Source organism: Oncorhynchus nerka, linkage group LG12, assembly GCF_034236695.1.
Source record: "Oncorhynchus nerka isolate Pitt River linkage group LG12, Oner_Uvic_2.0, whole genome shotgun sequence".
Lineage (NCBI taxonomy): Eukaryota > Metazoa > Chordata > Actinopteri > Salmoniformes > Salmonidae > Oncorhynchus > Oncorhynchus nerka.
The window spans coordinates 20,112,813-20,401,170 of record NC_088407.1 but is presented as its reverse complement, the minus strand read 5'-3'; the positions used below and the strand labels follow the sequence as shown (position 1 = coordinate 20,401,170).

At 43.3% G+C, this 288,358-nt stretch overlaps 14 protein-coding genes across 21 annotated transcripts in view; 10 read left to right on the top strand and 4 right to left on the bottom strand.

The window, feature by feature from the left end:
• The window catches only part of LOC115137928 (leukotriene B4 receptor 1-like), a 5,235-nt gene extending 2,807 nt beyond the window's left edge, over positions 1 to 2,428 (top strand). The window contains exons 3-4 of the mRNA XM_029674235.1: positions 1 to 62; positions 1,508 to 2,428. The exon at positions 1 to 62 is cut by the window's left edge and continues 215 nt beyond it. Of these exons, the coding sequence (XP_029530095.1) occupies positions 1 to 62; positions 1,508 to 1,921 (476 nt within the window). The 3' untranslated portion in view covers positions 1,922 to 2,428. The remainder of the gene's footprint in view (positions 63 to 1,507) is intronic.
• Positions 2,429 to 27,443: 25,015 nt separating this feature from the next.
• LOC115137925 (uncharacterized) lies at positions 27,444 to 36,221 on the top strand. The gene is made up of 7 exons (XM_029674232.2): positions 27,444 to 28,119; positions 28,759 to 28,883; positions 29,223 to 30,701; positions 30,819 to 31,055; positions 31,133 to 31,357; positions 31,534 to 31,600; positions 31,696 to 36,221. Exons 1-7 carry the CDS (start codon positions 27,948 to 27,950, stop codon positions 32,859 to 32,861), a joined length of 3,471 nt encoding a protein of 1,156 aa, XP_029530092.1. The 5' UTR covers positions 27,444 to 27,947; the 3' UTR covers positions 32,862 to 36,221.
• A 20,113-nt stretch (positions 36,222 to 56,334) lies between these two features.
• LOC115137927 (protein mono-ADP-ribosyltransferase PARP14-like) lies at positions 56,335 to 72,261 on the bottom strand. Its single transcript, XM_029674234.2, has 7 exons — positions 71,960 to 72,261; positions 60,925 to 61,046; positions 58,542 to 60,392; positions 58,108 to 58,344; positions 57,811 to 58,035; positions 57,576 to 57,641; positions 56,335 to 57,480 (listed from the first exon to the last, which is right to left on the bottom strand). The coding sequence occupies exons 1-7, from the start codon at positions 72,129 to 72,131 to the stop codon at positions 57,454 to 57,456; spliced, it is 2,700 nt and encodes an 899-aa protein (XP_029530094.1). The 5' UTR covers positions 72,132 to 72,261; the 3' UTR covers positions 56,335 to 57,453.
• A 10,537-nt stretch (positions 72,262 to 82,798) lies between these two features.
• Positions 82,799 to 91,098, top strand: LOC115137926 (uncharacterized). The gene is made up of 7 exons (XM_029674233.2): positions 82,799 to 83,577; positions 84,109 to 84,230; positions 85,126 to 86,604; positions 86,723 to 86,959; positions 87,032 to 87,256; positions 87,433 to 87,499; positions 87,595 to 91,098. Exons 1-7 carry the CDS (start codon positions 83,406 to 83,408, stop codon positions 88,734 to 88,736), a joined length of 3,444 nt encoding a protein of 1,147 aa, XP_029530093.1. The 5' UTR covers positions 82,799 to 83,405; the 3' UTR covers positions 88,737 to 91,098.
• Positions 91,099 to 99,756: 8,658 nt separating this feature from the next.
• On the bottom strand, positions 99,757 to 107,938 carry LOC115139051 (GTPase IMAP family member 4-like). Its single transcript, XM_029676226.2, has 3 exons — positions 107,862 to 107,938; positions 102,410 to 102,501; positions 99,757 to 102,314 (listed from the first exon to the last, which is right to left on the bottom strand). The coding sequence occupies exons 1-3, from the start codon at positions 107,936 to 107,938 to the stop codon at positions 101,605 to 101,607; spliced, it is 879 nt and encodes a 292-aa protein (XP_029532086.2). The 3' UTR covers positions 99,757 to 101,604.
• Positions 107,939 to 135,745: 27,807 nt separating this feature from the next.
• LOC115138869 (protein mono-ADP-ribosyltransferase PARP14-like) lies at positions 135,746 to 174,252 on the top strand. The gene is made up of 28 exons (XM_065024986.1): positions 135,746 to 135,855; positions 136,867 to 139,005; positions 145,889 to 146,125; positions 146,238 to 146,462; positions 146,602 to 146,668; positions 150,993 to 151,139; positions 151,258 to 151,317; positions 151,892 to 152,068; positions 152,331 to 152,469; positions 153,954 to 154,006; positions 154,187 to 154,667; positions 154,710 to 154,900; positions 156,365 to 156,422; positions 156,506 to 156,684; positions 160,692 to 160,813; positions 161,357 to 163,495; positions 163,678 to 163,914; positions 164,019 to 164,243; positions 164,383 to 164,449; positions 168,434 to 168,580; positions 168,703 to 168,762; positions 169,141 to 169,317; positions 169,580 to 169,718; positions 170,815 to 170,867; positions 171,042 to 171,755; positions 172,036 to 172,172; positions 172,585 to 172,756; positions 172,926 to 174,252. Exons 1-28 carry the CDS (start codon positions 135,784 to 135,786, stop codon positions 173,210 to 173,212), a joined length of 8,901 nt encoding a protein of 2,966 aa, XP_064881058.1. The 5' UTR covers positions 135,746 to 135,783; the 3' UTR covers positions 173,213 to 174,252.
• Positions 174,253 to 182,806: 8,554 nt separating this feature from the next.
• si:ch211-63p21.8 (kelch-like protein 33) lies at positions 182,807 to 188,848 on the top strand. The gene is made up of 5 exons (XM_029674230.2): positions 182,807 to 185,168; positions 185,408 to 186,018; positions 186,229 to 186,566; positions 186,713 to 186,883; positions 187,389 to 188,848. Exons 1-5 carry the CDS (start codon positions 184,313 to 184,315, stop codon positions 187,915 to 187,917), a joined length of 2,505 nt encoding a protein of 834 aa, XP_029530090.1. The 5' UTR covers positions 182,807 to 184,312; the 3' UTR covers positions 187,918 to 188,848.
• Positions 188,849 to 197,954: 9,106 nt separating this feature from the next.
• On the bottom strand, positions 197,955 to 207,866 carry LOC115137922 (kelch-like protein 33). The gene is made up of 4 exons (XM_029674229.1): positions 206,772 to 207,866; positions 200,157 to 201,096; positions 199,861 to 200,031; positions 197,955 to 199,723 (listed from the first exon to the last, which is right to left on the bottom strand). Exons 1-4 carry the CDS (start codon positions 207,637 to 207,639, stop codon positions 199,201 to 199,203), a joined length of 2,502 nt encoding a protein of 833 aa, XP_029530089.1. The 5' UTR covers positions 207,640 to 207,866; the 3' UTR covers positions 197,955 to 199,200.
• A 5,806-nt stretch (positions 207,867 to 213,672) lies between these two features.
• Positions 213,673 to 217,792, top strand: LOC115137921 (fucolectin-like). Its single transcript, XM_029674227.2, has 4 exons — positions 213,673 to 215,086; positions 216,848 to 217,105; positions 217,296 to 217,525; positions 217,703 to 217,792. Coding segments are annotated over exons 2-4 (429 nt in total). The 5' UTR covers positions 213,673 to 215,086; positions 216,848 to 216,908; the 3' UTR covers positions 217,705 to 217,792.
• On the top strand, positions 217,705 to 221,827 carry LOC115139049 (fucolectin-like; the record flags this gene model as incomplete). Its single annotated transcript, XM_065024985.1, has 3 exons — positions 217,705 to 217,982; positions 219,788 to 219,945; positions 220,609 to 221,827. Coding segments are annotated over 3 exons (729 nt in total), but the record flags the coding sequence as incomplete, so codon positions are not given.
• Positions 221,828 to 226,206: 4,379 nt separating this feature from the next.
• si:ch211-63p21.1 (uncharacterized) lies at positions 226,207 to 231,435 on the bottom strand. Of its 2 annotated transcripts, none has more exons than XR_003865003.2 (7): positions 231,249 to 231,435; positions 229,698 to 229,804; positions 228,788 to 228,877; positions 228,176 to 228,225; positions 227,701 to 227,771; positions 227,421 to 227,592; positions 226,207 to 227,279 (listed from the first exon to the last, which is right to left on the bottom strand). XR_003865003.2 is itself a non-coding variant. In XM_029676060.2 (7 exons), exons 2-7 carry the CDS (start codon positions 229,770 to 229,772, stop codon positions 227,058 to 227,060), a joined length of 705 nt encoding a protein of 234 aa, XP_029531920.1. In that variant the 5' UTR covers positions 229,773 to 229,804; positions 231,249 to 231,435; the 3' UTR covers positions 226,207 to 227,057. The 2 variants fall into 2 exon arrangements, 1 of the variants encoding a protein (XP_029531920.1); XM_029676060.2 differs by having other exon boundaries at positions 228,151 to 228,225.
• A 5,683-nt stretch (positions 231,436 to 237,118) lies between these two features.
• Positions 237,119 to 242,895, top strand: LOC115138865 (FH1/FH2 domain-containing protein 1-like). Of its 2 annotated transcripts, XM_029676058.2 has the most exons (9): positions 237,119 to 238,327; positions 238,602 to 238,742; positions 239,050 to 239,232; positions 239,519 to 239,638; positions 240,145 to 240,306; positions 240,434 to 240,660; positions 241,087 to 241,327; positions 241,975 to 242,083; positions 242,276 to 242,895. In XM_029676058.2, exons 1-9 carry the CDS (start codon positions 237,851 to 237,853, stop codon positions 242,302 to 242,304), a joined length of 1,689 nt encoding a protein of 562 aa, XP_029531918.1. In that variant the 5' UTR covers positions 237,119 to 237,850; the 3' UTR covers positions 242,305 to 242,895. The 2 variants fall into 2 exon arrangements, with proteins under 2 accessions (XP_029531918.1, XP_029531919.1); XM_029676059.2 differs by lacking the exons at positions 241,975 to 242,083; positions 242,276 to 242,895 and having other exon boundaries at positions 240,434 to 240,625; positions 241,087 to 241,251.
• Positions 242,896 to 243,857: 962 nt separating this feature from the next.
• Positions 243,858 to 254,846, top strand: LOC115137920 (heterogeneous nuclear ribonucleoprotein C-like). Of its 6 annotated transcripts, none has more exons than XM_029674219.2 (11): positions 243,858 to 243,990; positions 245,621 to 245,654; positions 249,558 to 249,611; positions 250,066 to 250,185; positions 251,272 to 251,399; positions 251,582 to 251,654; positions 251,829 to 251,876; positions 251,966 to 252,168; positions 253,036 to 253,149; positions 253,278 to 253,429; positions 253,704 to 254,846. In XM_029674219.2, the coding sequence occupies exons 3-11, from the start codon at positions 249,607 to 249,609 to the stop codon at positions 253,785 to 253,787; spliced, it is 927 nt and encodes a 308-aa protein (XP_029530079.1). In that variant the 5' UTR covers positions 243,858 to 243,990; positions 245,621 to 245,654; positions 249,558 to 249,606; the 3' UTR covers positions 253,788 to 254,846. The 6 variants fall into 6 exon arrangements, with proteins under 6 accessions (XP_029530079.1, XP_029530080.1, XP_029530086.1 ...); XM_065025345.1 differs by lacking the exon at positions 243,858 to 243,990 and adding an exon at positions 244,154 to 244,215; XM_029674220.2 differs by lacking the exon at positions 245,621 to 245,654.
• Positions 254,847 to 280,597: 25,751 nt separating this feature from the next.
• ndrg2 (NDRG family member 2) overlaps positions 280,598 to 288,358 on the top strand; it is a 45,968-nt gene continuing 38,207 nt past the window's right edge. Inside the window, exon 1 of the mRNA XM_029674216.2 lies at positions 280,598 to 281,059. The gene's annotated coding sequence lies outside the window, so the exon portion shown is untranslated. The remainder of the gene's footprint in view (positions 281,060 to 288,358) is intronic.

Sequence of the window (288,358 nt, the reverse complement as noted above, 5' to 3'; positions counted from 1 at the left end):
TCCTCATCATCGGCGCCTTCGCTCTCTTCTGGCTGCCCTACCACCTGGTCAACATCTTACAGGTACGTCAGTTCCTCTCTGTATTTGAAAGGTGCTATGTGTTATGTAGCAGTTCATTGTGTCATACAGGTAGACTAATACTAATACAATAATACGTAGAATAATAGGATTAATAATAATGGGTAGAATAATAGAATTAATAATAATGGGTAGAATAATAGAATTAATAATAATGGGTAGAATAATAGATGTAATAACAATAACAGGTAGAATACTAGATATAATAATAATAATAGGTAGAATAATAATAATCCGTAGAATTAGAATAATGGGTAGAATAATATAATTAATAATAATGGGTAGAATAATAGAATTAATAATAATGGGTAGAATAATATAATTAATAATAATGGGTAGAATAATATAATTAATAATAATGGGTAGAATAATAGAATTAATAATAATGGGTAGAATAATAGAATTAATAATAATGGGTAGAATAATAGAATTAATAATAATGGGTAGAATAATAGATGTAATAACAATAACAGGTAGAATACTAGATATAATAATAATAATAGGTAGAATAATAATAATGCGTAGAATTAGAATAATGGGTAGAATAATATAATTAATAATAATGGGTAGAATAATATAATTAATAATAATGGGTAGAATAATAGAATTAATAATAATGGGTAGAATAATAGAATTAATAATAATGGGTAGAATAATAGAATTAATAATAATGGGTAGAATAATAGATGTAATAACAATAACAGGTAGAATACTAGATATAATAATAATAATAGGTAGAATAATAATAATGCGTAGAATTAGAATAATGGGTAGAATAATAGAATTAATAATAATGGGTAGAATAATAGAATTAATAATAATGGGTAGAATAATAGAATTAATAATAATGGGTAGAATAATAATAATGCGTAGAATTAGAATAATGGGTAGAATAATAATAATGCGTAGAATTAGAATAATGGGTAGAATAATAATAATGCGTAGAATTAGAATAATGGGTAGAATAATAATAATGCGTAGAATTAGAATAATGGGTAGAATAATAGAATTAATAATAATAGGTAGAATAATAATAATGCGTAGAATTAGAATAATGGGTAGAATAATATAATTAATAATAATGGGTAGAATAATAGAATTAATAATAATGGGTAGAATAATAGAATTAATAATAATGGGTAGAATAATATAATTAATAATAATGGGTAGAATAATAGAATTAATAATAATGGGTAGAATAATAGATGTAATAACAATAACAGGTAGAATACTAGATATAATAATAATAATAGGTAGAATAATAATAGTAATAGGTAGAATGATAGGTAGAATCCCTATCAGTCATTTTTTCCTCCTCCTCTCTCTCTCTCTCTCTCTCTCCCTCTCTCTCTCTCTCTCTCTCTCTCTCTCTCTCTCTCTCTCTCTCTCTCTCTCTCTCCCCCCCTCTCCTCCCTTCTCTCTCTCACAGGTGATTGGTCTGCTGGGTAGCAACGCCACTCTCTCCAAGGCTGCTGCAGTGGCCCGTCCCAACGTCACAGCGTTCGCCTTCCTGAGCAGCAGTGTGAACCCTGTGCTGTACGTGTTCGCCGGCAGCTCCCACATCCGCCAGGCCGGCCTCAGCTTCATGGCCAAGCTGTTCGAGGGCACCAACTCCGAGGGAGGTACCTCCGCCTCCTTCTCCCGCAGCACGAGGTCCAGCCGGAGTGGTTCCACAGCCCCGGACGAGAGCTCCGCTCTGCGCTCGCTGACACTCAAGCTGGGGTGGTTGGGGAAGGAAAAGGATGGGGGTGGGGATAGTGGAGTGGAGCTGCGTGGAGTTGAGGTCAAGGTTAACTCCAAGCAGGAGCTCAAGACTTTGACATCCAGTGATCAGTCAGAGTAGTGTTTTTTTTAAACTTTTTGCGGCCTACTGTATTACTCCTAGATTATTATTCGTATTGAATGTATTTCATGAACAGATTTGTGATATATGTACTTCATAGCAAGTGTGTCTGTGAGGCTGCCTTCATGCAATTTCTGAATTAAAATATTATACCATTAGTTAATAAAGTTTTCACATGTTGACAAATCGAGTCAGATTAGCGATTAGAGGGGAAGGAACGGTTCTAGACTCTGACATGCGAGGTCTAGCCAAATGACGTCAGTCACTAGAGCGGTGTTTGGAGACTCACATTTCCATGATGACCTCACTAATGCAATTGTGGTTAACTATTAGAAAATGTTCCGGGTAGGTGATGCAATGGAGACCAGTAGCCGATTTTAGTTGCACCATTATTCAGATTTGTGATATATGTGCTTCATAGGAAGTGTGTCTGTGAGGCTGCCTTCATGCAATTTCTGAATTAAAATATTACACCATTAGTTAATAAAGTTTTCACATGTTGACAAATCGAGTCAGATTAGCGATTTCTTCAAGGAAGAGGGGAAGGAACGGTTCTAGACTCTGACATGCGAGGTCTAGCCAAATGACGTCAGTGACTGGAACGGTGTTTGGAAACTCACATTTCCATGATGACCTCACTAATGCAATTGTGGTTAACTATTAGAAAATGTTCCGGGTAGCCGGTTTAAGTTGCACCATTTTTCCAACACTTTAAACACACACAAAGCATTACATTCAGTGACTTCTAGTTAACCTAACAGAGCCAAAGACAAACAACAATTTGGTGGAATTGGATAACTTTTTGTTATCAACAGTGTCATACAACGAGCAGTAAAAAAAACCACATACTGTAGTAAGATAATGAAACAGATTTGATCTTATGCCTCTGTCGACACGCTAACGATATCTGTGTGCTAGAGTTCGTGGCCCTAACTGCAAGGCAAGACCACCCGTACCACAGGAGAATGAGAATTATTCTTGACAAGGCAAAACATTACCATGTAGTTTACCAATAAAATGGTGTGGTGATGGATATACTCGGTACACATTTCCCGAAAGAAAGAAATGATCTCACTCCAATACATTTTTATAGAAAGTTAGCAAATATAGATAGGATTTTACTACCATGGAAAGGACAATGTCTATTTGAGGAAAAATCACCTTGATTAACTCTTGGTCACATTCCAGTTGACCTATTTACTTATGGTCTTGCCTACATCTAGTGACGTTTTTTAAATGATATTGTCACGTCGTGTATGTAGGTGGCAGGGAAGTCAAGCACAGGAGAATTCAACTTGGTATAGTTGGAGTATTTGAACTTCTTATGGCTGCAATCCCGCGATTTGACAACCGCCAGTCAAAGTGTAGGGCACCATTTTCAAAACATAAAAAATCTCATAATTAACATTCCTCAAACATACATGTATCTCATACCATTTTATGTGAAATATGTTTTGTTTTCTGAATTTTTATAATGATTATTTCTGTATTTGAATTTGGCGCTCTGCAATCTCACTGGATGTTGGCCAGGTGCGACGCTAGCGTCCCACATACCCTAGAGAGGTTAAAACTGTTAACAATGGGATCAATGTAGCCAGTATGCTCTAGAATGTATTGTAGTTACCCCAGAAAATCTTAGGTTTTATTACATACAGTCGGGAGGAACTATTGGATATAAGAGCAACGTCAACTCACAAACATTATGACCAGGAATATGACTTTCCCGAAGCGGATCCTCTGTTTGTTCCACCACCCAGGACAATGGATCGGATCCCAGCCGGCGACCCAAAACAATGGCGCCGCAGAAGGGGCATACGGAGTGGTCTTCTGGTCAGGCTCCGTAGACGGGCACATCGCGCACCGCTCCCGAGCATACTATTCGCCAATGTCCAGTCTCTTGACAACAAGGTAGACAAAATCTGAGCAAGGATAGCATTCCAGAGAGACATCAGAGACTGTAACATTCTTTGTTTCACGGAAACATGGCTCACCCGAGACACTCTATCTGAGTCGGTACAGCCACCTGGTTTCTTCACGCATCGCGCCGACAGAAACAAGCATCTCTCTGGTAAGAAGAAGGGCGGGGGGGTATGCCTTATGATTAACGAGACGCGGTGGGATGACATCAACATACGGGAACTCAAGTCCTTTTGTTCACCTGACTTAGAATTCCTCACAATCAAATGCCGACCGCATTATCTACCAAGAGAATTCTCTTCGATCATAATCACAGTCGTGTATATTCCCCCACAAGTAGACACATCGACGGCCCTGAATGAACTTCATTGGACTCTATGTAAACTGGAAACATATCCTGAGGCTGCATTTATTGTAGCTGGAGATTTAAAAAAGGCTAATCTGAAAACCAGGCTCCCCAAATTCTATCAGCATATCCATTGTGCTACCAGGGCTGGCAAAACCCTAGATCACTGTTATTCTAACTTCCGCGATGAATATAAGGCCCTCCCCTGCCCTCCCTTCGGAAAAGCTGACCACGACTCAATTTTGTTGCTCCTAGCCTATAGACAGAAACTAAAACAGGAAGCACCCGTGCTCAGGTCTGTTCAACGCTGGTCCTACCAATCGGATTCCACGCATCAAGATTGCTTCGATCACGTGGACTGGGATATGTTCCGCATAACGTTGAACAACAACATTGATGAATACGCTGATTCGGTGAGCAAGTTTATTAACAAGTGCATCGGTGATGTTGAACCCACAGCGTCTATTAAAACATTCCCCAACCAGAAACCGTGTATTGGTGGCAGCATTCGTGCAAAACAGAAAGCGCGAACCACTGCTTTTAACTTCTTGACGCACCCATCTCGTTAGTGGCTTCATTTTCATCAACCAGTGAATAGCAGCGCGCCAAATTCAAATTAAATTACTAAACATATTTAATTTTCATGAAATCACATGTGCAATATAGCAAAACACAGCTTAGTTTGTTGTTAATCCACCTGGCGCATCAGGTTTCAATATAGCTTTTCAGCGAAAGCATAACACGGGTTTATGTAAGAACATTTCTCTCAGTAGACAAAATATTACAAACACCTAGCAGCCAAGTAGATTGGTCACGAAAGTCAGAAAAGCAATAGATTAAATCGCTTACCTTTGATGATCTTCGGATGTTTTCACTCACGAGACTCCCAGTTACACAATAAATGTTCCTTTTGTTCCATAAAGATTATTTTTATATCCAAAATACCTCCATTTGTTTGGCGCGTTACAGTATGTTCAGAAATCCACAGGCTCGAGCGGTCACGACATCGCAGATACATCCAAATAGTATCTGTAATGTCCACAGAAACATGTCAAACGTTTTTTATAATCAATCCCCAGGTTGTTTTAAAAATATATAATCGATAATATATCAACCGGGACTGTCACTTTTTCAATAGGAGAGGGAGAGACAATGGCTGCCCCACTGTTGCACAAGCAAAACTCATGCAAACACCCAGCTATCCACTACGCAATGTTATCTTTCTCGCTCATTTTTCAAAATAAAAGCTGGAAACAATGTCTAAAGACTGTTGACACCTTGAGGAAGCGATAGGAAAAGGAATCTGGTTGATATGCCTTTAAAAGGAGCGAAGGCAGGCTATGGAACATGGAGCTTTCAAAATAGAAGCCACTTCCTGATTTGATTTTCCTCTGGTTTTCGCCTGCAATATCAGTTCGGTTATACTCACAGACAATAGTTTGACCGTTTTGGAAACTTTAGAGTGTTTTCTATCCTAATCTGATAATTATATGCATATTCTCGTTTCTGGGCCTGAGAAATAGGCAGTTTCAAATGGGTACGTTTTTTAGCCAAAAACAACAATCCTGGCCCCTACACTCAAGAAGTTAAACAGGGCAAGGTGACCGGAAACATGACCGAATACAAACAGTGTAGCTATTCCCTCCGCAAGGCAATCAAACAAGCTAAGCGTCAGTATAGAGACAAAGTGGAGTCGCAATTCAACGGCTCAGACACGAGAGGTATGTGGCAGGGTCTACAGTCAATCACGGACTACAAAAGAAAAACCAGCTCGTCGCGGACCAGGATGCCTTGCTCCCAGACAGACTAAACAACTTTTTTGCTTGCTTTGAGGACAATACAGTGCCACTGACACGGCCCGCAACCAAATCCTGCGGGCTCTCCTTCACTGTAGCCAACGTGAGTAAAACATTTAAACGTGTTAACCCTCACAAGGCTGTAGGCCCAGCGTCCTCGGAGCATGCGCAGACCAGCTGGCTGGTGTGTTTACAGACATATTCGATCAATCCTTATCCCAGTCTGCTGTTCCCACATGCATCAAGAGGGCCACCATTGTTCCTGTTCCCAAGAAAGCTAAGGTAACTGAGCTAAATGACTATCGCCCTGTAGCACTCACTTCCGTCATCATGAAGTGCTTTGAGAGACTAGTCAAGGACCATATCACCTCCACCCTACCTGACACCCTAGACCCACTCCAATTTGCTTACCGCCCCAATAAGTCCACAGATGACGCATCGCCATCACACTGCACAATTACAATCAATTACAGCTCCGCATTTAACACCATAGTACCCTCCAAACTCGTCATCAAGCTCGGACCCTGGGTCTCGACCCCGCCCTGTGCAACTGGGTACTGGACTTCCTGACGGGCCGCCCCCAGGTGGTGAGGGTAGGTAACAACATCTCCACCCCGCTGATCCTCCCCACAAGGGTGCGTTCTGAGCTCTCTCCTGTACTCCCTGTTCACCCACGACTGCGTGGCCATGCATGCCTCTAACTCAATCATCAAGTTTGCAGACGACACTACAGTGGTAGGCTTGATTACCAACAACGACGAGACAGCCTACGGGGAGGAGGTGAGGGCCCTTGGAGTGTGGTGTCAGGAAAATAACATCACACTCAACGTCTACAAAACAAAGGAGATGATTGTGGACTTCAGGAAACAGCAGAGGGAGCACCCCCCTATCCACATCGATGGGACAGTAGTGGAGAGGGTAGTAAGTTTCAAGTTCCTCGGCATACACATCACAGACAAACTGAATTGGTCCACCAACATAGACAGTGTGGTGAAGAAGGCGCAGCAGCGCCTCTTCAACATCAGGAGGCTGAAGAAATTCAGCCTGTCACCAAAAGCACTCACAAACTTCTACAGATTAACATTCGAGAGCATCCTGTCGGGCTGTATCACCGCCTGGTACGGCAACTGCTCCACCCACAACCGTAAGGCTCTCCAGAGGGTAGTGAGGTCTGCACAAGGCATCACGGGGGCAAACTACCTGCCCTCCAGGACACCTACACCACCCGATGTCACAGGAAGGCCATAAAGATCATCAAGGACAACAACCACCCGAGCCACTGCCTGTTCACCCCGCTATCATCCAGAAGGCGAGGTCAGTACAGGTGCATCAAAGCAGGGACCGAGAGACTGAAAAACAGCTTCTATCTCAAGGCCATCAGGCTGTTAAACAGCCACCCCTAACATTGAGTCGCTGCTGCCAACATACTGACTCAACTCCAGCCACTTTAATAATGGAAATTGATGGAAAAAAATGTATCACTATCTCCTTTAAACAATGCCACTTAATATAATTTTCACATACCCTACATTACTCATCTCATATGTATATGTATATACTGTACTCTATATAATCTACTGCATCTTGCCATCTTTATGTAATACATGTATCACTAGCCACTTTAAACTGTGCCACTTTATGTTTATATACCCTACATTACTCATCTCATATGTATATACTGTACTCTATACCATCTACTGCATCTTGCCTATGCCGTTCTGTACCATCACTCATTCATATATCTTTATGTACATATTCTTTATCCCTTTACACTTGTGTGTATAAGGTAGTAGTTGTGGAATTATTAGGTTAGATTACTCGTTGGTTATTACTGCATTGTCGGAACTAGAAGCACAGGTTTATGCAGAGTGTAAGCATCCTGCTCTGCTAGCCATTCATTCACTTGAGCAGCGCCTAACCTGCTACCTGGTTCTACAGCTATAGCTCTCTGGAATCGCTCCTTACCCCCATAAGACCCTGGGTTATAGGGGGTATAATAAATGTTTTTCAACATCTGCTCTGCCATCCTTCTTGCCTGTCTGATGTACAATTACATTAATGAGCCCCGTTCAAATAACGAGAATATTTCATTTTAATTTTGCATTTTTATTTTTGCAAACATGAAGTATTATGTATACAGACACTTCAGGATATTAGTACCCATTTTTTCAATGATCCATGCATGCAACACCTTGTATACTTGGTTTACATTTACAGGCTTGTATCGCTGAATTTTTAAAACGCATACATCCGTTATATAAGTATATAAACAACAAATATGATACATGTTACAATTAAACGGTGTTTCAAACAAATAAACTAAAATCTTAGACAAGGATGTTTCTAGTTCTTCAGAATCATCCACAAGACGGGATACCAGTTGTGTCCATTGATTGTAGAGTCTTACATGTCTTACATGACTCATGATTTGCTCCATTTTTAGCACACTCTCTGCATTAGCCCATGTATTGTGTGGTGTGTAGAACGATACATTGTTCACTTTATTTTCAATAGTTTTCTGCATAACATTTGTAAATTCTCTCACAAGAAAACATGTATTTATTCTCTCTAACACCGTATGCAAATAGTTACCCATTGCTTTATATCGAAATAAAAATATATATTGTTTCTCGTTCTCTTGGGGTTTATTGAGCCAGAACGTCACCACATCAGCCACCAAAAGCTTCCTTGTATTTGTTGTCGTCCACCAGTGTGTGCCGGATTTCTTTGAGTTTCTCGTGGATGTAGATCATCTCCTTCAGTTCCTGTAGGAAAGCCTTGGTTACACCATAAACACCGGGAATAGACAGCACAAGACCCATAGACTCCAGGGTTCTGACCATCGATGGTATAAAGCGGCAGGACCACAGTCTTTTCACCAGTTCCTCAACGTGTTTGAAGAAGTTGTACCGCGGTGGGTCATATAAACACGCATGTCGTCGTTGACTGGGGTGATTGATCTCACAACCGGGGCATTGTTCTCTTATATACTCTCCAATCACCACGTCTAAAAGTGTGGCTACAGAGGCCTTGATGGTGTCCACAAAAATAGTACTGACCACCCCATCAAACACATCCTCATGCTGAGTACATGTATGGGGAGTTCGGGGGCTTGCCTGGGGGGAGTAGAATGCAGGGCTGTGAGGCATAGAGTCCTTAGGCTCTGGTACACATGACGAATCGGAGTTCTGATATGGTACAGTGAGTGAAAAAAGTATTTGATCCCCTGCTGATTTTGTACGTTTGCCCACTGACAAAGAAATGATCAGTCTATAATTTTTATGGTAGGTTTATTTGAACAGTGAGAGACAGAACAACAAAAAAATACAGAAAAACACATGTCAAAAATGTTAGAAATTGATTAGCTTTTTAATGAGGGAAATAAGTAGTTGACCCCCTCTGCAAAACATGACTTAATACTTGGTGGCAAAACCCTTGTTGGCAATTAGAGGTCAGACGTTTCTTGTAGTTGGCCAGCAGGTTTGCACACATCCCAGGAGGGATTTTGTCCCACTCCTCTTTGCAAATCTTCTCCAAGTCATTAAGTTTCCAAGGCTGACGTTTGGCAACTCGAAGCTTCAGCTCCCTCAACAGATTTTCTATGGGATTAAGGTCTGGAGACTGGCTAGGCCACTCCAGGACCTTAATGTGCTTCTTCTTGAGCCACTCCTTTGTTGCCTTAGCCGTGTGTTTTGGGTCAATGTCATGATGGAATACCCATCCACGACCCATTTTCAATGCCCTGGCATTCTGATTGAGAGGGGGTCAAATACTTATTTCCCTCATTAAAATGCAAATCAATTTATAACATTTTTGACATTTTTCTGGATTTCTTTGTTGTTATTCTGTCTCTCACTGTTCAAATAAACCTACCATTAAAATTATAGACTGATCATTTCTTTGTTAGTGGGCAAACGTACAAAATCAGCAGGGGATCAAATGCTTTATCCCTCACTGTATATGAATATCCATGGAAATTAAAAACCGGAGGCTTTATGGTCACCCGTTTTATTGTTGAACCAGTCATTTGGTATTGGGGCGTGGTTAACGTAGCAGCTGCATACTTAGTTTTCTTCAGGGGCTGACCCTTCTGAGGATGAACCTTCTTGGGTTTCCTTTGAATCATAATCCTTAGGATTCGTATATATCATGCACTTCCTTAGCTGAAAAATACTCTGCCATTGTTGGCTCTGTACGAAAAGAGCATCCACTAACTCTAACATTATCAATTCCATTATATCCCAACTTTTAAAAGGAATAAGCATACGCAACCTAAAATCCCCAGTCAGGCCACCATCACTGTTGTTTTCGTTGCGGGTTTCCTCGTTGCTGATATAGAACTCCACGCATCCACATGGAAGTCCATTCTTTCTTTGTATTTTCACCCTGTGAAATATTCTCCCTGAGGAGTCAGGGGCACCATCCCAATGGGCCTCGTAGAGGTGAACAAGCTAAACCCCTTTGTGATAACTCTCAGTTCGGGACACACCACCTTGTTAAACACCTGCCAGTCTTCAAGCCTGCAGTCCACTCCTAAAGTCTGGTCTGTATATTCTTCTTCTTCGGCTACGGTACGGTTCCACTCTGCAGGCCGGGTAATCAAACAAATAACCCCATAGCTGTCAATTAGACATCAACACTTGATCTTTCAGCACAGTTGCAGGTGGTATTTGGGTTCTATACATATTTAGAAACCGTTTTTTTGGCGCATCGTATATTGATGCTCTATACTCTCCCCGTTCTCTATGTTTTAACCGAGGTCCTGCTTCAGTTGTTACGGTCATCACGTGTGTCACTGATCACAAAATCCATGTTTCATTTCTTTAGTGGTTTATCGAGGTCGTTTGTAGTGTTCAGCTCTTATTTATAATGCGGCTTCCCCCAACATTCCTGTTTCATAGACAACAGCCCTAAGGTCACTACAACAGGGGGAGGGGCAACAGGGGGTGGGGGCAACAGGGGGTGGGGGCATACTCTTTCAAATGTTCAAACACATCCCCCAGTTCAACGAGGTCCCTACACATCAATCATCATTACAGTTTCAAAGGAACAGATGCACTATCTGGTTAAATAACCACTTCCTGTACATGTACAGATATGGGCACTCCCTAGAGAGTGTGAGAACTTCCTGACAGGATTTCCTGCAGGATGATATGGGCATACACACCGGACCATAAAAATAGGGTCATAAATCACAAGCTTGACGTGTGCTGTCTACAGTATTCTCTCTTATACAATATAAACTTAGTCTATAAATGTCTGCTAACCAACATAATAAAGTAGTTTTAAACTTAATAAATACCCCATGTCTTTTAATTGAAAATATTGAAAAGTCATACAGAAACAGTTATATTATGTATTTATTTGTATTTATTTAACCTTTATTTAACTAGGCAAGTCAGTTAAGAACAAATTCTTATTTAAAATGACGGCCTACACCGGCCAAACCCTAACCCGGACGACGCTGGGCCAATTGTGTGCCGCCCTATGGGACTCCCAATCACGGCTGGTTGTGATACAGCCTGGAATCGAACTAGGGTCTGTAGTTACACCTCTAGCACTGCTCCACGTCACCTCTACTGGTGGTAGAAAGAACAACATCAACCTCATTTACTATCATCATTCAATTTCAAAGATCAAAAATAAACATCAAAAGTGTTACGTAAGGATGTGAATATGAGACTAATACAGATTAAGAAAACAAGGTCAAATCGACGAAAAAACGAAATTCAAAGATCAAAAAAAGTATATATATATTTTACATTAAACATAATCTATAACAACAAATACAATTATTATTAAATAGCACACAATATAGTGAAATGTAAAACAGAAAGTAAAAATTCTTTCACAGGAACAAACCACTAGAAAGGCATTTCAACATGTTCTTTTAAACCCTGTGACAAGTTAGTGATAAATAAGTCTAACCTGTCGATGTTGATGACGTATTCGTTTGTGGCTCAAACATTTTTGTGTGAAGACATCTTCGAAATGACTACGTGGGCATCAGAAAGTTTCCAACGACTGCCGTAAAAACTGTGGATGTCGTGAGAGTCTCCGCTATCGATGATGCAGTCGTATGAGTTGCTAGCTCAAACGGTTTGGGTTTTAAATAGGATTGTGTGCTGACTTTCTTGTCCGGATCTTCTCTTGTGTAGAAAAACACTGCTTTCAAAGGCCCCGTGTTATGGAATAGGCGCAAGCTTTATGTTGGCGTTATAGAGGGGATTGATCTGCGGTTAAGTCTCTAGCATAAACACACAGGGAGCTATTCAATATTCAAAATGACGTCACGTGTGACGTGTGGGGCATTCAATCGACTCTTTAAAAACACACTTTGACAGCATCGTGATTGCATAAAGAAACAATACTCTCATAATCCATAACATTATTATTTAAATCACACACAATGTTATAAAATGTTAAACTAAATGTGATAATTTTACAACAGGAAAATACTATTAGAATGTTCTAACAGAATCAATGAATGGCAGAATCCAAATCCTGTATGGCCACATTGTTAAAAGCGCCATCAAATACTCTCTCCTACCAGCTACAATAGCTACTCTCAGTAAAAGTTACCTGGTCAGACAACCTCTAAGTATCTTTAAATCTGAATCTAAATATGAATTTTACAACAGGAAAATATAATGGGGATTGGATGTCAGCCTCTGGAGCTCGACAGCGCCTCACTATGGCCGTCTGCTGCTGTAGAAATACACTCTGTTGACTCCTGCTTCAGGACCTGAGGACAGAGAGACAAGAGACCGTCAACATGGTCTCTAACCAATAAGAGTGTAAACCCTGCCTAAGCACCACGGGGGATATTTTTAGGAAGTTCATACCAAGGATGATTTTACTATATTATCGGGCCAAATAGTTCAATCTTGGTTTCATCAGACCAGAGAATCTTGTTTTTCTTGGTCTGAGAAGTGGCTTCTGTCTAACCGCTCTACCATTAAGGCAAGATTGGTGGAGTGCTGCAGAGATGGTTGTCCTTCTGGAAGGTTTTCCCATCTCCACAGAGGAACTCTGGGGCTCTGTCAGAGTGACCATCGGGTTCTTGGTCACCTCCCTGACCAAGGCCCTTCTCCCCGGATTGCTCAGTTTGGCCAGCTGTAGGAAGAGTCTTGGTGGTTCCAAGCTTCTTCCATTTAAGAATGATGGAGGCCACTGTATTCTTGGGGACCTTCAATGCCACAGACATTTTTTGGCATCCTTCCCCAGATCTGTGCCTCAAAAAAATCCTGTCTTGGAACTCTACAGACAATTCCTTCAACCTCATGGCTTGGTTTTTGCTCTGTGGGACCTTATATAGACAGGTTTGTGCCTTTCCAAATAATGTCCAGTAAATGGAATTTGCCACAGGTGGACTCCAATCAAGTTATAGAAACATTTCAAGGATGATCAATGGAAACAGGATGCACCTGAGCTCAATTTCGAGTCTCATAGCAAAGGGTCTGAATACTTATGTAAATGAGGTATTTCTGTTTTTTTCGCATTTATTGTGTGTAGATCGATGAGGAAACCCTTTAGAATAAGGCTATAACATAACAAAATGTTGAAAAAGTGAAGGGGTCTGAATACTTTCCGAATGCACTGTATTATGAGAAAAGCAGGTACCTGAGTAACAGAGGAAGTTGTAATGGTCATCACAGAGCTGCTCCACCCAGAGGAAGTTCCCTCCGTTGGCCCCGTTGGTCATCGCTCCACAGGGGTTGGAAAAGTCCTTCCTAGGGGGGACACCGTTCACCCAGTGGGTGTAGTTCATACGGTCTCCGGTCATCCAGTACCACGTGTCTCCCAGGATGTACCTGCAGGGAGAGAAAAAACTGCTGAAAAGTTGCCTCACTTTTAAACCAAGATGCATGAACAGTGGAGCAAAGTGAAGATGAAAAGATTTTCAGCAAATGTTGGTACAGGACAATGGACGTTTGCTTGGGAAATCTATATTTTTAAAACCATCAGGTAGTGTACCTGGACAGGCTCAGCCACAGATGGGAGGTGAGGGGGTGATGAAGATACTGCCATTCACCAGTTTCTCCAGCTCCCTCTGCTCTGTCTTGTTGCGAACACTGACCAGGTCCCAGTCGTGGTCTCTGCAGTAGAACAGAGCATCGGACCAGCACAGCTTCTCCCTCACCACCATCACCTTCCTCCTCAAGAAGGTGACACTGGTGGAAGGAGGAGGTGAAGTGGAAGTGGAGGGGAGAAGGGTAGAAGCACTGGTGGAGGTGGGAGATTGAGAGGAGGAGGTGTATGTTGGGGAAAAGGGGAGAAAAGTAATGGTGGGAGATTGAGTAGAGGCGGGAGGGGGAGGAGGGATGTTGGAGAAAAGGGGGAGAAGAAGGGGGATAGTGGTGGTGGGAGGTGGAGTGGAGGGGAGAGGGGTGGTAGCGGGAGATTTAGTGGAGGGGGGAGGGGTTGATGTGAGGGATGTTGAGGAAGAGGTGAGAGAAGATTGGGGGATAGTGGTGGTGGGAGGAGGAGTGGAGGGGAGAGGCGTGATTGGGTCTGAAACAGATGTTAAGAGTTCACAGCTATCATTTAAGGGGACACTGACATCATATTTCAACTTTAAATGCAGGAATTCTCACCACTATATATATATATATTTTTTTTTTTTACCTTTATTTAACTAGGCAAGTCAGTTAAGAAGAAATTCTTATTTTCAATGACGGCCTAGGAACATTGGGTTAACTGTTTAACAATATTGACTTTACTTTGTTAGATTTGGCAGAAACTTCAACCATTCATTACACCATTCTGTGTTCTTGTTTGATTTATAAATAGAAAACATTCATTACCTTTCACCATCTTCTTTGTTGGCACTCCTAGATGTCCCATAAACACTATTTGGGTCTTTATTTCGATTAAATCGGTCCATATAAAGCCTAGATATCGTTATATGTAGACTGTGTGATAAACGAAAAAAACATTGTTTCAAAACGTAACGTCATTTTTTAAAATTCAAAAAGTCGACGATAAACTTTCACAAAACACTTCGAAATACGTTTGTAATACAACTTTAGGTATTAGTAAACGTTAATAAGCGATAAAATTCATTAGGAGGCGATGTAAAGAACATTAGCTGTCCGTCTGGAAAAATGTCCGGCTAGAAACTCAACGAAAATATCCGGTCCTAGACCTGAGGAGATACGGTGCCCTGCATGTGTTTGACCAAGAAAAAACTCGAAGGGAAATGACAAGACTCTAGACACCGTGTGGAAGCTGTAGGTACTGCAACCTCAGTCAATTAATTGTGGTTCACCTTTATCAATGGGTTCAAGTAGCGCATGGATATATTTTCCAAAATCCTCACCGTCTAAACCATGGGTCAAATTACCACTCTCCGCATCTCTAGTAGGACGTGCTGTATCAGAAATACGTCACCCACGATAAGACAGCTCAGACGAACAGCTTCCATGTGAAACCCCACCCTTTCCCCGAGAACACATCACTTAGCAAGAGCCAGACACATCTTCACTTCTATGAACAAAAACAGAGGTGACAGGACAGGGAGGGTTACTTCATTCGAGAGATGGCCCCCGGAATTATGTTAATTCCAGTTCTCCTCCCGAACACTGTTTATTGTTCGACAGTGAAATATGTATCTTACCCCACCCCCCCCCCCCCCCCCCCCCGCAGTGCGATATGAATCCGGGTGGCCCACGGGACTGGATTGAGTGTCTTCACCTGTAGTTCACCTGTAGTGCATAACTCTTGGACATACAGGTTTGGTTAATAAAACAATTTCTTATTCGTCAAACCAATTAGCTAAAAAAAAATGTTTTATTAGTTAATTATCCCGTAGGTCACATCCTATTCTAGAACACTATTTACCCATCCCCCTTTTGTTACCTGGCTCTGCCCAGGTAACAACCTTGCCTTATTCTTATACAATGACTTAGATAGGATTTAGTGAATTATCCTTATGTCTGAAATTCCATTTAGGAGTGTCCCTTTCATTTTCCACATGTCCAATTCTCACTTTTGTCTCCACTCAGTAACTTATCTACACACTAAATATCTTTGCTCGTCCTGGCCCCCCTTCTAAAACTTCTCTGCTCTCCAACCTTCAAGGTCTCTGCAGTGCGGGGGAGGGCTCTTCTGCTTGCCCGTGGCTGTTTTTCACATTCCCAAATTTGAACTACATGCCTCACTGTTTGTCTTTCTAAACTCATGGATTTTCTTTTAGAAAGAACATGTCTATGAGCGGCTTTTCTCTAAAGTCCTTAATCAATCTATCTTAATCCTAACAATAATCCTAAATCATCATAGATGTCCTATATTCCTGTTAAATATAATACTATTTAAAAACTTATAATCTAATAAATGCTAACCATATTAAAAATCCTTCCTACACTAACAAGCCCTCTCCTTTGGGACCCTCAGTATTCTATCTGACAATAACATGGATTTAATATGTGTTTGCAAAGTGTGGAATAAAACTTTGGTCATGGATAACAGAGTAAAGCAGAACAAAGCATTCTTATAACCCATCTGGTCCTCTCAGCTATTCTTATCCAGCACCAGGTGGGCACCATGCCACCCTTCACGACAGGGAGAACAAACATACATGGGTCATCCTCAGTCAGTCTTATCCTCCCCTGAAAGCATGCTTCACCTCAGCCTCTCCAACTGGAACATCAAGCAAAGGCATCATGCCTGAAGCCTTCACCACATCTGTAACAGACTTCTTAAAACACGGTATGATGCAAGCAGCACATCACATCAATAACAAATAATACAAGAATTAGGGTCAGAAATCCAGTAACCACCATACCAGTATACTTACCAAACCAGGCTCCCAACCAGGTGGACAGTCAGACTCCTCTACCCCCGCCATGGTCCTCATCTCAGCAGATAGTGCATCAAGCCCATTAAGGCCCTTAGATATACTACCATCTGGACTGGTGTTATTAGGGATATACGTACAACATTGTTCACCGAACATCTTGCAGACTCCCCCCTGACTAGCAAGAAGCATATTCTAAGCAAGTCTATTCTGTATAAGACAGCCACAAATTGTCCCTACCATCAAAACCAGTCTCCGTGCCTAATTGATCAATAGCTGAATAGTCTAACATTAATTACCTGAATGAGATTTTTAACACAGTGGTGGCAGGTTCAGTCCAGGGGTGGTAGAGGAGTGTGTCCGGCCCTGGTTCGTGTGGGAACTCTGGTTTTGGCAGTACCTTTAATAGAAAACACACCCACCGTGTCTGTCCCGGTCCTTTGTAGTACGGGGGTGTAAGTGCCTGCATCAGAGAGCTTAATAGTTTTGATGGTTGGTAGGATTTCATCACCTTTACAAAGTTCAACAGTACACCCAGGTTTCCCCCATATCATGGAAAACCTATCCACCTTTGTGGGATTCCCTATGCCATAAGGATATCCTCTTCTCCAGTCCCAGAACTGTCCCAAGTTGGTTCATGTAATCATGTAATCCCCATACGGACACCCTCCCCCATTACACAGGTAATGTCCCCCGTCTTTTGACACTCCTGTACACGGGTGTTAAAAATCAAATAAAAATACCTCAATTTCTTCCCTGCCCTGTTGGCTCAAAATATGTTATCTTCCCCTATTTATTCTCAATGATGAATATGACTTTCTCTCTGTTACAATACCAACTCCCTAATAGCCCATTCAAAAAAACTTCACAGCTAATGTTATAAGACAGAATCCTGAACCACTTTCTCATTTGCGGTTCAAACAGTAATTCTAAACCCTCAACCAAAACTGCTTCATTTCTAATGAATTTACCTTAAAACTAGTAACTGAATATGACGCCATTCATTATACAAATGACTCTCCCCTGAGGCTGATCAGACCTCAGAAGCCAGTCATGATAAGGTCAAAAGGCCATACCATATTAGACATAAAGATCCCTTTTATCCTTACAATAGAAATAGTCACCTGTATAATTCAAACCCATAAAAAAAACATCTCATAAGGTTCCATATGTGAGCGTGCCTCTTTAAAATCTCCTTGCACTAAAACAAATCGTTCTAACAGTTGTTTTATATATATATAATTTGCAGACCTTTTTCAATTTGGTCGTTTAAAGCTGCTCTCTCCCCCAAAATTATAATCCCAGGAGGCCTCTAAAAGTGAGACACCACACCCCTAACTATCATTCACTAATGCTACCTCGAATCAGAAACTCAATAAGTGAACTATAACTAAAACCTAATGATAATTCCCCTTTGACTCAAATCATTAATCATAAGTTTTAAACATCGTCTACGGATATGTTTACTTAAATGACCATGCTACCTTTAGATACAATTAACCCGATAACATTATTATCCAATGCATTACTTTTTCTCTCTGCCGCAAATGTCGTACATTTCACAGTGTAAGGAATCCGTAATTTAATCCCTGATATTTAATAAATATGCATTCGCATTCTCTCATGGCTCCTTTAATTTACTTATCTTGGTTAACTCTCATCCATTCCGGAACAAAGAGTTCTATCTAAAACCCACCAGAACACACTGTTCAACTAAGTTAAATCAAACCCTAAAATTGACTATAACCAATAAACAAATAAACAAAACACTTTTATCTCAACTTCTGAAAGGTTACTCGAAGCCTCGATACACACACTAACAGCCATACAGTTTGCTCCGTTATTCCCAGTCCCTGGTGACAAAAGTGTCTCGCTAGTGACGTCATCATTAAGCGCTCAACCTGCCAATTCGTAGCGACTTCAAATGGATTGTAAATAATTCTTGTTCGATTAACCAAACCTAATTTATCACATCTGTTCTAATCCTGAATTATAATTTACCACCCCAACCAACATCTCTAAATTCGCCAATTTTATAAAAGCTTTTTGATGGGCATAAATCATAATTGTCTCTTTGTTATCATTTAGAATCCATTTTGCTCTAAATACCTGTCTCGTCTTTGACTTAGTATTTTAATTACAACTCTATTCCCAATACGTTATTCACTTGTCTAATTACAAACTCAGACCAGCATTAGTGAGTGCTCGCCTTAAAAATGCCTTGTCTCTGGGAACAGGGAAATCACCTTAACCCAAACATTTACTCCTACAACGACACCCAATAATTCTTATGATCCCTTCACGTCGTTCGTTTTAAATCTCTTGATGTTTCATGTAACTTATTTTTCTCTCTTCGAATTGTCGTCCCACAATATTTTTTCCCGTCATACACTCAAACCACTGTGATTACCGTGCACTGTCCCTTTAAGATAAGACTTTTCATTTGTTCCCCGCAACGAGAACGGAAATCAGATCATTTTTAGAATACGTTACTTTTTGTTCAAATTCACTGGTGTTACCTTAACCAAAAATCAATAATCAGAAAAACAATCACAACTTTTTACGATTAAACTGTTCTTACCTAATTTATAGTCCAAAGCGTTACACTATATAGCCCCATTTGAGTGTCTAGCAATTCCTTTGCTTGGCTATAGACACAAATCTGCCCGCCTTTGTAAAATATATATTCCCTATTCAGATTGAGTTCAGTTTTAAATTCTAATCATCAGAGTAAACCCAACCGAACTTCTCAACTTACTATACCCTAACATTTAAACGCCCCATGTTTTTTGTGTTCAACTTCTCATATTCCAAACAGCCCGAAATTATCGTATCTCTCCGTTATCCCCTATTTAACTTTAGGTAACTCTCTCTTCTATGATACATTTATCTGAATACGACTCCCATCTCAATACATTATTCCACCAGATCATTTTGGGCGAAATAGCGTTTTACATCGAAATTGTCTCGCCGTTATTTTTAATGACTTCTTTTATCAATTCTATCTAGAACACATAATATCCGTTCAGTTATATCTTTTGCAAACACTGGCGACCGTATTTTTCAGGCAAAACATGCAAATAGGTCAATTACGATCTAAAAATCAATTTTAGTTAAAACGCCTCGGCCGGGAACCGAACCGTGGATTACCGTTGGTGAGACTGTTGCTCTCGCCACTATACTACCAGCGCTCTGAATTTGACCGAGACTCTCCGCAAATATACCCATTTTTACAGTTATCTGTAATTGTTACTCCGACATCTAGACAACAGAAAATAGCCCAAATTTAAACGCCCAAAGTTTTCCCTCGGTTCCCTTTCTTTACTCGATTGTCGCCTCTGACTTCCCCACAGTTAAATTACAACCTGTTGACGATTTTTTCGTGGGATGCTACACTCCCGGGCGAAATGTCCAATTTTGTTACAATTAAAACATCTTGTATTTTTCTTTTGACTCACCTTATTCGTTTTACTCGACTTTATTTCCTTCTCTAACTTCATTTTACCTCTCTTAGTTACCGCGGGATCCACATACTTGGGTGGTAATTTCACCGGTTGCTCCAGCAGCCGTATTCTTGTAATCACAAATTCGTCGACTGGATTATCTCTGCATTGTTGTTATAATCGAGGAAGATATAGTTTTTTACCCTCACGCCCACCCAAATGGTTAACTTCTCTATTTGCGGGAACGGTGGGTAGTGTCTCTCGAACCTTGTTAAATTTAATCTCTTTTTCGGCGCGTCCCATTCTCTTTTTTGCTTCCGAAAGCCAAACTCCGGCTGTGTATAACCCCTGTTTATTCTGCTTTTTCACATTATTACCACATTCGTTATGTATCTGTTTTATAAGAGATTCCAGCTTTTCTACATTTAGACGGCCATCAAAATCGTATTTTTTTTCCCATCTTAGACAGAAATCGATGTTTCTCTTGTCTTTCTGTGCCATGTAACGCTCGTCTCCCGTCAGTTCTGGGGCTTCTTTCGAGGCATTTCTCCCCATTCTTAATCCTTACCGTTACTAGTAGCTATGGTCTTTAAACACTTATCTATGCCCTTCTATATAATTTTAAATTCTATGTGCGTGCAGTTCTATAAATTTGTAATTTACCGTTACTTAGTTACTTCTAGTTACTATTCTGTCTGCCTAATGTGTGTGTTTCTTTAAAAATAATCAGTATGTATTTTCCATCCCGTGAACCGCGTCCATAGAAGACTTTTGATCGGACATCACATTTCACCCGTAGGATATTCCTTTTGGGACTTTCAATTGTTAATGTCTCGAATCTCACTACTCTAGACTAAGTTGACCTCTCCTGTGAACCACGTCTATAGAAGACTTTTGATCGGACATTCAATTTCACCCATATGATATTTATTTTGGGACTTTCAACGTAAAATGTCTCAAATCTCACTACTCTAGACTAATCACTTATCATTTGATATTAATTTCTTTCAGCATTGTACAGGTTCATTTATTCTGTTCGCCTAGAATTACCCTGCCTTCTCACCAAGCCTAATTTATCCTCACCTGTTTTAACATATCTATCTGCTACTTTCCACAGTCAGCTTCCCATATACAGATAGACTATTAGGTAAAAAACTTTATTTAGGTATGTTTATTGAATTATTGGCCATCCTATTTGTACGGAACAAGCGTCCTAATTCTCCAATGCGTACTATATCACTCCTTAATAATCCTTGGCTTGCAAAACCAGGCCGTATTAAGCTCTAGTTTATTTGGTGGTAGCGCACCTTACCTCAGGTCAATTTCGGACCTGCTTCCTTTTTATCGATATCCTGGTTAATACCCCCGGTAGAAACCCATTTTATTTGTTCGGAATATTCAAGCACCTATTATTGATCAAATTCAACTCCTTCATAACATTTTAATCAATAAATATCCTAAATAATCCCTCCCAAATTCGAGAATAAAGGCTACTTTACCTGCTGCCGACTGGGATAAGCATTGTTCGTTTGAATCTAGTCACCCTCTCTGTCCTCTGTGATAATACGCAGGCCTGTTTCAATTTGAACCTCAATTCAGAGGTCAGGTCTTTAGTAAAACAAGTCAAAACGAGTCCGTGCACAATTTTCCAGCGTACTACCTCCAGGCACAGAGAGGGATATTTAGATCCGGCTCTTCGAAGGACCAAATTGATAGAGCTTTATGCTTTAATTGCCAAAACCAATTTCGCACTCGTTTCTAATTCATTAATGATGTGTAAGTTCATTAATTATGCATGAAGTAGATCGAGACCAGTCTTAAAAGCCAGGTAAGAGCGTTTAATTCCAGAGAGTACTGAAGCATACACATTTTTCCACAGGTTATAAACTGAACATGACAACATCAGTTTATCCCCCCTCTCTCCGATTCTCACAAGAGCCCATTGTTCATCAGGCCTGGAACGTCTCCCAGACATTTCTTATCTGTCGGACAAGCTATAGCCTGCTCCCCCGTTAACTTCCCAAGAGGCCCAGACAATTAATTCATTCTGCTTACATTTTCAGTAACAGCTTAACCAATAACTTTTACTTTTCATACCATAACATAATAGTATTAGAATAAATGGTTCTAATCAATAATGTATACATAATTAATCATCTAAACTATAATTTCCTCTAACAAAAGTGGCGCAAGTTTAAGTTTATTCCACCTGAGCGAGTCTGACACAAATCAGAGAATACAACAGGTGTAGACCTACCCGTGAAATGCTTACTTACAAGCCCTTAACCCAACAATGCAGATCAAGAAGTAAATGTTGATCAAATATTTCCTAAATAAAGTAAAGTTTTTAAAAAATCGATTCAATCAAGAAGTAACACAATAAATGTACATAACAATGACGAGGCAGTATACAGGGATACCAGTATGGAGTCAATATGCGGGGGTACTGGATAGTCAAGGTAATTCAGCTGTTAAGGAGCCTTTTGGTCCCAGACTTGAGAGAACAGTCTATTACTTGGGTGACTGGAGCCCAATTTTTTGGGCCTTCCTCTGACACCGCCTAGTATATATGTCCTGGATGTCAGGAAGCTAGGCCCCAGTGATGTACTGGGCTGTACTCACTACCCTCTGTAGCGCGTTACGGTCAGATGCCGAGCAGTTGCCATATCAGGCTGTGATCAGGATGCAGCTGTAGAACCTTTTAAGATCTGGGGACCAGATATTTCCAATCTCCTGAGGTGGAAAAGGTGTTGTAGTGCCATCTTCACAACTGTCTTGGTGTGTTTGGACCATGATAGTTTGATGGTGATGTAGACTCCAAGGAACTTGAAACTCTCGACCTGCTCCACTTCAGTCCCGCTGATGTTAAAACTTCTTATGGATCGGTGTCCCGCCTACGGGACAGTTGTTGCCCAATATGCATAATGTGACTAGAACATTGTTGTAAAGAACAACCAATTTCCTGGTACATATAAGTGTCTTATATTGGTAGAATGCTTAATCTAACTGCATTGTCCAGTAGCTATTACAGTGAAAAAATACCATGCTATAGCTTGAGGAGAGTGCACAACAACAAAACACTTTTATCACACGACAGGTTTGATAGATACACATCCAAAGGTAAATCATTTACTTACATTCTGAAATCCTGCTCTGATTTGTCATCCTAAGGGTCCCAGAGATAACATACAGTGTCGTTTTCTTTTATAAAAATCATTTTTCATATCCTAAAAATATTGATATAGTATGCACGATCGATTTTGTATTTCCGCTAGGTCAACTTGTAAAGAAAGAAATCTGTGAAAATTGAAAGCTCAACCTTGATTCAACCAGTCAAATAAGGTTCGTATTTATTCCTCAGACACTTTAAAAAGTAACCAGCCTTTGCTATATCATTCTGCATTCAGTATATCCTTTGGAAAGCCAATTTTAGCCAGGGAGACATGACATCATTGCACGTCGATGAGACGGGCGGGGGTTCACTTGATTGACAGTATCTTTGTCAAAACGCCACCTATCGTTTTGAAACCTAGCTAGCTAGATATCCAATGGGCTGTGCTTTACGTGAGTATGTGGAAACCCTTTGTGTCAAGAAAAACCTTTGTGCTAATCTCGCGCTTATGAGAGTCGAGTGGCCATTGGATATCCATGCAAGAGAGTCGAGTGGCCATTGGATATCCATGCAAGAACATGTCGCAGGGCGTTAAAAGCTAAATCAATGTCCAGGTATACAGATTTTGGATGATATTCTAGCAGAAATCTTCCGGGAAAGTGTCACGGAATCAGTTAGTGAATATAGTTTAGACAACAGTTAAAGGAAAGGATGTGACCTTAGACTGGTATGTGAAATACGTTTTTTTTTATATATATATACAGTGGGAGAACAAGTATTTGACACACTGCCGATTTTGCATGTTTTCCTACTTACAAAGCATGTAGAAGTCTGTAATTTTTATCATAGGTACACTTCAACTGTGAGAGACGGAATCTAAAAATCCGGAAAATCACATTGTATGATTTTTATGTAATTAATTTGCATTTTATTGCATGACATAAGTATTTGATTACCTACCAACCAGTAAGAATTCCGGCTCTCACAGACCTGTTAGTTTTTCTTTAAGAAGCCCTCCTGTTCTCCACTCATTACCTGTATTAACTGCAGCTGTTTGAACTCGTTACCTGTATAAAAGACACCTGTCCACACACTCAATCAAACAGACTCCAAACTCTCCACAATGGCCAAGACCAGAGAGCTGTGTAAGGACATCATAAAATTGTAGACCTGCACAAGGCTGGGATGGGCTACAGGACAATAGGTAAGCAGCTTGGTGAGAAGGCAAGGAACTGTTGGCGCAATTATTAGAAAATGGAAGAAGTTCAAGATGACGGTCAATCACCCTCGATCTGGGGCTCCATGCAAGATCTCACCTCGTGGGGCATCAATGATCATGAGGAAGGTGAGGGATCAGCCCAGAACTACACAGCAGGACCTGGTCAATGACCTGAAGAGAGCTGGGACCACAGTCTCAAAGAAAACCATTAGTAACACACTACGCTGTCATGGATTAAAATCCTGCAACGCACGCAATGTCCCCCTGCTCAAGCCAGCGCATGTCCAGGCCCGTCTGAAGTTTGCCAATGACCATCTGGATGATCCAGAGGAGGAATGGGAGGTCATGTGGTCTGATGAGACGAAAATAGAGCTTCTTGGTCTAAACTCCACTCGCCATGTTTGGAGGAAGAAGAAGGATGAGTACAACCCCAAGAACACCATCCCAACCATGAAGCATGGAGGTGGAAACATCATTCTTTGGGGATGCTTTTCTGCAAATGGGACAGGACAACTGCACCGTATTGAGGGGAGGATGGATGGGGCCATGTATCGCGAGATCTTGGCCAACAACCTCCTTCCCTCAGTAAGAGCATTGAAGATGGGTCGTGGCTGGGTCTTCCAGCATGAAAACGACCCGAAACACACAGCCAGAGCAACTAAGGAGTGGCTCCGTAAGAAGCATCTCAAGGTCCTGGAGTGGCCTAGCCAGTCTCCAGACCTGAACCCAATAGCTGAAAGTCTGTATTGTCCAGCGACAGCCCCGAAACCTGAAGGATCTGGAGAAGGTCTGTATGGAGGAGTGGGCCAAAATCCCTGCTGCAGTGTGTGTAAACCTGGTCAAGAACTACAGGAAACATATAATCTCTGTAATTGCAAACAACGTTTTCTGTACCAAATATTAAATTCTGATTTTCTTATGTATCAAATACTTATGTCATGCAATAAAATGCAAATTAATTACTTAAAAATCATACAATGTGATTTTCTGGATTTTTGTTTTAGATTCCGTCTCTCACAGTTGAAGTGTACCTATGATAAAAATTACAGACCTCTACATGCTTTGTAAGTAGGAAACACTGCTGATTTTGCAGGTTATCAAATACTTGTTCTCCCCACTGTATATTCTCATGCTAATGCAGTTGTTTGAATGGTTGCATAGTATTCATTTGATTTTTTGAAATATTTTATTTGATTGCTATATATATATATATATGACGAGTGGGATAGTTTTAAACCAATGCTTAAAGACTTAACCCCCCCCCCCCCCTCGTATGATGAGTGGTATAGTCTCAAACCAATGCTTAAAGACTTAAACCACCCCTCTCATATGAAGAGTGGTATAGTCTTAAACCAATGCTTAAAGACGTAGCCCCCCTCCCCCCTCGTATGATGAGTGGTATAGTCTTAAACCAATGCTTAAAGACTTAAACCACCCCTCCAATATATTTCAGGATGATGTAGGAGACGTCCCCGTCCCCCAAGAAGTCACAGCATGTCACATCAGCATCCAGCTCTGCAGGATCAGGTACTGTATAGGTTATTAGCTAAAGTAAGGTGCATTATTGTATACACATCCCTAGAGGTTCCCTGACATTACTTAATGACCACAATCTGTTTTCTGTCTAGACGATACTGAAAACAAAATGACCAGCGAACTGGGAGCTGTGAACTGGGTATGTAGTCTACTGTGTGTAATGCTGAAGGCTTGACGCATGGCAATATATAATAGTTGTGATTACTTGATGAGTAGTTATAGATATCACTGAAAACCCCTTTAGTAATAGTGGCTTTTACTTTGCATGGTGGTATTGTGAAAGTGGGGTGTAATTTGACTTGATCACCCAATGAGGCACTACTCTTAATATTTATTCTTCAAGGAAGCAGATGTTCTTCTAAGGGACACCTTAGAGGCAGCTAGGTGGTGCAAACTCCCAACATTTAAAGGCACCGTTTCTTCCCCAGTGTAATTGGGATGGACGGGGAAGACCGCATTACAAGCCTTAAAGAACAACGGTTGTATGATGGCCAGGATGAAGAGGAACATATTATCCTCTAGGAACCCTTCATGTTCTCGTTCCACTTACAGAGAGATGATGAGATGTTCTATGTGGAGGCAGTTGACAACAAGAAAAGGAGTGTATTCTGGAGGAGCAGAAGTGAAGCCATTTTTGAGGAGTGTCAAGCCTTGTTTTTCTCTACTGGGTTAATTGTGTTCTGCTGTTTAGTAAACATGACATAGAAGTCCCCCGCGTCTCTGATCTCTTTACTGGAGGCGGTCTAACGTAATGTAGGAAGCATATTCAGCGTGTCAGTACGTCTATATGGTGTAGTCTGTCTTCATTCTCATGAGGAAAGTAAACATCATTAGAAATCAGGATAGGTAGTAACTGTGTATATATGCTCAATTAAATAATATCATTAAAAAGTTATAACATTTATCAACACAATTTTAACAGTACATGACACACATAACAAGTCTGTGGTTCACTGCAACAATAACAGTAGCTTGTCTCAAATATAGCATGGATCAAAAAGTGTGACAACACATGTGCTGGTACCACTTTGCATCATATTTCTTACGATCTTCAAAAATGAAATATGTTTGTATTAAACGTGTGCCTTGCACAAATGTGTGTGTTTGTATTCAATGTGTGACTGTCAAACCTCAGATGGACAAACAAAAAAAAACGATGGGCGGGGTCAGAAGTGTGCGGAGTCAAACGTCTGATTCCGCCCACATTGAGCCAGCCGAACTGCACACTGCAGTCAGGGGTACTTGGACTTTTTTGCGCAGCCCTTGACTTTTTGGGGAGAAATGAAACCGGAAGTTGCAAAGCAACACTCACGTTTGTGCTCGAGATACTATCTAATTTCGACTAGCTACTTTCGGTTCATGTCCTTTGCTGATACCACATTCCTGACAAGTTTATACGTATAAAAAATATATGTAAACGAGTAAAGGCATACATAAAGTAAGAATTTAACGTGTTCATTCATAGTCGTAACATAGGGTTTGTACGTTTACAAATGTAATTTAACGGTTACGTTTCATGGATCGCTTTTCTTACAATCCTAACAATTTCCGTATGATCAATCTACTTGCACCGGCTGCAAAACACTCCTACCTTGGCGCCCGGGACATATTAATCGAATCCCCTCAAGAGTGCCACAAATTCACGGAAGTTGATTTGGGGATGGTCTGGACTGACAAAATCTGGACCTACAATAGACGTCTATTTTTTGGCCAGGGCGGACCATATCTAAAGTTCAAGCAAATATGATCAAAATATAGTCGGAGCGTGCATGTAGTGTCGTCTACGTATTCTCCTCGATCGACTGATTTGCTCTTTCTAATAGGGTCAACGACAAATAATAGCCAGGCTACTTCATAATATGGAAGTTTTCAAATACCCTGTTTTCTTCGAGTGTCAGACTCTGGACCCATCACAGAAAAATATGATAAAAAGGTACTTCGGAATTAAACGTAAATCCGGTGGCGGAGATTGTGGACCAGTAGAATCAGTTGGTGACAAAGTCTACAAGATCGCATTTTTTGACCAGACAGGTATGAAAATGTTTAGGCTAAGTGATTGAATATGGAGTGCGGTATTACCATATAGCCAAGTCTTGCCAAAGTCGTTCATAAGTGAACGTTTGTTTTTCAATATGTGTCTACATGTATTATTAATATGTATTATTTGAATAGGGATACACTTGGGTAAAACAATAGTATTTGAAGTAGTATTTGTAGTAGGATTTGTTGAATCTGAATGTTTTTCAGACATACACAACATATAAATCTGGTATCGGCTTAAGTTTCACTTCACCATAGCCAGGCTACGCTTATGCAGACAGGCATGCGCAAATGCATTACTTTGGCTTTTCATTATATTGATTCATTCTACAGTACTTTATCAATCTAAAAAGGGAGAAAGTTGTTATTTTAATAACTTTTAAGATGATTTAATAACTATAGATATACATACAGTATATTAATGAATGACTTTATAGATATACATATACATACAGTATATTACTTAATAGATTATAGCACAACTCCTCTAGCCTATGTAGCCTTTAACTCTTCAAGTCCTGGAGTGAATGCAAAAGGCTTAATATATAGTACAACTTATTATCATTGGTGTTATTGTTATTACTAGTACTACATGACAACAACAACTCATTATGGCTCTGTCTTTTCCAGTCCAGGAGAGGGTACTTCAGAAACCTAATCATGTTTTGGAGATGCCTGGAGGACCTCTCATCCTCACTCTGAGAGACAGCCTGGAGCCTCCACCCACAACAACCTCCCCAGTCAGCAGTCAGGAGGTGAGGCCAGACTATACAGACACACCAAAACAGAGTCACATATCACCATGACGACAATGCACTGTTGTTGTATTTGCACTGTCATCCCACACTTGGATATTTGCCAGTTTGTGAGGTATAAATGTATGGTTTTGTAATATTGACGGAATATAGTCATTTTAACTAAATATAACCATGTTAAAGTAAACTGAAAAATACCTCCACGCTAGAATGGAGAATCATCAGATATCCCAGAAGCAGTTGTACTGTTGAACTGCAATAATACATAGACAGATAATAAAATATTGTTGTCATGACCACAGTGAAATTACCCTGCAATGACTCGTTTTCCAAATCTAGAGTCACCACTCCCTCCCGGTCGACACATCTCCACCTGGTGGTCAAGAACATGTACTCCATCATCTGAGCACAGGGAAGCAGGAGAAGATCAGCACCACCTGTCATCTGGGACAGGTCCAGCTCCTTCTTCTAGGTGAAGTGATAGATAAGGATCTAGGTGAGGTTGTTCCAGGGGTGAAGGTGACACGGGGTGACTCAGCTCAGCTGGTGCTGCACGGCTATGCAAATGAAGTCCAGGCAGCCAGACAGTTAGTTACAGATAAAATCTCTCTGGTGCTGGAGCGGGTGGTGCCTGAAGTGTCCCTCCACCTCCTGTCCTTCCTGAGGGATGAGTATGGGAGGCCTGGGAACCTGAGCAGTCTGCTGGGGTTGGGACTCCATGTGGAGGTCGAGCTGGGGGATACAGAACTCCATCTGTTCTCCCTCTCCTCTGGGAAACTGGACCAGGCTGAGAAAGATCTGCTGGGGGAGTTTGGGGAGGAGAAAATTGACGTGCCCAACGGTGCCCTCCTGGCTGAACTGAAGTCTAAGCTTGAGTCGAAGGTGAAGGAGATGAACCAGAGCAGATGCAGGGTGGTAGCCAGGTATGGTCCTGGGTGTAGAGTGCAGCTGCTGGGCCACATGAAGGAGGTTCAGGAGCTGAGGGAGGAGATTGGGCCCTTTCTGATGGGCAGGTCCAGTGTAAGAGTCGTGAGACACCATCAACAGAATCAGGATGGCGTAGTCAGCGAAGCAGGAACCGGATCTATACAGGAGGAGATGGTCGCAGCCACCAGCTATCACCTCCGTCTGGGACTGCAGGTAGTTGTTTGTCAAGGTGACATCACCAAGGTACAGGCAGACGTACTGGTGAATGCAGCCAATGAGGACCTTGATCATGCTGAGGGCGTGGCTGCAGCTCTGAGCCGGACGGGGGGGCCTGAGGTACAGCGGGCCAGCAGGGATCTGGTTAGGCAGATAGGGAGAGTGCCCACAGGTACAGTGGTAGAGACTACAGGAGGGAATCTGCCTTGTAAGATGCTGCTGCATGCAGTGGGACCAGTAGGGGGCAGCGTAGGTGGGAATGAGCGCCCTCTGCTGGAGAAGACCGTAAAGACAGCCCTGGATCTGGCAGAGACCATGGAACTCCAGACCCTGGCCATGCCCTGCATCAGCTCAGGGTTATTCGGTGTTCCTCTGAAGGTTTGCTCTGAGGCCATAGTCTGTGCAGTGAGGGACTTTGGGAGGAAACAGCACATCCTTACCAAAGTCACTCTGATTGATGTGAGTGGAGAGGCAGTGAAAGCCATGCAGGAGGCCTGTGATAGGCTGTTACAGGGGAAGAGGGAGTTTCCTGGATGGGAGGTAGAGTCCAGCACCACCACTACAACTACACATGCTCCTCAGAGAGACACCACTGCTGCCTCCACCAGGGGAACAGCTGCTCCAGAGGTCTGTGTCCAGGTGGAGATCATCCAGGGAACCATAGAGAAACAGCAGGTGAGAGAGAGACACACTGACATGGCCACAGCCTTGATTCAACAACATTCTGTGAATTAGGTTGACTTCATACTGACTCAATGTTCTCTCTTTTTTTCCATCTCTTTTTCTCTGAAGGTGGATGCCCTGGTGTCCCCCATGGTTGGCAGTGACCCTCTCTCCTCCCGTGTTGGTAATGCGTTGTTGGAGGCAGCTGGACCAGGGCTGATGAAAGCGTTTGCGAGGAAATCAGGGGGACGGACTGCACCTGGTGAGAACGTTCTGGTGGAGGGACTGTCTGGTCTCAGCTCTGGCCGTGTCTTCTTTCTCAGCTGTGCACATTGGGACAACAACCCCCAAGGACCAGCAGTACAGGTGGGTCTTGTATGTGTGTGTGTGTGTGCTGTTACCTTTGAACCTCCATTAACACTTGACCTCTGGTCCTCTCTCAGGCTCTGAGGCAGGGTGTGAGGAAAATTTTGACCTCTTGTGAGAACCGGGGCTTCCGTTCCGTTGCCTTCCCTTTAGTTGGAACTGGTGTGGTTCTCCAGTTCCCTGACAACGTGGTAACACAGGTTCTGCTAGAAGAGATCCGTACGTATGAGCAGAACCGAGCGAGCAGAACCCCCTTCCTTGTCCGCATCATTGTCCATCCAAATGACAGAGATTCTACCAAGGTGAGCAGAGACCTTTGAAAAAAGGCTCACTCAATGCATTGGGGGAAAAATCCTTTAACTTCACTATTTCAGCCAAGCCATTCAATAATACTGTCATACATCCATAATTATAGATTTTTTCAACAATAACAGGTACAGTCCTTCATTGCAGTTGTATTGTTTGTTCTAATCTACAGGCTTTTCAGACTGCCCAGAATGCTTTGCATCTCAGAGGGTTCGTATTAGGCACTCGACCAGAGCAAGGTGAGTTGCAACACTTCACCCCCACCTTTAAATCAAATACATTATTACTATATGATTGATCCATTTCAAGTTATAATTCTGAACCCTCCCTATAGACATCAGGATTGTGCTGCTGGGGAAAACCGGAGGAGGTAAAAGCAGTGCTGGAAACACCATCTTCGGACAAGATGATGTGTTCCTCTCAGACAGTTCCTCCACCTCCTCAACACAGAAATGTAAAGCTCAGACCAAGAACATCAAAGGGAGAAACATCACCCTGATTGACACACCTGGATTCTTTGACACTGACATCCCTGAAGAGGAGCTGAAACCTAAAATAGTTAAATGTATAACAGAATGTGCTCCAGGGCCACATGCCTTTCTCATTGTACTGAAAGTTGAACGGTACACAGTCCATGAGAACGAAGCTGTAGCGAAAATCGAGACATATTTTTCACCAGAGGCCTTCAAATATGCTACAGTCCTCTTCACTCATGGTGACCAGCTCAATGGTTTGACCGTTGAGAAGTTTGTCCAACAGAATGCTGAACTGAACAAGCTTGTGGAGAAATGTGGAGGCCGCTATCACGTGATCGACAACAAATACTGGAACACCAATCAGCAGGGTCGGTACAGCAACCAGTACCAAGTAGCAGAGTTACTCAACACCATAGAGAAGATGGTGAGAGATAACGGAGGAGGGTTCTACACCAACGAGATGCTCCAAGAGGCAGAGAGATTAATACAAGCAGAGATAGAGGGTCTTAGGAAGGAGTTAAAAGGCCAGATGTCAGAGGAAGAGATGAGAAAACAAGCCAAGAAAAGAGCAAGGAAGAAACTCCTGATCAAATGGTCAGGGATAGCAACAGGTGCAGTGGTAGGAGCTTTTCTTGGGGTGGCACTGGTGATAGGGATCCCACTTCCATTCGCTACAAAACCACTGGTTAATTTAGTCAAACGTCAGATAGCAGCTTCAATGACAATAGGGCCAGCAGCCGTGACAAAGGCAGTACGACCAGTACTTGTAGCAAAGAACGGGGCGACCATGAGAGGGGATTCAAAGACAGGTGCAGGGGTAGTAGGCATAGCTGCAGGAGTTGTCGTTGGGATGGCCGCAATAGCAGGAGCAGTAAGAGGAGGGATAGTAGGAGCTACTGCAGCAGAGGAGGCAGAGACAGTACAGGAGGCAGCAGAGAAAGCAGCCAATGCTGTCTACCATGATGCTACGCGTCTTCATGACCAAGCAGGACACCTTCTGCTAAGGGACAGTAACTCTAAGTAGATGAGATATTATTATTATTATATATATTTTTTTAACCTTTTATTTAACTAGGCAAGTCAGTTAAGAGCAAATTCTTATTTTCAATTATGGCCTAGGGGTGGGTTAACGACAGATCTTTACCTTGTCAGTTCAGGGATTCGATCTAGCAACTTTTCGGTTACTGGCCCAACACTCTAACCACTAGGCTACCTGCCGGCCCACTCAGTGAGCTGTACTCTGCCATAAGCAAACAGGAAATGCTCATTCAGAGGCGGCGCTCCTAGTGTACAATAGCTGCTTGTCCAACATATGTAGCTGCTTGTCCAAATATATATATATATATATTTCATAGTTTTGAAAAAAATCGAGGGATACGGTAGCACATAGGACTGTGGCAGTCATGAAATGTTGTCAGTGGTTATTGTCATGCAAAAGACTGCTGGTCTCACTGTAATAGACTATTAATGAACATAAACACGTTTAGCATTTGGATGCCTCCACTCATACCAGCTGCATACAAGCCACTGATGTGCACTTTTGGAACATCTACATTTAAAAAATCAATTGAATATACACCAAAGCAATAAACCTATTATTTATTTTAGGAAGGTCTATATAAACATTATGATATGAAGAAAATGTATTTCAGAAAAACAGAATGTTATCTGGCAAAATGCTCCATCTGGCTATGCGCCATACCATAGTCTGTAGGCTTGTTCATTTAGCAGACAAGATATGCTTGAGTCCCGTTCCAATAGTTTATAACATGTGATTTTATAGTAAGATTAATGTAATTGAACTTAGCCGAATAAAATAGATAGGATATTTGTCATATTCTGGAGCGAGTGCGCATATGAAGTGGCTATGTTGAGCGTAAAAGTGATCATTTGAAGCAGGTCCTAAAGAGTTATATTGTACAAACCTTAAAAATCAAAACATATGGGCTGCATGATGCGACTATAGACTATTGATGATTTGAGAAAGTCGCAAAAAAACTTGGCGCTCCGGTCCTTGCCTGTGGCTGCACAAGCTGTTCTCTCATCGAGTGATCAAATTTTTATTTAGTATTATTTTTTTCACCCACAGTTTAATCTTGCCTTTACTAATATGTCAAATTAATTTAAATTTAGAATGGGCCATTATCAAATGGGCAGGAACAGAGGCGGGGGAAGTATGTCATCAGTATGCACTCGAATAGCGAATAGAAGCCGCTTTCCTGACAGTATTATTTTTTAAACTAATGAGGTAGGCTACTCGGACAGGTGATATTCCGCCCAAACTCTGTATGCTATGGGCTCTCCAACCCGGTTCCTGCAGCTAACAAGTGCTTAATTTGGCCAACCAAGTTAAATCTGTTCGGAAAATTTAAAGTAACATGTTTTAACAACTAAAGATAATTCATTAAACTGTTGACAGCCCCTCTCTCAGCGTGCTCCAATAAGAAATGAAGGAGATGGAGATGGAAATGCACGGTGGTGAGTTAGTCTGTAGCTAAAGGTAATGTGTCAGCCTATTAGTTTTTTTTTAAACTATTACTAGGCTATTCAAAATCAAGTACAAATGATCTATAATTGTTGGCTAACTGAATTTGAATAGGATAGACCAATTATGTACCATAGACATCATAAAATCAGTTTTTTTAAATGTCTTTTTGACATGCATATCATGTGGTAGGCTATGTGTTGTATAATGGCACAATCATTATTTAAATGCAGGGTTTTTTTCGGGCTTGGCCTCATATATATGAGTATTGTTTATGCATAAGCACTTATATGTGTGTTTTTGAATTAATCATCACCTTAGCGCTATCCATTTCATTGTGTTAGGCTTTGAAGCGACATCCACATCCATGTTTTCCACTCAGTTTCAACCTGTCGTTGAACCTCTTTCTTCAAACTGATAAATCAAATCACATGTATTTGTTACATACACATGGTTAGCAGATGTTAATGCGAGTGTAGCGAAATGCTTGTGCTTCTAGTTCCGACAATGCAGTAATATCTAACAAGTAATCTAACTTAACAATCACAGTGAGATGAGTTTTAAAAGCACATACTGTTTTGATGATGTGTTTGATGTGATTTTCGATTGCATTTGCATTGATTTCAGAGTGGTTAGAGGGACAATAGAGCAATCTGATGACCGCGAGTTGTGTACTACCAGACCGCACAAAGGGAGATTACCGTGACTCTAAGGTCACATGGCATTTTACTGCGTTCATGACTCATGACAGCCAGTGTGGCTGTAATATAGTCACCGCAACAGCCCTAGAAAGTGATTATATATTTTTTCTGGGCCATGACCATCCATAGGTTTATGGTTCACACACCTGAATTATTTTATTTTATTTCACCTTTATTTAACCAGGTAGGCCAGTTGAGAACAAGTTCTCATTTACAACTGCCACCTGGCCAAGATAAAGCAAAGCGGTGCGACACAAACAACAACACAGAGTTACACATGGAATAAACAAACATACAGTCAATAACACAATAGGAAAAATATATATATACAGTGTGTGCAAATGAGGTAGGATTAGGGCGGTAAGGCCCTAGTGGGGAAATAATTACAATTTAGCAATGAAACATTGGAGTGATAGATGTGCAGAAGATGAATGTGCAAGTAGAGATTCTGGGGCGCAAAGGAGCAAAAATAAAAATTAAAATAACAGTATGGGGATGAGGTAGTTGGATGGGCTATTTACAGGTGCAGTGATCTGTGAGCTGCTCTGACAGCTGATGCTTAATGCTAGTGAGGGAGGTATGAGTCTCCAGTTTCAGTGATTTTTGTAATTCATTCCAGTCATTGGCAGCAGAGAACTGGATGGAAAGGTGGCCAAAGTAGGAATAGGCTTTGGGGGTCAACAGTGAAATATACCTGCTGGGGCGCGTGCTATTGGTGGGTGCTGCTATGGTGACCAGTGAGCTGAGATAAGGCGGGGCTATACCTAGCAAATATTTATAGATGATTAGGAATTAGATTATGGACACATGGGTTTTCTACTCTTTGACTTAATTGAAATTATTATTACATCAAAGCAATAAAATATGACCCAATCATTGGACACAGAGAGTAAATGTTCTTAAGATTTCTTTTAATTTGCATTAATGTATTTTCTGTAAAGCATGCATATTTCAATTTGATATATTAGAGAGAATACAGTTGAACGCAAACGATCTAAAGTGATTGATGACCTATTTTATGTGTCACGTGGTTATGCCCATATGTGTACATTCTCACGCTATCGAGTGAGCGCTTATGTAACCTGATAGCGCATCTGTTTGCATGTTGTAAATTATAGTATATTTGATATGTTTGCTCATTTTCATGTTGTAAATTACATTAATTATGTTTTATTAAACATTAATCACTAACATTAAATTATGGTCATGGTCATGACATGTTTGAGAAGTATTATTGAGAACTTAGTTATATTTCTTGTTGTTGTATTATAATATTTGTATTGTTTTTTTTTTCAGAAGTAATAATTCATGGGTATTAATAATTATGTTTGTTGACTGTTTGTTGCAGATTTGGTCAATCCAAAAACTAACGCGTGCATTACATAATTATTTTCTAGAAATGATAGGAGTAATTAAACAGTTTAAGTGTATTTAAAATTGTAAAAGTATGTCATACCAATGAAATCTCATTCAACATGTTTTCCATTTTTGGTGATTACTACAAATAGTCATTTTTAGAACATGTTAAGAAAAGTTTAAGAAAATCAATGTTTGTGCAATATTTTTTATTTCTTAATACTTTCTTGTAATATTTCACTTTTTAAAATATAAAATCAATGACTAAACAACCCTAAATTCTCTCCCTTACATGTACATTAAGCATAGGTGATACCACAAAGTAACGGTTAAATGGCACTATTTACACATATTGTAATGTGACCATGATGTATACAATTCATGTCGGAAGTTTGCATATACCTTAGCCAACTACATTTAAACTCAGTTTTTCACAATTCCTGACATTTAATCCAAGTAAAAATGCCCTGTCTGAGGTCAGTTAGGATCACCACTTTATTTTAAGAATGTGGAATGTCAGAATAATAGTAGAGAGAATGATTTATTTCAGCTTTTATTTCTTTCATCACATTCCCAGTGGGTCAGAAGTTTACATACACTCAATTAGTATTTGGTAGCATTGCCTTTAAATTGTTTAACTTGGGTCAAATGTTTCGAGTAGCCTTTCACAAGCACAGTAGTTATAGAGGATGCAAAAGGACAGCACCTCAAGAGTAAATATGAACAGTTTAGGGTTCCATAGCCGCAGGCAGAACAGTTGAAACTGGAACAGCAGCAACGCCAGGTGGACTGGGGACAGCAAGGAGTCATCATGCCAGGTAGTCCTGATGCATGGTCCTAGGGCTCAGGTCCTCCGAGAGAGAGAAGGAGAGAATTAGAGAGAGCATACTTAAATTCACACAGGACACCGGATAAGACAGAAGAAGTGCTCCAGATATAACAAACTGACCCTAGCCCCCCGACACATAAACTACTGCAGCATAAATACTGGAGGCTGAGACAGGAGGGGTCAGGAGACACTGTGGCCCCATCCGATGAGACCCCCGGACAGGGCCAAACAGGAAGGATATAACCCCACCCACTTTGCCAAAGCACAGCCCCCACACCACTAGAGGGATATCTTCAACCACCAACGTACCATCCTGAGACAAGGCCGAGTGTAGCCCACAAAGATCTCCGCCACAGCACAACCCAAGGTGGGGTGGGGGGGGGGGGGCAGGACTACACCTTTAGCTTGTACAGTTAGTATGACTGTTTATGCATCCTCTGATTCAATCTTGGAAGTGAATGCCCGAAGACAAGTCTTAGTGGATTATTATTAATTAAGATATTAAGGATCATTGAGCAAAAACATGAATACCCAAGAGCTAGAAGGTCTCATGAGCCACTTGATTGGAAAACAATTTTGTGGAGTATGTGCTTGTGATGAACTACCTATTGAGAAAGGGAAGGATCGACCGGCCATGTTTATTGTCAATACCCATCCTAAACACATGCCTGGTGAACATTGGCTAGCTGTGACATTAGAAGATGAAGGAGGTAGAAAAATGTAAACTTTTTTCCCTCCTATGGAATCCCCCCCGGTTTTTCCCATTCCCCCATCTATTAAACAGTTTTTGAACAAAAATGGATCAAATATCTACTACAGCATCAAACAAGTACAAGATAACCTTTCTACTACATGTGGCCAACACTGTGTATTCTACCTATGCCAAAGAGCCCATGGAGTTTCTTTTGAAGATGTTATGTCTCTTTATAATGATGATTTAAGAAGTAATGATAGCACCGTAGATTGTTTGGTTAGAAAATATCAAACGTTTTTTAAGTATGTGTCCTTTTAAGACCCTATAATCAAGGTGTAGGCTCAAGTCAAATGTTTAAATAATGTCACAAATGTTAAATTGTATCATTTTTAAAAATAAAATGTATTGAATTCAATAAAAAAAAGTCATTCAGAAGTCATTCAAAAGTCTAACCTCCCTGAGAGATCAGGATTAGGAAAAGGTCTGGAGGCGTTCAGGGGTGAAGACTCGTCCATAAATGAGTTATTATTGACCCATTCAAAAGGGGGAAGGGTTCCAAGAACATCTTTAGGGGTGCTGTAGCTCTTTAAAGGGTTTTGGTTTAAAGTTTGAATCTGTTGGTGAAGCTTATAGTTTGGTACAACCAAGAGTGGAATGTTGAGGATTGCCAGGGCTGACGCCACCGAGGAGGTCTTCTGTCATCAGCAATCTTGTGGGATGCTGTGGTACTTTTAAGCAAGTCCATCATATGAGAACCCTTGACAACATCTCCCTGAAAGATAAACTCTCCTTTGCCATTCCAAGTAGCGGCCCCCTTTAAGTATTTTATTTTGTTCATAATGCATCTAACATTTTCCCTGTTACGTGCTGGAACATGTGTCAACATGTCATGCATAACATTATCTTCAACATGCATTTGATGTTCAACCGGTAAGATCTCCAGTCCAGGAATTACAGGGGCAGGGCTCTCTCTATGCTCTTCATCCTTTAAGGGTTCCAGTAGGGAAAGCGATAAATGGTTGGTTTCTCTCTCACTGTCAAAACTCCCACCGAAGGTGGCTCCTCTTCCTGTTCGGACGGCGCTCGGCGGTCGTCGTCACCGGTCTACTAGCTGCCACTGATCCCCTTTTCCTTTTCTGTTAGTTTTGTCTTATTGGTTCGCCTGTTTCTTGTTTGAGTTTTGGTTAGGGCCATTTAAGCCGGTTAGGCCCACCTGCTTTTGTGCGGACTTGTTCCTCTGTTAGTTTGTGGATGTGCATTTGTATTGTATTTTCTCCGGACTGTTTGGGTCCTGTTTTTGGGTCGGTCAGTTTTATGCGCCTGGTGTTTTTGGCGTGGTCGTTTTGTACCGGAATAAATACCATTGTCCTAACCCTCTGCTCTCTGCGCCTGACTCCAAACCCACTACTCCTAGAAGACCTGACACTCACCTTGTTTTACCAAGGCCAAATACCTTTGCAATAGTTTTGTGTATTTTTGGACCTTAATCATAGGGATTCAATCCTTTTCTGTTCAAAATATCCCTCATGGTCATATCAAATCATATCAAATCATATCAAATCATTTTCCGCTGTTTGATATTTTCAGGATCCTGTAATTGATGTTTCAGTCTATCCAACTCTTGTTGAAGCACTAAGTACATTTTATTGGCCATCACACTCTGTGTTCAACCCCCACGTCTGGCAGCAATAAGGCTGATGATGAAGGGCACGGCTGTACTTAGTAAAGGTAGAAGAAAACCCCCACGTCTGGCAGCAATAAGGCTGATGATGAAGGGCACGGCTGTATTTAGTAAAGGTAGAAGAAAACCCCCACGTCTGGCAGCAATAAGGCTGGTGATGAAGGGCACGGCTGTACTTAGTAAAGGTAGAAGAAAACCCCCACGTCTGGCAGCAATAAGGCTGGTGATGAAGGGCACGGCTGTACTTAGTAAAGGTAGAAGAAAACCCCCACGTCTGGCAGCAATAAGGCTGATGATGAAGGGCACGGCTGTATTTAGTAAAGGTAGAAGAAAACCCCCACGTCTGGCAGCAATAAGGCTGGTGATGAAGGGCACGGCTGTACTTAGTAAAGGTAGAAGAAAACCCCCACGTCTGGCAGCAATAAGGCTGGTGATGAAGGGCACGGCTGTACTTAGTAAAGGTAGAAGAAAACCCCCACGTCTGGCAGCAATAAGGCTGGTGATGAAGGGCACGGCTGTACTTAGTAAAGGTAGAAGAAAACCCCCAGACTGTTGTATGGTGTATCTTTTCTTTTGAAGACTGGCCCTTTTAGAGTTTGATCGCTGTATTTTGTCTCCTTAATTTTGTTAATTGGGTCTGGGTGATTGGGATGCGTCCTTTGAGAAGATTCAAAGCAATCTCACATAGTGATAATATGAGATCTGAAGAACAATGACCCAAGATGGCCTTATGTTCTTTATGGGTAGCCCCAACTAGGGATCTCAAGAGCGATAGGCTTCTTTTTAAACGCAGACATATTTTTACTTTTTCGGAATGTAAACTGTCGGCCACTCCCACGGAATAAATCCTGTCTGAGCCTCAGGTGTTCTGGAGTATTTCATTTTAAATCCACGATTAAATAAGAAAATGGCGCTTTGGTAGCGTCCTCATAGCTCTCCATAAAGTAGGATTTCCTTCCAGGGTACATCTGCTGAGCTAGAATGTTTATTTGTAGTTTGTCTCTACGTTTTTTAACAAAACCATGTAATTGGCGTTCAAACTAATGGTACGGCTATTTTTAACTTGGAGAAACACATTTTGTACCAAGTAAAGCACGGACAGGTTTCGATGAGTATATTGAGTAAAAGCTTGTGCAATTTCAGGATGTTCACTATCGGCAAAAAGCATATCATCCAAAACCAGCATATTGTTTTTTATGAGGAGGGAAAAGTTCATCATCAGACAGGGTATTCCTTCAACAAACTTGATTTTTATTTTCTTCAACAACTCATCATACAAAGGTTGATAACGCGAATAACACCACACAATGCTGTCAGGTTTCTGAGATAATACATGTTCAGAATTCTCTAAAATACGTTTTACAAAACAAGTTTTACCGCTATTGGATGGGCCTGCGATTAAGGCTGAAAAGGGTAGTTGCAACCTGGGACAATAGTCCATGGTAAATGCTGCAAAAAACACGTGTGTGTACATTACCTGGGGGTAGAACCCACTTCTTGATACGTCTCCATTGCACCAGGGGAATGTTTTGACTCAATAATGAAAAATGTGAAATTTCACATTGGTCTGAAAAAACTAATTCCATAAATGATTCGGGATCTTTAAAGTGACTATGCATATATGATGAACAGAGAGTAGAAGTATCGTAAAAAGAGGCAGTTTTAACCACCAACAACTGCGCCGGTGACATCAATTAAGGCAGCACCTCTCTGATTCAGATGGGTTTGGGTTAAATGTGGAATATTTCTGTTGAATGCGTTCAGTTGTGCAACAGACTAGGTATTCCCTTCTCTCTCTCAAAGCATGGATATAAATGGCCGACTGCATTTTCACAAGGGTTACCACATTTTTTGAGTACTTTTTATTATTTTTTTTACAATTGGAAATAAAACAACCGCGTAGCCTACAGTCGGGAAGCCCGCAATTTCGGCACCCAGGAACATGTATCAATTGGAGTGGCTGCAGTTCCAAATGATCTGGAAGCTATTTTAGCCGTGCCCGAAATCTGTCTTGCCTACTACTTACTTAACCCTTGTGTGGTGTTTGGGTCTGTGGTACCCATTTTCAATGTTTACTAAAATAAACTAATTGCCGTAGTTTTTAGAGCAAAAAAGTACAGTAATTCCCTGTTTTATCCATGAACAATATGTTGTAGACTGCAATGCAACTTGGGCCGTCAAACAATTAGTTTGTAACAGTGAATGTTACAGAAAATGTTAAGCAAACAAAATACAGGCATGATTATTTACAGCTAATAACGGTTCATCCTAGGCCCATTGTATTATGGGATCGCGCTGTCTTTTCGGGTGAATTCTTGTACAAGACCTCTACACCGAAGCAGCCATCAAGGGGGTTAAATCATATTACCAGGTAAAGACAGTTTCAGGTTGGATATTCAACCGATAATCGCCTGTAGTCTTTCTTACGTCCACCAACAGCAGTTAGGGACCGTCAACATAGTGACAAATCAAATGTTCAAACTTCAATAGTTATTTAACCATTACTTCTAAAACGTTCAAAACGGGTTCTAGCTAACCCGATGGCATAGACGCATATTGCACACATTTATTTTTTGTCGATTTAAATCTCGCACTATTTTTTAAAATTTCAATAGCTCCTTGGTCATGTGACCTAATGATTTCAAACAAGGTTCTGCATGTCCACTGACTACCCTTCTATATTGCACACCCTTTAGTTTGTCCATTTTCATCTCACAAGATTTTACATTAATTTTTCAAAATGTAACATTTCAATAGCTCCTTGGTCATGTGACCTGACTTCAAACATGCTGCAGAATGTACCCTTCTATATTGCACACTCTTGTTTATGTACTGTAAAATCACACGGCATAACGTACATTTTTCAAAGGGCTGTGGAGGAGCACTGGAGCTCTGGTGCTTAGCCCTTGCACCACTCCTCTTGGCTGCATGCCCACTTTAACCCGGCACGTGCGGGGAACTGGACCAGGCCGCACTGGGTTCTCCTGGCAAACTGGGGATACTGTGCGTAGAGCCGGTGCAGGTCTCACCGGGCTATGGAGGCACACTGGAGGTCTGGAGCGCCGAGCTGGCACAAGACATGCAGGGCTGGGGAGGCGCACAGGAGGCCTGGTGCGTGGGACTGACACAGTCTCCACCAGACGGCTAGCACGCACCTCAGGACAAGTATGGAGAGCTGACTCGGGTGACATCAAACCGAGGACACGTAGGGCAAATGTCGTGCCTCATGCACCAACACAGCAGCTCTCTCCTCCAATCTCCCCATCAACTCCTTCACTGTCTCTGCTTCACTCCCTTCGCTCCCCTCCAAGTTCACCCCGACTGACTCTGGTTTCATCCTCGGCTCCGCCGACCGTGCCGTGTGCCCCCCCCTGGCAACGCTGCTAGGTCCTCTGGTGGTGGGTAGTTCTGTCACGGCCGTCTTCCTGGAAGGAAGAAGTGGACCAAAGTGCAGCGTTGTGAGCGTACATATTCCTTTTATTTGAATGAATGTCGCCAACAAAACAAAGAAACGACCGTGACGCTTAACTGGGCGATAATGCCACTAACAAAGTTATCTTCCCACAAAATACGAAAGGGAAAAGGCTGCCTAAGTATGATTCCCAATATGAGAAAACGATAGACAGCTACCCGGCCAAAACATAGAAATACAAACACATAGAATCAGAACATAGAATGCCCACCCAAATCACACCCTGACCAAACCAAATAGAGACATAAAAAAGGCTCTCTAAGGTCAGGGCGTGACACCATTGGACTAGCTAGCTGATTGTTGAGTTGCGGCTATCAGTGAAAATAATCTAAAATAGTTATAGGCCTATCGTAATATTTCAAAAAATATTGCAGTTAAAACACAAGAGAAAATGAGACACAGAAAAAACTATAATCTGTCTTTAGTTATCAAAATTCTCACCACCCAATACTGAGACAGCAGTAGGCGTAGACTAGGCCTAGTCTATCTTGGCGCTAGCAATGAGCATTGGACATATTCTTGGCGAGTGCTCATATTTACTGTCTTTATCATTGGGTGAGTCAGTGCCACTGGAAAGTAGATTTTTTGTCTTCCAGGCCAGATGGACGTCATATTGAACAATATGTGTCTCCCCTTTTCATAGGCCTAGATTCCATGGCTTCGTTCAAGACAAGACATTTTTATTGATCTTTCTCCGTATCAGCAGAGTATTATTGCTGTGTTATTAAAGTAACTTCCCAGTGAAAATCCCACTTTTAAAAGTTCATATTCTGTTAACTCATAGCCAAATAATGTTGTCGACTCATCCTCATCCTATGTGACATGCATCGCCTAACTGTGATTTCCCCCAGGTGCGTCTCATTGTTGGGGGGTGGGGTTTGCCTTTTAAAATGACAATGTTTCCGTGTGCCAGCAGATATATTTAGACGTGTACAGGTTGGCGTACCTGGGGGGGGGGGGGGGGTGAGACTGGTGAATGTGTCTTCAGTCCAAATTCCAGTGTGGCAACCTGGTTACCTAATCTTAAGTATGTGTTGTTCAGACGATTGGCTCTCCTCCCTACGGCACACCTCCCTCAACAATGCACTTTCTTTGTATGCTCTTGTTATGTCAAGCTAATAACTGTGCTAGAATGACTCACATTGCGACCAGATATCCTGGTCCCTCCCTGTATGCAAGTTATTTGTGGATATTCTTTCAAAATATTTTTTATTGACTTGGTGGTACCGCCTGTCAAGGATGTTAAAAGATGGGACAATGTTTATTTAAGTGGTTTCTCTGTCAATATCCGTCTCCACTTGTGAGATATCCAGATACAATGTGTACCTGACTACCTCCGGAGACGGTCAGGAAGATTGGATCACAATGTGTCTGTTGATCATCTACACCTGTCTACAGATGTGGGCACAATCAGGATGTAGACGCAATCAGGACAAAGGATGTAGGATGGAACCACGTATACATGGGGCTTGAATGACTGTCAGTGAGTGACACTGAATGTACAACACAATATGAACGCCTGCTCTTTACATGGCATAGATTGACCAGGTGAATCCAGCTAAAAGCTATAATCCCTTACTGATGTCACCTGTTAAATCCACTTCAATCAGTGTAGATGAAAGGGAGGAGACAGGTTAAAGAATAATGTTTAAGCCTTGAGACAAATGAGACATGGATTGTGTATGTGTGCCATTCAGAGGGTAAATTGGCAAGACAAAAGATTTGAATGCTGTATGGTAATAAGTGACAGGCGCACCGGGTTCGTGTGAAGAACTGCAATGCTGCTGGATTTTTCACGCTCAACAGTTTCCTGTGTGTATCAAAAACTGTCCACCACCCAAAAGACATCCAGCCAGCTTGACACAACTGTGGGAAGCATTGGAGTCAACATGGGCCAGCATCCCTGTGGAATGCTTTAAACACCTTGTAGAGTCCACACCCCTGATAGACTGAGGCTGTTCTGAGGGCAAAAGCGGGAAGGTGCAACTCAATATTAGGAGGGTGTTCTTACTGTTTTGTACACTCAGTGTATAACAAGAGGAAAACTGCTGATACACAGCCAATGTTCCTCATATGCACCTATGGCACTGAGTAGAACATGTCCTGTACAAAGTGCACAAATATGCCTCTAGTATATAGTACATGCAAGACTACTAATAAAGTGGCAATAATTGTAATATTCTCAAATATCGACAGTAGTTCTTTCTGACATACATTTCAATTTCAAGTTTTACTGTTACGGTAATACCACCCTGCATCCCACTGCTGGCTTGCTTCTGAAGCTAAGCAGGGTTGGTCCTGATGGGTCCCTAGATGGGAGACCAGATGCTGCTGGAAGTGCTTTTGGAGGGCCAGTAGGAGGCAGTCTTTCCTATGGTCTAAAAAACAATACCAGGGCAGTTATTGGTGACATTGCCCTGTGTAGGGTGCTGTCTTTCAGGTGGGATGTTAAATGGTGTCCTGACTCTCTGAGGTCATTAAAGATCCCATGGCACTTATTGTAAGAGTAGGGGTGTTAACCCTGGTGTCCTGGCTAAATTCCCAATCTGGCCCTCATACCATCACAGTCACCTAATCATCCCCAGTTTACAATTGGCTCATTCATCTCCTCTCCCATGTAACTATTCCCCAGGTTGTTGCTGTTCTCAGTCAACTTACCTGGTAAAAAAAGTATTTAAAACTACTGTATACGAGTGGTGGTCGATGCCATTTAACATGAGGGAGGATGATTTAAAAAATGTATGAGCATTGCCTTATTTCAATTACAGCATATCGGATCACTGTCATTCATATTCTATTCACCCAGCTCAATGTAACATCGATAGGTTTAGGCTACTACATGATACTGGACATTTCCCTATACCCATCATGAGGTCCCTACAACCTAGCCTATGATTGAAAGTTTACAAAGTAGGTGCACAGCTCGAGAGAAAATTTGAGTAATCAAGGTGACAAACATTGACACATTCAATACCACCTTGCACATTCTTGCCTGCATCTAGCTGATGTCGGGTGTAATCATTAGTCCAACAGATGCAAGCCAGAGTTTCTATTGAACAAATTCAGGTATGTTTATCCCCTTTCCGTTTGCTTCCGTATAAGAAATGCTTTTCAACAGATTTGGTGGAATGAATACACCCCTGATCACACGCAAAGACAGTTCACTTTCACGCGCTCTCCTCCTCCCACCTTTTCCCTTTCTTTGGTAGACTTCAGAGCACATATCAGCTTTCTGTGACCATGCAAACAAACCTTTCCATGCCAAACCTTCATATCATAACCCGTAACCGGTACACACAGCCTACATCGTTGTCACCATATTAACTTCATAGTCAACATCGCTACTAGAACTAATGTGTTAGTAAACCCGCTACAATCATGCAGTACAGTCAGCAGCAAGCAGTTTAGCAGTTACACTGGCAGGCCCCTGTGGCAATAAATTAATAAAGCATAAAGTTTACCTAGACTTTGAAGAGTTCCAGTGTTGGATAGCCATAGCCAGTTAGCTAACAAGTAAGTGTGCCACTTCAGCTACATAATAGTAGTTCCTACAGCCTTCTTTAATAATGCAAATGTTGTTTCTGTAACAGAACAAAACCATGACAAACCTAAAAACCTATTTGAAATCCAGACCTGCTACAACCTACAAAGTAAAATGGGTGAGATTGTAAGAGGTACAGAGTAGTAATTCATTTACGTACATGCCTACATTCAAATATAAGTTCTCTGATTAATATTACACTTTTGTCTCAAATAACCTGCATACACTGAAAATAGACTTGAACATTTCTATGATAATCATTACTGTATTGTACTAATACTGTACAAAACATTCCCAATCTGTTCATGGTTATAATAAACTATTTTATTTTAACCTGTCTTTGAGTAAATAACATACATTTTATGTTATGTATGTACTGTATGTAGCAAAATATATTGGTCCCACTTTACAATATATTAAGTATCCAGAGCTCTATGTATTTACATGGTACTGTAGCTACGTAAGCAGGTACAGTCTAATTAAACAGTGTAGGTACACATTGTTATCCTGAAATGCAGTCTGTTTGTGCTAACATTACACTCTTTGCCACTCCTTGCCATGTCAAACATAAACAAAGTTGTTGGCATGACAACTGGTGGAAAGGAATGGAATGCTAGCACAGAACAGACTGAACACTTTATTGTACACAGTGGTTTGCGAAAGTATTCACCCCCTTGGCATTGTTCCTATTTTGTTGCCTTACGACCTGGAATTAAAATAGATTTTTGGGGGGGTTTGTATCATTTGATTTACACAACATGCCTACCACTTTGAAGATGTAAAATATGTTTATTGTGAAACAAACAAGAAATAATACGAATTAACAGAAAACTTGAGCATGCATAACTATTTACATTTAAATGTTTCCCCTTCCACTCAAGTGTTGCTTTAGCAGTATGCTTAGGGTCATTGTCCTGCTGGAAGGTGAACCTCCGTCCCAGTATCAAATCTCTGGAAGACTGAAACAGTTTTCCCTCAAGAATGTCCCTGTATTTAGTACCATCCACCATTCCTTCAATTCTGACCAGTTTCCCAGTCCCTGCCGATTAAAAACATTAAAACAAAAATGTCCTCATCAATCTACACACAATACCCATTATGAAAAAGCAGAAACAGGTTTTTAGAAATGTATGCTAAAATAAAAAACTTATTTACATAAGTATTCAGAGCCTTTGCTATGACACTCAAAATTGAGCAGAGATGCATCCTGTTTCTATTGATCATCCTTGAGATGTTTCTTCAACTTGATTGGAGTCCACCTGTGGTAAATTAAATTGATTGGACATGATTTGGAAAGGCACACCTGTCTATATAAGGTCCCACGGTTGACAGTACATGTCAGAGCAAAAACCAAGCTATGAGGTCGAAGGATTTGTCCGTAGAGCTCAGAGACAGGATTGTGTCGAGGCACAGTACTGGAAAAGTGTACCAGAAACTTTCTGCAGTATTGAAGGTCCCTAGGAACACAGTGGCTTCCATCATTCTTAAATGGAAGAAGTTTGGAACAACCAAGAATCTTCTTAGAGCTGGCCGCTCAGCCAAACGGAGCAATCGGGGGAGAAAGGCCTGTCAGGGAGGTGACCAAGAACCCAATGGTCACTCTCACAGAGCTCCAGAGTTCCTCTGTGGAGATGGGAGAACCTTCCAGAAGGACAACCATCTCTGCAGCACTCCACCAATCAGGCCTTTATGGTAGAGTGGCCAGACGGAAGCTACTCCTCAGTAAAAGGCACATGAAATCCCGCTTGGAGTTTGCCAAAAGGCACCTAAAGACCATGAAAAACAAGATTCTCTAGTCTGATGAAACCAAGATGGAACTCTTTGGACTGATTGCCAAGCATCACCTCTGGAGGAAACCTGGCACCCTCCCAACGGTGAAGCATGGTGGTGGCAGCATCATGCTGTGGGGATATTTTTCAGCGGCAGGGACTGGGAGACTAGTCAGGATCGAGGGTAAGATGAACGGAGCAAAGTACAGAGAGATCCTTGATGAAAACCTGCTCCAGAGTGCTCAGGACCTCAGACTGGGGTGAAGGTTCACCTTCCAACAAGACAATGCAGGAGTGGCTTCAGGACAAGTCTCTGAATGTCCTTGAGTGGACCAGCCAGAGCCCGGACTTGAACATGTCAAACATCTCTGGAGAAACCTGCAAGTAGCTGTGCTGCGATGCTCCCCATCCAACCTGCCAGAGCTTGAGAGGATCTGCAGAGAACAATGGGAGAAACTCCCCAAATACAGGCGTGTCAAGCTTGTAGCCTCATACCCAAGAATACTCAAGGCTGTAATCGCTGCCAAAGGTGCTTCAACAAAGTACTGAGTAAAGGGTCTGAATACTTATGTAAAGGTGCTATTTCAGTTTTGTATTTTGAATAAATGTACAAACATGTATAAAAAAATGTTTTTGCTTTGTCATTATGGGGCATTGTGTGTAGAGGTAAAAAACAACAACATTTTAATACATTTTAGAATAAGTAATGTAACAATATTTGGAAAAAGTAAAGGGTTCTGAATACTTTCCGGATGCACTGTACATGATGTATCGTAATGTGTGTGATCTGATACACAACACCTCAGTGCAGTGCTTCTCAAACCACACCCAGACATTTCACAATTCTGTTGTAGCACTGAACTTGATTGATTGATTTGAAACTGAATTAAATGAATATTGCATTTAGTTTTAAAATTCAATTGCTATTTAATAAAACACATTCAATGTTTATACATTCAACCACCTGCTGTTTACCTATATGCATAGGCCCGCTCCCCATGCCTTACCAAAGGCTGCTGTTCTATCCTGCTGATACAGTGTATAACCCGCCAGCTGTATGTTCTTAATGTCGCCGATCAGCCACGACTTGGTGAAACATAAGATATTACAGTTTTTAATGTCCCGTTGGTAGGATATACAGGCTTTCAGTTCGTCCCATTTATTTTCCAGCGATTGAACGTTAGCTAGCAGGACGGAAAGCAAAGGCAGATTAGCCACTCGTTGCCTGATCCTCATAAGGCAACCCGATATCTTTCCGCAAAACCTGTGTTTACTTCTCCAGCGAATGAAGGGGATCTGGGCCGTCGGATGTCTGTGGTATATCCCTTCCGTCCGACTCATTGAAGAAAAACTCTTCGTCTAATCTGAGGTCAGTAATCGCAGTTCTGATGTCCAGAAGCTCTTTTCGGTCATAAGAGACGGTAGCAGCAACATTATCTTCAAAACAAGTTCCAAACAATGCGAAAAAACTAACAAAATAGCACAGTTGGTAAGGAGCCGATAAGGCGGCACCCATGAGAACATCTTAGTGACATTCTAACATCATCCTCACCCTTGCAGAAAAAAGACACATGAATTTCACATGATCACATGTAATCTGATGTGACGTTTGTGAAAATATGTGACAACATGTAAAGCAACATGATAACATGAAAGTACACGTGACAAAAACGTGTCTTTGGAACACTTCACATGTGAAATTTGCTCTTCCAGTCGTCAGAACATCAAATGTTTTACTTTTAAACTCGGACAAAACAGAGATACTAGTTCTAGGTCCCAAGAAACAAAGAGATCTTCTGTTGGATCTGACAATTAATCTTGATGGTTGTACATTCATCTCAAATAAAACTGTGAAGGACCGCTGCGTTACTTTGGACCCTGAAACTTTGTCCAAAAATGATGCAGAAAAGTTAATCCATGCTTTTGTCACTTCTAGATTTGACTCATGCAATGCTCTACTTTCCGGCTACCCGGATAAAGCACTAAATAAACATCAGCTGGTGCTAAATACGGCTACTAGAATCTTGACTAAAACCCCTAAATGTGATCATATTACTCCAGTGCTAGCCTCCCTACACTGGCTTCCTGTTAAGGCTAAGGATGATTTCAACGTTTTACTGATAACCTACAAAGCATTACATGGGCTTGCTCCTACCCATCTTTCTAATTTGGTCCTGCCGTACATACCTACATGTACGCTATGGTCTCAAGATGCAGGCCTCCTTATTGTCCCTAGAATTTCTAAGCAAACAGCTGGAGGCAAGGCTTTCTCCTATAGAGCTCAATTTTTATGGAATGGTCTGCCTACCCATGTGAGACGCAGACTCGGTCTCGACCTTTAAGTCTTTACTGAAGACTCATCTCTTCAGTAGCTCCTATGATTGAGTGAAATTTGACCCAGGGGTATGAAGGTGAATGGAAAGGCACTGAAACTACCCTTGCTTTCTCTGCCTGGCCGGTTCCCCTCTCTCCACTGGGATTCTCTACCTCTAACCCTATTACGGGGGCGGAGTCACTGGCTTACTGGTGCTCTTCCATGCCTTCCTAAGGAGGGGTGTGTCACTTGAGTGGGTTGCGTCTGGGTTGGCGCCCCCCTCGTTGGCCCTGTCCGGGGGTATTGTCGGACGGGGCCACAGTGTCTCCCGACCCCTCCAGTCTCAGCCTCCAGTATTTATGCTGCAATAGTTTGTGTCGGGGGGGGGGGGTTAGGGTCAGTCTTTTATATCTGGGGTATTTCTACCTGGTCTAATGACTCCTTGCTGTCCCCAGTCCACCTGGGTTGTTCTTCTGCTCCGGTTTCAACTGTTCTGCCTGTGGCTATGGAACCCTGACCTGTTCACCAGACGTGCTACTTTGTCCCGGACCTGCTGTTTTCAACTCTCTCTCTCTCTCTACCACACCTGCTGTCTCTAACTCTGAATGCTTGGCTATGAAAAGCCAACTGGTATCTTTTGCAGATGGTCGCATGCGGTTGGACACAGAGGAGAGAATCATTTTCGCAGTATCCTCAAAACCGTGTCTTTTTGACACAACTGCTGACAGCTACAGGGACATAAACACAAAAAATGCTGCTTGGAGACAAGTGTCCACAAAAGTAGGATTGTCAGGTCAGTTTAGTAGTGAGCTTGTGCTAGATGTGGCTAGTTAACGTTAGCTAGCTAACCTAGCCATTGAGGTGTGTGTGTGAGAGAGAAAGAAAGTCATAAATTATGCTAGTTACTACCCCTGATATCTTTCCCAAATAATAATGTTTGAAAGAGTGTGAATGTCAGATAAATAGTAATAGAAATGGTAGTTACTACTGTGTCCCTGAAAATTTGGTCAGATAACTGTGTGTGTGTGTCTGTGTGTACAGTAGCTGACATGTCCATGATAGCTATCAAATAACTATAATTATGCTAGGTAATGGTTTGGCTTATCATGTTCATGTCTATGTAGAAGAAGACTGTAGGAGGAAGTGGAGAGGACTCAGGGACATGTATCAGAGAGAGAGAAGGGCAGAGAATGAGAAGAAGAGGTCAGCAGCTTCAGGCCAGCAGCCTTGGCGCTTCTGCCACATTCTTTCTTTTCTGGATCCATTTATTGTGCCTCGGGCAACGAGTGACAATTTTACAGCCAGACCCTCTACTACGTCATCCACAAGTGTTGTCGCCACCGGTGCATCAAGACCCTCAACATCACCTACAAATGCGACCACTGCCTCCACCGGTGCAGTGAAACCCTCTACAACGTCTACATCATCCACAAGTATGACCGCCACCGGTGCAGCCATGGAAGATGTTGAAATGGAGGAAGCACCTCTGGATCTAGGACCGCCTGAGATTATTATGAACCTCAAGGAAGTGTCCACTGAGGACCTCGTTGAACAGGATGTGGCCGTGGAGAGAAACAGAGAGAGAAATGAAGAGGAACAATGTCACACCAGGCGTCATCGGATGTACCAGCCCCCAGATCCACTTAATTCATTTCAGCAGAGGCTCCTCCAAGCCGTCGAGAGGGATGCAGCCCAACCTGATGCTCACAGGAAGGAGGATGAAGAGACCCTCTTTGCCATGAGCCTGGTGCAAACACTGAAGAGGCTGCCTCAGTGAAGAAAAGCAGAAGTCAAGGTTAAAATGTATCAGCTGCTTTTCAAAGTCGAGTTCAATGGTACATTTTCTTCTCTCCACATCACAGTTAGTGTCATAAGTGTTGCGACAGTGAAGTAAAGTAGGTCATTTTTACAGTATACTCATGTAGGCTAATTGGTATTTCAGAACAAGGTATTAACATGAGTCAAATATATAGCTGTTGTTTCTGTGTTAGAAAATATCCTAAAACAACAGTTTGCTGTCTAAATATTTGCCTGTAATATTCATCTTTTGATCTGAAATACATATTCCATGAGTAAACAGCAAGTATTACCAACTTTACCACACTGTTCCTATATTTATGCCACTAACTACACTATGCAAGCAGTATTTAGTTAACATAAATCTCACCTTTATGGTGTCATATTATGTTAAGCTTGTATGTGTTGTTTTTCTCTTCCCTTTCAATTTAGCCGACCAGCCCACAGGAAGAGGAGAGGAGTTGCCGGGGCCGACCAGCCCACAGGAAGGACAGGAAGAGAGGAGTTGTCTGGTTGTTGTTTTGACCTCCCTTATTGTACCTTTCTTTTCACACACGTCAGTTCCATATAAATTCAGTCAATTCATAAAGTCATTTGTTTATAAAGTCTTAGGATAGCATTCATTATTAGTGTTACATAGATGTCTGAATTGACAGAATTGAAACTCACACACCGGAGAATTCAGATGCTCTTGTTGGTCTTTTACGAGACTAAAGGTCAATATATTTATTTAATTTAAAACCACTTGAAAACCAGGGTGCTAAGACTTTTTGTGAAGTTATGTTCCATTGACTGGTCCGTGACGTCCAGGGGCCATTTGTTTGTTTAGCTGTGTTATGGCTACATATTATTCCCTTTTTCTCAGAGACAGAGACACACACACACCTCTTCGTACCTCAGATCTCCAGTGCCCTGCCCTCTCTCTCTTTATGGCCATGTCTGAAGTTCCCCTACTACATCTAGGCTTTATGAGTAGTCCCTGTATCTGTCTGACTACCGCCCCGTAGTACTCACTTCCGTGCTAAACGACTACCGCCCCGTAGCACTCACTTCCGTCATCATGAAGTGCTTTGAGAGACTAGTCAAGGACCATATCACCTCCACCCTACCTGACACCCTAGACCCACTCCAATTTGCTTACCGCCCAAATAGGTCCACAGACGATGCATTCTCAACCACACTGCCCTAACCCATCTGGACAAGAGGAATACCTATGTGAGAATGCTGTTCATCGACTACAGCTCGGCATTTAACACCATAGTGCCCTCCAAGCTCGTCACCCAGTCCAACTGGGTACTGGACTTCCTGACGGGCCGCCCCCAGGTGGTGAGGGTAGACAACAACATTTCCACCCCGCTGATCCTCAACACTGGGGCCCCACAAGGGTGCGTTCTGAGCCCTCTCCTGTACTCCCTGTTCACCCACGACTGCGTGGCCACGCACGCCTCCAACTCAATCATCAAGTTTGCGGACGACACAACAGTGGTAGGCTTGATTACCAACAACGACGAGACAGGGAGGAGGTGAGGGCCCTCGGAGTGTGGTGTCAGGAAAATAACATCACACTCAACGTCAACAAAACTAAGGAGATGATTGTGGACTTCAGGAAACAGCAGAGGGAACACCCCCCTATCCACATCGATGAAACAGTAGTGGAGAGGGTAGTAAAGTTAAGTTCCTCGGCGTACACATCACAGACAAACTGAATTGGTCCACCCACACAGACAGCATCGTGAAGAAGGCGCAGCAGCGCCTCTTCAACCTCAGGAGGCTGAAGAAATTTGGCTTGTCACCAAAAGCACTCACAAACTTCTACAGATGCACAATCGAGAGCATCCTGACGGGCTGTATCACCGCCTGGTACGGCAACTGCTCCGCCCACAACCGTAAGGCTCTCCAGAGGGTAGTGAGGTCTGCACAACGCATCACCGGGGGTAAACTACCTGCCCTCCAGGACACCTACACCACCCGATGTCACAGGAAGGCCATAAAGATCATCAAGGACAACAACCACCCGAGCCACTGCCTGTTCACCCCGCTATCATCCAGAAGGCGAGGTCAGTACAGGTGCATCAAAGCAGGGACCGAGAGACTGAAAAACAGCTTCTATCTCAAGGCCATCAGACTGTTAAACAGCCACCACTAACATTGAGTGGCTGCTGCCAACACACTGACTCAACTCCAGCCACTTTAATAATGGGAAATGTAAAATATATCACTAGCCACTTTAAACAATGCTACCTAATATAATGTTTACATACCCTACATTATTCATCTCATATGTATATACTGTACTCTATATCATCTACTGCATCTTTATGTAATACATGTATCACTAGCCACTTTAACTATGCCACTTTGTTTACATACTCATCTCATATGTATATACTGCACTCAATACCATCTACTGTATCTTGCCTATGCCGCTCTGTACCATCACTCATTCATATATCTTTATGTACATATTCTTTATCCCCTTACACTTGTGTCTATAAGGTAGTAGTTTTGGAATTGTTAGCTAGATTACTTGTTGATTATTACTGCATTGTCGGAACTAGAAGCACAAGCATTTCGCTACACTCGCATTAACATCTGCTAACCATGTGTATGTGACAAATAAAATGTTATTTGATTTGTGCCAAGAATACATGCTCTTGCTGTTTTCTTACAGATTACAGGCTACACATTCATTTATTTTTTACACGCACGCACACCTCTTTCAATAGTTGAATTTTTGTTTAAAAAAATGTAAACACACATACCTGTCATGTTCTTTCCTGTACATGAATACTTATTAAATTATGTTTTCATAGTCAGTTGTTTCAGTTGTTTATTAATATCTCATTTAGACTCAATCAGCTTATTTCTTCCCTACACCTTTGCAGATCTAAGACAAGATGAAAGTAAAAACACATCCGTGTTAGTTTTTTCCCACCTGCATTTTGTCAGGCCAGTGAACATGGTGGTAAACTGTACTATTTGTATGGACCCCTACCCTAGGACCCTTTGTTATCATACTAACTGTATGTCGTATAACCTTAATTAGTGCTCCTGCTCACCTGGTGTACCATGCCAGGTGTGTATAATACTGATGTTAATGGGAGAGGGAAGGGGTTAAGGTGTGGTCTTTACTCCCAAATGTCACTTAAATATAACTTCCAAATGAAGAGAGACAATGAGACATGAAGTAATCTAGGGGAAGAAAATTCAATTTTATGGACAACGGTGGAGGGTTCTTAAAATAACCTTTGTGTTAGGGGGCTCTTAAAAGAGCCGTTTCACTCCACGGCATACTGCCATGGGACTTCACCTGCTGGCGATGAGAAGAAGATGGTCAGGCTCTCCCTCACCTGGAGTGCCTGTCTGGGGGTGTTGTTGGCACTTGCCCTGGTGACATCAGGTAGGTGACCATTTGGAGTGCCCATCTCCATCCAGAGCTGCTCCTGGAATGACCTCCGCAGGTAGTTGTGGAGAAGTCAGCCATATCAGCTATGTTCAGCTGATAGCCAGGTGTAGCGTTGGTAAGGATTCACTCCATGGTGCTGAAAAGAAAGCTCTGCTGTTGGGACAGCTTTATGTAGGTCTCAACCGTTTGTGGGCACCGTTATAGTGCTATAAATCTATTGTTTAGTGTTGTGTCGTGGCTTTGCTGGCACGCATCAAAACATTTTTGGGTTTGTTTGCCCCACTAAGATTGGCATGCTAACAACGGCACTGATTTAGAGAACTGAACTTGAAAACGGAATCTAAATGCATCTGTGAAGTTTAATATATTGAACTTTGATTAACTTGAAATGATGGTTTATAAACTTGATACACAGACAATGAATGCAATAATTACCCGATTGAAACTGAAAATATAAACATTGAACTGAATGACATTTATTCAATACCGTTTCAAATCATTAAACACAGGTTCAAATGATTAATTCAATTTGTACATTAAACATTCAAAAATATGAACCTCAAATTGAACAATTTAATATTCATTCAGTTTAACCATAACCCTGTCGCCTGCTTTTAACAAATCAGAAAGAAAAATAAATGGGACAAAAAGCTATTGCAGTTGAATTTAACTGACTGATGTCTACATAGTTAGTCAGATGTTGAATCATACTTTTCCATCATTTTTTATCCAAAAAATCTGTTACTATAACCTTTCAAAAGGTTTTCTTCTTGCACATTCAGAACCTTAGTTTAAAGCCTCCGGTACTGTCTCTGCCTCCTCTGCTGCAGTAACTCCTACGGACCCTCCTCTGACTGCTCCTGTTGTTGTGGACGTCCCAAAGACAACTCCTGCAGCTATGCCTACCAACACCTGTTAGTGTCCCTGAGAGTTTGATCAGGAGTTTATTCCTCACTATTTCTTTAGCCTGTTTTCCCATCTCTTTCTCTGACATCTGGCCAGTTGACTCCTTCCTAAGACTCCATCTCTGCTTGTATTAATCTCTCTGCCTCTTGGAGCATCTCGTTGGTGTAGAACCCTCCTCCGTTATCTCTCACCATCTTCTCTATGGTGTTGAGTAACTCTGCTACTTGGTACTGGTTCCTGTACCGACCCTGCTGATTGGTGTTCCAGTATTTATTGTCGATCACGTGACAGCGGCCTCCACATTTCTCCACAAGCATGTTCAGTTCATCATTTTGTTGGTCACCATGAGTGAAGAGGACTGTGGCATATTTAAATGCCTCTGGTGAAAAATATGTCTCGATTTTCGCTACAGTCTTGAATAGATTGTATACCCTATGTGCCCTGGAGCACATTCTGTTGTACATTTGACTATTTTAGGTTTCAGCTCCTCTTCAGGGATGTCAGTTTTAAAGAATCCAGGTGTGTCAATCAGGGTGATGTTTCTACCTTTGATGTTCTTGGTCTGAGCTTTACATTTCTGTGTTGAGGAGGTGGAGGAACTGTCTGAAAGGAACACATCATCTTTTCCGAAGATGGTGTTTCCAGCACTGTTTTACCTCCTCCGGTTATAACAAGCAGCACAATCCTGATGTCTATAGGGAGGGTTCAGAATTATAACTTGAAATGGATCAATCATATCGTAATAATGTATTTGATTTAAAGGTGGGGGTGAAGTGTTGCAACTCACCTTGCTCTGGTTGAGTGCCCAATTTGAACCCTCTGAGATGCAAAGCATTCTGGGTAGTTTGAAAAGCTGCAAATGAAGAAATGTGATTGTTATTATTAAAAAATCTGCCATTATTGATATATTACACAGTATTATATAAGGGCTTCAGATAATCTGCAATGTGATTCGCTTAAAAATATTGAAGTTAACGGACATTTTGTTTAAATCTTTGAGACCTTTAAAAGTCTCTGCTCACCTTGGTAGAATCTCTGTCATTGGGATGAACGACAATGCGAACAAGGAAGGGGGTTCTGCTCGCTCGATTCTGTTCATACCTACGGATTTCTTCTAGCAGAACCTGCGTTGCCACGTTGTGAGGGAACTGGAGAACCTCACCAGTTCCAACTACAGGGAACGCAATGGAACGGAAGCCCTGGATATCACAAGCAGTCAGGATTTTCCTCACACCCTGCATCAGAGCCTGAGAGAGGACCAGAAGTCAAGGGTTAATGGAGGTTCAAAGGTCATAACACACACACACACACACACACACCTGTACAGCTGGTCCTTGGGGATTGTTGTCCCAGTGTGCACAGCTGAGGAAGAAGACACGGCCAGAGCTGAGACCAGACAGTCCCTCCACCAGGACGTTGTCACCAGGTGCAGTCCGTCCCCCTAATTCCCTCTGAAACGCTGTCATCAGCGCCGGTCCAGCTGCATCCGACAAGACATGACCCACTCGGGAGGATAGAGGGTCACTACCAACCATGGGTGACACCAGAGCATCCACCTTCAGAGAGACAGACACAGACAGACAGAAAGACAGAGGGTGGGGGGGAGAGAGAGAGAGAGAAATAAATCAAGTAAAAGGGGAAGAGAAAAAGGAAAAGAAAATGTAAAAGAGAAAGGGAACATTGGGTCAGTTCCAAGTCAACATAATTCACAGAATGTGAATGCTGTGGCCATGTCAGTGTGTCTCTCTCTCACCTGCTGTTTCTCTATGGTTCCCTGGATGATCTCCACCTGGACACAGACCTCTGGAGCAGCTGGTCCCCTGGTGGAGGCAGCAGTGGTGTCTCTCTGAGGAGCATGTGTAGTGGTAGTGGTGGTGCTGGACTCTACCTCCCACCCATGAAACTCCCTCTTCCCCTGTAACAGCCTATCACAGGCCTCCTGCATGGCTTTCACTGCCTCTCCACTCACATCAATCAGAGTGACCTTGGTAAGGATGTGCTGTTCCCTCCCAAAGTCCCTCAATGCAGAGACTATGGCCTCAGAGCACACCTTCAGAGGAACACCGAATAACCCTGAGCTGATGCAGGGCATGGCCAGGGTCTGGAGCTCCAGGGTCTCTGCCAGATCCAGGACTGCCTTTACTGTCTTCTCCAGCAGACGGCGCTCATTCCCACCTATTCTGCCCCCTACTGGTCCCACTGCATGCAGCAGCATCTTACAAGGCAGATTCCCTCCTGTAGTCTCTACCACTGTACCTGTGGGCACTCTCCCTATCTGCCTAACCAGATCCCTGCTGGCTTGCTGTACTTCATGCCCCCCCGCCCGGCTCAGAGCTGCAGCCACGCCCCCAGCGTGATCCAGATACTCATTGGCTGCGTTCACCAGTGCGTCTGCCCGTTCCTTGGTGATGTCACCCTGAAAAACAACTACCTGCAGCCCACCCTGGAGGTGATAGCTGGTGGCTGCGATAGTCTTGTTAGGTCTTGGTCCGGCGCCTGCTTCACCGTCTATGCTACCATGGTTCTGTTGAGGACGTCCCACAACTCTTACACTGGACTGGTCTTTCAGAAAGGCCCCAATCTCCTCGCTCAGCTCCTGAACCTGCTTCAGGTGACCCAGCAGCTGTACTCTACACCCAGGACCATACCTGGCCACCACCCTGCGTCTACTTTGGTTCATCTCCTTCACCTTTGTCTCAAGTTTGGACTTCAGTTCAGCCTGGAAAGCACCGTTGGGCACATCAATCTTCTCCTCCCCAAACTCCCCCAGCAGATCCTTCTCAGCCTGGTCCAGTTTCCCAGAGGAGAGGGAGAACAGACGGAGCTCTGTATCCCCCAACTCTACCTCCACATGGAGTCCCAACCCCAGCAGACTGCTCAGGTTCCCAGGCCTCCCATACTCATCCCTCAGGAAGGACAGGAGGTGGAGGGACACCTCAGGCACCACCCGCTCCAGCACCAGAGAGATCTTATCTGTAACTAACTGTCTGGCTGTCCGGACATCACTTGCTGAACCCATCAGCTCCAGCTGGCCAGAGTCACCGCGTGTCACCTTCACCCCTGGAACAACCTCAACTAGATCCTTCTCTATCACTTCACCTAGAAGACGGAGCTTGGACTGTCCAAGTTGACAGGTGGTGCTGATCTTCTCCTGCTTCCAGGAGCTCAGACCCTGACCCTGGAAGGCCTCCAGCTCCTTCAGCTTGGCCTGGACCTCGGGCCCCTCCCCAACCACCACCGCAAACCCTTCCCCTGCCTCGCAGTAAACCCTCACATCCTCCGAACCCAGGGTACTGCTCTGCAGCAGAGTCTGGAGCTTACGTGGGTCTACCTCATAGTGGCATTTGTACCGCTCAGGGAGCTGTTTTAACAGTCTCTCGACCTGTGCCTTCCATGGTCCCACCCCAACCCCATCTCCACATGACCCAGCTTGGCCTGAGCTTCTGACCACTGCCCTCCCGTCCTCTGGATGGAGGTGGACAGAGCAGCCCAGAGAGGACAGCTGCTGCTGCAGGTCTCTTCCAGCCCCAGGGCTCTCCTTCAGGTATCTCAGGAGGTAGGAGTCTAGATGGAGTTCATGCTCTAGGAAACCAGGTGGCGATGTCTGGACAGGGAGGGAGGGATGGAATGGGAGGGACTGGTAACTTTAGAGTCAGAGATAAAAGGTGTAAATCCTGGGGTAATCCACTGTTAATGATTATTATGTCTGTCTTTATCTACGTTTATTATTCATTTATTATTGTAGGTCAACCGTACAGCTGTGTCTGGATTATATTATAAATCTATCAACTCGTTTGGCATTTGTCCATTTTAGTTTAATACAGATTCGTTTGGCTAAAATATATGTTCTTGTCATTTCTCATATTGTAAATGTATACTTTACTCATCATAACATCACATAAAATCACATAAAATCAAACATGCAATAAAATCAATGCAGACTATTTTGACCTCATTTGAAGGGATAATAAAGCCATTACCTGACAGGCAGATCCACAATATGTGTTTACTGGGATGCAATTACAATGTGTATATTGACCTCATATTATGGAAGATAAATGTTTTATCTAACAAGTTAAGTGACTAAGCATGCACTATATATATAGGTGCAGCTGTACTGTATAGTCTGGCCTCACCTCCTGACTACTGACTGGGGAGGCTGTTGTGGGTGGCGGCTCCAGGCTCTCTCTCAGAGTGAGGGTGAGAGGTCCCCAAGGCATCTCCAACACATGATCTTTCTGAAGTACCCTCTCCTGGACTGGAAGAGTTACAGCATCATAATAAGTTATTGTTATTATAGTCGTAGTAGTGATAATAGAAATAACAACCCTAAAAGTGGCAACACATTTTTATCTTAAAAGCACCAAATGGGGTCATTTTTTAAACACAAATTATTAAGAGACACTGTCAAGCAGTAACATGTTATTTTATTCAACTTTTGTAATTCACAGAAATTGTTTTATTTCCCCAAAATAAGTATTATTATTATTTATTTTTTAAAATCACTTTTAGTTAAATTTGTTGTTAAAAACACTTTTGTATGTTTTTAACAGTTATTTTGATACATTTCATCCATAGCAACATGAACATTGCTCTGTTATTCATATAAAAAAAAGTGTGTCTGTGAAACTCAACGGGCTGAGAAATTAGCGTTTGAGCTAATCTGATTTATGGGTACAACCTACAGTAAGAACGGCCTGCGATATGGGCAATGGTGCCATCAGACTTTTGGCTCTAACATTGTAATGCTAGGCTATCAATTCAATTCCATCTGAAAGATGAGAGTCAACTTGGTACAGAGACACTGACTGGAATCTAAAAATACATTTACATTTTTTTAGGAGGCTGCCACACCCCCTAAGCAATACGATATGTTTCGTATTGCGTCAAACAACAACATTGACGAATACGCTGATTCGGTGAGCGAGTTCATTAGAACATGCGTTGAAGATGTCGTTCCCATAGCAACGATTAAAACATTCCCAAACCAGAAACCGTGGATTGATGACAGCATTCCGTGAAACTGAAAGCACAAACCACTGCTTTTAAATCAGGGCAAGGTGACCGGAAACATGATCGAATACAAACAGTGTAGCTATTCCCTCCGCATGGCAATCAAACAAGCTAAGCGTTAGTATAGAGACAAAGTAGAATCGCAATTCAACGGCTCAGACAAGAGGTATGTGGCAGGGTCTACAGTCAATCACAGATTACAAAAAGAAAACCAACCCAGTCATGGACCAGGATGTCTTGCTCCCAGGCAGACTAAATAACTTTTTTGCCCGCTTTGAGGACAATACAGTGCCACTGACACGGCCCGCAACCAAAACATGCGGACTCTCCTTCACTGCAGCCGAGGTGAGTAAAACATTTAAACGTGTTAACCCTCGCAAGGCTGCAGGCCCAGACGGCATCCCCAGCCGCGCCCTCAGAGCATGCGCAGACCAGCTGGCTGGTGTGTTTACGGACATATTCAATCAATCCCTATACCAGTCTGCTGTTCCCACATGCTTCAAGAGGGCCACCATTGTTCCTGTTCCCAGGAAAGCTAAGGTAACTGAGCTAAACGACTATCGGCCCGTAGCACTCACTTACGTCATCATGAAGTGCTTTGAGAGACTAATCAAGGACCATATCACCTCCACCCTACCTGACACCCTAGACCCACTCCAATTTGCTTACCGCCCAAATAGGTCCACAGACGATGCAATCTCAACCACACTGCATACTGCCCTAACCCATCTGGACAAGAGGAATACCTATGTGAGAATGCTGTTCATCGACTACAGCTCAGCATTTAACACCATAGTACCCTCCAAACTCGTTATCAAGCTCGAGACCCTGGGTCTCGACCCCGCCCTGTGCAACTGGGTACTGGACTTCCTGACGGGCCGCCCCCAGGTGGTGAGGGTAGGTAACAACATCTCCACCCCGCTGATCCTCAATACTGGGGCCCCACAAGGGTGCGTTCTGAGCCCTGTACTCCCTGTTCACCCACGACTGCGTGGCCACGCACGCCTCCAACTCAATCATCAAGTTTGTGGACGACATGACAGTGATAGGCTTGATTACCAACAATGACGAGACAGGGAGGAGGTGAGGGCCCTCGGAGTGTGGTGTCAGGAAAATAACCTCAAACTCAACGTCAACAAAACTAAGGAGATGATTGTGGACTTCAGGAAACAGCAGAGGGAACACCCCCCTATCCACATCGATGGAACAGTAGTGGAGAGGGTAGTAAGTTTTAAGTTCCTCGGCGTACACATCACAGACAAACTGAATTGGTCCACCCACACAGACAGCATCGTGAAGAAGGCGCAGCAGCGCCTCTTCAACCTCAGGAGGCTGAAGAAATTCAGCCTGTCACCAAAAGCACTCACAAACTGGTACAGCAACTGCTCCGCCCACAACCGTAAGGCTCTCCAGAGGGTAGTGAGGTCTGCACAACGCATCACGGGGGCAAACTACCTGCCCTCCAGGACACCTACACCACCCGATGTCACAGGAAGGCCATAAAGATCATCAAGGACAACAACCACCCGAGCCACTGCCTGTTCACCCCGCTATCATCCAGAAGGCGAGGTCAGTACAGGTGCATCAAAGCTGGGACCGAGAGACTGAAAAACAGCTTCTATCTCAAGGCCATCAGACTGTTAAACAGCCTCCACTAACATTGAGTGGCTGCTGCCAACACACTGACTCAACTCCAGCCACTTTAATAATGGGAATTGATGGAAAATGTAAAATATATCACTAGCCACTTTAAACAATGCTACCTAATATAATGTTTACATACCCTACATTATTCATCTCATATGCATACGTATATACTGTACTCTATATCATCTACTGCATCCTTATGTAATACATGTATCACTAGCCACTTTAACTATGCCACTTTGTTTACATACTCATCTCATATGTATATACTGCACTCAATACCATCTACTGTATCTTGCCTATGCCGCTCTGTACCATCACTCATTCATATATCTTTATGTACATATTCTTTATCCCCTTACACTTGTGTTTATAAGGTAGTAGTTTTGGAATTGTGAGATTACTCGTTGGTTATTACTGCATTGTCGGAACTAGAAGCACAAGCATTTCGCTACACTCGCACTAACATCTGCTAACCATGTGTATGTGACAAATAAAATTTGATTTGATTTATGGACCAAAACTGCTCCATATCTAAACATTTTCAGGGTACATACAGTACATGTACATCTGCCTCCTAGCCAAATCTGGTGCTTTTATCACAAAGTGCACTACTGAGCCAACATTTTCAGTTTGGCTGCACATTACTATAATTCCAAATAGATCATTTTTCATGGCTCCACAATAACACAGACATCAGTAAATTGTTTTTGTTGTTGTTGGTAACTAGTTGCTTGACGAAGCCCCAAAATCTCAAAATGTTCAAAGGGTGTGTCACGCCCTGACCGTAGAGAGCTTTTTATGTCTCTATTTTTGGGTTGGTCAGGGTGTGATTTGGGTGGGCATTCAATGTTCTTTTTCTAAGCGTTTGTATTCCTTTGTTTTGGCCTGGTATGGTTCTTAATCAGGGACAGCTGTCGATCATTGCCTCTGATTGAGAACCCTACTTAGGTAGCCTTTTCCCACCTGTGTCTTGTGAGTAGTTGATTTCTGTTTAGTGTTTTTTACCTTTCAAGACTGTTTCGGTTATTCCCGTTGTTATTTTTGTATTCAGTGTTCAGTGTCAATAAACAAACATGAACACGTACTACGCTGTGCTTTGGTCCTCACATTCTTCCACCAACAGCCGTTACAGGGTGAAAAGAATTTACCCTTTAATAATATTTTTTTCACTTTTGAATGCATTCTTTTGTTTTGACAACACATCCTATTATTTTTTCCAATAGACTCATGGAAAATTAATTATATACATATTTCGTACCAGTACAAAGTTTGAACAGACCTACTCAAGGGTTTCTACATTGTTGAATAATAGTGAAGACATCAAAACTATGAAATAACACATATGGAATCACGTAGTAACCAAAAAAGTGTTAAACAAATCAAAATATATTTTAGATTCTTCAAAGTAGCCGCCCTTTGCCTTGAGAGCTTTACACACTCTTGGCATTCTCTCAACCAGCTTCACCTGGAATGCTTTTCCAACAGTCTTGAAGCAGTTGCCACATATGCTGAGCAATTGTTGGCTGCTTTTCCTTCACTCTGCGGTCAAACATCCCAAACCATCTCAATTTGGTTGAGTTTGGGTGATTATGGAGGCCAGGTTATCTGATGCAGTATTCCATCACTCTCATTCTTGATCAAATAGCCCTTACACAGCCTGGTGTGTTGGATCATTGTCCTGTTGAAAAACAAATTATAGTCCCACTAAGCCCAAACCAGATGGGATGGTGTATCGCTGCAGAATGCTGTGGTAGCCATGTTGGTTAAGTGTGCTTTGAATTCTGTCACCAGCAAAGCACCCACACACCATCACACCTCCTCCTCCATGCTTCCCGTTGTGAACCACACATGCGGATATCATCCGTTCTCATACTCTGCAAAGACACAGCGGTTGGACCAAAACAAACTCATCAGACCAAAGGACAGATTTCCATCGGTCTAATGTCCATTGCTGGTAACTCTAATGAACTTATCCTCTGCAGCAGAGGTAACTCTTAGGGCTGGGTGATACGGCCAAGATATCATATCATGGTATTTTTCTATTTTTTTTTGGTATGACGGTATTTGATGTTATTCATTAATAAAAGTTCTAAATTTGTGAGTAGTGCTTGACCCTAGGGTGGCAACACACAGTATATTCTAAATGATTTCAATGGGTCTCTCTCCATTCTGATTGTTTTATACTGTTAAATTCAACTTCAACTTAAATAATTTCCTGCATTTCCATCAATTTCCGCATTTCCTGCAATCATTTGAGATAATTTCCACACTGCCACGATATGGGCAAAAATTCTTTGCCTTATTTTTAATGTTGCAATTGCGATTTAGATCAAAACACTTGGGTGAACTTTTGGAATCAACATATCACAATATGTTTATTCTAATTCTATAGTTAGAATATAAATAATAGTGGGCACTTTGAATGCAGTGTTGTTTGACATGACAAAGAATGAAAATGCCCTGAACGAGTTACTGTGACAGTATTACAGGGTAGAAACCAAAGTGATGTTCTGTGTTTCCTAGGGGACCCTATAATCTTTGGCTACATTACGTCTTTATGCTTATAGCCAACATATTCATGTTACCCCTATTCCTCTTTGATTTAGAAGATAAATATGCTGATTTATGCTTTCACCAGCACTGTTTTAAGGCTGTATTAGCTAGCTATGTTTGCTCTGACTCAGTACTTTATTAGCTAGTTAGCTAGCAAGCTAACAGGATTTAGCTCAACTTTCTAAGAACATACAAACTAGCTGTTTGCAAATGTAAGAAACACAAACTAATATTGTAACTAAAGAACGCTTATGAATTTATATTACGATCAAATTGGAAACAACATTGTTGTCATCAACATTGTTGCATGTGCTGCATTGACCAAGCAGATTGAACGAAAGTGCCTCATGGTCAAGCAACAACAAAAGGGCCCCTTGAGTGACAGGGGGTGGGACTAGGTCTGTGTGGAAAGCGGCGTGGAGAGAGAGCGAGAGTATTGAAACTTCTGTATGTGTAATGTTTACTGTAATTTTTGTTTTGTTTATTTCACTTTATATATTATCTACCTCACTTGCTATATTATCTACCTCACTTGCTTTGGCAATGTTAACACATGTTTCCCATGCCAATAACTCACTTGAATTGAATTGAGAGCGGAGAGGGATGACTCAAGTAGCGGAGTAAACTATAAAAATGGACGTTACACAAGGCGTATCACATTTAACAAACCAATCATTCAAATACCGTTATAGAAGGTAAAGTAAAAACCCAAACCGGTCCATGCATCAATACCGGTATATAGTAAAATACGTTATACCGCCCGGCCCTAGTAACTCTGGGTCTTCCTTTCCTGTGGCGGTCCTCATGATAGCAAGTTTCATCATAGCACTTGATAGTTTCTGCGACTGCACTTTAAGAAACGTTCAAAGTTCTTGAAAATGTTTCGTATTGACTGACCTTGATGTCTTAAAGTAATGATGGACTGTATTTTCTCTTTGCTTATTTGAGCTGTTCTTGCCATAATATAGACTTGGTCTTTTACCAAAACTTTTGTATACCACCCCTACCTTGTCACAACTCAACTGATTGGCTCAAATGCATTATCCTGTTAAGCCCACCCGACACGCAGGCGTCTCATCTAGCCATCTGGAAATGCAAATGCACTACGCTAAATGCTAATAGCACTCGTTAAAACTCAAACGTTCATTAAAACACACATGCAGGGTACTGAATTAAAGCTACACTCGTGAATCCAGCCAACAAGTCAGATTTTTAAAATGCTTTTCGGCGAAAGCATGAGAAGCTATTATCTGATAGCATGCAACACCCCGAAATACCTGAAGGGGACGTAAACAAAATAATTAGCATAGCCGGCGCTACACAAAACGCAGAAATAAAATATAAAACATTCATTACCTTTGACGATCTTCTTTGTTGGCACTCCTAGATGTCCCATAAACATCACTATTGGGTCTTTTTTTCCGATTAAATCGGTCCATATATACCCTAAATATCGATCTATGAAAAGTGTGTGATACAGGAAAAAAAGACAGTTTTAAAACGCAACGTCATTTTTTAAAATTAAAAAAGTCGACGATAAACTTTCACAAAACACTTCGAAATACTTTTGTAAACCAAATTTAGGTATTAGTAAACGTTAATAATCTATCAAATTGATCACGGGGCGATGTGTATTCAATAGCTCCACATCTTGAACTCATGGTCGAAAATTTCTCATCCAAAACATCCCGTCGGAGACCGGAAGGAATGGGCTCTCTCTTACTCGTTTGACCAAGAAACAAAGCCCAGGCAATTGACAAGACTGGCGACATCGTGTGGAAGCTGTAGGACTTGCAATCTCAGCCCCATGTAATTTGGTTTCCCATAGACAATACATGCAAGTGGCGCATGGATATTTTTAACCAGTTTTAGAAACGTCAGAGTGTTTTCTATCCACACATACTAATCATATGCATATACTATATTCCTGGCATGAGTAGCAGGACGCTGAAATGTTGAGCTATTTTTAACAGAATGTTCGAAAAAGTAGGGGGTAGGCTTAAGTGGTTTTAATTAAGAAAGAAATTCCACAAATTAACTTTTAACAAGGCACACCTGTTAATTGAAATGCATTCTGGGTGACGAACTCATGAAGCTGGTTTAGAGAATGCCAAGAGTGTGCAAAGCTGTCATCAAGGCAAAGCGCAGCTACTTTGAAGAATCTCAAAAACAAAATATATTTTTATTTGTTTATCAATTTCTGCCCTTCTAGAACGGTCAACTATAAGAGTGGTTGTTGTGAAGTGTAAATATCTAGGAGCAACAACAGCTCAGCCTCGAAGGGGAAGGCCACACAATCTCACAGAACGGGATTGACTGAGCGCTGAAACGCGTAGCATGTCAAATATTATCTGTCCTCGGTGGCAACACTCACTGCCGAGTTCCAAACTGCCTCTGGAAGCAACGTCAGCACAAGAACTGTTCGTCGGGAGCTTCATGAAATAGATGTCCATGGCCGAGCAGCCGCTCACAAGCCTAACATCACTATGCACAATGCCAAGCGTCGGCTGGAGTGGTGTAAAGCTCAACGCCATTGGACTCAGTATAAAAAATGCATTCTCTGGCGTGATGAATCACGCCTCACCATCTGGCTGTCCGATGGATAAATCTGTGTTTGGCTGATGCCAAGAGAATGCTACCTGCCCCAATATAAAGTGGCAACTGTAAAGTTAAGTGGAGGAGGAAAAATGGTCTAGGGCAGTGATTCATTGTTCAAGCTCCTTAATTCCAGTGAAAGGAAATCTTAACGCTACAGCATACAATGACATTCAATACGATTCTGTGCTTTCAACTTTGTGGCAACAGTTTGGGGAAGGCCCTTTCCAGTTTCAGCATGATAATGCCCCCGTGCACAAAGCAAGGTCCATCCAGAAATGATTTGTTGAGATTGATGTGGAAGTACTTGACTGGCCAGCACAGAGCCCTGACCTCAACCCCATCGAACACCTTTGGGATAAATTGGAAGGCCAACTGCGAGCCAGGCCTAATCATCCAACATGTATTTATTTTTATTTCACTTTTATTTAACCAGGTAAGCTAGTTGAGAACAAGTTCTCATTTGCAACTGCGACCTGGCCAAGATAAAGCATAGCAGTTCAACACATACAACAACACAGAGTTACACATGGAATAAACAAATATACAATCAATAATACAGTAGAAAAATATACAGCAAAAATATAAATATACAGAAAAATATAAATAGGCCATGGTAGAAAAGTATTTAGAATATAGCAATTAAACACTGGAATGGTAGGATGTGCAGAAGATGAATGTGCAAGTTGAGATACTGGGGTGCAAAGGAGCAAGATAAATAAATAAATAAATACAGTATGGGGATGAGGTAGATTGGATGGGCAATTTACAGATGAGCTATGTACAGGTGCAGTGATCTGTGAACTGCTCTGACAGCTGGTGCTTAAAGCTAGTGAGGGAGGTAAGAGTCTACAGCTTCAGAGATTTTTGCAGTTCGTTCAAGTCATTGGCAGCAGAGAACTGGAAGGAGAGGCAGCCAAAGGAAGAATTGGCTTTGGGGGTGACCAGTGAGGTATACCTGCTGGAACGGGGACTACCGGTGGGTGCTGCTATGGTGACCAGTGAGCTGAGATAAGGCGGGGCTTTACCTAGCAGAAACTTTTAGATGACCTGGAGCCAGTGGGTTTGGCGACGAGTATGAAGCGAGGGCCAGCCAACAAGATCATACAGGTCGCAGTGGTGGGTAGTATATGGGGCTTTGGTGACAAAACGGATGGCACTGTGATAGACTGCATCCAATTTGTTCAGTAGTGTTGGAGGCTATTTTGTAAATGACATCGGCGAAGTCGAGGATCGGTAGGATGGTCAGTTTTACGAGGGTATGCTTGGCAGCATGAGTGAAGGATGCCTTGTTGCGAAATAGGAAGCCGATTCTAGATTTAATTTTGGATTGGAAATGTTTAATGAGAGTCTGGAAGGAGAGTTTACAGTCTAACCAGACACCTAGGTATTTGTAGTTGTCCACATATTCTAAGTCAGAACCGTCCAGAGTAGTGATGCTGAACGGGCGGGCAGCGATCGGTTGAAGAGCATGGATTTAGTTTTACTTGCATTTAAGAGCAGTTGGAGGCCACGGAAGGAGAGTTGTGTGGCATTGAAGCTCATCTGGAGGTTAGTTAACACAGTGTCTAACGAAGGGCCAGAGGTATACAGAATGGTGTCGACTTCACTAATGCTCACTAATGCTCACTAATCACTTCACTAATCACTTCACTAATGCTCTTGCGGCTGAATGGAACAAAGTCCCTACAGCAAAGTTCCAACATCTAGTGGCAAACATATCAGTGTGGATGACGGATCACCACCTCAAGCTGAACCTCGGCAAGACGGAGCTGCTCTTCCTCCCGGGGAAGGACTGCCCGTTCCATGATCTCGCCATCACGGTTGACAACTCCATTGTGCCCTCCTCCCAGAGCGCTAAGAACCTTGGCGTGATCCTGGACAACACCCTGTCGTTCTCAACTAACATCAAGGCGGTGGCCCGTTCTTGTAGGTTCATGCTCTACAACATCCGCAGAGTACGACCCTGCCTCACACAGGAAGCAGCGCAGGTCCTAATCCAGGCACTTGTCATCTCCCGTCTGGATTACTGCAACTCGCTGTTGGCTGGGCTCCCTGCCTGTGCCATTAAACCCCTACAACTCATCCAGAACGCCGCAGCCCGACTGGTGTTCAACCTTCCCAAGTTCTCTCACGTCACCCCGCTCCTCCGCTCTCTCCACTGGCTTCCAGTTGAAGCTCGCATCCGCTACAAGACCATGGTGCTTGCCTACGGAGCTGTGAGGGGAACGGCACCTCAGTACCTCCAGGCTCTGATCAGGCCCTACACCCAAACAAGGGCACTGCGTTCATCCCCCTCTGGCCTGCTCGCCTCCCTACCACTGAGGAAGTACAGTTCCCGCGCAGCCCAGTCAAAACTGTTCGCTGCTCTGGCCCCCCAATGGTGGAACAAACTCCCTCACGACGCCAGGACAGCGGAGTCAATCACCACCTTCCGGAGACACCTGAAACCCCACCTCTTTCAGGAATACCTAGGATAGGATAAAGTAATCCTTCTCACCCCCTCCCCCCTTAAAAGATTTAGATGCACTATTGTAAAGTGGCTGTTCCACTGGATGTCTTAAGGTGAACGCACCAATTTGTAAGTCGCTCTGGATAAGAGCGTCTGCTAAATGACTTAAATGTAAATGTAAATGAAAACCTTCCCAGAAGAGTGGAGGCTATTGTACGAGTAAAGGGGGACTAACTCTATATTAATGCCCATGGTTTTGGAATGAGATGTTTGACACACAGTTGTCCACATACTGTTGGTCATGTAGTGTACCTTGTCCATACCCTGTTTCCTGGGTAAGGAAATCAATATGTACATTTTTAATTTGGGTGAACTACCCTTTAAATTCTACAAGTTATGTTCTCACAGAGACAAGGGTGAAGTGAGCATGCAGCCTAATTTAAAGCAGCAATATGTAACGTTTTGGGGGGACACCCACATTCACATAGAAATGTCAGTTATAGATCTATCATTGCGTTTGAAAGCAAGTTTAAGATGTTGATCTGTTCTATTTGTGCTATTTCTATGCGTCTCATTCTTTCGTGTAGTTTTTGCTTCTTTTACTTTCAGTTTTGTGCACCAGCTTCAAACAGATGAAAATAAAATATTGTTGTTTATGGAAAACATAGGTTTAGATGGTACAAAGATTCTCTACACTATTCATGTTTGTTTTGTCACAAACTGAAATTAGGCTAACTATTAGAACTTTTACAAAAAAAACAGTGGAGCGATTTCTGCATAGACCAGCTTTAAATATGAAAGTGAAACTGTTACACAATTATCGACAGGAAAACATGTAAATATACTTTTTTTACGTTTCACCTTTAGTCTCAAGTACAGTTCAAATAGTAAACTCAATATTTCTATACCTGTCCGGTCAATAAATGCGATCTTGTAAACGTTGTCACCAACATTGTCTATGGGTCCGCAGTCTCCTCCACCAGATTTACGGCGAACCTGAAAGTACTTTTCTAACTTCTCTTTCTGTGCTGGATCCAGACTGGGAACCTCGAAGAAAACAGGGTATTTGTAACCTTCCATATTGTAATCCAAAGTAGCCTACTCGCTTTCTTATAATAGCTACTGTACAAGCGCTCAAATCAGTTTGATTCGAACAGCACAACTGCTGTGAACTTGTCAACCTACGCACCTGACAGATGACGTGCGCGACCACCCCTTCTTGCAAAAGAAATACACTTTTTTTTGTATTGTACTTGGGACCATAGACCTTGGACGTGATCAAGCGGATCACTTTTGTCATTTCACCGCCTTTCAAAGTGTCCCTTACAAAAAAAGATTGCAACTGCAGTAAAAGTGCATTAACAGTCAACTTTTGACGCAGTAATTGCGGAATAACTGAAGTGAACTGCAGGTATACTCCACTCGAACTGCAGTTACGCTGCAAAATTATTGCAGTAAAAAAAAGTGTTTAATACTACACTCATCGCCTGCATTGTGTGGCTCTATTGCAGGAGTCCCCAACCCAGTTCCTGGAGAGCGACCCTCCTGTAGGTTCACTCCAACCCCAGGTGTAGCTAACCGGGTTACAACTAATTTCTCATCAATCTACACACAATACCCCATAATGACAATTGAAAACAGGGTTTTAGATAAGATAAAATATCAAATAAACCTTAATTACATAAGTATTCAGACCCTTTGCTTTGAGACTCAGAATTGAGCTCAGGTGCATCCGGTTTCTACAACTTGCTTGGAGTACACCTCTGGTCAATTCAATTGATTAGACATTATTTGGAAAAGCACACACCTGTCTATATAAGGTCTCACAGTTGACAGTGCATGAAAAAACCAAGCCATGAGGTCAAAGATGTTAAGATGGTGCCGGAGAAGAAGGCTGACGTTTTACGTGTGCCTATCAAATTGTGTTTTTTCGTTTGTTCTTTGCATGGTTTGTAACTTATTTTCTAACTTATTTTGTACATAATGTTGCTGCTACCGTCTCTTATGACCGAAAATAACTGGACATCAGAACTGCAATTACTCACCCCGATCTGGCAGAATCCTGTTTTTTCCTTTAACGAGTCCGACGTGAATGACATACTGCTTTCCCGGGAACAGGCCCAGATCTCCGTCATTTGCGTGAAGAGAAGACTGAGAAAAATGGGTCCGGAGGGCGGGCTGACTTGAGAATTTGTAGGCAATCGAATAAACCCCCACTGCCTTCCATTCTGCTAGCAAACGTGCAATCTTTGGAAAATAAAATCGATGACCTACGTGGAAGATTAAACTACCAACATTCAAATTCAAAACTGTAATATCTTATTCTTCACGGAGTATTGGCTGAACGACGACACTATCAACATACAGCTGGCTGGTTTTACGCTGTATCGGCAGGATAGAACAGCGGCGTCTGGTAAGACAAGAGGGGCTGATTATGTATTTTTGTAAATAACAGCTGGTGCATGATATCTAAGGAAGTCTTGAGGTTTTGCTCACCTGAGGTAGAGTTTCTCATGATAAGCTGTAGACCACACTATCTAACTAGAGTGTTTTCATCTGTATTTTTTGTAGCTGTCTACATACCACCACAGACTGAGGCTGGCAGTAAGACCGCACTCAATGAGAAGTACTCCGCCATAAGCAAATCGGGAAACGCTCACACAGAGGAGGCGCTCCTAGTGGCAGGGGACTTTAATGCAGGGAAACTTAAATTAGTCTTACCAAATTTCTATCAGCATGTTAAATGTGCAACCAGAGGGAAAAAACTCTGGACCACCTTTACTCCACACACAGAGATGCATACAAAGCTCTCCCTCGCCCTCCATTTGGCAAATCTGACCACAATTCTATCCTCCTGATTCCTTTTTACAAGCAAAAATTTAAGCAGGAAGCACCAGTGACTTGATCAATAAAAAAAGTGGTCGGATGAAGTAGATGCTAAGCTACAGGACTGTTTTGCTAGCACAGACTGGAATATGTTCCGGGATTCCTCCGATGGCATTGAGAAGTACACCACATCAGTCATTGGCTTCATCAATAAGTGCATTGATGACTTCATCCCCACAGTGACTGTACATGCATACACCACCCAGAAACCATGGATTACAGGCAACATCTGCACTGAGCTAAAGGCTAGAGCTGCCGCTTTCATGGAGCGGGACTCTAACCCTGTAGCTTATATGAAATCCCGCTATGCCCTCCGACGAACCATCAAACCGTCAATACAGGACTAAGATCGAATCGTACTACACCGGCTCTGATGCTCGTCGGATGTGACAGGGCTTGCAAACCATTACAGGCTACAAAGGGAAACACCGCTGAGAGCTGCCCAGTGACACAAGCCTACCAGACCGAGCTAAACTACTTCTATGCTCCCTTCGAGGCAAATAACACTGAAACATGAATGAGAGCATCAGCTGTTCCGGAAGACTATGTGGAATATTTTTGGTCCCTTGTCTTCCCTGAAAACAGGTACTGACAGGGGTAGCAATATGAGTCTGTCAGATGTTGTCACGTTGATAGGGATGGTGATGGAGGTGGTGATGGCTTTGGTGGTCCACACAATGAAGAAGCAGGTGTCCCTTCCAGTGATGTGGAGCTGACCTTGGACCTGGTGCCAGTAAGGATGGTCTTCACGGAGGCTGTAAGACCCTCCCTCCTTCATATATAAACTCTTTGACTTCACTGCCTCTTCAATGGTAAGGTCTCTTGCTCCGTGGGGACACTTGACCACCACCACTGCTGTGGTGCCCACCAGGCCAATCGATGAGGCACCCAGGATCCCAGACCCCGTGACCGAAAGCCCTGACTCCTGCATATCCAGGCTCCTGCTGCTCCACCAACAGAGCCATGCCAACCAGGATGCCTGCATGCCCCAGGTGCACTTGTTTTTTAATAATGTCTGCTACAGACAGGGATGACGGGGAGAGTAGCGGTTGTTCTGACTCAGGTTCAAGTAGACATGCCATTTCACTAAATCTGAAGATTCTCCTCTCTGGGCTCTCGGGACAGACGGTTGTAGTCTTCAGCCGGGTACAGGTCCTCCACTGACAGTACCTGGGTTGGCATGGCTGGCTTCCTCCACTCGTATTCCACATCTGTACAGCTGATATTGTGAACCTCCAAATTAGGCTGCATTGCTACACTAATGAGCTCCACGGAGGCATTCACATGTGGCAGAGAGAATCCCCTGATCACCTATTGAGACTTGCCAAGAGGAACGATGTTAAGTGGCACATTCCCTTCAATGCATGACTTTGAACACCTTGAAATACATTTGTTGTTAGAAATGTGCTATATAAATAAAGTTTGATTGGATTGAGGACATTACAGCTGTAGAATATTTAATAAACTGTCATTTTCACATGAAGTGCAGTTTTTCCATAAAATCCCAAGTTATCAGTTCAAAGTTCATCACTTGACATATCATTCATATAGGGGGAAGGATCCTATAAATCAAGACTGTGAATAAATAAATACCGTGCCTTTGAAGATGTCCCTGGTCAACACAGGCTGGATGTCTAAACAAAGTCAATTCTGAATATCAATAGATATTTACATTCATTCTACTAAATTACAACATTCTAGAACTGAGTTATCGAAGTCTGGTATCCGGAGTAATCTGGTTAATGATTATAGAATTTGGTAATTGTCTTTTTCATTGTAGAATGTTGACAGCTGTATAGAACACATCGTATCGCTAAGATGCTCAAACCTAACTAATAGCTACACTCACAGACACAGGAGAAACTTTATCCCTCATGCTGGCCCTGAGAAAACGGGTAAGTTGCCCCTCACTATAGCTCGTCTTCTCCACATGGCCAGACTTAGTGGTCTTCTCTCCTTTTAATGACAGGTAAAGTAGGTTGTATTAGACATTCAACAGACATTTGCCATTAAATCGCTTGTTCGCAATAACTTTTGAATTGATTGTCATAGAAACATCAAAACATGTGGTAATTATTCTAAAAACATCTGGGAAAGACACTCAAAGAAGAGACTGATACTTTAATTGGAGAAACAGGAAGTATTGGCATCAAGAAGAATACAACAGACTGCAGAGAATATTTTAAACGTTTCATGATTAATCCTATCATCGTGGCTTCACCCTATAATTATGTAGAACGACCTTGTCTCCTTAAAATTGTCAACCTAAGTTAGTTTTAGTTCTCTAAAGCATTTATCAACAGTATCTACTGGATATTAATTGCTTAAACAGTAGCCTGCATTAAATCTGCATTAGGCTATACACTCACACAGCTAATTATCAAAGCTTTGTGAAATAATAAAAGCACACCAGTGGGACTTTTGACAATGTGCATCACGGTCCACAACGTTAGTTTAGATTTACAGCTGAGGGATGGGGCTGGGGAAATGGCACCCCTTTCCAATTAATGAATGTTGAATGCCAACACTACATCTTATAATCCACCGACAGGGCAGTTTCTCAAACATTTAAAACATGTATTTTTCTATATTTTCAATAAACCACTAACTCAAGTTGAACTGGAAGCGGTGGCTGACTGGAAGAGGTGGCTGCAGCTATGATCCATGTTGTGTCTAAAACCGTTTCCAGATTCCCAGTGAAGGGTCCTGGCTGACCCACCCTTCAATTTTCCTGGTAGCCTAATGCAGAATAAGAACAATGCATGTCCCACTAGTGGTTTTACATTAACCAACTTCAAAGTAATGACTCGGGACGTCGGGTTTGATACGAAAGCTTCTTTTAGTAAGAATACTTGTTCACGTTACATTTAACAACAATTGTTTTGGTACAGAGCAATGCAGGTAAGATGCTGTCGGAAAGTCAGCCACAATCCCTAGCACCTGCACATAAATGGCGCGTCATTTTCTTAAGTGGGGCTACCCTGGACTTGGATGCGACTAGACTTGTTGTTTCCCTGTCTTGTGACTCACCTTGCAAGTAAGCTACTGCACTGTAAGCCCTTTCACTTGCATCACAGAACATGTGTAGTTTCAGGGTGTGGTTATTCTGTGGCCGCATGTCTGTTCTGTACCACCTTGGTATGGTGAGCTGGTGTAACTGGGGTAGTTCTGAACACCACTGTTGCCATTCTCGTGTCAGATCAGGTGGTAATTCTTCGTCCCAGCTGAGTCCCCTCTCCCACATTTCCTGGAACATGCACTTGATCCTGATGGTGAAGGGAGTTAAGAAACCAAGAGGGTCGAAGATACGTGCAGACGACTGCAGAACACTTCTCTTTGTGTTTTCCTTTTGCTTTAGAATGCTCAGTAACGGCCTGAGGTCAAACACAAAGTCATCCGTTTCCGGCCTCCATACTAAACCTAAAACCTTCAGCACTAATCCTTGTGTTTGTAATGTCAACGGGTGGTCAGTTGTCGTACTCTCCTCCCATTTTGTTTTCAATTCAGGAGAATTGGTCATCCATTTGCAGAGGTCCATGCCTGCAATCGACAGCATTCGCTTTGCAGTTGTTGTCACAAGGTAAGCCTCTTCAACATTGCGTGAACTTGCAATGAAGTCATCTACGTAGAGTGACTCTCTCAGTATCTCTACAACTTCTGGTTGTTCTGTTTCATATTGTTTCAGGTGCTTCCTGATTGTAGCTGCCAGCAAAAATGGACTTGGGGAAGCTCCAAATACCACTCTTTTCATCCTCAGCACACACAGCTCCTCTTCATTTTCTCCCCTTGGTGGGCCAGTGAGCCATAGAAATCTCACAGCGTCTCGGTCTCTCTCTGCTAGGGATATCTGCAGGAAAGCTTTCTTGATGTCTGCCATGAATGCGATCTCATGTAGTCTGAACTTTATCAGAACGCTGAGCAGATCCGGATTCAGGTTCGGTCCTGTGAGTAGACAGTCATTGAGAGATGGACAGCCATCTTCATGGGACGAGGCATCAAACACCACTCTCAGTTTTGTTGTCACCTTATCTTCTCGGAGTACTGCATGGTGAGATAAGTAGTATTTTATGTTGTCTGCACTTGATGAGTTGTCCTTGGGCACATCCTCTGCCATATCTTGTTGTAAGTAGTCTTCTACTACTTCATTGTATCTGCTGTACAACGTCACATCCTTCTTCAGTCTTGTCTTCAGACCTTCAAACCGTTTCTTGGCGATTCTATAGTTGTCTTGGAGTTCTGACATTTCTCGTTTCCATGGCAACTCCACATGGTATCGCCCATCGTTGAAGGTGGTTGTTGCCTCAAACCTTTGTAGAGCCTCGTTTTCCTCTGAGTTCTGTGTTTTCTCGCTTAGAATACCCAGAGACTCAAGCTCCCAGAATGCATGCAGTTGCTTGGGGACTAGTGTGTCTTCATCAAGTGGGATGAACATGCAGGTTGCCTCGGCGACACTTGACATGGACACGGGTCCCTGCACCGACCATCCAAAAGTGCTCTCTAAAGCAACTAGCGTCTCCGTCAGTCGCTCCACTCTGCCTGATACTATCTGCCAGTAGTAGTCTGCTCCTATCAGGACAGAGAGTTCAGGATCATTGTCATCTCCTGGAAAGTCTGCGAGCTGCAGTCCTCTTTTACTGAGCTCATGCTGAATCCGTTCACCAGGAAACTTCATCACAGCTGTGCACACTTGTGGGGTTTCAATTGCCTCTCTCTCTATTCTCTGCTGTTTGTCCCAGACATTCTCCAAGATGACTTTCACTGTGTTGCGTTGGGACGTTGCTGGGGCAGAGGAGCCAAACGTGTGAAGAGTGAGTGCCTCTTGTCTGATTACTGGTAACTTCAAGCCCTTCACAAGGTTTTCATGTATGAAGCTTCTCTGACTGCCTCCATCTAGTAAGCAACAAGCTATCTTCCTGCCCGATGGGCCTTCTACCCATGCCTTTGCCGTTTGTAGCAACACAATGTTCTGTCCATTTGGTTTCATCTTCACTGAATGGGGAATAACTGAAGAAACAACAGCATCTACAGAAACAGTAGGGGGTTGCACCTCACTCCTCTTACTGGTACACACCGCAATGTGATGTCTGCTTCCACATGTTGCACATGACACATCTTTGACTTTACAGAATTTTGCTATGCGTCTCTGTCCTAAACATACAAAGCATCTTCCCATGTTCTTTAGTTTCTCTTTGCGTGTAGCAATATTGTAGTCAGGGCAGTGTTCTGATTTGTGGTCTGCACTGTCACAAAATAGACACGTTTGTTGTTCCTTCTGGCTGGCTGTATGCAGTGCTGCAGCAGAGGGCATGTTGGGTCTTTTTGGTTTCATTTCATTGGAGAAGCATGACTTGTTCCATGGTTTGCTCTCTTTCTGTTGGTTGTATGATCTTGTCATTTGTAGCGCTCTCTCCCTGCTCTGAACCTCTTTCTGTAGGAAATTGATAATCTCAGACACTTTCCATTCATCATCTACTCCCCTCTGACGACTATAGTCAAGAGCTATGTCCTCTGGAATCATCTGCAGTAAGATTGGGAATAGTAGGCTTCCATAGGACTCTGACACTACACCCAGTGATTCCAAGCTCCTAATCTGAATTTCACATTCATCATATAGCTGCCTCAATGCATTTAGATCAGAGGATTTCTTCACAGGTGTGAGATTCAGCAGCTTTGACATATGAGCACTATTCACAATATCTTTCCTTCCAAATCTGCTCTTGAGTAGAGCGATTGCATGATCATAGTTACTGTCTGTTAACATCAGTCCTGCTACTGCCTTTGCAGCTGGTCCAGTGAGATATGTTTTCAGATAGATAAACTTCTCTTTTTTACACAGTGAATCATTGTTGTGAATAGCAGTCTCATACTGGCTCCAAAACTCCTGCCACATACTGACATCTCCATAGAATTTCTCAATAATCAACTTCGGTAGCCTTACTGAGTTAGCGTCACTCACCCGGGCTGGTAGTGGATTGACGTCCTGTTTCTTCGTTATCACTCTTTGTGCACGGCTCTTCAGCATGATAATGCGTTCTTTATAATCCTCCGTGCATGCAATCTCTGCCTCCAATCCGTCCAATGGCGTTAACTGTTCAATTCCACGATCGAGTTCAAACAAACTGTCCTCCTTAGCTGATAACAATTCCAACAATGTACTCAAGTGATCGGTATCCGGATTTGACTGGGATATTTCCAAGTCAATCTGATTCAAAATCCGCGTTGTTGCGCCTGGAATGGTACCCCGTTTTCGTCTCATTCTTTCTGCTTCATGCCGACGTTCCTCCTCAGCCATTTCAGCCACTTCTTCGTTTCGGCACCAAATTTTAGATTAACTAACTTCAAAGTAATGACTCGGGACGTCGGGTTTGATACGAAAGCTTGTTTTAGTAAGAATACTTGTTCACGTTACATTTAACAACAATTGTTTTGGTACAGAGCAATGCAGGTAAAATGCTGTCGGAAAGTCAGCCACAATCCCTAGCACCTGCACATAATTGGCGAGTTATCACTCATTCCTCTCGCAAGGCATTCTAGGACTTGCAGTCAAAAAGCGTAATTCAACACAACCCAATACAATTACATATGCAAATAAATCTAAAGAAATATCTTTAGATACAGCTCAAAGAATAAACTTAAACATGAACTCAAACACATTAAAGTTACAACAAGTGGCCAAGACATGAAAAGCAGAAAAGTCCCACGAGTTCGCCGGTGGGATTTAGACATATTTAGAGGAAACGGGCGGCCGAACGGAGAAGGGCCGGACAAGACGGGGCTGTACTGGAGCGGGTCGAGAGCTTCAAGTTTCTTAGTGTCCACATCTCTAAGGACCTGTCATGGTCCAAACACACCAACACAGTTGGGAAAAGGGCAAGACAATGCCTCTTCCCTGTAAGGAGGCTGAAAAAACTTGGCATGGGCCCACAGATCCTCAAAAAGTTCAATAGCAGCACCATTGAGAGCATCTGGACTGGCTGCAGCTACGCTTGGTATGGCAACTGCTCGGCATTCGACCGCAAGGCGCTAGAGAACTCCCTGCCATCCAGGACCACTATACCAGGTGGTGTCAGAAGGCCCAAAAAATTGCCAAGGACTCTGGCCACCCTAGTCATAGACGGTTCTTTCTGCTACTGCATGGCAAGCAGTACCAGTCAGGATGCTCTCGATTGTGCAGCTGTATAACTTTTTGAAGATCTGAGGACCCATGACAAATCTTTTCAGTCTCTTGAAGGGGAATAGGTGTTGTCGTGCCCTCTTCACGACTGTCTTGGTGTATTTGGACCATGACAGTTTGTTGTTGATGTGGACACCAAGGAACTTGAGGCTCTCAACCTGATCCACTACAGCCCCCGTCGATGAGAATGGGAGCGTGCTCGGTCCTCCTTTCTCTGTAGTCCACAATCATCTCCTTTGTCTTGATCATGTTTACAAAGGATGTGGCAATTATAGTTGGATTTTGATTTGATGATCAAATGAAATTGTATTTCGTGCCTATCCATATGTAACATATTTTTTTGTGAAAGATGTCTAGGCTAGCTATTAGTGGAACTAGATGTTTGTGCTGGTTAACCACTGACCTGAACTATAGACTGAAAGGAACATGAGACACATTTCCAGTTCAGTAGTGTTAATCAGTCATACGTTGCATTACGTCTGTTGGCAGAGGTTACAAAGATACAGCAGTGGCAATTATCACAAAGAAATACATAAGGGAGAATAACAAGATCTCATGGCAAACATAGGAGTTAACAGTTGCAATGTTATCATGCACTAAAATGTTTCATTCCTCTTTTTTTATAGGGCAGGATTACGACCCTTCATTTGAAAAGATAGTCAATGTCCGTGTGAAAAAATTATATTAGCATAATCATAAAATCCCCATCAAAATCTGTGGGTTAATGCTAGAGATGCAAGAGCTAAGTCTCAATCCGCCGATGTCGGCCTTCCGCATCTGCGGAGGTGTTTGTCAGACCAGGAGGTCTTCTCACGAAAATGTCTCTCGCGTCCGAATGGTTTGGGCTACAAAGTATTATGACTCCTCTATGGAAAGATGAGACACTCACAAACACAAATATATATATATATATATATATATATATATATATATATATTTATATACACAATGTAGATAGGACAGATAATTCTCAACAAACTTCCTTTTGATTTATTTTTTGACGATCCTTTTTCCATGTATGAATCTGTTATTCAATGTGTTTCTATGGGATAATAGCAGTATATTTCATCCCAAAAACGTTTCAATCTATGTTTTATACCTACGGGATCGTAAATCTAATGGCTAAATGATCCTCGGTATTACCAAATAATTCAATATGTTAGATAAGTAGAAACCCAGCCCCGGGCCCTTAGACTCCAGGGGGTTAACTGACTTGCCTAGTTAAATAAAGGTTAAATAAAAAATGTAATGCTTGGTGGGGTTGTGCAACGCAAATGACTATAACAAGCCTACATACAGAGTGGAATTCACAAATACAATAGGAAAAAAAAACATAATATAAGGCCTACAGTCCGTGCTCCCAAATACTGGAAAAGGTGTGATTCATTAGGTTACATAATCACCACATTAACCCCACGCTGCTATAAACATAAATTATGCAATTATATGGCCATTAGATAACACACCGAATGGCATATTTATATAGTGGAATAAGCCTAAATCATATTTACTTTCTATTTTGCAGCTCAAGCGGTTATTCTATCCAATGTTCTTCTGTCTTTATAGCATCATTCTCACATAAGTAATTTGCTGAAGGCCCAAGCCAATACTACGCCATCTACTGGTATAACGTCGATATCGAATGCCGTTGTAAAACGAGCTCTAGACTTTTCTTTTGGAAATGAAACCTAAAGTTGGAAAGCAACTAACGTAGCCTAGAGTTGCTTGAGTGGCTAGCTAACTTCGACTAACTACTTTCGGTTCATGTCCTTTGCAGATGCCACATTCCTGACTATAAAAAAGATATATAACCGAGTAAAGGGAGATGTAAAGTAAGAATTGAACGTGTAAATGTTAATTCGTAGTCGTAACATATGGTTTGTACGTTTACTGATCTACTTTAAGCGTTACGTTTCATGTTTTAACCATGGCGACCTAACAATTTACGTATGGACAATCAACTTACACCGGCTGAAAATACGCCTACCTGGACGCCCGGGACATATTCATCGATTACTCTCAATAGTGCCGCACGTCCACAGAAATTGATTTGGGATGGTCTGGACGGACTTAATCTGAACCAATAATAGACGTATATATTTCCGGACAACTCAAGGCCAGGGCGGACAATATCTAAAGTTCATCAAGTAAATCTGATTTAAAAATAATAATAATAGGAATCGGTGTGTGCATGGGGATATGTTGGCAGCAGTGTAGTCTATATTCTCCTCGATCGACTAATTTGCTATTTCTATTAGGGTCAACGAGAAATAATAGCCAGGCTACTTTATAATATGGACGTTTTCAAATACCCTGTTTTCTTCGAGTGCCAGACTCTGGACCCACCACAGAAACATATGATAAAAAGGTACTTCGGAATTAAACGTAAATCCGGTGGCGGAGATTGTGGACCAGTAGAATCAGTTGGTGACAAAGTCTACAAGATCGCATTTATTGACCAGACAGGTATGAAAATGTTTAGGCTAAGTGATTGAATATGGAGTGTTTTTCTACCATGTAACCTAGTCTTGCCAAAGTCGTTTCATAACTGAACGTTTGTTTTTCAATATCAACATCCGTTTATGCAGACAGGTAAAAATGTATTACTTTGGCTTTTCATTATATCGATTCATTCTACAGTACTTTATCAATCTAAAAAAGAAGACACATGTTGTTGTAATAACTTTTAAGATGAATTATTAACTTTAAAGATGTACCTACAGTATACTACTTTAGAGATTATAGCACAACTCCTCTAGCCTATGTAGCCTTTAACTCTTCAAATCCTGGACTAAATGCTAAATGCTTACTTTTATTTATTTACTTATTTAACCTTTATTTAACTAGGCAAGTCAGTTAAGAACAAGTTCTTATTTACAATGACGGCCTACACTACACTTACTAAATAGTAAACGTGTTGTTATTATCATTGTTGGTATTGTTATTACTAGTACTACATGACAACAACAACTCATTATGAGTCTGTAACTCTTCCAGTCCAGGAGAGGGTAGTTCAGAAACCTAATCATGTGTTGGAGATGCCTGGAGGACCTCTCTTCCTCACTCTGAGAGACAGCCTGGAGCCGCCACCCACAACAACCTCCCCAGTCAGTAGTCAGGTGAGGCCAGACTATATAGACACACCTATACAGTGAGTCACATATCACCATGACCACAATGCACTTTTGTTGTATTTGCACTGTCATCCCACACTTGGACGTTTGCCAGTTTGTGAGGTATAAATGTGTGGTTTTGTAATATTGCGGGAAGAGTCATTTTAACTAAATGAAACCATGTTAAAGTAAACTGAAAAATACCAACCTAGTCGCTTTAATGTAGAATCATCAGATTTCCCACAATCAGCTGGACGGATTACCTTTTAATAATAAATCCATAAACCTACTTAAGTAGAAAAGTAATAAAGTATTGTATTCATTATCACAGTGTAATTACCCTGCAAATACTTACTTGTAAGGCAATAAAGATAATCAAAGACAATAACCACCCGAGCCACTGCCTGTTCACCCCGCTATCATCCAGAAGGCGAGGTCAGTACAGGTGCATCAAAGCAGGGGCAGAAAGACTGAAGAACAGCTTCTATCTCAAGGCCATCAGACTGCTAAACAGCCATCACTAACTCAGAGAGGCTGCTGCCTACATGGAGACCCAATTACTGGCCACTTTAACAAATGGATCACTAGTCACTTTAAACAATGCCTCTTTAATAATGTTGACATATCTTACATTACTCATCATATGTGTATATACTGTATTTTATACCATCTATTGCACCTTACCTATGCTGCTCAGCCATCGCTCATCCATATATTTATGTCCATATTCTCATTCGCCCCTTTTAGATTTGTGTGTATTAGGTAGTTGGGAAATTGTTAGATATTACTGCACTGTTGGAACAAGAAGCACAAGCATTTCACTACACTCGCATTAACATCTGCAAACCATGTGTATGTGACCAATACAATTTGATTTGATTTGATTGCTTTCCAAATCTAGAGTCACCACTCCCTTCCGGTCGAGACATCTCCACCTGGTGGTCAAGAACATGTACTCCATCGTCTGAGCACAGGGAAGCAGGAGAAGATCAGCACCACCTGTCATCTGGGACAGGTCCAGCTCCTTCTTCTAGGTGAAGTGATAGAGAAGGATCTAGGGGAGGTTGTTCCAGGGGTGAGGGTGACGCGCCTTGATTCTGCTCAGCTGGTCCTGCATGGCTACGCAAATGAAGTCCAGGCAGCCAGACAGTTGGTTACGGATAAGATCTCTCTGGTGCTGGAGCGGGTGGTGGCTGAGGTGTCCCCCCACCTCCTGTCCTTCCTGAGGGAGGAGTATGGGAGGCCTGGGAACCTGAGCAGTCTGCTGGGGTTGGGACTCCATGTGGAGGTAGAGTTGGGGGATACAGAGCTCCGTCTGTTCTCCCTCTCCTCTGGGAAACTGGACCAGGCTGAGAAGGATCTGCTGGGGGAGTTTGGGGAGGAGAAGATTGACCTGCCCAAAGGTGCCCTTCTGGCTGAACTGAAATCTAAATTTGAGACGAAGGTGAAGGAGATGAACCAGAGCAGATGCAGGGTGGTAGCCAGATATGGTCCTGGGTGTAGAATGCAGCTGCTGGGCCACATGAAGGAGGTTCAGGAGCTGAGGGAGGAGATTGGGGTCTTTCTGATACGCAGGTCCAGTGTAAGAGTCGTGAGACACCATCAACAGAATCAGGATGGCGTAGTCAGCGAAGCAGGAACCGGATTAATACGGGAGGAGATGGTCGCAGCCACCAGCTATCGCCTCCGTCTGGGACTGCAGGTAGTGGTGTGTCAAGGTGACATCACCAAGGAACAGGCAGACGTACTGGTGAATGCAGCCAATGAGGACCTTGATCATGCTGGGGGCGTGGCTGCAGCTCTGAGCCGGGCGGGGGGGCCTGAGGTACAGCGGGCCAGCAGGGATCTGGTTAGGCAGATAGGGAGAGTGCCCACAGGTACAGTGGTAGAGACTACAGGAGGGAATCTGCCTTGTAAGATGCTGCTGCATGCAGTGGGACCAGTAGGGGGCAGCGTAGGTGGGAATGAGCGCCCTCTGCTGGAGAAGACAGTAAAGACAGTCCTGGATCTGGCAGAGACCCTGGAGCTCCAGACCCTGGCCATGCCCTGCATCAGCTCGGGGATATTCGGTGTTCCTCTGAAGGTGTGTTCTGAGGCCATAGTCTCTGCAGTGAGGGACTTTGGGAGGAAACAGCACATCCTTACCAAGGTCACTCTGATTGATGTGAGTGGAGAGGCAGTGAGAGCCATGCAGGAGGCCTGTGATAGGCTGTTACAGGGGAAGAGGGAGTTTCATGGGTGGGAGGTAGAGTCCAGCACCACCACTACCACTACACATGCTCCTCAGAGAGACACCAGTGCTGCCTCCACCAGGGGACCAGTGGCTCCAGAGGTCTGTGTCCAGGTGGAGATCATCCAGGGAACCATAGAGAAACAGCAGGTGAGAGAGAGACACACTGACATGGCCACAGCCTTGATTCAACAACATTCTGTGAATTAGGTTGACTTCATATTGACTCAATGTTCTCTCTTTTTTTCCCATCTCTTTTTCACTGAAGGTGGATGCCCTGGTGTCCCCCATGGTTGGCAGTGACCCTCTCTCCTCCCGAGTGGGTAATATCTTGTTGGATGCAGCTGGACCGGCGCTGATGACAGCATTTCTGAGGGAATCAGGGGGACGGACTGCACCTGGTGACAACGTTCTGGTGGAGGGACTGTCTGGTCTCAGCTCTGGCCGTGTCTTCTTCCTCAGATGTGCACACTGGGACAACAACCCGCAAGGACCAGCAGTACAGGTGTGTCCCTTTATGTGTGTGTGCTGTTACCTTTGAACCTCCATTAACACTTGACCTCTGGTCCTCTCTCAGGCTCTGAGGCAGGGTGTGAGGAAAATTCTGACCTCTTGTGAGAACCGGGGCTTCCGTTCCGTTGCCTTCCCTGTAGTTGGAACTGGTGTGGTTCTCCAGTTCCCTCACAACGTGGTAACACAGGTTCTGCTAGAAGAGATCCGTAGGTATGAGCAGAACCGAGCGAGCAGAACCCCCTTCCTTGTCCGCATCATTGTCCATCCAAATGACAGAGATTCTACCAAGGTGAGCAGAGACCTTTGAAAAAAGGCTCACTCAATGCATTGGGGGAAAAATCCTTTAACTTCACTATTTCAGCCAAGCCATTCAATAATACTGTCATACATCCATAATTATAGATTTTTTCAACAATAACAGGTACAGTCCTTCATTGCAGTTGTATTGTTTGTTCTAATCTACAGGCTTTTCAGACTGCCCAGAATGCTTTGCATCTCAGAGGGTTCGTATTAGGCACTCGACCAGAGCAAGGTGAGTTGCAACACTTCACCCCCACCTTTAAATCAAATACATTATTACTATATGATTGATCCATTTCAAGTTATAATTCTGAACCCTCCCTATAGACATCAGGATTGTGCTGCTGGGGAAAACCGGAGGAGGTAAAAGCAGTGCTGGAAACACCATCTTCGGACAAGATGATGTGTTCCTCTCAGACAGTTCCTCCACCTCCTCAACACAGAAATGTAAAGCTCATACCAAGAACATCAAAGGGAGAAACATCACCCTGATTGACACACCTGGATTCTTTGACACTGACATCCCTGAAGAGGAGCTGAAACCTAAAATAGTTAAATGTATAACAGAATGTGCTCCAGGGCCACATGCCTTTCTCATTGTACTGAAAGTTGAACGGTACACAGTCCACGAGAACGAAGCCGTAGCCGTAGCGAAAATCGAGACATATTTTTCACCAGAGGCCTTCAAATATGCTACAGTCCTCTTCACTCATGGTGACCAACTCAATGGTTTGACCGTTGAGAAGTTTGTCCAACAGAATGCTGAACTGAACAAGCTTGTGGAGAAATGTGGAGGCCGCTATCACGTGATCGACAACAAATACTGGAACACCAATCAGCAGGGTCGGTACAGCAACCAGTACCAAGTAGCAGAGTTACTCAACACCATAGAGAAGATGGTGAGAGATAACGGAGGAGGGTTCTACACCAACGAGATGCTCCAAGAGGCAGAGAGATTAATACAAGCAGAGATAGATGGTCTTAGGAAGGAGTTAAAAGGCCAGATGTCAGAGGAAGAGATGAGGAAACAAGCCAAGAAAAGAGCAAGGAAGAAACTCCTGATCAAATTGTCAGGGATAGCAACAGGTGCAGTGATAGGAGCTCTATTTGGCGTAATACTGGCGATAATGATTCCACTCTCACTCGCTACACAACCATTGCTCAATTTAGTCAAAAGTCATATAGCAGCTTCAATGACAATAGGGCCAGCAGCTGTGGCGGAGGTAGCAGGACCAGTGGGAGTGGGTTCAGGGATAGGTGCAGGGGTAGGCATAGCTGCAGGAGTTGTCGTTGGGATAGCAGCAGCAGCAGGAGGAGTAAGAGGAGGGATAGTAGGAGCTACTGCAGCAGAGGAGGCAGAGACAGTACAGGAGGCAGCAGAGGAAGCAGCCAATGCTGTCCTCGAGGATGCTAAGGGTCTTTATCACAAAGCAGAAAACATTTTCATGCGTTTCAGTAAATCTAAATAGATGATATATACCTGAAACCATTGATTGATGGCAACATGTGTTTCAACATCTGACTAATAACAATGTAGACACCAGTCAGTTCTATACCACTGTAGAATAGCTTCTTGTCCAAAATAGCTGCTTGTCAAAATGTTTAAAAACATATATATTTTGCATATATTTTTCATTTTTATAGTTTTGTAAAAATCAAGGGATATATATTGCAAATAGTAATGTGGCCGTCCTGAAAATGTTTCAGCTGGTTATTGACATTCAAAAGGCTGATTTTATAGTTCGAGGAATATAATTGAACTTAATATTATGTTTTTTCCATATCGGACCGTGTTCGCAAAAAAACTTTGCGCTTTGTTCCTTGCCTGATCACATTTTCTCCCATCAGACTAATCTCAGTTTAATCTGTCTTTACCCAAATGTAAAATGACTTTATATTTAGAATAGCCCTTTATCAATTGGGCAGGAACAGGGGCAGGGGGAAAATAAATGTAATCTGTATGCACTCGAATAGCGAATGGGGGCCACTTCCTGCTATTCCGGTTATTTCACTCCACACAACAACCACTGTTTGAGGGGCATGCAGCCTCTTGCTGCACGACAGGTGATATTCTGCCCAAACTCTGAATACTATGGGCTCTCCAACCCTGTTCCTGCAGCTACCCAGTGGGCTCTCCAAGCCTTTTCCTGCAGCTACCCAGTGGGCTCTCCAACCCTGTTCCTGCAGCTACCCAGTGGGCTCTCCAAGCCTTTTCCTGCAGCTACCCAGTGGGCTCTCCAACCCTTTTCCTGCAGCTACCCAGTGGGCTCTCCAACCCTTTTCCTGCAGCTACCCAGTGGGCTCTCCAACCCTGTTCCTGCAGCTACCCAGTGGGCTCTCCAACCCTTTTCCTGCAGCTACCCAGTGGGCTCTCCAACCCTTTTCCTGCAGCTACTCAGTGGGCTCTCCAACCCTGTTCCTGCAGCTACCCAGTGGGCTCTCCAACCCTGTTCCTGCAGCTACCCAGTGGGCTCTCCAACCCTTTTCCTGCAGCTACCCAGTGGGCTCTCCAACCCTGTTCCTGCAGCTACCCAGTGGGCTCTCCAACCCTTTTCCGGCAGCTACCCAGTGGGCTCTCCAACCCTTTTCCTGCAGCTACCCAGTGGGCTCTCCAACCCTTTTCCTGCAGCTACCCGGTGCCTAATTTGGGGAACCAAGTTAAATCTGTTAAGAACATTGATAGTAACATGTTTTAACAACGAAATATATTTAATTAGACTGTTTACAGCCCCTCTCTGTGCGTGCTCAAGAACGGAATGATGGGGAGAGGGGAAGAGACGGAAACGCACGGTGGTGAGATATTCTGTAGCTAATCGTAATGCGTAAGCCTATTAATTATGAAGAAATAGAAAAAAACGATTACTAGGATATTCAAAATCCTGTACACATTCCCTTTAATTGTTGGCTAACTCTGAATTTGTATAGGATAGACCAGTTATGTACATCTGTTTTAAAATGCTATTCTGCCATGCATAATATGTGGTAGGCTATGTATAACAGCACAATCATTATTTTAATTCACGTTTTTTTTCAGGCTTGGGCTCAGATATAGGCTTATATGTATGCATAAGCTCTAATAGCATACGGTTGTTGTTTAATTCGATAGCGCTGTCCATTTCATTGTGTTAGGCGTTGAAACAACATCCATGTTTTCCATTCAGTTTCAACCTGTCGTTGAACTCCTTTCTTCAAAGTGATCAATCACAGTGAGATGAGTTTTAAAAGCTGTGGGATTCTGTGTTTTACATTATAACCATTACCATATATATGATTAAATATTATCTGATGTTGGCTGTGTGAGGTATCTGCATTTGTGCACTTGAGCATCATCATGAGATTAAACAACTGCTTGCTACATCTACTTGCCTGTTTGTGTGTGTGACAAGAACTGAGTAACATGGTGTGACCTGCTGTATCTTACAAAGTTGTGGTTAAGCAGGCATAGAGAGGGGTGGTCATCACGAGGTTTAACTGAGATGGAAAAATACTGAACAACACAATAGCAGGAACTGAGCAACTGTTATAACTAAGGGGGCATACCAGAACAGTAGGAATCTATACATCGAAGGAGGGAGGACTCCAAGAAGCGCCAAGAGGCGGGGACCAGCCTGAGCGCCTGCGATAGGCTGAGCAAGTCTAAACCACGCTCAGCCTCTACTGTGATAGGCCAACAGAAGGGTTGGAACTATGTCTATCACAGTATAAGAACAACTGTTTACATACATACTGTCAGTTCCCTGTTCTGCCCTGCGTGGTATTACAGTGAGCCCGTATATACGAAAGTTGCATTTGCCATTTATTGCTTAGCTAATAAAAGTACATAGAGTACAATCAGTGACTCAGTGTTATAACTTGTTCTGATACCAGATTTGAATTGACGCAACCCTAACAAAGCACATACTGTTTGATGATGTGTTTGATGTGATTTTTTGATTGTATTTGCATTGATGTCAGAGTGATTAGAGGAACAATAGAGCGATCTGATGATTGTTAGCGAGTTGGGTACTACCACCATATTGCTATGGGTACTACCAATGCATTACTATGGGTACTACCAATGCATTGCTATGGGAACTACCAACATATTGCTATGGGTACTACCAACGTATTGCTATGGGAACTACCAACGTATTGCTATGGGTACTACCAACGTATTTCTATGGGTACTACCAACGTATTGCTATGGGAACTACCAACGTATTGCTATGGGTACTACCAACGCATTGCTATGGGAACTACCAACGTATTGCTATGGGTACTACCGACGCATTGCTATGGGTACTACCAACGTATTGCTATGGGAACTACCAACGTATTGCTATGGGTACTACCAACGTATTGCTATGGGTACTACCAATGTATTGCTATGGGAACTACCAACGCATTGCTATGGGTACTACCAACGTATAGCTATGGGTACTACCGACGCATTGCTATGGGTACTACCAACGTATTGCTATGGGAACTACCGACGTATTGCTATGGGAACTACCAACGCATTGCTATGGGTACTACCAACGCATTGCTATGGGTACTACCAACGTATTGCTATGGGTACTACCAACGTATTTCTATGGGTACTACCAACGCATTGCTATGGGTACTACCAACGCATTACTATGGGTACTACCAACGTATTGCTATGGGAACTACCAACGTATTGCTATGGGTACTACCAACGCATTGCTATGGGTACTACCAACGCATTGCTATGGGAACTACCAACGCATTGCTATGGGAACTACCAACGTTTTGCTAAATATCTTGATGTATTTATCACTGTAAAAAAAAAAACTCTAAATGCATTTGTAAGTAGCCTATAGGTGAACTTGATTGGCTCTCTGGGCTTGCTTTCTACATTCAGACACATAAAAAGGTAAAAATTGGGAACTGCTGAATCAAGAGCACCTAATGCCAACAATGTGAAACAAATTAAAAACATAGCAACGCAAGGCTTTATTGTTGTTTTTTTAAACATAAATGTTAGGTGGTCAACACGGAATGCCTTGGAGATCGACCGGTTGGTGACCACTGCTTTATATGTTTGGGGCTGTTGGTGAACCATGATGTGCAGGCAATCAAAGGGACACTGGACTAGCACACTTGCCTAGTGTCCCCTGTGCTCGAGTCAGAGTAGAAGTTGGAGTCACCAACGGTACCATGGCCACGTTCAGTTGCAAAACATTCTTGAATGTTGCAGATAGAAATTCCATGAAGAGAGCCTGCAATATGCTTTATGAATGTAAAATGCGACCCGCCAATGCACAAAAGAAATAAAAAAACATAGCGCTGGTATTATAGGTCATAGAACCACAATGTTTTCCCAGAGGAAAAGAAGGAGACCTGGCTAGTTCTTTGGCTGCAGAACCTGGCTATGAAAAGCAGTGGGGAAAGTGCAAAGATTGTTAGAGACTACAAATTCAAAAACGTTTCTACACTCAATGGAAAGATAGCTAGACTGTTGTTTTACTATTAAACTTAATGCTACTATTGTTTTTAATTTCGTAAAGCGGCTTGTGTTTATTTTTTCTGTTTTTTTTTTGTTGTTGAATTTGACCCCCTTTTTCTCCCCAATTTCATGGTATCCAATTGTTTTAGTAGCTACTATCTTGTCTCATCGCTACAACTCCTGTATGGACTCGGGAGAGACGAAGGTTGAAAGTCATGCGTCCTCCGATACACAACCCAACCAAGCCGCACTGCTTCTTAACACAGCGCCATCCAACCCGGAAGCCAGCCGCACCAATGTGTCGGAGGAAACACCGTGATCCTGGCAACCTTGGTTAGCGCGCACTGCGCCACAGGAGTCGCTGGTGCGCGATGAGACAAGGACATCCCTACCGACCAAGCCCTCCCTAACCCGGACGATGCTAAGCCAATTGTGCGTCGCCCCACGGACCTCCCGGTCGCGGCCGGTTACGACAGAGACTGGGCGCGAACCCAGAGTCTGATGGCACAGCTGGCGCTGCAATACAGCACCTTTAACCACTGTGCCACCCGGGAGGCGCGGCTTGTGTTTCTTAACCAGGCTGTTGTTGACTGGTTAGCTACCGGGAAGCAAGAGAGTCACCTTCGCCCTGTGTATAATCGGAGGCCTGTCTGCTCACTCTCATCACTTGCTCCCCTGCAGCTCACCAGCTGATGTAAACTAGGCTGTGTGCCAGGTGTGGCACATTCTTCCCACTGCTGAACAGAACTGTGTTGCTCATACTGTATATGCTTTAATTTTAATTGTGCTTATCACTGAAAAGCTCTCAATCTCTCCAAAAACTATTGTCCAGTCCACTCAGTAGTTAGGTTTTAGTCAGAGATAATTTTGTCGTCTCCTCCAGTTTCAGTCAACTGAAAGGACAAATCATTTTAGTTTAGTTATAGGTTTTTCTGTGTCTATTTAGTCTGTTATAGTTGTCACGTTCTTTCAAAATCGAACCCAGAAGCAGACCAGGACAAGGAGAGTAGGAAGAAGGTGAGTATTTATTTACAAGTGAATGTGAATGGGTAGATATATCCAGGTGGCGTAGCGGGCAGCGGTGGTGAGTTGATGGGAGTAAATAGGTGGATCCAATGGGGTAGCGGAATCCTCCGACGACCAGGCGGGAATGGGATCCGGGTGAGTAACTGAAGACAGAACAAACGGAGGTAAGTTTAAGGCAAGCAATACGTAAAAAACAACAAAACAAATTCTATCCAACTTGAGGCTGATACTATGGCACAACATACTGTTCATGGCTAACGATCCGGCAGGGAATGGATCTCAGGTCAGAGCTTTTGAAGGGGAGAGGTGATGATCAGGACAGGTGTGCAGATTACTGATGGGATACAGGTGCGGGTGAACATCGATCTCCCAACAAGCTAATTCGCCCGGCAACCAGACAGGGTGCGTTCCAGGACACCGGAAACACACTCCAGGACAGAAACACAGGCAAACACAGACTCAGGAAGTGGGATTCGTGACAATAGTCTCGTCAATTGCCACTGAAAAATAGGTGTTTGACGAATATTTGAGTCTCTTTTTCTTTTTGAAATGAACACTGCCCATGGACCTGGGCATAGCCATACGACACGCCATAATCCCAGTCATGGGGATTCCATACAACACTGTGAGAATGAAGCGGGTAAAGCATTGGTTACAAACATAAAGGTATATGCACAGAACACATTTATGGATAAACATTTTATACATGCAGCACAGCTGGAAAACGGCAGTTCGCAGTTACTTATTTTGTGCAGGGATAGAGAGAAGAGGTGGGGGAGAAGTAGAGGGTAGGGTAGGAGAAAGGAGAGATAGAGAGGTTGAAGGTGGAGTGTGGGAGTGGGAGTGAGGTAGAGATTAGGGTGGGGGAGAGGAGAAAGAGAGGGGATGAATGTGGAGTAAGGGAGAGGTAGAGGGTAGGATGGGGGAGAGAGAGAGGTTTAGATGGCAGAATGGTGGAGAGGGTGGATGATGGGATGGGGGTACCTACTAAATGAATCAAATCATACTACATAGCTGAAATGCATTAGAAGTGTTGGCACCGTTTCTGTTCAGTTGGAGCGTCATGGCAGTCTTGCCTGTACTTGGTGGCACATTCCATAATGCATCTGACCAAGGCCTGCACAGTGTAAAGATTATACCCAGTGTACTTTGCAGGCTTGAGACTGAAGCTCAGCTGGTTCTCAACAGGCTGTTGGCCAGGTCACTAAGCTCTCTGTGTCCCGTGAGCTCTGACAGAGGAAGAGAAAGACCGACAGACAGACCGACAGACAGACAGGGGGAAGAGGAAATACAGGTTTTGGAGTGAAACACGTGGACAGTAACTAAAGAATACTGGTAGTTGTCTTGCAAATAAATTTGTACCTTAACAGTGTTCTTTGGGGTACTCCATTTAGAACATTGACATTAAATTATATTATCACTGGATAGAGAGGGGATAGTCGCCAATTTATGGGATCCTGACTAATTGTGCTATTTTGTGTGGGGTTTTTTGCGTTGATTTTAACCATTTTTGTACATGTAATGTTTCTGCCATCATTTCCTATGACTGAAAATAACTTCTGGATATCAGAACAGCGAGTAATCAACTCGATCTGGATGAGGAATGTTTCTTCAATGAGTCTGATGCAAAGGACCAGGTCCAAATCCCCGTCATTCGTAAGAAGAGTCGGATTCCTGACAAGTGGAAAATCCGCCTTTTCCCGCCGTTCTACTGGCAAATGTGCAATCACTGGAGAATAAACTTGATGAGCTCCCTTCAGGACTACCCAATCAACGGGACATAAAAAAGGGTAATATCTTATGTTTCACAGAGTCATGGCTGAACAAGAACATGGATAATATACAGTTAGTTGGGTTTCCGTGCATCTGCAAGACAGAATAGCTACCTCCGGTAAGATCGGGGAGTGGGGTGTGTCTCTGTCAAAAGCAGCTGGTGCCCAATCTCTAATAAAGAGATGTCTCAAGGTTTTGCTCACCTGAGATAGAATAGCACATTGTAAGCTGTAGACCACACTATTTACCGAAAGAGAGTTTTCATCTATATTAGCTGTCTATTTACCACCACAAACCGATGCTGGCACTAATACTGCACTCAACAAGCTGTATAGGGCCCTAAGCAAACAAGAACATGCTCCTAGTGGCTTGGGATTTTAATGCAAGAAAACTAATATCCGTTTTACCTAATTTCTACCAATGTGCAACTCAAATAAAAAAAACTAGATCACCTTTACACTGAGACTCATTTAAAGCTCTATTTGGCAAATCTGACCATACCTCCATCCTCCTGATTCCAGCTTATCAGAAACAACTTAAACAGGAAGTACTAGTGAAGTACTCAATATGGAAGTGGTAAGATGAAGACGATGCAAAGCTACTGGACTGTTTCGCTGGCAAAGACTGGAACACACACACATGCATATGTTTCGGGATTCATCAGATGGCATTGAGGAGTTTAACACACCAGTCACTGGCTTCACTAATAAGTGCATCGACGACATCGTCCCTACAGTGACCGTACGTGCATATCCCAACCAGAGGTCCAGCCGCACAGGCAACATCTGTGCTGAGCTAAAGGCTAGAGCTGCCGCTGTCAAGGAGCAGGACACTAACCCGGACGCTGATAAGAAATCCTGCTACACCCCCCAACGAACCATCAAACAGGCAAAGCGTCAATACAGGACTAAGATCAAATCCTACTACTCAGGCTCTGACGCTCGTCGGATGTGGCAGAGCTTGCAAACTATCATGGATTACAAAGGGAAACCCAGTCGTGAGCTGCCCAGTGATGCGAGCCAACCAAACGAGCTAAATGCCTTCTATGCTCGCTTCGAGGCAAGTAACACAGCACCAGCTGTTCCGGACAACTGTGTAATCATGCTCTCCATAGCCGATTTGAGTAAGACAGGTTAACATTCACAAGACTGCAGGGCCAGACGGATTACCAGGATGTGTACTCAAAGCATGCGCTAAACAGCTGACAAGTGTCTTCACTGACATTTTCAACCTCTCCCTGACCCAGTCTGTAATACCTACATGTTTCAAGGAGACCGACATAGTCCCTGTGCTCAAGAACACCAAGGTAACCTGCCTAAATGCCTACCATCCAATAGCACTCACATCTGTTACCATGAAATGCTTTGAAAGGCATGGATCACATCAACAACATCATCCCAGAAACCCTGGACCACTCCTATTCACATACCACCCCAACACATCCACAGATGATCTCACATACACAAATCTACAACAGAGTACGCCCATCCCAAAGATGACCTTCTAACCCTGGACCATACCATCCGGAGCATCTTCTAAACCTGGACTGCACTATCCCAAAGATGACCTTCTAACCCTGGACCATACCATCCGGAGCATCTTCTAAACCTGGACTGCACTATCCCAAAGACGACCTTCTAACCCTGGACCATACCATCCGGAGCATCTTCTAAACCTGGACTGCACTATCCCAAAGACGACCTTCTAACCCTGGACCATACCATCCGGAGCATCTTCTAAACCTGGACTGCACTATCCCAAAGACGACCTTCTAACCCTGGACCATACCATCCGGAGCATCTTCTAAACCTGGACTGCACTATCCCAAAGACGACCTTCTAACCCTGGACCATACCATCCGGAGCATCTTCTAAACCTGGACTGCACTATCCCAAAGACGACCTTCTAACCCTGGACCATACCATCCGGAGCATCTTCTAAACCTGGACTGCACTATCCCAAAGACGACCTTCTAACCCTGGACCATACCATCCGGAGCATCTTCTAAACCTGGACTGCACTATCCTAAAGACGACCTTCTAACCCTGGACCATACCATCCGGAGCATCTTCTAAACCTGGACTGCACTATCCCAAAGACGACCTTCTAACCCTGGACCATACCATCCGGAGCATCTTCTAAACCTGGACTGCACTATCCTAAAGACGACCTTCTAACCCTGGACCATACCATCCGGAGCATCTTCTAAACCTGGACTGCACTATCCTAAAGACGACCTTCTAACCCTGGACCATACCATCCGGAGCATCTTCTAAACCTGGACTGCACTATCCCAAAGACGACCTTCTAACCCTGGACCATACCATCCGGAGCATCTTCTAAACCTGGACTGCACTATCCCAAAGACGACCTTCTAACCCTGGACCATACCATCCGGAGCATCTTCTAAACCTGGACTGCACTATCCTAAAGACGACCTTCTAACCCTGGACCATACCATCCGGAGCATCTTCTAAACCTGGACTGCACTATCCTAAAGATGACCTTCTAACCCTGGACCATACCATCCGGAGCATCTTCTAAACCTGGACTGCACTATCCCAAAGACGACCTTCTAACCCTGGACCATACCATCCGGAGCATCTTCTAAACCTGGACTGCACTATCCTAAAGACAACTTTCTAACCCTGGACCATACCATCCGGAGCATCTTCTAAACCTGGACTGCACTATCCTAAAGACGACCTTCTAACCCTGGACCATACCATCCGGAGCATCTTCTAAACCTGGACTGCACTATCCTAAAGACGACTTTCTAACCCTGGACCACACCATCCTGACATCCTTCTAACACTGGACTGTACCATCCTGACCACCTTCTAACACTGGACTGTACCATCCTGACCACCTTCTAACACTGGACCATACCATCCGGAGCATCTTCTAAACCTGGACTGCACTATCCTAAAGACAACTTTCTAACCCTGGACCACACCATCCTGACATCCTTCTAACACTGGACTGTACCATCCTGACCACCTTCTAACCCTGGACCGTACAATCCTGACCACCTTCTAACCCTGGACTGTACCATCTTGTCATCTTACGGTGCAACAGTCTTTGAGTATGCAAATTATACAGTAATATATGTATAACACATCAAGTCTCACTCTACTTTTAAAATCCAAACACTTAACTCTGTTGTAAATGTATGATTTCCCATACTGTATTTTTTTCATAAGTAAATTACAGTATATATTTGTTAATATGGTTTATCATGTGGTAAATAACAGTAATTATATGTATTAATTGGTTCAGTCTTTAAATCTGGTCATTCGATAAGTACAATTATGATGTTGGTGTTGGTTTGTATGTATCAAAATTCTGTCTTTTTTAACAACGTTTTTTTCTGTAAGTAATAATTCATGTGTATTGATCGTTATGTTGGTCGTTTGTTTGTTGATTTGGTAAATCAAATAACACATGCATTACATAATTATTGTGTATATGTTATACCAATAAAATCTCACTTAACCTTACTTTCTTCATTTTATAAAATAGATCAACATCCTAATGACACATTTGACATATTACACGTTTTCCATTTTTATAAATAGGAATGTTAAGAAAATGTTGTTTTATTTTTTTTATAAATCCAACACCAATGACTAAACAACCCTAAGTTATTTCCCTCCGTACTCTTAGATGACATACACTGAGTCTACAAACATTAAGAACACCTGCTCTTTCTGTGACAGACTGACTGGGTGAACCCAGGTGAAGGCTATGATCCCTTATTGATGTCACTTGTTAAACCCATTTCCATCAGTGTAGATGAAGGGGAGGAGACAGGGTTAAAATAAGGACTTTTAAGCCTTGAGGCAATTGAGACATAGATTGTGTATGTGTGCCATTTTGCGAGTGAATGGGCAAGACAAAAGATTAAAGTGCCTTTGAACTGGCTTTTGTAGTAGGTGCCAGACACACTGGTTTGTGTCAAGAACTGCAACGCTGCTCGGTTTTTCACACTCAGCAGTTTCCCGTGAATGGTCAACAACCCAAAGGACATCCAGTCAACTTGACACAACTGTGGGAAGCTTGGGAGCCATCATGGGGCGGCATTCCTGTGGAATGCTTTCGACACCTTGTATAGTCCATGCCCCGACGAATTGAGGGATGCAACTCAATATTAGGAAGGTGTGCCTAATGTTTGATATACCTAGTGTATATATACAGTAATATTATGTCACGGTCGTCATAAAGAGGAGACCAAGGCGCAGTGTGGTAAGCGTACATACTTCTTTTAATGAAGAACGAACACTGAACAAAACTAACAAAACAACAAAAGGAACCGTGAAGCTAATAGGAATAGTGCAGAACAGGCAACTAAACATAGAATAACAACCCACAAAACCCCCTAGACAATACAACAACTAAACAAACCACCCCCGTCACACCCTGACCTAACCAAAAATTATAAAGAAAACAAAGATAACTAAGGTCAGGGCGTGACATATTATAAGCATAGGTGATTCTACAATGTAACTACAAAGATTAAATGTCACTATTTTGACGTATTGTAATGAGACTATGTTGCTTAGATATACCACTCACTGTTACCCAGTTTGTCATAAGCAAATGTTTCCCCCCTTTATCATTTTCAAAGCTCAAAATTAAAGATATAGAGTACATTTGCCTTTTGCAGGTTTAAAGACACATACATTGGAATTATTTGCAGAAGCTCGTGCACATTCAGTGCATTACATAGTTTCAGTTCAAACAATCAGCACAAACCTGCAAATCTGCCTCCAGTGCATGAGTCATCCCAATAAATGGTAACCTGCTCCCTCAACCGCATGTGTGAACCATAAGCCTATGGATAGTCATGGTCCAGAACCCAATGCAGTTTAATACCAGACAAAAGTTTGAACACACCTATGTAAAACCCTGAATGTATAACCCAGTCATCTGCTTTTTACAAAACAGAAAGAAACCAAATGGAACAAAAAGCTATTCAACAGTGGAATATAACTGACTGATGTCTACATAGTTAGTCAGATGTTGAAACATACTTTGCCACCACTCTTTCAATTATTCCACGTATGATTCTTATGCATGAATCCAGTTGTATCTGATCTGTTACTGTAACCTGTCCTGCTTGGTCATGAAGACGCGTAGCATCATGGTAGACAGCATTAGCTGCTTTCTCTGCTGCCCTCTGTACTGTCTCTGCCTCCTCTGCTGCAGTAGCTCCTACTATCCCTCCTCTGATGCAGTAGCTCCTACTATCCCTCCTCTGCTGCAGTAGCTCCTACTATCTCTCCTCTGCTGCAGTAGCTCCTACTATCTCTCCTCTGCTGCAGTAGCTCCTACTATCTCTCCTCTGCTGCAGTAGCTCCTACTATCTCTCCTCTGCTGCAGTAGCTCCTACTATCTCTCCTCTGCTGCAGTAGCTCCTACTATCTCTCCTCTGCTGCAGTAGCTCCTACTATCCCTCCTCTGCTGCAGTAGCTCCTACTATCCCTTCTCTGCTGCAGTAGCTCCTACTATCCCTCCTCTGCTGCAGTAGCTCCTACTATCCCTCCTCTGCTGCAGTAGCTCCTACTATCTCTCTGCTGCAGTAGCTCCTACTATCCCTCCTCTGCTGCAGTAGCTCCTACTATCTCTCATCTGCTGCAGTAGCTCCTACTATCTCTCCTCTGCTGCAGTAGCTCATACTATCTCTCCTCTGCTGCAGTAGCTCCTACTATCCCTCCTCTGCTGCAGTAGCTCCTACTATCCCTCCTCTTACTGCTCCTGCTGTAGCAGCGGTCCCAGAAACAACTCCTGCAGCTATGCCTACTACCCCTGGAGCTATGCCTACTACCCCTGCACCTATGCCTATCTCTGAACCCACTCCAATGAGCGCCACTGTCTCTCCTGCAATGACTGGTCCTTCGGCATTCACCATGACTGTTGGCACTGTTTTCATTGAAGCTGCCATCCGACATTCGACTAAATGAATCAGTGGTTTTGTAGCGAGTGTGAGTGGGATCCCTGTCACCAGTGCCACCCCAAGAAACGCTCCTACCACAACACCTGTTAGTGTCCCTGAGAGTTTGATCAGGAGTTTCTTCCACACTATTTCTTTAGACCTGTTTTCTCATCTCTTCCTGTGTCATCTTTCCCTTTAACTCCTTCCTAAGACCCTCCATCTCTGCTTGTATTAATCTCTCTGCCTCTTGGAGCATCTCGTTGGTGTAGAACCCTCCTCCGTTATCTCTCACCATCTTCTCTATGGTGTTGAGTAACTCTGCTACTTGGTACTGGTTGCTGTACCGACCCTGCTGATTGGTGTTCCAGTATTTGTTGTCGATCACGTGATAGCGGCCTCCACATTTCTCCACAAGCTTGTTCAGTTCAGCATTCTGTTGGACAAACTTCTCAACGGTCAAACCATTGAGTTGGTCACCATGAGTGAAGAGGACTGTAGCATATTTGAAGGCCTCTGGTGAAAAATATGTCTCGATTTTCGCTACGGCTACGGCTTCGTTCTCGTGGACTGTGTACCGTTCCACTTTCAGTACAATGAGAAAGGCATGCGGCCCTGGAGCACATTCTGTTATACATTTAACTATTTTAGGTTTCAGTTCCTCTTCAGGGATGTCAGTGTCAAAGAATCCAGGTGTGTCAATCAGGGTGATGTTTCTGCCTTTGATGTTCTTGGTATGAGCTTTACATTTCTGTGTTGCGGAGATGGAGGAACTGTCTGAGAGGAACACATCATCTTGTCCGAAGATGGTGTTTCCAGCACTGCTTTTACCTCCTCCGGTTTTCCCCAGCAGCACAATCCTGATGTCTATAGGGAGGGTTCAGAATTATAACTTGAAATGGATCAATCATATCGTAATAATGTATTTGATTTAAAGGTGGGGGTGAAGTGTTGCAACTCACCTTGCTCTGGTCGAGTGCCTAATACGAACCCTCTGAGATGCAAAGCATTCTGGGCAGTCTGAAAAGCCTGTAGATTAGAACAAACAATACAACTGCAATGAAGGACTGTAATTGATATTATTAAACAAATCTGTAATTATGCATATATTACACAGTATTATATAACAGCTTCAGAGAATCTGCAATGTGATTGGCTGAAACATGTTGAAGTGGTGTTGTCACGATACCAACATTTAACAAATTATACGATACCAGGCTAAGTATCAGTGGCCTAGGATTCTGTTCACCCAGTCCCCCGGACACTTGTTCACATTTTCTAAACGTTCTCCAAAAACCTGTCACTGAAATTCACACTCTACTCAATACAACCCTTTAAATGTAACTTCACACTGTTCAGTGTATAACAGAATACTGCATAGAATGGCTGATTTGCTCACATTTGCAAAGGCCTAGCTGTGATTTGGCTGGAAGAATGGCAGGAACATGCACATGCATAATGATCTGTCATTATATCAGTAAGGGGAAAACACTGCATGAAACCTTCTTTACTCTTCAGTTTACACAGACACAGATACACACACACACACTCCCACCCTTCCTTACACTCTCTCTGTCCACCTCACTCTCAGAAACACACACACATATCTCTCTCTCTCTCTCTCTCTCTCTCTCTCTCTCTCTCTCTCTCTGTCCACCTCACTCTCAGAAACACACACAACTCTCTCTCTCTCTCTCTGTCCACCTCACTCTCAGAAACACACACATATCACTCTCTCTCTCTGTCCACCTCACTCTCAGAAACACACACAACTCTCTCTCTCTCTCTCTCTCTCTCTCTCTCTGTCCACCTCACTCTCAGAAACACACACATATCACTCTCTCTCTCTCTCTCTCTCTGTCCACCTCACTCTCAGAAACACACACAACTCTCTCTCTCTCTCTCTCTCTCTCTCTCTCTCTCTCTGTCCACCTCACTCTCAGAAACACACACAACTCTCTCTCTCTCTCTGTCCACCTCACTCTCAGAAACACACACAACTCTCTCTCTCTCTCTGTCCACCTCACTCTCAGAAACACACACAACTCTCTCTCTCTCTCTCTGTCCACCTCACTCTCAGAAACACACACAACTCTCTCTCTCTCTGTCCACCTCACTCTCAGAAACACACACAACTCTCTCTCTCTCTCTCTGTCCATCTCACTCTCAGAAACACACACAACTCTCTCTCTCTCTCTCTCTCTGTCCACCTCACTCTCAGAAACACACACAACTCTCTCTCTCTCTCTCTGTCCACCTCACTCTCAGAAACACACACAACTCTCTCTCTCTCTCTCTGTCCACCTCACTCTCAGAAACACACACAACTCTCTCTCTCTCTCTCTCTCCCTCTCTCTCTCTCTCTCTCTCCCACACATACACACACTGGGATTAGTTTAAAATGGCCCACAACATGCTTTTATTTATTATATAAATCCTTCTGAAATCCGATAGAAAGAAAAAAGTAATCTCTGATAATATGGGTCATATTTTCTTTAACTGCTTAGGCTAGAGACAAGCCACTTTATTTGCTGTAAAGCTGCAAGCATGCCTGTCGCGAAGCGGTGCTCCATTTCCCCTCTCTGACACTCATTAGAGGCTGCATGACAGTGAACTTGCAAAGTCTACTCCGACTGGTCTCTGCTCTTGGTTATAAAAGGCAATGAAATTATACAATGTAACAACAATGCTCGTTTTGCACGCTGCTCCAATGTAATAAGTGTACAAATCTAACAACAGAAGACGCATCTGGGTCTGGATTCCCGCTCGCGGTCACGGCTAAATTATATACTTTTTAAACTGACGTAGGAATAGACGCACAAGAACTGTAAACGGAGAGAAGCACGTAGGTGAGGGCTGGTAGGGGATGCTGAGAGAAGCAGGTGAGTGAGGGCTGGTAGGGGATGCTGAGAGAAGCAGGTGGGTGAGGGCTGGTAGGGGATGCTGAGAGAAGCAGGTGAGTGAGGGCTGGTATGGGATGCTGAGAGAAGCAGGTGGGTGAGGGCTGGTAGGGGATGCTGAGAGAAGCAGGTGGGTGAGGGCTGGTAGGGGATGCTGAGAGAAGCAGGTGAGTGAGGGCTGGTAGGGGATGCTGAGAGAAGCACGTGGGTGAGGGCTGGTAGGGGATGCTGAGAGAAGCAGGTGGGTGAGGGTTGGTAGGGGATGCTGAGAGAAGCAGGTGAGAGAGGGCTGGTAGGGGATGCTGAGAGAAGCAGGTGAGTGAGGGCTGGTAGGGGATGCTGAGAGAAGCACGTGGGTGAGGGCTGGTAGGGGATGCTGAGGGAAGCAGGTGAGTGAGGGCTGGTATGGGATGCTGAGAGAAGCAGGTGAGTGAGGGCTGGTAGGGGATGCTGAGAGAAGCAGGTGAGAGAGGGCTGGTAGGGGATGCTGAGAGAAGCACGTGGGTGAGGGCTGGTAGGGGATGCTGAGAGAAGCAGGTGAGAGAGGGCTGGTAGGGTATGCTGAGAGAAGCAATTGAGAGATGGCTGGTAGGGGATGCTGAGAGAAGCAGGTGAGTGAGGGCTGGTATGGGATGCTGAGAGAAGCATGTGGGTGAGGGCTGGTAGGGGATGCTGAGAGAAGCAGGTGGGTGAGGGTTGGTAGGGGATGCTGAGAGAAGCAGGTGAGAGAGGGCTGGTAGGGGATGCTGAGAGAAGCAGGTGAGTGGGGGTTGGTAGGGGATGCTGAGGGAAGCAGGTGAGTGAGGGCTGGTAGGGGATGCTGAGAGAAGCACGTGAGTGAGGGCTGGTAGGGGATGCTGAGAGAAGCAGGTGAGAGAGGGCTGGTAGGGGATGCTGAGAGAAGCAGAGGAGTGAGGGCTGGTAGGGGATGCTGAGAGAAGTAGTTGAGTGAGGGCTGGTAGGGGATGCTGAGAGAAGCAGGTGAGTGAGGTCTGGTAGGGGATGCTGAGAGAAGCAGGTGAGAGAGGGCTGGTAGGGGATGCTGAGAGAAGCAGAGGAGTGAGAGCTGGTAGGGGATGCTGAGAGAAGCAGGTGAGTGAGGACTGGTAGGGGATGCTGAGAGAAGCAGGTGAGAGAGGGCTGGTAGGGGATGCTGAGAGAAGCAGAGGAGTGAGGGCTGGTAGGGGATGCTGAGAGAAGCAGGTGAGTGAGGGCTGGTAGGGGATGCTGAGAGAAGCAGGTGAGTGAGGGCTGGTAGGGGATGCTGAGAGAAGCAGGTGAGTGAGGGCTGGTAGGGGATGCTGAGAGAAGCAGGTGAGAGAGGGCTGGTAGGGGATGCTGAGAGAAGCAGGTGAGTGAGGGCTGGTAGGGGATGCTGAGAGAAGCAGGTGAGTGAGGGCTGGTAGAGGATGTTGAGAGAAGTAGGTGAGTGAGGGCTGGTAGGGGATGCTGAGAGAAGCAGGTGAGTGAGGGCTGGTAGGGGATGCTGAGAGAAGCATGTGAGTGAGTGTTGGTAGGGGATGCTGAGAGAAGCAGGTGAGTGAGGGCTGGTAGGGGATGAGGCTGGCTGATTACAGCTAACAGTGATATGCGCATGAAAGTGAAATGGATATAATTGGACCAGCACATATAAGAGACTAGTAGTGAGGGCTGGTAGGGGATGCTGAGAGAAGCAGGTGGGTGAGGGTTGGTAGGGGATGCTGAGAGAAGCAGGTGAGAGAGGGCTGGTAGGGGATGCTGAGAGAAGCAGGTGAGTGGGGGTTGGTAGGGGATGCTGAGGGAAGCAGGTGAGTGAGGGCTGGTAGGGGATGCTGAGAGAAGCACGTGAGTGAGGGCTGGTAGGGGATGCTGAGAGAAGCAGGTGAGAGAGGGCTGGTAGGGGATGCTGAGAGAAGCAGAGGAGTGAGGGCTGGTAGGGGATGCTGAGAGAAGTAGTTGAGTGAGGGCTGGTAGGGGATGCTGAGAGAAGCAGGTGAGTGAGGTCTGGTAGGGGATGCTGAGAGAAGCAGGTGAGAGAGGGCTGGTAGGGGATGCTGAGAGAAGCAGAGGAGTGAGAGCTGGTAGGGGATGCTGAGAGAAGCAGGTGAGTGAGGGCTGGTAGGGGATGCTGAGAGAAGCAGGTGAGAGAGGGCTGGTAGGGGATGCTGAGAGAAGCAGAGGAGTGAGGGCTGGTAGGGGATGCTGAGAGAAGCAGGTGAGTGAGGGCTGGTAGGGGATGCTGAGAGAAGCAGGTGAGTGAGGGCTGGTAGGGGATGCTGAGAGAAGCAGGTGAGTGAGGGCTGGTAGGGGATGCTGAGAGAAGCAGGTGAGAGAGGGCTGGTAGGGGATGCTGAGAGAAGCAGGTGAGTGAGGGCTGGTAGGGGATGCTGAGAGAAGCAGGTGAGTGAGGGCTGGTAGAGGATGTTGAGAGAAGTAGGTGAGTGAGGGCTGGTAGGGGATGCTGAGAGAAGCAGGTGAGTGAGGGCTGGTAGGGGATGCTGAGAGAAGCATGTGAGTGAGTGTTGGTAGGGGATGCTGAGAGAAGCAGGTGAGTGAGGGCTGGTAGGGGATGAGGCTGGCTGATTACAGCTAACAGTGATATGCGCATGAAAGTGAAATGGATATAATTGGACCAGCACATATAAGAGACTAGTAGCTGTTGCGTCAATTCAACTGAATGTATAAACATCCTTCTCAGCCTGGTCCAGTTTCCCAGAGGAGAGGGAGAACAGACGGAGCTCTGTATCCTCCAACTCTACCTCCACATGGAGTCCCAACCCCAGCAGACTGCTCAGGTTCCCAGGCCTCCCATACTCATCCCTCAGGAAGGACAGGAGGTGGGGGGACACCTCAGGCACCACCCGCTCCAGCACCAGAGAGATCTTATCCGTAACCAACTGTCTGGCTGTACAGACTTCACTCTAGCACCAGCTGAGATGAGTCACCATGTGTCACCTTCACCCCTGGAACAACCTCACCTAGATCCTTCTCTATCACTTTCCCTAGAAGACGGAGCTTGGCCTCTCCCAGACGACAGGTGGTGTTGATCTTCTGCTTCCCTAAGCTCAGACAATGAAGTACATGTTCTTGACCACAAGGTGGTAATGTTTTCACCTGGAACGAGTGGCAAATCTAGAGATGGAAAACAATTGCAGGGTACTTGCAGGGTAATTCCACTGTAATACTGATTACAATACTTTATTATGTTTCTACTTAAATAGGTTCATGGATTTATTATTGCATCCAGCTGCTTTCTGGGAAATCTGATGTTTTTCCATTTTAGTGACTAGGGTGGTATTTTTTATTTTACTTTAACATGATTTTATTTAGTTAAAATGACTATTTTGTCAATATTACAAAACCACACATTTATAACTCACAAACTGACAAACATTCAAGTGTGGGCTAACGGTGCAAACTCAACAACAGTGCATTGACATCTGTGTATTTTGACCTCTTGTTATGGTAGATAAATGTCATATCTAACAGGATTTGGGACTCAGTGTATAGGTGTGTCTGTATAGTCTGGCCTCACCTCCTGACTGGGGAGGTTGTTGTGGGTGGAGGCTCCAGGCTGCCTCTCAGAGTGAGGAAGAGAGGTCCTCCAGGCATCTCCAACACATGATGAGCTTTCTGAAGTACCCTCTCCTGGACTGGAAGAGTTACACAGTCATAATGAGTTGTTGTTTTTGTTTTTGTTGTTAATGTAATGTAGAAGTAGTAGTAGTAGTAATAACAACAATGATAATAACAATAATGATAATGATATGTTTTACTGTATTTATTCATCATTCTGCATTTAGTCCATGTCTTGAAGAGTTAGAGGCATAGGCACCTGAGCAATGGCGATAATGGAGCAGCTGCACCCCCACTTAAAAAAATAGGGGGGCAAACATATGTTTTTGCACCCCCACTTTCTTAACAGAAAAGTATTATGATCCATTGGGTAACTTGTCCTTTTCAATGATTAGTCGTGTTGAGCTAGTCTGTATTAAACGATATACAGTACCAGTCAAAGGATGATTAGTCATGTGTTGAGCTAGTCTGTATTAAACGATATACAGTACCAGTCAAAGGATGATTAGTCATGTGTTGAGCTAGTCTGTATTAAACGATATACAGTACCAGTCAAAGGATGATTAGTCATGTGTTGAGCTAGTCTGTATTAAACGATATACAGTACCAGTCAAAGGATGATTAGTCATGTGTTGAGCTAGTCTGTATTAAACGATATACAGTACCAGTCAAAGGATGATTAGTCATGTGTTGAGCTAGTCTGTATTAAACGATATACAGTACCAGTCAAAGGATGATTAGTCATGTTGAGCTAGTCTGTATTAAACGATATACAGTACCAGTCAAAGGATGATTAGTCATGTGTTGAGCTAGTCTGTATTAAACGATATACAGTACCAGTCAAAGGATGATTAGTCATGTGTTGAGCTAGTCTGTATTAAATGATATACAGTACCAGTCAAAGGATGATTAGTCATGTGTTGAGCTAGTCTGTATTAAATGATATACAGTACCAGTCAAAGGATGATTAGTCATGTGTTGAGCTAGTCTGTATTAAACGATATACAGTACCAGTCAAAGGATGATTAGTCATGTGTTGAGCTAGTCTGTATTAAATGATATACAGTACCAGTCAAAGGATGATTAGTCATGTGTTGAGCTAGTCTGTATTAAACGATATACAGTACCAGTCAAAGGTTTGGACACCTACTCATTCAAGGGTTTTTCTTTATTTTTACTATTTTCTACATTGTAGAATTATAGTGAGGACATCAAAACTATGAAATTACACATATGGAATATTTTAGATTCTTCAAAGCAACCACACTTTTCCTTGATGACAGCCTTGCTTGCACACAGGCTTAGGAGATCTTATACATTTTTCATCGGCTAACGGCACTTTTTGTGAATCTTGAAGCATTTATGTAATTTTTAAAAAGCTAATAAAGAACAATAAAGGCTTAAAAATTAATGAAGGTCATGTTAACTGACTGTTATTATCTCATACTATAGAACAAAACTTATAAGGTATCTTAAGTTGCACCCCTTCTGAAAAAACCTACACTCGATCCCTCCGATGTCAACTACAGACCAGTATCCCTTCTTTCTTTTCTCTCCAAAACTCTTGAACGTGCCGTCCTTGGCCAGCTCTCCCGCTATCTCTCTCAGAATGACCTTCTTGATCCAAACCAGTCAGGTTTCAAGACTAGTCATTCAACTGAGACTGCTCTTCTCTGTATCACGGAGGCGCTCCGCACTGCTAAAGCTAACTCTCTCTCCTCTGCTCTCATCCTTCTAGACCTATCGGCTGCCTTCGATACTGTGAACCATCAGATCCTCTTCTCCACCCTCTCCGAGTTGGGCATCTCCGGCGCGGCCCACGCTTGGATTGCGTCCTACCTGACAGGTCGCTCCTACCAGGTGGCGTGGCAAGAATCTGTCTCCTCACCACGCGCTCTCACCACTGTCGTCCCCCAGGGCTCTGTTCTAGGCCCTCTCCTATTCTCGCTATACACCAAGTCACTTGGCTCTGTCATAACCTCACATGGTCTCTCCTATCATTGCTATGCAGACGACACACAATTAATCTTCTCCTTTCCCCCTTCTGATGACCAGGTGGCGAATCGCATCTCTGCATGTCTGGCAGACATATCAGTGTGGATGACGGATCACCACCTCAAGCTGAACCTCGGCAAGACGGAGCTGCTCTTCCTCCCGGGGAAGGACTGCCCGTTCCATGATCTCGCCATCACGGTTGACAACTCCATTGTGTCCTCCTCCCAGAGCGCTAAGAACCTTGGCGTGATCCTGGACAACACCCTGTCGTTCTCAACTAACATCAAGGCGGTGGCCCGTTCCTGTAGGTTCATGCTCTACAACATCCGCAGAGTACGACCCTGCCTCACACAGGAAGTGGCGCAGGTCCTCACCCAGGCACTTGTCATCTCCCGTCTGGATTACTGCAACTCGCTGTTGGCTGGGCTCCCTGCCTGTGCCATTAAACCCCTACAACTCATCCAGAACGCCGCAGCCCGTCTGGTGTTCAACCTTCCCAAGTTCTCTCACGTCACCCCGCTCCTCCGCTCTCTCCACTGGCTTCCAGTTGAAGCTCGCATCCGCTACAAGACCATGGTGCTTGCCTACGGAGCTGTGAGGGGAACGGCACCTCAGTACCTCCAGGCTCTGATCAGGCCCTACACCCAAACAAGGGCACTGCGTTCATCCACCTCTGGCCTGCTCGCCTCCCTACCACTGAGGAAGTACAGTTCCCGCTCAGCCCAGTCAAAACTGTTCGCTGCTCTGGCCCCCCAATGGTGGAACAAACTCCCTCACGACGCCAGGACAGCGGAGTCAATCACCACCTTCCGGAGACACCTGAAACCCCACCTCTTTAAGGAATACCTAGGATAGGATAAAGTAATCCTTCTCAACCCCCCTTAAAAGATTTAGATGCACTATTGTAAAGTGGCTGTTCCACTGGATGTCATAAGGTGAATGCACCAATTTGTAAGTCGCTCTGGATAAGAGCGTCTGCTAAATGACTTAAATGTAATGTAATGTTAAGCCTGTGTTAACCTCAGACCTTATTTTAGACATTTATCCCAAAACCATATCCTTTCCCCATTGACTTTCTCTATAGGAATGGCTGAAAGAACCAGAGGAAAGTCATTTCCGGGTTTTGGGAATACAGTCTGTTGAGCTCTATGAGAAGCTATCAAGTAGATAATGAGAAATAATCAGTAGGCTTAACCTTAATATACAGTGCATTTGGAAAGTATTCAGACCTTTAACTTTTCACACATTTTGCCACGTTACAGCCTTATTCTAAAATGGATAAAAAATTAAAAAATCCTCATCAATCTACACACAGTACCCCATAATAACAAAGTGAAAGCAGCTTTTTAGAAATTTTAGCTAATCTATTACAAATTAAAAACAAAAATAAAAGTCACATCACAGCCACTTGGAGATTGTCAAAAGGCACCGCAAGGACTCTCAGACCATGAGAAACAAGATTCTCTGGTCTGATGTAACCGATATTGAACTCTTTGTTTTGAATGCCAAGAGTCACGACTGGAGGAGACCTAGCACCATCCCTACGGTGAAAAATGGTGGTGGCAGTATCATGCTGTGGGGATGGTTTTCAGCGGCAGGAACTGGGTGACTAGTCAGGATCGAGGGAAAGATGAACAGAGCAAAGTGCAGAGAGATACTTGACAAAAACCTGCTCCAGAGCGCTCAGGACCTCATACTGAGGCGAAGGTTCACCTTCCAACAGGACAACAACCCTAACCACACAGCCAAGACAACGCAGGAGTGGCTTCAGGACAAGTCTCCAAATGTCTTTGACTGGGCCAGACAGAGCCCAGACTTGAACCTGATCAAACATCTCTGGAGAGACCTGAAAATAGCTGTGCAGTGACGCTCCCATCCAACCTGACAGAGCTTGAGAGGATCTGCAGAGAAGAATGGGAGAAACTCCCCAAATACAGGTGTGCCATGCTTGTAGCATCATACCCAAGAATACTTGAAGTTGTAATCGCAGGCAGTGCTTGAACAAAGTACTGAGTAAAGGGTCTGAATACTTATGTAAATGTATTTCAGTTAAGTATTTTTAATACATTTGCAAAAATGTCTAAAAACATGTTTTTGCTTTGTCATTTTGGAGTTTTGTGTGTAGATTGATGAAAGAAAAAAACGATTAAATACATTTTAGAATAAGGCTGTAACATAACAAAATTTGGGAAAAGTTAAGGGGTCTGAATACTTTCCGAATGCACTGTACATGATTAAATCTGTGATATATTTTTCTCACCAAGCTGCTTACAAGCATTTAACACCATTCCGCATGTTTTGCCTTATATGTTTTCATTCAGTAAGAAAACAAACAACCCTGGCTGAGCCCCATATGTCAGTTTACTGTGGCTGCTTCACGGTTACAATGTAGCCAAGCGGTGTCTGTATGCGCTTCAGCGCAAAAGGAAAAAGAACAGGATATTTGTACCTTTGTTAAACAGTTCTGCTTGGCAATTAATAGTTTTAAAAATGTTCATGGTGAAACTGTGACAGTGCTTCAAACAATGGTGCCAAAAAACAGTAAAGCTGAAGTAAAGTGTGTGTGTGAGTGAGTGAGTGAGTGAGTGAGTGAGTGAGTGAGTGAGTGAGTGAGTGAGTGAGTGAGTGAGTGAGTGAGTGAGAGAGAGAGAGAGAGAGAGAGAGAAGAGAGAGAGAGAGAGAGGGAGAGGGAGAGAGTGTGTACGGACATGAGAGAGTGAGAGAGAGAGTGAGAGAGAGAGAGAGAGAGAGAGAGAGAGAGAGAGAGAGTGAGAGAGTGAGAGAGAGAGAGAGAGAGAGAGAGAGAGAAAGTTGGGAATGTGTAGCCCATGAAACATTTGCAATAATTTATGGGTCCTGTGTGTGTGTGTGTGTGTGTGTGTTCACGCAGGTTACCTGCAGTTTGTGTGTGTTATTGAAAGTGTTGAAAGTGTTGATATTACTTGAAAATGTATTGGCTGGAACAGATTATGATGATGGCTTAGCATGAAATAATTATATATTGTTATTCCTCTTGTTTTTCCCCCCCAGATGAATAACATCTAGTGCTTATTTTCAAGATCACTGGTTCCATGACCCTCTCCTAGCAAACGGTCAGCTCGAAAAGGAGCAAACAAAACGAAAGGAAACATCAGAGGACATCTTCATTATTTCCTTGATAGTCAGCAAATCTGCAGAGAAAACCTTTTAAAGTTCCTACAAGTTTTTGTGAGATGAATATACCTTTGTTTTAATGTTATTGCTGGGGCTTCAACAGCATAAAAAAAGTTCATGAGGTATTTAAGAAATAATTAGTAGTAGGATGTATCAATATAAATATAGGAACTGCCTTTTACCACATATTAAAACATGTTTAAAAATATATATTTTCTGGTTTCAGAATATCTATGGATAACTGACCGCAGTGATACAGTTATATAAGGAACATGGTGTGGCACCAAGGAAGAAGTGTGGTCGTTGTTTCGCCAGCGAACGGGTGCTATCCTACGGTGACATTCAGCGAATTGTCCACTACTATGTCAACAACTCCGCTGATCTCCATACGATGTAGTTCCCAGGATCCTGGATTTAAGAGGGCAGATTGACATTTGAGGCCAAGGTCCCCTGTGTGGTTTAGCAACAAAACGTTGATGCACGATCATGGTGTTTTTTTCCTAAATCTTGATAGTTATATTTGTATCAAATTATTCAATTTGAGATGTTTTGCATATGCCATTGTGCAATGCTCCAATAAACAAACTGTAATCATGTTGTCTGATATTTATATATTTATCTTTCATCACTGTTTCAGATCAATGTAGTACTGGCAACAGCATCTCCTGCAAAATCTGGACGCAGCTGCTCCCAAGCATCGTAATTGGAAAACCAATTGATGACTGTGGGTGGGATTATCAGGGGAGAAGCAGGGTATTTGCTAGTTACAGAATTGGTAACTACAGATTGATAAAGTACTGTAGAATGAATCAATATAGCCTAATGAAAAGCCTAAGCAATACATCGTGCATGTTTGTCTGCATGTGTAACCTGTCTATGTGAAAGTGAAACTTAAAGACTATACCATATATATTTGTTGCATATGTCTGACAAACATTCTGATTTAACAAATCCTCCTAGAAAGTTTAAATAGTATTGTTTTATGCAGGTGTAGGGTTATTCAAATAATACATATTAATCAAATAGGCCATAGAATAAATCATGTATTTTTGAAATGCACTTGTGAACTGGCTTTCACTTATCAACCAACTTTCGAGTAGGCTATATGGTAAAAAAGGCACTCAATATCCGATCAATTCATCGAAACATTTGCAGACCTTTCTGGTGAATAAATGCGATCTTGTAAACGTTGTCACCAACTGATTCTACTGGTCCACAATCTGCGCCACCGGATTTACGGCGAATTTCAAAGTACTTTTTAATATTTTCTTTCTGTGATGTGTCCAGAGTCTGGCACTCGAAGAAAACATGGTATTCCATATTATAAAGTATCCTGACTATTGCTTGTCGTTTAGAAAGAGCAAGTCAGTCGATAAAGAGAATAACGATTAAAAAAAATAGGGGAGCGTTGTCAAACGTATGTTATTGCTTTGGGCGGGTTGTGTGTTTTTCTTTACTGGACACGGTGGTGGTTTGTTCAGTGGGGTTTTTCCCAGGTTTACATGCAGTCTAACTTTCTATCCTGCCCTCTATCCATATCTGCAATAGGCTAATTGTCATGAGTTATATAGACCAGAAATGTGTGAATATTTTTAGGCTAAGTGATCAGATATTTGCGTGCCTTTTCTTTTTACCATATTTCCTACTCGGTTCATAAGTGAAAGTCAGCTCATAATTGAAAGTTGCTTTTTCAATATATGTTTTAATTCTATGGCCTATTTGATTAATATTTATTATTTGAATAGGCCTACACTTGGATGATACAATAGTATTTCAACTTTCTAAGAGGATTGTTAAATCAGAATGTATGTCAGACATACAGTATGCAACACATAAATATGGTATAGGCGTAAGTTTCAATTTCACATAGTCAACTGTTATGAACGAATGCATTATTTAGGCTTTTCATTATATTAATTTATTCTACGGTACTTTGTCAATCTAAACATTATGAAACGTTGTTTTATGATAGGCTAACTAGCAATCATACCACACATAAAAGCATTCAAAGCTGCATCAATTTTGTATATGAATAAGCGGAAAGGGGGTTACCTAACGTAAACTCACCCCATTCCGTACAAATGTGCGCAACCGCGACATTCAAACGAGGCTGCAAAGAAAACTAATGGGACTGTAGCGATTGTGTAGACTTCAAAATCTGGGGTGTGAACTACGTTTCTATTCAAGAGTTGATCGACATGGTAATGGCTCTATAGTATTGGAGAAAAGTTGAGAACTGACCCTCGTGAACTGACCCTCGTGACGTGTCATGCCGTAAAGTACAGCAAGCATAAAGCACTTCTCTCATCGTTTAAAATCTAGAAATGGACAGTGACGGAGTGACGGGGGTAAGGGGGGATACCTAGCCATTTTTTGCATCATCACTGCACGCATCATGACTCTCAAAAGCCACTGTTAGCTTCTGAAGATCACTTTAGCACCGCCCTAAAAACCCATTTCAAATTTGACACAAACCTCCAAATAGGTATGGAATGACACATTATATAAACTTTTTATAGTGTTTCATTTATATTTTAGAGGCGATAAGTTGGAAGTTGTACTATAAGAGCCTCTTAAGTGTTGTAGAATATATACTTGATACAAAAAATAAGAAGTCCTTCCAATATATTCCAATATTTACGTCCTTGCAGCAAATTCTTAATTGTCAGACTATTCTAGATAAGGCTGTCAATTTCAATGCCATAGACAAACAGACACAGAGTAATGTGCATGTATACAAATTCCTCTGATGGTGTTTTCTTCAAAGAAAATGAATTGTTCTCAAAGCAGGACAGTATCTCGTTGACACTGTGCGTTTGATTTTGTAATCCACTCAGTAGGTCAAGAAAGAAACACAAAATGTGTGAATTCTATTGGATTTTGGGCAATTTCTCACCAGATTGTCAGTCCGCTTTGTTGTCCATATATTTACCTGCTTTAATCAAAAGCGATGATTTGAAGTCCTATGGTTATGAGAAATTGTCAGGACCTCTCCCTCAGATGGCCTGCATGAATCTCCTTAGTTCTTAGACAGAAAGAAATTCTCAACAAAACCTGCAATACCATGTGAACCAAGGTTGTCAGCGACAACACACTGAACTTTGCCTTTTACCATTCTGCCCAACTTTGAGACAAAAATGGCATGCTGTTGTAAAATAACAAGATCACTTATCAGCTTAAGGAAAATGAACTGACCAGCTATTATGATGTGAAAAAGGTTTGTGTTACGTCAAAGCAACTTTTCTATTTCGATGTGAGCACTGGTTTCCCCCCTGATTGTGAGGATCGACGCTGGAGACAGGAAGCAGGTACAGGGAGAACATTTAATAGATAACGGACATGAACCAGGACAGGACCAGCTTCTGGACAGTGGACTGAATAACGACATCCATGCTGACACAGCGATGGAACAGAGGAAACAGACAGATAAAAGGGAGGCAATCAAATAATGATGGAGTTCAGGTGGGTCCAATGAGGAGCAGGTGCGCGTAACGAAGGGAACAGGTGTGCGTAACGAAGGGAACAGGTGTGCGTAACGAAGGGAACAGGTGCGCGTAACGAAGGGAACAGGTGTGCGTAACGAAGGGAACAGGTGTGCGTAACGAAGGGAACAGGTGTGCGTAATGACAGGCAGTCTGGCGCTCGAGGGAGAGCGGGAGCAGGCGTGACACTGATATTGTTCATGATCTCTTTGAAGGAATCATACCTCATGAGCTTTCACGGTGCCGTAGTGTATGCATAACAAAAAAGTACTTCACATTAGCAACTTTGAATGAGTTTTCCTTTTACGTGGACTGACAAAACTAATCAGCCTCATTCTGTGCCACTTACTTTTGGATCAAGAAAAACTGTTGTAGGAAATGGCCATGAGAACTGGAGTCCGCTGTCATTGTTCCCTTTTTTGATTATACACAAAGTTCCCTTTGAGGAACGAGCGTGGCAAATCTTCACAAACTTGAAGGACATAGTGGACCTTGTTGTTATACCTATTCATACTGAGGATAGACATCACTCTCAGATGGCACACCATTTGCACATGTGAAGCCTTCCCAAACCACCTCTGGAAGTAACAAATGTCTCAACACTTCCCATTGATGTTTTAAAAGAGGAAATCTCACTTGCTCTGAGGCAGAACTACTCATATGTGGACAGAGTTTGCCTGGCTAAAAGTGTGACAGATAATGGATTTAAGTACAGGAATGAGATCATCTTGGCACAAGGTTCACCTGGGGGGACTGCCAGAGTTGAGGGAAATCATCCAAATGATAATATTGCGAGAGAAGTTGTAATTGTTACTTCATTGTAATCAATGAAGCCCTACGTTATGAGTTTAATGCTAAATTGATAGATGTACTGTAACAATCAAAGAACAACTAACTGTCTGTGCTCTGTTTCTGTCTGTTCTCTGTTTCTGTCTGTGCTCTGTTTCTTGCAGGCTTTGCGGGAGCAAAGGTCAACTTCAGGGAGAATAACACTGAAAAATGAACCAGAATGGCTAACCGGAGTTGCTTGATGACCTGCTCGAAACGATTACGAGTGACTTGGGGTTAAAAGGCAACATTAGGCTGCAATACATGGACAAAGATTTTGACAACGAGTACTTCAATCTGACTTCTACCTCTGAATTTCAGGATTTGGGGACAGTGAAGGTGATCCAGGAGCACACCAACTCGCCTTTGACCAGTACCCCTGTTGAGACTGGATCTGACTCAGCCTCACATGGCTCTGACGACTGCATTTCCATAGCATTGGATGGCACGCTGATCCTCTCATCCTTCGAGTCTGTGTCGTCCCGAAACGAACAGTGGCCAAAGAACTTTCCGATTACACGCATCTCATATGACAGTGAGATCCAACTCGAGAGGGCAAATGCTGAATTCCAGGTTAGCCAAACAACGCTGACTGACAGCTCCAAGCTGAAATCTGAAATACTGGAGGAAAAAGGCCTACTCAGAAGAAGTAGACTTAAAGGGTCTTATTCTGGTGACATGAGGATTGATGCCATTTAACAAATAAAAATGATCTCGCACTTTTGTCTTTAATAATCTCATCATATAGTAGGTTATACCCGCACCGTATCTGCCAGCTGTTTGCTATGAGCATGTGCCAATACCAGAGTGGGCACATATTTCTTTGCTTTGTATTTTATTTGAGTAGGGACAGATGCAATAACACTGACACATTGCAATTTACAACAATAACATGTTAGCTTGCGCTAATTTACAGTGCCTGTCCCAAGATAGACAGTAACATAACAAGAATATTCAGAAAAGCAACACACACACAAAAAAATACATGTATACACAATACATACATACACATTCATATAAGTACATATACATACAGTACATGCACACATACATATACATAAACAACAACAAACAAAAAGAGCAACAAAGAAGAAACAAACCTTTGCTATATAACACAACATTTTTGGGGTGAAAAAAACATCGGTACCTATAGAGTTGAAAATGTAATGGAAACCCATTTAACTTGCACTATTTATTTAACCAGCAACAAGTCAATTTGATGGAAAAACATCTCTGATTGGAAAATCTGCAAGTTGTTTTTATGCACATTTTTGAATATGCACATAAAAATCTGTCACCAACTGGATGGAAACCTAGCTATTGACACCCAAAAGACTGGCAAGTGCTCTAGTCCAGTGTCCCTTTGATTGTCTGCACATCACGGTTCACCAACAGCCCCAAACGTCTAAAGAATAAACTACACACCAGCCTAAACAAGCTTGTAAGAATTGTACTTTAACTCCCCCCTCATATTCATCTGGATGTCAAGCATATGTTTTGTCTGTATCTCTGTAATGTGTCTGTATTTATGTAAAAAAAAAAAAAACAGGGATCACAATGGAAATATGTCCCCGACTTTATTGCGCAATCCCGGTCACTTTAAAACATCTTTGTACTGTGTGTATATGTACTGAACAAAAATGTAAACGCAGCATGGAACAATTTCAACGATTTTACTGAGTTGCAGTTCATATAAGGAAATCAGTCAGTTGAAATTAATTCATTAGACCCTAATCTATGGAGTTCACATGACTGGGCAGGGGCACAGTCATGGATGGGCCTGGGAGGGCATTTTCCCACCCACTTGGGAGTCAGACCCACCCAATGGGGAGCCAGGCCCAGCCAATCAGAATTAGTTTCCCCCACAAAAAGACAGGCTCCTCAATTTCATCAGCCAATCAGAATTAGTTTCCCCCACAAAAAGACAGACTCCTCAATTTCATCAGCTGTCCGGGTGGTTAATCTCAGACGATCAAGCAGGAAAAGAAGCCGGAGAGGTCCTGGGCTGGCGTGGTTACACGTGGTCTGCGGTTGTGAAGCCGGTTGGACGGACTGTATCTGATCGGAAAGTATTCAGACAGCTTGACTATTACATTACAGCCTTATTCTAAAACAGATTAAATTGTTCGTTTTTTTTTCTCAACAATCTACACACAACACTACTCCATAATGACAAAGTTAAAACTGGTTTTTAGAATTGTGTGCAAATCTATATAGAAAAAAAGGAAATATACCATTTACATAAGTATTCAGACCCTTTACTCAGTACTTTGTTGAAGCACTGGCTGCGATTACAACTTCAAGTATTCTTGGGTATGATGCTACAAGCATGGCACACCTTTATTTGGGGAGTTTCTCCCATTCTTCGCTGCAGATCCTCTCAAGCTTTATCAGGTTGGATGTGAGTGTCGCTACACAGCTATTTTCAGGTCTCTCCAGAGATGTTCGTTCATACAGTGCCTTCGGAAAGTATTCAGACCCCTTGACTTTTTCCACATTTTGTGACTTTACAGCCTTATTCTAACATTTATTAAATAGTTTTTTCCCTTCATCAATCTACACACAGTACCCCATAATGACAAAGCAAAACCAGGTTGGATGGAGAGTATCGATGCACAACTATTTTCAGGTCTCTCCAGAGATGTTTGATCAGGTTCAAGTCCGGGCTCTGGCTGGGCCACTCAAGGATATTCAGAGACTTGTCCCGAAGCTACTCCCGACTTTTCTATGCTGTGTGCTTAGGGTCATTGTCCTGTTGGAAGATGAACCTTCGCCCCAGTCTGAGGTCCTGTGCGCTCTGGAGCAAGGTTTCATCAAGGATCTCTCTGTACTTTGCTCCGCTCATCTTTCCCTCGATCCTGACTAGTCCCCCAGTCCCTGCCGCTGAAAAAAACATCCTCACAGCATGATGCTGCCACCACCATGCTTCACCTTAGGGATGGTGCCAGGTTTCCTCCAGATGTGACGCTTGGCATTCAGGCCAAAGAGATCAATCTTCATCAGACCTGAGAATCGTGTTTCTCATGGTCTGAGAGTCTTTAGGTGCCTTTTGGCAAACTCCAAGCAGGCTGTTATGTGCATTTTACTGAGGAGTGGCTTCCATCTGGCCACTCTACCATAAAGGCCTGATTGGTGGAGTGCTGCAGAGATGGTTGTCCTTCTGGAAGGTTATCCCATCTCCACAGATGAATTCTGGAGCACTCCCAGAGTGACCATCGGGTTCTTGGTCACCTCCTTGACTAAGGCCCTTCTCTCCGATGGCTGAGTTTGGCCGGGCGGCCAGCTCTAGGAAGAGTCTTGGTGGTTCCAAACTAATTCAATTTAAGAATGATGAAGGCCACTGTGTTCTTGGGGACCTTCAATGCTGCATAAAAGTTTTGGTACCCTTCCCCAGATCTGTCTCGACACAATCGTATCTCGTATCTTGGCTTAGAATAAAACACTGTTATTGATCTAACAATCAGATGAATTGATTGAAATATTAAACAGCATAAGATTTGTTTAAAAAAATATATATTCAAAGATGGAGGTGGGCTTAAAATAGGTACAGTATACTTACCTTACATCGACCATGATCCTTTGCTAGTTACGTCCATTTTCACCATTTTTTTGGTGCCATTCAGCCCTATTCAGCAATATGGCGGTGGTATAATGTGGTCCAGGTTCCAGGGACATCACTGGAAATCCAATCCAATATGGCTGCCAATACAATACTATATATGGATGTGTGTGACATCCGAAATCAGTAGCTCTACTCTCATTGATTCTAAGATTTGTTAACTTTTTTCCCAATGTAGCTCACAACACAGCCATCAAGACATCATGGATTCGATCAATGGATAATCAGAAATGGGTCCAGATAAATAGCTGCTTAGCTAGTTAGCTTGTAAAAATATACACCCCTGATAGCTTGTAAAAAAAATATATATATATATTTAAATCATTTTAAAAATCTGAATGCGATGCACACAAGTTCTATTCACAAAACGATCAGCTGGCGATTGTTTAGCTAACACTAGCTAGCGAGATGAGTGAGGCATATTTCATGTGTTAAACAGGCAAAGAGTGTTAGCTAGAAGTGTTTTTATATTATATATACATATGGTTTTATATTATATATACACATGGTGTATATATAATTAAAACCACTTCTAACACTCTTTGCCCTGTTTAACACATGAAATAGGCATATATATAATACTGCACATATACCTAGCTACCTGCTTGTATCTATATTGTAGTCAAGATCAGAGCTCAAGCAAGCTCATTTTGTGACCTAGCTAGCAAAAACAAAAAAAACTGTGTGTACCAATGCTAATTGAAAATACAAGAACAACACAACAGGACATTTTCCTTAATCCCAACTGGCCTATCAAAGGTCAAGATGGAGCTAGCAGCATATTGCTTGCACCTATCCAATACTTCCAGATCTACACAACAGGTTTTATAACGGCTACAGGTTCACTTGGGTTTCAGGGATTAGTGCATATGGACCAAGGTCCAGGGCTCTGAGTCTTGACCCAGATCAACACTGCATTTATGTGGTCTAATGGCCAACGCCACAGTAACAACAGACTCTATCTGCTATTAAGTATAGTAGGGCTGCCTATACTAGGGTTAGTAGGGATCAGGCTTTCATGGCCTGTCATGGCATGCAGGGCATTGGTCACCCACCGTCTTTCTGGAAAACCACAGGGTGTGCAGGCTTCTGTCCCAGCTAACACTATGAGGCAGGGGCGTCACTTTCACTGCCCTCCCCACATTCTGAAAATGCATTTTTGTTCCCCCCCAGTTTATCATTGGAATGTGATACAAAACGAGGAAACGAGGACACCTCCGAGCAGTCGGGTAGGCTGTATGGAGTGTTTATCCGACTGGATAAATATATATATATAATTATGTCCCCCCTCACTTCTGAAACCAAAGTTGCGCCTCTGCTATGAGGACTAATACAGGGTTTGTAAGGGCTTGGCTTGACCCCATTGACCCCAAGACTCTACCTGGCTGAATAGTATCTACTGTCCTGTTTCAGGTAGGCATGCTATGCATGTTGGAGCAAAAACCAAGCCATGAGGTTGAAGAATTGTCCATCGTGCTCCGAGACAGGATTGTGTCGAGGCACAGATCTTGAGAAGGAGCACTCCACCAATCATGCCATTATGGTAGTGTGGCCAGACGGAAGCCACTCCTCACTAAAAGGCACATGACAGCCTGCTTGGAGTTTGCCAAAAGGCACCTAAAGACTCTCAGATCATGATAAACAAGATTCTCTGGTCTGGTGAAGATTGAACTCTGTGGCCTGAATGCCAAGCGTCACATCTGGAGGAAACCTGGCACCATCCCTACAGTGAAGCATGGTGGTGGCAGCATCATGCCGTGGGGATGTTTTTCAGTGCCAGGGACTGGGAGACTAGTCAGTATCGAGGGAAAGATGAACGGAGCAAAGTACAGAGAGATCCTTGATGAAAACCTGTAAGGTCAACTTGGTTGAAGGCTTTGGCAAACTCTGCTATTATTATAGTGCATATATAATGGTCTTACTTGCATTAGTGGATTTTATTTCATGTCTAGGAGGCTGACCAAGACATTTGTCTTCAACCTGTCCTTTTGACATCCAAGCTGTCTTGGGTCAAGCTTGTGGCCTATGTCTTCCAGCATCCAATCGGTGGCAAAACGGTCAGCAACCTTAACTCCAGTATTCCAGAATTGTTCCAGTGTTCTACAGCTGTAATGCCGGTAGAACCATTCAGACTGGGTTGATGATGATGGTCCTTTAGATGTTGATGTACTGAACGAACAGCACCACCAGCAGGTAGAGGAAGAGCAGGAACTCCAACAGCAGGCTGCTGTCCAATGAGAGGTCAGGGCTCTGGGAGTGACGGACAGGTTCTGACGTGATGAGGGCAGAGAATGGCAGTTCCTGCTCCTAGATGGAGTGGGACATACAGACAGTGGGATTAGTGTCAATGTGTTTTGTGGTGAATAAGCCTAGGTGTCTGTAGCCTGGTCATAGATTAGTGATCTTGCCAACTCCATTGCTGTCATTGCCAAGCCAAAACATTTAGCATCACCATGAGGGAAAACGAGTTGCCATGAGGGCACAAACAGACTGGGACTCAGGGTCTGCAGCAGCGAGGAATGTGTACGTGAGGGAGAGAGAGAGCATGTTGTGGCGAGAGCATGTTGTGGCGAGAGCATGTTGTGGCGAGCACAGAACAGTGGAAGATATCTCTCCTCCTCTGTGTGTGCCATACCTTCTTGCATCTCAGGGGAAATATTTCAGACAAGATATACAATCTCCAATCCCCCTCAGTCACATCAATGATTTATCTGACTAACCTAACCTCTATTATGTTAGAAAAGTTGGGAGAGAAGATTTACAGGCAGGTATCTTGCATCACAGTGAGGACGGGAAGAAAGAAGATATGGCCGTCTTATGGTAGTTGCAGACTGATAGTCAAAAGGGGTCTGATCAAATAGGCTTACACATTTCACTTCCCGTGGAGCCTTGTGTAAATAACTAAAGTATGTGTGTGCGTGATGTTAAGCCTGCTTGTTATAGTATAGTACTGTACACTGTCCGTGTGTGTGTGTCTTTCTCTGTGTCGTCCCCCTCAACCATTCCTCACCTGTTCCTGGGTCCGTTGCCATTGCCGAGGCTGCCACCTTCCAGTGTCTGATGGGAGGGCAGAGCAGAGCGGCTCAGCTGCTATCTACACAGCCCGCCCCGCCCCCGGGCATGGCCTGGTATGGGCACCACCACAACACCCACAGCCACTCCTCCAGTGCAGGCTCCTCCGACCTCTGCCTCTCCGCCTAGATCAGCACCCAACCCCCAGAGACCACAAGCACCACCTCGCAGCCACTGGGGAAATATGAACGGAAGACGGCATCGTCAATACAACAACAACAGGCCACTACAGAGAAGAAGTCGAATAAAGGACAGGGTAATGTTCAGAAGGCACAACAAAGAAGAAAGCAAAGTGAAACAGGAGGCAGAATACCATCTGACCTTCAATGCTTGTTTTGTTATGGTGTGTGCTCTAATGAACACAACCCAGATTCAATAAAGAACATGCTCAAATCAACAGAGGAGAGCATTAAGAGGGTTGTTCAGGTGGATGACAATGTACACATTGAACATAGTAGTAGGCCTAATGTTACAAATAGAAATAATAGGATTAATTGCTAGACCTACTGTACTTGTCAGAGAGACACATAAGATCATATCTAGAGAATTCATTCACTTTTGACAATGCTGTTCTCTACAGAACACACCCTAGGCTCACACACTTTACAATAACAGACAGGTGAGTGACTACACCTAGATAGATAGAAGAGATACCCAAACCAGATTATCCTAATCACTTTGTGTGCGTGTTTGTGTATGGACAATGGAAGTATATACAGTGCATTCGGAAAGTATTCAGACCCCTTCCATTTTTCCCCATTTTGTTACGTTACAGAAAAGGTCAAGGGGTCTGAATACTTTCCGAATGCACTGTATATACTTCCATTGTCCATACAAAAACATGCACACAAAGTGATTAGGATAATCTGGTTTGGTTATCTCTTCTATCTAGGTGTAGTCACGCACCTGTCTGTTATTGTAAAGTGTGTGAGCCTGGGATGTGTTCTGTAGAGAACAACATTTTTCTATGAGATAATATCAGTACGTTAACATGACCTTTATGAATTATAAAGCCTTTATGTGTGTTATGTTTTTGTTTAATCACATAAATGCTTCAATATTCACAAAAAGTTACATTACCTAATGAACATCATCTCAGAGAACAAAACGTATAAGATCTCCTATAAGCTCATGTTTACAACAGATTTTATTTTCTGTGTTTAACCAAAAACCCTACAAAAACAAACATTTTCCATAGGCTTTGTCCATCCAACCATGGCGGAGTTAGTGCCTACAAAAAGACGCCATTACTATTGCCCTCTTTTGAAGCATTTATGTAACACGCTGAAAAAAATATATAAATGCAACATGTAAAGTGTTGGTTCCATTTTCATGAAATTTTCCATGCGCACAAAAAGCGTATTTTTTACTCACATTTTGTGCACAGATTTGTTTACATCTAGTGAGCATTTCCCCTTTGCCAAGATAATCCATCCACCTAACAGATGTAGCATATCAATAAGATGACCAAACAGCATGACAATTACACAGGTGCACCTTGTGCTGGGGACAATAAAAGGCCACTTTAAAAAGTGCAGTTTTGTCACACAACACAATGACACAAATGTTTCAGGTTTTGAGGGAGTGTGCCGTTGGTATGCTGACTGCAAGAATGTCCTGCCCAGTCATGTGAAATCGATAGTTTAGGGCCTAATGAATTTATTTCAAGTGACTGATTTCCTTGTATGAACTGTAACTCAGTAAAATCTTTGAAATTGTTTCATGTTGCATTTACATTTTTGTTCATATAAAAAACACATAAAGGCTTCATAATTCATAAAGGTCATTTTATTATTTATTATCTCATAGAACAAAATGTATAAGATCTCATAAACCTGTGTTAACCTCAGACCTTATTTTGAGTGTTCATTCCAAAACCCTATTCATTCCTAATACATTTCTTTGAATAGGGATGGCTGAACGAAGCAGAAGTAACTCATGTCCAGGTTTTAGGACTACAAGCTGGCAAGCTCTATATGGCATCCTTCAAACTCAGAATACGTCCGGCTCCAAAGGAATACGAGGATGATGTCAGCGCTATCACTATCTACCTGTTTTAATGGGCACGTTTGAATGGTAAGGCTAAAGCAACCTACTGTAGATGAAAGTTAAGGAGCGTGACTGAGACGCCCGCCATTTGGTGCAACACAGACCTGGTGGAAAGTGTGGTGAAAGAGAGAAAACTCTGTATGTACTACTGAGTTTTGATGCCGAGTTTTTACCAGATAAAGTCTAGTTAAGGAGTCAGTTATCCCGTGAAAGCTTTTGTCCTGAACTCATTACTGTGTTTTAGGTGTCAAGCTCATGGTCATGTGGCAGCACTGTGTAGGTGGGAGATTCCTAGATGCGAGAAATATGCAGGAGGACATGAGACAAAGGAATGTGCAGCATCGATGGGAAAAAGTGTGTGTAAACTGTAGGGGTACCCAGGGTGCTGGAGATCAGAGGTGTCCAGTGAGAGAAAGGCAGGTTGAGGCAGCCAGGATCAGAGTAGTACAGAAGGTGTCTTATACTGAGGCAGCGAAGAGAGTGGTAGAAGAAGATGGGTCCAGGTTGAGGCAGCCAGGATCAGAGTAGTACCGAAGGTGTCTTATGCTGAGGCAGTGAAGAGAGTGGTAGAAGAAGATGGGTCCAGGTTGAGGCAGCCAGGATCAGAGTAGTGCAGAAGGTGTCTTATACTGAGGCAGTGAAGAGAGTGGTAGAAGAAGATGGGTCCAGGTTGAGGCAGCCAGGATCAGAGTAGTACCGAAGGTGTCTTATGCTGAGGCAGTGAAGAGAGTGGTAGAGGAAGATGGGTCCAGGTTGAGGCAGCCAGGATCAGAGTAGTGCAGAAGGTGTCTTATGCTGAGGCACTGAAGAGAGTATTAGAAGAAGATGGGTCCAGGGTGAGGGATGCTAAAAGGATCCTTGTCAGAACACCAAGGTCAATAGAGAGTGCAGGGCCGGTTCCAGGCATAAGCGACATAAGCAATCACTTACTTAGGTGCAATTTCGAAATTTGGTAATGCATCAGTAGTTTTTCTCTTGTTATGTCAAGTCACTGACAGTCACTCAATTAACCATGTCAGCTAACAGTTTTTAGATTGGTTATCTAAACTTGTACATTTTTCTCTCCACCCCATCACAAAATGGGTAGAATTGCACACAATTAGCTGTAAAACAGTAACAAATTATCTGTACCCATGGCAAAATGTGTAGAATTGCAGGAAATTGACTTTAAATCAAATTATTCTCTCCACCATCAAGAGGGGGGCCACTAAAATGTTTTGCCACGAGGTGAGCCCCCCCAACCAAATCTCGCTTAGGGCCCCCAAAAGCCTACAGCCGGCTCTGAGAGAGTGATAGGAATAAAGTGATTCAGTATTATTATTATTTTTTTCATGGCCATGATTGTCAACTGTACCGCAGGAATGGAACGTAAATTACAGAGGATAGATGTTGTGGTGACAGCTGCAGAGACGTGCTTGGGTATATGAGATTTTACTGTATATGAGTTACAAGGTGTTTTGAACGATAGTGTCCTGTCCTTCCAGGTGTAGGATCAGATTGGGCCAGAGTAGTGCAGAGTAGTGGTTTTAATGGGTGTAGGGTTAGTTGGTTGGGCAATTTTTTCATAGTGTAATGAATATATAATACAGAATAGTAAGCTAAAACACAAGTGGAGGCTGGTGGGAGGAGCTATAGGAGGACGGGCTCATTGTAATGGCTGGAATGGAATAAATGGGACGGCATCAAACACATCAAACATACGGAAAGCACATGTTTACTCCATTCCATTTCATCCATTCCAGCCATTACAATGAGCCCGTCCTCCTATAGCTCCTCCCACCAGCCTCCAATGTGATGCACAGCCAATACATTAGGTTTCGGCATGCACCTACAACATTTGTTTGCGGACCGCCATAATACCAAAGAAGAAGAAGAAAGTCGAGGAGTGAAGTCGGGGGAGGTGCATCTGTGACAGCCGAAAGTCGGACACAAATGTGATTTTTCAACAGCAAAACTCAGATCAATATGACAGTGTTGCAATTGTTTATACAAGTTTTTCTTTATAATGTTGACCCCCATATCACACCCTCACAAACTGAAATCATATATGGGTAGAAGGAATTATACAACAAACAAAGTGATGAGGCTGTTTGTATGTGGCTGCCGCTGCTATGCAAGTGACCTGTGTGTGCAGGTGATCAGGGGTGTATTCATTCTGTGGATTCAGTTGAAAAACATTTCTTAAACGGAAGGAAACGAAACAGGGATAGACCTTCCTGAATTTGTCCAATAGAAACTTTTATTTTGTTTGCAAAACATAATGTTTTTCAACTGTTTGGACTAATGATTACACCTTAGATCAGCTGGATGCAGGCAAGAGTGTGCAAGGCAGTACTGAATGTGTCACTGTCATCTTGATTACTCCAATGTGTCTCTCCACATATGCACCTACATTCAAAACATTAATTTGTAGGCTAGGTTGTAGCAACCTCGTTATGGGTATAGGGAAAATGTGATTATCATTTAGTAGCCTAAACTTATCAATGATACATGGAGCTGGATGAATGGAATATGAATGAGTCATCCAATATACTGTGATAGTATGTCCACTGAATACATGAAGTGGTATAGTTGGTTCCTGTTTAAGTCAGGTTTTTGGCCACGTTCGCGTGGGTCAAACAAAAACAAGCTAATAATTGGTTGACAATAGGGCCACACACAATGCAGGGGATGGCTGGTAAAGAGCAACTGCAGAAACTTGCAGTCGAATGCAGTCAAAACTACATTACCTATGATCACATGATTTTTGTAAAGTTCATGCAGTCCACATTAGGCGCAAGTCTGACCATTTTTATCCCCATAATGCAACACACTTTGAAAGGCGGTGACCACATGACAAAACTGATCAACGTGCCCAACGTCTTATGTTGCCAAGTAGAATACAAAAAAAGTGTGTGTTTTTTTCGAGAAGTGTGCTCGCGCGCTTCAGCCTACATTGATTGGCAAGTTCACCTGCAAAAGAAAACTGACAGTAGGCCTGATGATCGGTAAACGGTTGTGCTGTTCGAATGAAACTGATTTGAGACCATGTACAGTAGCTATTAGAAGAAAGCGAATAGGCTACTTTAAGTTACAATATGGAAATGTACAAATACCCCGTTTTCTTCGAGGTCCACAGTCTGGATCCAGCACAGAAAGAGAAGATTGAAAAGTACTTTCAGGTTCTCCGTAAATCTGGTGGTGGAAACTGCGGACTGATAGACAATGTTGGTGACAACCAAATCAAATCAAATCATCAAATCAAATTTTATTTGTCACATACACATGGTTAGCAGATGTTAATGCGAGTGTAGCGAAATGCTTATGCTTCTAGTTCCGACAATGCAGTGATAACCAACAAGTAATCTAACTAACAATTCCAAAACTACTGTCTTATACACAGTGTAAGGGGATAAGGAATATGTACATAAGGATATATGAATGAGTGATGGTACAGAGCAGCATACAGTAGATGGTATCGAGTACAGTATATACATATGAGATGAGTATGTAGACAAAGTAAACAAAGTGGCATAGTTAAAGTGGCTAGTGACATAAGAATGCAGTCGATGATCTAGAGTACAGTATATACATATGCATATGAGATGAATAGTGTAGGGTAAGTAACATTATATAAGGTAGCATTGTTTAAAGTGGCTAGTGATATATTTACATCATTTCCCATCAATTCCCATTATTAAAGTGGCTGGAGTTGGGTCAGTGTCAATGACAGTGTGTTGGCAGCAGCCACTCAATGTTAGTGATTGCTGTTTAACAGTCTGATGGCCTTGAGATAGAAGCTGTTTTTCAGTCTCTCGGTCCCAGCTTTGATGCACCTGTACTGACCTCGCCTTCTGGATGATAGCGGGGTGAACAGGCAGTGGTTCGGGTGGTTGATGTCCTTGATGATCTTTATGGCCTTCCTGTAACATCGGGTGGTGTAGGTGTCCTGGAGGGCAGGTAGTTTGCCCCCGGTGATGCGTTGTGCAGACCTCACTACCCTCTGGAGAGCCTTACGGTTGAGGGCGGAGCAGTTGCCGTACCAGGCGGTGATACAGCCCGCCAGGATGCTCTCGATTGTGCATCTGTAGAAGTTTGTGAGTGCTTTTGGTGACAAGCCGAATTTCTTCAGCCTCCTGAGGTTGAAGAGGCGCTGCTGCGCCTTCTTCACGACGCTTTCAGTGTGAGTGGACCAATTCAGTTTGTCTGTGATGTGTATGCCGAGGAACTTAAAACTTGCTACCCTCTCCACTACTGATCCATCGATGTGGATAGGGGGTGTTCCCTCTGCTGTTTCCTGAAGTCCACAATCATCTCCTTAGTTTTGTTGACGTTGAGTGTGAGGTTATTTTCCTGACACCACACTCCGAGGGCCCTCACCTCCTCCCTGTAGGCCGTCTCGTCGTTGTTGGTAATCAAGCCTACCACTGTTGTGTCGTCCGCAAACTTGATGATTGAGTTGGAGGCGTGCATGGCCACGCAGTCGTGGGTGAACAGGGAGTACAGGAGAGGGCTCAGAACGCACCCTTGTGGGGCCCCCGTGTTGAGGATCAGCGGGGAGGAGATGTTGTTGCCTACCCTCACCACCTGTGGGCGGCCCGTCAGGAAGTCCAGTACCCAGTTGCACAGGGCGGGGTCGAGACCCAGGGTCTCGAGCTTGATGACGAGCTTGGAGGGTACTATGGTGTTGAATGCCGAGCTGTAGTCGATGAACAGCATTCTCACATAGGTATTCCTCTTGTCCAGGTGGGTTAGGGCAGTGTGCAGTGTGGTTGAGATTGCATCGTCTGTGGACCTATTTGGGCGGTAAGCAAATTGGAGTGGGTCTAGGGTGTCAGGTAGGGTGGAGGTGATATGGTCCTTGACTAGTCTCTCAAAGCACTTCATGATGACGGAAGTGAGTGCTACGGGGCGGTAGTCGTTTAGCTCAGTTACCTTAGCTTTCTTGGGAACAGGAACAATGGTGGCCCTCTTGAAGCATGTGGGAACAGCAGACTGGTATAGCGATTGATTGAATATGTCCGTAAACACACCGGCCAGCTGGTCTGCGCATGCTCTGAGGGCGCGGCTGGGGATGCCGTCTGGGCCTGCAGCCTTGCGAGGGTTAACACGTTTAAATGTCTTACTCACCTCGGCTGCAGTGAAGGAGAGACCGCATGTTTTCGTTGCAGGCCGTGTCAGTGGCACTGTATTGTCCAAACAGGTATGACAATGTTGAAATTAGTATTTGAACTGTACTTGAAACTAAAGGTGAAACGTAAAAAAGTATCTTAAAATGTTTTCCTGTGGATAATTCTGGAACAGTTTCACTTTCACATTTAAAATAGTAAAAATCAATAACTCATGAATTGATTGTCACAGAAACATAAAAATAGATATGGTTAATTCTATAAAGTATACTTATACAACCTTTGCTTTGACTAAAAAGTCCAGTTTTGATTTGATGGAAATACATAACATTTTTCAAATGCAATTTAAAGCTATATAAATCAATAACTAATTCAGCCTTTGTCACAGAATCATCAAACTAGATATGATTTATTCTATATCAGTACATTTTGAATACAAATTCCAGTTTTGATTTGATAGAAATATATAAGATGCCATTAAAAGTGGTATAAATCAATAACTAATTCATGGTTTGTCACAGAAACATCAAACTAGGTATGATTGATTCTATAAATGTCTAGTGTAACAGATGTGAAACGCTAGCTTAGTTAGCGGTGGTGCGTGCTAAATAGCGTTTCAATCGGTGACGTCACTTGCTCTGAGACCTTGAAGTAGTTGTTCCCCTTGCTCTGCAAGGGCCACGGCTTTTGTGGAGCAATGGGTAACGATGCTTCGTGGCTGACTGTTGTTGATGTGTGCAGAGGGTCCCTGGTTCGCGCCCGGGTATGGGCGAGGGGACGGTCTAAAGTTATACTGTTACACTAGCATACGTTTACAACCTTTGTTTTAAGGAAAGTTCCAGTATAATTAAATCAAGTTTTCAAAGCGCTGGCAGTGCATTCAGACTTCTATCACCTGAAGCATGCGCACAAGATGAATATACATGCAAGCTATTCGTACTTGCAGAGCTTGTGCACCTGTATACAGGGTTCTGTTCCTGCTTCAGATGAGTCTGATGGCACCACCACCCATATAGCCGATAATGTCTAACGTAGGGTGTACAGGTACTTCAGATTAGCTCAATGACCATTTACTCAGCCTCTGACGCAGGGAGTAGGAAGCAGGTGCAGTTAGTGAGTTTAATAACAATGAACGATAACAAAACAAGAGAAGCATCTGACATGGAAACAAAAAATACTACCTAATGACAAGAGTGCTATATAAAGGGTAAGTAATCAAGGGAGTAATAAAGTCCAGGTGTGACTGATAATGAGATGCAGGTGTGCGTTGCCAGGACCGGTGGTTAGTAGACCGGCGACGTCGAGTGCTGGAGAGGGGGAGTGGGAGTAGATGTGGCAGTTCCCCCCGACACTCGGCCCCAGCCGCAGGACGACTCCGACCAGGAGGACAGCCCCGAGGGAGAGAAGCAGCCCATTCTGGACACAAAAGTGGAATTCTCGGATGATGTTGGGATCTAGAATGTCGTCCATTGGAACCCAACACCACTCCTCTGGATTGTACCCTTCCCAGTCCACCAGGTACTGGAGCCGACCCCCATGACATTGTAAGTCTAGGATGGATCTGACGGCATAGGCAGGGCTTCCCTCAATGTCCGGGGGGGGTCGTGGGGGACGGCATCAGCCAGGGGACCAGGAACCACTGGCCTGAGAAGGGAAACATGAAAAGATGGTGAGAGCTGGAAGTTAGTGGGGAGTTGTAATCTGTAAATAACATTGTTGACCCTCCAGAGGACCTTGAACGACCCCACAAACCAGGGACTCAGCTCCTTACATGCCAGGTGGAGCGGGAGGATCCTGGCAGAGAGCCGGACGCGATCACCAGGATGGAACACGGTAGCCTCACTGCAGTGGCCATCCGCCTGCTCTTTCTGACGATGCGCTGGAGTCTCATGTGAGCATCGTTCCATACCTCTTCTGCGCGCCTGAACCACTCGTTTACCACAGGAGCTTTGGTCTGGCTCGGAATCCATGGAGCCAGGGCTGGCTGATAACCCAGAACACACTGGAAGGGATTCAGCCCGGTGGAGGAGTGTCGCAATGAACTCTGGGTGTATTCAGCCCAAGGAAGGAATCGGACCAAATCCCCATGCCGGTCCTGGCAGTGGCTCCTCAGGAACCTCCCCAGCCCCTGTTTCATCCTCTCCACCTGCTTGTTAGACTGACGCCGGTACCCAGAAGTGAGGCTGACCGTGACCCCCAGCTTCTCCATGAAAGCCTTCCATGTTGAGAATATAACACAGTAGATCTGGTGGAAGAAAAGAGAAAGAAAGAGTATACGTTTTCTGTTTTTTATTGTTGTAGTATCGTCTTTCACATTTACTAGAATAGCCACACAGTGGCTAGGATGTTGGAGATAATGTTGATGGATAACACAAGAGGGCAACTGTAGGTGTGCAAAGTTTCAGACTGATAACTTCAGGAATGGGTGAGCTACATGACATTTAGCATGAAGTCACCCAGGTGTTCCACACAAGTGGCCCAAATGTACCCAAGTGGCCGTGCAAATAACTATATACAACATATCAACAAGCAATTCTAACACACACACACACAAAAATGTTTTAAAAAATTTGAAAATAAATATTTTTAAAAAACAGTACACTCTTTGGAAGTCCTCGACACAATATTTTGCTGCCTGTGCCATGTCCCATAGCAGTCTCTTTCTGATGTAAAACAGAGGCAAACTGAACAAGTGGTGCAGTTCATGCGACACAGAACACAACGACGCCTCCATGTGGTGCCCTTTTGGCCCTGAGGCACAGTCATGCCTGCAGTAATGAACTGTGGCATATGAACACCACTAGGGGCAGAGGTAGAGTGGGCAGCTTGGCACCGGGGGCTCCCAGTCGGAGTCGCTATCACTGTGAAAGAAAACATTTAAAAAATATTTGTATTGTATGAGCCTTTTATCATCACATAAAATAAACATATGTATTGTATAGAGCAGAGGGAATAGTCACGAAGGTGAAGTGCTGTTCCATTCAACTCCGGTCATTGTTGTGGGCCTGCCCTCCCCGTAAGGTAGTCATTGCTCGTTGTCTTCAAATCAGTTCACTTCGGTCAATACTCCCCGCAAAAAAAACAATGAGGTTTGGCTGTGTTGCAAACATCCAGAGGAATGCACTGAAACCAACCATGACTAGGTAAACGATGGTTTACCGTGTGTAATTACGTTGAATGCTCCGTAAAAAAAATGATAGAGATGGAATTCACGGCACAAACAGGTTACAAAATGTTTCGATTTAAGCTATAAAAATGGATTTTATCAAAGAAAACGGCACTTCATTTGATCACTGGGACCCTCAGGAAGAGAAATAAGAGCAAGATATCAGAATGTAAGTCATAATTTTACCTTCAGATGTGAATGTGTAAAAACTGTCATGGCGGAAAATGTTTCTGTTGTTGATTGCTCTTCTCAAACAAAAGCATGTTATTTGTTCTCTGTAATAGCTATTTTAAATTGGAAAGGATGTAAGACACTTGCATTTTCAAGAATGTCTAATGTTACGACGTTGTATTTTTAGTTGTCACTCTGAAATTTCCCCTGATGTTGATCCCTGTACAGGAATCGCAGCCATAACAGGATTTATTAACATAATGACTGACGTCCTGCGCCAAGGTAAGCCACCAGTACTTTCCAGAGATGGGCTGAATGGTGTGGGTGATACCTGGATGTCCAGGGACGACAGCTGTGTGCCCAGGTCAATAGCTGATCCCTTATCCCTGTGGGAACGAAGGTGTTCTCAGGAGGACAGGTGGCACATGGATACAATTTCTGTGGATTACCTTGGCATTGGGACAGGACCGCCCACAACCTACTTCTGAGGCGTCCACCTACACCAGAAAGGGCAGTGTGGAATCTGGATGTTTAAGGTGAAATGAACCTTCAGCAGGCGAAGGACAGCCAGACAGTGAAATTTATACTAGGAAAGGTTTGGCTAAAAGTGATGAGGATGGAATGCTCATGCCAAACCCAGGAGACGGATGATCACGTGGCTGTCCCTCTGCTCTTGTGGATCCCCGGTTAGAACATACCGGACACCGTTGAAGCTGGTGCCCCTTCAGTCTGCAACAAGGACAGAGCCACAGCTGTCTACAACGGCGTCGCTCAGCTGCGGAAAGGCGTGTCGCCCCCACCTCCATGGGTTCAGGCTCTGACTCAGAATGATCAACGGAGGAGGGAGAGAGGCAGTGCGGGTTCTGACACTCCCGAAGCAGGTTATCCAGACGGAGGACCATTGTGATGAGGGTGTCCAAGGATAGGATATCATCTCGGACCTTTTCTGAAAAGTTTTGTTTTTTTTGTTTTTAAAAAAGAAGCTTGTGTTACAGAAGGTTAATTAAATAAAACGTGTTACTGCTTGACAGGCAGTGTCTCTATGCAATCATTACCAATTTGGGGTAAAAAATTACCCCATTTCGTGCTTTTAAGATACAAATATGTTGGTGCTTTTAGTTGTTATTTTTATTACCACTACTACTATAACAACGACTACAACGGCAACATCAACTCATGCCTCTGTAACTCTTTCAGTCCAGGAGAGGGTACTTCAGAACCCTAATCATGTGTTGGAGATGCCTGGAGGACCTCTCACCCTCACTCTGAGAGGAAGCCAGGAGCCGCCACCCACAACATTCAGCAGTCAGGTGTGGCAAGACTTAACAGACACACCTATACAGTACATGCAGAGTCACATAACCTGCTACACACAACATTCAGCAGTCAGGTGTGGCAAGACTTAACAGACACACCTATACAGTACATGCAGAGTCACATAACCTGCTAGACACAACATTCAGCAGTCAGGTGAGGCCAGACTTAACAGACACACCTATACAGTACATGCAGAGTCACATAACCTGCTAGACACAACATTCAGCAGTCAGGTGAGGCCAGACTTAACAGACACACCTATACAGTACATGCAGAGTCACATAACCTGCTAGACACAACATTCAGCAGTCAGGTGAGGCCAGACTTAACAGACACACCTATACAGTACATGCAGAGTCACATAACCTGCTAGACACAACATTCAGCAGTCAGGTGAGGCCAGACTTAACAGACACACCTATACAGTACATGCAGAGTCACATAACCTGCTTGATAAGACATTTATGTTCCATAACATGAGGTCAAAACACACAGACGTCAATGCACTGTTGTTGTATTTACATCCCAGTAAACACAACGTTTAGTCATATATCATGGATCTGTCTGTCAGGTTATGACTTTATTATCCCTTCAAATGACGTCAAAATAGTCTGATTACATTGCATGTTTGGTTTTACTTATTGTTATAATAAGTAAAACATGAATTTACAATATGAGGAATGACATTAAAATAAATTCCAACTGAAAGCAATCTGTATTAAACTAACAAAATGGACAAATGCCAAACCAGTTGCTAGATTTCTAATATACCAATTTGTAAGTCGCTCTGGATAAGAGCGTCTGCTAAATGACTTAAATGTAATGTAAATGTAATATAATCCAGACGCAGCTGTACGGTTGACCTACATTAATAAATGAATAATAAACATAGATAAAGACAGACATAATAATCATTAACAGTGGATTACCCCAGGATTTACACCTTTTATCTCTGACTCTAAAGTTACCAGTCCCTCCCATTCCATCCCTCCCTCCCTGTCCAGACATCCCCACCTGGGTTCCTAGAGCATGAACTCCATCTAGACTCCTACCTCCTGAGATACCTGAAGGAGAGCCCTGGGGCTGGAAGAGACCTGCAGCAGCAGTTGTCCTCTCTGGGCTGCTCTGTCCACCTCCATCCAGAGGACAAGAGGGCAGTGGTCAGAGGCTCAGGCCAAGCTGGGTCATGTGGAGATGGGGTTGGGGCGGGACCATGGAAGACACAGGTCGAGAGACTGTTCAAACAGCTCCAGGAGCGGTACAAATGCCACTATGAGGTAGACCCACGTAAGCGCCAGACTCTGCTGCAGAGCAGTACCCTGGGTTCGGAGGATGTGAGGGTTTACTGCGAAGCAGGGGAAGGGTTTGCGGTGGTGGTTGGGGAGGGGCCCGAGGTCCAGGCCAAGCTGAAGGAGCTGGAGGCCTTCCAGGGTCAGGGTCTGAGCTCCTGGACGCAGGAGAAGATCAGCACCACCTGTCATCTGGGACAGTCCAAACTCCGGCTTCTAGAGGAAGTTATAGAGAAGGATCTAGGTGAGGCTGTTCCAGGGGTGAGGGTGACGCGCAGTGACTCATCTCAGCTGGTGCTGGATGGTTCAGCAAGTGATGTCCGGACAGCCAGACAGTTAGTTACAGATAAAATCTCTCTGGTGCTGGAGCGGGTGGTGCCTGAGGTGTCCCCCCACCTCCTGTCCTTCCTGAGGGATGAGTATGGGAGGCCTGGGAACCTGAGCAGTCTGCTGGGGTTGGGACTCCATGTGGAGGTAGAGTTGGGAGATACAGAACTCTGTCTGTTCTCCCTCTCCTCTGGGAAACTGGAGCAGGCTGAGAAGGATCTGCTGAGGGAGTTTGGGGAGGAGAAGATCGATTTGCCCAACTGTGGCACCCTGCCATCTGAACTGAAATCCAAGCTTGAGAAGAAGGTGAAGGAGATGAACCAGAGCAGATGCAGGGTGGTGGCAAGGTATGGTCCTGGGTGTAGAGTGCAGTTGCTGGGCCACGTGAAGGAGGTTCAGGAGCTGAGGGAGGAGATCGGGGCCTTTCTGATAGACCAGTCCAGTGTGGAGGAGACAGTGTGTCTCCCTTACCCAGAGATTGCTGACCACCTACCAGAACTGCTGGAGAGGATCGGTGTGGAACACACTGGGGTGACCCTCTACCCCTCAGCCTCAGCCATCCACCCCACTGTGGTGCTCTGTGGACCCTCTGTCCGGGTGGCCCAGGTTAGGGACAGGTTGGGTCCCGCTCTGGCCTCCTTGGTCCACCAGACTGTGACCATAGACCAGCCGGGGGCGCTACGCTACATCCAGGGCCTGGGAAGGGAGTACCTGGGAGTGGTGGGTCGCTCTCAACACTGCCTCATCCAGCTGCACAACCATGGTGGTGTTGCCGGCGAAGCTCGCGCCGGACCAATACTGGAGGAGATGGTCACAGCCACCAGCTATCGCCTCCAGCGGGGGCTGCAGGTTGTGGTACGTCAAGGTGACATCACCAAGGAACAGGCGGATGCGCTGGTGAACCCAGCCAATGAGGACCTGGATCACGCTGGTGGCGTGGCTGCAGCTCTAAGCCGTGCGGGGGGGCCTGAGGTACAGCAGGCCAGCAGAGATCTGGTTAGGCAGATTGGGAGAGTGCCCACAGGTACAGTGGTAGGGACTACAGGAGGGAAGTTGCCTTGTAAGATGCTGCTGCATGCAGTGGGACCAGTACGGGGCAGCGTAGGTGGGAATGAGCGCCCTCTGCTGGAGAAGACAGTAAAGGCAGTCCTGGATCTGGCAGAGACCCTGGAGCTCCAGACCTTGGCCATGCCCTGCATCAGCTCAGGGTTATTCGGCGTTCCTCTGAAGGTGTGTTCTGAGGCCATAGTCTCTGCAGTGAGGGACTTTGGGAGGGAACAGCACATCCTTACCAAGGTCACTGTGATTGATGTGAGTGGAGAGGCAGTGAGAGCCATGCAGGAGGCCTGTGATAGGCTGTTACAGGGTAAGAGGGAGATTCCTGAGTGGGAGAGAATGTCGAGCACCACCACGACCATTACACATGCTCCTCAGAGAGACACCACTGCTGCCTCCACCAGGGGACCAGCTGCTCCAGAGGTCTGTGTCCAGGTGGAGATCATCCAGGGAACCATAGAGAAACAGGAGGTGAGAGAGCCTCAATGTTCCCTTTCTCTTTTACACTTCGTCTTCCTTTTTTTCTTACCCTTTTACTTAATTTCTTTATCTCTCCCCCCTCTCTGGAGAAATCTGGAAATTGATGAAAGAACGAGATTATGCTCTAAAAATAGCCCTAAAATCTAAATTAGAGCATGACAGACGTAGGTTTACCATGTTGAGAAATCAGACAGGCCAAGGCAAACTTTTTTATTAACATAATTGGTGAAGCAAAGGGAAATTCTAAATTGATATGGGAGAATCTAAAAAAGTTAACAGGGAAAGACCATAGTAACACTGCAAAAAGACTAGAAATCATGGTGAATAACAATCTAACACAGGATGCAGTTGAAATAGCAATAGCCTTCAATTCCTACTTTATTGACTCTGTCAGGGTACAGACACAGAACCCCTCCACTGGTTTCTTGGGCTCAGTGCTAGTGAATGACACTCAACCTGTCTTCATCATAAGGGAGGTTTCTGAGTCAAAGGTGAACAAGGTGATTAGCTCACTAAAGAACTCTAAAGCCAAAGATGTGTTTGGGATGGACTCTACCTTTCTTAAAAACTACAAAGAGTCACTCATTGGCCCCATTACTAAGGTCACCAACACATCTATTGGTCTCGGTGTGTTTCCAAGGGTATGGAAGTCGGCCATAATAACGGCCATCTTTAAATCAGGCGACCCTGCTGACGTGAGTAACTACAGGCCCATTACTATACTACCTGTGGTGTCAAAGGTTGTTGAAAAGTGTGTAGCAGAACAACTGATTGCCCACCTCAACAACAGTCCCTTCACATTACACTCCATGCAGTTTGGCTTCAGAGCGAAACACTCCACAGAAACGGCCAACTGCTTTCTTCTGGAAAATGTGAAGTCCAATATGGACAAAGGGGGTACTGTTGGGGCTGTGTTTCTGGACCTAAGGAAGGCTTTTGATACTGTTAACCATGAGATTCTCATCACAAAATTGTCCAAGTTCAACTTTTCCCCTGATGCCTTGAGATGGATGAAATCATACCTTGAAGGCAGAACTCAGTGTGTCAGAGTGAGCAATGAGCTGTCGCCCACTCGTAGCTATTTATTTATTTTATTTTAATTTTATTTCACCTTTATTTAACCAGGTAGGCTAGTTGAGAACAAGTTCTCATTTACAACTGCGACCTGGCCAAGATAAAGCATAGCAGTGTGAACAGACAACACAGAGTTACACATGGAGTAAACAATTAACAAGTCAATAACACAGTAGAAAAAAAGGGGGAGTCTATATACAATGTGTGCAAAAGGCACGAGGAGGTAGGCGAATAATTACAATTTTGCAGATTAACACTGGAGTGATAAATGATCAGATGGTCATGTACAGGTAGAGATATTGGTGTGCAAAAGAGCAGAAAAGTAAATAAATAAAAACAGTATAAAAACAGTATGGGAATGAGGTAGGTGAAAATGGGTGGGCTATTTACCAATAGACTATGTACAGCTGCAGCGATCGGTTAGCTGCTCAGATAGCTGATGTTTGAAGTTGGTGAGGGAGATAAAAGTCTCCAACTTCAGCGATTTTTGCAGTTCGTTCCAGTCACAGGCAGCAGAGTACTGGAACGAAAGGCGGCCAAATGAGGTGTTGGCTTTAGGGATGATCAGTGAGATACACCTGCTGGAGCGCGTGCTACGGATGGGTGTTGCCATCGTGACCAGTGAACTGAGATAAGGCGGAGCTTTACCTAGCATGGACTTGTAGATGACCTGGAGCCAGTGGGTCTGGCGACGAATATGTAGCGAGGGCCAGCCGACTAGAGCATACAAGTCGCAGTGGTGGGTGGTATAAGGTGCTTTAGTGACAAAACGGATGGCACTGTGATAGACTGCATCCAGTTTGCTGAGTAGAGTGTTGGAAGCCATTTTGTAGATGACATCGCCGAAGTCGAGGATCGGTAGGATAGTCAGTTTTACTAGGGTAAACTTGGCGGCGTGAGTGAAGGAGGCTTTGTTGCGGAATAGAAAGCCGACTCTTGATTTGATTTTCGATTGGAGATGTTTGATATGAGTCTGGAAGGAGAGTTTGCAGTCTAGCCAGACACCTATGTACTTATAAATGTCCACATATTCAAGGTCGGAACCATCCAGGGTGGTGATGCTAGTCGGGCATGCGGGTGCAGGCAGCGATTGGTTGAAAAGCATGCATTTGGTTTTACTAGCGTTTAAGAGCAGTTGGAGGCCACGGAAGGAGTGCTGTATGGCATTGAAGCTCGTTTGGAGGTTAGATAGCACAGTGTCCAATGACGGGCCGAAAGTATATAGAATGGTGTCGTCTGCGTAGAGGTGGATCAGGGAATCGCCCGCAGCAAGAGCAACATCATTGATATATACAGAGAAAAGAGTCGGCCCGAGAATTGAACCCTGTGGCACCCCCATAGAGACGGCCAGAGGACCGGACAGCATGCCCTCAGATTTGACACACTGAACTCTGTCTGCAAAGTAATTGGTGAACCAGGCAAGGCAGTCATCCGAAAAACCGAGGCTACTGAGTCTGCCGATAAGAATAAGGTGATTGACAGAGTCGAAAGCCTTGGCAAGGTCGATGAAGACGGCTGCACAGTACTGTCTTTTATCGATGGCGGTTATGATATCGTTTAGTACCTTGAGTGTGGCTGAGGTGCACCCGTGACCAGCTCGGAAACCAGATTGCACAGCGGAGAAGGTACGGTGGGATTCGAGATGGTCAGTGACCTGTTTGTTGACTTGGCTTTCGAAGACCTTAGATAGGCAGGGCAGGATGGATATAGGTCTATAACAGTTTGGGTCCAGGGTGTCTCCCCCTTTGAAGAGGGGGATGACTGCGGCAGCTTTCCAATCCTTGGGGATCTCAGACGATATGAAAGAGAGGTTGAACAGGCTGGTAATAGGGGTTGCGACAATGGCGGCGGATAGTTTCAGGAATAGAGGGTCCAGATTGTCAAGCCCAGCTGATTTGTACGGGTCCAGGTTTTGCAGCTCTTTCAGAACATCTGCTATCTGGATTTGGGTAAAGGAGAACCTGGAGAGGCTTGGGCGAGGAGCTGCGGGGGGGGCGGAGCTGTTGGCCGAGGTTGGAGTAGCCAGGCGGAAGGCATGGCCAGCCGTTGAGAAATGCATATTGAAGTTTTCGATAATCATGGATTTATCGGTGGAGACCGTGTAACCTAGCCTCAGTGCAGTGGGCAGCTGGGAGGAGGTGCTCTTGTTCTCCATGGACTTCACAGTGTCCCAGAACTTTTTGGAGTTGGAGCTACAGGATGCAAACTTATGCCTGAAGAAGCTGGCCTTAGCTTTCCTGACTGACTGCGTGTATTGGTTCCTGACTTCCCTGAACAGTTGCATATCACGGGGACTATTCGATGCTATTGCAGTCCGCCACAGGATGTTTTTGTGCTGGTCGAGGGCAGTCAGGTCTTGAGTGAACCAAGGGCTGTATCTGTTCTTGGTTCTGCATTTTTTGAACGGAGCATGCTTATCTAAAATGGTGAGGAAGTTACTTTTAAAGAATGACCAGGCATCCTCAACTGACGGGATGAGGTCAATGTCCTTCCAGGATACCCGGGCCAGGTCGATTAGAAAGGCCTGCTCACAGAAGTGTTTTAGGGAGCGTTTGACAGTGATGAGGGGTGGTCGTTTGACTGCGGCTCCGTGGCGGATACAGGCAATGAGGCAGTGATCGCTGAGATCCTGGTTGAAGACAGCGGAGGTGTATTTGGAGGGCCAGTTGGTCAGGATGACGTCTATGAGGGTGCCCTTGTTTACAGAGTTAGGGTTGTACCCGGTGGGTTCCTTGATGATTTGAGTGAGATTGAGGGCATCTAGCTTAGATTGTAGGACTGCCGGGGTGTTAAGCATATCCCAGTTTAGGTCACCTAACAGAACAAACTCTGAAGCTAGATGGGGGGCGATCAATTCACAAATGGTGTCCAGGGCACAGCTGGGAGCTGAGGGTGGTCGGTAGCAGGCGGCAACAGTGAGAGACTTATTTCTGGAGAGAGTAATTTTCAAAATTAGTAGTTCGAACTGTTTGGGTATGGACCTGGAAAGTATGACATTACTTTGCAGGCTATCTCTGCAGTAGACTGCAACTCCTCCCCTTTGGCAGTTCTATCTTGACGGAAGATGTTATAGTTGGGTATGGAAATCTCTGAATTTTTGGTGGCCTTCCTGAGCCAGGATTCAGACACGGCAAGGACATCAGGGTTAGCAGAGTGTGCTAAAGCAGTGAGTAAAACAAACTTAGGGAGGAGGCTTCTGATGTTGACATGCATGAAACCAAGGCTTTTTCGATCACAGAAGTCAACAAATGAGGGTGCCTGGGGACATGCAGGGCCTGGGTTTACCTCCACATCACCCGCGGAACAGAGAAGGAGTAGTATGAGGGTGCGGCTAAAGGCTATCAAAACTGGTCGCCTAGAGCGTTGGGGACAGAGAATAAGAGGAGCAGGTTTCTGGGCATGGTAGAATATATTCAGGGCATAATGCGCAGACAGGGGTATGGTGGGGTGCGGGTACAGCGGAGGTAAGCCCAGGCACTGGGTGATGATGAGAGAGGTTGTATCTCTGGACGTGCTGGTTGTAATGGGTGAGGTCACCGCATGTGTGGGAGGTGGGACAAAGGAGGTAACAGGGGTATGAAGAGTGGAACTAGGGGCTCCATTGTGAACTAAAACAATGATAACTAACGTGATCAACAGTATACAAGGCATATTGACATTTGAGAGAGACATACAGCGAGGCATACAGTAATCACAGGTATTGAGTTGGGAAAGCTAGCTAAAACAGTAGGCGAGGCTAATCAGCTAGCACAACAAACAGCAGGTAAATGGCGTTGACTAGGCAACGGGGCCGACAGATAAAACAAACAAGCAGAATGGAGTACCGTGATTAATGGACAGTCCAGCATGCGTCAGCTATGTAGCCAAGAGATCAGTGTCCAGGGGGCAATGGTGGATGGGCAGGGAATCTGGACTGGCGAGTGTTATCCAGGTTAAAAAAACTAACAATGACTAAATAGCTTGTAGCTAGTTAGCTGGTTAGCGTCTGGAGGTTCTTGAGTGTGTTCTAAAAAATTTAAAATAATAGCGATTCCGTATCACATTGGGTGAGGCAGGTTTCCGGAAGGTATAAACAAATTAAAAATCAAAAAGAGATAGAAAGTAAATATGGGTCCAGAGAGTGTTTGGGACGCGGTGATTCAGACGGTTAGCAGGCCTGTGCTAACAAGCTAACAGTTCGTAGGCCCGGGCTAGACAAGGTAGCAGTTAGCGGACCGGAGCTAGACAAGCTAGCAGTTAGCAAGCCGAATTAGCAAGCAGGGAGATAGCGAGGGCTAGAGAGTTAGCCTTTGGGGGACGTCGCGATGGGGTGAGTCTGTTTATTCCCCTTCATGCGGTGACATCGATAGACCGGTCCTGGGCCCGGGTATTGTAGCCCAGGAGTATGCTACAGGTGCTCTGGCTATGATGTGGGCGTGCCCCAAGGGTCAATACTGGGGCCCCTCCTGTTCAGCCTGTACATTAATGATCTGCCTTCTGTCTGTACTGGGTCTGAAGTTCAAATGTATGCAGATGATACAGTGATATATGTGCATGCAAAGAGCAAACAACAAGCTGCACAAGAACTCACTACTGTAATGGTTCAGGTTACAAAGTGGCTCAGTGACTCGTGTTTGCATCTCAATGTGAAAAAAACTGTTTGCATGTTCTTCACAAAGAGGGCCACAGATGCTACTGAGCCAGATGTCTATGTGTCAGGGGAGAAGCTCCAGGTGGTATCCGATTTTAAGTACCTTGGCATCATACTTGATTCCAACCTCTCTTTTAAAAAGCATGTGAAAAAGGTAATTCAAATAACCAAATTCAACCTAGCTAATTTCCGATTTATACGAAACTGTTTGACTACAGAGGTAGCAAAACTGTACTTCAAATCTATGATACTCCCCCACTTAACATACTGCTTGACTAGTTGGGCCCAAGCTTGCTGTACAACATTAAAACCTATTCAGTCTGTCTACAAACAGGCTCTCAAAGTGCTTGATAGGAAGCCCAATAGCAATCATCATTGTCACATCCTTAGAAAGCATGAGCTCTTGAGTTGGGAAAACCTTGTGCAATACACCGATGCATGTCTTGTATTCAAGATCCTTAATGGCCTGGCTCCCCCTCCACTCAATATTTTTGTTAAACAGAAAACCCAGACATATGGCAGCAGATCCACAAGGTCTGCCATGAGAGGTGACTGTATAGTTCCCCTAAGGAAAAGCACCGTTAGTAAATCTGCATTCTCTGTGAGAGCTTCCCATGTCTGGAATACACTGCCATCAGACACACATAACTGCACCACATATCACACTTTCACAAAATGCTTGAAGACATGGCTAAAGGTCAATCAGATTTGTGAACATGGTCCCTAGCTGTGTGTTGCCGCTTTCCATGTTGTCTGTTGTCTGTAGCTTGTGAGGTGTGGAAACACTTTGTTGCTTTTATGAATTTTGTCTTGCTGCTTTTTGTTCTATGTTGCTCTGTCTGTATGCTACGTCTTGCTTGCCCTATGTTGCTCTGTCTGTATGCTATGTCTTGCTTGTCCTATGTTGCTATGTCTTGCTTGTTCTATGTTGCTATTGTCTATATTGTAATTGTTTTTAATAACCTGCCCAGGGACTGCGGTTGAAAATTAGCCGGCTGGCTAAAACCGGCACTTTTACTGAAACGTTGATTAATGTGCACTGTCCCTGTAAAAATAAAAAATAACCTCAAACTCAACTCTCTCTGTCTGTCTCTCTGCCTGTCTCTCTGTCCCTCTGTCTGTCCCTCTGTCTGTCTGTCTGTCTGTCTGACTGTCTGTCTCTCTCTGAAGGTGGATGCCCTGGTGTCCCCCATGGTTGGTAGTAAGCCTCTCTCCTCCCGAGTGGGTCATGTCTTGTCGGAGGCAGCTGGACCAGGGCTGATGAAAGCGTTTGCGAGGAAATCAGGGGGACGGACTGCACCTGGTGACAACGTCCTGGTGGAGGGACTGTCTGGTCTCAGCTCTGGAAGCGTCTTCTTCCTCAGATGTCTACAATGGGACAACAACCTCCACGGACCAGCAGTACAGGTTTGTCCCCTTGTATGTGTCCGTGTGTGTGTGTGCATGTGTGAGTGTGTCTTCACTTGGCAGTTGTGACCTTTGAACCACCATTAACCCTTGACCTCTGGTCCTCTCTCAGGCCCTGAGGCAGGGTGTGAGGAAAGTTCTAGCCTCTTGTGAGATCCAGGGATTCTGTTCTGTTGCCTTCCCTGTACTTGGAACTGGTGTGGTTCTCCAGTTCCCTCACAATGTGGTAACACAGGTTCTGCTAGAAGAGATCCGTAGGTATGAACAGAATCGAGCGAGCAGAACCCCCTTCCTTGTCCGCATTGTTATCCATCCCAATGACAGAGATTCTACCAAGGTGAGAAGAGACTTTTAAAGAAGGGCACTTCTCTTGACTTCAATGGATGTTTCATGCAAAATCAAAACTTAAGTTACTGTTTAACACAGTTCATCACTGGTTGCCCTTGACTTGTGGTTGTATTCTGTTTTACTTCCAGGCTTTCCAGACTTCCCAGTGTGCTTTGCATGTCAGAGGGTTTGTAATGGATGCTTCTCCAGATCAGAGTGAGTTAAGGAAACTATTCCTGTCATATTTACAAATACACCTCTGCTGTCTTCAACCAGGATCTCAGTGATCATTGCCTTATTGCCTGCGTCCGTAATGGGTCTGTGGTCAAACGACCACCCCTCATCACTGTCAAACGCTCCCTAAAACACTTCTGCGAGCAGGCCTTTCTAATCGACCTGGCCCGGGTATCCTGGAAGGATATTGACCTCATCCCATCAGTAGAGGATGCCTGGTTGCTCTTTAAAAGTGCTTTCCTCACCATCTTAAATAAGCATGCCCCATTCAAAAAATGTAGAACCAGGAACAGATATAGCCCCTGGTTCCCACCTGACTTGACTGCCCTTGACCAGCACAAAAACATCCTGTGGCGCACTGCATTAGCATCAAATAGCCCCCGTGATATGCAGCTTTTCAGGGCATTGAGGAACCAATATACACAGTCAGTTAGGAAAGCAAAGGCTAGCTTTTTCAACAGAAATTTGCATCCTGTAGCACTAATTCCAAAACGTTTTGGGACACTGTAAAGTCCATGGAGAATAAGAGCACCGCCTCCCAGCTGCCCACTGCACTGAGGCTAGGAAACACTGTCACCACTAATAAATCCACAATAATCGAGAATTTCAATAAGCATTTTTCTACGGCTAGTCATGCTTTTCACCTGCCTAACCCTAAGTGTCATGCAAAAGTAGATGTCCTAACCTACTTGCCAAAACTATAGTTTGTTAACAAGAAATTTGTGGAGTGGTTGAAAAACGATTTTAATGACTCCAACATAAGTGTATGTAAACTTCCCACTTCAACTGTACATGTCCTGTAGTTATTACTATGCATGACATTCCCACATTGTAGCCTGTACATTGAATATATTCACTGATCATGTACTCTTCCTTGGCAAATAAAGGTGCGGTTCAGGTATGAATCTCTGAGACATTATTTTTCAGTCATATGAAACTCCATTCTTTGAATGATGCTGTGTCTGCATGTATGTATTACAATTATACACTACAACAGTGTTGACCACTCCTGCTCCTGGGACATCAATGATTACACATTGTAACTGTGAAATAGACTAGAAACATGATTGATTCGTAATTCATATATACAGAAAAGAACTATGCATATCTAACTCCCTTCATCTGCATTAGTCTGAGGACACAGGATAGTATTTCAATGAAATACTTAATTTCAACCTGTGGAGAATTTGAAACGTTTTCTTGAAAGAAGTGAATTATCCAGGTGGTATAACTACATAAATGCATTATAATTATGATCATTTTAATATTATATCATAAATACAAGTTCAATCTGAACTTCAATGCACGTATGTTGTGCGTTATAAAACGAGGAAGAAAGACGAGGTGGTGAGAGAGGTGTAGAAGACAAGGGGAAAGAGGTATGAACAGAGGCAGACAGCATATGATTCATGAATTACAGTGCTACCATAATATTCTCTCAGTTCATCACAATTACGGTGTCTCCTAACCAGCCTTGGGCCCCCAGTTGGCCCGAAGGTTATCTTAAGAGCGGGTGAGGTGGCGATGACGGGACTGGCTTCCTCTCTCACATCAAAACATACCAGCAGACGAGAGACAGATGGATGGAGAGAGAGAACATGATTAAGCCTTGTTTTCTTTATTCTAACACGGTCAGTCATCATAATCATCAGGAGGTGAAATGCAAAACTGACCTTGCATCATTAACTCTGAGACTACTACATCTCTGTCTTATTTACATTTTAAAGCATCTCTTTAATAATACTTCCTGTTGACCCGACCAAGTGACATCTCACCTATGATCATCCTGTGCCCTCTGTGTCAGCCAGTTCAGAATGGGGAGGGGTTCACCAAACCAGCTTATATAACCGTAGAGGATTTAAAGAGAAGGGGGAGATGGATGAAGTGAATAAGAGAGAGACTCTTATTTTGTGTGTGTGTGGTCTCACCTGGTGTCCACACTAAGTGGCTGCAGAGTACTTTATGGTGAAAAACAGACACATGAGGACAAACAATAGAACAATAGAAGATAATGTCAATAGAAGATACTGTATGTGACCCAGACACCTATCGGACTGTACCTGAAACATTTGAATATAGAGGGCTATGTGTCTCACCACTTGGTTATTGCAAGTCTAACCCCCGTTGAAATCATGACTTGGCAGCAACAGATAGTCCAGTGGAAATGGCTGTGTTTATGTGGTGTAAATCTGAAATTTAGCAGCTGACATCTTAAGGGTTTTCAATTAATGCATGTGAGACAGGTTCCATGTACAACAAGACAGGCAGAGATGGAGAAAAACAACACAGAACAGTTGAATTACTTCTGGTTATGGACACTTTTGGCAGCAATAAAGCTTCCACAGCCTGTTCCTCGGACAGTGAACATCTGGCAATATGTACATTTTCAACCCCTTGATCAGCTCGCTCTCTGAATGTAAAGAAAACAGCTTATTTTTTATAGATCTGAAAACAATAACTGAGATATCTAAAGCAGCAGGTGTCATTTTTAGGATACGTAAATACAGCCCAGTGCTGCTTACCTGAGATGCCGTCTTCGTAGGTGTCCACTTTGATGCACTAAATGCACTAAAATAAGGCCTGTTTTTTTGCGAATACTTCAAAACGACGGCAAGCAGCTGAGAAATATGGTCATATTATGAAACTTGGCTCCACGGCGGATGCAATGAACTAGTTTTTATCAGAAAATAACGTTGTTAAAAATGTAATGTGTCCAGCTAACTACGATTTCAGAGCACTCTAAGTCTGAGTGTACCAGATCGCAGAATAATTACTTTATTAGCGCTCAACACCTGTTGAATATGGATGTGGTCAGTAAACGTCAGAAAATAAGCGCAATTAAATTGTTTCCAGCAGCACATTCACAGTCACCAACACTCTAGTTAACACGAAAACTGCCTTACCAGCTCTGCTAGGGTGAGTAAAATGGTCAGTGGTCTCATTTGTGTCTGGAAGTAGCTAGCCAACGTTAGCTTGGGTGCTTGACTGTTGTTGTAAGGCCAGAATGCTCAAATCAACCCTACTCCTCGGTCCGAACGTCCAGTGTGCCCTCCGAGAGCGAAACGGTCTGAATTTACAAACAGACAATTTTTCTCAGAATTTAAACACCATAATATGAATCAAATTAATTAAGCCAAATTTCTTCAAATCAATCCCATATACTATGTTATTACAAAAAAGCTTTTAAATTCTCTGGTAATGCCAATACGGAATACTATCAAATGCTTCTCAAAGATGCCCTCTGGTGGTCAAACTAGCAATAACTTGCAGTAAAAGAAGAAATGGCTGAGAATTAAATGACGTGCCACAGAATGCTGCAGCAGCACGCAGGGTGTGCCGCAGTATGACACAACTTTTAAAGGAGGAACCACTGTACATGGAGGATATTTTTGCAGAATTCTGCATGCAGAGTCTCAATTTAGTATTTGTCTCATTTTGTGAATTATTGGTTGGTGAGCGGGCCCCAGACCTCACAACCATAAAGGGCAATGGGTTCTATAACTGATAAGTAAGTATTTTTAGCCAGATCCTAATTGGTATGTCGGCTTTTATGTTCCTTTTGATGGCATAGAAGGCCCTTCTTGTCTTGTCTCTCAGCTCATTCACAGCTTTGTGGAGGTTACCTGTGGCACTGATGTTTAGGCCAAGATATGTATTGTTTTTTGTGTGCTCTATTGCAATGGTGTTTAGATGGAATTTATATTTGTGGTCCTGGCCTTTTTTGGAACACCATTATTTTTGTCTTACTGAGATTTACTGTCAGTGCCCAGGTCTGTCAGGGCCCAGGTCTGACGGAATCTGTGCAGAAGATCTATGTGCTCTTGTAGGCCCTCCTTGGTTGGGGACAGAAGCACCAGATCATCAGCAAACAGTAGACAATTGACTTCAGATTCTAGTACTGTAGGGTGAGGCCGGGTGCTGCAGACTGTTCTAGTGCCCTCGCCAATTCGTTGATATATATGTTGAAGATGATGGGGCTTAAGTTGCATCCCTGTCTCACCCAACGGCCCTGTGGAAAGAAATGTGTGTTTTTTGCCAATTTTAACCGCACAGTTGTTCTTTGTGTACATGGATTTTATAATGTTGGATGTTTTTCCCCCAACACCTCTTTCCATCAATTTGTATAGCAGACCCTCATGCCAAATTGAAATCAACAATGCATGAGAAAACTTTGCTTAGGTTTAGGTTTGTTTGTTTGTTTGTCAACTATTTGTCTCTGTCTCTTTGTCTCTGTCTCTCTCTCTCTGCCTTTGTTTTGGTTAGTTTTTTTGTCAATTGTTTGTCAATCTCTCTCTCTCTCGCTTAGCCTCCTTCTATCGCCACATCTCAACCACTCAGGACGAGGTCTCTGCCACGCTGGGCAGTGTCAAGCTACAACTGGTCTTTGGCGACATCACCCGTGAGACCACTGATGTCATCGTCAACACCACAGACTTCTCAGCCAACCATTCAGGTAGCACTAGTTACCATTGTCCTCCAATGTGATTTTGATTAGTCATCACTGTGTGTGTATGTGTGTGTTTGTTTGTTCTGTTCTCTGTGTCCCCTCACGTCCCCTTATCTTCCTCTAGGTGTCTCCAAAGCTATTCTGACTGCTGCAGGTTCCACAGTCCAAGCAGCGTTAGCACAAGGTTGGTTTTACAGTGTTTTCATACACAATCCTATTAACACAATCACAAACTCTCAGAGGAATCCGTTCACACAAGTCAGAAAGTAATCATTTGACGAAGGAAAATCTTTTTGCACTGAGATATAGAGACATTGAATAATTACTTCACAGATCGCTTTACTAGCTTATTCTTCACTTATTAATGGAGGCAGGTGGGAGGAGCTATAGGAGGACGGGCTCATTGTAATGGCTGGAATGGAATAAATGGAACCCAGTCAAACACATCAAACGTATGGAAACCACATGTTCGACTCCGTTCCCTTGATTCAATTCCAGCCATTACAATGAGCCCTTCCTCCTGTAGCCCCTCCTACCAGCCTCCACTGTCACTCATATGTCTATATTTGAACACTAAGTGCCTACCAGTGGATGCTGCTGAGGGGAGGACGGCGCATAATCATTTCTGGAATGGAGTCAATGGAATGGCATCAAACACATCAAAGACGTGGTTTCCATGTGGTTGATACCATTCCAGCCATTATTATGAGCTGTCCTCCCCTCAGAAGCCTCCATATCTTTCTTTTTCTCTCCATCAGTGGGTGTGCCAGGAGGCTTGATGTGCACCACAGGGCCCGGTGCACTGGGCTGCAAGGAGATCGTTCACATCAGCTTTAAACGCAACACACAGAGGATCAGCAAGGTCTGTGGGAAGATACTGAAACAGTGTGAGAGAAAGGGCTACCGCTCTGCAGCCTTCCCTGCAGTCAACACTGGTATGTACAGTGTGTCTTATTTTGTGTGAAATGCAATACCGACTCCCTTGATTTGCTCTTGTATCAACCCTCTGCCATACCAATTTGTGTTCAATATTTTTATTGTGCGCAGTTGTTAGTCTTAAATTTCGTAGGACACAATTTAGTTCATGTCAAAACAAATACTGATGAACAAGTTCATTAGTGACAGCAGCATCTATATTCTGTAATATACTGGTTAGATGATATTCTAGACATTAAAAAAACTTGTTTTTTTGTCCAGGAGCTGTTCGAGCAGACTCTAGCTCTGTGTGTAAGGCCATGTTGGATGGCATGGCGTCAAGTGTGAGGGATTTGTCTCCCAACATCCTCTCTGTCATCCGCATTGTCATGCTGCAGAGACCTGTCTTCCAGGCATTCAGGTCAGTCTCCATTTTAATTGTCTGAAATGGTGGGGTCTCTGATGTGTCTTGGTTTAAATCAGGGGCTTCCCAACCCTGTTCCTGAAGAGCTTGGCTACAGTTCAAACACGTTCATTTGACCCCCATTAGCCCTCGCGCTAGCCACTACCCCTCGTCGAAAACCGGATGCAGTTTGATTGTCATCTTAAGTGGAGGTCCAGTTGACGAACAGCCCTCGATTTAGCTGGAGGGACCGAGTGAAGAACCTGGATCACTTGTCTGGTTGATACGACCCACAATTCAATTCAAAATTTACATTTACATTTACATTTAAGTCATTTAGCAGACGCTCTTATCCAGAGCGACTTACAAATTGGTGCATTCACCTTATGACATCCAGTGGAACAGTAGTGCATCTAAATCTTTTAAGGGGGGGGGGGGGGGGGGGGATTACTTTATCCTATCCTAGGTATTCCTTAAAGAGGTGGGGTTTCAGGTGTCTCCGGAAGGTGGTGATTGACTCCGCTGTCCTGGCGTCGTGAGGGAGTTTGTTCCACCATTGGGGGGCCAGAGCAGCGAACAGTTTTGACTGGGCTGAGCGGGAACTGTACTTCCTCAGTGGTAGGGAGGCGAGCAGGCCAGAGGTGGATGAACGCAGTGCCCTTGTTTGGGTGTAGGGCCTGATCAGAGCCTGGAGGTACTGAAATGTGAGGTGTCAAACTTCAGTGGTTGCAAAGTGTCCAATTTTATCAACGCGGCTGCATTTTTCGGTATGTGATACAAAATTATGATGCTATTTTGCTAAAATAATTCATAGATTACATTGATTTTGGCGTTGGCAAATGGGAATTACGATCAAATTGGCTGAGTCTCGTAGTGAGGAGCATATAAAACATAGCTAGCTTCATAAACATATTTTGGGTCATTTATTGATATAAATTACCAAACTATAAAACTAGCTAGCCAGCTATGGGTAACTGTAGCTAGCTACCTGATAAAACTGCTAGTTAGCTACGTTAGCTTGCTAGGTACATTAATAGCTTTAGGTTGGTCGTTTTTAAGCTGAACTTCAAGATTTCTACCAAGGACGTCGCGCCTCCGATCATCACTCTCCCTCGCTTGGGCAAGGGACATTGAAGGTACACTCGGATGTGATGATGTAAAACGTCATTCAAGGTTCGAGGGCTCTCTACTTTGCGTTTGGACTGCAAGCCCTACCATGCTGTAGGTTTAGAGTGGAACCCTTATGTAGCACACCTGATTCTAATAATTAGCTGGTTGATAAGCTGAATCAGGTTAGTTACAACTGGGGTTGGAGTGAAAAACTTACAGAGGTAGCTCTCCAGGAACAGGGTTGGGCAACCCTGGTTTAAATGGTATTGTAAGTTTGTTTGTAGTTTGCTTCACTTATAGAATGAGTTTTGTTATTTTACGAGTTTTAGTTGTGATGTCTGGATGTTAAGCTTTGGACAGGACATTTTATTTATGTTTTTGTTTGTTTGCAGGTCAGAGCTGGAGAGCCGACTGGGAGCTATCGCTCCAATCCCAACACTGAAAGGTATGTGTGTTTGTGTGTATACTTGTGTATGTACAAATGATCCTTATTCTTGGCTATGTAGATATAACTTGGACCCAGAGTTTTACCTGGTGATGCTTTGATGACAGGGAAAACTTTGGATCCTAGTTATAAAATGTGACTTTACACGCTGTCTTAACTCTCCTCTCTTTGTCTCCTCAGAGAGAGTCCAACAGATACTGAAGAAGAAACTGAGGATTGGCTTTTCCTCCCCCTCGCATGGCTCCCTTCCCCCTCCTCATGCCCTTCCAGGCCTCACCATAACCCCCTGGAGACCGCCCCCGGTGGTGCTGAGCGTGGTGGGGCGCGGGGTGGACGCCATCAGGGGGGCCAGGCGGGAGCTGGAGGCCATCTTGCAGAACCAGCTGACTCAGAGAGATGTGAAGGGAGAGGACCTGTGCATGCTGGGAGAGGTGGAGCTGCAGGCCGTGCAGAAGAATGCCAAGGTCCTGGGAGTGAGCCTGGAGCTGGGTAGAGTTCAGAGGGCAGGAGGGGTGGAAGCTGGGGCTGGAGCTGGAGGTGGAGCTGCGACTGGAGAGGGGTTTTATGTTCTCCGAGGCCTGAAGGAGGACGTTCTGAGCGTGCGCGAGGTGCTGGACAGTGCGCTCAGTGGCGCCCTCCGTAGGGAGCTGCAAGAGAGAAATTAGGCACTACTGGCCCTCAGTGTCCAGTGGTCTATGTGCAGGCATGGTGACGTTTGGGAGGAGCTGGGGATGCATGACAACTACCATCTGGAGCAGGCACACCTAAGAGGAGATGTCTCAGCAGAGCTGGATGTCCCAGATGGGAGCAAAGTCAGGGTGAACCTGAAGAACAACATGGCCACTGACTGGAAAACGGGTTGCACCTATAAGATGAAGCGAGAGGAGAGTGAAAGTACGGATTGAATTGTTTTATTTTCAGTTTTAGAATTTCTGACATAGTTTTATTATATGTTATATTTTGGTCAGATAGCGGATGCTTTTATCCAGAGCGACTTTACAGTCAGACGTTGATTTGTAGTTAACACTAACCCCTCAATCCATTATGTCATCAGCCTGATGACCCATAGCCACTATTGATTTCACTGTTATCTTTAAAACCCGTTTAACATTTTAAACATCTTCTGATAGTCCTGTTCATGCCGTAAACTCCACTTATAGTCCTGTGAGCCATTACAATGAGCCCATCCTCCTCTAGCTCCTCCCACCAGCCTCCAATGTGATGCACAGCCAATACATTAGGTTTTGGCATGCACCTACAACATTTGTTTGCGGACCGCCATAATACCAAAGAAGAAGAAGAAAGTCGAGGAGTGAAGTCAGGGGAGGTGCATCTGTGACAGCCGAAAGTCGGACACAAATGTGATTTTTCAACAGCAAAGCTCAGATCAATATGACAGTGTTGCAATTGTTTATGCAAGTTTTTCTTTATAATGTTGACCCCCATATCACACCCTCACAAACTGAAGTCATATATGGGTAGAAGGAATTATACAACAAACAAAGTGATGAGGCTGTTTGTATGTGGCTGCCGCTGCTATGCAAGTGACCTGTGTGTGCAGGTGATCAGGGGTGTATTCATTCTGCGGATTCAGTTGAAAAACATTTCTTAAACGGAAGGAAACGAAACAGGGATAGACCTTCCTGAATTTGTCCAATAGAAACTTTTATTTTGTTTGCAAAACATGTTTTTGAACTGTTTGGACTAATGATTACACCTTAGATCAGCTGGATGCAGGCAAGAGTGTGCAAGGCAGTACTGAATTGTGTCACTGTCATCTTGATTACTCCAATTTGTCTCTCCACATATGCACCTACATTCAAAACATTAATTTGTAGGCTAGTTTGTAGCAACCTCGTTATGGGTATAGAGAAAATGTGATTATCATGTAGTAGCCTAAACCTATCAATGATACATGGAGCTGGATGAATGGAATATGAATGAGTCATCCAATATACTGTGATAGTATGTCCACTGAATACATGAAGTGGTATAGTTGGTTCCTGTTTAAGTCAGGTTTTTGGCCACGTTCGCGTGGGTCAAACAAAAACAAGCTAATAATTTGTTGACAATAGGGCCACACACAATGCAGGGGATGGCTGGTAAAGAGCAACTACAGAAACTTGCAATCGAATGCAGTCAAAACTACATTACCTATGATCACATTTTTTTTGTAAAGTTCATGCAGTCCACATTAGGGGCAAGTCTGACCATTTTTATCCCCATAATGCAACACACTTTGAAAGGCGGTGACCACATGACAAAACTGATCAACTTGAACGTGCCCAACGTCTTATGTTGCCAAGTAGATTACAAAAGTGTGTGTTTTTTTTCGAGAAGTGTGCTCGCGCGCTTCAGCCTACATTGATTGGCAAATTCACCTGCAAAAGAAAACTGACAGTAGGCCTGATGATCGGTAAACGGTTGTGCTGTTCGAATGAAACTGATTTGAGACCATGTACAGTAGCTATTAGAAGAAAGCGAATAGGCTACTTTAAGTTACAATATGGAAATGTACAAATACCCCGTTTTCTTCGAGGTCCACAGTCTGGATTCAGCACAGAAAGAGAAGATTGAAAAGTACTTTCAGGTTCGCCGTAAATCTGGTGGTGGAGACTGCGGACCGATAGACAATGTTGGTGACAACGTTTACAAGATCGCATTTTTTGACCAAACAGGTATGAAAATGTTGAAATTCGTATTTGAACTGTACTTCAAACTAAAGGTGAAACGTAAAAAAGTATCTTAAAATGTTTTCCTGTGGATAATTCTTGTACAGTTTCACTTTCACATTTAAAATTTTAAAGCCCCAAAAAAATCCAGTTTTGATTTGATGGAAATACATAACATCTTTAAAATGCAATTTAAAGCTATATAAATCAATAACTAATTCAGCCGTTGTAACAGAATCAAACTAGCTATGATTTATTCTATATCAGTACGTTTTGAATACAAATTCCAGTTTTGATAGAAATATATAAGATGCCATTAAAAGTGGTATAAATCAATAACTAATTCACCGTTTGTCACAGAAACAAACTAGGTATGATTTATAGAATCAATGTCTAGCATACGTTTACAACCTTTGTTTTTAGGAAAATTCCAGTATAATTAAATCAAGTTTTCAAAGCGCTAGCAGTGCATTCAGACTTCTATCACCCGGAGCATGCGCACAAGATGAATATACATGTAAGCCAGTCGTACTTGCAGAGCTTGTGCACCTGTATACAGGGTTCTGTTCCTGCTTCAGATGAGTCTGATGGCACCACCACCCATATAGCCGATAATGTCTAACGTAGGGTGTACCGGTACTTCAGATTAGCTCAATGACCATGTACTTTGCCTCTGACGCAGGGAGTAGGAAGCAGGTGCAGTTAGTGAGTTTAATAACAATGAACGATAACAAAACAAGAGAAGCATCTGACATGGAAACAAAAAATACTACCTAATGACAAGAGTGCTATATAAAGGGTAAGTAATCAAGGGAGTAATAAAGTCCAGGTGTGACTGATAATGAGATGCAGGTGTGCGTTGCCAGGACCGGTGGTTAGTAGACCGGCGACGTCGAGCGCTGGAAAGGGGGAGTGGGAGTAGATGTGGCAGTTCCCCCCGACACTCGGCCCCAGCCGCAGGACGACTCCGACCAGGAGGACAGCCCCGAGGGAGAGGAGCAGCCCATTCTGGACACAAAGTTGGAATTCTCGGATGATGTTGGGATCTAGAATGTCACCACTCCTCTGGACTGTACCCCTCCCAGTCCACCAGGTACTGGAGCCGACCCCCATGACATTGTAAGTCTAGGATGGATCTGACGGCATAGGCAGGGCTTCCCTCAATGTCCGGGGTGGGGGACGGCATCAGCCAGGGGACCAGGAACCACTGGCCTGAGAAGGGAAACATGAAAAGATGGTGAGAGCCGGAAGTTAGTGGGGAGTTGTAATCTGTAAATAACATTGTTGACCCTCCAGAGGACCTTGAACGACCCCACAAACCAGGGACTCAGCTCCTTACATGCCAGGTGGAGCGGGAGGATCCTGGCAGAGAGCCGGACGCGATCACCAGGATGGAACACGGTAGCCTCACTGCAGTGGCCATCCGCCTGCTCTTTCTGACGATGCGCTGGAGTCTCATGTGAGCATCGTTCCATACCTCTTCTGCGCGCCTGAACCACTCGTTTACCACAGGAGCTTCGGTCGGGCTCGGAATCCATGGAGCCAGGTCTGGCTGATAACCCAGAACACACTGGAAGGGATTCAGCCCGGTGGAGGAGTGTCGCAATGAACTCTGGGTGTATTCAGCCCAAGGAAGGAATTGGGCCAATTCCCCCTGCCGGTCCTGGCAGTGGCTCCTCAGGAACCTCCCCAGCCCCTGGTTCATCCTCTCCACCTGCTTGTTAGACTGACACCGGTACCCAGAAGTGAGGCTGACTGTGACCCCCAGCTTCTCCATGAAAGCCTTCCATATACGTAATGTGAATTGGGGGCCACGATCCAAGACAATACCAGACCTGGAGAGCATTAGGGCGAGAAGAGAGAAGGATGAAATGGCATGATTTAGAGAATCTGTCCACTATCACCAACATGGTGGTAAAACTATCAGAACAGGGGAGATCAGTGACAAAGTCAATGGACAGATGAGACCAGGGACGCTGAGGCACAGGAAGGAGTTTCCCTACTGGAGGGTCCCAGGGGGATCTGGATTAGGCACATACAAAATAGGAGTTAACAAAATGAGTGACATCCTGCGCCAAGGTAAGCCACCAGTACTTTCCAGAGATGGGCTGAATGGTGTGGGTGATACCTGGATGTCCAGGGACGACAGCTGTGTGCCCAGGTCAATAGCTGATCCCTTATCCCTGTGGGAACGAAGGTGTTCTCAGGAGGACAGGTGGCACATGGATACAATTTCTGTGGATTACCTTGGCATTGGGACAGGACAGCCCACAACCTACTTCTGAGGCGTACACCACAAAGGGCAGTGTAGAATCTGGATGTTTAAGCAACGGGCGGAGGTGAAATGACCCTTCAGCAGGCGAAGGACAGCCAGACAGTGAAATTTATACTAGGAAAGGTTTGGCGGAAAGTGATGAGGATAGAATGCTCATGCCAAACCCAGGAGACGGATGATCACGTGGCTGTCCCTCTGCTCTTGTGGATCCCCGGTTAGAACATACCGGACACCGTTGAAGCTGGTGCCCCTTCCGTCTGCAACAAGGACGCTGTCTACGACGGCGTCGCTCAGCTGCGGAAAGGCGTGTCGCCCCCACCTCCATGGGTTCAGGCTCTGACTCAGAACGATCAATGGAGGAGGGAGAGAGGCGGTGCGGGTTCCGACGCTCCCGAAGCAGGTTATCCAGACGGAGGACCACTGTGATGAGAGTGTCCAAGGATAGGTTATCATCTCGGCACGCTAAACTCCTTCTGGACCTCTTCTGAAGAGGTTGCAGAGTGCCGGCTCATTCCAGCTGCTGGATGCTGCCACTGTCTGAAAGGTGAGCGCGTACTCTTCCGCGGTCTGGCCATCCTGCCGTAGTTGTAGTAGGCGCTCACCCCCCTCTCTACCCTCCGGTGGCTGGTCGAAGACCACCCTGAACAGAGCCATGAACCCCACATAGGAACCCAGCTTATCCTCTCCTCTCTCACAGATGGCCGTGGCCCACTCCAACGCTCGTCCTGTCAGCAGAGAAATAAATGTGGCAACCTTGGACCTCTCGGTGGTGGGGGCTCCCATCTGATGAGCGAAATAGAGGGAGCACTGGAGTAGGAAGCCACGGCATTTCAATGGAGTCCTGTCATATTTGTCCAGGAAGGACAATCTGGCATTGTTGAACAGGACGGACAGCTGGATGGGCTGTGGTACTGGCTCGACTTGTGGTAGAGAATCCTCCGCTGTTTTGAGATGAAGCCCCTTGAGTAATGAAGAGGACCTCATCCATAGCCGTTCCCAAATGAGCCAGCTGGTCGAGGTGTTGACGAAGTAGGTGTCCCTGTTCAGCGACCATCTGGGAGATGTCTTGATTGACTGCTGCTTCCATTTGTGGAGGTAGTGTTCTGTAACATAGACGCCGGGAGTCAGGAAGCAAGTGCAGTTAGTGAGTTTAATAACAACAAACATGGATCCATAACAAAACAAGAGAAGTGTCTGACATGGAAACACAAACAACAATACCTGATGACTGATAACAAAAGAGTGCGATATAAAGGGTAATTAATCAAGGGAGTAATGAAGTCCAGGTGTGTCTCATAATGAGACGCAGGTGTGCTTGAAGATGGTTGCCAGGTGTGTGTAAAGGTGGGTTGCCAGGACCTGTGGTTAGTAGACAGACGACGTTGAATGCCGTAGAGTGGGAGTAGACGTTACAGAAACACAACGTTTTGAATGAATAGCCTAAAAATTTTCATACGTTTCTATTGATTCAATTTATCAAATTAACTGATAAAAAACATACAAAAAACAGATTTTGAAAAAAGAAACTTGTGTTACAGAAGGTTAATTAAATAAAACGTGTTACTGCTTGACAGACAGTGTCTCTATGCAATCATTACCAATTTGGGGTAAAAAATGACCCCATTTGGTACTTTTAAGATACAAATATTGGTGTTTTTAGTTGTTATTTTTATTACCACTACTACTATAACAACGACTACAACGGAAACATCAACTCATGCCTCTGTAACTCTTTCAGTCCAGGAGAGGGTACTTCAGAAACCTAATCATGTGTTGGAGATGCCTGGAGGACCTCTCCTCCTCACTCTGAGAGGCAGCCAGGAGGCTCCACCCACAACAACCTCCCCAGTCAGTAGTCAGGTGAGGCCAGACTATATAGACACACCTATACAGTACATGCAGAGTCACATAACCTGCTTGATAAGACATTTATGTTCCATAACATGAGGTCAAAACACACAGACGTCAATGCACTGTTGTTGTATTTACATCCCAGTAAACACAACGTTTAGTCATATATCATGGATCTGTCTGTCAGGTTATGACTTAATTATCCCTTCAAATGACGTCAAAATAGTCTGATTACATTGCATGTTTGGTTTTACTTATTGTTATAATAAGTAAAACATGAATTTACAATATGAGGAATGACATTAAAATAAATTCCAACTGAAAGCAATCTGTATTAAACTAACAAAATGGACAAATGCCAAACCAGTTGCTAGATTTCTAATATAATCCAGACACAGCTGTACGGTTGACCTACATTAATAAATGAATAATAAACATAGATAAAGACAGACATAATAATCATTAACAGTGGATTACCCCAGGATTTACACCTTTTATCTCTGACTCTAAAGTTACCAGTCCCTCCCATTCCATCCCTCCCTCCCTGTCCAGACATCCCCACCTGGGTTCCTAGAGCATGAACTCCATCTAGACTCCTACCTCCTGAGATACCTGAAGGAGAGCCCTGGGGCTGGAAGAGACCTGCAGCAGCAGTTGTCCTCTCTGGGCTGCTCTGTCCACCTCCATCCAGAGGACGGGAGGGCAGTGGTCAGAAGCTCAGGCCAAGCTGGGTCATGTGGAGATTGGGTTGGGGTGGGACCATGGAAGGTACAGGTCGAGAGACTGTTCAAACAGCTCCAGGAGCGGTACACATGCCACTATGAGGTAGACCCACGTAAGCTCCAGACTATGCTGCAGAGCAGTACCCTGGGTTCGGAGGATGTGAGGGTTTACTGCGAGGCAGGGGAAGGGTTTGCGGTGGTGGTTGGGGAGGGGCCCGAGGTCCAGGCCAAGCTGAAGGAGCTGGAGGCCTTCCAGGGTCAGGGTCTGAGCTCCTGGAAGCAGGAGAAGATCAGCACCACCTGTCGTCTGGGACAGTCCAAGCTCCGGCTTCTAGGTGAAGTGATAGAGAAGGATCTAGGTGAGGCTGTTCCAGGGGTGAGGGTGACACGCAGTAACTCATCTCAGCTGGTGCTGGAGGGTTCAGCAAGTGATGTCCGGACAGCCAGACAGTTAGTTACAGATAAAATCTCTCTGGTGCTGGAGCGGGTGGTGCCTGCGGTGTCCCCCCACCTCCTGTCCTTCCTGAGGGATGAGTATGGGAGGCCTGGGAACCTGAGCAGTCTGCTGGGGTTGGGACTCCATGTGGAGGTAGAGTTGGGGGATACAGAACTCCGTCTGTTCTCCCTCTCCTCTGGGAAACTGGAGCAGGCTGAGAAAGATCTGCTGAGGGAGTTTGGGGAGGAGAAGATCGATTTGCCAAACTGTGGCAGCCTGCCATCTGAACTGAAATCCAAGCTTGAGAAGAAGGTGAAGGAGATGAACCAGAGCAGATGCAGGGTGGTGGCAAGGTATGGTCCTGGGTGTAGAGTGCAGTTGCTGGGCCATGTGAAGGAGGTTCAGGAGCTGAGGGAGGAGATCGGGGCCTTTCTGATAGACCAGTCCAGTGTGGAGGAGACCGTGTGTCTCCCTTACCCAGAGATTGCTGACCACCTACCAGAACTGCTGGAGAGGATCGGTGTGGAACACACTGGGGTGACCCTCTACCCCTCAGCCTCAGCCATCCACCCCACTGTGGTGCTCTGTGGACCCTCTGTCCGGGTGGCCCAGGTTAGGGACAGGTTGGGTCCCGCTCTGGCCTCCTTGGTCCACCAGACTGTGACCATAGACCAGCCGGGGGCGCTACGCTACTTCCAGGGCCTGGGAAGGGAGTACCTGGGAGTGGTGGGTCGCTCTCAACACTGCCTCATCCAGCTGCACAACCACGGTGGTGTTGCCGGCGAAGCTCGCGCCGGACCAATACTGGAGGAGATGGTCACAGCCACCAGCTATCGCCTCCATCGGGGGCTGCAGGTTGTGGTACGTCAAGGTGACATCACCAAGGAACGGGCGGATGCGCTGGTGAACGCAGCCAATGAGGACCTGGATCACGCTGGTAACGTGGCTGCAGCTCTAAGCCGTGCGGGGGGGCCTGAGGTACAGCAGGCCAGCAGAGATCTGGTTAGGCAGATAGGTAGAGTGCCCACAGGTACAGTGGTAGGGACTACAGGAGGGAAGTTGCCTTGTAAAATGCTGCTGCATGCAGTGGGACCAGTAGGGGGCAGTGTAGGTGGGAATGAGCGCCCTCTGCTGGAGAAGACAGTAAAGGCAGTCCTGGATCTGGCAGAGACACAGGAGCTCCAGACCTTGGCCATGCCCTGCATCAGCTCAGGGTTATTCGGCGTTCCTCTGAAGGTGTGTTCTGAGGCCATAGTCTCTGCAGTGAGGGACTTTGGGAGGGAACAGCACAGCCTTACCAAGGTTACTCTGATTGATGTGAGTGGAGAGGCAGTGAGAGCCATGCAGAAGGCCTGTGATAGGCTGTTACAGGGGAAGAGGGAGTTTCCTGGGTGGGATGTAGAGTCCAGCACCACCACTACCACTACACATGCTCCTCAGAGAGACACCACTGCTGCCTCCACCAGGGGAACAGCTGTTCCAGAGGTCTGTGTCCAGGTGGAGATCATCCAGGGAACCATAGAGAAACAGCAGGTGAGAGAGTCTCAATGTTCCCTTTCTCTTTTACACTTAGTCTTCCTTTTTTTCTTACCCTTTTACTTAATTTCTTTATCTCTCCCCCCTCTGTCTGTCTCTCTGCCTGTCTCTCTGTCCCTCTGTCTGTCCCTCTGGCTGTGTCTTTGTCTGTCTGTCTGACTGTCTGTCTCTCTCTGAAGGTGGATGCCCTGGTGTCCCCCATGGTTGGCAGTGACCCTCTCTCCTCCCGAGTGGGTCATGTCTTGTCGGAGGCAGCTGGACCGGCGCTGATGACAGCATTTCTGAGAGAATTAGGGGGACGGACTGCACCTGGTGACAACGTCCTGGTCGAGGGACTGTCTGGTCTCAGCTCTGGCAGCGTCTTCTTCCTCAGCTGTCTACAATGGGACAACAACCTCCACGGACCAGCAGTACAGGTTTGTCCCCTTGTATGTGTCCGTGTGCATGTGTGAGTGTGTCTTCACTTGGCAGTTGTGACCTTTGAACCACCATTAACCCTTGACCTCTGGTCCTCTCTCAGGCTCTGAGGCAGGGTGTGAGGAAAGTTCTAGCCTCTTGTGAGATCCAGGGATTCTGTTCTGTTGCCTTCCCTGTACTTGGAACTGGTGTGGTTCTCCAGTTCCCTCACAATGTGGTAACACAGGTTCTGCTAGAAGAGATCCGTAGGTATGAACAGAATCGAGCGAGCAGAACCCCCTTCCTTGTCCGCATTGTTATCCATCCCAATGACAGAGATTCTACCAAGGTGAGAAGAGACTTTTAAAGAAGGGCACTTCTCTTGACTTCAATGGATGTTTCATGCAAAATCAAAACTTAAGTTACTGTTTAACACAGTTCATCACTGGTTGCCCTTGACTTGTGGTTGTATTCTGTTTTACTTCCAGGCTTTCCAGACTTCCCAGTGTGCTTTGCATGTCAGAGGGTTTGTAATGGATGCTTCTCCAGATCAGAGTGAGTTAAGGAAACTATTCCTGTCATATTTACAAATACACCTCTGCTGTCTTCAACCAGGATCTCAGCGATCATTGCCTTATTGCCTGCGTCCGTAATGGGTCTGTGGTCAAACGACCACCCCTCATCACTGTCAAACGCTCCCTAAAACACTTCTGCGAGCAGGCCTTTCTAATCGACCTGGCCCGGGTATCCTGGAAGGATATTGACCTCATCCCATCAGTAGAGGATGCCTGGTTGCTCTTTAAAAGTGCTTTCCTCACCATCTTAAATAAGCATGCCCCATTCAAAAAATGTAGAACTAGGAACAGATATAGCCCCTGGTTCCCACCTGACTTGACTGCCCTTCACCAGCACAAAAACATCCTGTGGCGCACTGCATTAGCATCAAATAGCCCCCGTGATATGCAGCTTTTCAGGGAATTGAGGAACCAATATACACAGTCAGTTAGGAAAGCAAAGGCTAGCTTTTTCAACAGAAATTTGCATCCTGTAGCACTAATTCCAAAACGTTTTGGGACACTGTAAAGTCCATGGAGAATAAGAGCACCGCCTCCCAGCTGCCCACTGCACTGAGGCTAGGAAACACTGTCACCACTAATAAATCCACAATAATCGAGAATTTCAATAAGCATTTTTCTACGGCTAGTCATGCTTTTCACCTGCCTAACCCTAAGTGTCATGCAAAAGTAGATGTCCTAACCTACTTGCCAAAACTATAGTTTGTTAACAAGAAATTTGTGGAGTGGTTGAAAAACGATTAAAACACATAAGTGTATGTAAACTTCCCACTTCAACTGTACATGTCCTGTAGTTATTACTATGCATGACATTCCCACATTGTAGCCTGTACATTGAATATATTCACTGATCATGTACTCTTCCTTGGCAAATAAAGGTGCGGTTCAGGTATGAATCTCTGAGACATTATTTTTCAGTCATATGAAACTCCATTCTTTGAATGATGCTGTGTCTGCATGTATGTATTACAATTATACACTTCAACAGTGTTTACCACTCCTGCTCCTGGGACATCAATGATTACACATTGTAACTGTGAAATAGACTAGAAACATGATTGATTCGTAATTCATATATACAGAAAAGAACTATGCATATCTAACTCCCTTCATCTGCATTAATCTGAGGACGCAGGATAGTATTCTAATGAGATGCTTAACTTCAACCAGTGGAGAATGTGAAACGTTTTATTGAAAGAAGTTCATTATCCAGGTGTTATAACTACATGAATGCATTATAATTATGATCATTTTAATATTATATAATAAATACAAGTTCAATCTGAACTTCAATGCACATATGTTGTGCGTTATAAAACGAGGAAGAAAGACGAGGTGGTGAGAGAGGTGTAGAAGACAAGGGGAAAGAGGTATGAACAGAGGCAGACAGCATATGATTCATGAATTACAGTGCTACCCTAATATTCTCTCAGTTCATCACAATTGCGTTGTCTCCTAACCAGCCTTGCGCCCCCAGTTGGCCTGAAGGTTATCTTAAGAGCGGGTGAGGTGGCGATGACGGGACTGGCTTCCTCTCTCACATCAAAACATACCTGCAGACGAGAGACAGATGGATAGAGAGAGAACATGATTAAGCCTTGTTTAAAAAAAAATTCTGACACGGTCAGTCATCATAATCATCAGGAGGTGAAATTCAAAACTGCCCTTGAGTCATTAGCTGAGACTACTACATCTCTGTCTTATTTACATTTTAAGCATCTCTTTAATAATACTTCCTGTTGACCCGACCAAGTGAAATCTCACCTATGATCATCCTGTGCCCTCTGTGTCAGCCAGTTCAGAATGGGGAGGGGTTCACCAAACCAGCTTATATAACCGTAGAGGATTTAGGGAGAAGGGAGAGAGGGGTGAAGTGAAGGCGAGAGACTATTATTTTGTGTGTGTGGTCTCATCTTGTGTCCACACTAAGTGGCTGCAGAGTACTTTATGATGAAAAACAGACACATGAGGACAAACAATAGAACAATAGAAGATAATGTCAATAGAAGATACTGTATGTGACCCAGACACCTATCGGACTGTACCTGAAACATTTGAATATAGAGGGCTATGTGTCTCACCACTTGGTTATTGCAAGTCTAACCCCCGTTGAAATCATGACTTGGCAGCAACAGATAGTCCAGTGGAAATGGCTGTGTTTATGTGGTGTAAATCTGAAATTTAGCAGCTGACATCTTAAGGGTTTTTAATTAATGCATGTGAGACAGGTTCCATGTACAACAAGACAGGCAGAGATGGAGAAAAACAACACAGAACAGTTGAATTACTTCTGGTTATGGACACTTTTGGCAGCAATAAAGCTTCCACGGCCTGTTCCTCGGACAGTGAACATCTGGCAATATCTACACTTTCAACCCCTTGATCAGCTCGCTCTCTGAAAGTAGAGAAAACAGCTTATTTTTTATAGATCTGAAAACAATAACTGAGATATCTAAAGCAGCAGGTGTCATTTTTAGGATACGTAAATACAGCCCAGTGCTGCTTACCTGAGATGCCGTCTTCGTAGGTGTCCGCCTTGATGCACTAAATGCACTAAAATAAGGCCTGTTTTTGCGAATACTTCAAAACGACGGCAAGCAGCTGAGAAATATGGTCATATTATGAAACTGGGCTCCACGGTGGATGCAATGAACTAGTTTTTATCAGAAAAGAACGTTGTTAAAAATGTAATGTGTCCAGCTATCTACGATTTCAGAGCACTCTAAGTCTGAGTGTACCAGATGGCAGAATAATTACTTTATTAGCGCTCAACACCTGTTGAATATGGACGTGGTCAGTAAACGTCAGAAAATAAGCGCAATTAAATTGTTTCCAGCAGCACATTCACAGTCACCAACACTAGTTAACACGAAAACTGCCTTACCAGCTCTGCTAGGGTGAGTAAAATGGTCAGTGGTCTCATTTGTGTCTGGAAGTAGCTAGCCAACGTTAGCTTGGGTGCTTGACTGTTGTTGTAAGGCCAGAATGCTCAAATCAACCCTACTCCTCGGTCCGAACGTCCAGTGTGCCCTCCGAGAGTGAAACGGTCTGAATTTACAAACAGACAATTTTTCTCTGAATTTAAACACCATAATATTAATCAAATTTAATTAAGCCAAATTTCTTCAAATCAATCCCATATACTATGTTATTACAAAAAAGCTTTTAAATTCTCTGGTAATGCCAATACGGAATACTATCAAATGCTTCTCAAAGATGCCCTCTGGTGGTAAAACTAGCAATAACTTGCAGTAACAGAAGAAATGGCTGAGAATTAAATGACGTGCCACAGAATGCTGCAGCAGCACGCAGGGTGTGCCGCAGTATGACACAACTTTTAAAGGAGGAACCACTGTACATGGAGGATATTTTTGCAGAATTCTGCATGCAGAGTCTCAATTTAGTATTTGTCTCATTTTGTGAATTATTGGTTGGTGAGCGGGCCCCAGACCTCACAACCATAAAGGGCAATGGGTTCTATAACTGATAAGTAAGTATTTTTAGCCAGATCCTAATTTGTATGTCGGCTTTTATGTTCCTTTTGATGGCATAGAAGGCCCTTCTTGTCTTGTCTCTCAGCTCATTCACAGCTTTGTGGAGGTTACCTGTGGCGCTGATGTTTAGGCCAAGATATGTATCGTTTTTTGTGTGCTCTAGGGCAACGGTGTCTAGATGGAATTTGTATTTGTGGTCTTGGCCTTTTTTGGAACACCGTTATTTTTGTCTTACTGAGATTTACTGTCAGTGCCCAGGTCTGTCAGGGCCCAGGTCTGTCAGGGCCCAGGTCTGACGGAATCTGTGCAGAAGATCTAGGTGCTGTTGTAGGTTAAGGTTTGTTTGTTTGTCAACTATTTGTTAATTTCTCTGTCTCTTTGTCTCTGTCTCTCTCTCTGCCTTTGTCTCTGCCTTTGTTTTGGTTAGTTTTTTTGTCAATTGTTTGTCAATCTCTCTCTCTCTCGCTTAGCCTCCTTCTATCGCCACATCTCAACCACTCAGGACGAGGTCTCTGCCACGCTGGGCAGTGTCAAGCTACAACTGGTCTTTGGCGACATCATCCGTGAGACCACTGATGTCATCGTCAACACCACAGACTTCTCAGCCAACCATTCAGGTAGCACTAGTTACCATTGTCCTCCAATGTGCTTTTGATTAGTCATCACTGTGTGTGTATGTGTGTGTTTGTTTGTTTGTTCTGTTCTCTGTGTCCCCTCATGTCCCCTTATCTTCCTCTAGGTGTCTCCAAAGCTATTCTGACTGCTGCAGGTTCCACAGTCCAAGCAGCGTTAGCACAAGGTTGGTTTTACAGTGTTTTCATACACAATCCTATTAACACAAACTCTCAGAGGAATCCATTCACACAAGTCAGAAAGTAATCATTTGACGAAGGAAAATCTTTTTCCACTGAGATACAGAGACATTGAATAATTACTTCACAGATCGCTTTACTAGCTTATTCTTCACTTATTAATGGAGGCAGGTGGGAGGAGTTAACCCACTGTTGAAAATAAGTATTTGTTCTTTAACTGACTTGCCTAGTTGAATAAATAAAAAATAAACGTCAAAGACATGGTTTCCATGTGGTTGATACCATTCCATTGACTCCATTCCAGCCATTATTATGAGCTGTCCTCCCCTCAGAAGCCTCCATATCTTTCTTTTTCTCTCCATCAGTGGGTGTGCCAGGAGGCTTGATGTGCACCACAGGGCCCGGTGCACTGGGCTGCAAGGAGATCGTTCACGTCAGCTTTCAATGTGACACGCAGAGGATCAGCAAGGTCTGTGGGAAGATACTGAAACAGTGTGAGAGAAAGGGCTACCGCTCTGCAGCCTTCCCTGCAGTCAACACTGGTATGTACAGTGTGTCTTATTTTGTGTGAAATGCAATACCGACTCCCTTGATTTGCTCTTGTATCAACCCTCTGCCATACCAATTTGTGTTCAATATTTTTATTGTGCGCAGTTGTTAGTCTTACATTTCGTAGGACACAATTTAGTTCATGTCAAAACAAATACTGATGAACAAGTTCATTAGTGACAGCAGCATCTGTATTCTGTAATATACTGGTTAGATGATATTCTAGACATTAAATAAACTTGTTTTTTCGTCCAGGAGCTGCTCGAGCAGACTCTAGCTCTGTGTGTAAGGCCATGTTGGATGGCATGGCGTCAAGTGTGAGGGATTTGTCCCCCAACATCCTCTCTGTCATCCGCATTGTCATGCTGCAGAGACCTGTCTTCCAGGCATTCAGGTCAGTCTCCATTTTAATTGTCAGAAATGGTGGGGTCTCTGATGTGTCTTGGTTTGAATCAGGGGCTTCCCAACCCTGTTCCTGAAGAGCTTGGCTACAGTTCAAACACGTTCATTTGACCCCCATTAGCCCTGGCGCTAGCCACTTCCCCTCGTCGAAACCGGATGCAGTTTGATTGTCATCTTAAGTGGAGGTCCAGTTGACAAACAGCCCTCGATTTAGCTGGAGGGACCGAGTGAAGAACCTGGATCACTTGTCTGGTTGATATGACCCACAATTCAATTCAAAATGTGACGTGTCAAACTTCAGTGGTTGCAAAGTGTCCAATTTTATCAACGCGGCTGCATTTTCGGTATGTGAGACAAAATGAGGATGCTATCTTGCAAAAATAATGTATAGATTACATTGATTTTAGCGTTGGCAAATGGCAATTCAAATTGGCTGAGTCTCGTAGTGAGGAGCATATAAAACATAGCTAGCTTCATAAACATATTTTGGGGAATTTATTGAAATAAATTACCAAACTATAAAACTAGCTAGCCAGCTATGGGTAACTGTAGCTAGCTACCTGATAAAACTGCTAGTTAGCTATGTTAGCTTGCTAGGTACATGAATAGCTTTAGGTTGGTCGTTTTTAAGCTGAACTTCAAGATTTCTACCAAGGACGTCGCGCCTCCGATCATCACTCTCCCTCGCTTGGGCAAGGGACATTGAAGGTACACTCGGATGTGATGATGTAAAACGTCATTCAAGGGCTGCGGGTTTAGGTCCGAGGGCTCTCTACTTTACGTTTGGACTGCAAGGCCTACCATGCTGTAGGTTTAGAGTGGAACCCTTATGTAGCACACCTGATTCTAATAATTAGCTGGTTGATAAGCTGAATCAGGTTAGTTACAACTGGGGTTGGAGTGAAAAACTTACAGAGGTAGCTCTCCAGGAACAGGGTTGGGCAAACCTGGTTTAAATGGTATGGTAAGTTTGTTTGTAGTTTGCTTCACTTATAGAATGAGTTTAGTTATTTTACGAGTTTTAGTTGTGATGTCTGGATGTTAAGCTTTGGACAGGACATTTTATTTATGTTTTTGTTTGTTTGCAGGTCAGAGCTGGAGAGCCGACTGGGAGCTATCGCTCCAATCCCAACACTGAAAGGTTTGTGTGTATACTTGTGTATGTACAAATTATCTCTATATTCTTGGGTATGCAGATATAACTTGGGCCCAGAGTTTTACCTGGTGATGCTTTGATGACAGGAAAAACTTTGGATCCTAGTTATAAAATGTGACTTTACACTCTGTCTTAACTCTCCTCTCTTTGTCTCCTCAGAGAGAGCCCACCAGATACTGAAGAAGAAACTGAGGATCGGCTTTTCCTCCCCCTCGCATGGCTCCCTTCCCCCTCCTCATGCCCTTCCAGGCCTCACCATCACCCCCTGGAGACCGCCCCCGGTGGTGCTGAGCGTGGTGGGGCGCGGGGTGGACGCCATCAGGGGGGCCAGGCGGGAGCTGGAGGCCATCTTGCAGAACCAGCTGACTCAGAGAGAAGTGAAGAGAGAGGACCTGTGCATGCTGGGAGAGGTGGAGCTGCAGGCCGTGCAGAAGAATGCCAAGGTCCTGGGAGTGAGCCTGGAGCTGGGTAGAGTTCAGAGGGCAGGAGGGGTGGAAGCTGGGGCTGGAACTGGAGTAGGAGCTGCGACTGGAGAGGGGTTTTATGTTCTCCGAGGCCTGAAGGAGGACGTTCTGAGCGTGCGCGAGGTGCTGGACAGTGCGCTCAGTGGCGCCCTCCGCAGGGAGCTGCAAGAGAGAAATGAGGCACTAATGGCCCTCAGTGTCCAGTGGTCTATGTGCAGGCATGGTGACGTTTGGGAGGAGCTGGGGATGCATGACAACTACCATCTGGAGCAGGCACACCTAAGAGGAGATGTCTCAGCAGAGCTGGATGTCCCAGATGGGCGCAAAGTCAGGGTGAACCTGAAGAACAACATGGCCACTGACTGGAAAACGGGTTGCACCTATAAGATGAAGCGAGAGGAGAGTGAAAGTACGGATTGAATTGTTTTATTTTCAGTTTTAGAATTTCTGACATAGTTTTATTATATGTTATATTTTGGTCAGATAGCGGATGCTTTTATCCAGAGCGACTTTACAGTCAGACGTTGATTTGTAGTTAACACTAACCCCTCAATCCATTATGTCATCAGCCTGATGACCCATAGCCACTATTGATTTCACTGTTGTCTTTAAAACCCGTTTAACATTTTAAACATCCTCTGACAGCCCTGTTCATGCCGTAAACTCCACTTATAGTCCTGTGTTTTTAGAATTGCCATCGTACTGGGATGATATGGCCGCTGGTGAAACGCTGAAGAGAGTGCTGCTCTTGCCTACCTCGTCAGAGTACCAGGCGGTGGCACAGGCATTCCAAAGCACCACGGCAACACAAGTCGCCATCCACAAAGTAACAGACCAACAACCTGACACGCCACAACCTGACACACAACCAGCTGCTTATTATGATTATACTGTATCTGGTAGTATAGAAAATTTAAATACAAAAATATGAATGCAACATGTAAAGTGTTGGTCCCATGTTTCATGAGCTGAAATAAAAGATCCCAGAAACTGGTTTACTGATCCATGCCCCTACTTTTTTTTTTTAAGGTATCTGTCACCAACAGATGCCTATCTGTATTCCCAGTCATGTGACATCCATAGATTAGGGCCAAATGAATTTATTTCAATTGACTGATTTTGTCATGTGAACTTTAATCTTTGAAATTGTTGTTTTATGTTTTTGTTCAGTGTAAATACTAATACTGTAGTTGTGTTTTAAGGTGTTGGTTGGTTCTTGAACGTTGTCTCTTTTCCAGATTGAGCGTGTGCAGAATGTATTTCTGTGGCAGGCGTACGCATTGTGTGAGCAGCGCATCCGGGCCAAGAACGGAGCAGCGGCGGTAGGGGTAAGGAAACTCTACCACGGGACGGCAGCAAAAACCTGTGACGCCATTGAAAGTAATGGATTCAACAGGAGCTATGCTAATAGTAAGGGCTATTACAATGCTATTACAATGCTATTACAATGCTATTACAATGCTATTACAATGCTATTACATGCTATTCCAATGCTGTCTTTTACTTTTACGTACTTTCATTTTGTATTAATTCATTCTCTCCGCTTCATCCATTTGCTCCACTTGTCTTCTTCTTTTAGTTACAGCATATGGAGTGGGTGTGTATTTTGCTGTGAACGCCAGCTATTCAGCCAATCCCAGATATAGCCCTCCTGATGGTTCTGGGCACAGGCGTATGTACGTTGCACGTGTTCTGACCGGGCGCTATACCCTGGGTGACCCCTCCATGAAGTTCACCCCTCGTCGCTCCCCCACAGATTCCGCTGACTGCTATGACAGTCTAGTGGACAACCTGCAGAGACCCAGCATGTTTGTCATCTTCCACGACGACCAAGCGTACCCAGAGTACCTCATCACCTTCATATGATAGTGGGCCTACGTAATGAATTAGAAAGCATTCGTAATCATTTATACGCAGTTTTGTTTTACATGCATGAAGGCATTTAAATGCCTTTATTGTTTTTGAGTATGATTCTCACTTCTATCATTATAATCAGCTGTCATAATCATTCTCATCACTATATCTATGTATCATAATGATTGTCACATTGCATGCGTTCTGCTGCAGGACCTAAAGTAGTACACAATCTGCAGAGGTTAATCACTAAAATGGTAAAAAAAAATGTTTGAAGATATTTAAGTGAGATTTATTTGTGTCTTTTTGATTTGGCACTATACTATACGTCAGATAGCTGTACTGTGAATGAGAATATATTATTGTGTTTTTGTGGAGTTAGCCGTTGACGTTTATTGTCATGAGTCTTTCCCTGGAGGCAGAACTGGGCGACAGTGAGCGGTTTCGCTAGATGGTTCAGCTGCAAAGTCAAAATTTGAAGGTTAGGGTTAAGCATTAGGTTTAGCAGTGTGGTTAAGGTTAGGATTAAGATTAGGATAAGGTTTAATTTTGATTTTATAACTTTTTGGCTGAGCTAGCTAGTGACCACTCTGCAGAGCTGCCTTCAGTACATGAGTCATCTCAATAAAAAGCAATTTGGGGACACAGGGGCCGATATGTTCCGGGGTCCTTGTTGGTCCCCGGTTTTATGGGGGGGATGTGACGACCCTCCTACTGTGTCTGCCGTATTCTCTATTTGTTCTTGTTTCCTTATTAGGATGCTGGTGGGCGGAGTTGGGAGGGTCGTCAGCTACATGGGAAACACCTGGGCCCGGTGTCTCCCAGGATAAATAGACCACTTCCCCATTCATAGGGGAGACTCTCTCCATGCAGACACCTTTATAGATTTTGTTGTGTATCTTGGTGGTTTTTGGTTGTTTGCTTTGGCACCTTTAAACACCCTGCATTATCACATTCATGCATGCAAAACACTCACTTACACTACTGATTACTGATTACACACACCATTGTATATTGTACTTTACTTTATTTAATAAATATATGTTTTGTTACTCCTTATCTCCACGTCTCCCTTTTGTTACGGGCTTTGAGCCGGTTCGTGACACGCAGTTACTTGTACAGAAATCCTGACTATTTGTTTCAATAAAATGCATTATTTTTTATAAAAAATCTCAATTATTATATCTAATGAGAACAAATACAGGATGTCCCTCTTGCATTTCTACAAGCGCACACTTACTATATTCTATGTCAAAATTTTAAGATGTATGTGATTGATCAGAAAAACATATCGAACATATTTCATCATCTTTACATCATATGGGAAAGAGCAGGAAACCGTTAAATGAGGAGTAGTGATTTTCATTGTCAGATATCCGACGTCCTTGTCCCCAGAGAGCAACATACACCTGCTCTCCCACTTGTAGCAGGAAGGTGGCGCTATTGGATGACGACTCAGAGGAACCCCCTTCTTTCTCATCATACACAGAGACCATTACCTGTCCATTACGACGTAAGCTTGCCCCTGTCATTGTAGTCCATCCCCAGTCAAAAGCTGTGAAGGTGAAATGGTAGAGTCCTCTCACTGGTGCTGTAAAGATGCCTCCAATCAGAGGAAAAATATACATTATTCAGCATTATTGTTCATTTAGTGGATACGAAGTAAGAACATGTAACGTAAAGTAATAGCTACACACAGCATACTAACTAACGTAAGCATGAGCATTGTGTGTAAAAATGTGAATCCCTTTTTTTGACATTGAGGGAAATACCTGTGGTTGGATTGTAGGCATTTCCAACGTTTGATAGAACACGCTGGAAGACCAGAGTGATTTCATTGCTGACAGGTCCAATGGTTCCAGAAATTCCTAAAGTAGCTGAGAATGCCACCTGGGGCCTGTCTAGGATTTAACATGACATGACAACATTAGTTTTACTGTTACGTTTTGATAATTGACAATAATTACTGTTCAGTTTACGTTAACACAACTTGATTGGCACAACAGCATAACAAAAATTGGATCAAAATTACTTTAACTTCTTGAGACTAGGGGGCAGTATTTTGATGTTTGGATGAAAAACGTGCCCAAATGAAACTGCCCATTTCTCAGGCCCAGAAGCTATAATTTGCATATAATTGGCAGATTAGGATAGAAAACACTAAAGTTTCCAAAACTGTCAAAATATTGTCTGTGAGTATAACATAACTGATATTGCAGGTGAAAACATGAGGAAAATCCAATCAGGAAGTGCTGTTATTTTGAAACCTCTCTGTTCCATTGCATGCCTACTCTCCATTTAAAGGGATATCAACCAGATTCCTTTCCCTATGGCTTCCACAAGGTGTGAACAGTCTTTAGACATAGTTTCAGGCTTTTATTCTGAAAAATGAGCGAGAATGATCACATCGTGTCAGTGGATAGCTAGGTGTCCCCAGACTTGTGCATGCACTAGCCACTGGAGCGAGACCTTTTCTCTCTCTCTCCTATTGAAAAGTCTACCGTCCAGTTGAAATATTATCGATGATTTATTGTAAAAACAACCTGAGGATTGGTTATAAAAAACGTTTGACATGTTTCTACGAACTTTATGGATACTATTTGGAATTTTCTTCTGCCCGTCGTGACCTGCACGAACCTGTGGATTACTCAACAAAATGCGCCAACCAAATGGAGGTTTTTGGATATAAAAAATTATCTTTATCGAACAAAACAAACATTTATTGTGTAACTGGGAGTTTCGTGAGTGCAAACATCCGAAGATCATCAAAGGTAAGTGATTAATTTTATTGCTTTTCTGACTTTTGTGACCAATCTACTTTGCTGCTAGCTGTTTGTAATTTTTTGTCTGCTGAGAGAGCTGTCCTAACATAAACACTTGGTTTGCTTTCGCTGTAAAGCTTTTTTGAAATCTGACACGCCAGGTGGATTAACAACAAGCTAAACTGTGTTTTGGTAAATTGCACTTGTGATTTCATGAAAATTAAATATTTTTAGTAATTTAATTTGAATTTGGCGCTCTGCAATTCAGCGGATGTTGACGAAAATGATCCCACTAAAGGGATCGGTGCGCAAAGAGGTTTTAAGTACACTTATAACACACTAAAACAATGAACAATTGGAATACTTTTATTAAGTTACTCAATGACTATGCACTAATGTCTCTCAGTGAACCATACATCATACTCTTTACCTTCATTGAATCTCTTCAGTTCATTCACTGTGGCGTTTAACGACCTAACTTGGCTCTCACTGGCTTCCAGCCTGTTTCTCATGCCTTCCAATGACCTAACTGTTGCTCCCAGTCGCTCTTCCATTGCCCCCAGTTCTCTCATCACAGTGTGGATGGTAGGCTCACATCCTGATTGGGTTGTTGTAGTGGCTGCAGTCTCTACCTGTTGGTTATGAGTCTTGTATTCATTTTCTATGTCCTGTCCCTGTTCAGGCTGAATCTGTACCATGATGTCATTGAGGTTGTCTTCTCCAGCATCTTCACTGAGAGTCCCAGACAGACACAGCAGCAGCAGGGTCAGAGTCATTCCCCCCATTCTACAGATCAGTACTTAAACGTGTACTTCAGTAGTAGATATATCTATGACTATATGACCTGCAGGTCTGTGTTGATCGCTCAAGCTTTTTCCTCTGTGATGTGTCTGCGTGTAGCCTACCTCTTGTTTATAAGCATGTCTGGGTTAAATATTATCCAAAGACATTGATGGGGAGAGGTATAAACAAAACAATAATTGCGTTTGTGTGCACAAGGGAAGCTTGAGTCACGTGGCCAGAGAGTTGTTAGAAATTATCTTTTTATTTGGTTGGTTATACAGTTTAGTTTACATTTTGCATTTATTCATACTATTTTTTATGGAATTAAAGCTAATACATTGTTAAGACTATAGATACATTCTAAATCAATTACAGTAAATAAAAATGATACAGTGTACATATAATTCTGACAATAAGATGTAGTGTTACATGTTGAATATTACTATTATCTTTAAGTACATTGGTTTTACATAAGATAAAGGAGGTGACCACTGAAGGTATTGTAAATGAGGTGGTCATCAAAGACCCTCATGTTTGCCCACAGACGCATGTAGACCTGGTCTCCCTCTTCCCTCAGAATGGAGGCACTGTTGAATGAAGTGTCATCTGTGGTCCGTGACTTCTGGTCATGGATAGAGACTATTGTTTGCCCATTATGATATAAACTCACAGCAGTGGTGTGTGCACTGGCATGATTGAAAGCAGAGAATACGAAGACATAGACTCCTCTCCCAGGCGTCAAAAAGATGCCTGAAAAACAAATGAATCAATGAATGTTTTTGTCAATTGTCAATTTGTTAAAATGACATGCATTGCATTAGATGGCTTGACCATGGCTACCTGTGTTTGAGTTGGAGGCATTTTCAACATTGGTGAATATATCTTTCTAAAGTGGTGCCAGGGTTATATGGCACTATATGTCCACCATTTATTCACAGTGCAGCTGAGAAGGCCACCTGGTGTCTCTGTAGACAAACAAAGGTTGGTGCTCAGCAAACTTGTGAGGATAGCAACAAAGTCATTGGTTTCCAGAGTCCCAGACAGACACAGCAGCAGCAGGATCAGCGTCAGTCCCCCCATTCTACAGACGGGTAAACTTTAAGAGCAGGCCTAGATACTTGAAAGTTCATTCTGTGTTGACTTGCAGAACATGACCACTGTATATACTGTACACAACCCATAGTTAAATATTAGGTCATTCCTGCCATGAGCACAGACAATGTCTAGGGTATTTTTCCCTCATATAAGTACCCTCGTAAATATATATATATATATATAAGGTGTGTCCAAACTTTTGACTGGTACTGTATATACCAATACATTTTAACACATTAGCTTTTAAGCACCTGCCCCACCCACCCCTTTATTTTTAGTGTGCGACTGTCTCTATCTTGTGAATAAAGATTGTATTTCTGTAGCTTGTGAATAAAGATTGTACTTTGTCCACTGCAGTCCAAAGGTGTATTTAAGTAAGCCAGAGAAAAATAGATGGCATTGTCAGACTATCTTATCATTTCTGAATTCACAATTTTATGATTACACATGGAGACAATATTCTCAAGGAAGTTATGCAGAAAAATAAGCCTTATCTCCTCAATATCTCATTGGCATTAACCTTCAACTGCTTCACTGATTTACAGGAAGGAGCCATTGATCAGGCCTGATAAATCGCTTTATCTTTCATGGGACACAATCATACATTCCCCAAAGTTGTGACCTCACACTCACAGAGTTGTCCCCAGGCAAGCTACCTTGCCAAACACAAGCCGCCCTCAATGCAGTGGCTGAGTGTGAAAAAGCAACAACCTGCATGTGAATGAAAAGAAAAGCAAGGATACGGTCATCGGCTTCAGAAGGGCTGCTGACAAGGCTTGTGGAGTCCTTCCCACTGCTGGGTGTAATGATGTCAGCTGACCTGTCCTGGGTCCAGCATGACAGGTATATCTTAAAAAAGGTTCAACCCACAAGGAACTACATAAGTGTAGCAAGGTGAGCTGGCCTCCCAACTGAAGTCCTACTACAGGTATACGTGACCTTAATCTGCCCAATCATGGAGTATGCCTCGCCAGAGTGAGTCGGCCATCCAAAGTGTCTCTCTGAGGGCAATAGAATGCATTCAGAGACGATGCTGCCACATCATTGGCACACACATTGTGACCCAGCTTAGACCTCTCAAAAATGTATTGTGACCAACTATATGTTTTTGTCTCATGTCAGATCGCGTCCCTCCTACACTACGCTCGTCCATCAACCAGTCTTTCTTTTAGGATGTGGAACTCATCTCTAAAATTTGAGATTTGGCACATCCCCCTAACACTAGTTCATAATTGTGAAAATCACTCTGCTCTCCTTAGCTATGACGCACTGGCAAGTACAACGGCAAACCATGCTCCAGTTAGCGACTTAATGCAAGCTTCTTTGAATCGCCATACGAAAGCTAGATTGCCAGCTTGTTGGTGAAGTTGTAAGGAACCAAAGTTCTAGGACTGTTCTCAGAAATCAGCATGTAACTTGAACTTGCCAGCTGTCATGGTGCCACGTTACTTTGGCCGCCGTGAAGACATCACAGAGAGCAGTCAGATGTGCTGTACAACTCGTCGCACTAATCACAGCAGAACAGATATCATGGAAACGCATTTGTACATTAGTTAGAACTTCATCACGCTAACTAGCTAGCAAGAGGGAGTACTCAGCGGTGAATGTTTGAACAAGCGTTGTTAGCTTCCCTGCCTTTCATTTCATATGGATTGATTTGAGATTGGTTCGGCCAGCAAGCGAACAGCAAGCAAAGACAATTTCATTCACATTTCAGACCCCTAAAAATGTTTAATAATAATTCATGCACATTTTCAATTTCATAAATACTTATTCTAGAACCACAAAACACCTTAGCAAGATGTAGAACTGGATAATAAAAAAACGTCAATATTAGCTACAGGTTTATTGTTTTTGGTAAGATTAACTCTGACTCTTTTGAGGAGGATGTCACCTTGGTAACATTTTCGAAAGTTAGGACAGCACATTGCAGCTGAACTTATCTGTAGCTATCCCATGGGCGTTCACGAGTTATCAGACAGAACAGTGTAGACGGCCCATGGGCGTTCACGAGTTATCAGACAGAACAGTGTAGACGGCCCATGGGCGTTCACGAGTTATCAGACAGAACAGTGTAGACGGCCCATGGGCGTTCACGAGTTATCAGACAGAACAGTGTAGACGGCCGACACTCTGACACGAGACAATGGTGACCAGGCATACAGCACCCTTTTTTTGTTGACCCACAACATTTTCTTGTGACCTATCACACATTTCTGTTAGAGAATGTTCTTGTGACCTATCACACATTTCTATTAGAGAATGTTCTTGTGACCTATCACACATTTCTGTTAGAGAATGTTCTTGTGACCTATCACACATTTCTATTAGAGAATGTTCTTGTGACCTATCACACATTTCTGTTTAGAGAATGTTCTTGTGACCTATCACACATTTCTGTTTAGAGAATGTTCTTGTGACCTATCACACATTTCTGTTTAGAGAATGTTCTTGTGACCTATCACACACTTCTGTTTAGAGAATGTTCTTGTGACCTATCACACATTTCTGTTAGAGAATGTTCTTGTGACCTATCACACATTTCTGTTAGAGAATGTTCTTGTGACCTATCACACATTTCTGTTTAGAGAATGTTCTTGTGACCTATCACACACTTCTGTTTAGAGAATGTTCTTGTGACCTATCACACATTTCTGTTAGAGAATGTTCTTGTGACCTATCACACATTTCTGTTTAGAGAATGTTCTTGTGACCTATCACACATTTCTGTTAGAGAATGTTCTTGTGACCTATCACACATTTCTGTTAGAGAATGTTCTTGTGACCTATCACACATTTCTGTTTAGAGAATGTTCTTGTGACCTATCACACATTTCTGTTAGAGAATGTTCTTGTGACCTATCACACATTTCTGTTAGAGAATGTTCTTGTGACCTATCACACATTTCTGTTAGAGAATGTTCTTGTGACCTATCACACATTTCTGTTAGAGAATGTTCTTGTGACCTATCACACATTTCTGTTAAGAGAATGTTCTTGTAACCTATCACACATTTCTGTTTAGAGAATGTTCTTGTGACCTATCACACATTTCTGTTTAGAGAATGTTCTTGTGACCTATCACACATTTCTGTTAGAGAATGTTCTTGTGACCTACAATCATTTCTCCTGGCCCACTGGCTGGCCCACACTTCATAAGTCCTAATGTTTTCGTCTCTAGTCTTAGATGGTAACGATACTGTATGCTGGTCCAGACCACGAGTCTATCGAAACAGAATCCTCTTGACCTAGTAGCTATGAATAGATTCTTGTTTACGCCTGAACCCCTAGCCCGTAAATGTGTGTGCCCAAAGTCAAATAGAAAGAGTGTTCAGAGTCTGAATCACTTAGAGAGAGGGATGTGTGTTTGTGATTTTGTCTGTATAATCTGTGAACTGAATGGAAGTCTGAAAACCTCACCTGTGTGTATTGTAACAGGCTGCGTTTCAGTGACATCTCAAATGTCTTACATATTCAGAGAATTTGACTTACACTTACTGACAATATATACAAAACTCACCAATATTTTGTTTGCATATGGGCCTAACAATGATTAACAATGAACAGTATGTCCCATGAAGTACTGGTTGTTTAAGGAAGTTCTACATAAAAATAAGTCATATCTACACAGTACCTCATTGGCCAGGGCATTAACCTCAAAGTGCTTCATTGATAGTATATTTTATACTGCATTTACAGGTAGGAGCCATTGACCAAGCCTGTTAAATCTGGGATGCATTCTCATTGTAACCCAGCTAAGGCCTTACAAAAGTATATTGTGACCAACAACACTTTCATGCCACTTAGGCCTTCTACACCTTTTGTGACCAACTTTCATGTGATCCACTACACTTTTACGTGACCTAACACACAGTTTGGTCACTTTCTTGTCTCATTTACATTTTTTTACATTTAAGTCATTTAGCAGACGCTCTTATCCAGAGCGACTTACAAATTGGTGCATTCACCTTATGACATCCAGTGGAACAGCCACTTTACAATAGTGCATCTAAATCTTTTAAGGGGGGTGAGAAGGATTACTTTATCCTATCCTAGGTATTCCTTAAAGAGGTGGGGTTTCAGGTGTCTCCGGAAGGTGGTGATTGACTCCACTGTCCTGGCGTCGTGAGGGAGTTTGTTCCACCATTGGGGGGCCAGAACAGCGAACAGTTTTGACTGGGCTGAGCGGGAACTGTACTTCCTCAGTGGTAGGGAGGCGAGCAGGCCAGAGGTGGATGAACGCAGTGCCCTTGTTTGGGTGTAGGGCCTGATCAGAGCCTGGAGGTACTGAGGTGCCGTTCCCCTCACAGCTCCGTAGGCAAGCACCATGGTCTTGTAGCGGTTGCGAGCTTCAACTGGAAGCCAGTGGAGAGAGCGGAGGAGCGGGGTGACGTGAGAGAACTTGGGAAGGTTGAACACCAGACGGGCTGCGGCGTTCTGGATGAGTTGTAGGGGCTTAATGGCACAGGCAGGGAGCCCAGCCAACAGCGAGTTGCAGTAATCCAGACGGGAGATGACAAGTGCCTGGATTAGGACCTGCGCCGCTTCCTGTGTGAGGCAGGGTCGTACTCTGCGGATGTTGTAGAGCATGAACCTACAGGAACGGGCCACCGCCTTGATGTTAGTTGAGAACGACAGGGTGTTGTCCAGGATCACGCCAAGGTTCTTAGCGCTCTGGGAGGAGGACACAATGGAGTTGTCAACCGTGATGGCGAGATCATGGAACGGGCAGTCCTTCCCGGGAGGAAGAGCAGCTCCGTCTTGCCGAGGTTCAGCTTGAGGTGGTGATCCGTCATCCACACTGATATGTCTGCCAGACATGCAGAGATGCGATTCGCCACCTGGTCATCAGAAGGGGAAAGGAGAAGATTAATTGTGTGTCGTCTGCATAGCAATGATAGGAGAGACCATGTGAGGTTATGACAGAGCCAAGTGACTTGGTGTATAGCGAGAATAGGAGAGGGCCTAGAACAGAGCCCTGGGGGACACCAGTGGTGAGAGCACGTGGTGAGGAGACCGATTCTCGCCACGCCACCTGGTAGGAGCGACCTGTCAGGTAGGACGCAATCCAAGCGTGGGCCGCGCCGGAGATGCCCAACTCGGAGAGGGTGGAGAGGAGGATCTGATGGTTCACAGTGTCGAAGGCAGCCGATAGGTCTAGAAGGATGAGAGCAGAGGAGAGAGAGTTAGCTTTAGCAGTGCGGAGCGCCTCCGTGATACAGAGAAGAGCAGTCTCAGTTGAATGACTAGTCTTGAAACCTGACTGATTTGGATCAAGAAGGTCATTCTGAGAGAGATAGCGGGAGAGCTGGCCAAGGACGGCACGTTCAAGAGTTTTGGAGAGAAAAGAAAGAAGGGATACTGGTCTGTAGTTGTTGACATCGGAGGGATCGAGTGTAGGTTTTTTCAGAAGGGGTGCAACTCTCGCTCTCTTGAAGACGGAAGGGACGTAGCCAGCGGTCAGGGATGAGTTGATGAGCGAGGTGAGGTAAGGGAGAAGGTCTCCGGAAATGGTCTGGAGAAGAGAGGAGGGGATAGGGTCAAGCGGGCAGGTTGTTGGGCGGCCGGCCGTCACAAGACGCGAGATTTCATCTGGAGAGAGAGGGGAGAAAGAGGTCAGAGCACAGGGTAGGGCAGTGTGAGCAGAACCAGCGGTGTCGTTTGACTTAGCAAACGAGGATCGGATGTCGTCGACCTTCTTTTCAAAATGGTTTGGTCTCTTTTGGTGACTTTCTCTTGACCCACCATACTTTCCAACAGCCTGACTACACTTCATATGATCCTGTAAGCAGACCCAGTGTTTATTAAAACAGAATCCCCTTGACCTAGTAGCTATGAATAGAATCCTTGTTTACGTCTGAAGCCTAGCCTGTGAACGTGTGTGAGATCAAAATCAGAGAGAGTGTAGGAGTCTGAGACAGAGAGAGAGAGAGAGAGAAAAGGAGACAGAGAGAGAGAGAGAAAGAGAGAGAGAGAAAAGGAGACAGAGAGAGAAATAGACAGAGAGAAAAGAGAAAGAGAGAGAGAGAGAGAGAGAGAGAGAGAGACAGAGACAGAGAGAGAGAAAAAGAGAGAGAGAGAGAGATAGTGAGAGAAAGAGAGTGAGTGACAGAGAATGATAGAGAGAGGAGACAGAGTGAGAGAGAGAGCAAAATAGAGAGACAGAGTGAGAGAGAACGAGAGAGAGAAAAAGAGAGGCAGAAAAGGTGAGAGAGAGAAAGAGATACAAAGAGAAAGAGACAGAGAGAGAGGAAAAATGAGAGAGAGGTGCACATAAAGTGTCTGAGTGGATAAAGAAAGAGATAGTGTGGTTGAGAGAGAAGGGGAGAACGTTTAGATCTGGGCTATGTGTATAGCAGTAGATAGTTAGCATAACATATACATAGCCTACATAATCTGTGAGACAGAGGTTGTCTAAAGAGCAGTTGGATCAATCTCTAACTGAGTCCTAAAGTTTGAGCCATAAACAGCCATGGAGTTTACCAGACGTTACCTGCCCATGGAATGGGAGGAACGGTGGAGGAAAGAGAAGGAAAGGAGGAGAAGAGTGATTGAGGAAGGAGGAGAAGAGGTAGAAGCGGACGATCGAAAGCTGAGGTGGATTGTGGCCTACAACAACAACCGGATGGGCGTGACGAGGAGAAAGGAGAAAGAGGGAGCAAGGGTCAAGAAGAGGAACGACAGCACGGCAAGCCAGGGAGAAGAGGAAGAAGAAGAGGAAGTGTCAGAGGAGAGGAGGGAAGGACTGGGAGATGAAGAGAAGGTTCGTACATTCTACAGACATACCTATCCTAAAGAGGTATTCCAGGGTCTGGAGCAGCTCAGGGACTCCTCTCTCCTTACTGACCTGACTCTGAGCACTGAGGCTGGGCAGCATCTTTATGCACACTCCCCTGTCCTGGCTGCTGTGAGCACCCTTGTCCACCAGAGACTGCAAGAGAGGGATGAAGAGATGGAGAAGAGGAGGGGGAGGAGAGATGTTGACATGGACATAAAGACAGAGATATTCATCAGTCTGGGTCCTGAGGTGGGGCTTGTGGGGCTGGCAGGGGTAGTGGAGTTTGCCTACACTGGGGGCTTAGCAGCTCTGAACAGACACACACTGGCCCAGATACAGACTGCAGCTACAACACTAGGGGTCCCCAGAGTTCTACAACTCTGCAGTGAAGAGGAGGAGAAGATGAAGAAGGGAGTAGAGACGAGGGCAGAAGAGAAGAATATCTCTACTGAAGAACAGATGAAGGTCAGTCTTCAGTCCATCAGAGAGCTGTGGGCAGAGAGAGTGGGCTGTGATGTGGAGCTGGAGGTTGGAGGAACATCATTCCATGGTGAGTAGACTGAAATGAAACCTGTCATGACTATGTACTGAAGCAACGATAGAGGAGACAATGTTTGTGGTTTTATGGGGGTTTGCCGCGGATCAAGCTGGAGTAGACCCAGTATTCTGTTTAGGAGTAACTTGATGATAAAAATGGTGATGATGGTAATAATAATGATTCTAAAGAAGTTTTGATGATACAGCTGATGCTGAAATCAGATGCTGAATTTTCCTCCCTCCTGACTCAAGTCCACAGAGTGCTCCTGGCTGCCAGTAGTGACTACTTCCGGGGAATGTTTACCAGCGGGATGAGGGAATCACAGCAGCCCTGTGTGGCCCTTCCCTTCCTGGAGGCATCTGAGCTTGAGGCTCTGATTGGCTGTTCCTATAGCGGGTCCCTCTCCCTCAGCTGGGGGTGTGTCTTTGAGATCACCTGCACTGCCCTGCAGCTCCAGTTCCAGCCCACCCTCTTGCTGTGCCTTGATTTCCTGGAACGGGAAATGGATGCCCACTCATGTCTGGATGTGGCCTCCTTTGCCCTGGCTTATGAGATGCCGGGACTCCTCGAGGAGGCCGAGGACTTTGTTCTGAGGAACTTCCAAGAAGTGTCTACCAGCCTGAAATTCCTGGACCTTCCGGCTGATAAACTGCTGGATTTTCTCCACTCTGATGGCCTCTGTGCGCCCTCAGAGCTGGCCGTGTTCAGGGCTGTGGTGGTCTGGGTAGAGGCCAACCCGGCAGAGAGGCTAGCCCAGGCCCAGGAGCTGATGACAGGAGTCCGCTTCCAGCTCATGACCTTTAAGGAGTTCAGAGAGGTCAGGGCAATCAACCTGCGCATGGAATGCAGCAGCGACACAGAGGTACAATACGATATGATACAACTGTATCTCAATACAATATAACAAGATCAACTATAATTGTATTGGGAAATAGTCTTGAGGAATTCTGCTGTATATTAAGACATAACAGATGTATAATACACAGTGTATAATACACATCATACAGACAGCAATTTGGTTTTATAAAAAGCTGATTATAAATAAAATGTATAATTGTTATTATTACTACAGGTGGATCTGTACGGCTCGGCCCTCAAAGAGTTTGGCTTCAGTCTTCCTGAGACCCTGGACCAGTGCCGGATCCGACGGCCCAAAGACGCCCTGGTTCTGGTCGGAGGCGACCAGCTGGATCCTGACTTGGGTAAACGGCTTCCCAGCAGGCAGCTGTGGTTTGCTAACTCCCTCCGCACCGGAACAGGCCTGGTGAAGGCCATGGACTGGAGGATTCTGGGAGAGATACCAGAGAAGCCCAGGTTTAGACACGGGGTGGGGGTGATGGAGGGGCGGCTGTACGTTATCGGAGGGTGTGAGTTCTACACAAAGACTGATACGCTGAAATCAGTATACAGGTATAAAGGGGTCAAAGACCAGTTGTTTTAACAATACATATGGCTTTTTTCTGATGTAGAAAATGTATGTTTATTATCATTGAGGAAAATGTTATCTCTTTATCTTTATCTCACACACACACACACACACGCACACACACATACAGGTATGACCCCATGCAGGACAGCTGGCAGAGGTTGGCTGACATGCAGGAGTACAGGAGTAACTTCTCGGTGGTGGTGTGGGGTGATCGTCTCTACGCCATCGGAGGAGACATGGACATGAATACCAACCTGGACAGTGTGGAGGACTACAGCCCCGTATCTGACACCTGGAGGTAAGATAGAATCTCATGGAAGACAGAATATTATTAAACAGGAAAGTATATTAAACAGACTTTTCAAAACTTGGATCTGTTGCAAGTGTTTTCCTCAGCTCACAACTGATTTTACCCAAAATGTCAAAACAAAAGTCCCTGTCAAGACTATTCAGCATCGTTTGCTCAACTCCTGCAGGGTTTTTATTTGTAAGGATCAAATGATTTGTGAGGTAAACAAAGAACCTGTGGAGTTAGAAGAAGAATGTAGTGTGACTCTCTGGCGTCTGAACCGAACAAATATCATCACGGTGACATCTAGTGGAATTTAAGAGTAAGGAGCTGTGCTTGAGTTGGTTTACAGTGTACGGGATGAATGTTTTACATTTCGGACACATGCAGAATAATGTAAGAGCAGCATATAATTTCGACTCAATTCAACAATAGCACTCTCAATTTGAACCATCTGTGATTGTTCTGAATCAGTACTATTTCCAACCTCATACCAACCATTGCCAATCTCCAGCTTTGCCAAGCCTCTGGACCAGGCCCTGAGTGGCCACGCTGCCACATTGTTGGATGGAGAGATCTTCATCTCAGGGGGGTTCGACTGCAGGTACCAGTGTCTGACGTCCATGTTCCTGTACCACCCTGAGAGAGGAACTACCTACCTGGCAGAGATGAGCCAGGATCGGGCCCAGCACTGTATGGAGGTCCTGCATCATGGCGGTGGTGGTCTCTGCGTGGTTGGAGGGGTGTGTAACCTACGTACGTTCTACACCGACCAGCTGGCCTGTGAGGTCTACGACCCTGTTAGTGACTCCTGGAGCGCCCTCACGCCCCTGACCATCCCCCATGTTGGAGCAGCCTCTGTGGTTCTGGAGGGGAAGATCTATGTGCTGGGAGGATACTGCCAAGAGGACTACAGGGAGACCAGACTGGTTCACCGATATGAACCCATTACCCAACGTTGGGAGAATATAGGCAAGATGCCCGGACCTAACACTGACATAAGAGCCTGTTTGCTCCACCTGCCCAAACACTTGAGACAATGACAAAGGGAACTTTCGAGGGTGATAAAGTTCCACATTACATTGAAGTTGTTTTTTATGAACTGAAAAACACTTAGAAAGAGGCAGGACTACTTTAATGCTCCACCTGCTTGCCCACTAGAGAAAATAAAACAATGAGAGAGGGAGGGTCACATGGTGAGAAAGAGGGCTGGGTTTGCCATATATAAAATAAAATAAATCTGACTAAAACACAGAGAAAGAGCTATGCTGGCATTTGTGAATCTACAGGTGCGAAAAAAAAAACATATTGTATGCCAGAAATCATAGCCTAATTCTTTATGTCATTGATATATTGTTTTCATTGAAAAACAGCCAATTCCATTCGTATTTGGAATAACCCTACCTTACCTCGGGTGTTTAATGACAGCACATTAAAGTCCTGGTTCCAAAGTGCCATCATGAATTTTTAACATTCTATGATGGATATCTACTGTCATTCAGTCAATTACAAGAAATATTTGGATTCAAAAATGTTCATACCTGCTCCTACAACCTAAGACATAAATTACTGCCATTTATGATCATTCATAGGACGTGTTACACTCCTGCCATAACACATACAGTATAATACACCCAGAAATGTCACATCTCTGTTGGAGATGCATAGAAGAATACTATTACATATGCTGTGGTCCTGTGACAAACGGACACCATTTTGGGGTCATGTACTGTATGTCCTATTTCCTTGTCACTGTGAATGTTTTTCCCTCCGTCTCCACGGTTCTGTCTGTTGGGATATGTCAATATTTGGGATTCATCTCAGAGAAAGCTTTGTTGTCAAGGTATGTATAGCCATCAATTGAAAAGCCTCATATTCACAATTAATAGCAAACTGGAGGACTGAACTATCTAGCTACATACTGTACCATTGGATTTTATATATTATAAAATTAAATAAAAAAACGGAAGTGTTTGACGAAATTTGGTAACCATATGTTGATCACTTTGGGGATGTGTTGGGTAGTGGGCATTTTGTTTTGCAAAGTGTTGTTTGTCAGGTGCTGTTTTTTTACTGTTTGTAGAAAACAAAAGAAAAATGAATGTATGTGTGTTGATAGTATTACATAACTTATGACCTCCTTACAAAGAGTGTTATTTGTTTCATGAAATGATATTCAGTACCAGTCAAAAGTTTGGACACACCTACTTATTCAAGGGTTTTTCTTTATTTTTGCTATTTTCTACATTTTAGAATAATAGTGACGACATCAAAACTATGAAATAACACATATGGAATCATATAGTAACCAAAAAAATGTTAAACAAATCTTATATTTGAGATTCTTCAAAGTAGCCACCCTTTTGTCTTGATGACAGCTTTGCACACTCTTGGCATTCTCTTAACCAGCTTCATGAGGTAGTCACATGGAATGCATTTCAATTAACAGGTGTGCCTTGTTAAACGTTAATTTGTGGAATTTCTTTCCTTCTTAATTGTTTGAGCCAATCGGTTGTGTTGTATCATGGTAGGGGTGGTATACAGAAGATAGCCCTATTTGGTAAAAGACCAAGTCCATATTATGGCAAGAACAGCTCAAACAAGCAAAGAGAAATGACAATCCATCATTACTTTAAGACATGAAGGCCAGTCAATGCGGAACATTTCAAGAACTTTGAAAGTTTCTTCAAGTGCAGTCGCAAAAACCATCAAGCGCTATGATAAAACTGCCTCTCATCAGGACCGCCAAAGGAAAGGAGTTACCTCTGCTGCAAAGGGTACGTTCATTAGAGTTAAAGTTAACTGCACCTCAGATTCCAGTATCTATCTGGGTTCACACTTTTCAGTGTAAAATGAACACACTGCTTAGTGTAAAGACTTATTTGCATATTTCCCAGTGTGCCTTGCCTTTCGAGTGAAGGACTGTGACTGTATTTGTTAGTGACACTGGACATTGTTGTTCCATTCATCCAGTTTCAGTCCACAGGAGAGTCCATTCATCCAGTTTCTTCACCAATTGAGATCCTAAGCGAATATGTTATCATTAAAATGTAATTATTTAACACAACACTAGTGATGGTAAAAAGGAGGCTTTCTTTAGGTTTCAGGGCTTTCACCAAATTGTGCTGAATTCTTTATTTTTCCTCTACTATTTTCAGCAAAACCGGTGGAGCGGTAAGTCATTGGCATCAGTAGCCTATAATCAGTTGGCATACCAGGTTCGCATCTTACATCATGCTTCCCTTTTTTCTGTCCTATTTTTCAAAGACGGAATCCATGGCATTATTTAGGATGCTTAACACAGAAATGTATACTATACTAAATAAAACAAATGATTTTAACAACAGTGCAGAAAGTGTGGTGTCACAATACTGTACATTGGAGAATGGTCTTTTTAAAGCCACCTCAAACTTGTATTTTAATCAGATACAAAAAATGCTTGCTATTTCTTCGAAGAGGATGAGCTGGCCAATCAGTGGTTTACTTGCATGAATATTTGTTATGACTGCTATACACCCTCACCATTGTTGTTGGGGTATGCTGCAATCATTCCAACACAGAAAAGCTGCTTTTTAACATACTCTACTTAATACATTTTTGGAACTAAAACGATTTCACTCAGATTATAATTAATAATAGATCATATTTCATATACATCTGGAAACAATGGACAGTTACTTTAAACATGGAATCCATACAGTAAACCTATTTCACAATCTAGATGTATTTTTTTAATGCACTGTACTACACTTGCTGAAATATTTCAGGGAAATATTTATTAAGGGCTATCATCCTTGTTTGGTACAGATTTGTTTTTTGAGATAAAACATTTCCAGCACTGTATAAGTGACGGTTCGGCATCATCAGGACCTCTTCATTTGTTAATAAATATGTTATACTTAACAGTTTGCTGAATGTTCATAATTATTTCCCTTATAATGGACCGGTTAAGGTTTTATTTGATTCCTACATTGTAACCTGCAGCATTTATATAGGAACAAATACAAACTATTGCAAACTTATTATAAAATGCATGTGTTTTCTAACCGTGGAAATTCATACCTGAAAATGAAAATGTACATACACATTATATACAAATCTGAATATAATTTTGTATATCATTTATATACAAATGATATACAAAACTCATAACTGGGGTGCAGCTCATCATTAAATAAGGTGTTCTTAATGTTTTATACACTCAGTGTATGTTGAGTTATAAAAACAATATGAAACCTATTAGGACAACCAAATGTTGTAGAGTTTACATTATCAGAACATACACTTTACTGATAATATTCATAGAGGGACTATATGATTCATATATTTTGTCTCACATCTGTCATACCACATCTATGTAAGACAATCACCACAATCATGTATCCAGTTGTATTTTCCACATAAGCCATATACGTTAACACATACAGTATGCCAATACACCACTAACATACAGTATGCCAATACATCACTAACATACAGTATGCCAATACACCACTAACATACAGTATGCCAATACACCACTAACATACAGTATGCCAATACACCACTAACATACAGTATGCCAATACACCACTAACATACAGTATGCCAATACATCACTAACATACAGTATGCCAATACATCACTAACATACAGTATGCCAATACATCACGAACATACAGTATGCCAATACACCACTAACATACAGTATGCCAATACACCACTAACATACAGTATGCCAATACACCACTAACATACAGTATGCCAATACACCACTAACATACAGTATGCCAATACACCACTAACATACAGTATGCCAATACATCACTAACATACAGTATGCCAATACACCACTAACATACAGTATGCCAATACATCACTAACATACAGTATGCCAATACACCACTAACATACAGTATGCCAATACATCACTAACATACAGTATGCCAATACACCACTAACATACAGTATGCCAATACATCACTAACATACAGTATGCCAATACATCACTAACATACAGTATGCCAATACACCAATAACATACAGTATGCCAATACACCACTAACATACAGTATGCCAATACACCACTAACATACAGTATGCCAATACACCACTAACATACAGTATGCCAATACATCACTAACATACAGTATGCCAATACACCACTAACATACAGTATGCCAATACATCACTAACATACAGTATGCCAATACATCACTAACATACAGTATGCCAATACACCACTAACATACAGTATGCCAATACACCACTAACATACAGTATGCCAATACACCACTAACATACAGTATGCCAATACACCACTAACATACAGTATGCCAATACACCACTAACATACAGTATGCCAATACACCACTAACATACAGTATGCCAATACATCACTAACATACAGTATGCCAATACATCACTAACATACAGTATGCCAATACACCACTAACATACAGTATGCCAATACACCACTAACATACAGTATGCCAATACACCACTAACATACAGTATGCCAATACACCACTAACATACAGTATGCCAATACATCACTAACATACAGTATGCCAATACACCACTAACATACAGTATGCCAATACACCACTAACATACAGTATGCCAATACACCACTAACATACAGTATGCCAATACACCACTAACATACAGTATGCCAATACACCACTAACATACAGTATGCCAATACATCACTAACATACAGTATGCCAATACACCACTAACATACAGTATGCCAATACACCACTAACATACAGTATGCCAATACACCACTAACATACAGTACAGTAAGGCAATACACCACTAACATACAGTATGCCAATACACCACTAACATACAGTATGCCAATACACCACTAACATACAGTATGCCAATACACCACTAACATACAGTATGCCAATACATCACTAACATACAGTATGCCAATACACCACTAACATACAGTATGCCAATACACCACTAACATACAGTACAGTAAGGCAATACACCACTAACATACAGTATGCCAATACATCACTAACATACAGTATGCCAATACACCACTAACATACAGTATGCCAATACACCACTAACATACAGTATGCCAATACACCACTAACATACAGTATGCCAATACACCACTAACATACAGTATGCCAATACACCACTAACATACAGTATGCCAATACACCACTAACATACAGTATGCCAATACACCACTAACATACAGTATGCCAATACATCACTAACATACAGTATGCCAATACACCACTAACATACAGTATGCCAATACACCACTAACATACAGTATGCCAATACACCACTAACATACAGTATGCCAATACACCACTAACATACAGTATGCCAATACACCACTAACATACAGTATGCCAATACACCACTAACATACAGTATGCCAATACATCACTAACATACAGTATGCCAATACACCACTAACATACAGTATGCCAATACACCACTAACATACAGTATGCCAATACACCACTAACATACAGTATGCCAATACACCACTAACATACAGTATGCCAATACACCACTAACATACAGTATGCCACCACTAACATACAGTATGCCAATACACCACTAACATACAGTATGCCAATACACCACTAACATACAGTATGCCAATACACCACTAACATACAGTATGCCAATACATCACTAACATACAGTATGCCAATACACCACTAACATACAGTATGCCAATACACCACTAACATACAGTACAGTAAGGCAATACACCACTAACATACAGTATGCCAATACACCACTAACATACAGTATGCCAATACACCACTAACATACAGTATGCCAATACACCACTAACATACAGTATGCCAATACACCACTAACATACAGTATGCCAATACACCACTAACATACAGTATGCCAATACACCACTAACATACAGTATGCCAATACACCACTAACATACAGTATGCCAATACACCACTAACATACAGTATGCCAATACACCACTAACATACAGTATGCCAATACACCACTAACATACAGTATGCCAATACACCACTAACATACAGTATGCCAATACACCACTAACATACAGTATGCCAATACATCACTAACATACAGTATGCCAATACACCACTAACATACAGTATGCCAATACACCACTAACATACAGTATGCCAATACACCACTAACATACAGTATGCCAATACACCTAACATACACTAACACTACAGTATGCCAATACACCACTAACATACAGTATGCCAATACATCACTAACATACAGTATGCCAATACACCACTAACATACAGTATGCCAATACACCACTAACATACAGTATGCCAATACACCACTAACATACAGTATGCCAATACACCACTAACATACAGTATGCCAATACACCACTAACATACAGTATGCCAATACACCACTAACATACAGTATGCCAATACATCACTAACATACAGTATGCCAATACACCACTAACATACAGTATGCCAATACACCACTAACATACAGTACAGTAAGGCAATACACCACTAACATACAGTATGCCAATACACCACTAACATACAGTATGCCAATACACCACTAACATACAGTATGCCAATACACCACTAACATACAGTATGCCAATACATCACTAACATACAGTATGCCAATACACCACTAACATACAGTATGCCAATACACCACTAACATACAGTACAGTAAGGCAATACACCACTAACATACAGTATGCCAATACATCACTAACATACAGTATGCCAATACACCACTAACATACAGTATGCCAATACACCACTAACATACAGTATGCCAATACACCACTAACATACAGTATGCCAATACACCACTAACATACAGTATGCCAATACACCACTAACATACAGTATGCCAATACACCACTAACATACAGTATGCCAATACATCACTAACATACAGTATGCCAATACACCACTAACATACAGTATGCCAATACACCACTAACATACAGTATGCCAATACACCACTAACATACAGTATGCCAATACACCACTAACATACAGTATGCCAATACACCACTAACATACAGTATGCCAATACACCACTAACATACAGTATGCCAATACATCACTAACATACAGTATGCCAATACACCACTAACATACAGTATGCCAATACACCACTAACATACAGTATGCCAATACACCACTAACATACAGTATGCCAATACACCACTAACATACAGTATGCCAATACACCACTAACATACAGTATGCCAATACACCACTAACATACAGTATGCCAATACACCACTAACATACAGTATGCCAATACACCACTAACATACAGTATGCCAATACACCACTAACATACAGTATGCCAATACATCACTAACATACAGTATGCCAATACACCACTAACATACAGTATGCCAATACACCACTAACATACAGTACAGTAAGGCAATACACCACTAACATACAGTATGCCAATACACCACTAACATACAGTATGCCAATACACCACTAACATACAGTATGCCAATACACCACTAACATACAGTATGCCAATACATCACTAACATACAGTATGCCAATACACCACTAACATACAGTATGCCAATACACCACTAACATACAGTACAGTAAGGCAATACACCACTAACATACAGTATGCCAATACACCACTAACATACAGTATGCCAATACACCACTAACATACAGTATGCCAATACACCACTAACATACAGTATGCCAATACACCACTAACATACAGTACAGTAAGGCAATACACCACTAACATACAGTACAGTAAGGCAATACACCACTAACATACAGTACAGTAAGGCAATACACCACTAACATACAGTATGCCAATACACCACTAACATACAGTACAGTAAGGCAATACATGCAACATCTTACCAGATTCGTATTTGATTTTTGTACAAATGATCTTCTTCTGCCATACAAGGTTCTTATTTGATTATGATCATTTTCCATATGGGGATAAACTAGTAGGTTCATTTCCCAGCCAATCAGATACAATTTTGGTGTATTATCAAAAATCTTTGTTCTTTTTTTTATAACAAAATGCAATTCAGCACTTGACTATCTATTGGATCAGCCTGTCATAGACCCTCCCATTCAACACCAACTCATAAGATGAGGAACATTGTTTATGAGGGTTGCACATTGTTTATGAGGATTGCCTGCTGCAGTTGTTTGAGAGATGTCCAGTTTGCAGCCAAACATGCAACATAGAGAACACCAGCAAAGGGAACGTCACATTTACATTTTAAATTGAAGTCATTTAGCAGACGCGCTTATCCAGAGCGACTTACACTAGTGAGCGCATACATTTTCATACTGGTCCCCCGTGGGACTCAAGCCCACAACCCTGGCGTTGCAAGCGCCATGCTCTACCAACTGAACCACACGGGACATGTGTGGCTGAGCCATCACGCAGACATGCCCTCGCTGTGAGCATTCCTACAAATGGAACAGGGAAGACACTTGAATCAGGTTGGTCACGTTTTACCTGGTCAAAGGTCAAAACAGTTTAGCTTGGTGGAACCAACCTGATTACTGCTTTTGGCATTCTATGTCCCTTCACCAATAACGATATCTGAAGTGAAGTAGAAAGTAGAAAGGCGAACGCAGCAATCAGGTTGGTTCCAGCAGGCTAATCATCACCACCATTAATAATGCAATCAGTGCACACGTTTGTGTGTGACCAACCAGCATCTTTGATGATATACGTTGCCATGCCCATCAATGGGGCGCTGGCAAAGACCCTGCCTCCAGTCTGTTCCCCAATGGTCGTTGATGGGGAAACCACAATTAGGTAGGTTTAGTCTGACCTGTTCAAATTTCAATATAGTATATGTTTGTTTGTCAGATATCACCTATTCTAAGTGCCATCGGTCATAGAACCGTGACTGTGTGTGTGTTCACAGATGCATCTATGGAGCCAGCACATGGAGACTTGCATGATGATGTGATGGAGTCCTGACTGACAGACAGACCTGGCACTCAACATAAACGTTTTACTAGACTACTTTTACTTGTCTTTTTTTGTTATTGAATTGAAAGGTCTCCTTCATTATGGGGAGGGGGAACCCTGTGTGTTCTGCACCAGGATCGGGGAACTCCTGTTGTATACATGACACCAAACAGGAAGGTATGACCACTCTGACATGTTCACCAAGGTAGCCCCATTACCACCAGACAAAATCCCGATAGGCACAGTGTCTGTATCGGCTGGGAATGACAATGAAAGGTTCACACTGTTATATTAGCAGAACACTGCTTCTGTGGTATTGTTCATTCCAAATGAACCTGCTACTACATTTGAAAGCAATTAAAACATTTGTTTAGAATATCTACATAAGTTCAGCAATTGCATTCTGCTCATATTACTCTGTAGGCTACTGACCCCCAAGCCAACTCACGTTTGGCACCTGTCATGGCCGCCAGCATTTCTTGAGGTGCAAGCCAAAAAACATGGCCGAATCAGCTGTTGCAGTTCCCCTTTAACCTTTTATCTAGTTGTTTTCCAGACGTCTCCTGGTTCTGTATGTTTATAGTTTTCTATGTGTGTCTTCTTTCTTCCCCGTTGTAATGCTCTCTTTCTGACTGTGGGTTCCTTATACTAACACTTCATTTTTCAATAGTTTTTCCCTTTTTGAGTTTTTGTTCTATTAGAAATACATCTATATGTATAGTACTATCTAGTATTTGTACTCCTATCTGATTGTATAACATTTAGTGGCCTTCGTGGGTACTTCAGATAACCACACCAGGGGCCTCATTTATCAATATTGCATAGAAACTATTCTGAAATACTACTTACAAGCTGAATTTAGAATGTTTGTATGCATAGAACAAGTGTTATTTATCAAACAATCCTACAAGCATCATACTCACACCTGTAAGAGATAACCATTGATAAATACCAATTGTTTTTAGCCTCAGTGCTTCTGCACAACTTTGGCTATTTGCATTTCGAAACGCCTTTAGTAAAACCATGTATCAAAATCATCCCGTAAAAGCCCAAGGGATATACAAAGCAGTACCATGAAATACAATGGCGCAACAAAAAAAGGTGGACGAGACAGAGGTAATCGTGTCGGAGATTGAGTACAGCATTTATTTGGCACGCTCAGTTGTGGCTTGACCAGTAAAAATTCAAACATAGAGACAAAGAGAGGACCAATAAGACAATTCAATTTGCTTTAGCAATGGCAAATATACTTCAAATGAGTAGGCAACACTCACCAATAAGCCATCCATCCTCAACAGCTCACTCCTGTAGGCGTGTAGGCTAACGTATAGGCTAACAATGCTGTTCTGCAGAATGAACGAGTTGTGCATTCCACCTGGCTACCTTGCCACCACAGTCAGCCGCATATTTTGCGCATCACATAACTTATCATTGGCTCGTTTGTATCTGGGAACCCATTGTTGGCAAAGAAACCCCTCTTGACCTGTTGTGCGGTGGTGTATGAAAACTGTATGTAATCTTTCGTTCTTCTGATGATTGCATCCAGAACATCGGCTCCATGGGAGGGGAGGGGAGGTTCAGCTGTTTGAAGCTGGTGTACAATACTGAATGTAAAATAGGCTAAATCCAAATTAAACACATACAACAGAGCAGAAGCTCTTATCCAGAGGGATTTACAGTAGTGAATTCATACATTTTTTGTACTTTTTTCTTGGACTTGTTTTCAATGACAATGACAGATCTATAACTCCCATTTCTATGTGAATTTAATCTGGTTGCCCATACAGTTACATATTGTAGCCTTGATCGGGAAGAGCGTTGGGTGTTGAGCAATAGTCTATCCTATACAATTGCGCACACTAGGTTTCCAATCTGAGGCACAAAAACATGAATTCATTACCTTGATGCTTTGTTTGTTAAATCGAATGAGACCATGCTGTAGATCAAACGATTTTAAACGATTTTGGACAAATGTTGGCAAATGTAGCTAGTTTAATATATGTCAATGTTAAGCAAGTTAGCTAACTTTATTATTAGCAATTTTAGCTAGTTTATCAAGCTAGCTAAAATATTATTGGTAAAATAATTTGTCCCCGTTCAAAGTCAAGTGAACACATTCATGTCAGAGGTATGACTTCCCAGTTTCTCATTTCCCAGGAACACATGAAGCCACCCTGAAATTGTAATAACCTTCCTGTTTTGTTAGTACTTCACTTATAGCCTGCACATGGAGAGAAATAAACATGTTTAAGTTACTGAAGTTAAGAATACTGGTGTACTTTAAGTTAAGAATACTGGTGGAGTAAGGTGTGGGTCATGTAATGGAATATTATTTTGTGTGGTGTTATGGGATGTATAGTGATGTTTCATTGTCTCAAGTGTTTGGGCAGGTGGAGCAAACAGGCTCTTATGTCAGTGTTAGGTCCGGGTATCTCGCCGATATTCTCCCATAGTTGGATGGTGGGATCATAGCGATGCACCAGTCTGGTCTCCCTGTAGTCCTCTTGGCAGTATCCTCCCAGCACATAGAGCATCCCCTCCAGAACCACAGAGGCTGCTCCAACATGGGAGACGGCCAGGGGCGTGAGGGCGCTCCAGGAGTCACTAACAGGGTCGTAGACCTCACAGGCCAGCTGGTCAATAGACATCATGTTTTCATCAACAGTGACTCCTCCGGCCACATAAAGATGGTTGTTTAAAGTCTCCATGCAGTGATGGGCTCGAGGTTGGCTCATCTCTGCCAGGTAGGTAGTTCCTCTCTCAGGATGGTACAGGAACATGGACACCAGACAGTGGTACTTGCAGTCGAACCCCCCTGAGATGAAGACCTCTCCATCCAACAGTGTGGCAGCATGGCAACTCAAGGTCATATCCAAGGGTTTGGCAAAGCTAACAGGGAAGGCCACATTTGGTAAAGATAGCAACAAAGAAACAAAGTTTTACTTAAGTTACATACCATTTCCAATGGAACCAGTAATTACCGCAAGTGATTCTGTGTTACCATTCCTCCCAAAGAAAAACCTTACCTCCAGGAATCTGTATTTGGACAGTAGCGCTCCACACTATCCAGGTTCGTTTCTGGATCAACGTACCCTCCAATGGCATATATCATCTCATCCAGAACAACCACAGAAAAATGACACCTTTTCTCCTGCAAGTTGGCCAATCTCTCCCAGCGGTTCTGAAGCGGATCATATCTGAAAGAACACAAAGAATGAGAGGTGAAGGAAGAAAATCATGTAAAAACATAAATGTGTAAAAAATATTAATACCTAAAGGACTCATTACTTAGCAGATACAAACCCAAAAGTTCTTATCTCACCTGTAGACCGAGTTTAGAACGCCAAGCATGCCTTTATAACTCTGTCCCCCGAGCACGTACAACTTCCCTGCGACAACAGCCAACTCGTGACTTAACCTTGGTGGATTTGGCATCTCTCCCAGCAACCTCCACTCAACTGTCTTCACAACGCCTGTGTAGTTCCTCAGAGAGTTCCCAAACCACAGTTCTCGACTAGGGGTTCGCCGGATAAAGTCGGCAGAGATCTGGTCTCCACCCACCAAGACTAGGCTGTCCTTTGGTAGGTAGATCCTGCACAGGGTCTCAGATGCAACGTGATAAGAGCGAAAGTCCTCCAGCATAGTCTGATAGAGACGTTTTATGTTGCATTCAGTCCACAGTTTTGCGGTTTTAACTTCACCGAACTCCTTGAATGTCATGAGAGGAAAGTGGACGTTCTTCATCAGCTCTTTGGTGAGTTTAAGCCTTTCGCTGGGACAGGCCTCGATCCAGACCACCACTGCCTTGAAGACCACAAGCTCAGAGGGCACAAAGAGGGAGTTGCTTTTCAGGTATTTTCTAAGCTTCTTGACTGGCAGGTCCTGAAACTTAGGGGTGGCTGCCACATTTTGGAAGTGTCTCAGGACAAAGTCGTTGGCCTCTTCAAGGAGTTCCTTTATGCCATAAGCCTCAGCGAAAGACGCCACATCCAGGCAGGAGTGGGCGTCCATTTCTTGTTTCAGGAAGTCGAGGCACAGCAAGAGGGCGGGCTGGAACTGGAGCTGGAATGCAATGCAGGTGATCTCAAAGACACACCCCCAGCTGAGGGGGAGGGACCCGCTGTAGGAGTAGCCAATCAGGGCCTCCAGCTCTGAGGCCTCCAGGAAGGGAAGAGCCACACAGGCCTGCTGGGATTCCTTCATCCCGCTGGTGAACATTCCCCTGAAGTAGTCACAACTGGCAGACAAGAGCACTCTGTGGACTTGAGTCAGGAAAAAGAAGAGGAAATTGAATATTGTTGTTATCATCAGGTAGCTCATATAGACTACTTTCACATCTGGTTAATGATGACTCTTATGAATTTAGATATAAGACAAAAGGCATAACCTTACCATTTGTTTTGATCCCAAACGAGTCCCCAACAATAAACAAAACAAATATACAATTAACATTTCATTTAAATCGTTCTCATTATAAAATCTGATTATTATTATGCTGTTATATATTAATATACTAATAATATTCATATATCAGCCTATTATTCTTATTTTCCGTGTTTTCCGTAAGTATATGGAGTAGCCAGCCAAATAGAACAGTACAGGTGATAGCCCGAGCTCTATTTTGGTGGCCTCTGGTACATTCTAATGCCTTGATTCCATCCAAAATACACAGCTACATTTGGAATACTTTAACAACTTTACAATGACTGCAATAAAATGACTTTGCAATAAAAAATCCTGAAAATGTATGAATTCAGTGGGTTGTTACTTGTTTTGGATAACGTCTAAGCCTTGGCCTATATGATCAGGAATACTTTCTAAGTAATGAAACCTTTCTTCTCTTGAGATGTAAGTCATATTTACTGTAAGATATGAATTACCACTTTTATTTTTAATTAATAGTTTGCCCTATCAACCAATCACTGTGGGAGGGATTGTCAGGCGAGGGGGCAGGATGACTTTGGCTTACATAGTTGGTAGGGTTTCAAACCTGTCAATCAATCACTGTGGGTGGGAGTTTGAGGTAAAGCGGTAGATTAGTAATCTAGTCAGAAAAACGAGTCTAGTCAGCCCTTTGAATTACATTTATTGTGGCGTAAACTAAATCTAGTCTACTTTTTCAATGTAGTTTATTTAGGCAAAAAAATTAAAAAAAAAGGTTAAACATGGATTCCCTGTTGAGATTGTGCACCCACACTTTAATAGAAAGTTAGGTGAACATGACTAGACCTACAGGTGTGATTGAATAATGAAGCAGGTGTTAAGCATGGACTTTGCTACACAGAAAGCAGCAGTTAACTACTCACTCCATTGTCGACACTTTAATCAAATCAGTAGGACTTTATCAATACCTTTAATACATTTACATTACATTTAAGTCATTTAGCAGACGCTCTTATCCAGAGCGACTTACAAATTGGTGCGTTCACCTTAAGACATCCAGTGGAACAGCCACTTTACAATAGTGCATCTAAATCTTTTAAGGGGGTGAGAAGGATTACTTTATCCTATCCTAGGTATTCCTGAAAGAGGTGGGGTTTCAGGTGTCTCCGGAAGGTGGTGATTGACTCCGCTGTCCTGGCGTCGTGAGGGAGTTTGTTCCACCATTGGGGGGCCAGAGCAGCGAACAGTTTTGACTGGGCTGCGCGGGAACTGTACTTCCTCAGTGGTAGGGAGGCGAGCAGGCCAGAGGTGGATGAACGCAGTGCCCTTGTTTGGGTGTAGGGCCTGATCAGAGCCTGGAGGTACTGAGGTGCCGTTCCCCTCACAGCTCCGTAGGCAAGCACCATGGTCTTGTAGCGGATGCGAGCTTCAACTGGAAGCCAGTGGAGAGAGCGGAGGAGCGGGGTGAATAATACCATATAAGTATCATGACATTAGCTTTTATAACTTTCAATCTGTTTTCTTTTATCTTATTTTGGAACAGAACGACGCTCTCTCTCCACTACCTATTGTTCCTGTAGTAATGATTTGACATCTTCTGCGAATGTTTTATCATCATTTCCCAGCTAGCACAGTGGTACTGGGCCGATTCAGGCAGAGAGTCAGACTCGGCTGAGAGTCAGACTCCGCTGACGTAATGTGGCCCGAGACAAGGCAGCCTTCGGCAGTATGACCTAGAAAATGTGGACAACTACAAATACCGAGGTGACTGGCTAGACTGTAAATTCTCCTTCCAGACTCATATCAAACATCTCCAATCCAAAATCAAATCTAGAAGCGGCTTTCTATTTTGCAACAAAGCCTCCTTCACTCACGCCGCCAAACATACCCTAGTAAAACTGACTATCCTACCGATCCTTGACTTCGGCGATGTCATCTACAAAATAGCTTCTAATACTCTACTCAGCAAATTGGATGTAGTCTATCACAGTGCCATCCGTTTTGTTGCCAAAGTGCATTATACCATCCACCACTGCTCTAGTCGGCTGGCCCTCGCTACATATTCGTCGCCAGACCCACTGGCTCCAGGTCATCTATAAGTCTATGTTAGTTAAAGCTCCATCTTATCTCTGCTTACTGGTCACGATAACACGCGCTCCAGCAGGTATATCTCTCTGGTCATCCCCAAAGCCAACACCTCCTTTGGCCGCCTTTCCTTCCAGTTCTCTGCTGCCAGTGACTGGAACGAATTGCAAAAATTGCTGAAGCTGGAGACTTACATTTCCCTCAATAACTTTAAACATCATAGATCAGCTATCAGATCAGATCATAGATCAGCTATCTGAGCAGCTAACCGATCACTGCAGCTGTACATAGTTCATCTGTAAATAGCCCACCCAATCTACCTACCTCATCCCCATATTGTTTTTATTTACTTTGCTTCTCTTTTGCACACCAGTATCACTACTTACACACCATCATCTGCTCATCTATCACTCCAGTGTTAATCTGCTAAATTGTAATTACTTGCTACACAGGCCTATTTATTGCCTTACCTCCTCATACCATTTGCACACACTGTATATAGACTTTCTTTTTTTCTATTGTGTTATTGACGGTACACTTGTTTATCCCATGTGTAACTTTGTGTTGTTGTTTGTGTCGCACTGCTTTGCTTTATCTTGGCCAGGTCGCAGTTGTAAATGAGAACTTGTTCTCCACTAGCTTACCTGGTTAAAGGTAAAAAAAAAAATATATATGCATATATATGCATCGGGCCGCTTCTGGGGGGGGGGTCTGGTAAGATGCAGGCAAATTCGGTAGAATTCTGGTAGACGGAAACGGCCCGATGGACTTGGGCCGATTTTGGGTAGTCATTCATTTTGATTCCGGGCCAAGTCCGACACCCGATTCCGGGCCGATTAAATCAGTTCCGGCCCCTGAGGGCCCAGAGGGCCGCTTCTGGGCCGCTTCCTCATTGCTAGCTGGGTTATCTACAGATTATCGCCAAAAAGCAGTAGTAGCCTAGCAGTATGCAAATTAGGGAGCCAAATGAAAGTCTGCCACCAATGTGATCAGTCCCAGTCACCTAAAAGATTTGTTCAGACAGAGTCCTTAATTCCAAACAACACTACCCATCACTAGGCTACACTGACAAGTCATTTTAGCGGTCAGTGCTAAGTCTCGACATGGGCTTAGAATACTAGGAAAATACAAACAAGGTATTTTGTTTACTTGTCCCAATGCAATACCATGTATTTAGTCAGGTCGACACCTTTTATAAACTAATCAACACAAGCTGTTTGTTCGTCAATCGAAGTACAGTAAATGACCTATGTGCCCGACTCCGTGGCTGGCTATATAGGCCTATGAAACACGCTAAATCAAATAAATGAATGTTCCACAAAACAACACGAGTAGATTTCAAATCATCGTTACCACTTACATTACATAATAAATGTGACAGCAGCCAACCACAACGCACAGCCAACCACAGAGCCCAAAAATAATACAGGTACCGAGAGGCGGGACAGACAGCAGACTGACAAACCAGCAGGATTTCCCTGTCGCTCATTTAGATAGATCCAGGGGCGCAACTTTGGAATTAGAAGTGGGGGGGGACATGATTATTATTTTATTTATCCAGTCGGATAAAAACTCCAAACAGCCTACTCGACCTCTTGGATGTGTCCGCATGGTCCTAAAGCACACCGTTGCCTCGTTTGTATCACATTCCAATGGTAAAACTGGGGGAGACAAAAATGCAATTTCAGAATGTGGGGGGGGGGGGGCATATACCCCAGTCCCCAGTGAAAGTTGTGCCCTGAATAGATCACTAGAAGATACATAGCCTATCTTACATTCTAGCAGGAGAATAGAGCCCAAGAGTGGAGGTGTCATAATACCCATAAAACCTAGCGGTCAAACAGGGAAATGTTTCCAATCCTTACTTTTGCCGTTCATTTTTCTCATAGTGGATTTTTAGAAACTCTTAAAAATAAGGGCTGTGTTTTGTGTAGGCTTACCCTGGCTTGACGTTTCGATAACCATGTAAATCTCCCTCGTACAAGGTGACTTTTATCAATATATTCAGCTCGATTTACTCTCAGATTCAAACATTATAATTAGCATAAAAGTAGACATCATGCAAGACTACAAATCCCGGCATGCTCCTGCACGTCATCTCTAGCTGACACCTTTGCTAAAATGTATCTTTATATCCAAAAATAATAATTTGGGGTGTCATCTTTCCATGGGCTCCATCTGAATTCACCCGCTGACGTTCCTCTGCACTGCCACGCACAACTTTTTCTCAGCTGGCACAGATTGATTGGCTGCTGTCCGATTCAAAATGTAATCGGTTAAATGAAGAGTTGATGCGCTGCACACTTTTTTAATAGCATAATGTTTTATATTTGGGCTTGGGGAGGGTATCAAGTCAGGTCGAGTCAAAAGGCTCAAGTCCAAGTCATTGGTGTTAAAGTCAATGTCAATTTGCAGTCATCATATTTCTGACTCGAGTCCAAGTCATTTGGCTCAAGTCAACACCTCTGCCTACCACCATACCCCATTTAAAGGCACTTAAATATTTTGTCTTTCCCATTCACCCTCTGATTGGCACAATTTTTTTTTTTTTACCTTTATTTAACTAGGCAAGTCAGTTAAGAACAAATTCTTATTTTCAATGACGGCCTAGGAACAGTGGGTTAACTGCCTGTTCAAGGGCAGAACAACAGCTTTGTACCTTGTCAGCTCGGGGGTTTGAACTTGCAACCTTCCGGTTACTAGTCCAATGCTCTTACCACTAGGCTACCCTTCCGCCCTGACAATCCATGTCTCAGTTATCTCAAGGCTTAAAAATCCTTATTTAACGTGTCTCCCCCCCTTCATCTACACTGATTGAAGTGAATTTATGTAACATCAATAAGGGATCCTAGCTTTCACCTGGATTCACCTGGTCAATCTATGTCATGGAAAGAGTTCCTAACGTTTTGTACACTCAGTGTATAATTCCACACTATGAGGTTGGATTTATACTGTGAAATTGTGAAAATATGATAATGCAATTTTAGTGTAGGAGCGGTTTGAAAAGACTGCCTGACATTTCTGTCTGTTTTGGTGTGTTAGGGTTTTGACCTGCCTGGTGACATCACCAGGTGGCAAATGAGGTAATACACCAATATGAAAGTGAGTTCAAACCTCTCTGTCAATAACAGCTCATTTTCTGTTTTCCCCATCCTACTCAGACTAGCTAAATTCTTGTTTGAGATATTGCTCTTTGCTAAGAAGATACTTTTGTTTCTTGTTCACCATTTAAATCAATTACAGTTAGGTTCTTAATTGTTACCAGAAACAATTTGATATTGAGCATTTATTTTAAACGGGCTGCATTGGGCCTTTAACATCATATTTAACATCATATGCTCAAAAACAACATGATTACCATCATTAGGGGTTATTTAGTTCGATCCAGGATGAGCCCCCATAAATAAATAGTCTCCTGTATCATTCTACAGTACATAGTCGTGATGTATTTTGACTTCAGTCTACTCACCATGAAATGATGCCCCACCAACCTCCAGCTCTACATCACAGCCCACTCTCTCTGTCCACAGTTGTCTGATGGACTGAAGACTGACCTTCATCTGTTTTTCAGCAGAGATCTTCTTCTCTTCTGCCCTCGTCTCTACTCCCTTCTTCATCTTCTCCTCCTCTTCACTGCAGAGTTGTAGAACTCTGGGGATCCCTAGTGTTGTAGCTGCAGCCTGTATCTGGGCCAGTGTGTGTCTGTTCAGAACTGCTAAGGCCCCAGTATAGGCAAACTCCAGCACCCCTGCCAGCCCCACAAGCCCCACCTCAGGACCCAGACTGATGGATATCTCTGTCTGTATATACATGTCAACATCTCTCCTCTCGTTCTCCTCATCCCTCTCTTGCAGTCTCTGGTGGACAAGGGTGCTCACAGCAGCCAGGACAGGGGAGTGAGCGTGGAGACGCTGCCCATCCTCAGTGCTCAGAGTCAGGTCAGTGAGGAGAGAGGAGTCCCTGAGCTGCTGCAGGGTTTGGAACATGTCTCTTGTATAGGAGTCTCTGCCATATACCCTTATTGAATCCACATCCTCTATTCCACCTTTCTGCCCCCCAACAGCTGTCCACTCTTTTTTCACTTCTTGAAGCTCATCCTCCTCTTCTTCAGTTGTCTCCCTCTTTAGATGTATTTGACTGTTTTCCTCCCTTCTAAATGCTTCATCATCTTTATCTTCTTCTTCTGTGTTCACCTGATCCCCACAATCCTTCTCTTTCACTTCTCCTGCACACTCTTCTCCATCTCGATCTATATTGTGCTTATCCCCCCTAAATTCTTCATCTTGCCTCCATAGAGCCTCCAAACCCCCCTGGAAGCATGGTCCAGATAAAGCCATCGTTTCCAACAGCAACAGTCTTTATCTCAACAAATGTCCAACACTGCCTCCCTACACATACAGCTTACTATTATATCATTTATTTTTATTTTTATAAAAAACACTACACAAATGTGTAGCCACACTAAAAAAAGCTCTCAGCCTTCGCTATCTGACTGACTGTGTGTGATCTTAGTGCAGTTTTCTCTTCCCCACTCTCTACAGGGTCAGGTATCTACGTTGTCTCCTCCTTCCCTTCCCCCTTCTTGTGTGTTCTAACTCCTGTTTGACAGAACCATTTATAAACCCCCACTCAACCAGACACGTTGCTATATATAAACGCCTGAAGTCATACAGATCAGACCTCACAGTAAACCATAAGTAATTGTCTCTGTTTCTGGTCCATGTTCTCATCCCTTAAAGTTGTCCCACGGTAGGGACTAATAATAACAATTTTAATTTCATTTTTCGATTCAGAGTTACAACAGTATGTCCCCAGTTTTACCATGCAATACCTTTCTGGTTATGTTAGTTGATGGAGATGTGTCTTACAATGACCTACACTGACTGCATCTTGTCATTCTCCCATATTCTCTTTGTTTGCCCATAACATTTTCTCATCATTCATTATTTCCTGACTTGTTTTCTCAAATAATTGCTCTGTGTTTGTATTCATTTCTCTGTAGTTTGTACTGTGTATTACACTTGAAGCAGAGAAGGTCAAGAACCTGGAACCGTAAAAAGGGGAATGTTCTAAGCTTGGAGCCTGTTCGAGCTCCTCGAATCCCAAGGCTTCTTTCTCCAAGACATTGGATGCCACCTCCCAGTGCATGTGACTAGGGGATCAGTTGGGTTATGGCATGCTTAGAGCGTCAGAGGGATTGTGTTGCTCCTCCACAGCCAAACGCTGGGGAATCTGGGAGAGGAAAGGGGGAGACCTAGTCAGCTGCACAACTGAATGGATTCACCTGAAATTTGTTTTCCATATTTAACCCAATCCCTCTGAATCAGAGAGGTGCAGGGGGCTGCCTTAATCAATGTGCATGTCATCGCTTCCCGAGGAAGAGGTTTTTTGTTGGGGGGTTAACTGCTCAAGGGCAGAATGGCAACGTCACTATATTGTGACATTACCACCATATATTATGACATTACCACTATCTATTATGACATTACCACTATATATTATGACATTACCACTATATATTATTACAATACCACTATATATTATGACATTACCACTATCTATTATGACATTACCACTATATATTATTACAATACCACTATATATTATGACATTACCACTATATATTATCACAATACCAGTATATATTATTACAATAGCACTATATATTATAACATGACCTCTATATATTATTACAATACCACTATATATTATAACATGACCTCTATATATTATTACAATACTACTATATATATTATTATTATTGCATTACCACTATCTATGTGGTTCATATTGCTTTGGTCTGATGATGGCTCTTGCTGTGGATCTGGGGATAGAATTTCCAGAACCTTATCTTGATCTTGGGTTACATTAATGACCCATCTCTCTTTTTACATACCATACTTATTTCCTTCCTAAATGATGAATGAACATGAATGAATTAATGTCCGAAATCAATGGAATGTTGTTTGTCCAAAGTTGGTCAAACTGTGGGATTCTGTATATGGCTAATACTAAGTGCTTATAAGTTGCACCCTAGATGAGACTATGTCTGTCTCAGAGATAACAGCACACATGTTGCAAAGACAGTCTCCATGCATGTCTCCTTGCATGTTTTAGGTACTGTGTAATAAAGTGTTGCGTCCTTAAACTGTAAAAGGGAACTGTTCTGGGCATCTTGGTGCCTGACTTGGAGCCTGTTTGAGCTGCTTCAATCCAAGGCCTCTCTCATGTCAAGACATCCCAAAGCCTTGGCACCTCTCCTCCATTATGCATTCTGGAGCAAGAGAAAGGGACAACACATTCTTTATGAGTCAGAAGGATCACACACACACAGCGTAGAGCGCAAACACACACACACAGAGAGAGAAACACAGCATAGAGCGCAAACACATACACAGAGAGCGCAAACACACACGCACACAAACACACGTAGGTTGGCATTTATTGGGATGACTTATGTACTTGAGGCAGCTCATCAGAGTGGTCACTAAATGGCACAGCCACAAAGTCATAAAATTCGGTTTTAATCCTAACCTTAGATTAAGACCAAAAAGCACATTTTCGTTTTCAGGATATTTTTACAATTAAGCCAATTTTGACTTTGCAGCTGGCCCATCCAGTGGCAATCGCTCAATTCTACTACCAGGGCAAGATCCATGACAATACATGTAAACCTGCCACATGACAATACATGTCAACCTGGCTTTCTTCTGGAACCAAGTTACATGTTCCTCAGTACACAAACAACAATATAACGAGCCATACCGTGTGGTGCTGGACCCAGTCAGATCTTTGACACATTCACCCTCTTCCCACTGAAAGATCAGACCAAAAAATGTTGCCGCCATCGTAGCAGTTTGTAATCAAGCCCTGGTGTCCAGCCTGGGAACAGAAGAGGAATACCTGGTGACTAGGTAGTCTCAGGTTGGACTCCTCCAAACCATCTTGGCTCTGACACACACACACACAATCTTGGCAGATCCAACTACCCATCTAAATACCTCTCACACCCTACAGTAACCTGTGAACCATGACAACCTTCAGAAATCAACGGAAGGTTCTATGCTATTTATTGACACTTTATGTGTCCTGTAATACTTTGTCTGAAGTGAGACCCCTTTGGTCATTCAAAACGCATCCATAACAACTCTACATCACATGACAGTGTGCTTACTTTAAAGTCAGACACCTTTAGTCAGTAATAACTAGGGCTGTGGCGGTCACAACATTTTGTCAGCCGGTGATTGTCAAAAATAAGAACTGTCAGTCTCACGGTAATTGACTGTTAATTAACATAAACACATTTTTAATCTCCTGGCTTACACATAGCCTACGAGACATTTTAAAATGTCAAATAAAGTGGCCATTGGTGGAAGAAGGTGAGGACCAAGGTGCAGCGTGTTCATGTTATTAATTAAACTGAACACAAGAAACAACAGCTCCGTCAGGTACAAACCACACTAAACAGAAAACAACTACCCACAAACACAGGTGGGAACAGGCTACCTAAGTATGGTTCTCAATCAGAGACAACGATAGACAGCTGTCCCTGATTGAGAACCATACCCGGCCAAAGACAAAGAAATACAAAAACATAGAAAAAGGAACATAGAATGTCCACCCTAGTCACACCATGGCCTAAACAAAATAGAGAATAAAAGCCTCTCTATGGCCAGGGCGTGATGTAAAGCCATGTAATATAGCCTACACCTTCACAATAATCCATGATATATTTTAGACAGGTCTAAAGATGCATGGTATGCAGAAATTTAGTCAATTTCAGAAGAAAAGAATAGCATACTATGAGTTGTCCTGATATGGCTATGCCAAATGGCTGTGGGATATACTAGTTAATTTAGCAGGCAAAATTTGCTCATCATTCCGTGGCATTATTTTATATTATTTTATAGTATCAAGTATACATGTCACGCCCTGACCTTAGTTATCTTTGTTTTCTTTATTATTTGGTTAGGTCAGGGTGTGACAAGGGTGGTTTGTGTAGTTTTTGTATTGTCTAGGGGGTTTTGTATGTTTATGGGGTTTTCTTGTCTAGGTGTTTAGTGTTTTTATGTCTATGGTTGCCTAGATTGGTTCTCAATCAGAGGCAGCTGTTTATCGTTGTCTATGATTGGGGACCATATTTAGGTAGCCATATTCCTGGGATAGTTTGTGCATTGTTATTCTAGGTTTAGTTGCCTGTTTGCACTAGTAATATAGCTTCACGTTTTGTTCAGGGTTCTCTCTTTATTAAAAGAGTTATGTACACTTATCACGCTGTGCCTTGGTATCCTCATTATTACAACCGTGACAATACAATTGAACAAAGCTGAATAAAATATAAATATTTTCTCCCAAAATATTTGAGGCAGTGTGCACATGCGGCTATTCTGTGTTGAGGAGTTAATAAAGAACTAGATACTCCTATTGTCATGCCTGCTCCCGCTTTCCCCCCTGGCGCTCGAGGGCGCCAGGCCCCTAGCATTGGACACGCCTGCCACCATCATTACGCACACCTGCCTTCCCCCGTCACACGCATCAGTGATTATTGGACTCACCTGGACTCCATCACCTCTGTCATTACCTTCCCTATATATGTCTGGTTCCCCGCTCTGTTTCCTGCTTCAGCATTGATTGTTGTATGTCCTTGTTTACCCGCCTAATGGTCTTCACGGCCGACTCATTTAAAAAAAAAAAAATCTTCATCCTGTTTGAGGTGAGTAATTGCTGTTCTTATGTCCAGAAGCAGTTTTCGGTCACTAGAAACAATGGCGGAAACATTATGTACAAAACAAGTTAAAAACTGCATAAAAAAACACAAAATGAACAATTGGTCAGGAGCCTGTAAAACGGTGACCATCCCCTCTGGTGCCATTATGTTGCACTTGGGACTGCTATTTTAGTTATCAGTTATTCTGACTAATTTGAATCCACATGTGAAGGGTACTGTCATCACTTGAAAATCCCCATGTGACATATCATGTGAAGTGTTCCAAAAGCACATGGATTCACTGACCCTGTCTGTTCTGAGGTTGCCAGATAGTCATGCTCGGCTATTTGTTATCCTGTGAGTTTTTGTTTCAAACCCACTACAGTGTTTCAGGTGCCAAGTTTCCAGTGAGGAAAGCAGGATGGTGGACACAGGGTGAGTGATCCTGAGAGGACCCCTCACCCTAAGAGGCCTGGGATGTGCTGAGGTGACGATAAATTCACTAAAGAACAAGGCCCAAGACGAATATCTGCCAGTGTTGAATGTGAAAAAATCCCAGAAAAAAGCAGAAGTCAATTACTGTCTGCAGCATCCGAAAGGAGAAACCACAGTCTGGAAAATGAGAGAATTGCACTACTTTCAGAGATGTTCTGATAGGGTGAGTGACAAGTGCTTTTTAATTTTATGTTTTCAGATGAATGAGTTCATGCGCATATCTACTGCACCTCTGCTATTTACATTTTGTTGAGCTCAACCGGGTACTCTCCACACATGGTGGAGATCTTTCGATGCAAAGGTGGGGCGTCTGGAAGAAAAATGAGACATCTCATGGTGGCCATGTCCAAGGTTTGTATTAGAATGGGTAGAACTATGCTTATAAAATATTTGTTATGCCCCTGTCATGACAATTGCATGAGCATAATTCTCTAGACATATGATGGGTGAAAGTGCCAAGAATATGTAGGTTTTCACTTAATCAAAACACTTAATCGTGATTATAAGGATTACGTCAGCTTCAGCCAGAGATGAGGAAGTAATTGGTCAAATCACATGGTGAACTTTTTGGTCAGAATGAAATCCACCCTGTGTGTGTGTGGTTGCTTCATTTCATGTCTGATTTGGTTCAGATCTTATATAGATGTTGAGTACTTGTCTTTTGGGCTTCTTTAGACTAGTTGAGTATCTGGAGCATCAGCATTTGTGGGTTCGATTACAGGCTCAAAATGGCCAGAAACGGGCTCAAAATGGCCAGAAACAAAGACATTTCTTCTGACACTCGTCATTCTATTCCAGGCGAGAAATTGCCAAGAAACTGAGGATCTCGTTGTGTACTACTCTCTTCACAGAACAGCGCAAATTGGCTCTAACCTTAATCGAAAGAGGAGTGGGAGGCCCCGGTGCACAACTGAGCAAGAGGACAAGTACATTAGTGTCTAGTTTGAGAAATAGCCGCCTCAAGTCCTCAACTGGCAACTTCATTAAATAGTACCTGCAAACCACCCATCTCAACATCAACAGTGAAGAGGCACCTCTGGGATGCTGGCCTTCTAGGCAGAGTATCTCTGTCCAGTGTCTGTTCTTTTGCTCATCTTAATCTTTACATTTTATTGGCCAGTCTGAGATGTTTTTTTTTGCAACTGCCTAGAAGGCCAGCATGCCGGAGTCTCATCTTCACTGTTGACGTTGAGACTGGTGTTTTGTGGGTACTATGAAACAATGTTGATTCAACCCGTGTGTGACCAGTGGGCACGTTATTCACTGCCTATCAATAGTGTTGTCAATGTTTTAGAGAACATTTATGATCTCCCTTAATATTTTCTCTCAAATATTATAATCATGTGGGTTAAATTACATTACTTGACCTGTTATTGGAGAAGTTTGATAGTTTTTACTTGATTTTCAAGCTCTTCTGACATATTTTTGTAAACTGTACTTTAGAATCTCTTAATGGCTATATTGTTTTAATAAAATGTTTATTTCATTATTATGTTCTCTTAAACATTACATCCAGTGGCAATGCTACCACAGTGTGTGTGAACCATCACTGGGCCTGGCACAGCATGTTAAAAATGTCTTCCTTCTTCTTGGTTACCTTCTCATTTGTCACGTGATGGTGCTTTCCACTCGGTCTTAAAAAACAATTGATGGTTTCTTGACATGAGGTTGACTGAACTCCATCCAAATGTGTTCCTTGTCCTCCCCCCTTTTCTGTTATGTTGCTCGAGCAGTCTTCAAACGAGGAAATGATCACGACACGGCTTAGTAGCATATGAAAATGTCAGAACATTTCCTTGTGTAGACATTCCCAGAATTTCTCCAGCTCTCTATCTTGATAACAGTGAGTGCAATGTTCCGTCTAAGCTGCACACGTGAGTTGTTTCTAGTTTACTGCTTTGCCATCACAAGACAAAAATTATCCTCCCCTTGGGAAAAACAGGTTAATCATCACCGTCTTGACACTCAGTCACTTGAAGACTAACTACAAAGGAGCACCAAGACTGCACCGAGCCAGTCAGTGTAGAGACCTTACCTTTGAACATCCCTTGACGATGGAAACGATGACTACTCTCCTCCTACTGGCCTGCATACTGGCCTGCCTGTCCATGGCCTTACCATACACCGTCTGTGCTGAGCCGGTAAATCCATTTAATCTCCTGAAAGATCGAGTGGACTGTATGGAAAAGCAGCTGGGCAAGATTGTAACCCCGGAGGAGGACCTCAGTGCAACAAACGCAAAACTGAAGTTGCAGGTAGCAAGAGTAGACACACTGAGGCAAGAGAATGAAGGTACATCTAATAAGGTAGCAGCTCTGGAGGCCAAGCTCAATGCTACAGAGGAAGACCTGGAGGCCCAGAAAGTTGAAGTGGGTAGACTGAGAGGCTTGGAAGAAAACCTGAACTCTAGTGCAGCAGCAGCTGGATGGACAAAGAGTGTTGGTGGCCAGGCTCAATGCCACGAAGACAGAGCTGGAAGCTGAAGTACAGGAGCTGGATGGACAGACTGTTGGTGGCCAGGCTCAATGCCACGAAGACAGAGCTGGAAGCTGAAGTACAGGAGCTGAAGAGAGACAACAGAGGTAAGACATATTTTCAACCAGTCTTGCTCACTGGGTAGAGATGTAAATAATAAGTGTGAACACTTGACCTCTTTTTCATCAATCCACCCCTCTCCGCTCCTCCTCCCACCACCACTATCCCCCCATCTTCTCACCCCTCTTACCCAACTTCTACCCCTCTTCCTTCCATTCCTCCTCCTACCAATACTGTAGCGGACAGTAATATTTATCATGTATGATATTATAAATACCAGAGGTGTGGACTCGAGCCTCAAGGCTCTGGACTCAACTTTGACGTGAGACTGATGACTTGAAATGATCTGGACAGGCTTTGTAACATTTTGTCACTCATTGGTTCACACCTCGATCACACCGACAGCGATTTGCATTGTGGTACACCAGAAGTTCACTCATTTACAATGGAACGCTGTGTTTGCCTTGCAGATCATTTACTTGTGATGCATTTGGAATTGGTTGTAAAATTAATTATAATATAATTAAAATGTGTTGTAGACAAAATAATGAAAAGCGCTGTCTGGTAGCCACAATAAATAGACAAAGATTCTGTGACCTTGGGTTTTCACACTCCAGATTTCAGAACTGTTTTGAAGTAAATTATTTTCATTAAGGTACTCACTTTAAAGGTACCTAAAGTACAGAGCATCAAGATCCTGAGACATTTGTAAATCAGTTTTATTAGGGGAGTGCTCTGAAGTGTCAATCTGGGTTCAGCCATAAGGTTCTATCTAACACTTCTGGATTAGACAAGTTCAGTTTCTAAGAAGACTGTAGCTATTTTACCAAGATAGTGAGAACACATCATCAACTACATTAAGAAATGTATTGTGATAATCAGACAACTTATTGTCATAACTGAAAAACTGTGACAACATCATTTACTTTAAGATTTCTTACAGTGCTGTTTTTTGTTGTTGCTTGGGTGACATTATCGCTGGCTTAACTAGCTAGACCAGGGAGATGGTAAAGACATGTTCTGATTGGTCCGTCTGTATTTGTTCTGGCTTGTGACTGGATTACAGATAGAAGCGTATAGTGCCAAGTCCAAATGGGTTTATGCAGATAAACTAGAAAGTCCTTTCATTTTTTTTCACATAAAATTTGCTTCACAGACATATTAAGAACCATCTAAAGATCTATTACGTGATACATACCAAACATGGATACTAAAGTACTATCACAATAGTCTCTGGGTACTGTAACAGAGATACATTTTGGCCCCTCTGAGGTGGAAGGGCTGACTAGTCTTCAGGCATTGTCCTTTGTGCTTTCCTTGTGTTCCAAGATGATATTCCATGCGGCTCCAGGTGACAGAATACACATAAATTAGGGCCGAGCCTATAATACTACCCGCCCATACTCTCTCCCCTCTTATACAAAACCACACTTCTCCCCTCCACACCTCATCCCACTACTTCTATCCCCCATCTCCGACATCCACCTCTCTCCTCCCACTACTTCTATGCCTCATCTCTTCTCCGACATCCACCTCTCTCCTCCCACAACTACTATCTCCCCTCTTCTCCAACAAACCCCTCTCCACTTCTCATCCCACTACTTCTATCCCCCATGTCTTCTCCGACATCCACCTCTCTCCTCCCACTACTTCTATCCCTCATCTCTTCTCCAACATCCACCCCTCCACTCCTCCTCCCACCACTACTTTCTCCCCATCTTCTAAACATTTCAAATTCATACACTGTAAGATTACTAACAATAACTTGTCATTTCTGTATTAAAACATAATTTTCTTAATCCCTGCAGTAAATGTGGCGTTGAAAGGAGTGGCCTCTCAGTCATCTCTAAGGAATCGGTGTAGCTTCAAATGCCATTGATGGGACCAGAGAACCTGAATATAATAAACAATCCTGCAGCCAACACTCAGGATGACACCAACCCCTGGTGGAGAGTGGACCTTCTGGGTGTGTACAGAGTGAAAGCTATCAATATCAGCACTATGCACTGCTGTGCTGAGATTCGCATCGGAAACTCACTGGAGAACAACGGCATCAACAACCCCAGGTGACATATTGACATCTGTAAATTCTTATGTCCCGTCTTGAAGATATTTGGATGCATTGGTATTCATCCATGCTTCTGTAGCTATTCTGTGGCTATATATTTAACAGACTGATGGTATCCTCTGATACATTCTAGAGCATACACATTCACCATCATTAACTACTTTTCTCTATACCTCTATCTCTTTCAGATGTGATGTCATCTCCCAAATACCAACAGGAGAGACCAACACCTTCCAGTGTAATGAGATGAAGGGTCACTATGTTGTTGTGGTGATTCCTGGCAGGAAGGAGTATCTCCATCTGTGTGAGGTGGAAGTACATGTGGACGGACTCAGCGGCTTGGAAGCTAAACTGAACTCTCTAGAGCACCAACAGCTGGATGGACAGCGAGTGTGGGGGGCCAGGCTCGATGATACATGTAAATAATAACTGAACTCTTGACCTCTTTTTCAGTCCCAAACACCTCTCTTCCCTCCACCCCTCCTTCCATTACTACTAGTCCCCCATCTTGTAAACATTTCAAATTCATACACTGTCAGATGATTAAGAGTAACTTTTTAATTTCTGTATTTAAACATTTTCTATGTCCCTGCAGGAAACGTGGCGTTGAAAGGAGTGGCCACCCAGTCGTCACTGTATGGGGATGGCCAGGCTAACAATGCCATTGATGGCAACAGAGAATCAGACTATCACAAAGGCTCCTGCAGCTGCACTTTGTTTAACACCAACCCCTGGTGGAGAGTGGACCTGCTGGATCTGTTCAGAGTGACAGCTGTCAGCATCACCAACAGAGGAGATGCTGTTCCTGAGAGACTTGATGGTGCTGAGATCCGTATTGGTAAGTCACTGGAGAACAACAGCATCAACAACCCCAGGTGATACATAGACATTTGTACATTTTTATGTCCTGTCTTGAAGGAATTGGATACATTGGTCTTCATCCGTGCTTCTGTAGCGATCATGTGGCTACCAGTGGTGGTCGTTGACATTTAAGGGAGAACGATATATATATTTTGTTATGAGTATGGCGTTATTTATATTACACCATATTGGATGACTCATTCATTTTAATTCACTCAGCTCAATGTAACATCAATAGGTTTCGGCTACTACATGATACTCGATTTTCCCCTATATCCATCATGGGGTTGCTACAACCTAGCCTCTGAATTAACATTTACAATGTAGGTGCACAGGTCGAGAGAAATGTATGTAATCAAGGTGACAGACAGTGACACATTCAATACCACAATTGTGCCTGCATCTAGCTGATCTAGGGTGTAATCATTAGTCCAACAGTTGCAAACTAGAGATTTTATTAAACAAATTTAGGCATGTTTATCCTCATTTTGTTACGTTTTCTTCGGTTTAAGATTTTTTTCCAACAAAATCTGAGGCAGTGCAAGAGGCGTCACTGTAGTACCTGGTTCGAATCTAGGCTGCATCACATCCGGCCGTGATTGGGACTCACATTGGTCGGCGCACAATTGGCCTGGGTTTGGCGGGGGTAGGCCATCAACGTAAATACAAATTTGTTCTTAACTGTCTTGCATAGTTAAATAAATAAAAATATAATCATATTTAAATAGTCAACATAGCTACTAGAACTAACACTTTAGTAAATCCGCTGCTTTCAGTACAAGATTCCGACCGAGAGACTGAAAAACAGCTTCTATCTCAAGGCCATCAGACTGTTAAACAGCCACCACTAACATTGAGTGGCTGCTGCCAACACACTGTCATTGACACTGACTCAACTCCAGCCACTTTAATAATGGGAATTGATGGGAAATGATGTAAATATATCACTAGCACTTTAAACAATGCTACCTTATATAATGTTACTTACCCTACATTATTCATCTCATATGCATACGTATATACTGTACTCTAGATCATCGACTGCATCCTTATGTCATTTAACTATGCCACTTTGTTTACTTTGTCTACATACTCATCTTATATGTATATACTGTACTCGATACCATCTACTGTATGCTGCTCTGTACCATCACTCATTCATATATCCTTATGTACATATTCCTTATCCCCTTACACTGTGTATAAGACAGTAGTTTTGGAATTGTTAGTTAGATTACTTGTTGGTTATCACTGCATTGTCGGAACTAGAAGCACAAGCATTTCGCTACACTCGCATTAACATCTGCTAACCATGTGTATGTGACAAATAAAATTTGATTTCATTCATTCACTGATCCTTTGATTGGGCGGACAACATGTCTGTTCATGCTGCAAGAGCTCTGATAGGTGGAGGATGTCCTCTGGAAGTCGTCATAATTACTATGTAATTCTATGGAAGGAATGAGAACTATGAGCCTCCTAGGTTTTGTATTAAAGTCAATGTACCCAGAGGAGGACAGAAACTAGCTGTCCTCTGGCTACACCATGGTGATGATGAGGCTACTGTAGAACTTCATTGCAAAACAGTGTGTTTTACTAAATATATTTACTTTACTAAATAATTTATTAGAGTTTTACGTAAAAAGGATATTTTTATTAAATTTACTGAGGATGGTCCTCCCCTTCCTCTTCTGAAATGCCTCCAATGGTGGCTACATATTTAAGAGTCAGATTCTACATGGTAGATTGTACAGCGTCCACATTCGCTATCATTATTTCATTATCGCTTGCTCTCTCTCTCAACATATCTCTAGCTCAGATGTGTTGTCATCTCCCACATCCCAGCGGGAGAGGTCCACTCCTTCCAGTGTAATGAGATGGAGGGTCGTTACGTCGTTGTTGTCATCCCCGGCAGGTCGGAATATCTCACTCTGAGGTGGAAGTATATGTGGATGGACTCAGCGGCTTGGAAGCTAAACTGAGCTCTCTAGAGCACCAACAGCTGGATGGACAACAAACTTTGGGGGCCAGGCTCAATGCCACAAAGAAAGAGCTGAAAGCTGAAGTGCAGGAGCTGAAAGAGACAGATTCAACCAGTTTTGCATACTGGGTATAGATGTAAATAATAACTGTGAAGTCCTGATTTCTATTTCAGACTTAACCACCCCTCTCACATCCTGTTCTCCTCCCACCACTACTATCCACCCATATTCTCTCCCTTCTAAAATATGCACCTTTATCACCTCTACTCCTCCTTCCACCACTACTATCCACCCATATTCTCTCCCTTCTAAAATATGCACCTTTATCACCTCCTCCTTCCGCCACAACTATCCACCCATATTCTCTCCCTTCTAAAATATGCACCTTTATCACCTCTACTCCTCCTTCCACCACTACTATCCATCCATATTCTCTCCCTTCTAAAATATGCACCTTTATCACCTCTACTCCTCCTTCCACCACTACTATCCATCCATATTCTCTCCCTTCTAAAATATGCACCTTTATCACCTCTACTCCTCCTTCCACCACAACTATCCACCCATATTCTCACCACGCCACTCAATTTCCCAACACTATTATCCCCCATCATATAAACATGTCATATTCATGCACTTTAAAATTATTATCTCCAAGAGCCTGTTGTAAACGTGGTGTTGAAAGGAGTGGCCACCCAGTCATCACTGTATGGGGATGGCCAGGCTAACAATGCCATTGATGGCAACAGAGGCTCAAACTATCACAAAATATCCTGCATACACACTGAACAGGAGACCAACCCCTGGTGGAGAGTGGACCTGCTGGATCTGTACAGAGTGACAGCTGTCACCATCACCAACAGAGGAGACTGCTGTCCTGAGAGACTTGATGGTGCTGAGATCCGTATCGGTAACTCACTGGAGAACAACGGCATCAACAACCCCAGGTGATACATCTGTGGAATTGTATGTCCCATGTTGAAGAAATTTGGATACATTGGTCTTCGTCCATGCTTCTGTAGATATTCTATGGCTAAACAGTTCAAAAGCGTTTTGTCAAACATTGGCTTTGCTTTCAACAATCAAACAGTTAGTGTGTGTGTGTGTGTGTAAGACTGGGTTAGAAGAAGACTTCAGCCAGCATGTAGTTGCTATGTGAAACTATTTCATTGTGTTCTGTCAACATGTCCTCTATTACAGGTATCATCAGGGTTTCTACTACGTCACATGCGATGTGTTCAGCAATTACATCACAGGATCCATCTTGATGTGAAATAAGTAGGACAAGTGTTGTTGCCAAAGTTAGAATAAACTCACTGCCACTCATTTTTTAAATATTTTTTTTATAGCTTTTTCTACCTAGACAATTTTTTTTTGCTATTATTTTAATTTTTTCGTATAAGTGTCCTGTATTCATGATGTCCCCATTGGCCCGATATTTCCCCAACAAGTTACACCCACATCAAACTACACCCCCATGCCAACTCAAGTTTGGCACCTGTCATGGCCCCCAGCATTTCTTGAGGTGCAAGCCAAAAAACATGGCCAAATCAGCTGTTGCAGTTCCCCTTTAACCTTTTATCTAGTTGTTTTCTAGACGTCTCCTGGTTCTGTATGTTTATAGTGTTCTATGTGTGTTTTCTTTCTTTCCCACTTCTCAGCTGTAATGCTCTCTTTTTGAGTGTGGGTTCCTTATACTTTATCTTGCTTTATCTTGGCCAGGTCACAGTTGTAAATGAGAACTTGTTCTCAACCCATATACCTGGTTAAATAAAGGTGAAAAAAATGAATACACTTTTTACATGGCTATTGTTGCATGTATTGTACTATTTACAGTAGAATTTGTATTCCTATATCATAGTGTGACATCTACTGGCCTTTTCAGATTACTCAACCAGCCGTCTGTAATCATCAATAAACTAATCAAATGTATTTATAAAGCCCTTTTCACATCAGCCGATGTAAACAACACATCTGCCATGCTGATCCTCAACACATGGTCCCCTCCTGTACTCCTTCACCCATGACTGCGTAGTGGAGCGAGTTCGAGAGCTTCAAGTTCCTTGATGTCCATATCACTAACAAACCATCATGGTTCAAACACACCAAGACAGTCGAGAAGAGGGCACAACACCTATTTCCTCTCAGGAGACTGAAAAGATTTAGCATGGATCCCCAGATCCTCAAAAGTTCTACGGCAGCACTATCGAGAGCATCCTCATTGGTTGCATCACTGCATGGTATGGCAACTGGTTGGCATCTGACTCGGTACCGGTATAGCATTGTTATTTTGTGTTACTTTTTCTAGTAATGTTAATTTTGTAAATTATTTTCTTAACTCCTATTTTTAACTGCACTGTTGGTTAAGGGCTTGTAAGTATTTCACGGTAAGGTTTACACCTGTTTTATTCAGCATGTGACAAACATTTGATTTGATTTGTCCCACCAACCCCCAGCTCCACATCACAGCCCTCTCTCTCTCTGCCCACAGCTCTCTGGTGGACTGAAAACTGACCTTCCATCTGTTCTTCAGCAGAGATTTTCTCTCCAGCCCTCTTCTCTACTCCCTTCTTCATCTTCTCCTCCTCTTCACTGCAGAGTTGTAGAACTCTGGGGACCCCTAGTGTTGTAGCTGCAGTCTGTATCTGGGCCAGTGTGTGTCTGTTCAGAGCTGCTAAGCCCCCAGTGTAGGCAAACTCCAGCACCCCTGCCAGCCCCACAAGCCCCACCTCAGGACCCAGACTGATGGATATCGCTGTCTGTCTGTCTGTCCATGTCAACATCTGCATAAAACCTAGCGGTCAAACAGGGAAATGGTTGCAACCATTTTCCACAGTTAATATTTCCTAGAAGGGATTTTTAGAACAACTTAAAATAAGGGCTGTGTTTCGTGTAGGACTACCCTGGCGTGACGTTTTGATAACCGTGTAAATCTCTATAGAACAAGGTGACATTGATTTCCACTGTGGGGCTCTATATGCTACCTCTTGGTGATGTCATTCAGAAACACAATGTCAATTTTCACTACTGTGCAGAAGACACACAGCTGTACATTTTGATGAAACATGGTGAATCCCCAAAATTGCCTACCCTAGAAGACTGTTTTTCAGACATAAGGAAGTGGATTGCTGCAAATGTTTTACTTTTAAACTCAGATAAAACAGGTCTAGGTCACAAAAAACAAAGAGATCTGCTGTTTGATCTGACAATTCATCTCAATGGTGGTACAGTTGTCAAAAAAATAACCGTGAAGGGCCTTGGCGTTACTCTGGACCCTGATCTCTCTTTTGACGAACATTTCAAAACTAAACAACACACTGGGGTGTCAGGGTAGCCTAGTGGTTAGAGTGTAGGGGCGGCAGGGTAGCCTAGTGGTTAGAGTGTCGGGGCGGCAGGGTAGCCTAGTGCTTAGAGTGTCGGGGCGGCAGGGTAGCCTAGTGGTTAGAGTGTAGGGGCGGCAGGGTAGCCTAGTGGTTAGAGTGTAGGGGCGGCAGGGTAGCCTAGTGGTTAGAGTGTCGGGGCGGCAGGGTAGCCTAGTGCTTAGAGTGTAGGGGCGGCAGGGTAGCCTAGTGGTTAGAGTGTAGGGGCGGCAGGGTAGCCTAGTGCTTAGAGTGTAGGGGCGGCACGGTAGCCTAGTGGTTAGAGTGTAGGGGCGGCAAGGTAGCCTAGTGGTTAGAGCGTTGGACTAATAACCGGAAGGTTGCAAGTTCAAACCCCCGAGCTGACATGGTACAAATCTGTCATTCTGCCCCTGAACAGGCAGTTAACCCACTGTTCCTAGGCCGTCGTTGAAAATAAGAATTTGTTCTTAACTGACTTGCCTAGTTAAATAAAATAAAAAGTATTGTAAAATAAAAACTATTGTAGCAAACTGATCCCACATCTGTAAAGGCACACAAGTTGCAAAAATTGGCTCCATGCATGCATGCGTTCTTAAACTGTAAAAGGGGACTGTTTGGGGCATCTTGGAGCCTGTTTGAGCTGATTCAATCCAAGGCCTCTCTCATGTCAAGACAAAACCTTGGCACCTCTCCTCCATTCTTGAGCAAGAGAAAGGGAGAACATTCTTTAAGAGTCTTCTTTACGAGAAGGATCACACACATACGGTGCAGAGCGCAAACACACACGTATACACACACAGAGAGCGCAAACACACGCACTCAGGCACACACACACACACTTAGGTTGACATTTACTGAGATGACTCATGAAGTGGAGGCAGCTCTGCAGAGTGGTCACTAACTGTCACAGCCACAAAGTCAGAATAGCTGATTTTAAACCTAACCTTAAATGTTTTGGTAGCACTCCTAACTACGAAAGTTAGCTAAAATAAGATTTATTAACTAATTGTAAATAACATGTTTTATGAGCTGATAAAATAGCAGATGTGCATGCTGTTTTATTCACAATACTCGCCCTGTAGGCGGCTCTGATCTGGCAAGCTTCAATCCAGCTATGAAAAAGTCTGTCTTTCAGTCTGCATGAATCAGATGGTTGCCATGGAGACTAGCCTAAAGGAAGAGGAAGAGGGAGGGAGTAGGGTGCTAAGTAACTAACCTCCTTATGGGACTCTCACCCACCCCAGGCCCTTTTGTGTGTGTGTGTGTGTGTGTGTGTGCGTGCGTACGTGCATGTGTGAGTGAGAGAGAGAGCTGCCACTCACATATTTAACACAGAATGCCATTCTGTCCTCACTGTTTCATAGTCGTGAGTGGTGCCCTCATTTTTCTTTCTATTCTCCACCTCCTACTCCTCACCTTTGTGTCTTTCTCTCCCTCCCTCGCTCACTCCATCATCTCCTGCTCTCCTGAAGAAATGAGGAGAGAGATGTAGAGAAGCAGTCTTTCCATGTTGATGACTAACACTTCTGCACTTGGAACATAAGAGTGGTCATAAGCATTTGAATAAATACTTATTTAAATCAGATATACATTTGCAATTCAAATCGCCCAATAATCAACATCCATGTTCCAGTTTAACCCATAAAGTATATTTAAAAATATACGTAAATATAAAATGAATTTAAAAAATAAACGTTGTCAAAATACAATATAGCTTTATTTGATTACTGTGGCCCCAATGAAGCATAAAGATTAACATACATTGTGATAATTTTTGGGGGTTATAAATGTAAATTAACTAACACCCAGATCACTGGAGGCTGGTGGGGAGCTATAGAAAGGGCTCATTCTAATGGCTGGAATGGAATCAATGGAACGGAGTCAAACATGTGGTTTATTCCACTCCAGCCATTACCATGAGCCCGTCCTCCTATAGCTCCTTCCACCAGCCTCCTCTGACCCAGATACAGTGGATCACAGCAGTGGATTTCAGACATACTTTATAAGCCGGAGGTGAATACATCCTACATACAGTAAACATAAAACGTGTAATAACCTGGTTTACAAGCAGGAGTAGGTGGTCCCCTCATAACCAAACACTTACAGTACAATACAGGTTTACGTGTACTGGATTATCTGTCTTACCTAGTTACAGTCTAGTTTATGAACTTCCTCCTGTGAATGACATAGCACCCTATTCCCTACATATAGCAAATAGGGTGCCGTCTGTGCAATCCTGCTTCCATTCAATTAGGCCAAATTGTCATTTAGATCTATGGGTCCCTGGATCCACAGGCTAAATACCTCAGAGACAAGAGGGTGAGAGAGTGGGGGCGGCACTCACTCATGTGCCAAGGACAGAGCATGGATTCAGTTACCAGAAAGACAGAGACAGACAGACAGACAGACAGACAGACAGACAGACAGACAGACAGACAGACAGACAGACAGACAGACAGACAGAGCAGGAACAGTAGATTGCATAGGTCGGTAATTTACATGTATTTCTATTGAGCCTACAAAACACGTGTAACCCTAAAACCCTTTGCCACCCACATATCACACCATCTTCAGCATAAGCAGCAAGCCAAGGGGTCTATTTTTGCAAATGAGTGGGAGAGAGAGAGAGAGAGAGAGAGAGAGAGAGAGAGAGAGACAGAAAGAGATATGAAGAGCACAAGCTGCCTGTTCAGAAATATTGTTGTGGAAAAGGGTGATGATGCTGCTATGACTTATGGTCTGATGCTGCTATGGTTTATGGTCTGATGCTGCTATGACTTATGGTCTGATGCTGCTATGGCTTATGGTCTGATGCTGCTATGACTTATGGTCTGATGCTGCTATGACTTATGGTCTGATGCTGCTATGACTTATGGTCTGATGCTGCTATGACTTATGGTCTGATGCTGCTATGACTTATGGTCTGATGCTGCTATGGCTTATGGTCTGATGCTGCTATGGCTTATGGTCTGATGCTGCTATGGCTTATGGTCTGATGCTGCTATGACTTATGGTCTGATGCTGCTATGACTTATGGTCTGATGCTGATATGGCTTATGGTCTGATGCTGCTATGACTTATGGTCTGATGCTGCTATGACTTATGGTCTGATGCTGCTATGGCTTATGGTCTGATGCTGCTATGACTTATGGTCTGATGCTGCTATGGCTTATGGTCTGATGCTGCTATGTCTTATGGTCTGATGCTGCTATGGCTTATGGTCTGATGCTGCTATGGCTTATGGTCTGATGCTGCTATGGCTTATGGTCTGATGCTGCTATGGCTTTTGGTCTGATGCTGCTATGGCTTATGGTCTGATGCTGCTATGGCTTATGGTCTGATGCTGCTATGGCTTATGGTCTGATGCTGCTATGGCTTATGGTCTGATGCTGCTATGGCTTATGGTCTGATGCTGCTATGGCTTATGGTCTGATGCTGCTATGGCTTATGGTCTGATGCTGCTATGACTTATGGTCTGATGCTGCTATGACTTATGGTCTGATGCTGCTATGACTTATGGTCTGATGCTGCTATGGCTTATGGTCTGATGCTGCTATGGCTCATGGTCTGATGCTGCTATGGCTTATGGTCTGATGCTGCTATGGCTTATGGTCTGATGCTGCTATGGTTTATGGTCTAATATGATTTGTTTACAGTATACACACATGAATTAACAACATGATGTGGTGACGCGAGGTGATTAAAGCATAATTATATTACTCCATGAAAAATATTACAATGAATGAAATAAAACAGAGAAGTGAGGTCAAGTACTGTCCCGAGGCATCAGGAAAGATATGATGACGATGACTAAGGAGAGAGAGAGAGGGATGGAGAGGAGGAGAACGACAGGCAGGGAAAGAGACGAGGGCCACAGGAACCAGAGCCATTTTGGGCCAGTTCTGGGCCCTTCGACTGGAGGCCCCTGACCGTCTCCTCTGATACTGGGCCGACAGATCACTAACGGTCTGACCTGTGATACACTCTCCTGAGAGAGAGAGAGAGAGAGAGAGAGAGAGAGAGAGAGAGAGAGACTTTCAATATATAGCGGTTTCATTATGTGGTTGCGATGAGGTGTAACTGTGGTTGTGTATTAGGTTTGTGATGTGGTTCTGTGTGGTTGAGGTACCTCTAGTAAGGTTCTGTTGTGAGCCCGGTGGGGACTGAGTCTGAGGTTCCAGCGGTGACTCCTGTGACTCCTCCCCCCATCGTCCTCACTCTCCGTGGTGTCCTGCCGTGCTATTCGTGGTCGCTTCCGTCTCCGCGAACTGATTCGCTGGAGAGAACCTGGCTCCTGTAGTCTGGACCAATCGAAACAGCAACAAAATGAAAAGACAATAGGTACTGTTTATGAGTGACCGATTGTTGAGTAAGCAGTGTGTTTGTGTGTGTGTGGGTGTGTGTCGAACCTGCAATCTGTGTCCTCGATGTCAGCGTCTGCATCGCTGTCACCCTGAGGATCGGACAGGGCACACTCTTCCTGCACAGTATGAGTCACATGAATTAGACACACGTACACGTGTGCAGTACAATCACTCATTGGTTTCAGACACCTACATTTTTGACAAAGGTAATACTTCAGTATGTTTGTGTGCATCATCATTCAACATTATATGGATTACGTTCAATAAACCATACTGAGTTGAAACCGTACTGATGTTTTGTAACATCAATATTTGTGTCATTGAACGAACACGCGCGCACACACGCGCGCGCACACACACACACACACACACACACACACACACACACACACACACACACACACACACACACACACACACACACACACACACACACACACACACACACACACACACACACACACACACACACACACACACACACACACACCCTACCTCTGTGCCATATCCCTCTGAGTACCTGGTTATCACTACCCTGTTTTTCCCACAGTGTTCACATTTTAGTGTGTCCTGAGAGAAAGAGAGAGAGAGAGAGTCGTGAGCTGTGTACAGCATGATACGTATGTAGGTGAAATGCATAGGGAGAGATAAATATGCATTTCAGCGAGGCACAACAAACTAAAGCCGGGACTCAATCCGATTGCGCATCGTCGACAATGCAGATTTTAAAGGCAATGTTTGCAGTAAACGGTGCAGAAGTCGGCTCAACTGACTATTACACTTAAATGTCAAGCTCACTATAGTGTACGGTTTTCGTTAACAACGAATTCAACAGGAGAAGTTCCGCCCCCATTCATTTTCAACGAGGGCATACGCAGAGAAATGTGTGGGGGATTGTGGGAAGGTGAGCGGCGAGAGCCCTGCTAGCGGATTGGTAGAAAAGTTGAGCTCTGCTCCACTGTATGCAAATTTCATGCGAAGCGTTGGAGTGAAGCATTGTAATGAAGAGACAGAACCCACTGTAATAGTGCAGTTCTGGATTGAATCCTGCTTAAATATTGTCCAGGGTAATTGATGCTTCTGTATCTTCCCTTGGATGTAGAAAATAATATTATAGAACACCACTTCTCACCGGTGTCTGTGTGTGTGCTTCAGAGTATAGTGTGCAGGGTCCAGTCTCACACAAACACACTACGCCAACTTCTCCACAACTTGCCCCCATCTGCAGGGAGAGAAACAGTAAGTGAGAGATACAGAGAAATAGAAACAGTAAGAGAGAGAGAAACAGCATGAGAGAGATAGTGTGTGTGACAGAGCAAGAAACAGAGAGATAAGCATGATAAATGAGGAACGGAGAGAGAAACAGAGGAGACAGATATATATATATATATATATATAGAGAGAGAGAGAGAGAGAGAGAGAGAGAGAGAGAGAGAGAGAGGGAATGAGAGAGAGAGAGGGAATGAGAGAGAGAGAGAGAGAGAGAGAGGGAATGAGAGAGAGAGAGATGAGAGAGAGAGAGAGAGAGAGAGAGAGAGAGAGGGAATGAGAGAGAAAGATAGAATGAGATTAAGATAGAATGAGAGAGAGCAGAAGATAGAATGAGAGAAAGAGCAAAAGAGAAAATGAGAGAAAGAGAATGAGTGAGAGAGAGAGAATGAGTGAGAGAGAGAGAGAGAAGAGAGAGAAGAGATAGAGAGGGGAGAGAGAGAGAAGAGAGAGAGAGAAGAGAGAGAGAATAGAGAGGAGAGAGAGAGAGAGAGAGCAGAAAGTAGTAATGATTTATCTGGAGCCATCAGTCCATCACTAATTGGACAGCAGCAGAGGTTAGAAAGTATGCTTCATGCTGTGTAGAGTACAAACCTAACAGTGGGGCCCTAATTACCAATGTCTCACACACACAGACACACACTGAGACACATGCGTACACAAACCCACACACGGGATGGTAAATGTCCTATCTCTTGCCCTCACATGATTAGGGTTGAGTCGGTGTGGGTTATACTGCTCAAACAGACAAAGACACACACACATGATGTTACCTCACAGTCATTGTCGGAGGTCTCTCCAGATGAAAACAGGCCATGAGAGTCAGATTCCCTCCGATGCTGCAGCATCCCTGACCTGACCCACTCTCTGTTACATAGACCTGTAGACAGGGGACACAGGGGTCAGGCTCGGGTTCAGTGTGCAAACCTTGTGGAACCTTTCAGATATGAACGGCATGAAAAGAGCAGATGTGATTCCTTGTTCTATACGTCAGAGAGGCATGTTTGTTCTACATAACACATGTCTATCTGAACATTGGCCAACGTTGTGTCCTGCTTAATGCAGCCTAGGCTCAGGGTTATTCAGCATATCTACATATACACATCAAATAGGATGGCGGCATAGTTTAAAAGACAGGATGAAAATATACATTAAATAATAACAATAGTACATTTTATTTGTAGGGAGTTTTTCATTTACGGACAGTAATCACAACGCTCTTTACATTAGGGAAACCTATTAATATTATAGTAGTATCCAATGACTATACTTTTTCACCTCTGGCTGCACCTGCAAATTGTTGGGTATGTGGTAGGCATACTTTCTTTTTCAAACTAAATAAGCCTCGTCATGGACAAACATTATTACAGTAAGTAGGTCTATTACAGTATGATCACAATGGAGGTGTTATAATTCAGCAATAAGGCCTGAGGAGGTGTTGTATATGGCCATTATACCACAACCCCCCGAGGAGCCTTATTGAAATCATAAACTGATTACCAATGTCATTAGAACAGTAAAAATATTATTTTTGTCATACCCGTGGTATATGGTCTGATATAGCACGCTTTTAGTGAATCAGCATTCAGGGCCAACCGGTTTATAATGTATAATATATATTATGTTTAACGTTATAAATAATACACAATAGGGAATTCACTCTACAGTATTACAGAAACACAGCCTTCTACAGTTTGGATAAACACAGTCGGAGGAACGACTGGCTGGAAAGTTCCATCGGAAAATGCTCTCGACAGTTTTTGTATATCCGAGGTGATACATTTCACCACAAGCTCGCATGCTGCTGCTAGCTGAGAGGGATTGAAATGTTTATCGTCATCAGAGGGGTATTTCACCTCTCACAGGAGCATCTCTAAACAGCTGGTCTGTTATTACGTAATGCGGGAGGGAGCTTTTCGTAGCGCGACAACTTTTTTGCCATAAGCATGACCCGACGGTTTTTTCACCATGCATTTCCATAATATGCTGTAGTGGACTAAACAATCATACATAGAATCAACATTGTGACTTCGCTGTGAATCAATTCAATTCAAGGGGCTTTATTGGCATGAGAAACCTATGTTTACATTGCCAAAGCAAGTGAAATTGATAATAAACACGCTGTCTAGAAACCCCGTAACTTAAATGCAACCAATGAAATTTCAAGTTGTGATGCTGCAGAAAAACGCAGGCCACACATAAGCATACTTTTCATATATTCTAAATTATGTAATATAGCTATGGGGAATGCGATGATATTTTGATTGAGTTCCCCTATTACAGATATGCGCATATCAACTTGGGTTGCTTTCATAACTCCATACCTTAACTTGAATGTATCATTCCATCCCCAAAAAATGTTTCATGCGAAAAATATTGCAACTTTATATTTCAAATGACTGGAATATAAACGACGAATCTCTCTCGCGGGGTGTAAAACCGGAGGCTAGTGCTGCTTCCAAAATATTTGACATTGTAATCCGCTATGATGTCAGTGTGAAGCAAACGATAGCTCGGGCATCGGGAGTGCGCTGACCATAAATAAAACTCCAAAACAAGGCACGGGAGCGTGCAAAAAGGTGGGCGGAGATAGAAGATAGACACTTAATATTACCACTCCTATATGGGAAGAAGAACGACGCGAGGCAGAATCCTACCAATCATTGATTTCAACACGGAGAGGGGTGGGGTTTATATGAAATTATTTGAAATTTGGTGTGCGGCTTTTGTGCAAAACCTTTCCCAAAAAGTTTATAAATATATACAGTTTAAGTTAAACTGTTAGCTTACATTAACAAACTTGAATAAACAAAGGAAGTGAGCACTGTTCGGATTTTCTTTTTCTTTCTAAATGTTATAAAGTAGTGCCTATAAAATAACTCAATTTGATAGGAAACAGTTCGACATTTAGTGGGGGGAGGGTCCTCAAAATGGCTTGACATTAACCAGGTTTCCATCCAACCTTTTAATGTGAGGAAAGTGCATGTCAGATAAAAAAATATCAGGACAGATTTTTATTTAACCTTCATTTCTTATTTACAATGACATCCTACCAGGGAAGAGTGGGTTAACTGCCTTGTTCAGGGGCAGAACAACAGATTTTTACCTTGTCAGCTTGGGGATTCTATTCAGTAACCTTCAGGCCCAACACTCTAACCATTAGGCTACCTGCCACCCCCAATGAAATCAGCAGATTTGTCAGTAAACTTTCCAAATGTTTGATAAAACTAAATACCACAGAAAATCCTTTTGTGTCTGTAAAATGAATCATGGGAAATGCTTTTAATGCAAAAAATATTGACATAATAACCATCATAGATTTTGAAGTAAACTTGGTGTCACGCGATGACATGTTGTGTGGTCTTCCCACTACAACTCGGGAAAGCATGCAGTTCATTAGGATACGGATGAAATAAGTTATGATGAACTTCACAGGGCGGTGAAAGCTTGATGCTCCTTTCAATACATGTTGAGGGTATTTTTCTGGTGACATGATGATCAATGCTTGACTGACGTTTGACCCAAAACATTTTGGCTATCTCGCACACAGCAAATTGGACAGTGCCGATTTTTCAGGGTAACATTTCTAGTTTAAGATTCAGGCATTAAATTCACTCTGCACATGTGAAATTAACACTCAGTGGTGTAAAAGAACCCCCAGTGTTTGTGTTAATACCCAGACTTATTGTTTTACACTGTGGAGAGTAAAGCAGTACCATCAAAACCACACCCATCATTATCTCCTGAGTGGTGCAGTGGTCTAAGGCACTGCATCTCAGTGCTAGAGGTGTCACTACAGACCCTGATTTGATCCCGGGCTGTAATCACAACCTGCCGTGATCGGGAGTCGCATAGGGCGGCGTGCAATTGGCCCAGTGTCGTAAGGGTTTGGCCGGGGTAGGCCGTCATTGTAAAATAATAATTGGATCTTTCCTGGTTAAATAAAACTATTTCCCAGCATGCTCTATTGCAGGTGAATATTTTGGTGAGATTTTTTTAAATATCTGTGCTTTTGCATGTACATTGATTGATTAATATTATGCTAAACAAAGATAAATAATACAAATCTAAACTAATCCAATCAGTTAAATATATGTATTGCCCCCATTATTGAAATGGTTGTTCCACTTTAAATGTTTTTTACTTTATTACGTTTCTAACCCTGACAGTCATTCTGAATGCAGTTTGTGTGTAAATAAACATACTGTTTGATATCTTAACTCGGTCTGGATTCCAATAGGATTACATGTCACTTTGCAAGCCAGCATGATGTGGCCTGTAAACTAGTGATGGAGAACTAAGGATTTCTCCAGGCTTTAACCAAATTGTGCTGAAGAATGGTTTATTGCTGGTAGCTTCATTATCTGTTCACAATTCACATTAGTGACATCTGCTGTTCAGCAATAAATAACACCGTGTGATTATCTCCCGAGCCCATACGGGAGTTGTAGCGATGAGACAAGATAGTAGCTACTAAAAAAACAATTGGATACCACGAAATTGGGGAGAAAAAGGGGTAAGAATTCAACAACAAAAATTAAAATAAAAAAAGAAGTTATTTTTATGTGCTGTATTTACACACAGACAAGTCAATATGATGGAAACACAAATCTGATGGGAAAATTTTCATATGGGTTTTTATGCAGATTTTTGAATATTCACATGAAAATCTGTCATCAATGTGATGGAAACCTAATTATAGACCCCCTAATGACTTCTGGCGAGTGCTCTAGTCCAGTGTCATTTTGATTATGTCTGCACATCATGGTTTACCAGCAGCCCCAAACATCTAAAGTAAAGCTACAGACCAGTCAAGCATTTTAAGCAGCTAGGCTGGCTATCTGTGGAAAAAAAGAGTAGTGTTAATTCAACTTGGTCTGGTCCACAGAATTATCACGGACTCAGCCCCCAGGTACCTAACCAACCATGTTTTATTTGTTAGAGATGTCCAGCAGCATAATACCAGAGCCAGAGACTCTAATATTCATTGTTTGAAATAAAATAACAATTTATACCTGCGCTGTTGAGTGGAACAAACTACCACAGCAACTCAAAACCATACCAACCCTAACCACTTTTTAAAATAATATCAAACGCATCTCTGTAATGTGTCTGTATCTCTGTAATTAGTGTCTGTATCTCTGTAATGTGTCTCTATCTCTGTAATTAGTGTCTGCATCTCTGTAATGTATCTGTATCTCTGTAATGTGTCTGTATCTCTGTAATTAGTGTCTGTATCTCTGTAATGTGTCTGTATCTCTGTAATTAGTGTCTGTATCTCTGTAATTGTCTGTATCTCTGTAATGTCTGTATCTCTGTAATGTGTCTGTATCTCTGTAATGTGTCTGTATCTCTGTAATTAGTGTCTGTATCTCTGTAATTAGTGTCTGTATCTCTGTAATTAGTGTCTGTATCTCTGTAATGTGTCTGTATCTCTGTAATGTGTCTGTATCTCTGTAATGTGTCTGTATCTCTGTAATGTGTCTGTATCTCTGTAATTAGTGTCTGTATCTCTGTAATTAATGTGTCTGTATCTGTATCTCTGTAATGTGTCTGTATCTGTAATTATCTCTGTAATGTGTCTGTATCTCTGTAATGTGTCTGTATCTCTGTAATTGTCTGTAGTGTCTGTATCTCTGTAATTGGTGTCTGTATCTCTGTAATGTGTCTGTATCTCTGTAATGTATCTGTATCTCTGTAATGTGTCTGTATCTCTGTAATTAGTGTCTGCATCTCTGTAATGTATCTGTATCTCTGTAATGTGTCTGTATCTCTGTTATGTGTCTGTATCTCTGTAATTAGTGTCTATATCTCTGTAATGTGTAATTTGTCTGTATCTCTGTAATTTCTGTCTGTATGTGTCTGTATCTCTGTAATGTGTCTGTATCTCTGTAATGTGTCTGTATCTCTGTAATGTGTCTGTATCTCTGTAATGTGTCTGTATCTCTGTAATGTGTCTGTATCTCTGTATCTCTGTAATGTGTCTGTATCTCTGTAATGTGTCTATATCTCTGTAATGTGTAATGTGTCTGTATCTCTGTAATGTGTCTGTATCTCTGTAATGTGTCTGTATCTCTGTAATGTGTCTGTATCTCTGTAATGTGTCTGTATCTCTGTAATTGTATACAGTCGGATGTTTACATACACTTAGGTTGGAGTCATTAAAACTTGTTTTTCAACCACTCCACAAATTTCTTGTTAACAAACTATAGTTTTGGCAAGTCGGTTAGGACATCTACTTTGTGCAGACACAAGTCATTTTCCCAACAATTGTTTACAGACAGATTATTTCACTTATAATTCCAGAAACCTGTCGGTGGATTTTTTTTGCATATATTTTATACAATTATAAATACAGGTACGACATCAAAATGTTGAAAATCAGATTTCCCCTTCGCTGATCATTGTCTGCAGCCGGCTCTGATCGTAGTGTAGGTGTAATGTAACAGGCAGGGAGAGTGAGCTCGTCAACCGTGGTGCTCGGCAAACACTCAATACTCTGGCCCGTAGCCCTGCGTGGCATCGACTGTGCCACAAATGTTTGCTGAAGTGACAAAGTCCACATCTATGTTTATAAACACAGGGTCGCTACAGTTATTGTTATCTGTGATTGTAAACATTATTTTGGAGTTAATTCTATGAGGGGGAGGGCAACAACAAAATAATTGTAGAAGGAAGGCCCCCCTACACATATTACACATGACACAGCTTAGTATTCTATTTCTTTATATTTATGACAAAAATCTAATGGATTATTAGAACAATCCTAATTTAATTGGCTTACAGTGACTTCTCCCCCAGCCCGACCTCTGCATGTTGTTTGACCCTGAAGTCAAAGAGCCGCTGGGGTCTCCTCCATCTCCTCCGACCTAATTGGGAAGGATTAAACATAATTATTGCCCAGATCTGTCCGATATCCCCGGAGTCCCGGAGGCTTACAAACAAACACAAACAGTTGTGGAGACAGTCTACAATATCCAGAGACAACAGAGTCGCCGCCTACCTCTGACGTGATCATGGACAGATTCATCAAAGCAACCCTGTCGGAAGTGTATTTTCCCACGAGGAAAGCTGCGCCTGTGAACAAGGGTATCACTGAGTAGTCAGTGAGCAGTGCACCGTAGTTTAGACCTCGTCCATAACTGTTTTTGCATGTTTTGTTAATTAAAAGTGTATCATTGTACTTCCCTAGGACATGTATGGAAACATGTTCTACTTTTTTTTTCTTGTGTCGGCCTAAACTTATTCTCCAATTGGACCTCATTTGACCTCCATTTAGATTGAGAAAATAACAACTTTATTTTACATCAGTTGTGGCAAGTCTTATAAGACAAAGAAGCGAATGTATTGCAGTAACATTCACACATGACAAATGCTATAACGAACATGTCTATCTAACCTACGGGCAAACAATAATTGACACACTCTACAGGCCTAAGTACAATCAGGCCTTCATTCAGACCATTAAGGTTCGCATGGTAGTGTATATGTCACTGTTTGGAGCCTATAAGACTACAGATATAGGATCTTAATTTGAGCACGTTTGGTACAGACGGAAAATAATCCTGCAGCAACAGATAATGTGAATTATTATGAGGTTTATAATTAATGGACAATCTTGGAAGGGTTGATACATTGTTCGTAAGGGAAAAGAAAGTCTGAAATCTCAATGTTTTTTTAAACCACAAATACACTCAAAGTTTTACATATCCTGCATTGCAGGAAAGTTCTCATGCAAATTAAGGTGCTACATCTGTAATAGCTATAGGAGGGGTGCTGTCATTATGGCTGCCAAGCATGCAAAGGACCATAAACACAACTGACCCTATTGTGCTTTGGACAGGACTAGGCCTGGAAATCATGTAGGTTACAAAGACTCTTTTTCATTATGAGTAATGCTATGTGCACAAATCACATTCAAAGGCTCGTTCTTTACTATTAGAAAAGGCGGAGAGACCGGTATGTCTTCAGAAAGAGATCATTATGTTCATGATGGGGGGAGCAAAGAGAGGGAGGGAAGGAGGGAGGGAGAGAGGGAGAGAGGGAGGGAGGGGAGATCAACAGCAGCAGATAGAGGGTTGTGTATACACAAGAAGCAAATTAAACAGGAGATGTTGGCTCGATAAGGAAATTAAGGAAAAGGGTGCAACTCAAATAAACTGAGACTGATACATTTCAGCCCTGATAGAAGAGACCACTCACAGAGTCAGAGAGAGAGAGAGAGAGAGAGAGAGAAGTTTCTGTGACACCAGGTCGGGTCATTGCATGAAAACAGTTGGAAACAACAGAACCATTCCTTGGAAATCAGAATTGAACAGAACATCAGAATTGAACCCTGAATTCGTAGAGGAATCTGGACCCATCTGATTCTGATCTGATCCAATTGGTGCGCATTCTATCCGTTCAAGGGACAATTTTGCTCTACATTCCTAAGTAGAAGCAGAAGAGCATTCTTTTTTTGGAAGCAAATGACACCTAAAGCAAGTTCTGGATTGTGGGAATAATATCGGGAAAGGTGGTTTGTGGATCATGGAGCAGTCATGTGGTTTTGGCCTGCATTCAGTGGTCACAGGGTGACAAGAGAGGAGATAACAGGATTAGTATGGAGATATTGTTATAGAGGGAAATCTGAGTGTTGTGATCGAATCTCTTCTCTCAAAGACCTGCAGGATGAATGGGTGAGAAGGAAAGAGAGGATAAGAGGTGTTCATTTACTACTTTCCTGCGTATTCAGAAAAGGAAGAACACTCATATTAACTGTGTTTTTTCAACTGCTGTTTTTTTTTCAAAAAGTGTGTCTAAAACAACAAAAAACACATTTTCTGAAGAATATGTTTAAAAACTGCAAATAAACCAAAACCATTAGGTTATAGCTGAAAACCTCAATTCCGGATAGCACAAAACCAAGGCAATCCTGAAAGGACCAATGACACAATCCTATCAAATCAAGGACATGCCCTTAACTTCAGGCCTCGACAAATCCTGGGTTTCCTTCCTAAAGTCTGCACCTCGTCTCCGCCTCAACACCTTGGACTTCTCCGACCTGTGGGATGAGGAGGACCTGGGATTGGACAGCGCCGAGGAAGACGGTGGCACCTTGATCAACCAAACATCAGCATGTCTCCAAACACCACCTCCTCCTCCTCCCATGCCGCCCTCAGCTCCTCCCCCTCCCCTGTCTACAGGATATGCCTCTTCCATGGGGAAACCCTCAGGTTGTCGTACCTTAAAGCTCCACTGGAGGGAGCTCCACAGCCTGCCCCCCCTGCCCAGGGTTAGCCGCTTTGGGCCCCAGACCATCTGGGCTGGGCTGGAGCCGGTGCACCTGGACACCAACCGGCTGGAGTACCTGTTTGAGACCAAGGGAAATGGCTCCATCTGCAGCGTGCTGACGGGAAGGCAGGTAAGAGTTGAAATCAGAGCTCTCTTGAGTGCTCTGCAATCCAATTTCTTGGTGCTCTAGCTAATTATATAAGGCTAATTGTGTAAGGTATTCTGGCTAATGTTGGTGCACTTTGAGAGGAACAAAGTGTACAGCACTAACAGTGGAATCAACTGGGACTAGTGCAGACAACTACAAACCCCTCAGCTCTCAAGGACAGGGTTGGTGATCACTGTGTATGACTGGACTCTACCATCTCCCCCCCCCCCCCCCCCACCCCACCCCTCTCTTCCAGAAGCTGCCGTCTGTCTCAGTTCTGGGGGTGAAACGGAGTAACATCATCACAATTGCCCTCAGTAGCCTCCCTCCTCCCCGCCTGCTGCCTCCTGCCATTTATACCATGGACTGTAGTGTTCTGGACAGAGAGGACGTACAGGTACAGTCTCCACTACAGACGACTATCATGACTCACTGTATATTTTGACTGCATATATAGTGACCATTCACTGATAACTCATAAACCACTGCAAAGCCAACATTGAAAATACAATGAGGCAAATAGTATTATGTTGCATGTCACCTTCCTCACTGCATCTTATACTAGTAGGAGGACTAACTTAAACTCCACTTACTGCCAACTCATCTCTACCACACTACATCAGCCTGTACCTTACTACAGGCATACCTTCTCCACAGACTTTCACACCCATCTAAATCCCTTCTCTCTTTCTCTCTCCATCCAGCGTCTCCAGTCCCTGGTCCCCAGTGAAGAGGAGCTGTCTCTGATCAGGAAGGCCCAGGCCGAGTCCCCCCACTCGCCTCTGGCCCCAGCTGAGCTCTGTCTCCTAACCCTGGGGCAGATCACTTACCTGAGCCCCAGGCTTCAGCTCTGGGCTTTCGCTCTGGACTATGACACCCTGGAAAGAGTAGGTGGTGTCTGAGTGTCATAAAATGGAAGGCATAATGAGTGATTAGAGGAGGTGGAGGATGGATGAAGAATGGATAAGGGGCTGTCACCTTGTGGCATTATCGTTTATTGCAGAGAAGTTGTAGAGGTTTTAAACTTTGAAGTGTGATGCAGGGTGGCATTCATTAGGCAACAAACTGAAGAAAACGGATTGAAACACAGAGGGACTACTTGAACTTCCAATAAGCATCCAATAACTGTGAATGTGTTGCTTACCTATTGCTGTATGTTATTTATATAACCAGGAAATTGCAGAGCCTCTCTTCCACCTGAAGCTTGCCATGGAACAGCTGGCAGCCAATCAGACCTTTAGATGCATCTTGGCCACTGTGCTAGCCATTGGTAACTTCCTCAATGGATGCAAGGTGAACAACATACCATCATCAACTCCTTTGCATTAGTCTCGTTCCTCTTTTCTCACTGTTGTTGTTGCAGTGATCTATTGCGCTTCCCAAACTCGGTGCACTTGTCTTTTTATTTTTTATTTTTACAATACACAGCTGATTCAAATGATCAAAGCTTGATGATTAGTTGATTATTTGAATCAGCTGTGTAGTGCTAGGAAGAAAGAAAAAAAAACATCCACCCATTGAGGTCCCCAGGACCAAGTTTGGGAAACCCTGGTCTAAATCCTAGCAATCTAACTTTCTTTCTCGCCTCTCTCTCTCTCTCTCTCTCTCCTCCACTTTCTCTTTGTCTCTCTCTCTCCCCATCTCTCTGTCTCTCTCCCTCTCTCTTTCCCCCTCCCCCTCCCCTCCCTGTCTCTCTCTTTCTCTCTCTCCTCCCTGTCTCTCTCTCTCTCTCTCTCTCTGTCTCTCTCTCTCCCTCCCTCCCTCCCTCTCGCTCTCCCTTTCTCTCTCTCTCTCTTTAGGCCGGTGGTTTTGAGTTGAGTTACCTGGGGAAGTTGTCTCAGGTCAGAGATACACACTCCCGTCAGCCTCTCCTGTACCATATGTGTGTTCTGCTCCTGCAGCTCTACCCACAGTCCTCAGACCTCTACTCTGATATCACCTCTGTCACCCGCACCAGCAAGGTGTGTGTGTGTGTGTGTGTGTGTGTGTGTGTGTGTGTGTGTGCGTGCGTGCGTGCGTGCGTGTGTTTGCGTTCGTGCGTGCGTGTGCGACCACTCTGCTCACAACCCTCCCCTGTCTCTCTCCCAGTGTGACTACACCCAGGTCCAGTCCAGCCTCTCACAGCTGGAGGCCCTTTGCAAATCCTCATGGGACCAGCTGCGTCTGCTAGAACGGGAGGATGAGAAGAAGAGAGGAGGACGGGACAGAGGAGGGGAGCGGGAAGGCACCCTGCGACAGAGGTTACCTACGTTCCTGAAGGAATGTGAGGACAGGCTGAAGGTACTGAGAGCTGTCCATCGGAGGGTTATCAACAGGTGATGTCTGAATATTGTAACTTGTGTAAGAGTGTAACTTTACTTACATGACCTAATACAATACTTTACATTAAGGTATGCTTAAAATTATGTATAAATGGCTTATAAGTAGTTTATGAAGTTAATTTGATTAGTTTAGAGATTCATAAATCTGGAATAAACAGCTATGACACTAGAAATGGGTGATTGTTGTTGTTTCTCTCTCTCTTTTCCTCCCTCTCTCTCTCTTCCTCTCTATCTCACACCTTTTCTCCCTCTATTTTCCTCTCTCTCTATCTCTCTCTCTCTATATATATATATATATCTTCCTCGCTCTCTTCTTCTCTCTCACACACTCTCTTCCTCTCTCTATCTCCCTCTCTTCTCTCTCTCTCTCTCTTTTTTTCTCTTTCTCTGTACTCTCTCTCTCGCTCTATCTATCTGTAGGTTTCACTCATTCCTTTTGTTTCTGGGTTACTCTCGTACGATGGTGAGAGAGACGAATGTGGAGGACTTCTGTAAGAGCGTCAGTGACTTCTCCCTGGAATACAGAGCCACCCGTCTCTCCATCCTGCAACAAAGGGAGAGAGAGACGAGGCGAGAGAAAGGAGGAGAGAGTCCCAGCTCACCTGCACCTAACCACAAACACCACTACCATCCCCACCACCACCACCAGACACCTTCTCAGGTAGAGACTGATGGGAGAGCGAGAGAGAGGGAGAGAAGTGACAGTGTCACAAAAAAAACAGGAGTGTATTCAATAGAAATAGAAGCAAACAGCCGAAACGGGGGAGGACTATCCTGAACTTAATCCGCGGTAGGGCGAAACAAAGCCACTGGCCGCCCCAGGCACATTGTTAATGTTTTTGTTTCAAAATTAGCATCCAGCAAAGTAGTAGAAAAAAACATCCTAGTACATACTCTGCTGTTCTATTGCACATGCAGGGACGTCCAAGGGGGAAATGGGTTTGTTGTCTGAAGTTGTTACTAAGAGATTGCAAGGTCGTGAGTTCAATCCCCAGCTGAGTTATACCAAAGAATGGAAAAATGGGAGCTGATGCATCTCTGTTTAGCGCTCAGCATTAAGGAGTTAGATTGGGAATAATGCCTTGTGACAGACTACACTCCTGTCCAGAGGGTGTACTTGTACATCAAGATGCCTCATGCTACAGAAACAGGCTCATGAGTTAAGGCTTGTGCAAAGCTACTTAGACATAGTTATATTGCAAACGGTTGTGGCAGATTCACTGCTGTGGATTCCTGATTTAAATGGAACTACACCTGTATACATCAATAATAAGTAGCTGAATAATATGTGTGTTATGAATTTGTCAGGAGAGCTTGGAGCAGTGCAAACTAGAGGAGGTATTGAAGACCCCAGAATCTGACTTTCAGTTAGATTCCACCCTTCCACGCCACCGCAGTAAGAAGACTGATATCAGAGGTACACACACACACACACACACACACACACACACACACACACACACACACACACACACACACACACACACACACACACACACACACACACACACACACACACACACACACACACACACACACACACACACACACACACACTCACACACACTCACACACACACACTCACCGTACCTATTTCTTGGTGTTTCAGGTCGACTCTCCCGGAAGCTAAAGTGGTGACATGTGAAGTGAAGTGTGTCGTCTGTCCTGCGTTTCTGTCTACATCTGTTTGTAGAATCATGCATTGTTATTGCTACACAGGTGACTATAGTCACTGTAAATGCATACTGTTTAGCACACCATAGTCCCTGCATGTTGTATGCTACAATGCAATAAAATATTCTGTCATGCACTTCAACAAGCACATAGGCCTGCTTATTCTCATACACAAACACAATCTTATCCACAGTCAGACTAACACACAGCAGCATTGAAAATAAACACGTGCAAATATATGTATAGACATGAAAACTATTTTTGACAAATGTTTCACATTTCTATACATGTATGTGAAACATAAAAAACTTGCCAAACATGGATTTCCTTTTTACACGTGGATTTTCTGTGTGTTAGTGACATCGATAATGTCACTATGTTTTTGTTGTCAGAAAATGCATTTAAGACATTCAACATACATTTTTCTGCCAACACAACCTTCCTCCTCTGAGGAATCTCCACTGATCCACACTAAACAAAAATATAAACGCAACATTTGTATTTTTCCCGTGTTTCATGAAGTGAAATAAAAGATCTCACAAATGTTCCATACACACAAAAAGCTTATTTCTCTCCAATTTTGTGCACAGATTTGTTAACATCCCTGTTAGTGAACATTTCTCCTTTGCCAAGATAATCCATCCACCTGACAGGTGTGGTATATCAACAATCTTATTAAACGGCATGATCATCACACAGGTGCACCTTGCGCTGGGGACAATAAACAGGCCACTCTAAAATGTGCAGTTTTGTCACACAACACAATGCCACAGATGTCTCAAGTCTTGAGGGAGCGTGCAACTGGCATGCTGACTGCAGGAATGACCACCAGAGCAATTGCCAGAGAATTTAATGTTCATTTATCTACCATAAGCCCCCTCCAACGTCGTTTTCGAGAAGTTGGCAGTACGTCCCACCAGCCTCACAACCGCAGACCACATGTAACCACGCCAGCCCAGGATCTACATCCGCCTTCACTAACAGGATCATCTGAGACCAGTCAACCGGACAGCTGATGAAAATTAGTATTTATTTTTGTAAAAAAACACTTTTGTGGGGAAAAACTCATTCTGATTGGCTGGGCCTAGCTCCCCAGCGGGTGGGCCTGGCTCTCCAGTGGGTGGGCCTGTGCCTTCCAAGCCCTACCTACCCATGGCTGTGCCTCTGCTCTGCTGTGAAATCCATGGATTAGGGCCTAATTAATTAATTTCAATTGACTGATTTCCTTATATGAGCTGTAATTCAGTAAAATAGTTTAACTGTTGTATGTTGCGTTTATATTTTTGTTCGGTATATGTTTTATTTTGTAGTGGAGGCTATTGTTGCACTTCTATGCATGTGTGCATTGTTTCAGTCAGATGGTAGTCTACTGTTCAAAGATGGAATGTGGAGGCGCCTCTTAGGCGGGGTTTAGTGATATATCAACCAATTCCCGAAGAGATTTAAGTCACGTTCTCCTGACTAGATCCAATAAGATACCAGTATTCCGGATAAGGAGTGAACATACTGCTATGCGTAGCCACAGCGCCATTTCGTGTTAACTGGTTCAAGGTACAGTACAATCTGCCTACTGAATTGGAAACGGATCATATAAGACACCAACCAACACAACGTCGAAATTGTACTCATTTTTCAATAATTGAGCTCCTGGTGAGTATTTTGAATCGAGAACATTTTTCAGATTTTTTTTTTCTTTTTTTTTTCTTTTTTACTTTGAGCTGATCTCTTTCGGACTTTTTATTTTTTTGTTTTGAATGGATTTTTCTGACTGCATTCTCTGAATTTGTGTTGGCTTTTAAAAGCGTGCATTTTGTTGCAGCGACGGGTGGAAAACAGGCTGCGCGTGACTAGTATTGGTTAGCTCTCTACACAGCGGTAATTTTTTTGCTTTACTTTTCGAATTAGGACTTTTGAACCTTCATTTTTCCAAGTTTACCATAAGAGCATTTTGTGTGTTTTATGGTAATATTTTTATGTGAAGAAAGATCGAAGGTTGTTTCCAATCTGACTGGACAAATGATTAGGCCTAGTAGTATGTGGTCAACATCATGGTCGTCTTTTCCCCACCCAGGAATGACGTTTTTAACAGGGTTTTTATACTGTTCAACCTTTTCATTTTAAGACCCAGTAACATGAATTTCGGTTGTTGAAGTTGACTGCTCAGAAATATTTCCAACGTTTTCTTTTTGGCTTTCTTATTTTTGAGGTTCGCAACAGTGCTCTCTGCATTAGCCCTATTTCTCGAAACAATGACGTAATTTCTGAGGCATTATCTTTTTTCACTATGAAGAGTGAAAGTGGGCGTTCGTTTGCACTGGAATACAAACAATACGGTGTATTGTGTAAGCAAAGACATTTGTTAAATCGAGAAATAGACTACCCTGGCATTGCATTTTGTGATATGAATAATTAAAATATTGTGCAGAATGAGATTTCATGCATCCATAATTTGTGCTTTTATTGAACATTATTCAAATGTGTAGCCTGTTGAAATCGTTGTGGTCAGACTTCTATGTGATCAACGTCCATTAGGCCTACTAGAGCTGATCAGTGAACAAAGCTTCTTATGTAGGAAATCTCCTGTGCTTAAGGCAGTGTTGGTATGCATTGATGATGTGAAGATGCTCTGTTACTATGACAATTTCAGGGAGTTGATTTTGCACCCGTGGATACAGTTTTAATTTTTAAAATTAGTTGTTGATCACCACCTCTCTGTAGGCCTTACCCAGACCTTTTTATTATTTACAAGCCCTAACTAGTAGACCTACCGGCTGTGTCCCAATTCTCTCAAATGGCTTCCTTCCCTTCACAACAGAAAACAGACTAGTTGGACTGAATAGTTTATTTTTTTCTTTTATTTTTTTCATCGTTTTAATCAAGTCCTGCTGGTCTGGGCCCACATTCACGAAGCGTCTGCACTAGTGGTGGTCTAGGATCAGGTCCCACCTCCCATCCAGTCATTGTAATCTAAAACTGATCCTAGATCAGCACAGCTACTCTGAGATGCTTTGTGAATACAGGGCCAGAAGTCTTGAAGGAAAGGAATATGTGTCTACTGTGGTCTTGACACAGTTTAAGAGGTGTGCTCCTGACCCCACACCACATTATGTACAGAAGGTTACGACTTAGCCTATACATGTATATGGCCACTAACACAATCACAATGATTTGTTTCTAATTCTTCTATCATTAGCATAGTTCGTAGCCTCTGATTATGGGTTCAGTTAAACATTACAGGTGTTCTCTTCTAATTTACATTTTTTTGTTTCCCTTTTTTTAGTTTTTGAGGCATCTTTTTTGAGCAGCGACAAATCGTAAGTTGGTCTCCTGTTTTTTTTTCCACCTCCACGTTGACATCGATTTTGAATCTAGTTTAATTTTTTCTTTCTGCCTTTGTGAAGTAGCCTTTTTCTCCTTTTGGAAATCCCTAAAGCAAGTAGTTTTCTGCTGCTTTTGTGTTGTGATAGCCTATCACTACTGTCCATTTGTTTTTGTAGTTTTGAGTAGCCTAGTAGTTTGCATTTCACATTGAACCCCTACTTTCCCACTTCTTGTTCTTGATTAAAAAAAAAAACCCAGATTGGTCACCTTCAGAAAGTATTCACAACCCTTGACCTTTATCATATTTTGTTGTTACACAACCTGAATTTAAAATAGATTTTTTTTTAAATTACAAGGTAATTTTTTAAAATATAAATCACTGGCCTACACACAATACCCCATAATGTCATTGGGATTGTTTGTAATGGAATTTTTACAAATTGAATCAAATGAAAAGCTGAAATGTATTCAACCCCTTTGTTATGGCAAACCTAAATAAGTTCAGGAGTAAAAATGTACTGACTGTGTGACATAATAGTGTTCTACATTTATTTTGGATGATTAGATCCCCTCTGTACCCCACACAAACAATTATCTGTAAGGTCAAATCTAATTTTATTTGTCACATACACATGGTTAGCAGATGTTAATGCGAGTGTAGCGAAATGCTTGTGCTTCTAGTTCCGACAATTTAGTAATAACCAACGAGTAATCTAGCTAACAATTCCAAAACTACTACCTTATAGACATAAGTGTAAAAGGATAAAGAATATGTACATAAAGATATATGAATGAGTGATGGTACAGAGCGGCATAGGCAAGATGCAGTAGATGGTATCGAGTACAGTATATACATATGAGATGAGTATGTAAACAAAGTAGCATAGTTTAAAGTGGCTAGTGATACATGTATTACATAAAGGTGCAGTAGATGATATAGAGTACAGTATATACGTATACATATGAGATGAATAATGTAGGGTATGTAAACATTATATTAAGTAGCATTGTTTAAAGTGGCTAGTGATATATTTGACATCAATTCCCATTATTAAAGTGGCTGGAGTTGAGTCAGTGTGTTGGCAGCAGCCACTCAATGTTCGGTCCCTCAGTCGAGTAGTGAATCTCAACGGATTCAACCACAAAGATGAGGGGTTTTCCAATGCCTCGCAAAGAAAGGTTAAGATAAATAAAACAGACATTTAATGTTCCTTTGAGCATAGTGAAGTTAATAATTACACTTTGGATGGTGTATCAATACACCCAGTCACTACAAAGATACAGGCGTCCTTCCTAACTCAGTTTCCAAAGAGGAAGGAAACCGCTCAGGGATTTCACCATGATGCTAATGTTGACTTTAAAACAGTTACAGAATTTAATGGCTGTGATAGTAGAATGGATCAACAACATTGTAGTTACTCCGCAATACTAACCTAATTGACGGAGTGAAAAGAAGGAATCGTGTAGTATTTTATTTCAAATGCATCCAGGCAAGATCCTAGAGGAAAACCTGGTTTAGTCTGCTTTCAATCAGACACTGGGAAATGAATGAACCTTTCAATGGGACAATGACCTAAATGCAAGGACAAATCTGCACTGGAGTTGTTTACCAATAAGACAGTGGCCAATTTACAGTTTTTAAATAGATTTAAGTCAAAAGGAATGGCAAGACCTGAAAATGGTTGTCTAGCAATGACCAACAACCAATTGGACAGAGCTTCAAGAATAATGGGCAAATGTTGTCCAATCTTAGACCTACCCAGAAAGACACCGCTGTAGTCACTGCTAAAGGTGCTTCTACAAAGTTTTGCCTCTGGGGGGTTGACATACTTATGTAAATGAGATATGAATTAAGAAAACATGTCTAAAAACACATTTTCACTTTGTCATTTATGTTGTGTGTAGACTGATGAGCATATTTGATTTTGAGGCTGTAACACAACATGTGTGATCAGTATGAATACGGTCTGAAGGCACTGTAACTGACAACATCGGTGACGGGTAACCATCGAAGGGGCTGCTGAGAAACCGGATCCCCCAACTTACCAGGAGTTGAGAAATACTGACCTAACGACTTACTTGTTAACTGGAGATGTTGGCATACGTGACAAATGTTGAAGCACAACACACACACACACACTAATGAAAGCCTTGAATATAAACCTAAACTGTTCTGCGCTCTTAAACAATTCCACATGTGGTGTGTCTTTTCACTTCTTGTAAAATAATATCTAAATGGGAAGTGAAGGGAACTATGAGTCTGACTGCATTATAGTATCACCAATAAGCCTAGGGACCTCACGTTGCGATATCACCATACAGGTGCCAATAAGTTCTGTATGGGGATTTTATTTCTTCTCACGATTCAGTTTGTTTTGTGATTTAAATGCTGTGACTTTATTGCGATTCGATGTTCCAAACCTATTGCTCACCGTGTCTTCTGTAGAGGGACAAAGGAAAAATAGCGTAGTTTTGGTACAGCCAACTAGCACAAATTATATTGCAATATTGTCATAACTGTAGATGATTGTCAAAAATAATGTTCTGATATGTAACTATTGATTTGCCCCCCCCCACACACACACACAACCAACAACGTGTAGTACCACCTTCCAGACTAGGGCCGTGTTCCAATTTATCTCTTCCTCTTGAAAGGAAATGACTTAAATAATAAATGTAGTGGAACTCTCACTGGCCTTTGCCAACACAGTGCTTTATATATTTGTGGGGAACAACGGCACACTTCAGGAGAAAGGAGAGATTATTGGGACTCTAGGATTATGTCCCTCTCCAGCCCATAATAGTCAGCCGTGCGTGTTATATCACCTCTTACTAGGGTCACATGACCTGCCTGCGTTCTCCCCTCATCGACGCTGGTAGATACTAACCCAGCCTTGTCAACTGGCCAGGCGTGACAACACATCCTAGCCAAAATCACTAACTGAAAAGTGCATTAAGCTTTTGGATAGACACCCAGCCCCAACACGGCAGTGTAATCTGAAATGTGTGTGTCCACCGTACAGAGAACGCTGTGGAGCCTTCTATTTTTATCATTTATGAAAGTGGACACAAGCCACGAGGGGCTCTGCTTTGGGATTTACAAAGACAGACATTTGAGAATGTCCTCCCCACACCATGTAATAACATATCCGTTGGGCACATCCCAATTGACACCCTATATGTTCCCTGTAAAGTGCACTACTTTTGACCGTAACCCTATGGGCCCTGTTTAGAAGTAGTGCACTATATAGGGTATAGGGTGCCAATTGGGACTCTGCTTCGATTTACCACAAAAAATGCCTAATAATGAAAGCCAGTGACTTAAATCACTTCCTGTTAATGTAGTTCACAGACCTTTATGAGAGGTCACGTGTCAAGAGTACACGTGGTAGCTAATATAGTATTGTATGTATCCCAAATAGCAGTCTATTCCCTCAAGTTCACTACTTTTGACTGGAGCCCTCTGAGCCCCTATGGTGGGTTATGTATGGTATAGGGTGGCATGGGATGCAGTCATTCTATTATTTAGTGTCTCTGAGGTTGTCATGCCAGCCGTGGATCATATTGTTTGTGTATCTAATGACTGCTGTATGCTCAGGTACTTTGTCATGCTAAGTCTTGTTTGTTATGATAATACTATTTGTCCAACAGGTTTTTGGGGGTGCTACTTCTTCCTTTACCGCTACAACTTTTGTTTTTTATGCGTGTGGTATATTCCCCCCTCCTCAAGTACCTCATGGGGGCAGCACTGATCCAAAAACAAGAAATACTGAACTTCTGGAGACTTTTCTCATTCTAGAGACATCGCCCCCTCCCTGTAGATGAAATACATCTCCCACAATGCATTGCTGAGCTCCGGCTCGAATTACCAATAATGACACTCTTCTCTCCAACAGAAACAGGTAGGCAGGCAGGCAGACCACGACCGTCCAGGGTACAGGCAATATGGAGTGAGTTCTGGCTATTTCAACCCTGCCTATATGTTCTCTAGATGTAGGAACAGCAGGCTTTAAACCCTGAAATCTGTGCAAAATGGCTGTTGACAAACGTGTATGTGACAATGACAACACCCACCTTCCTGTGCACAAAACAATTAACTTAGATTATAGGCACATGAAAGTCCACCTATACAGTCACCATGTACTGTGAGCCATCACCCAAAGTGACCTACATACACAATGAAGGGGATGCTTGTTTTAAACAACTGTGTGTGTCTGTGTATAGACACACACACTGAAATCAGGTCCAGTTTATGTTGAAAAGCATCCCCAAACAGGCACATGGTCACAGATCCGCATATCCACACACTCAGCTTACATCTCTCTCTCTCTCTCTCTCCCCCCTCTGTTTCCCTGCTCTTTTCCTTTCATCCCCTTCTCATAAACAACGGTGTCCCACCACCAGTAGCTTGATGGCTGGCAACGTTACCAACAAGACTGACCCTCGCTCCCTCAACTCCCGGGTCTTCATCGGGAACCTCAACACTCTCCTGGTCACCAAGGCAGACGTGGAGGCTATCTTCAGGTTGGGAGCATGGACAGTACTATGCAGGGTTGCACAATTCCCCTATTTGTATATATATCTGAACAAAAATATAAATGCAACATGAACCATTTTCAGAGATTTTATTGAGTTACAGTTCATATAAGGAAATCAGTCAATATAAATAAAATCATTAGGCTCTAATCTATGGATTCTAGATGACTGTGCAGCCATAGGCCCAACACTTGACAGCCATAGGCCCACCCACTTGACAGCCATAGGCCCACCCACTTGGCAGCCATAGGCCCACCCACTTGGCAGCCATAGGCCCACCCACTTGGGAGCCAGGCCCGCCAACTGGGCAGCCAGGCCCGCCAACTTGGCAGCCAGGCCCAGGCAATCAGAATTATTTACAGACGGGGCCTATTATTTACAGACAGGGCTTTTATTACAGACAGAAATTCTCTAAAATGACGTCAGAGGCAGCTTATGGTAGAGAAATCAACATTCAATTCTTTGGCAACGGCTCTGGTGGACATTCCTGCAGTTGGCATGCCAATTGCACGCTAGAGACATCTGTGGCATTGTGCTATGACAACTGCACATTTTAGTGGCCTTTTATTGTCCCCAGCACAAGGTGCACCTGTGTAATGATCATGCTGTTTAATCAGCTTCTTGATATGCCACACCTGTCGGGTGGATGGATTATCTTGCCACGGTAGAAATGCTCAATAACAGGGATGTAAACAAATTTGTGCAAAACAATTGGAGAGAAATAAGCTTTTGTGTGTATGGAAAATGTATGATATATTTTATTTCAGCTCATTAAACATGGGACCAACACTTTACATGTTGCGTTTCATATTTTTGTTCAGTGTATATTTTTTATTCTGGTTGGAACATTTTCTGTAATCAGAAGGGAATAAGCAGGAAATCCGCAATCGTCTAATCACGATTACTGGAAAACTGAAAAGTTACCGGGATTTCGCACGCCTAGTACTATGGTAATCTCTGCTCCCACCTCTCCAGTCCCTGTGTACATGTTTCTATGGAGGGGTTGGGATGAAGCAAAAGACAAGTTTCCATTCATTGTACATTGGGCAATAACATAACCTTCTTTATCTTCAGCAAGTACGGCAAGATAGTGGGCTGCTCCGTGCACAAGGGGTTCGCCTTTGTCCAGTATGCCAATGAGAGGAATGCCCGGGCCGCCGTAGGGGGCGAGGATGGGAGGATGATCGTAGGACAGGTGCTGGGTAAGAACCTGGGCCGCGTTTTCTGCTCCTTCTTCCATGTCTTCCCTTTACCTCTTCTGAAGGCATAGTAGATGTAGATGTGGTCACTTGGATTTGACGCCCCGTCTTGATTTAAACTTTCTCTAATTTGCCTCCTTTCTCTGCTCTTTGTTTCTCCCCCCTCTCCTCTCTCTCTCTCTCAGACATTAACCTTGCTTGCGAACCGAAGCATCAGAGATTGAAGACTGTGAAGCGCTCTGCGGGAGATATGTACAGGTGTGTGAATTTAAATAGGATCTTTACCAAGTGCTCCAGTCAATCCTTTTTGTATAAAAATAAATGCATGTAAATGTTGAACTATGCAATCTACTGTTCCAACCTTGCTGTCTCACTCTCTGTATCGCTCTTTTGTTTCTCTCTCTCTGTTTTTCTTTCTGCTTTATTCCTCAGTTCTTCATTTGATTTGGAATATGACTTCCAGAGAGATTACTATGACCGGTGAGTCTATCTTTCTCAGTTGCCACTCCCTATACTGACAAAAGGATAAAGAATGATTTCGTTTTTTGCTGTTTGTTTTGCTGTTGTAGGATGTACCCGTACCAGTCCCGCGTGCCCCCTCCACCTCCTCCCCCCCTGTCCCGGGCGGTGATCCCCTCCAAGCGGCCCCGGGTCAGTTTGAGTGGAGGCGGCGGAGGAAGAGGAGGTGGAGGAGCAGGGGGCAGCCGACGCACCAAGAACAACTTCTCATCCTCCAGGAGCAGCCAGAGCAGGGTCTCCACCTCACGCACCAGTCAGTACCACTCACACACACATGGAATTACAGATGCTTTTGACACTTCCCACAGTGACGATATACACTGAGTATACCAGACATCAGGAACACCTTCCTAGTTACCCCCCCCCCTCCCTTTGCACTCAGAACAGCATCAATTCGTCGGGGCATGGACTTTACAGGGTGTTGAAAAGCGTTACACAGGGATGCTGGCCCATGTTTATTCCAATGCTTCCCACAGATTGGCTGCATGTTCTTTGTGTGGTGGACCATTCTTGATACACACGGGAAACTATTGAGCATGAAAAACCCAGCAGCGTTGCAGTTCTTGACACAAACCGGTGCGCCTGGCACCTACTACCATACCCAGTTTAAAGACACCCAAATCTTTTGTCTTGCTCATTCACCCTCTGAATGGCACACAGACACAATCCATGTCTCAAGGTTTAAAAATCCTTCTTTAACCTGTCTCCTCCCCTTCATCTACACTTGATTGAAGTGGATTTAACAAGTGACATCAGTAAGGGATCATAGCTTTCACCTGGATTCACCCGGTCAGTCTATGGCATGGAAAGAGCAGGTGTTCGTAATGTATTTTATACTCTAGTATATGATAATATTTGCCATTTTAGCAGATGCTTTAATCCAAAGCGACGTACTCATGCTTGCATGTGTTTTTACGTATTGGTGGTCCCGTGAATCAAACCCACAATGCTGGTAATTGCAAGCCCCACTACACACAATATAACCACACACTAACTCTGAATTGACTCCAGTCATTTACCCTGTAGACACATGAATCCATGTTCATTATATGGAAGTCAAATCCATACCTACTGTTAATGTATGCCTCTGACACTTTTTTATCCCCTCTCTCTAACCCAGTGAAGGCAGATGACCTGCAGACCATCAAGAGAGAGCTGACCCAGATCAAACACAAGGTGGACTACCTGCTGGAGAGTCTGGAACGCATGGAGAAGGACCACACCAAGAAGTTAGGTAGGACGGGACAGAAGCTTAGTGAGGAAGTACACATTGTTGCCCACTGCATTTTCAAACATTCGCTATGAAACAACACATTTTTGTATATCAATAAACCTCTCCCTCCCATCCCCCTCTCTCCCCAGACATGAAGAGTAGTGGGAAGCCGGAACTCGGGGAGGTGTCTCCTCTCCACTGTGGAGGAAAGAAGGAGGAGAGCTTGAAGAGGGAGAGGGAGAGCCAACTGCTCAATGACTCCGAAGAGGAGGAGGGAGACCTACTGGAGGAGGAGGAGGAGGTGAGGGGGATGGAGGAGGTGAGCGTGGGATTAGAGAGTGGAGCAAACTGAGGTGGCGGAGATTTAGGAGAGGCGAGATCAGTACTTGAGAGGGAATGGAGCGGAATGGAAAAGAGTTTGAGGTGTAGTGTCTGCATCCCAAATGGCACCCTTATTTCCTATATAGTGCCCTAATTTTGACCAGGTCCTGGTAGAAAGTAGTGCACTATACAGGGAATAGGGTGACATTTTGGGAATCGGTGTCTAATATCAGGTTATTGAATGTTCTTTGCAGGTGAAGAGTCGAGGAAGGGAAGATGATGATGAAGAGGAGGAAGGTGAGGATGATGGAGATAGCGCCAACGGAGACGACTCTTAAACACCGCAAGATTGTCTGCTCGCACACGCACACATACATACAGGCACACACACACACACACCCACACACACACTCCCTGACATACACAAAAGGAAATGTGTATAATTACATAGCAACACACATGCAGTACATGGACAGCTGTTCCTACTGAACTCACTATTCATATGGACATTTCCACTATACCATTCTGAACGTGTGCTCACCTACACATTCAGTAACACTCTACCAGTTATGTCAAGCAAATATCTGTCCCTTTTCTTCTCTTTGGATTTCTCTCCGATGTATTCGTTTGTAGCCTCATACGGCCATCCTGATCTCTCCATTTACATTGTTTGTGAATTGAAATGAAATGAGAGAGCGTGCGCAGCAGTCAGGTTGGTGGACCAGGCTAATTATTTGGCCCCAGATCAAAGATTTTCTTTATGTATACCGTATGTATCTTGAAAAATAGTTTTATTCTAGTTGTACTAGTCCAGATACAGTGGATCTCAAACCTCTCCTCAGAGACCCCCAGTCGTTCCATGTTTTTGATCTATTCCACAGCTAGCACACCTGATCAACTAATCATCATGTTCTTGACTAGGACAATCAGACGAGTTAGTTCAGGGCTCCACAACATTGTGAAACATCTGGGGGTCCCGAGAGGTTTTAAAACCACTGGACTGGAGGATCTTGGCACCTGCTGCGTCCACCAGCAGGTGGCACTGTGCAATGACATTTTTACACACCTAGGCTACCGTGAAATGTGGTGCTGGAGTTGGAAGATTTTACAATGACCATATTATAAAAATCGTAAACAATGAAACAGAAATGTATAGGAAGATTTCATGCCAGGATTGTCTAATGTATGCCGTTTTCTTTGCCCTGAATGGTTTTGCTTGTTTCTTTTTTAGCTTACTTATTTGTGTCAGGAAATACACTTTGACTTAGTATAACCTTGAGTTCTGTAATGGACGTTATCCATGTTGGTGTGTTTGTCTCGGTTGCCGTGTGATTTCAGTTGACCATTACTTTGACTGTGCTTGTGAATTAAAAACTTCCAAGTGGAAATGCTCCAGGCCAGATTGTCTTTGAGCTGTTTGTAATCAAGATGTGTGTGTATGGCGCATGTCTCTGCTAATTATAGGTTAACCGATTTAAAACTACTCCGCCACATACGGCATTAACATAAGACATGGTAACTCAAAATGCATGGTAAACAAGTGGTTAACTACTTGTGTTCCCCTTCCAGGAGAATGTGTCTTGTCAGGTCCTTAATGACAGAAATAAGCCAGGACTGCTTCCCTCAGCACTGCTCAGAATAAACCAACCTGGTCTCAGGGGTAGAAGTAACATAGTAAATTGAAAAGTTCTAAACTGAAATTAGTATAATACTTTGTTACATTTGGTGTGGCATGTATTAATTTGTGACTGTCCATCCATGTTGCATGGTATGTTACAAATTAAACATTCTCTTAGCTAATTTTGACTAGGTGGCCAAAGCTAGTGTTAAGTGGCTAACATTAGCAAGGCTAGGGGTTATTGGAAGGGTTAGCTAACATGCTAAAAAGTATTAAGTAGTTGCTAATTATCTCAAATGCTACCCCGACTAACCACCCTCCTTTTGATTTGCCTTATGTAACCATACCAAACGCAACAGTTCATACTAATTTGAGTGTCACGTATTTTCATTTACTATGTTACGTCTAGTCTGAGACCAGCCAGAATAAGCAGAGCTCTTCCAGAGGAATTCCTCCGCTATGCTGACCTTTCTGAGAATGCCCCAGACATCTGAGCAGCAGTGAAGGGTTAAAACACGCAGTATCTGACACACACTACTTGAAATCACTATGGATATATAGGTAAACACTTGAGTAAATGAGGGATATAAAGTATATTGAAAGCAGATGCTTCCACACAGGTGTGGTTCCTGAGTTAATTAAGTAATTAACATCCCATCATGCTTAGGGTCATAAATAAAAATTCCCAGCTGCCCATTATTCTGGCTACCAGGACTAGAAGAAAATATCTTAGTGACTTTGGTATCAAAGGAGCATAGGGACTGTGTGTGTCTCATCGGTTCTCAACCGATGTGAACACTTACCGGAGATTCTGCAGCGGTGCCTGAGATGGTGTTTTCCACCACCATCAACAAAGTACCAAATTATGGAATTTCTCATGGAAGAATGGTGTTGCATCCAATAGAGTTTGACATTTTTAGAATATATGCCACAGTGTATTTAAAGATGACCTGGTGGTCCAACACACTATTAAGAAACTTTGTTGGTGTTTCCTTTATTTTGTCATTTATCTGTATATTGGATTATAATAATTAAAGATAAGTTCAAATCCTTGGCGACAACGTCGTTACCAGTCTCAATTGCTACAGCATATAGGTTCGGGGATAGAGCCAGCTGGTAAACCAGATTATTACCTTGGAGATTCTGGAGATGGTTACTGGCCACCCCTCATAGTCTGGTTCTTCTCTAGGTTTCTTCCTAGGTTTTGCTTTTCTAGGGAGTTTTTCCTAGCCACCGTGCTTCTACACCTACATTGCTTGCTGTTTGGGGTTTTAGGCTGTGTTTCTGTACAGCACTTTGAGATATCAGCTGATGTAAGAAGGGCTTTATAAATACATTTGATTTACTACTAGTCAGCATTCAGGATCAGGTGGTTGGTTGGTTGGGAGGTAGAGATGGCAACCAGTAAACACCATTCAGTATCAGGTGGTTGGTTGGGAGGTGGCAACCACTAGACAACATTCAGTATCAGGTGGTTGGTTGGGAGGTGGAGATAGCAACCACTAGACAACATTCAGTATCAGGTGGTTGGTTGGGAGGAAGGAATAGTTCAATGGTATTGGTATTTTGGTATTTTATTAGGATCCCCATTGGCTGTTGCAAAAGCAGCAGCTACTCTTCCTGGGATCCACACAAAACATGAAACATAATACAGAACATCAATAGACAAGAACGGCTCAAAGACAGAACTACATACATTTTTTAGCCTACAGTAGCCTACATATCAATGCATACACACAAACTATCTAGGTCAAATAGGGGAGAGGCGTTGTGCCTGGAGGTGTTGCTTTATCTGTTTTTAAAAAAAATCAGGTTTGCTGTTTATTTCAGCAATATGAGATGGAAGTTCCATACAATTAGGGCTCTGTAAATACTGTACACTTTCTTGAATTTGTTCTGGATTTGGGGACTGTGAAAAGACCCCTGGTGGCATGTCTGGTGGGATAAGTGAGTGTGTGTGTCAGAGCTGTGTGTAAATTGACTCTGCAAACAATTTGGGATTTACAACACAATGTTTCTTATAAAAAGAAGTGATGCAGTCAGTCTCTCCTCAAGTCTTAGCCAAGAGAGACTGGCATGTATAGTATTTATATCAGCCCTCTAATTACAATGAAGAACAAAATGTGCTGCACTGTTCTGAGCAAACTGCAGCTTAACTAGGTCTTTTCTTCCAGCACTAGACCACATGACTGGACAATAATCAAGATAAGACAAAACTAGAGCCTGCAAAACTTGCTTTTTGGAGTGTGGTGTCAAAAAAGAAGAGCATCTCTTTATTACGGCCAGACCTCTCATCTTTACAACCATTGAATCGATATGTTTTGACCATGACAGTTTACAATATTTTTTTATTTTATCTTCATTTAACTAGGCAAGTCAGTTAAGAACAAATTCTTATTTTCAATGACGGCCTAGGAACAGTGGGTTAACTGCCTGTTCAGGGGCAGAATGACAGATTTGTACCTTGTCAGCTCGGGGATTTGAACTTGCAACCTTTCGGTTACTAGTCCAACACTCTAACCACTAGGCCACCCTGCCGCCAAGTAATCTTTGTTAAAGGTTTCAGTGACTTCATTATCTGTGGTTGCTGATGTGTATATTGTTGAATCATCAGCATACATGGACACACATGCTTTGTTTAATGCCAGTGGCAGGTCACTGGTAAAAAATAGAAAATAGTAGAGGGCCTAGAGAGCTGCCCTGCACTACACTACACTTTACATGTTTGACATTAGAGAAGCTTCCAACAAAGCCATTTGAGTTCTATTAGATATATAGCTCTGAATCCACAATTATGCATAGGTTGAAAAGCCATAACACATACGTTTTTTCAACAATATCTTATGGTCAATAATATCAAAGGCTGCATTGAAATCTAACAGTACCGCTCCCACAATCTTCTTATTATGAATTTCTTTCAACCAATCATCAGTCATTTGTGTCCGTGCAGTACATGTTGAGTGCCCTTCTCTATAAGCATGCTGATAGTCTGTTGTTCATTTGTTTACAGAGAAATAGCATTGTATTTGGTCAAACACAATTTTTTCCAACAGTTTGCTAAGAGCTGGCAGCAAGCTTATAGGTCTGCTGTTAGAACCAGTAAAGGCCACTTTACCGCTCTTGGGTAGCGGAATTACTTTGGATTCCCTCCAGGCCTGAGGACAAAGACTTTCCTCTAGGCTCAGATTAAGAATATGACAGATAGGAGTGGCTATAGAGTCAGCTACCATCCTCAGTAGCTTTCCATCTAAGTTAAATGATAGAATGTAACCTGAAGAGAGGTCATTGTGGCTAAAAGAGAGTGGGAGGTGTAAAGGGAGAGGGGGATGCGAAGGGTGTGAGAGAAGGGAGAGATGAAAGAGGAGCAACGGGGGGGTCATGGGACAGGGAGCGACAGAACGAGGAAGAGAGAAGAACAGTGGGAGAGATGGAGCTGTAAACCCATTTATCAGTGTCTCCCACTGGGAAGTGTGTGGATATGTGCCCGTGCATGCATGTGTTTCTGTGTATTCTTGTGTGTGTACGTGTCCATGCATGTGTTTCTGTGTATTCTTGTGTGTGTACGTGTCCATGCATGTGTTTCTAACCCATTTATCAGTGTCTCCCACTGGGAAGTGTGTGGATATGTGCCCGTGCATGCATGTGTTTCTGTGTATTCTTGTGTGTGTACGTGTCCATGCATGTGTTTCTGTGTATTCTTGTGTGTGTACGTGTCCATGCATGTGTTTCTGTGTATTCTTGTGTGTGTATGTGTCCATGCATGTGTTTCTGTGTATTCTTGTATGTGTACGTGTCCATGCATGTGTTTCTGTGTATTCTTGTGTGTGTACGTGTCCATGCATGTGCGTCTGTGTATTCTTGTGTGTGTACGTGTCCATGCATGTGTTTCTGTGTATTCTTGTGTGTGTACGTGTCCATGCATGTGCGTCTGTGTATTCTTGTGTGTGTACGTGTCCATGCATGTGTTTCTAACCCATTTATCAGTGTCTCCCACTGGGAAGTGTGTGGATATGTGCCCGTGCATGCATGTGTTTCTGTGTATTCTTGTGTGTGTACGTGTCCATGCATGTGTTTCTGTGTATTCTTGTGTGTGTACGTGTCCATGCATGTGTTTCTGTGTATTCTTGTGTGTGTATGTGTCCATGCATGTGTTTCTGTGTATTCTTGTATGTGTACGTGTCCATGCATGTGTTTCTGTGTATTCTTGTGTGTGTACGTGTCCATGCATGTGCGTCTGTGTATTCTTGTGTGTGTACGTGTCCATGCATGTGCGTCTGTGTATTCTTGTGTGTGTACGTGTCCATGCATGTGCGTCTGTGTATTCTTGTGTGTGTACGTGTCCATGCATGTGCGTCTGTGTATTCTTGTGTGTGTACGTGTCCATGCATGTGCGTCTGTGTATTCTTGTGTGTGTACGTGTCCATGCATGTGCGTCTGTGTATTCTTGTGTGTGTACGTGTCCATGCAGGTGCGTCTGTGTATTCTTGTGTGTGTACGTGTCCATGCATGTGCGTCTGTGTATTCTTGTGTGTGTACGTGTCCATGCATGTGCGTCTGTGTATTCTTGTGTGTGTACGTGTCCATGCATGTGCGTCTGTGTATTCTTGTGTGTGCACGTGTCCATGCATGCGTGTGTGTGTGTATTCTTGTGTGTGTACGTGTCCATGCATGCGTGTCTATTTTTGTGTGTGTACTTGTCTATGCGTGTGTGTGTGTGTGTGTGTGTGTGTGTGTGTGTGTGCGTGTGCGTAATTTGTGTTTGAGAATGGTATTGTGCTGTGGTTGCCCTGTGACTAGCCTCAGAGCTGGACTGAATGTCAATGAGAACTCCAGAAGAGAAAAAAAAACTGGTGAGAGGAGAGGAACAGGTCGAGAGGGACAGAAGAAAGGGAGGGAGAGGAGAGGAACATGTCGAGGGGGACAGAAGAAAGGGAGGGAGAGGAACATGTCGAGGGGGACAGAAGAAAGGGAGGGAGAGGAGAGGAACAGGTCGAGGGGGACAGAAGAAAGGGAGGGAGAGGAGAGGAACATGTCGAGGGGACAGAAGAAAGGGAGGGAGAGGAGAGGAACATGTTGAGGGGGACAGAAGAAAGGGAGGGAGAGGAGAGGAACATGTCGAGGGGACAGAAGAAAGGGAGGGAGAGGAGAGGAACATGTCGAGGGGGACAGAAGAAAGGGAGGGAGAGGAACATGTCGAGGGGGACAGAAGAAAGGGAGAGAGAGGAACATGTCGAGGGGGACAGAAGAAAGGGAGAGGAGAGGAGAGGAACATGTCGAGGGGGACAGAAGAAAGGGAGAGGAGAGGAGAGGAACATGTCGAGGGGGACAGAAGAAAGGGAGGGAGAGGAGAGGAACAGGTCGAGAGGGACAGAAGAAAGGGAGGGAGAGGAGAGGAACATGTCGAGGGGGACAGAAGAAAGGGAGGGAGAGGAGAGGAACATGTCGAGGGGGACAGAAGAAAGGGAGGGAGAGGAGAGGAACATGTCGAGGGGGACAGAAGAAAGGGAGGGAGAGGAGAGGAACAGGTCGAGGGGGACAGAAGAAAGGGAGGGAGAGGAGAGGAACATGTCGAGGGGGACAGAAGAAAGGGAGGGAGAGGAGAGGAACATGTCGAGGGGGACAGAAGAAAGGGAGGGAGAGGAGAGGAACATGTCGAGGGGGACAGAAGAAAGGGAGGGAGAGGAGAGGAACAGGTCGAGGGGGACAGAAGAAAGGGAGGGAGAGGAGAGGAACAGGTCGAGGGGGACAGAAGAAAGGGAGGGAGAGGAGAGGAACATGTCGAGGGGGACAGAAGAAAGGGAGGGAGAGGAACATGTCGAGGGGGACAGAAGAAAGGGAGGAAGAGGAGAGGAACAGGTCGGGGGGGACAGAAGAACGGGAGCGAGAGGAGAGGAACATGTCGAGAGGGACAGAAGAACGGGAGGGAGAGAGGGAACACATTACAAGAAAAGAGAGAGGGAAGAAGACAGGGAGTCTGTCTGTAAAAGTGCAGTCTTAGAGAAAGGAGGAGAGAAGAGGTGGAGCTGGTGCTTAGGGCTGTTTTGTTTCCTGCCTTTTTTCTCCCTTTGAAGATGTGCAGGGAGGGAGGGAGGGAGGTAGGGAGGGAGAGGATTAGCTATATCTGTCTTTCTCCCTCTTTCCTTGATGCTGTCCCTTGCAGACTTGTTTTATATTCCTCCCTCCATACGTCCTCTCTGTCATTAGCAAGTTCTCTCTCTCTCTCCCTCCTGAGCCATTGTTGAGGTCAAACAATACTGAGTGTTGTTCCAGATTAGTACCAGAGAGAGAGAGAGAGAAAGTAAGAGAGAATAGATAGTCAATCACGAATATCCCTGTATAACACAATCCACTACACCACTACCAGGAATCTGCTTGTGAAAAACACAGAAATAAAGTGGATTTCATGAATAGAGGTGTACACAGAATTTGCAAGCTACAGAAAATGTACCATGTAAACCAATTTTTGGAAAATAATAGGATTATGTCAATGAGCTTCCAGCATGCATCAATTTATATTTAATCTGTTGAAAATAGGGTATTGGCAACAGTGGCCGTGTGTGTGTGGGGGGGGGACTGGGGTTGGCAAGAGAGAGGAAAAGAGTCCTGTGTCTATGAATAGAGTCAAAAAGAGTTAGTGCAAAAAGGGCACATGCAGATAGTCCAGGTAACTATTTGTGTTGGTCCCATATTTCTTGAGCTGAAATAAAAGATCCCAGAAATGTTCCATTAGCACAAAAAGCTTATTCTCTCAAATTTTGTGCACACATTTGTTTAAATCCCTGTTAGTGAGCATTTATCCTTTGCCAAGATAATCCATCCACCTGACAGGTGTGGCATATCAAGAAGCTAATTAAACAGTATGAGCATTACACAGGGGCACCTTGTGCTAGGGACAATAAAAGGTCACTCAAGTGACCTTTTGAGGGAGTGTGCAATTGGCATGCTGACTGAAGGAATGTCCACCAAAGCTGTTGCCAGAGAATTGAATGTTCATTTCTCTACCATAAACTGCCTCCAACGTCATTTTAGAGAATTTGGCAGTACGTCCAACCAGCTATTTAGCAGTCTGATGGCTTGTGGGTAGAAGCTGTTCAGGAGCCTTTTAGACTTTTTTGCCATGCGATAGCAAAGAGAACAGTCTATGACTTAGGTGGCTGGAATCTTTGAAAATGTTTGGCCCTCTCTCTGACACTGCCTGGTATAGAGTCCCTGATGGCAGAGAGTTCAACCCCAGTGATGTACTGGGCCATACACAATACCCTCTGAAGCGCCTTGCGGTCGGATGCCGAGCAGGTGCCATACCAAGAGGTGATGCAACCAGCCAGGATGCTCTCGATGGTGCAGCTGTAGAACTTTTTGAGAATCTGAGGGCCCATGCCAAATCTTTTCAGACTCCTGAGGGGTAATAGGCTTTGTCGTATCCCTCTTCACAACTGTGTTAGTGTGTTTGGACCAAGATAGGTTCTTAGCGATGTGGACACTGAGGAACCTGAAGTTCTCAACCATCTCCACTACAGATCCGTCGATGTGAATGGGGGCGTGTTCAGCCCTCATTTCCTGTAGTCAACGATAAGCTCCTTTGTCTTGCTCACGTTGAGGGAGAGGTTGTCCTAGCACCACACTTCCAGGTCTCTAACCTCTCTATAGGCTGTCTCATGGTTGTTGCTGATCAGGCCCACCACCGTTGTGTCATCAGCAAACTTAGTGATGGTGTTGGAGTTGTGCGCGGCCACGAAGTTGTTGGTGAACAGGGAGTACAGGAGGGGACTAAGCACGCATGCACCCCCGAGGGGCCCCAATGTCGAGGGTCAGTATGGCGGATGTGTTGTTGCCTACCTTCACCACCTAGGGGCAGCCCATCAAGAAATTCAGGATCCAGTTTCAGAGGATGGTGTTCCATCCCAGGGACCTTCGCTTAATGATGAGTTTGGGGGGCACTATTGTGTTGAACGCTGAACTGCACTAAATTAACAGCATTCTCACATAGTTGTTTCTCTTCTCCAGGTGTGAAAGGGCAGTGTGGAGTTTAATAGAGATTGTGTCATCTGTGGATCTGTTTGGGAGGTATGCAATTTGGAAAAGGTCCAGGGTTTCTGGAATGAGAGTGTTGATGTGAGCCATGACCTGCCTTTCAAATCATTTCATGGCTACAGACCTGAGTTCTACGAGGCAGTAGTCACTTAGACATGTTACGTTGGCGATCTTGGGCACATTGACTATGGTGGTCTGCTTGAAACATGTAGGTATTATAGACTGGGTCAGGAAGAGGTTGAAAATGTCAATGAAGACACTTGCCAGCTGATCAGCGCATGCTCCGAATACGCATCCTGCAATCCGTCTGGCCCTGCGGCCATGTGAATGTTAACCTGTTTAAAGGTCTTACACACATCGGCTACGGAACAGCTGGTGCACTCATGCATTGTTCAGTGTTGTTTGCCTTGAAGCGAGCATAAAAGGCATTTAGCTCGTCTGGTAGGCTTGCGTCACTGGGCAGCTCTCGGCTGGGTTTCCCTTTGTAAACCATGATGGTTTGCAAACCATGCCACATCCGACAAGCGTCAGAGCCAGTGTAATAGGATTCGATCTTAGTCCTTTATTTCAGGTTTTGCCTGTTTGGTGGTTCATCAGAGGGTGTTGCAGGAATTCTTATAAGTGTCCGGATTTGTGTCCCGCTCCATGAAAGCGGCAGCTCTAGCCTTTAGGTCAGTATGGATGTTGCCTGTAATCCATGGCTTCTGGTTGGGATATGAACGCACCGTCACTGTGGGGACGATGTCATCAATGCACTTATCAATGAAGCCATTGGATTAATCCTGGAACATATTCTAGTCTGTGCTACCAAAACAGTCCTGTTGCTTAGCATCCACTTCATTGGATCACTTCGTATTGAGCGCGTCACTGGTACTTCCTGTTTGAGGTTTTGCTTGTAATCAGGAATCAGGAGGATAGAGTTATGGTCAGATTTGCAAAATGGAGGCAGAGGGAGAGCTCTGTATGCGTCTCTGTTTTTGGAGTAAAGGTGACTAGTTGCACAGGTGACATGCAGGTAGAATTGGGGTAAATCGGATTTCAGTTTTCCTGTGTTAAAATCACCAGCCACTAGGAGCGCCGCCTCTGGATGAGCATTTTCTTGTTTGCTTATGACCCTATACAGCTTGTTGAGTGTGGTCTTAGTGCCAGCATCGGTTTGTGGTGGTAAATAGACAGCTAAGAAAAATATAGATGGAAACTATATTGGTAAATAGTATGGTCTACAGCTTATCATGAGGTTTTCTAACTGAGGGGAGCAGAACCTCAAGGCTTCTTTTCTATTAGAGATTGCGCATCAGTCTTTGTTGACAAAGAGACACACCACACCCCCACGGATCTTACCGGATGCTCCTGTTCTGAGGATGGGAGCAAGAGAGAAAGGAACAAAGCGAGAGTGAAAAATAGAGAGAGAGGGGGACAGAGAGAGAGGGAGGGAGGGTGGGGGTAGGGGGCAATAGAGAGAGAGAGGGGACAGAGAGACGGAGGGGAGGGGGCAGTAGAGAGAGGGTGGGGGCAGTAGAGAGAGAGAGGGTGGGGGCAGTAGAGAGAGAGAGGGTGGGGGCAGTAGAGAGAGAGGAGGGGGGCAGTAGAGAGAGAGGGGGGCAGTAGAGAGAGAGGGGCAGTAGAGAGAGAGGGGGCAGTAGAGAGAGAGGGGTTGGGGCCAGTGGAGAGAGAGAGGGGTGAGGGCAGTAGAGAGAGAGGGAGAGGGTGGGGGCAGTAGAGAGCGAGAGAGAGGATGGGGGCAGTAGAGACAGAGAGATAGGGTGGGGGCAGTAGAGAGAGAGAGAGGGTGGGGGCAGTAGAGAGAGAGAGAGAGAGGGGGGGGCAGTAGAGAGAGAGAGAGAGAGGGTGGGGGCAGTAGAGAGAGAGGTGGGGGCAGTAGAGAGAGAGAGAGGGTGGGGGCAGTAGAGAGAGAGAGAGGGTGGGGGCAGTAGAGAGAGAGAGAGAGGGTGGGGGCAGTAGAGAGAGAGAGAGGTGGGGGCAGTAGAGAGAGAGAGAGAGAGGGTGGGGGCAGTAGAGAGAGCAAAGCACTCGATAGGAACAGAGACAGAGGGTGAAAAAAGAGATTAACAAAAAAAAAGAGAATATAGCTAGGGAGAGGAAAAGACAGAGGGAGGGACAGAGAGAGATTGTGAAAGAGGGAGAGATAGATTGTGAAAGAGGGAAAGAGAGAGGCAGTGAAAGGAACATGGTGACTGCCTCTGCTTTAAGTAGGTCAGGCATGATGTTATGTTGCAACATACATACATACAGTGTACATACATACATACATTGTACATACATACATACAGTGTACATACATACATACATATATACATACATACATACATACATACATACATACATACATACATACATACATACATACAGGACAGAGACACACAGACCTATACAGAGCCATCAGAGAGGGGGAGGAGAGATGAACGAAGGGTGGAAACACAGAGAGAGAGAGAGAGAGAGAGAGAGAGAGAGTGAGAGAGAAAAGAAAGAGAGTGTGAGAGGGGGGGGCAGAGACAGAGGGATGGTGAGAGAAAGCAGTGACATGTATTCATGCATGCCAAGGGAAGTCAGGGTTCCCCAAAAAATTGACCAAGAATTTATTTTTATTTATCATTCGTCTCTCTGTGTTTGATCATTTTCATTAATTTCGCAAGAGGCTGAATTTTTCTCACCGGAGAAAGCATCCAAACGAGCGAAACAGCTCCCCCTCTGTCTCTGTATGTGTAGGCCGTCTATCTGATGCTGTCTGGTCCAAAAGAGTATGACATTGTTGCCACCCGTAGCATTGAATGCAAGTGAAGCCAGCAAGCTTTGAGTGAGCTCAACTGTGAATGGTCCTGGCGCACCAAAATCAGTGTTAAGTGAAGCCAGTTTGGATTTGGTGTCACTCCTATCAAATCGCATTGAGAGCGTACGTCATTGGCAGAAACAACTTGAATTGTGTTGTCCTCTGGTGGCTAGCTGGCCAGCTAAAATCGTCCCTTTCCTAAATTAGCCAAGGGGTTGAGATAGGAATTTGGACTTTTGGTTTTACTTCATTCTCAGTAGAGGCCAATGATTATAACGGTGATTCTGATCCAACCATTAATTCATACATTGTGCCCCTGGCCTAAGAGGATGGAAGTTCAATATGTAGCTAGATGTAGAAGGCTAATGTTAACTAGCTAACGTTGCCCATGAAGGGAAGTTAGGCTAGCGAGCAAGCATTTTAGCCAGGTAGCAGAGGATAACAACAAATAAAAGAGTGTACTGTATGACAGAGTGATAGACCATTTTGCCAACATGAAAGAGGAGGATGGCACTGGTGTTTCTCTACAAGTAGGGGGAGTCAGATGTTTTTTCTACATGCACACACGCTCAGTCAGAACTATGGACAGCCACATCATATTGAGCTTACATTGATTGTGCTAAACTATTTTTAAAATTATATTTGAGTTGTGACTGGAGTAAGCATAGGGGATTTGATGTTGTTGAAATGTTGAAGTTGAAATGGTGCTGGAATAGTGGTGGCATCTCCTGTTTTCTTTGCGACTTTTCGGGTAAATCTCCGTGGTTTGAAATCGATAGTTGTTTAGAGCGTCTGCTAAATGACTTAAATGTAAATGTAAATGTAGTGGTCCGAAAATCTCGGAAACTTGCTTGGTCATGTAACTGTTTGTTACATGCAATATTCTTTGTGGACTTCACCGGACAGATGTTGCTCTCTGGTTTTGTTATTAAACTGTGTCTTCTTATTGTCTCTGCCTTTAGGCCTATACTGTATATCACGGTGTCAAGGCATATGAACGAACAGGTTTTTGAGCAAACAATGCAATTATCACAACACATAGGTTGTAATATGGCTTTCTTTTCTGGCATCCACAGTGATTTTACCCACAGACCGCTACTGGGAGCAATAGAGAAAGGATCAGAGAGAGAGTGAAAAAGAGAGAAGGGGCACAGAGAGAGAGAGAGAGAGAGAGGGGCACAAAGAGAGAGGGAGGGGCACAGAGAGAGAGGGAGGTGGGAGCAAGAGAGAGTGCAAAGCAGCAATAGGGACAGATATGTGAAAAAAGAAAGATGAACAGAGCAAGGGAGACGAAGACGGAGATTGAGGGACAGAGAGAGAGAGAGTGGGAAAGATGGAGAGAGGGGCAGTGAAAGACAGCCCTGATGTCATAGTGACTGCCTCTGCTTTAAGTAGGTCAGGCAGGATGTTGTGATGTCACTCCCAATCACAGCGGAGCAGGGACACACCCCCTAGCTGCCACTTCCTCAAGAAAACAAACACACCAGACACTCCCCCCTCTCTCCCTCCTTCCCTTCTCCTCTCCACTCCCTCCTCCCAATGTTATGCAGCTGTCTCAACAACACAAATCAAATGAAATGTTATTTGTCACATGCGCAGGTGTAGACCTTACAGTGAAATGTTTACTGACAAGCACTTAACCAACAATGCAGTTTGAAGAAAAATAAGTGTTAAGTAAAAAATAGAAGAGCAGCAGTAAAATAACAGTAGTGAGGCGATATACAGGGGGTACCAGTACAGTCAATGTGGAGGCCATATACAGGGGGTACCAGTACAGTCAATGTGGAGGCTATATACAGGGAGTACCGGAACAGTCAATGTGGAGGCTATATACAGGGGGTACCGGAACAGTCAATGTGGAGGCTATATACAGGGGGTACCGGAACAGTCAATGTGGAGGCTATATACAGGGGGTACCAGTACAGTCAATGTGGAGGCTATATACAGGGGGTACCGGAACAGTCAATGTGGAGGCTATATACAGGGGGTACCGGCACAGTCAATGTGGAGGCTATATACAGGGGGTACCGGAACAGTCAATGTGGAGGCTATATACAGGGGGTGCCGGAACAGTCAATGTGGAGGCTATATACAGGGGGTGCCGGAACAGTCAATGTGGAGGCTATATACAGGGGGTACCGGAACAGTCAATGTGGAGGCTATATACAGGGGGTACCGGAACTCCTTCAACTGGAGCTGTAAAGATCCCTGTGACAGAGAGAGAGAGAGAGATAGAGAGAGCAGGGGAGAGTGGGAGGAAAGAGAGGGAGAGAAAGAGCAAGGGAGAGAGGAGAGCGAGGGAGAGTAGGAGGAAAGCGAGGGAGAGAAAGAGCAAGGGAGAGAGGAGAGCGAGGGAGAGTGAGGAAAGACACAAATGTGGATAAGGGAAAGCATATTTTTTTATTAAATAACAATGAGAGAAAATGTTTTTTTTAAATTAAATAAAAGTACCTGTGTTTGTGTTTGTATCCGTTGCCAATGTCTATATTGACTTTCTTCTAGACCAGGGGTGTCAAAGTCAAATGGACGGAGGGCCAAATAAAAAAATCAGCTACAAGACGAGGGCCGGACTGTTCGAATGTTCATTGAAAAATTTTTAAATGACGCATATAGTCTAGTGAACCTAATTGAACCTACTGAAAACCTAACAAATATATTACAATATGATCAGATAAATAAAGCAATATTTTCTTATGGCTCTGTCAGTAATCTTTAATTTTCAACAGACACAAAAGACAAATTTCCTTTATATAAATATCCCCATAACATGAACATTAAATGAAAGAAACCGGTATTCAAGGCACCATCAGTAGACTATATTTTCTATTTTAGCAAAAGTGGGCTAAATTTACTTCAAAGAAAAAACAATAATAGCAATTTTCTATCATCCACTCAACTGAAATATTTTTTAAATATAATTGGATTGAAATACAAAAAAATAAAGTGCAAAAATCTATTAATCAAAAACAACACTTTGTTTAAGGAGAAGTAACATGCAGTGAAAACAAATATTAAATTTTAACTTTTAAACTTGAACTGAGTAAAAACTCTAAATATGTGATTGCACAGTAATGTTCACTTGTTTGAGGTTGAGGGTGATACTTGGTGGTGTCCCATCTTTTCCACAAGTTCATCAATGTTCGGGGTAAGGCTCTGAGCTGAAGAAATCCTCAGAATTGAGTGGAGGTGTTCAGCAGTAAGTCGACTTCTGTGTGATGTTTTGTTCAGGTTCATCAAAGAAAACAGTTGTTCACACAGGTATGTGCTGCCAAACATAGACAACGTTTGAGCAGCCTGGATGCGCAGCTGGGGCATTGTGCCGGGAGGAAACGGGCGAACTCCGCAGCACCCACTGCCGCATATTTTGCCCTCAGTGCATCATTGCATTGGAGGTCAATCAACTCCATTTGGAGGTTTGGTGGTGAGCTTTCCACGTCAACAGCAAATGGGTTACCGAGCAGTTCCAACCTGCTTTTTGTGCTTCAAAGTCAGCAAATCGGCGTCGAAAGTCAGCGGCAAGCATACCTATTTTATCAGCCAACTGTGTGCTCGGGAACGCACTGGTAGAGAGCTTCTCTTTCATGGTCTGGCAGCTGGGAAAGTGGCTCAAATTTTCTTTCCGCATCTCGTCTCCCACAGAGTCAGTTTGGTTTTAAATGCCTTCACTGTACTGTACATATCAGAGATGACACGATCCCGACCCTGCAGCTGCAAGTTTATTGCATTCAGATGACTCGTAATGTCACACAGAAAAGCCATTTCACACAGAAACATTTCGTCTCGGAGTTGTGTTGTGTCTTTCCCTTTGCTGTCCAAGAACAGACAAATCTCCTCACGAAGCTCGAAACATCTTTGAAGCACCTTTCCCTGGCTTAGCCATCGCACCTCTGTGTGATAAGGCAAATCACCATGCTCCGTTTCTAACTCCGTCAGAAATGCCTTGAACTGGCGGTGATTCAAACCTTTGGCTCTGATAAAGTTAACTGTGCGCGTGATGATGCTCATTACATGCTCCATTTTCAAGGCTTTACCGCACAACGCTTCCTGGTGTATGATACAATGATAAGCTGTCAGCTCACCTGTCGCGTTTTCCTCTTGCATCTTTTCCCGTATCTTCGCCACCAGTCCGCTCCTGTGTCCACACATCGCAGGTGCTCCGTCGGTTGTCAAACCCACGAGTTTTTCCCAAGGCAGCTCCATCTCATTTACACATCTTGACACCTCTTCATACAAATCATGCCCCGTAGTTGTGCCATGCATAGGACGTAAAGCCAAAAACTCCTCTGTCACGCTTAGGTTGGAGTCCACTCCGCGGATGAAAATTGACAACTGGGCAATGTCAGAAATGTCGGTGCTCTCATCCACAGCCAAGGAATATGCAATAAAATCTTTTCCCTTTTTCACAAGCTGCTCTTTTAGATTGATGGACAACTGGTCTACTCTCTCGGCAATGGTGTTTCTGCTCAGACTCACATTTAAAAAGAGTTGCCTTTTTCTGGGCAAACTTCGTCACAAACTTTAATCATGCAGTTTTTGATGAAATCCCCCTCCGTAAATGGCCGGGCTGATTTAGCGATCTCTTCTGCCAAAATAAAACTGGCCTTGACAGCAGCCTGGCCTTGTGATTTGGCTTTTTTGAACAGAGCCTGTCGAGATTTGAGGCCTCGTTTTAATTCCTCTGCCTTTTGTAGCCTTTGTTCCATGTCCATATTCTTGTTTTTGTCCGCGTGTTTCGTTTCATAATGTCGTCTCAGATTATACTCTTTCAGTACCGCCACACTTTCTCCACACAGAAGACACACAGGTTTTCCAGCTACCTTCGTGAACATATACTCCGACTCCCACCTTGTTTGAAACCCCCGGTTCTCAGTATCCACCTTCCGTTTTGCCATTTTTGATGGGTATCTGAAAGTTAATTTTACTGTGATGCTGACGACTGCTGTGCCAATAAATATTGAAATGAAGCAGCCTACTGCTCGGTGCGTCACCTTTGCATTGTGGGAAATGTAGTATTGGTGCGTGTAAAAGATCTGCGGGCTGCCGGCTTGCTGCGGGCCGGTTCTAATAATAAATCAAGATCATCCCAGGGGCCGTAAAAAACCTTCTTGCGGGCCGGATGTGGCCCGCGGGCCTTGACTCTGACATATGTGTTCTAGACGAATATGGTTGTGGTGTCATGTGGCCCAAGAGTTTCACCTTGAAGTCCAACTGAAAAAGCTCCCTTTGTAGGTATAAGAGACAAGAACAGGAAACAAAAGGTGTTTGTAGCTTACTGGTACCTACTGTTCACAAGGTGGAGACAACTGCACAAATAAGACTATTTAACATTTTCAGCACATTTTAATTCTGAAATTATGATAATGGAAACCGTGCTTCACATTTTTGTCATCTTGTGATTCCATTGTCTTTCTGCAGCTGGTCTCTCTCGTTCTCTACAGCTTTCATCTGGTTCTCTACAGCTTTCATCTGGTTCTCTACAGCTTTCATCTGGTTCTCTACAGCTTTCATCTGGTTCTCTACAGCTTTCATCTGGTTCTCTACAGCTTTCATCTGGTTCTCTTCAGCTTTCATCTGGTTCTCTTCAGCTTTCATCTGGTTCTCTACAGCTTTCATCTGGTTCTCTACAGCTTTCATCTGGTTCTCTACAGCTTTCATCTGGTTCTCTTCAGCTTTCATCTGGTTCTCTACAGCTTTCATCTGGTTCTCTACAGCTTTCATCTGGTTCTCTACAGCTTTCATCTGCTCTTTTCATCTGGTTCTCTACAGCTTTCATCTGGTTCTCTTCAGCTTTCATCTGGTTCTCTTCAGCTTTCATCTGGTTCTCTACAGCTTTCATCTGGTTCTCTACAGCTTTCATCTGGTTCTCTACAGCTTTCATCTGGTTCTCTTCAGCTTTCATCTGGTTCTCTACAGCTTTCATCTGGTTCTCTACAGCTTTCATCTGGTTCTCTACAGCTTTCATCTGGTTCTCTACAGCTTTCAACGTCGACGCTTGAGCTGTAATAAAATTAACAGCAAAAGGTCAATAACTTTTCAACCTTGTTTTTTATTTAACCTTTATTTAACTAGGCAAGTCAGTTAATTAAGAACAAATTATTATTTGCAATGACAGTCTACCCCGGCCAAACCCGGACGACGCTTGTCCAATTTTTGCCGCCCTATGGGGACTCCCAATCACAGCCCATTCGAACCAGGGACTGTAGTGACGCCTCTTGCATTGAGTTGCAGTGCCTTAGACCGCTGGGCCACTTGGTAAGAAAGCTCAGCGATGCAACTGCGAAAACTGCCATTCTTTTTGTTGTTGTTGTTGCGGTGTCTCTCCTTTCTTTTATACTTTGTTGGAGTTGCTGAGTTTGTAAATGTTCCTGTAAAATTATATTCGATCTATTTATTTGAACAAATGTAGAAGGTGGATGTCCATAAAAAAACGTCTTAGATGAGGAGAAAGTCAGGAAGGTAATCAGCGATTTCTGCAAAGTAATGCTAACTGGTTTTTCTCGTAACACATCTTTAAGGCTCACATCTTAAATAAAACAACTTCATTCAATTCATTTCAATACAAATAACTTTAAATTCCTGAGAAACCCCATAGACAAACCCCAAAGACATTCAGTTAATACACCAACCATACTGCAGTTAAAGTCTCTGTCAGTACTGTGGTCCCAAACAGAACATCATATGAGCCATTTGGGTTGAGAGAGGGAGAAAGCTGTAGAGTGGTGAGTGGGCCTGGATCATTACCATTCAGTTGTTTCCTGTTGTTTTTCCCTTTCTGTGGAACTACAGATGCAGGATCTTAATTTGATCACTCTTATGTTGCTGAGAATAGGAAAAGCAAATGTATAGTGTATTTAGTTTACAAAAATGCCTCTAAAGTTTGTAATTTCCACTTTCCAATTCCAGACTTGATTTGCCCTAACGAAAAATACATCAACTCCCTACAAAAATGTCCATTCATTATAATTCACATTTCCTGTTGCTGCAGGATTATTTTCCTTCTTTAGCAAACTGGCTCAAATGAAGATCCTACATCTGTACATTAACCCCGTTTCTCTGTAACAAGGACAGCAGGAACAGAGTGAAGCACGGGGAGGTTAAATGGCGATGGGGTAGGATGGAGCCGAGGGAGGTGGGCAAGGGGTGGTAGCGGGGTTGAACTAAACAGATTAACAGGAGCCTGCAGTTGATCAGGGGCATCAGAGAATGAGGGGAGCAAAGCAATCAGTCTGAAACACCACATCCAGAACATCTTCATCAACTATCCTTTGAGGTAGAGGAGGCAATATTCTGAAGATCTAAGAAACCATCAGGGCAAAAACACCAGGAGAGAGGGAGAGAAAGAGAAACGACCAAGACGGGAAAATTAGGAGTCAGTTAAACGGATTAAACTGGGACCTTGCAACAAGATCAGGGATCAAGTGGAGCAAAGCTCAGAGTCAGTGGAGCAAAGAGAAGAGGCAATATTCAAACACAATGATGATGAAGGTGATTGTCACGCTTAGGCCCAAAGTCCTGGTGATCATCATGTGGAACAAAGAATCGGAATTCACTGACTTTGAGTTTGCTGTGATCATCTGAAGGACAAAAGAGAGAGAGAGAGAGGGTGTGAGTGAGAACTTTTGTGGGTGTAATGTTTACTGTACATTTGTTATTGTTTATTTCACTTTAGCTTTTTATCTATTGCACTTGCTTGGCAATGTAAACATATGTTTCCCATGCCAATAAAGCCCCTTTAAATTAAAATGTAATAGAGAGAGAGAGAGAGAGAGAGAGAGAGAGAGAGAGAGAGAGAGAGAGAGGGGACAGAAGAAGGACATGTTGTTATGAGGCTGGGTTAGATGGAAACATATATCATCAGTCAGACTGAAACAGGACTCTTCTTTGTTAGACAGAAGTCTAACAACAGCTCCAATCTCATCATCACTACACTATAATTGACTACAGCCCTGTCCAGCAGGCAAACCTGGGTTCAAATAGTATTCATAATATTTCAAAATGCTTTGAGTGTTGGATTAATCTGGAATGACAGACGTGCAGGTGGATGATTTTCCCTTTTGGGAATGTTACATTGGTTCCACTGTGCCAGGCAAAGCTTTATCAAGCACAGCGGAGGATTTGTACGATTTCTAATATTGTTTGAACCAATGTCTGGTGGATCAATACTGTGTGAGGACTGTTATTTGATCAGCACACATTCAGATAATGAAGTGGGGACGTTGGGGGTTGGGGAAATGAACTACATGGACACATGGATGGACTGCTCAAAAAGCTAACAGTTGAATAATTGATCAACGGTTTGATGTTTTTTAAAGTCCTGCACATGATTTTTAAAGCCGAGCATGCATGCACACACACACACACACACACTTTACTCGTTATATATTGCTGTACTGTCGGAACTAGAAGCACAAGCATTTCGCTACACTCGCAATAACATCTGCTAACCATGTGTATGTGACCAATCCAAATTGATTTGAAGCACACAGTGCTTTGCTTCTCAGTGCCAAAACAATTCCTACATTGTTCCATTTTCACTTCAGGTGGCTTTGTTCCCGGCTCAACAGTTGGTCTGCGACATCCTTATCATCAAAATAAATAAAACACCTTTTATTTCTCTGCTCTAAAGCCAACGGCTCTTCCTGTATTTCATTGTGTGATTAAGTAAGCTATGGTACCTCGTCAAATTGGACTGTTGATGATAATGTATTATTTTCTTGACTGTAACTAACACGGCTCATTTGTTGACATGAAGAGTTATACACTGACTTGGCAAACTGCGCTCTAAACTGAACTGGTATGTTTTCCATTGGGAGTTTCCATGGTTGACTTTCAAACCGTTTCCTGTGAATGATATATGACCTGTCCATGTCATAGTGACCTCTGTGGGATGGGACTCTAAAAACCACCTTCTGACACACGGTCAAGATCACTGTATTCATTTTGATGGGATGTTGAACGGTTCGAAGGATTTATGTTTCCACTATCTGTGTGTCCTACGCTTCAAGGTCGATCACGTTAACTGCCTGCAAATTCTAATGCATCGATATGGCTCATGGATGTCACTGTTAAAATGAAGGATGGATTAGGCAGTCTATTTCCCAATCTTAATCGACCCCTAAGCACTTTCAACCGAATCGTGGCTGCTTGAGGCTGATAAGACCAGTTGAATGGTTCTTGTGAGTTTACAACTGTAAATGACTGTGTGTTAGCTGTTTTTTCTAGCTTTTTTTTTTTGGAGGTAACTGGAGGGAGACTGGGAGAGGTGTTTGTGGTGCGTCATGGCAACAGAAATGAGTCTGTGGTGTGTCACTGTAACTTAATGGGGATCTGTGTGTGTGTGAGAGAGAGACAGAGAGAGAGAGAGAGGGCAACACAATTAGACCCAACCAAATCAAGAGAAAGCAAAAAGATCATTACTTGACAAATTGGCAAGAATTAACCAAAAAACTGAACAAACTGGAATGCTATTTCGACCTAAACAGAGTACACAGTGGCAGAATACCTGACCACCGTGACTGACCCAAAATGAAAAAAAGCTTTGACTATGTACAGACTCAGTGAGAATATCCCTGCTATTGAGAGGTCGCCATAGGCAGACCTGGCTCTCAAGAGAAGACAGGCTACGTGCACACTGCCCACAAAATTAGGTAAAAACTGAGCTGTACTTCCTAACCTCCTACCAAATGTATGACCATATAAGATACACATATTTCCCTCAGATTACACAGACCCACAAAGAAATTGAAAACAAATCCAATTTTGATAAACTCCCATATCTATTGGGTGAAATATCACAGTGTGCCATCATAGCAGCAAGATGTGTGACTTTCCACCTTAAGAAAAGTTGCCTGGCTACCCAGACTCCTTGCTCTGGCCACGCCCACAGACGTTAGTTTCTTCTCCGCAATGAGTCTGGATCTGATTCCCTCCCTGACCCTTCACCGAATTCGAACCCATTCGGGGCCATCTGATTGGTCCAGAAACCATTGGGTTGGGCCAGAGCCAGACCACACGTGGAAGCATCAGTGACTAGATCAATAGAAAAGTGGTCAGATGAAGCAGATGCTAAGCTACAGGACTGTTTTGCTAGCACAGACTGGAATATGTACCGGGATTCCTCCAATGGCATTGAGGAGCACACCACATCGATGACATCGTCCCCACAGTGACCGTACGTACATACCCCAACCAGAAGCCATGGATTACAGGAAGCATCCACACTGAGCTAAAGGCTAGAACTGCTGCTTTCAAGAAGCTTATAAGAAATCCCGCTATGCCCTCTGACAAACCATCAAACAGGCAAAGCATCAATACAGGACAAAGATCGAGTCGTGCTACACTGGCTCCGACGCTCGTCGGATGTAGCAGGGCCTGCAAACCATTATAGACTACAAAGGGAAGCACAGCCAAGAGCTGCCCAGTGACATGAGCCTACCCGAAGAGCTTAACTACTTCTATGCTCGCCTCGAGGCAAATAACACTGAGAGTACCAGCTGTATCGGAAGACTGTGTGATCACGCTCTCCGCAGCCGATGTGAGTAAGACCTTTAGACAGGTCAACATTCACAAGGCCGCAGGACCAGACAGATTACAAGGACGGTGACCAACTGGCAAGTGTCTTCACTGACATTTTCAACCTCTCCCTGTCCGAGTCTGTAGTACCTACATGTTTTAAGCAGACCACCATAGTGCCTGTGCCCAAGAACACTAAGGTAAACTGCCTAAATGACTACCGACCCATAGCACTCACGTCTGTAGCCATGAAGTGCTTTGAAAGGCTGGTCATGGCTCATATCAACACCATCCTCCCAGATACCCTAGACCCACACCAATTTGCATACCGCCCCAACCAATCCACAGATGATGCAGTCTCTATTGCACTCCACACTGCCCTTTCCCACCTGGACAAAAGGAACACCTATGTGAGAATGCTATTCATTGACAACAGCTCAGCGTTCAACACCATAGTGCCCTCAAAGCTCATCACTAAACTAAGGACCCTGGGACTAAACACCTCCCTCTGCAACTGGATCCTGGACTTCCTGACGGGCCACCCCCAGGTGGTAAGGGTAAGTAACAACACATCTGCCACGCTGATCCTCAACAAGGGGCCCCTCAGGGGTGCGTGCTCAGCCCCCTCCTGTACTCCCTGTTCACTCAAGACTGCACGGCCAGACACGACTCCAACACCATCATTACATTTGCCGATGACACAACAGTGGTAGGCCTGATCACCGACAACAACGAGACAGCCTATAGGGAGGAGGTCAGAGACCTGGCCGTGTGGTGCCAGGACAACAACCTCTCCCTCGACGTGATCAAGACAAAGAAGATGATTGTGGACTACAGGAAAAACAGGACCGAGCACGCCCCCATTCTCATCGACATGGAGCAGGTTGAGAGCTTCAAGTTCCTTGGTGTCCACATCACCAACAAACTAACATGGTCCAAGCATACCATGACAGTCGTGAAGCGGACATGACAAAACCTATTCCCCCTCAGGAGACTGAAAAGATTTGGCATGGGTCCTCAGATCCTCAAAAGATTCTACAGCTGCCTGGTTTGGAAACTGCTCGGCCTCCGACCGCAAGGCACTACAGAGGGTAGTGCGAACAGCCCAGTACATCACTGGGGCCAAGCTTCCTGTCATCCAGGAACTCTATACCAGGCAGTGTCAGAGGAAGGCCCTAAAAATGGTCAAATACTCCAGCCACCTTAGTCATAGACTGTTCTCTCTGCTACCACAAGGCAAGCGGTACCGGAGCGCCAAGTCTAGGTCCAAGAGGCTTCTAAACAGCTTCTACCCCCAAGCCATAAGACTGAACATCTAGTCAAATGGCTACCCAGACTATTCGCATCCCCCCTCCCCACCACTGCCACTCTGTGTTGTCATCATTGCATAGTCACTTTACCTACATGTACATACTACCTCAACTAACTGGTGCTCCCGCACATTGTACCGGTACTGGTGCCCCCGCACATATGGACCTTGCATTGTGCACGGGGGCATTGTCATGCTAAAAGAGGAAAGGGCCTTCCCCAAACTCTTGTCTCAAAGTTGGAAGCACAGAATCGTCTAGAACGTCATTGTATGCTATAAACCTTAGGGATTAGGTATCCCGTCAACAGAATGGCAGGTAGCCTAGTGGTTAGAGAGTTGGACTAGTAACCGGAAGGTTGCAAGATCGAATCCCTAAGCTGACAAGGTAAAAATCTGTCGTTCTGCCCCTGAACAAAGCAGTTAACACACTGTTCCTAGGCTGTCATTGTAAATAAGAACTTGTTCTTAACTGACTTTCCTAGTTGAGTGACGGTAAAAACAGGACAGTTGTAAATCATGCAGCGCTGTGTCGTGATCGCACATTTTACAGAAACAACAATGTCGGTACATATACGTGTCTTATATTGGCTGAAAGCTTAACTTATTGTTAATTTAACTGCACTGTCCAATTTACAGTAGCTATTACTGTGAAAAATGCCATGCTATTGTTTGTAGGAGAGCTCCTAACAACAGAACACTTTTTTCTTAGCGATAGCTTTGATAAATTTACTTACATTCTGAAATCTTGCTCTGATTTATTATCCAAAGGGTCCCAGAAAAAAAGATGAAGTGTCGTTTTGTTAGATAAAATCATTTTTCATATCATAAAAAGGTCCATATAGCATGCAAGATCGATTTTGTACTTCCACTCGTTCAATTTGCAAAGAAACGAATGTGAAAATCTAACCCTAAACGTTGTTTCAACCAGTCAAATCACGTTCGTATTTTTTCCTCAGAGATCCTAAAACGTAACAAGACTTCACTATATCATTAGGATTGTAGTGTATATCCTATAGGACACCAAATTTGGTCAGAGAGCGACGCCTTCATGGAGTGCCGATGACGCGGGCTGTCTTCAATTGATTGTCAAATAAGCACCAATCGGGGTCAAACAAAGCTAGCTAGATAGCCAATGAGCTGGGCTTTACGGGAGTAAACATTTGCTAACCTTGTGCGACAGTAAGCCTTTTTGTTTTGGATAAAAATTACAAGAATAAGGAGACGTATGAAGTTATGAAAACTGGGTGTTTTGCAAATGTTGAACTTACAATATGGCTACTAATACTGGAAAAGCTAAATCAAAGTCCAAGTATACAGATTTGCTACTATGCTTTGGGGGCAGGTTGAGTTCTCCTGGCATCTGCCAAACCCAGATTCGTCCGTTGGATTGCCAGATGGTGAAGCGTGATTCATCACTCACATTTACATTTACATTTAAGTCATTTAGCAGACGCTCTTATCCAGAGCGACTTACACTCCAGAGAAAGCTTTTCCACTGATCCAGAGTCCAATGGTGGTGAGCTTTACACCACTCCAGCTGACACTTGGCATTGCACATGGTAATCTTAGGCTTGTGTGCAGCTGCTTGGCCATGGAAACCCATTTCACAAAGCTCCCGATGAACAGTTCTTATGCTGACATTGCTTCCAGAAGCAGTTTGGAAGTCGGTAGTGAGTGTTGCAACCAAGGATAGACGATTTTTACACTCCACGTGCTTCATCATTCTACAGTCCAGTTTTGTGAGCTTACCACCTCGGCTGAGCCGATGTTGCTCCTAGACGTTTCCACTTCACAATAACAGCACTTACAGTTGACCAGGGCAGCTGTAGCAGGGTAGAAATTTGACAAACTGACTTGTTGGAAAGGTGGCATCCTATGACAGTAGCACGTTGAAAGTCACTGACCTCTTCAGTTAGGCCATTCTACTGACAATGTTTGTCTATGGAGATTGCATGGCGGTGTACCCGATTTTATACACCGGTCAGCAACAGGTGTGCCTGAAATAGCTGAATCAACAAATTTATTGGGGTTTCCACATACTTTGTATATATAGTGTATATTATGGACATTTTCTGAAATTGCAATGTAAAAATGTAAAATTAAATCCTGTGTAGCACCTTTAAAAAAATTTAAAATCTCAGACTTAAGTATGTAGAGCAAGACAGAGCAGCAGAAGAATTGTGCGACTTGTCAAGCTACAAGAAAATGGCAACCAGTGAGGCACAAACACCATTGTATATACAACCCAAATGTATCTGTTTATTTTTCCCGTTTTGTAATTCAACATAGTTACAACACTGTTCACAGCCATTTCAAATGTCTCTTCTTTTAAAAGTTGTTTAGTGTAATGTTTACTTGTCGTTTATTTCACCTTTGTTTATGATCCATTTCACTTGCTTTGGCAACGTAAACATATGTGAATTGAGATTGGGAGAGAGAAAGATTTATTGGGTATTGTATACCCAACTTGTCACACCCCAATCACATAAAATCGAACAAAACAAAAATTCCCCCAAAAATAGCGTCATGTTTTAACTCTCCAATGATCGAAAAGTTTAGTAGCCTTCAGTTAATCCGTTTATCTCAAACCATTCCGACACAACACTTCTGTACTAAGCTTTCTAGGACCCAAACACCATTCCTTGCCTCGCTTTCCTACCCGGTAGCTTACCCCTTTGAAATCCTTCACAAAATCATCCTTTGCCATTTCTCTGTTTTACTTTGAGGTGTGTATATTTGTTATATTTGCACATCCCCAATAGCACTGTTTTTCGAATCATCGTATCTACCTCAAAGCTGTAACCAGAACCTTGGAATGCGTGGGCGTTTTGTTCCACAAGCTATTTCAACAACGGGCGCCTACCATCACCCGTGAGAGGGGGGGGGGAGCCGAGAGTTAGACGAAGAGCTTTCGCCAATATCACATCGCCATTTAGTCGTTAGATAACCATTGTAGTTGTCAGTTTAGGATAGTTTTGCTATTTGAACGCTTTTATTAAATATATGCGAAATATTGACCTCCTAACGGATACTTTACATAAAAGCATAGTTGTCCCTCCCCTAAATCGTAGTAAAGTAACGTTATCCGTGTCTCTTGATTGACGGGTCCATATTTATTTTCCTGAAAGAACGGTAAAAAACATTTTTTTTTAAATACAGCCCTGTGAAAGTGAAGAACGGTCGGCGAAAAAATAACGGAGGTGAAAGAAATTGAAATATCAAGAAAGATTGTTGGGAGCATCCGAGGGACAAGTGTGAAAACAAGAAATCACTGAAAAAGAGACAAGAGTTGTGTCATTTGCATATTTCTTTAGACGTCCTTATTTTGTCAGAATTTGTTTGTTGACTTAGGGTGAGTACACTATTGTTATTTCACTAAATAATTGTTAATAACATAGTGTTAGTGTTTCGTTTTCTCGTGTCATTTTAGGCAAGTCTTTTGTCATAATTTTCAAATAACCTCAACAGTCGTGCAGCAATGTAAGTAAAAAACAACACGTTTAGAACAAAAGATTTTGATGGGCAGAGTGAGAAAATGCCATTTATTCACCAAATTCGTACATAAATGCATATTATTTTACATTCTGCAACAGTGTGCATGATGAGAATAGTGTTAGTTTGTTATGATCATTTAAGCTGTGACCCCAGTCTTTTACCCCGCTGTGTCAAAACATCCACTGGTATAGGCCAGCAATGCAAATAAAAAACAACCATTTAAGGACAAAAGGTTTTGATGGACGGAGCGAGAACATGCCATTTATTCACCAAATTCGGGTATATAAATGCATTTTTTTCCTATTCTGCAACAGTGTGCATGCTGAGAATAATGTTACAGTTTGTTATGGTCATTTGAGCTGTGACCCCAGTCTTTACCCCGCTGAGTCAAAACATGCACTGGTATAGGCTACTTGTAAACAGTGCCTGGTTTAGCATGGCGCTCTGTTTATTTTCACAAACAAAGGGATATAGGGATAAATGTCATATTTTCACGACTGCTAGAAGGGATAAGTGTGTGTGCGCGCGCACTTGTGGCGTTGCCATTGACGGTCTTTGTTCAGTGTTTTCACTCCCCAGACAGAAATAACCCCCACCCCTCCCCCCCATATAATATGGTTATACCTTCTGTTTTTGTCTGTGTATTTATTTGTGTGTCTCGGGCTGGGGGATGGGGATAGACCCGCGCGAGGCTCTATGCGCGCGGTGTGTGCGCGAACCACGGGGGAAATGTGTGTCAATGTCAAATGGAGGTGTGTCGCGCTCTGCTCGCCCAGCATGAAGACTCATGTGCGTTCATGTTAATTTTCGGACCTTTCAGAGATTTGACATAGTTAGATTACAGCAAATTAAAAAATATGTGCTGCAGCCACAAACCATTGCATTTGCATGACGAAAATCAAAGTGTTTTGATTCAAAGAATGACACAGGCAATAGGGCAGGCTTCAGTTGTGCGTGCACATCTAGGCCTATAGACTGCCTCCTTGCTCTGCTCACGGCAGCCACAGCACAGGCTTCCACAAGCACACACACACGCACACGCAATGAGTCATACAGCATTTAAAGACATATTCAATGTTGTTCACACACACCACACACACACTTGCTTGCAAACATATTTGGCATAGAGATATTGAGACATTGGCATTCCCAGCAGTGTGTAGTGGGTGGGGTAGGTAGGCTACCTAAGGTCCATTTGGAGCGACTTATTTTTGTCTATATTGGGGTAGGCTATGTGTCTAGATCGGGGTAGGCTATGTGTCTAGATCGGGGTAGGCGATGTGTCTAGATCGGTGTAGGCGATGTGTCTAGATCGGGGTAGGCGATGTGTCTAGATCGGGGTAGGCGATGTGTCTAGATCGGGGTAGGCGATGTGTCTAGATCGGGGTAGGCGATGTGTCGATCTGGGTAGGCTATGTGTCTAGATCGGGGTAGGCTGTGTCTAGATCAGGGTGTTTACTGTGTCAGTGTACATTAACTGTCTCTTAACTGTGTTCCCTGCTAGCTGTGTTGACAGTCAGTGAGTTTTCTGTCTGTATCCATGTGCAGTAGTGAATATCTCAGTATTTACACTGTGTTCCCTGTGGCCCAGGGCCAGACACAGATAGGCCAACCAGTATAATACCCTGTCTGTTCCCACACACACACACACACACACACACACACGCTGCTCCTACAGCCACTCAACACAATCCTATTTATAACCATCACAACCCACCATGCTTCCCTCCTTCATTCATGTTTCCTGTGCTGGGTCCATTTGGCTATGGGTTGTAGGGTTGGATCTTGTGTTGTTTTGGTGCTGCCCTCAGGTGTGTGTGAGGGGGAGAGTGTGTATGTGTGTTAGGGGGAGAGTGTGTGTGTGTGTGTGTGTGTGAGAGAGAGAGAGAGAGACACGTGGTGTTTGTGTGGGACTGAGGCTGGTGTGTGTGTGTGGATCCATTTTAGACCCCCCCCACCCCCCCAATGTATCTAATGATCTCTTTCACAACTCTTATTGACTCATGTTTTGTAACCCAGTCTCAACATGTCATGGCATTTTGAAAACACCATCACAGTTTAACTAAGGTTTTTTACAATATAGCACCACATTAGGCTGCTGTAACAACACCCATTAGTTCCTGTATGGATGCATCCCAAAGAGCACACTAAGAGTTCCCTACACAGTCCCACAGGGCTCTGGTCGAAGGTATGGGATGTGTTATATGAGTTTTGGTACTCCAGCCACACAATCTGTTATTCAGACAATCATATCTCCTTTTCATTTACGTGTCATTTTACATAACCAACCCATCTCCAGCACATGAATCTCTGTATTGTTAATTTAGAGGCTTTACTGGTAATTGGTGTCCATAACTACACACACACACACACACACACACACACACACACACACGACTGGTTGAATTAACAGCATGAATGTAGATGGTTGCCATCCAGAACAAGACAACAACAGCAACTCAGTACTCCAACTCCCCGAACGAAAGCGTTCAGAGAGTACTCTGTGTGAAAGTAAAACAGGTGTTGTCGGTGCCTCTGCTAGTCTATAGACAGTAAGGCAAAATGAGAAAGGGAGACTCCTTCCTATTTAGAGAACAGTAATATGTTCCACATATCCTCTCAGAAAAAAGGATGCATCGGCTAACAAATTACTCTGATTTAAAATGAAATAAAATGTTATTTGTCACATGCGCTGAATACAACAGGTGTAGACCTTACAGTGAAATGCTTACTTACAAGCCCTTAACCTGTTGCTTCTCCTCGGGACGCTTGCGTCCCAACTAGAGCTCTGGAAATGCAAATGCGCTACGCTAAATGCTAATAGTATTAGTTAAAACTCAAAAGTTCATTAAAATACACATGCAGGGTATCGAATTAAAGCTACACTCGTTGTGAATCCAGGCAACAAGTCAGATTTTTAAAATGCTTTTCGGCGAAAGCTTGAGAAGCTATTATCTGATAGCATGCAACACCCCAAAAGACCCACAGGGGACGTAAACAAAATAATTAGCATTTCGGCGTTACACAAACCGCACAATAAAATAGAAAACATTCATTACCTTTCACCATCTTCTTTGTTGGCACTCCTAGATGTCCCATAAACACTATTTGGGTCTTTATTTCGATTAAATCGGTCCATATAAAGCCTAGATATCGTTATATGTAGACTGTGTGATAAACGAAAAAAACATCGTTTCAAAACGTAACGTCATTTTTTTAAATTCAAAAAGTCGACGATAAACTTTCACAAAACACTTCGAAATACGTTTGTAATGCAACTTTAGGTATTAGTAAACGTTAATAAGCGATAAAATTCATCAGGAGGCGATGTAAAGATCATTAGCTGTCCGTCTGGAAAAATGTCCGGCTAGAAACTCAACGAAAATATCCGGTCCTAGACCGGAGGAGATACGGTGTCCTGCATGTGTTTGACCAAGAAAAAACTTGAAGGGAAATGACAAGACTCTAGACACCGTGTGGAAGCTGTAGGTACTGCAACCTCAGTCAATTAATTGTGGTTCACCTTTATCAATGGGTTCAAGTAGCGCATGGATATATTTTCCCATTTTCAGTGATCAGTTTTTCCTGTGCTTTTCGATGTAAATGCCGTTCTGGTAAAGCCACAGCAGTGATTTAACCAGTTTTTAAACGTCAGAGTGTTTTCTATCCACACAGACTAAGCAAATGCATATACTATATTCCTGGCATGAGTAGCAGGGCGCTGAAATGTTGCGCGATTTTTAACAGAATGTTCAAAAAAGTAGAGGGTCGACTTAAGAGGTTAACCAACAATGCAGTTTGAAGAAAAATACTAACACACACAAAAAAAAAGTTAAAATAATTAAATGGCAGCAGTAAAATTACCATAGCAAGGCTATGTATAGGGGGTACCGGTATAGAGTCAATGTGCGGGGACACTGGTTAGTCGAGGTAATATGTACATGTAGGTAGAGTTATTAAAGTGACTATGCATAGATAATAAAACAGAGAGTAGCAGCAGCATAAAAGAGGGGGGGTGCAAATAGTATGGGTAGTCATTTGATTAGATATTCAGGAGTCTTATGGCTTGGGGGAAGAAGCTGTTTAGAAGCATCTTGGACCTAGACTTGACTTTCCGGTACTGCTTGCCTTGCTGTAGCAGATTGAACAGTCTATGACTAGGGTGGCTGGAGTCTTTGACATATTTTTTTTTTAGGGCTTTCCTCTGACACCGCCTGGTATAGAGGTCCTGGATGGCAGGGAGCTTGGCCCAAGTGATGTACTGTGCTGTTCGCACTACCCTCTGTAGTGCCTTGCGATCGGAGGCCGAGCAGTTGCCATACCAGGCAGTGATGCTCTCGATGGTGCAGCTGTAGAACTTTTTGAGGATTCGATGTCCAGCTAAGCTCTCCATTTATTCTCTACGTGCATGGTGGATACCCTACGCTCCTGTGACCGTCCGGGATTTGAACCCCGGGCCTGTGTTGGCCCACTGAGCAAAAGCCTCCCATCAGTTTTCTCAATGTACCACCAGTCCATAATCACAGCTCTCTACATTTTTTTTACTGTCTAGTCAGTAGGTATCAAGCCCTATCAGTAGATTACAGATCACACATTGCCGTTGCTCATTTCTGAAAACGTTGTTGTGATGCCACTGTCTGATGTAAGCTACAGTCAAATTTGTAGAGATCTGATGGAAATTGTGGTTTAAAGGTAAATGGTTTCTGTTGCGATCAGCTATATATATATATATATACAATATTTATAAGCGATTGGACTTTACGGTGTTTACCCTGTAGGTATTAAGTATTAATTTCAAGCTTTCATAACAATTGGTAATCTGCATTTTTGGACACCGATCATGGCCGATTACATTGCACTCCACGAGGAGACTGCGTGGCAGGCTTGACTACCTGTTATGCGAGTGCAGCAAGGAGCCAAGGTAAGGTGCTAGCTAGCATTAAACTTATCTTATAAAAAACATTAAATCTTAACATAATCACTAGTTAACTACACATGCTTGATGATATTACTAGTTTATCCAGCTTGTCCTGCGTTGCATATAATCGATGCGGTGCCTGTTAATTTATCATTGAATCACACCCTACTTCGCCAAACGGGTGATTTAACCTTTTAAGGCTAGGGGGCAGTATTCGGAAGTTTGGGTGACTGAGGTGCCCAAAGTAAACTGACTGTTACTCAAGGCCCAGAACTTAGGATATGCATATGCATGGTAGTATTTGATAAAAAACACTCTAAAGTTTCTATAACTGTTAAAAGAATGTCTGTGAGTATAAAATAATTGATTTGGCAGGCAAAACCCAGAGGACAATCCATCCAGGAACTTTTCTTTTTGAGGTCATTGGACTTTTCAATGCTTTTCTATGGGAAAGGCTAATAATTAGGACCCAAATTGCAGTTCCTATGGCTTCCAATAGATGTCAACAGTCTTTAGAAATTGTTTCATGCTTGTTTTTTGAAAAATGAAGAAGTATTCGTATTCTTTCTAAGTTTCCCTCAGAAGGACTCTTGTCTTGGCGTGCATGAATGAGTGTGCGCTCCTCGTTCTTTTTCTCCTGGATTGAACACCGTATATTCCGTCTTAAATTGTATCGATTATTTACATATTAGGGTACCTGAGGTTGGATTAGAAACGTTGTTTGAATTGTTTGGACGAAGTTTACAGGTAACTTTTTAGATTCCTTTGTAGGCATGTTGGGCGAGTTGGGACAGGTGGATTTTTAAATCACACACCAAATAAACAGACATTTTTGGGATATAAAGAATGACTTTATCGAACTAAACAACCATTCATTGTGTAACTGGGACCCTTTGGATTGCAAAAAGATGAAGATCTTCAAAGGTAAGTGATTTACTTTATCACTATTTTTGAGTTTTGCGACACCTGTGCAGTTTATGAATTCATGTTAATGCAGGAAGTGGGTGAGGCTCTGTCCTCAGACGATCAAATGCTATGATTTCGCCGTAAAGCCTAGTGTAAATTGGACTAAGAGGTTTGATTACCAATATTTTAAGCTAAAGAATGGTGTATAACACTTATATTTTTATGAATGTTTAATAATACTACTTTTGTATTTTGAATTACGCGCTCTGCAATTTCACCGTATATTGTCGAGGTGGGACGCTAGCCTCCCAATGATCCGAATGAAGTTAAACGTTAGCTTTTTTACATGGCACATATTGCACTTTTACTTTCTTCTCCGACACTTTGTTTTTGCATTATTTAAATTGGTCCTCCTTCCATATTTATTTGAGACTAAATTGATTTTAATCTCAGGCAAAAAATATCAGCTGATTTATCAGTGGAAAAATCATAATCAGTCGACCTCTAATAGGTATGGTTTACTGTATATTGGGTTGGTATTATTCACTTTCTCACTATTGTCAACAACATGACATTATACAAGCACGATGTGCATTTGATTTGTAGAGACTATTTTAGATTCAATTTGACATTCACACTGAAGTTAGGCGTTTGATTTATTTTGGCTTTGCTGACTTCCTCACTGAACGCTGCCAGACACCTGGCAGCGTGGTGGCCTCCTATAGCTACTGTTCATATCTGGCTATCTGGATCGGCTACAGATGCAAGACCTTAATTTGATCACTCTTTTGTTGATGAGAATTTTCCTGCATGGTAGGAAATGCAAACATGTCTATTTGAGTTTTAAAAAGGCTTCTGAAGTTTGTAATTCCACTTACATTTTTAGACTTGATTTGCTCTAACGAATAATGTGTCAATCCCTACAAAAATGTTAATTATTTATCATTCACATCATTCACACTTCCTGTTGTTGCAGGATTATTTTCCTGCTGTAGCAAACTGTCTCAAATTAAGATCCTACATCTGTATAGCAATATCCCCTAACGTGAAGGTCAAATATGTTTGTGTGTGTGTATGTATGTGCACGTGTGTTTGGGGTGAAGGGGGGGTCTGCGTGTGTGTGTGTGTGTGTTTGGAGAGAAGGGGGAGATCTGCCTGTGTGTTTGGAGGGAAGGGGGTGGGGCTCTGCCTGTGTGTTTGGAGGGAAAGGGGTGTCTGTGTGTGTGTGTTTGGAGGGAAGGGGGTGGGGGTCTGCCTGTGTGTGTGTGTGTTTGGAGGGAAAGGGGTGTGTGTTGTTTTTTGGAGGGAAGGGGGTGGGGCGTCTGCCTGTGT

Excerpts from the sequence above, each read along its gene's own strand:
- LOC115137925 (XM_029674232.2), top strand. The coding sequence starts at position 27,948 with ATGGAAGTTTTCAAATACCCTGTTTTCTTCGAGTGTCAGACTCTGGAC. Across the intron at positions 28,120-28,758 it reads CGCATTTTTTGACCAGACAG|TCCAGGAGAGGGTACTTCAG; the intron begins GTATGAAAATGT and ends TGTCTTTTCCAG. Across the intron at positions 31,358-31,533 it reads ATGACAGAGATTCTACCAAG|GCTTTTCAGACTGCCCAGAA; the intron begins GTGAGCAGAGAC and ends TCTAATCTACAG.
- LOC115137927 (XM_029674234.2), bottom strand. The coding sequence starts at position 72,131 with ATGGAAGGTTACAAATACCCTGTTTTCTTCGAGGTTCCCAGTCTGGAT. Across the intron at positions 60,393-60,924 it reads CCCCAGTCAGTAGTCAGGAG|ACATCGCCACCTGGTTTCCT; the intron begins GTGAGGCCAGAC and ends CTCCCTGTCCAG. Across the intron at positions 57,481-57,575 it reads GGGCACTCAACCAGAGCAAG|ACATCAGGATTGTGCTGCTT; the intron begins GTGAGTTGCAAC and ends CCCTCCCTATAG.
- LOC115137926 (XM_029674233.2), top strand. The coding sequence starts at position 83,406 with ATGGACGTTTTCAAATACCCTGTTTTCTTCGAGTGCCAGACTCTGGAC. Across the intron at positions 83,578-84,108 it reads CGCATTTATTGACCAGACAG|TCCAGGAGAGGGTAGTTCAG; the intron begins GTATGAAAATGT and ends TAACTCTTCCAG. Across the intron at positions 87,257-87,432 it reads ATGACAGAGATTCTACCAAG|GCTTTTCAGACTGCCCAGAA; the intron begins GTGAGCAGAGAC and ends TCTAATCTACAG.
- LOC115139051 (XM_029676226.2), bottom strand. The coding sequence starts at position 107,938 with ATGCCTGGAGGACCTCTCTTCCTCACTCTGAGAGGCAGCCTGGAGCCT. Across the intron at positions 102,502-107,861 it reads ACAACCTCCCCAGTCAGGAG|TTGTATTGTTTGTTCTAATC; the intron begins GTGAGGCCAGAC and ends CCTTCATTGCAG. Across the intron at positions 102,315-102,409 it reads AGGCACTCGACCAGAGCAAG|ACATCAGGATTGTGCTGCTG; the intron begins GTGAGTTGCAAC and ends CCCTCCCTATAG.
- LOC115138869 (XM_065024986.1), top strand. The coding sequence starts at position 135,784 with ATGCCTGGAGGACCTCTCACCCTCACTCTGAGAGGAAGCCAGGAGCCG. Across the intron at positions 151,318-151,891 it reads CCAAGCAGCGTTAGCACAAG|TGGGTGTGCCAGGAGGCTTG; the intron begins GTTGGTTTTACA and ends TCTCTCCATCAG. Across the intron at positions 169,719-170,814 it reads CCTGTCTTCCAGGCATTCAG|GTCAGAGCTGGAGAGCCGAC; the intron begins GTCAGTCTCCAT and ends GTTTGTTTGCAG.
- si:ch211-63p21.8 (XM_029674230.2), top strand. The coding sequence starts at position 184,313 with ATGGAGTTTACCAGACGTTACCTGCCCATGGAATGGGAGGAACGGTGG. Across the intron at positions 185,169-185,407 it reads TGGAGGAACATCATTCCATG|TCCACAGAGTGCTCCTGGCT; the intron begins GTGAGTAGACTG and ends TCCTGACTCAAG. Across the intron at positions 186,019-186,228 it reads AATGCAGCAGCGACACAGAG|GTGGATCTGTACGGCTCGGC; the intron begins GTACAATACGAT and ends TTATTACTACAG.
- LOC115137922 (XM_029674229.1), bottom strand. The coding sequence starts at position 207,639 with ATGGCTTTATCTGGACCATGCTTCCAGGGGGGTTTGGAGGCTCTATGG. Across the intron at positions 201,097-206,771 it reads TGGTGGGGCATCATTTCATG|TCCACAGAGTGCTCTTGTCT; the intron begins GTGAGTAGACTG and ends TCCTGACTCAAG. Across the intron at positions 200,032-200,156 it reads GTTCTAAACTCGGTCTACAG|ATATGATCCGCTTCAGAACC; the intron begins GTGAGATAAGAA and ends GTGTTCTTTCAG.
- LOC115137921 (XM_029674227.2), top strand. The coding sequence starts at position 216,909 with ATGCCATTGATGGGACCAGAGAACCTGAATATAATAAACAATCCTGCA. Across the intron at positions 217,106-217,295 it reads AACGGCATCAACAACCCCAG|ATGTGATGTCATCTCCCAAA; the intron begins GTGACATATTGA and ends TATCTCTTTCAG.
- si:ch211-63p21.1 (XM_029676060.2), bottom strand. The coding sequence starts at position 229,772 with ATGCTGCAGCATCGGAGGGAATCTGACTCTCATGGCCTGTTTTCATCT. Across the intron at positions 228,226-228,787 it reads AAGCACACACACAGACACCG|GACACACTAAAATGTGAACA; the intron begins GTGAGAAGTGGT and ends TCTTTCTCTCAG. Across the intron at positions 227,593-227,700 it reads ATCGAGGACACAGATTGCAG|ACTACAGGAGCCAGGTTCTC; the intron begins GTTCGACACACA and ends CGATTGGTCCAG.
- LOC115138865 (XM_029676058.2), top strand. The coding sequence starts at position 237,851 with ATGACACAATCCTATCAAATCAAGGACATGCCCTTAACTTCAGGCCTC. Across the intron at positions 239,639-240,144 it reads ACTTCCTCAATGGATGCAAG|GCCGGTGGTTTTGAGTTGAG; the intron begins GTGAACAACATA and ends CTCTCTCTTTAG. Across the intron at positions 240,307-240,433 it reads CTGTCACCCGCACCAGCAAG|TGTGACTACACCCAGGTCCA; the intron begins GTGTGTGTGTGT and ends TCTCTCTCCCAG.
- LOC115137920 (XM_065025344.1), top strand. The coding sequence starts at position 244,625 with ATGAAGAGTGAAAGTGGGCGTTCGTTTGCACTGGAATACAAACAATAC. Across the intron at positions 250,186-251,271 it reads GACGTGGAGGCTATCTTCAG|CAAGTACGGCAAGATAGTGG; the intron begins GTTGGGAGCATG and ends CTTTATCTTCAG. Across the intron at positions 251,877-251,965 it reads CAGAGAGATTACTATGACCG|GATGTACCCGTACCAGTCCC; the intron begins GTGAGTCTATCT and ends TTGCTGTTGTAG.